The 268,140-nt window shown below is 39.1% G+C and overlaps 1 protein-coding gene and 1 long non-coding RNA gene across 3 annotated transcripts; one reads left to right on the top strand and one right to left on the bottom strand.

The window, feature by feature from the left end:
- Positions 1–80,938: 80,938 nt before the first annotated feature.
- Positions 80,939–258,136, bottom strand: FREM2 (FRAS1 related extracellular matrix 2). 2 transcript variants are annotated; one of them, XM_058547635.1, is made up of 24 exons: positions 252,224–258,135; positions 247,353–247,442; positions 181,701–181,847; positions 173,878–174,108; positions 160,788–160,913; positions 159,453–159,704; positions 124,698–124,847; positions 122,705–122,914; positions 120,551–120,748; positions 119,607–119,771; positions 118,659–118,841; positions 113,734–113,864; positions 111,501–111,659; positions 109,898–110,201; positions 107,549–107,680; positions 106,080–106,411; positions 95,691–95,883; positions 94,141–94,245; positions 92,273–92,400; positions 92,052–92,186; positions 91,168–91,294; positions 89,329–89,516; positions 88,972–89,118; positions 80,939–87,462 (listed from the first exon to the last, which is right to left on the bottom strand). In XM_058547635.1, the coding sequence occupies exons 1-24, from the start codon at positions 257,400–257,402 to the stop codon at positions 86,950–86,952; spliced, it is 9,525 nt and encodes a 3,174-aa protein (XP_058403618.1). In that variant the 5' UTR covers positions 257,403–258,135; the 3' UTR covers positions 80,939–86,949. The 2 variants fall into 2 exon arrangements, with proteins under 2 accessions (XP_058403618.1, XP_058403619.1); XM_058547636.1 differs by lacking the exons at positions 80,939–87,462; positions 88,972–89,118; positions 89,329–89,516; ... (2 more) ...; positions 92,273–92,400; positions 95,691–95,883 and having other exon boundaries at positions 94,146–94,245; positions 252,224–258,136.
- Positions 103,780–118,653, top strand: LOC131409916 (uncharacterized). The gene is made up of 3 exons (XR_009221077.1): positions 103,780–104,210; positions 109,181–109,258; positions 118,593–118,653. It is a non-coding gene; the product is annotated as an uncharacterized LOC131409916 (long non-coding RNA).
- Positions 258,137–268,140: the final 10,004 nt, after the last annotated feature.

Genomic DNA, 268,140 nt, shown 5'->3' with positions numbered 1-268,140 from the left:
TGTATATATAAAAAGATATATATTTATTCATTTATATCTCACATTTCATTGGCAGCTCCCTCACAGGTTTTTGATGTTGATGCGTTCAGAGCAGTGCTAAAGGATTAAAAAGGTACATGTTCAGATACCATGTTTTAATTTTAGACTTACTTGTTTTCATTCAAATAGCTGTAATTACTTTACACTTATGAACTGGTTGATTTTTACAAATTCACATATAGAGGAGACGGAGTTCAGCGTCCCTATTTTCTCCTAATGCTGTTGCCTGGGACACGCGGACTCGGGGCCCTGTGACTTCGGAGGCGCCTTTGAACCATCGCAGCCTCCAGTCATTGAGGGCTTTAGCCTCAGTGTCTACAGCACTCCAGAGAGCTTCAAGGAAAAGGTCCTTCCCAGGACCTTCGAGAACCCACCGGTCCCCACAGGCTCCTGGGCACAGTGGCTGCCCTCACCCATGGCCTCTACTGCTTCCCCCCGGGCAGAGCCAGTGCTCCGAGCTCATGATGTGCACCCAGATCGCCACCCACAGCTTCTCACTTGCAGCCACCTTGCTGGGTCCGGCTGCATCAGCTACGAAGTCTCGACCTGAGCCTGGCCTGGCCTTGAAAGCTCTGCGGAGATTATTCCCAGCCCAAGAGCAACCACCGGTCCTGCCACTGGATTTATTCCCTCATCTCCCCCGCCAAGCCCCTGTGTCAATGGGGGACGAAATGGCCAGTTGTGTAACCGACAGATTTTTTTCAGGAATCTCAGGTTCAGGTCAGTTTGGGTGTTGCATACTTCTATTTGTGCTGCACCTTCTCCACTCCCTACTTAATAAACTCTGATCCACTTGTAAAAAAAAAAATTCATGTATATATCACTAAATTAAACCTGGTTTGTCAGTTTTTATTAGAAATGAGGCTTTATATAGGTGGTAATGAAAATCTTAGGCCTGTAAATAGTTAATGCATCAAGATACAAGTAAAGTTTTTTACAATTACTCTAACCCCAGTGTGTAACAGCCTTTTGTGGTAGAATTTATTTCAAATTCCACTTCAGTTTGTAGGTACCCATCCCTCTTCTCCCGTTTAATTCCTGATTCTCAAGCTCCTCCATCACCTCCTCACTGTCACCATCATAGATGTCTTTTCTGACCCTCAGGGTCAAGTAACTGCAGGCTAAGGTAGGGGCTCCTTAGTGCCCTAAGTCTGGGCACCAGCCTCACATGGTGGCAGAACTCTGGAGGGTCACGGACACATCCAGGCTCTATTAACTCCATTCTTTTCTGCTGAGGGCTCCACTGCTCTCTGTCCACTGCTACCTTCTCCTTGCTCCAAATACGATTCTGTCTTCTCTTGGCCCACTCTAGTAGAGTCTCATACATGGGCAATCTGATAGCTTAAGGGTTTTGGCTGCTACTAATTAAGGGTGACAAGCATACTTAGGGGAAGAAGCATTCCTTTTATGACTTATTGCTTTTTTATCCAAATGGATCCAAAAAAGATAAAGAGTTACCTACAGATGCTACTGTGAGATGACTCAGAAAGAGTGTTAAAGATACTCTGTGTTGCCATCCACTGACACACTGCTCTCATTCTCCTTGCTTCCAAATAGAAATCTCTCTTCACTTGCCAATATTATAGGTTGAATATTGTCCCATCAAAATTCATATGTTGAAGTGCCATCCCCTGTAACTCAGAATGTCACCTCATTTGGAATTAGGGTTGCTGCAGATGTAATTAGTTAAGGTATGATCATACTGGTTTAGGGTGGGCTCCTAATCCAATATGACTAGTGTCCCTTAGACAAAGGGAAAATCTGGACACAGACGTACACACAGGAAGAATGTCATGGGAAGATTAAGGCAGAGATTGGAGCGATGATTCTACACACCAAGGAATGACCAAGATTGACAGTAACCACCAGAAGCCAGGAGAGAGGCATGGAATAGATTATTCCTTAAGCCCTCAGAAGGAACCAGCCCTGCTGACACCGTGACATCAACTTCTAGCCTCTAGGACTGAGAAAATAAATTTCTGTTGTTTAAACCACTCAGGTTGTGATTTTTTGTTATGGCAGCCCTAGCAAATTAATACAGCCCATTCTAGTAGAGTCTTATACACAGGCAATCTGATGGAGTTTTCTAAGAGTTTTGGCTGCTAGTCACTCAGATAGGAGGAAGAAGTCTCCCTCTTCTGACTTATTCCACTTTTATCCAGCTAGATCCAACAAAGAAAGAATGTTACACACAAAAGCTGACATTGCCAACACTTGAGTGTCCAAGAAACTCTGTATTGAATCTCTGTGTGTGTGTATCTTTACATATGTACATATAAACTCACTTTTCATTGGTGACTTCCTCAGTGGTTACTGATGTCAATTCATTCCAATCCGAGCCAAAGGATTAAAATGTACATGATCAAACACCATGTGACTTCATAGACTTACTTTTTTCATTCAAATTAGCTAAAATTTCTCTATAACTTATAAAACGGTTGAACCCTATAAATTCACATATAATTTGGTTATTTGGAAAATATTTCATTTTTGCCTAGAATTGAGGCTTTACATGATAGTAATAAAATTCTTAGGCCTATAAAAGAATCCTTAATGGATCAAGATTTAAAAACATTTCTCTGCTACTGAACTTACCCCCAATGTATAAATGCCTTTTGTGATTACATTTACTTCAAATTCAACGGTAGTTTGTAGGTACCCATCCCTCTTTTCCCATCTAATTTTCTGATTTCAAGTTCCTCCACCACCTCCTTACTCTTCATGCTTCATGGATGTCTTTCCTTCTCCTCAGATGGGGTTAACTAACTGCATGCCTGAGGCAGGGGCTCCCTCCAGCATGATGGGGTTTGGGTTTGGGACACCAGCCTCCCATGGTGGTGGAGCTCTAGAGGGTAGGGGACAGATCTCAAGTCTATTAGCTCCTTTATTTTCTGCTGAGGGCAGAACATCTTATTGTTTTAATTTGAAATTCCTGAGTGACATATGATGGTGAGCATCTTCTCATATGCTTATTTGGCATTTGTATATCTTCTTTGGTGAGGTGTCTCTTCAGATCTTTTGTCCATTTTTTAATTGGGTAATTCTTTTTCTGATTGTTGAGTTTTAAGAGTTCTTTGTATATTTAGATAAAAGTCCTTTATCAGATGTGTCTTTTGCAAATAATTTCTTCCAGTCTGTGGCTGACTTGTCCTCTCATTCTCTTGACAGTGTCTTTCGCAGAGCAGTTTTAAATTTCAATGAAATCCAGTTATCAGTATTTTCTTTCATGATTTTCATTTTGGTGTTGTATATAAAGTCGTTGCTGTATCAAAGGTCATCCAGTTTTCCTCCTGTGTTATCTTCTAGGAGTTTTATGGTTTTGCATTTTATATTTAGGTCTGTGATCCATTTTGAGTTAATTTTTGTGAAGTGTGTAAAGTCCGTGTCTAGATTCTTTTTGTTTTGCATATGGCTGTCCAGTTGTTCCAGTACCATTTGTTGAAAGGACTATCCTTTTTCCACTGGATTGCCTTTGCTCCTTTATCAAAGACCAGTTGTCTATATTTGTGTGGGCCTATTTCTGGGCTCTCTATTCTGATCTTTGATCTACTTGTGTATTCTCTCACCCATACCATGCTACCTTGATTACTGTAGCTTTATAGGAAGACTTAAGTCAGGTACTGTCAGTCCTCTGACTTTGCTCTTCTTCCTCAAAATTGTGTTGGCTATTCTGGGTCTTTTGCCTTTCCATATAAACTTTAGAATTAGTTCATCAATATGGAAAAAAAATGACTTTCTGGGATTTTGATTCAGATTGCATTGAACTACAAGTTGAAAGAACTGACATCTTAACAATATTGAGTCTTCCTATCCATGAACATGGAACATCTTCCCATTTATTTAGATCTTTGACTTCATTCAGCAGAGTTTTGTAGTTTTCCTCATATAGATCTTATACATATTTTGTTAGATTTATACCTAAGTATTTCAATTTTTTGGTACTTATGTAAATGGTGTTGCGCTTTTTGTTTTACATTCCAATTATTCATTGCTGGTATAAAGGATTTTTTAAATTTTTTTTTAATATAAACTTTTGCATATTAACCTTGTATCCTGAAATCTTGCTATAACTGCTCATTATTCCAGAAGTTTCTTTGTAAATTATTTTGGATTTTCTACACAGACAATCGTGTCATATGCAATCATGGTTTTATTTCTTCTGTTCCAACCTGCATACTTTTATTTCCTTCTTATTGCATTAGTTAGAACTTACAGTATGATGTCAAAAAAGAGTAGTGAAGGGGGACATCCTTGCCTTGTACCTGATCTTAGCAGAAAAACTTCAAGTTTCTTACTGTCAAGTATGATGCTAGCTGTAGGTTTTTTCCTTAACTTTCTAACTCCTTTTCTGTATTTTTTATTTTTATTTTATTGAGGTCATAATAGTTTATAACATTGTGAAATTTCAGGTTTACATTATCATTTTCCAATCACCATATATATGTGCCCCTTTACACCTTATGCCCACCCCCCAACCCCTTCCCCTCTGGTAACCACTAATCTGTTCTCTTTGTGCATGTGTTTGTTTATCTTCCACATATGAGTGAAATCATCTGGTATTTGTCTTTCTCTGTCTGGCTTATTTTGCTTAACATAATACCCTCCAGGTCCACCTATGTTGTTGCAAATGGGACGATTTTGTCTTTCTTTATGGCTGAGTAGTATTCCATTGTATATATATACCACCTCTTCTTTATCCATTCATCAGTCAATGGGCACTTGAGTTGCTTCCACATCTTGGTCATTGTGAATAATGCTACAATGAACATAGGGGTGCATAAGTCTCTTTGAATTGTTGATTTCAAGTTCTTTGGATAAATATCCAGTAGTGTCGTATGGTATTTCTATTTTTAATTTTTTGAGAAATCTCCATACTGTTTTCCATAGTGGTTGCACCAGTTTGAATTCCCACCAAGAGTGTATGAGGGTTCCCTTTCCTCCACATTCTCTCCAACATTTGTTGTTTTTTGTCTCAGTAATTATAGCCATTCTAACAGGTGTAGGGTGATATATCATTGTAGTTTTGATTTGCATTTCCCTAATGATTACTGATGTTGAACATCTTTTCATGTGCCTACTGGCCATCTGTATATCTTCTTTGGAAAAATGTCTGCTCATACCCTCTGCCCATTTTTTGATCGGGTTGTTTGTTTTTTTATTGCCGAGTTGTATGAGTTCTTTATATATTTTGGAGATTAACCCCTTGTCAGATATATGATTTGCAAATATTTGCTCCCAGTTGGTGGGTTGTCTTTTTGTTTTGTTCCTGGTTTCCTTTGCCATGCAGACACTCTTTAGTCTGATGAAGTCCCTTTTGTTTATTTTTTCTTTTGTTTCCCTTGTCTGAGTAAACATGGTATTTGAAAGGATCCTGAGAAGACCGATGTCAAAGAGTGTACTGCCTATATTTTCTTCTAGGAATTTTATGGTTTCACGTCTTACCTTCAAGTCTTTAATCCATTTTGAATTAATTTTTGTGTATAGCAAAAGATAACGGTCTACTTTCATTCTTTTGCGTGTGGTTGTCCAGTTTTCCAGCAGCATTTATTGAGGACACTTCCCTTTCTCCATTGTATGTTCTCAGCTCCTTTGTCAAAGATTAGCTGTCCATATATGTTTGGTTTTATTTCTGGGCTTTCAATTCTGTTCCATTGATCTGTATGTCTGTTTTTGTACCAGTACCATGCTATTTTGATCACTGTAGCTTTGTAGTATATTTTGAAGTCAGGGATTTTGATGCCTCTAGCTTTGTTCTTTTTTCTCAGGATTGCTTTAGCTATTCCAGGTCTTTTGTTGCCCCATATGAATTTTAAGATTCTTTGTTCTGTTTCTGTGATGAATGTCATTGGGATTCTGATTGGGATTGCATTGAATCCGTAGATTGCTTTAGGTAGTATGGACATTTTTACAATGTTTATTCTTCTAATCCATGTGTGTGAAATATCTTTCCATTGCCTTATGTCATCATTGATTTCTTTCAATAATGTCATAGTTTTCATTGTATAGGTCTTTCACCACAAATTTAACCTCTTTGGTTAAATTTATTCCTAGATATTTTATTCTTTTTGTTGCGATTGTAAATGGGATTGTATTCTTGAGTTCTCTTTCTGTTAGTTTATTATTAGAGTATAGAAACGCAACTGATTTTTATAAGTTGATTTTGTACCCTGAAACTTTACTGTAGTTGTTGACTATTTCTAATAGTTTTCCTGTGGATTCTTTAGGATTTTCTATAGATAAAATCATGTTGTCTGCAAACAGCAAGATTTTCGCTTCCTCATTGCCAATTTGGATACCTTTTATTTCCTTTTCTTGCCTAATTGCTCTGGCCAAAACCTCTAGTACTATGTTGAATAAGAGGGGCGAGAGTGGGCACCCTTGTCTTGCTCCTGTTCTCAGAGGGATGGCTTTCAGTTTTTCCCCATTGACTATGATGTTGGCTGTGGATTTGTCATATATGGCCTTTATTATGTTGAGGTACTTTCCTTCTGTACACATTTTGTTGAGAGTTTTTGTCATAAATCATTGTTGGATCTTGTCAAATGCTTTCTCTGCATCTATTGAGATGATCATGTGGTTTTTATTCCTCGTTTTGTTAATTTGGTGTATCACATTGATTGATTTGCAGATGTTGAATGATCCCTGCGTCCCTGGTATAAATCCCACTTGATCATGGTGTATGATCCTTTTGATGCATTGCTGTATTCAGCTTGCCAATATTTTGTTGAGGATTTTTGCATCCAGGTACATCAGTGATATTGGCCTGTAATTTTCCTTCTTTGTGTTGTCCTTGTCTGGCTTTGGTATCAGGGTGATGTTGGCCTCATAAAATCTGTTATGCAGTGTTCCATCTTCCTCAATTTTTTGGAATAGTTTGAGAAGGATAGGTACTAAATCTTTTTTGAATGTTTAGTAGAATTCTCCAGAGAAGCTATCTGGTCCTGGACTTTTCTTTTTTGGGAGGTTTTTGATTAGTTTCTATCTCTTTACTTGTGATTGGTCATTCAGATTCTCTATTTCTTCTTGGTTCAGTTTTGGGAGGTTGTATGAGTCTAAGAATTTATCGATTTCTTCTAGATTATCCAATTTATTGGCATATAGTTTTTCATAGTATTCTCTTATAATCCTTTATATTTCTGTGGTATCTGTTGTAATTTGTCCTCTTTCATTTCTAATTTTATTTATTTGAGCCTTCTGTCTCTTTTTCTTAGTGAATCTGGCTAAAGATCTGTCACTTTTGTTTATCTTCTCAAAGAACCAGCTCTTAGTTTCGTTGATCCTTTCTATTGTTTTTTGGGTTTCAATTTCATTTATTTCTGCTCTAATTTTTATTATTTCCCCCTTTCTGCTGACTTTGGGCTTTGTGTGTTCTTCTTTTTCTAGTTCTGTTAGGTTTAGTTTAAGGTTGCTTATTTGAGATTTTTCTTGTTTGTTAAGGTGGGCCTGTATTGCTATGAATTTCCCTCTTAGGACCACTTTTGCTGCATCCCATATGAGTTGGTATGGTGTAATTTCATTTTCATTTGTCTCCAGATATTTTTGGATTTCTCCTTTGATTTCTTCAATGAACCATTGGTTGTTCAGTAGCATGTTATTTAGTCTCCACATATTTGTGACTTTCCCAGCTTTTTTTCTTGTTGTTGATTTCTAGTTTATAGCATTATGGTCGGACAAGATGCTTGATATGATTTCAATCTTCTTAAATTTATTGAGGGTTGCCTTGTTTCCCAACATATAGTCTATCTTTGAGAATGTTCCATGTGCACTTGAGAAGAATGTGTATTCTGATGTTTTTGGATGGAGTGTTCTATATATGTATCTATTAAGTCCATCTGGTCTAGTTTTTCATTTAATTCCACTATTTCCTTGTCGACTTTCTGTAAGGATGATCTATCCATTGATTTAAGTTGGGTATTAAGGTCCCCCACTATTATTGTGTTGCTGTTAATATCTCCTTTTAGGTCTGTTAATAGTTGGTTTATGTACTTTGGTGCTCCAGTTTAAGTGCATATATATTTATAAGTGTTAGGTCCTCTTGGTGTAGTGTCCCTTGTATCATTATATACTGCCTCTCTTTGTCTCTCATTGTCTTTTTTATGTTGAATCTACTTTGTCTGATATAAGTATGGCAACGCCTGCTTTCTTTTCTTTGCCATTAGCTTGGAGTATCATCTTCCATCCCTTCACTCTGAGCCTATGTTTGTATTTGGAGCTGAGATGTGTTACCTGGAGGCAGCATATGTTAGGTCTTGTTATTTAATCCATCCAGCCATTCTGTGTCTTTTGATCGGAGAATTCAATCCATTTACATTTAGAGTGATTATTTATATATGAGGGCTTAATGGCTGCCATTTTATCACTTGTTTTCTGGTTGTTCTGTATTTTCCTTGTTTCTTGTCTCATGTATTTTGGTCTGCCAATTCAGTTTGGTGGTTCTCTATGATGATTTTCTCAGTTTTACCTTTATTTATCATTTGCATCTCTGTTCTGATTTTGTGTTTTGGAGTTACTGTGAAGTTTGTATAAAAGATCTCGTACATGAAATAGTCCATTTTCTGATCACCTCTTATTTCCTTTGTCTAAGCAGGTTCCCTCCCTTTCCTCTTCCCCATCTAAGTTACTGTTGTCATACCTTATTCTGTTTTGCGTTGAAAGTTTGTGGTTAAAATGAGTTATTTTGATGTTTTCCTTCCATTTATCTTTAATGTTATAATTAAGTGTTTGATAACCTATTCTGATAGAGAGCTGCAATTTTCTGATTTTGTCTGCCTATTTATCTCCTTGCTTAAGGCTTTGTAAACTCTTCCTTTTTTTTTTTTTTTTTTTCAGGTATGAGGGCCTTGTTGATCATTTCTTGTAGGGGGCATCTTGTGGCAATGAACTCTCTCATCTTTTCTTTATCTGGGAAAGTTTTGATTTCTCCATCATATCTGAAGGATATTTTAGTGGGATAGAGTATTCTTGGATGGAAGTTTTTGCCTTTCAGAATTTTGAATATATCATTACACTCTCTCCTAGCCTGTAAGGTTTCTGCTGAGAAATCTGCTGAAAGCCTGATAAAGGTTCATTTGTAGGTTATTTTCTTCTGCCTTGCTACCCTTAATATTTTTTCTTTGTCATTGACTTTTGCCAGTTTTACTAATATATGCCTTGGAGAAGGTCTTTTTACACAGATGAAATTAGGAGTTCTATTAGCTTCATTTACTTGTAATTCTAGCTCCTTCCTCATGTTTGGGAAGTTCTCAGCTACTAGTTCTTTGAACAAGCTCTCTGCTCCTTTCTCCATCCCTTCTCCCACTGGAATACCTATCATCCTTATGTTGCATTTCCTAATTGAGTTGGATATTTTTCAGAGTATTTCTTCATTTCTTTTTAGTCTTAGTTCTCTCTCCTCCTCCATCTAAAGCATTTCTATATTTCTGTCCCATAAATTGCTATTTCTGTTCTCTATAATATCATCTCTGTTATTTGGGGACTCCAGGTTTTTCTTTATCTCATTCATTGTGTTTTTCATTTCCAACATTTCTGATTGTTTGTGTGTGTGTGTGTGTGTGTGTGTGTGTGTGAGGAAGATTGGCTCTGAGCTAACATCTGTTGCAAATCTTCCTCTTTTTTATGTGGGATGCCATCACAGCATGGCTTGATGAGTAGTGTGTAGGTCCCCACCTGGGATCCAAACCCATGAACCCCAGGCCATGGAAGTGGAGCATGTGAGCCTAACCACCATGCCACTGGGCTGGCCCCCCAAATTCTGTTTATAGTTTCAATGTCTTTTGTGAAGAATGCCCTCTGTTCATTAATTTTATTCCCGATTTCATTGAACTATCTTTTGGAGTTTTCTTGTAACTCGTTCAGATTTTTTATGATAGCTATTTTGGATTCTCTGTCATTTAGATTGTAAATTTCTGTGCCTTCAGGATTAACTTCTGGGTGCTTGTCATTTTCTTTCTGATCTGGAGTGGCAATATACCTCTTCACACTATTTGATGGAGTGGATTTGTGCCTTTGCATAGTGGCAGTATCTGGTCGCAGATTCCATCTGCCACCAGTGGAGGGGGGCAGGAGCTGTCTATTCTGAGCTTTTCACAATCTCTGGCAGCTGTGCCTGTCCTTTGGATGCTATGCTGACAGGGCCTGTCTGTATTTGCCCACCAGCTGCTGCTGCTTTACACATGTATGCGCAGGTGCTCTGGTGGGGGTCCCTTGCTCTGGCCCACCAGCCGAGCTGGTGTGCCAGGTGGGGGGAGGGGTGCTTTCTTTCATGTGCATGATCCCAGGGCACTCCTGCTCTGCACTCACTGTCTGCCCTCCTTGGCTGCTCAGTTTTGTGAAGACATCCCTGTGATTGCTTAGCCTCCTCAGTGTGGAGCTTTCTCATGGGCAGGGAGGCCACTCTGAGAGAAAAGGTATTCCCATGGAGTGCTGGCCCTTCTCCCCTATCTTCTCAGAGGTGTGCATGGTCCCACACCCTAGATCACTGCTGGGGAGGGAGAGGAAATTGCCTTACCTCCTTCCACTGCCTCTGGGGGCTCCAGCACTTCCACCTTCAGACATTTGGCTGTGTGGATCTCTCAGACATGTATTGTGCTGTGTGAACATCCTCTGCTGGTTTATGAGTGTCCTTTTCATTGTATCTTAGAGGGGAGAATCTAAGGGAAGAGCTCACTCCACCATGATGCTGACGTCACTCCTCCTACCTATAAGTTTTTTGTAGATGTTCTTTATCAAGTTAAGGAACTTCCTCTCTATTCCTGGTTTGCTGAGAGTTTTTTCAGGAATGAGTGTTGAATTTTGTCATATGCTTTTTCTGTATCTATTGATATGATGTAAGTTTTCTTCTTTAGCCTGTTGATATGATGGACTACATTAATTTTCAAATGTTGAGCCAGCATTGCCTACTTGGGATAAATCTCAGTTGATCTCAGTGTATAATTTTTTATATACATTGTAGGACTCAATTTTCTAATATTTTGTTGAGAGTTTTTACATTTATGTTCATGAGAGATACTGGTCTGTAGTCTTCTTTTCTTGTAGTATCTTTGCCTGGTTTTAGTATTAGGGTAATGCTGGCCTCATAAAATGAATAAGGAAGTGTTCCCTGTTCTTTTATTTTCTGCTACAGATTTTGGAGAATTGATATCATTTCTTCCTTAAATGTTTGGTGGAACTGATCAGTGAAAACATCTAGGACTAGTATCTGTTTTGGAAGGTTACTAATTATTGATTCAATTTCTTTAACTGACATAAGCCTATTCAAATTATCTATTCCTCCTTGTCAGTTTTGGTAGTGTCTTTTAAAGAATTACTCCATTTCATATAAGCTATCAAATTTGTGGGCTTAGAGTTGTTCATAATATTCCTTTATTATCCGTTTAATGTCCATATGATCAATCATGATAACCCCTCTTTCATTCCTGATATTAGGAATTTGTGACTTCTTTCCTGGTTAGCTTGGCTAGAGTGATATCAATTTACTGATATTTTCAAAGAAACAGCTTTTGGTTTTGTTGATTTTCTCTATTGTTTTCTCGCTTTCAATTTTATGCATTTCTGCTCTAATTTTTAATTATTTCTTTTCTTCTGCTTTTTAAAAGTTTATATTGCTCTTCTTTCTCTAGCTTCCTAAGCTGGAAACCTAGATTATTGATTTTAGATCTTTCTTGTTTTCTAACATATGCATTCAATGTTATAAATTTCCCTCTAAGCACTGGTTTTGCTGCATCTGACAAATTTTGATAGGTTGAATTTTCATTTTAATTTAGTTCAAAAAAATTTTTTTTGGGTGAGGAAGATTCACCCTGAGCTAACATCCATTGCCAATCTTCCTCTTTTTGCTGAGGAAGATTAGCCCTGAGCTAACAGCTGTGCCCATATTCCTCTATTTTGGATATGGGATGCCACCATAGCATGGCTTGATGAGCGGTGCATAGGTCCATGCCCGGGATCCAAATCAGTGAACCCTGAGCTGCCAAAGTGGAGTGTGCAAATTTAACCTCTATGCCACCGGGCTGGCCCCTAGTTCAAAATATTTTAAAATTTCTTTTGAGACTTCTACTTTGACTAATGTGTTATTGAGAAGTGTGCTGTTTAATCTCCAAGTATTTTTGGATTTTCAAGCAATCTTTCTCATATAGACTTCTAGTTTAATTCCACTGTGGTCCAACAGCATACTCTGAATGATTCCTAGTCTCTTAAATTTGTTAAGATGTGTTTTATGGCCCAGAATGTGATCTATCTTGGTGAATGTTCCATGTGAGCTTGAGAAAAATGCGTATTCTGCTCTTGTTAAATGAAGTATTCTGTAAGTGTCAATTAGATTCAGTTAATTGAAGGTGCTGTTCAGTGCCACTATATCCTTACTGACTTTTTCCTGCTGGATCTATCAATTATTGATAGAGGGGTGTTAAAATCTCCAACTATAATACTGGATTTGTCTATTTCTCTTTGCAGTCCTAGCAATTTTTGCCTCACATATTTTGATGTTCTACTGTCAGATGCGTACACATTAGAATTATGTCTTCTTAGAGAATTACTCCTTTATCGTTATTTAATGTCCCTCTTAATCTCTAATAATTTTGCTTGCTCTAAAGTCTATTCTGTCTGAAATTAATACAGCTTTAATTACATTAGCATGGTATATTTTTCTCCATTCTTTTACTTTTAATCTACCTGTGTCTTTATATTTAAAGTGAGTTTCTTATAGACAACATATAGTTGGGTCTCATTTTGTTATCAAAACAAGTTAGTCTCTGTCTTTTAATTGGTATGTTTAGACCATTTACATTTCAAGCGACTATTGATACTGTTGGATTAATAGAATTTCTTTTCCTTTCCTCAAGTTCATTTCTAAAAAGATATTTGGCTATATGACTGAAAATCAAGAATCCCTTTCACCCAAACCACTGGATTAGGTAATTTAATCTCTCTACAATTTAATTTCCTCCTCTATAAAATAAAACACATGCAAAATGCACTTCCCATCTGTCAACTTCATAAAATCATGCTGAATATTGACCATTTCACAAATATTACTTGCTTTTAGACAACCTGCCCTCTTCACCATTGTTATGCAAAAAAAAAAAATCAGTATGTGACAACAGTAGAACCTGATCCATATTTTTTTTCCTAAGGAAGATTCGCCCTGAGCTAACATCTGTTGCCAATCTCCCTCTTTTATTCTGTTTTTACATGGGCTGCCACCACAGCATGGCTGCCAACAGACGAGTGGTGTACATCCACACTTGGGATCCGAACCCAGGCTGCCGAAGCAGAGAGTGCTGAACTTAGCCACTAGGCCACCGGGTAGGTCCTACCTGATCCATATATTTTTGTGTGTGTGTGTGGAAGATTGGCCCTATGCTAACATCTGTTGCCAATCTGCCTCTTTTTATTTTTCTTTCTTCCAAAGCCCCAGTACATAGTTGTGTATCATAGTGGTAGAGTTGTAGCTCTTCTTTGTGGGATGCCACCTCAGCATGGCTTGATGAGTGGTGAGTAGGTCTGCACCCAGGATCTGAACCGGTGAACCATGGGCCACCGAAGTGGAACATGCAAACCTAACCACTACGCCACCAGGCTGGCCTCGTGATCTATATTTTTAATTTCAAATACATCACCTCCCTTCATGTTAAACTTAGTGAGAAAAACACACTTTATGTCCTAGCCTTCAATGAAGGTGACTATATAACACCTCACAAAAGCCAGGACACTTTTGAGAGCGAAAAAGGACACACTATTAATAATTATGCTGAGATAACAACCACAGACTGAGATGGTCCCAAGCAAACTTTTAGCCCTTCTCTAATACAAGATGCCAGACAGAGTAGCCAATAGCCACAAGTAATGAAAGCTCACAAGTCAAAACAATTAGATACGTGAGGAGTACAACTACTGAAAAAGAAATACAACAAACTCAACAACATATACCATCCGAAGCAGAACTACTGGAACACCCTGAACAAAGTTTTAAAATAAGCATAGAAATACACGTAAAGATACAAGGGAAGATGAGAAATCATAAGGAAAAAACTCAAGAGGAAATCTCAGGTATAAAAGTATAATTGTGGGCCAGCCCTGTGGCTTAGCGGTTAAGTGCACGCGCTCCGCTGCTGGCGGACTGGGTTCGGATCCCAGGCGCACACCAAAGCACCGCTTCTCCGGCCATGCTGTAGCCACGTCCCACATATGGCAACTAGAAGGATGTGCAACTGTGACATACAACTATCTACTGGGGCTTTGGGGAAAAAAAGGAGGAGGACTGGCAATAGATGTTAGCTCAGAGCCGGTCTTCCTCAACAAAAAGAGGAGGACTGTCATGGATGTTAGCTCAGGGCTGATCTTCCTCACACACACACAAAAAAGTATAATTGTTAAAGAATTAATTCATGGGATAAATAATAGTATGGATACATGTGAAAAGCAAATTACTTTAGAGTTGGAAGATGAAATTGAGAAACTGTCCCAGAAAACAGTAGAAAAGAATAAAGTGAGAGAACATACAAAAGAAAAGCCAAGTAATATGGAGGGTAAAGAAAGATATCTAACGGCTGGATTAAATGAAATCAAAGACATCCAAGACAAATGAAAAAAGAAAATAGAGAAGAGGAAATATTCAAAAAACAATGAAGAAAAATTTCCTGAAGTTAAAGAAGGAAGTAAGAAATTAGCTTTAAAGGATTTATGGATATGAAGAGAAAATTCGAAAATCTTCCCAAAAGACCAAAGAGAACAACAACAGACTAACATCATATTTCTCTTCACCAAACAGAACACACGTTGTTTGGGGACACACAGGTAACATGTATGAAAACAGACCACGTATTTGGACATAAAGAAAGTTATAATAACGTCAACAGGATTGATATCATATGGATGTTCTCTGACCATATTGCAATATGGATAGCTATTTAAAATCCCATGTTTGTAACTTATTAACTCAAGTTAAAAATTAAATCACGAAGAGAATTGAAAAACGTGGTCATTACTGATGGATAATAAAATGACAAAATTTGTGGAACAAAGAGAAGCAGTACTTAGAAGAAAATTTATAGATTTAGAAACATTAATCGGGATCACAAGGGTTAAAAGCAAAGTACACATTTAACTAAAAAGAATGGAAAAACGAGCAACAAGGAAAACTCAATGAAATAATGAGAAAGCAAAACACACAGCAGAGGAGTTCAGAAAACAAAGACCTAGAAAACAACAACAATAAAACATGTAGAACATTGTAATAAAACAAAAATATGGCTCTTTGAAAAGATTAGCAAGATAGGCCTGAGGCAATACATGAAGAAAATAAAAAGCAAAGATTCAAATAAAGAACTGTAGAAGAAAATGGCATGACAAAAAAGGAAAGAAAGTTACCTAGAGAAGCTTATAGTTTCTTATGGAAACCTGTTATTGCTATCGATGCTCCCAATAAATTTCGCCACTCATATCAGTCAAGTCAACCCATCCTGTGTTGTCATCATCGCCAGAGAACATTAAAGAGGAATCAATAACTCTGCCAAAGACTAAAAAATATATACACACAAAATATACAGAAGTAAAGAAAGAGATTTGGAGGATACTCAGGTTTATTCCACTGACAGAATTTCAAGACACAACAAGCAAAATCATGAGGACACATGAAGGAACAGAAGACTGACTTTCAGGTAAAGCACTGGGACCTGTGAAACAGCTTCTGGGCTATGTGTGTGTGTGTACGTGTGCGTTTGTGTGTGTGTGTCCACTGGAAAGAGAAAGAAGGAAGCAAGGGAGAAACAGCTATCAGGATTAAACCTCATTTCTTCTTCCTCATTTTGTCTACCATTCATACACTCTGGAATTAATCTGGAAAAGGTGAGAGAGATCTGAGAGTGTCAGGATGGGGAGGTTGATCCAAGTTATAGCTACTAAAGGGATACAAAAGAGAAGAGAAAGGACATGAATTACTAATATCAGAAATAGAAAAGAGAATATCACAATAGATGCCACTGAAATGGGACAATTCCTTCAAAGACAAAAACTGCCAAAACTCACCAAGAAGGAATGGAAGCTCTGAGTAGGGCTATGTCTATTGGAGAAGTTGAATCAACAATTATGACCTCCTAAAACAGAAAGCACCAGGCCAGAGGAGTTCACTAGTGAATTCTACCAGGCATTTAAAGAAGAAATCATACTGATTCTCCATCATCTCTTTCAGAGCAGAGAGGCAGAGGGAATACTTACTAACTCATTCTGTGAGGTTACCATTATGATAATACTAAAACTAGACACAGACATTACAAAAGAAAAACCACAGACCAGTCTCTCTCATGAACATAGATGCAAACCCTCTCAACAAAATGTTAGCAAGTCGAAGCCAACAACGTACACAAAGAATGGTAAACCACAACCAAGTTGATTTATCCCAGGTATGCAAGGCTGGTTCAACTTCCAAAAATCAATTAATGTAACCTAACACATCAACAAATCACAGGATCATATCAATAGAAGCAGGAAAGGCATCCGACAAAATCCAACACCCATTCACGATAAAAAAATCTCAGTAAACGGGGAATAGAGGGGATCTTTCTCAACTTGATAAAGAATAGCTACAAAAAACCTACAGCTACTGTCAACTTAATGGTGAGAAACTCAAAGTTTCCCACTAAGATCAGGAACAAAGCAAGGATAACCCCCCACCACCACTCCTTTTCAACATTCTACTAGTAAGTTCTGGCTAGTGCAGAAGACAAGAACAGGAAATAAAAGGTATACATATTGAGAAGGAAACAATGAAACTGTCCTTGTTCGCAGGTGACAAGATCGTCTGTGTAGAAAATCCAAAAGACTTTGCAAGAAAAACAAAACAAAACAAAAACACCCCCCCCCCGAGACAAACAAGCCACTAGAGCAGGGTTGCAGGACACAAGGTTAACATACAGAAGTCAATCACTCTCCTAGACACCAGCAATGATCAAGCGGAATTTCAAAGCAAAACCACACCACCATTTACATTAGCACAAAAAAAAAAAAAACAAAGAAAGAAAGAAATACTTCGGTATAAATCTAAGAAAATATCCCCAAGAGCTATACAAGGAAAACTACAAAATTCTCACGAATGGAATCAAAGGACTAAACAAGTGGAGAGAGATTCTATGTTGACGGGTAGGAAGACTCAATAGTGTCAAGACGTCAGTGCTTCTCAACTTGATTTATACTCTCAGTGCAACCCTAAGAAGGATCCCAGCAAGTTATTTTGGGATATCAACAAACCGATTCTAAAGGTTATAGGAAGAGGCAAGAGACCCAGCAGGGCCAACATAACATTGAAGAAGAAGAAAGCAGGAAGACTGACACCACCCAACTTCAGGATTTACTATAAGGCGACAGTAATCAAGACAGTATTGGTATTGCTGAAAGAACAGACAGATGGACCAAAGGAACAGAACAGAGAGCCCAGAAATAGACCCCCATCAATACAGTCAACTGATCTTTGACAAGGGAGCACAGGAAATACAATGGAGCAAAGACAGTCTTTTCAACAAACTGTGCAGGAAGAACTGGACTTCCACATGCAAAACAACGAACCTATACGTAGACCTTACACCTTTACAAAAGGGAACTCAAAATGCATTACAGACCTAAATGTAAAATGCAAAACTATGAAACTCCTAGAAGAGGATAACACAGGAGAAAACCTAGATGACCTTTTTATAAAAATGACTTTTTAGATACAACACCAAAATCAAGACCCTTAACGAAATAGTTGATAAGCTGGACTTCATTAAAATTCAAACCTGCTGCTCTGCAAAAGACAATGTCAAGAGAACGAGAAGACAAGCCACAGACTGGGAGAAAATATTTGCAAAAGCCATATTTGATAAAGGACTCTTATCCCAGATATACAAAGAACTCTTAAAACTCAACAATAAGAAAACAAACCACCTGAGTAAACAATGGGCCAAACACCTTAAGAGACACGTCACCAAAGAGGATATACAGATGGCAAATGAGCATACGAGAAGGTGCTCCTCATCACGTGTCATCCGGGAAATGCAAATCGAAACAACCATGAGATACCACTACACACCTATTAGGATAGTCAAAATCCGGAGCATCGACAACAGAAAATGCCGACAACGACGTGGAGCAAGAGAAACACTCACTCGTTATTGCTGGCAATGCAAACTGGCACAGCCACTCTGGAAGACAGTCGAGCGGTTTCTTAGAAAACCAAACACACCCTTAACGTACGAGCCAGCGATCGTGCTCCTTGGTATTTACTCGAAGGAGTTGAAAACTTACATCCACACGAAAACCTGCACACAAATGTTGACGGCAGCTTTATTCATCACTGCCAAATACTGGAAGCAACCAAGATGTCCTTCATAGGTGAACGGATAAGTAAATTATGGTATATCCAGTCGTGGGTTATTAGTCAGTGCTAAAAAGAAATGAGCTATCAAGCCATGAAAAGAAATGGGAGAACCTTAAATGCAGGTTCCTTAGCGAAAGAAGCCAATTTGAAAAGGCTGCATACTGTATGACTCCAACTATATGACATTCTGGAGAAGGCAAAATTGGCGAGACAGGAAAATAGCCATGGCTGCCAGGAGCTGGCGGGGAGAGGGGTGAATAGGCGGAGCACAAAGGATTTCATCAAGGCCAGCGAAAGCACTCTATCGTCAGGATACTATAATGGCAGATGCACGTCATTAGACGTTTCTGCAAACCCAGAGAACGCGTAACACCAAGTGTGAGTCGTAATGTGAACTATGGACTTCGGGTCATTATGATGTGCCCATGTGGGTTCACCAACTATCATAAACGTTCCACTCTGGTGGGGGACGTTGATAATAGGGGAGGCGACGCATGTGTGGGGGCAGGGGGCAGGCGGGATATGTCTGCATCTTCCTCGTGACTTTGCTGTGAACCTAAAACTGCTCTTAAAAAAAACAGAGGCTTCAAAAATAAAGAAGGGCATAGGAGCCAGCTTGAAGGAACTCCCTCTGACCAAACCTGGGACCATTTGAGCATCAAATAAATACGCTTAGAAATGGATTGTAACTCACGGAATAAAATAAGAATGTGTAAGTTCACAGTAATAATAAACAAATAGGTGAGTAGGAATAGTTCTTCTGTTAACAGCTAACAGAATGTTAGCTATTAAATGCAGACAGAACAATTTAGTTTGAAAGAAATCACTGTTTTGCAACCATCATAGCTGTATGTTATTCACACAGGAATCATCAATGGATGCTAAAACTAGTGCATCAAAGTTTTATGTGGAGCAGGGTATTGAACATTGAGATACTTGGAACCTAGACTCAAAGTAGCTTCCCCCAAATTCGTAATTAATTATAAATGGAACAACAGTAACCTGCCAGTGAATAAATCAGGCCCCTCAACCAAGTGACTACTCAACAAGTGGATCAAAGTTAACATCCACCAATAGTGGGATGAACCTGATATACCGCAAACGTGACACAACGTCACTTCTGTGCTATTCCTGCCAAAATGCATACCGTGGTGTAATCACAAGGAAACACCACACAGACCTAAACTGGGGGACATCCTACAAAACAAATGCCCTGTACTCTTTACAAACGTCAATGTCGTGAAAGACCAAGAAAGGCCAAAGAACCATTCCAAATGGAAGGAAGCTAAAGAGACGGGAAGATTAGACTCAAGGTATGAGCCTGGCGTGGATGTGATATCGGATCAAAGTTCTAAAAATGACATTCTGGGGGCCGATGGCTAAATCCGAACAAGGCCTATAAATTAGATGATAATAGTCTGCTAACGCTTTCATTTTCCAATTTTGGTAATTGTATTATGGTTATGGAAGTGAGATTTTCTGATTTTGATCACTGTAGCTGTGGTTATGTGTCCCTGAAGGTAGAAAAATAAAATTGAAATGTTCAGGAGTAAAGGACACGCGGTCTGCATCTTCTCGCAAATGACTCAGGAAAAGAGTATAAGTGTAGAGAAGGGCCTGTGTAACGTGCGTGTCTAACAAACGTCTTTTGCCTCAACTGACAGAAAAATCAGCTGTAGATACAGAGATAGATAGATAGCTCTCTCTCTATATCCATATTCATATACGTTTTCTCTCTCTGACTCTCTCTCAATTCATACGTCACCTTTGATTGGTGGCTTCATCGCAGACTACTTCAGTCAATACATCGGGATCATTTCTAAAGAATTAAAAACATAGATGATCAGACTCCAAGTGACTTCCTAGAGTTACACTTTTGTTTGAAATTCGTTACATGTGGTCTTCAACTGGTAAACTGGTTGAACTCTAAAAAATTATTTGGATATTAGTTATTTGGAAACGAGTATTTCAATCTTCCCTAGACATAGGGCTTCATATAGGTGTAACGAAGATCTTTGGCCTGTCAAAAAGCCTAAAAAAGCCAAATACAAAGACTGAAGTACAGTTCTTTACTACTGAACCTAACTCTCATGTGTAATTGCACTGAGGTTGAATTTAGTTCAAACTTCAACTTCAGTTTCTAGGCACACATCTCTCCAGCCCCTCCTCATTTCCTGATTCTCAAGCCCCTCCACCACATCCTCACTCTTCAAAGAACGCCTATGTCTTTTCCGATCCTCAGATAGGGTTCCAATAACTGCAGGTCTGAGGCAGGGGCTCCCTCCCGTATGATGGTGGGTTGGCGTCTGGGATACGGCTTTAGATGGTGGCAGAGCTCTGGAGGGTGAGGAACAGAGCCGAGGACTATCAGCTCCATTCTTTGCTGCTGAGAGCTCCGCCGCTCCCTGTCCACGGCTGCCTTCTCCTCGCTCCAAACAGGATTCTCTCCTCCCCTGGCCCACTCAGGCAGAGTCTTACACAAAGACATTCTGATCGTTTCCTAAGAGTTTTGGCTACTAGTTTCTAAGGGTCACAAACAAACTATGAGTAACAAGTCACCCTCTTATGACTCTTTCTTCTTTTTGCCACCTAGAGCCAAAAGGAAAGAAGGTGACCTAGAGATGCTTATAGTCTCTTACGGAAACCTGTTATTCCTATCGAAGCTCCCAATACCTTTCACCACTCAGATCAGTCAAGTCGACTCACCCCGTCTTGTCACCGGCACCAGACGACATTAAAGATGAATCCACAGCTCTGCCAAAGATTAAAAAAACACACACACCAAGTCAAGTCAGAGATTTTGGAAGATAATCAGGTTCTTTTTCCTGACAGAATTTGTAAACAACAAGGAAAATCGTGAGGAAACATGACAGGAACCAAAGAGTCTGTTTCAGGGTACAGCATTGGGACCTCTGAAACAGCTTCTGGGCTGTGTGTGTGTGTGTGTGTGTGTGTGTGTGTGTGTGTGTGTCCACTGGAAAGAGAAAGAAGGAAGCAAGGGAGACACAGCTTTCACGATTAAACCTCCTTTCTTCTTCCCTGTTTTGTCTACCATTCATGCACTCTGGAGTTAATTTGGGAAAGGTGAGAGAGATCTGAGAGTGTCAGGATGGGGAGGTGGATCCAAGTCATAGCTACTAAAGGGATAAAGAAGAGAAGAGAGAGGACTCAAATTACTAATATCAGAAATAGAAAAGAGAATATCACGATAGATGCCACTGACACTACACAGATGATAAAGGAACACTAGGAACAATGTTATGTCCACAAATTCGATAACCTAGATGAAATGGGCCAATTCCTTCAAAGACACAAAGTGCCAAAACTCACCAAGAAGAAATGGACGCTCTGAGTAGGCCTATGTCTATTCGAGAAGTTGAATCAACAACTCATGACCTCCCCAAACAGAAAGCACCAGGCCCCATGGGTTCACTAGTGAATTCTACCAAGCATTTAAAGAAGAAATTATACTGATTCTCCATCATCTCTTTCAGAGCAGAGAAGCAGAGGGAATACTTCCTAACTCATTCTGTGAGGCTACCATTATGGTAATACTAAAACTAGACACAAACATTACAAGAAAAGAAAACCACAGACCAGTCTCTCTCATGAACATAGATGCAAACCCTCTCAACAAAATGTTAGCAAGTCGAAGCCAACAACGTACACAAAGAATGGTAAACCACAACCAAGTTGATTTATGCCAGGTATGCAAGGCTGGTTCAACTTCCAAAAATCAATTAATGTAACCTAACACATCAACAAATCACAGGATCATATCAATAGAAGCAGGAAAAGCATCCGACAAAATCCAACACCCATTCACGATAAAAAAAATCTCAGTAAACGGGGAATAGAGGGGATCTTTCTCAACTTGATAAAGAATAGCTACAAAAAACCTACAGCTACTGTCAACTTAATGGTGAGAAACTCAAAGTTTCCCACTAAGATCAGGAACAAAGCAAGGATAACCCCCCGCCACCACTCCTATTCAACATTCTACTAGTAAGTTCTGGCTAGTGCAGAAGACAAGAAAAGGAAATAAAAGGTATACATATTGAGAAGGAAACAATGAAACTGTCCTTGTTCGCAGGTGACAAGATCGTCTGTGTAGAAAATCCAAAAGACTTTGCAAGAAAAACAAAACAAAACAAAAACACCCCCCCCCCGAGACAAACAAGCCACTAGAGCAGGGTTGCAGGACACAAGGTTAACATACAGAAGTCAATCACTCTCCTAGACACCAGCAATGATCAAGCGGAATTTCAAAGCAAAACCACACCACCATTTACATTAGCATGAAAAAAAAAAAAAACAAAGAAAGAAAGAAATACTTCGGTATAAATCTAAGAAAATATCCCCAAGAGCTATACAAGGAAAACTACAAAATTCTCACGAATGGAATCAAAGGACTAAACAAGTGGAGAGAGATTCTATGTTGACGGGTAGGAAGACTCAATAGTGTCAAGACGTCAGTGCTTCTCAACTTGATTTATACTCTCAGTGCAACCCTAAGAAGGATCCCAGCAAGTTATTTTGGGATATCAACAAACCGATTCTAAAGGTTATAGGAAGAGGCAAGAGACCCAGCAGGGCCAACATAACATTGAAGAAGAAGAAAGCAGGAAGACTGACACCACCCAACTTCAGGATTTACTATAAGGCGACAGTAATCAAGACAGTATTGGTATTGCTGAAAGAACAGACAGATGGACCAAAGGAACAGAACAGAGAGCCCAGAAATAGACCCCCATCAATACAGTCAACTGATCTTTGACAAGGGAGCACAGGAAATACAATGGAGCAAAGACAGTCTTTTCAACAAACTGTGCAGGAAGAACTGGACTTCCACATGCAAAACAATGAACCTATACGTAGACCTTACACCTTTACAAAAGGGAACTCAAAATGCATTACAGACCTAAATGTAAAATGCAAAACTATGAAACTCCTAGAAGAGGATAACACAGGAGAAAACCTAGATGACCTTTTTATAAAAATGACTTTTTAGATACAACACCAAAATCAAGACCCTTAACGAAATAGTTGATAAGCTGGACTTCATTAAAATTCAAACCTGCTGCTCTGCAAAAGACAATGTCAAGAGAACGAGAAGACAAGCCACAGACTGGGAGAAAATATTTGCAAAAGCCATATTTGATAGAGGACACTTATCCCAGATATACAAAGAACTCTTAAAACTCAACAATAAGAAAACAAACCACCTGAGTAAACAATGGGCCAAACACCTTAAGAGACACGTCACCAAAGAGGATATACAGATGGCAAATGAGCATACGAGAAGGTGCTCCTCATCACGTGTCATCCGGGAAATGCAAATCGAAACAACCATGAGATACCACTACACACCTATTAGGATAGTCAAAATCCGGAGCATCGACAACAGAAAATGCCGACAACGACGTGGAGCAAGAGAAACACTCACTCGTTATTGCTGGCAATGCAAACTGGCACAGCCACTCTGGAAGACAGTCGAGCGGTTTCTTAGAAAACCAAACACACCCTTAACGTACGAGCCAGCGATCGTGCTCCTTGGTATTTACTCGAAGGAGCTGAAAACTTACATCCACACGAAAACCTGCACACAAATGTTGACGGCAGCTTTATTCATCACTGCCAAATACTGGAAGCAACCAAGATGTCCTTCATAGATGAACGGATAAGTAAATTATGGTATATCCAGACGTGGGTTATTAGTCAGTGCTAAAAAGAAATGAGCTATCAAGCCATGAAAAGAAATGGGAGAACCTTAAATGCAGGTTCCTTAGCGAAAGAAGCCAATTTGAAAAGGCTGCATACTGTATGACTCCAACTATATGACATTCTGGAGAAGGCAAAATTGGCGAGACAGGAAAATAGCCATGGCTGCCAGGAGCTGGCGGGGAGAGGGGTGAATAGGCGGAGCACAAAGGATTTCATCAAGGCCAGCGAAAGCACTCTATCGTCAGGATACTATAATGGCAGATGCACGTCATTAGATGTTTCTGCAAACCCAGAGAATGCGTAACACCAAGAGTGAGTCGTAATGTGAACTATGGACTTCGGGTCATTATGATGTGCCCATGTGGGTTCACCAACTATCATAAACGTTCCACTCTGGTGGCGGACGTTGATAATAGGGGAGGCGACGCATGTGTGGGGGCAGGGGGCAGGCGGGATATGTCTGCATCTTCCTCGTGACTTTGCTGTGAACCTAAAACTGCTCTTAAAAAAAACAGAGGCTTCAAAAATAAAGAAGGGCATAGGAGCCAGCTTGAAGGAACTCCCTCTGACCAAACCTGGGACCATTTGAGCATCAAATAAATAAGCTTAGAAATGGATTGTAACTCACGGAATAAAATAAGAATGTGTAAGTTCACAGTAATAATAAACAAATAGGTGAGTAGGAATAGTTCTTCTGTTAACAGCTAACAGAATGTTAGCTATTAAATGCAGACAGAACAATTTAGTTTGAAAGAAATCACTGTTTTGCAACCATCATAGCTGTATGTTATTCACACAGGAATCATCAATGGATGCTAAAACTAGTGCATCAAAGTTTTATGTGGAGCAGGGTATTGAACATTGAGATACTTGGAACCTAGACTCAAAGTAGCTTCCCCCAAATTCGTAATTAATTATAAATGGAACAACAGTAACCTGCCAGTGAATAAATCAGGCCCCTCAACCAAGTGACTACTCAACAAGTGGATCCAAGTTAACATCCACCAATAGTGGGATGAACCTGATATACCGCAAACGTGACACAACGTCACTTCTGTGCTATTCCTGCCAAAATGCATACCGTGGTGTAATCACAAGGAAACACCACACAGACCTAAACTGGGGGACATCCTACAAAACAAATGCCCTGTACTCTTTACAAACGTCAATGTCGTGAAAGACCAAGAAAGGCCAAAGAACCATTCCAAATGGAAGGAAGCTAAAGAGACGGGAAGATTAGACTCAAGGTATGAGCCTGGCGTGGATGTGATATCGGATCAAAGTTCTAAAAATGACATTCTGGGGGCCGATGGCTAAATCCGAACAAGGCCTATAAATTAGATGATAATAGTCTGCTAACGCTTTCATTTTCCAATTTTGGTAATTGTATTATGGTTATGGAAGTGAGATTTTCTGATTTTGATCACTGTAGCTGTGGTTATGTGTCCCTGAAGGTAGAAAAATAAAATTGAAATGTTCAGGAGTAAAGGACACGCGGTCTGCATCTTCTCGCAAATGACTCAGGAAAAGAGTATAAGTGTAGAGAAGGGCCTGTGTAACGTGCGTGTCTAACAAACGTCTTTTGCCTCAACTGACAGAAAAATCAGCCGTAGATACAGAGATAGATAGATAGCTCTCTCTCTATATCCATATTCATATACGTTTTCTCTCTCTGACTCTCTCTCAATTCATACGTCACCTTTGATTGGTGGCTTCATCGCAGACTACTTCAGTCAATACATCGGGATCATTTCTAAAGAATTAAAAACATAGATGATCAGACTCCAAGTGACTTCCTAGAGTTACACTTTTGTTTGAAATTCGTTACATGTGGTCTTCAACTGGTAAAGTGGTTGAACTCTAAAAAATTATTTGGATATTAGTTATTTGGAAACGAGTATTTCAATCTTCCCTAGACATAGGGCTTCATATAGGTGTAACGAAGATCTTTGGCCTGTCAAAAAGCCTAAAAAAGCCAAATACAAAGACTGAAGTACAGTTCTTTACTACTGAACCTAACTCTCATGTGTAATTGCACTGAGGTTGAATTTAGTTCAAACTTCAACTTCAGTTTCTAGGCACACATCTCTCCAGCCCCTCCTCATTTCCTGATTCTCAAGCCCCTCCACCACATCCTCACTCTTCAAAGAACGCCTGTGTCTTTTCCGATCCTCAGATAGGGTTCCAATAACTGCAGGTCTGAGGCAGGGGCTCCCTCCCGTATGATGGTGGGTTGGCGTCTGGGATACGGCTTTAGATGGTGGCAGAGCTCTGGAGGGTGAGGAACAGAGCCGAGGACTATCAGCTCCATTCTTTGCTGCTGAGAGCTCCGCCGCTCCCTGTCCACGGCTGCCTTCTCCTCGCTCCAAACAGGATTCTCTCCTCCCCTGGCCCACTCAGGCAGAGTCTTACACAAAGACATTCTGATCGTTTCCTAAGAGTTTTGGCTACTAGTTTCTAAGGGTCACAAACAAACTATGAGTAACAAGTCACCCTCTTATGACTCTTTCTTCTTTTTGCCACCTAGAGCCAAAAGGAAAGAAGGTGACCTAGAGATGCTTATAGTCTCTTACGGAAACCTGTTATTCCTATCGAGGCTCCCAATACCTTTCACCACTCAGATCAGTCAAGTCGACTCACCCCGTCTTGTCACTGGCACCAGACGACATTAAAGATGAATCCACAGCTCTGCCAAAGATTAAAAAAACACACACACCAAGTCAAGTCAGAGATTGTGGAAGATAATCAGGTTCTTTTTCCTGACAGAATTTGTAAACAACAAGGAAAATCGTGAGGAAACATGACAGGAACCAAAGAGTCTGTTTCAGGGTACAGCATTGGGACCTCTGAAACAGCTTCTGGGCTGTGTGTGTGTGTGTGTGTGTGTGTGTGTGTGTCCACTGGAAAGAGAAAGAAGGAAGCAAGGGAGACACAGCTTTCACGATTAAACCTCCTTTCTTCTTCCCTGTTTTGTCTACCATTCATGCACTCTGGAGTTAATTTGGGAAAGGTGAGAGAGATCTGAGAGTGTCAGGATGGGGAGGTGGATCCAAGTCATAGCTACTAAAGGGATAAAGAAGAGAAGAGAGAGGACTCAAATTACTAATATCAGAAATAGAAAAGAGAATATCACGATAGATGCCACTGACACTACACAGATGATAAAGGAACACTAGGAACAATGTTATGTCCACAAATTCGATAACCTAGATGAAATGGGCCAATTCCTTCAAAGACACAAAGTGCCAAAACTCACCAAGAAGAAATGGACGCTCTGAGTAGGCCTATGTCTATTCGAGAAGTTGAGTCAACAATTAATGACCTCCCCAAACAGAAAGCACCAGGCCCCATGGGTTCACTAGTGAATTCTACCAAGCATTTAAAGAAGAAATTATACTGATTCTCCATCATCTCTTTCAGAGCAGAGAAGCAGAGGGAATACTTCCTAACTCATTCTGTGAGGCTACCATTATGGTAATACTAAAACTAGACACAAACATTACAAGAAAAGAAAACCACAGACCAGTCTCTCTCATGAACATAGATGCAAACCCTCTCAACAAAATGTTAGCAAGTCGAAGCCAACAACGTACACAAAGAATGGTAAACCACAACCAAGTTGATTTATGCCAGGTATGCAAGGCTGGTTCAACTTCCAAAAATCAATTAATGTAACCTAACACATCAACAAATCACAGGATCATATCAATAGAAGCAGGAAAAGCATCCGACAAAATCCAACACCCATTCACGATAAAAAAAATCTCAGTAAACGGGGAATAGAGGGGATCTTTCTCAACTTGATAAAGAATAGCTACAAAAAACCTACAGCTACTGTCAACTTAATGGTGAGAAACTCAAAGTTTCCCACTAAGATCAGGAACAAAGCAAGGATAACCCCCCGCCACCACTCCTATTCAACATTCTACTGGTAAGTTCTGGCTAGTGCAGAAGACAAGAAAAGGAAATAAAAGGTATACATATTGAGAAGGAAACAATGAAACTGTCCTTGTTCGCAGGGTGACAAGATCGTCTGTGTAGAAAATCCAAAAGACTTTGCAAGAAAAACAAAACAAAACAAAAACACCCCCCCCCGAGACAAACAAGCCACTAGAGCAGGGTTGCAGGACACAAGGTTAACATACAGAAGTCAATCACTCTCCTAGACACCAGCAATGATCAAGCGGAATTTCAAAGCAAAACCACACCACCATTTACATTAGCACGAAAAAAAAAAAAAAACAAAGAAAGAAAGAAATACTTCGGTATAAATCTAAGAAAATATCCCCAAGAGCTATACAAGGAAAACTACAAAATTCTCACGAATGGAATCAAAGGACTAAACAAGTGGAGAGAGATTCTATGTTGACGGGTAGGAAGACTCAATAGTGTCAAGACGTCAGTGCTTCTCAACTTGATTTATACTCTCAGTGCAACCCTAAGAAGGATCCCAGCAAGTTATTTTGGGATATCAACAAACCGATTCTAAAGGTTATAGGAAGAGGCAAGAGACCCAGCAGGGCCAACATAACATTGAAGAAGAAGAAAGCAGGAAGACTGACACCACCCAACTTCAGGATTTACTATAAGGCGACAGTAATCAAGACAGTATTGGTATTGCTGAAAGAACAGACAGATGGACCAAAGGAACAGAACAGAGAGCCCAGAAATAGACCCCCATCAATACAGTCAACTGATCTTTGACAAGGGAGCACAGGAAATACAATGGAGCAAAGACAGTCTTTTCAACAAACTGTGCAGGAAGAACTGGACTTCCACATGCAAAACAATGAACCTATACGTAGACCTTACACCTTTACAAAAGGGAACTCAAAATGCATTACAGACCTAAATGTAAAATGCAAAACTATGAAACTCCTAGAAGAGGATAACACAGGAGAAAACCTAGATGACCTTTTTATAAAAATGACTTTTTAGATACAACACCAAAATCAAGACCCTTAACGAAATAGTTGATAAGCTGGACTTCATTAAAATTCAAACCTGCTGCTCTGCAAAAGACAATGTCAAGAGAACGAGAAGACAAGCCACAGACTGGGAGAAAATATTTGCAAAAGCCATATTTGATAGAGGACACTTATCCCAGATATACAAAGAACTCTTAAAACTCAACAATAAGAAAACAAACCACCTGAGTAAACAATGGGCCAAACACCTTAAGAGACACGTCACCAAAGAGGATATACAGATGGCAAATGAGCATACGAGAAGGTGCTCCTCATCACGTGTCATCCGGGAAATGCAAATCGAAACAACCATGAGATACCACTACACACCTATTAGGATAGTCAAAATCCGGAGCATCGACAACAGAAAATGCCGACAACGACGTGGAGCAAGAGAAACACTCACTCGTTATTGCTGGCAATGCAAACTGGCACAGCCACTCTGGAAGACAGTCGAGCGGTTTCTTAGAAAACCAAACACACCCTTAACGTACGAGCCAGCGATCGTGCTCCTTGGTATTTACTCGAAGGAGCTGAAAACTTACATCCACACGAAAACCTGCACACAAATGTTGACGGCAGCTTTATTCATCACTGCCAAATACTGGAAGCAACCAAGATGTCCTTCATAGATGAACGGATAAGTAAATTATGGTATATCCAGACGTGGGTTATTAGTCAGTGCTAAAAAGAAATGAGCTATCAAGCCATGAAAAGAAATGGGAGAACCTTAAATGCAGGTTCCTTAGCGAAAGAAGCCAATTTGAAAAGGCTGCATACTGTATGACTCCAACTATATGACATTCTGGAGAAGGCAAAATTGGCGAGACAGGAAAATAGCCATGGCTGCCAGGAGCTGGCGGGGAGAGGGGTGAATAGGCGGAGCACAAAGGATTTCATCAAGGCCAGCGAAAGCACTCTATCGTCAGGATACTATAATGGCAGATGCACGTCATTAGATGTTTCTGCAAACCCAGAGAATGCGTAACACCAAGAGTGAGTCGTAATGTGAACTATGGACTTCGGGTCATTATGATGTGCCCATGTGGGTTCACCAACTATCATAAACGTTCCACTCTGGTGGCGGACGTTGATAATAGGGGAGGCGACGCATGTGTGGGGGCAGGGGGCAGGCGGGATATGTCTGCATCTTCCTCGTGACTTTGCTGTGAACCTAAAACTGCTCTTAAAAAAAACAGAGGCTTCAAAAATAAAGAAGGGCATAGGAGCCAGCTTGAAGGAACTCCCTCTGACCAAACCTGGGACCATTTGAGCATCAAATAAATAAGCTTAGAAATGGATTGTAACTCACGGAATAAAATAAGAATGTGTAAGTTCACAGTAATAATAAACAAATAGGTGAGTAGGAATAGTTCTTCTGTTAACAGCTAACAGAATGTTAGCTATTAAATGCAGACAGAACAATTTAGTTTGAAAGAAATCACTGTTTTGCAACCATCATAGCTGTATGTTATTCACACAGGAATCATCAATGGATGCTAAAACTAGTGCATCAAAGTTTTATGTGGAGCAGGGTATTGAACATTGAGATACTTGGAACCTAGACTCAAAGTAGCTTCCCCCAAATTCGTAATTAATTATAAATGGAACAACAGTAACCTGCCAGTGAATAAATCAGGCCCCTCAACCAAGTGACTACTCAACAAGTGGATCCAAGTTAACATCCACCAATAGTGGGATGAACCTGATATACCGCAAACGTGACACAACGTCACTTCTGTGCTATTCCTGCCAAAATGCATACCGTGGTGTAATCACAAGGAAACACCACACAGACCTAAACTGGGGGACATCCTACAAAACAAATGCCCTGTACTCTTTACAAACGTCAATGTCGTGAAAGACCAAGAAAGGCCAAAGAACCATTCCAAATGGAAGGAAGCTAAAGAGACGGGAAGATTAGACTCAAGGTATGAGCCTGGCGTGGATGTGATATCGGATCAAAGTTCTAAAAATGACATTCTGGGGGCCGATGGCTAAATCCGAACAAGGCCTATAAATTAGATGATAATAGTCTGCTAACGCTTTCATTTTCCAATTTTGGTAATTGTATTATGGTTATGGAAGTGAGATTTTCTGATTTTGATCACTGTAGCTGTGGTTATGTGTCCCTGAAGGTAGAAAAATAAAATTGAAATGTTCAGGAGTAAAGGACACGCGGTCTGCATCTTCTCGCAAATGACTCAGGAAAAGAGTATAAGTGTAGAGAAGGGCCTGTGTAACGTGCGTGTCTAACAAACGTCTTTTGCCTCAACTGACAGAAAAATCAGCCGTAGATACAGAGATAGATAGATAGCTCTCTCTCTATATCCATATTCATATACGTTTTCTCTCTCTGACTCTCTCTCAATTCATACGTCACCTTTGATTGGTGGCTTCATCGCAGACTACTTCAGTCAATACATCGGGATCATTTCTAAAGAATTAAAAACATAGATGATCAGACTCCAAGTGACTTCCTAGAGTTACACTTTTGTTTGAAATTCGTTACATGTGGTCTTCAACTGGTAAAGTGGTTGAACTCTAAAAAATTATTTGGATATTAGTTATTTGGAAACGAGTATTTCAATCTTCCCTAGACATAGGGCTTCATATAGGTGTAACGAAGATCTTTGGCCTGTCAAAAAGCCTAAAAAAGCCAAATACAAAGACTGAAGTACAGTTCTTTACTACTGAACCTAACTCTCATGTGTAATTGCACTGAGGTTGAATTTAGTTCAAACTTCAACTTCAGTTTCTAGGCACACATCTCTCCAGCCCCTCCTCATTTCCTGATTCTCAAGCCCCTCCACCACATCCTCACTCTTCAAAGAACGCCTGTGTCTTTTCCGATCCTCAGATAGGGTTCCAATAACTGCAGGTCTGAGGCAGGGGCTCCCTCCCGTATGATGGTGGGTTGGCGTCTGGGATACGGCTTTAGATGGTGGCAGAGCTCTGGAGGGTGAGGAACAGAGCCGAGGACTATCAGCTCCATTCTTTGCTGCTGAGAGCTCCGCCGCTCCCTGTCCACGGCTGCCTTCTCCTCGCTCCAAACAGGATTCTCTCCTCCCCTGGCCCACTCAGGCAGAGTCTTACACAAAGACATTCTGATCGTTTCCTAAGAGTTTTGGCTGCTAGTTTCTAAGGGTCACAAACAAACTATGAGTAACAAGTCACCCTCTTATGACTCTTTCTTCTTTTTGCCACCTAGAGCCAAAAGGAAAGAAGGTGACCTAGAGATGCTTATAGTCTCTTACGGAAACCTGTTATTCCTATCGAGGCTCCCAATACCTTTCACCACTCAGATCAGTCAAGTCGACTCACCCCGTCTTGTCACTGGCACCAGACGACATTAAAGATGAATCCACAGCTCTGCCAAAGATTAAAAAAACACACACACCAAGTCAAGTCAGAGATTGTGGAAGATAATCAGGTTCTTTTTCCTGACAGAATTTGTAAACAACAAGGAAAATCGTGAGGAAACATGACAGGAACCAAAGAGTCTGTTTCAGGGTACAGCATTGGGACCTCTGAAACAGCTTCTGGGCTGTGTGTGTGTGTGTGTGTGTGTGTGTGTGTGTCCACTGGAAAGAGAAAGAAGGAAGCAAGGGAGACACAGCTTTCACGATTAAACCTCCTTTCTTCTTCCCTGTTTTGTCTACCATTCATGCACTCTGGAGTTAATTTGGGAAAGGTGAGAGAGATCTGAGAGTGTCAGGATGGGGAGGTGGATCCAAGTCATAGCTACTAAAGGGATAAAGAAGAGAAGAGAGAGGACTCAAATTACTAATATCAGAAATAGAAAAGAGAATATCACGATAGATGCCACTGACACTACACAGATGATAAAGGAACACTAGGAACAATGTTATGTCCACAAATTCGATAACCTAGATGAAATGGGCCAATTCCTTCAAAGACACAAAGTGCCAAAACTCACCAAGAAGAAATGGACGCTCTGAGTAGGCCTATGTCTATTCGAGAAGTTGAGTCAACAATTAATGACCTCCCCAAACAGAAAGCACCAGGCCCCATGGGTTCACTAGTGAATTCTACCAAGCATTTAAAGAAGAAATTATACTGATTCTCCATCATCTCTTTCAGAGCAGAGAAGCAGAGGGAATACTTCCTAACTCATTCTGTGAGGCTACCATTATGGTAATACTAAAACTAGACACAAACATTACAAGAAAAGAAAACCACAGACCAGTCTCTCTCATGAACATAGATGCAAACCCTCTCAACAAAATGTTAGCAAGTCGAAGCCAACAACGTACACAAAGAATGGTAAACCACAACCAAGTTGATTTATGCCAGGTATGCAAGGCTGGTTCAACTTCCAAAAATCAATTAATGTAACCTAACACATCAACAAATCACAGGATCATATCAATAGAAGCAGGAAAAGCATCCGACAAAATCCAACACCCATTCACGATAAAAAAAATCTCAGTAAACGGGGAATAGAGGGGATCTTTCTCAACTTGATAAAGAATAGCTACAAAAAACCTACAGCTACTGTCAACTTAATGGTGAGAAACTCAAAGTTTCCCACTAAGATCAGGAACAAAGCAAGGATAACCCCCCGCCACCACTCCTATTCAACATTCTACTAGTAAGTTCTGGCTAGTGCAGAAGACAAGAAAAGGAAATAAAAGGTATACATATTGAGAAGGAAACAATGAAACTGTCCTTGTTCGCAGGTGACAAGATCGTCTGTGTAGAAAATCCAAAAGACTTTGCAAGAAAAACAAAACAAAACAAAAACACCCCCCCCCGAGACAAACAAGCCACTAGAGCAGGGTTGCAGGACACAAGGTTAACATACAGAAGTCAATCACTCTCCTAGACACCAGCAATGATCAAGCGGAATTTCAAAGCAAAACCACACCACCATTTACATTAGCACGAAAAAAAAAAAAAACAAAGAAAGAAAGAAATACTTCGGTATAAATCTAAGAAAATATCCCCAAGAGCTATACAAGGAAAACTACAAAATTCTCACGAATGGAATCAAAGGACTAAACAAGTGGAGAGAGATTCTATGTTGACGGGTAGGAAGACTCAATAGTGTCAAGACGTCAGTGCTTCTCAACTTGATTTATACTCTCAGTGCAACCCTAAGAAGGATCCCAGCAAGTTATTTTGGGATATCAACAAACCGATTCTAAAGGTTATAGGAAGAGGCAAGAGACCCAGCAGGGCCAACATAACATTGAAGAAGAAGAAAGCAGGAAGACTGACACCACCCAACTTCAGGATTTACTATAAGGCGACAGTAATCAAGACAGTATTGGTATTGCTGAAAGAACAGACAGATGGACCAAAGGAACAGAACAGAGAGCCCAGAAATAGACCCCCATCAATACAGTCAACTGATCTTTGACAAGGGAGCACAGGAAATACAATGGAGCAAAGACAGTCTTTTCAACAAACTGTGCAGGAAGAACTGGACTTCCACATGCAAAACAATGAACCTATACGTAGACCTTACACCTTTACAAAAGGGAACTCAAAATGCATTACAGACCTAAATGTAAAATGCAAAACTATGAAACTCCTAGAAGAGGATAACACAGGAGAAAACCTAGATGACCTTTTTATAAAAATGACTTTTTAGATACAACACCAAAATCAAGACCCTTAACGAAATAGTTGATAAGCTGGACTTCATTAAAATTCAAACCTGCTGCTCTGCAAAAGACAATGTCAAGAGAACGAGAAGACAAGCCACAGACTGGGAGAAAATATTTGCAAAAGCCATATTTGATAGAGGACACTTATCCCAGATATACAAAGAACTCTTAAAACTCAACAATAAGAAAACAAACCACCTGAGTAAACAATGGGCCAAACACCTTAAGAGACACGTCACCAAAGAGGATATACAGATGGCAAATGAGCATACGAGAAGGTGCTCCTCATCACGTGTCATCCGGGAAATGCAAATCGAAACAACCATGAGATACCACTACACACCTATTAGGATAGTCAAAATCCGGAGCATCGACAACAGAAAATGCCGACAACGACGTGGAGCAAGAGAAACACTCACTCGTTATTGCTGGCAATGCAAACTGGCACAGCCACTCTGGAAGACAGTCGAGCGGTTTCTTAGAAAACCAAACACACCCTTAACGTACGAGCCAGCGATCGTGCTCCTTGGTATTTACTCGAAGGAGCTGAAAACTTACATCCACACGAAAACCTGCACACAAATGTTGACGGCAGCTTTATTCATCACTGCCAAATACTGGAAGCAACCAAGATGTCCTTCATAGATGAACGGATAAGTAAATTATGGTATATCCAGACGTGGGTTATTAGTCAGTGCTAAAAAGAAATGAGCTATCAAGCCATGAAAAGAAATGGGAGAACCTTAAATGCAGGTTCCTTAGCGAAAGAAGCCAATTTGAAAAGGCTGCATACTGTATGACTCCAACTATATGACATTCTGGAGAAGGCAAAATTGGCGAGACAGGAAAATAGCCATGGCTGCCAGGAGCTGGCGGGGAGAGGGGTGAATAGGCGGAGCACAAAGGATTTCATCAAGGCCAGCGAAAGCACTCTATCGTCAGGATACTATAATGGCAGATGCACGTCATTAGATGTTTCTGCAAACCCAGAGAATGCGTAACACCAAGAGTGAGTCGTAATGTGAACTATGGACTTCGGGTCATTATGATGTGCCCATGTGGGTTCACCAACTATCATAAACGTTCCACTCTGGTGGCGGACGTTGATAATAGGGGAGGCGACGCATGTGTGGGGGCAGGGGGCAGGCGGGATATGTCTGCATCTTCCTCGTGACTTTGCTGTGAACCTAAAACTGCTCTTAAAAAAAACAGAGGCTTCAAAAATAAAGAAGGGCATAGGAGCCAGCTTGAAGGAACTCCCTCTGACCAAACCTGGGACCATTTGAGCATCAAATAAATAAGCTTAGAAATGGATTGTAACTCACGGAATAAAATAAGAATGTGTAAGTTCACAGTAATAATAAACAAATAGGTGAGTAGGAATAGTTCTTCTGTTAACAGCTAACAGAATGTTAGCTATTAAATGCAGACAGAACAATTTAGTTTGAAAGAAATCACTGTTTTGCAACCATCATAGCTGTATGTTATTCACACAGGAATCATCAATGGATGCTAAAACTAGTGCATCAAAGTTTTATGTGGAGCAGGGGTATTGAACATTGAGATACTTGGAACCTAGACTCAAAGTAGCTTCCCCCAAATTCGTAATTAATTATAAATGGAACAACAGTAACCTGCCAGTGAATAAATCAGGCCCCTCAACCAAGTGACTACTCAACAAGTGGATCAAAGTTAACATCCACCAATAGTGGGATGAACCTGATATACCGCAAACGTGACACAACGTCACTTCTGTGCTATTCCTGCCAAAATGCATACCGTGGTGTAATCACAAGGGAAACACCACACAGACCTAAACTGGGGGACATCCTACAAAACAAATGCCCTGTACTCTTTACAAACGTCAATGTCGTGAAAGACCAAGAAAGGCCAAAGAACCATTCCAAATGGAAGGAAGCTAAAGAGACGGGAAGATTAGACTCAAGGTATGAGCCTGGCGTGGATGTGATATCGGATCAAAGTTCTAAAAATGACATTCTGGGGGCCGATGGCTAAATCCGAACAAGGCCTATAAATTAGATGATAATAGTCTGCTAACGCTTTCATTTTCCAATTTTGGTAATTGTATTATGGTTATGGAAGTGAGATTTCTGATTTTGATCACTGTAGCTGTGGTTATGTGTCCCTGAAGGTAGAAAAATAAAATTGAAATGTTTCAGGAGTAAAGGACACGCGGTCTGCATCTTCTCGCAAATGACTCAGGAAAAGAGTATAAGTGTAGAGAAGGGCCTGTGTAACGTGCGTGTCTAACAAACGTCTTTTGCCTCAACTGACAGAAAAATCAGCTGTAGATACAGAGATAGATAGATAGCTCTCTCTCTATATCCATATTCATATACGTTTTCTCTCTCTGACTCTCTCTCAATTCATACGTCACCTTTGATTGGTGGCTTCATCGCAGACTACTTCAGTCAATACATCGGGATCATTTCTAAAGAATTAAAAACATAGATGATCAGACTCCAAGTGACTTCCTAGAGTTACACTTTTGTTTGAAATTCGTTACATGTGGTCTTCAACTGGTAAACTGGTTGAACTCTAAAATTATTTGGATATTAGTTATTTGGAAACGAGTATTTCAATCTTCCCTAGACATAGGGCTTCATATAGGTGTAACGAAGATCTTTGGCCTGTCAAAAAGCCTAAAAAAGCCAAATACAAAGACTGAAGTACAGTTCTTTACTACTGAACCTAACTCTCATGTGTAATTGCACTGAGGTTGAATTTAGTTCAAACTTCAACTTCAGTTTCTAGGCCACACATCTCTCCAGCCCCTCCTCATTTCCTGATTCTCAAGCCCCTCCACCACATCCTCACTCTTCAAAGAACGCCTGTGTCTTTTCCGATCCTCAGATAGGGTTCCAATAACTGCAGGTCTGAGGCAGGGGCTCCCTCCCGTATGATGGTGGGTTGGCGTCTGGGATACGGCTTTAGATGGTGGCAGAGCTCTGGAGGGTGAGGAACAGAGCCGAGGACTATCAGCTCCATTCTTTGCTGCTGAGAGCTCCGCCGCTCCCTGTCCACGGCTGCCTTCTCCTCGCTCCAAACAGGATTCTCTCCTCCCCTGGCCCACTCAGGCAGAGTCTTACACAAAGACATTCTGATCGTTTCCTAAGAGTTTTGGCTACTAGTTTCTAAGGGTCACAAACAAACTATGAGTAACAAGTCACCCTCTTATGACTCTTTCTTCTTTTTGCCACCTAGAGCCAAAAGGAAAGAAGGTGACCTAGAGATGCTTATAGTCTCTTACGGAAACCTGTTATTCCTATCGAGGCTCCCAATACCTTTCACCACTCAGATCAGTCAAGTCGACTCACCCCGTCTTGTCACTGGCACCAGACGACATTAAAGATGAATCCACAGCTCTGCCAAAGATTAAAAAAACACACACACCAAGTCAAGTCAGAGATTTTGGAAGATAATCAGGTTCTTTTTCCTGACAGAATTTGTAAACAACAAGGAAAATCGTGAGGAAACATGACAGGAACCAAAGAGTCTGTTTCAGGGTACAGCATTGGGACCTCTGAAACAGCTTCTGGGCTGTGTGTGTGTGTGTGTCCACTGGAAAGAGAAAGAAGGAAGCAAGGGAGACACAGCTTTCACGATTAAACCTCCTTTCTTCTTCCCTGTTTTGTCTACCATTCATGCACTCTGGAGTTAATTTGGGAAAGGTGAGAGAGATCTGAGAGTGTCAGGATGGGGAGGTGGATCCAAGTCATAGCTACTAAAGGGATAAAGAAGAGAAGAGAGAGGACTCAAATTACTAATATCAGAAATAGAAAAGAGAATATCACGATAGATGCCACTGACACTACACAGATGATAAAGGAACACTAGGAACAATGTTATGTCCACAAATTCGATAACCTAGATGAAATGGGCCAATTCCTTCAAAGACACAAAGTGCCAAAACTCACCAAGAAGAAATGGACGCTCTGAGTAGGCCTATGTCTATTCGAGAAGTTGAGTCAACAATTAATGACCTCCCCAAACAGAAAGCACCAGGCCCCATGGGTTCACTAGTGAATTCTACCAAGCATTTAAAGAAGAAATTATACTGATTCTCCATCATCTCTTTCAGAGCAGAGAAGCAGAGGGAATACTTCCTAACTCATTCTGTGAGGCTACCATTATGGTAATACTAAAACTAGACACAAACATTACAAGAAAAGAAAACCACAGACCAGTCTCTCTCATGAACATAGATGCAAACCCTCTCAACAAAATGTTAGCAAGTCGAAGCCAACAACGTACACAAAGAATGGTAAACCACAACCAAGTTGATTTATGCCAGGTATGCAAGGCTGGTTCAACTTCCAAAAATCAATTAATGTAACCTAACACATCAACAAATCACAGGATCATATCAATAGAAGCAGGAAAAGCATCCGACAAAATCCAACACCCATTCACGATAAAAAAAATCTCAGTAAACGGGGAATAGAGGGGATCTTTCTCAACTTGATAAAGAATAGCTACAAAAAACCTACAGCTACTGTCAACTTAATGGTGAGAAACTCAAAGTTTCCCACTAAGATCAGGAACAAAGCAAGGATAACCCCCCGCCACCACTCCTATTCAACATTCTACTAGTAAGTTCTGGCTAGTGCAGAAGACAAGAAAAGGAAATAAAAGGTATACATATTGAGAAGGAAACAATGAAACTGTCCTTGTTCGCAGGTGACAAGATCGTCTGTGTAGAAAATCCAAAAGACTTTGCAAGAAAAACAAAACAAAACAAAAACACCCCCCCCCGAGACAAACAAGCCACTAGAGCAGGGTTGCAGGACACAAGGTTAACATACAGAAGTCAATCACTCTCCTAGACACCAGCAATGATCAAGCGGAATTTCAAAGCAAAACCACACCACCATTTACATTAGCACGAAAAAAAAAAAAAACAAAGAAAGAAAGAAATACTTCGGTATAAATCTAAGAAAATATCCCCAAGAGCTATACAAGGAAAACTACAAAATTCTCACGAATGGAATCAAAGGACTAAACAAGTGGAGAGAGATTCTATGTTGACGGGTAGGAAGACTCAATAGTGTCAAGACGTCAGTGCTTCTCAACTTGATTTATACTCTCAGTGCAACCCTAAGAAGGATCCCAGCAAGTTATTTTGGGATATCAACAAACCGATTCTAAAGGTTATAGGAAGAGGCAAGAGACCCAGCAGGGCCAACATAACATTGAAGAAGAAGAAAGCAGGAAGACTGACACCACCCAACTTCAGGATTTACTATAAGGCGACAGTAATCAAGACAGTATTGGTATTGCTGAAAGAACAGACAGATGGACCAAAGGAACAGAACAGAGAGCCCAGAAATAGACCCCCATCAATACAGTCAACTGATCTTTGACAAGGGAGCACAGGAAATACAATGGAGCAAAGACAGTCTTTTCAACAAACTGTGCAGGAAGAACTGGACTTCCACATGCAAAACAATGAACCTATACGTAGACCTTACACCTTTACAAAAGGGAACTCAAAATGCATTACAGACCTAAATGTAAAATGCAAAACTATGAAACTCCTAGAAGAGGATAACACAGGAGAAAACCTAGATGACCTTTTTATAAAAATGACTTTTTAGATACAACACCAAAATCAAGACCCTTAACGAAATAGTTGATAAGCTGGACTTCATTAAAATTCAAACCTGCTGCTCTGCAAAAGACAATGTCAAGAGAACGAGAAGACAAGCCACAGACTGGGAGAAAATATTTGCAAAAGCCATATTTGATAGAGGACACTTATCCCAGATATACAAAGAACTCTTAAAACTCAACAATAAGAAAACAAACCACCTGAGTAAACAATGGGCCAAACACCTTAAGAGACACGTCACCAAAGAGGATATACAGATGGCAAATGAGCATACGAGAAGGTGCTCCTCATCACGTGTCATCCGGGAAATGCAAATCGAAACAACCATGAGATACCACTACACACCTATTAGGATAGTCAAAATCCGGAGCATCGACAACAGAAAATGCCGACAACGACGTGGAGCAAGAGAAACACTCACTCGTTATTGCTGGCAATGCAAACTGGCACAGCCACTCTGGAAGACAGTCGAGCGGTTTCTTAGAAAACCAAACACACCCTTAACGTACGAGCCAGCGATCGTGCTCCTTGGTATTTACTCGAAGGAGTTGAAAACTTACATCCACACGAAAACCTGCACACAAATGTTGACGGCAGCTTTATTCATCACTGCCAAATACTGGAAGCAACCAAGATGTCCTTCATAGATGAACGGATAAGTAAATTATGGTATATCCAGACGTGGGTTATTAGTCAGTGCTAAAAAGAAATGAGCTATCAAGCCATGAAAAGAAATGGGAGAACCTTAAATGCAGGTTCCTTAGCGAAAGAAGCCAATTTGAAAAGGCTGCATACTGTATGACTCCAACTATATGACATTCTGGAGAAGGCAAAATTGGCGAGACAGGAAAATAGCCATGGCTGCCAGGAGCTGGCGGGGAGAGGGGTGAATAGGCGGAGCACAAAGGATTTCATCAAGGCCAGCGAAAGCACTCTATCGTCAGGATACTATAATGGCAGATGCACGTCATTAGATGTTTCTGCAAACCCAGAGAATGCGTAACACCAAGAGTGAGTCGTAATGTGAACTATGGACTTCGGGTCATTATGATGTGCCCATGTGGGTTCACCAACTATCATAAACGTTCCACTCTGGTGGCGGACGTTGATAATAGGGGAGGCGACGCATGTGTGGGGGCAGGGGGCAGGCGGGATATGTCTGCATCTTCCTCGTGACTTTGCTGTGAACCTAAAACTGCTCTTAAAAAAAACAGAGGCTTCAAAAATAAAGAAGGGCATAGGAGCCAGCTTGAAGGAACTCCCTCTGACCAAACCTGGGACCATTTGAGCATCAAATAAATAAGCTTAGAAATGGATTGTAACTCACGGAATAAAATAAGAATGTGTAAGTTCACAGTAATAATAAACAAATAGGTGAGTAGGAATAGTTCTTCTGTTAACAGCTAACAGAATGTTAGCTATTAAATGCAGACAGAACAATTTAGTTTGAAAGAAATCACTGTTTTGCAACCATCATAGCTGTATGTTATTCACACAGGAATCATCAATGGATGCTAAAACTAGTGCATCAAAGTTTTATGTGGAGCAGGGTATTGAACATTGAGATACTTGGAACCTAGACTCAAAGTAGCTTCCCCCAAATTCGTAATTAATTATAAATGGAACAACAGTAACCTGCCAGTGAATAAATCAGGCCCCTCAACCAAGTGACTACTCAACAAGTGGATCAAAGTTAACATCCACCAATAGTGGGATGAACCTGATATACCGCAAACGTGACACAACGTCACTTCTGTGCTATTCCTGCCAAAATGCATACCGTGGTGTAATCACAAGGAAACACCACACAGACCTAAACTGGGGGACATCCTACAAAACAAATGCCCTGTACTCTTTACAAACGTCAATGTCGTGAAAGACCAAGAAAGGCCAAAGAACCATTCCAAATGGAAGGAAGCTAAAGAGACGGGAAGATTAGACTCAAGGTATGAGCCTGGCGTGGATGTGATATCGGATCAAAGTTCTAAAAATGACATTCTGGGGGCCGATGGCTAAATCCGAACAAGGCCTATAAATTAGATGATAATAGTCTGCTAACGCTTTCATTTTCCAATTTTGGTAATTGTATTATGGTTATGGAAGTGAGATTTTCTGATTTTGATCACTGTAGCTGTGGTTATGTGTCCCTGAAGGTAGAAAAATAAAATTGAAATGTTCAGGAGTAAAGGACACGCGGTCTGCATCTTCTCGCAAATGACTCAGGAAAAGAGTATAAGTGTAGAGAAGGGCCTGTGTAACGTGCGTGTCTAACAAACGTCTTTTGCCTCAACTGACAGAAAAATCAGCTGTAGATACAGAGATAGATAGATAGCTCTCTCTCTATATCCATATTCATATACGTTTTCTCTCTCTGACTCTCTCTCAATTCATACGTCACCTTTGATTGGTGGCTTCATCGCAGACTACTTCAGTCAATACATCGGGATCATTTCTAAAGAATTAAAAACATAGATGATCAGACTCCAAGTGACTTCCTAGAGTTACACTTTTGTTTGAAATTCGTTACATGTGGTCTTCAACTGGTAAACTGGTTGAACTCTAAAAAATTATTTGGATATTAGTTATTTGGAAACGAGTATTTCAATCTTCCCTAGACATAGGGCTTCATATAGGTGTAACGAAGATCTTTGGCCTGTCAAAAAGCCTAAAAAAGCCAAATACAAAGACTGAAGTACAGTTCTTTACTACTGAACCTAACTCTCATGTGTAATTGCACTGAGGTTGAATTTAGTTCAAACTTCAACTTCAGTTTCTAGGCACACATCTCTCCAGCCCCTCCTCATTTCCTGATTCTCAAGCCCCTCCACCACATCCTCACTCTTCAAAGAACGCCTATGTCTTTTCCGATCCTCAGATAGGGTTCCAATAACTGCAGGTCTGAGGCAGGGGCTCCCTCCCGTATGATGGTGGGTTGGCGTCTGGGATACGGCTTTAGATGGTGGCAGAGCTCTGGAGGGTGAGGAACAGAGCCGAGGACTATCAGCTCCATTCTTTGCTGCTGAGAGCTCCGCCGCTCCCTGTCCACGGCTGCCTTCTCCTCGCTCCAAACAGGATTCTCTCCTCCCCTGGCCCACTCAGGCAGAGTCTTACACAAAGACATTCTGATCGTTTCCTAAGAGTTTTGGCTACTAGTTTCTAAGGGTCACAAACAAACTATGAGTAACAAGTCACCCTCTTATGACTCTTTCTTCTTTTTGCCACCTAGAGCCAAAAGGAAAGAAGGTGACCTAGAGATGCTTATAGTCTCTTACGGAAACCTGTTATTCCTATCGAGGCTCCCAATACCTTTCACCACTCAGATCAGTCAAGTCGACTCACCCCGTCTTGTCACTGGCACCAGACGACATTAAAGATGAATCCACAGCTCTGCCAAAGATTAAAAAAACACACACACCAAGTCAAGTCAGAGATTGTGGAAGATAATCAGGTTCTTTTTCCTGACAGAATTTGTAAACAACAAGGAAAATCGTGAGGAAACATGACAGGAACCAAAGAGTCTGTTTCAGGGTACAGCATTGGGACCTCTGAAACAGCTTCTGGGCTGTGTGTGTGTGTGTGTGTGTGTGTGTGTCCACTGGAAAGAGAAAGAAGGAAGCAAGGGAGACACAGCTTTCACGATTAAACCTCCTTTCTTCTTCCCTGTTTTGTCTACCATTCATGCACTCTGGAGTTAATTTGGGAAAGGTGAGAGAGATCTGAGAGTGTCAGGATGGGGAGGTGGATCCAAGTCATAGCTACTAAAGGGATAAAGAAGAGAAGAGAGAGGACTCAAATTACTAATATCAGAAATAGAAAAGAGAATATCACGATAGATGCCACTGACACTACACAGATGATAAAGGAACACTAGGAACAATGTTATGTCCACAAATTCGATAACCTAGATGAAATGGGCCAATTCCTTCAAAGACACAAAGTGCCAAAACTCACCAAGAAGAAATGGACGCTCTGAGTAGGCCTATGTCTATTCGAGAAGTTGAGTCAACAATTAATGACCTCCCCAAACAGAAAGCACCAGGCCCCATGGGTTCACTAGTGAATTCTACCAAGCATTTAAAGAAGAAATTATACTGATTCTCCATCATCTCTTTCAGAGCAGAGAAGCAGAGGGAATACTTCCTAACTCATTCTGTGAGGCTACCATTATGGTAATACTAAAACTAGACACAAACATTACAAGAAAAGAAAACCACAGACCAGTCTCTCTCATGAACATAGATGCAAACCCTCTCAACAAAATGTTAGCAAGTCGAAGCCAACAACGTACACAAAGAATGGTAAACCACAACCAAGTTGATTTATGCCAGGTATGCAAGGCTGGTTCAACTTCCAAAAATCAATTAATGTAACCTAACACATCAACAAATCACAGGATCATATCAATAGAAGCAGGAAAAGCATCCGACAAAATCCAACACCCATTCACGATAAAAAAAATCTCAGTAAACGGGGAATAGAGGGGATCTTTCTCAACTTGATAAAGAATAGCTACAAAAAACCTACAGCTACTGTCAACTTAATGGTGAGAAACTCAAAGTTTCCCACTAAGATCAGGAACAAAGCAAGGATAACCCCCCGCCACCACTCCTATTCAACATTCTACTAGTAAGTTCTGGCTAGTGCAGAAGACAAGAAAAGGAAATAAAAGGTATACATATTGAGAAGGAAACAATGAAACTGTCCTTGTTCGCAGGTGACAAGATCGTCTGTGTAGAAAATCCAAAAGACTTTGCAAGAAAAACAAAACAAAACAAAAACACCCCCCCCCCCCCGAGACAAACAAGCCACTAGAGCAGGGTTGCAGGACACAAGGTTAACATACAGAAGTCAATCACTCTCCTAGACACCAGCAATGATCAAGCGGAATTTCAAAGCAAAACCACACCACCATTTACATTAGCACGAAAAAAAAAAAAAACAAAGAAAGAAAGAAATACTTCGGTATAAATCTAAGAAAATATCCCCAAGAGCTATACAAGGAAAACTACAAAATTCTCACGAATGGAATCAAAGGACTAAACAAGTGGAGAGAGATTCTATGTTGACGGGTAGGAAGACTCAATAGTGTCAAGACGTCAGTGCTTCTCAACTTGATTTATACTCTCAGTGCAACCCTAAGAAGGATCCCAGCAAGTTATTTTGGGATATCAACAAACCGATTCTAAAGGTTATAGGAAGAGGCAAGAGACCCAGCAGGGCCAACATAACATTGAAGAAGAAGAAAGCAGGAAGACTGACACCACCCAACTTCAGGATTTACTATAAGGCGACAGTAATCAAGACAGTATTGGTATTGCTGAAAGAACAGACAGATGGACCAAAGGAACAGAACAGAGAGCCCAGAAATAGACCCCCATCAATACAGTCAACTGATCTTTGACAAGGGAGCACAGGAAATACAATGGAGCAAAGACAGTCTTTTCAACAAACTGTGCAGGAAGAACTGGACTTCCACATGCAAAACAATGAACCTATACGTAGACCTTACACCTTTACAAAAGGGAACTCAAAATGCATTACAGACCTAAATGTAAAATGCAAAACTATGAAACTCCTAGAAGAGGATAACACAGGAGAAAACCTAGATGACCTTTTTATAAAAATGACTTTTTAGATACAACACCAAAATCAAGACCCTTAACGAAATAGTTGATAAGCTGGACTTCATTAAAATTCAAACCTGCTGCTCTGCAAAAGACAATGTCAAGAGAACGAGAAGACAAGCCACAGACTGGGAGAAAATATTTGCAAAAGCCATATTTGATAGAGGACACTTATCCCAGATATACAAAGAACTCTTAAAACTCAACAATAAGAAAACAAACCACCTGAGTAAACAATGGGCCAAACACCTTAAGAGACACGTCACCAAAGAGGATATACAGATGGCAAATGAGCATACGAGAAGGTGCTCCTCATCACGTGTCATCCGGGAAATGCAAATCGAAACAACCATGAGATACCACTACACACCTATTAGGATAGTCAAAATCCGGAGCATCGACAACAGAAAATGCCGACAACGACGTGGAGCAAGAGAAACACTCACTCGTTATTGCTGGCAATGCAAACTGGCACAGCCACTCTGGAAGACAGTCGAGCGGTTTCTTAGAAAACCAAACACACCCTTAACGTACGAGCCAGCGATCGTGCTCCTTGGTATTTACTCGAAGGAGTTGAAAACTTACATCCACACGAAAACCTGCACACAAATGTTGACGGCAGCTTTATTCATCACTGCCAAATACTGGAAGCAACCAAGATGTCCTTCATAGATGAACGGATAAGTAAATTATGGTATATCCAGACGTGGGTTATTAGTCAGTGCTAAAAAGAAATGAGCTATCAAGCCATGAAAAGAAATGGGAGAACCTTAAATGCAGGTTCCTTAGCGAAAGAAGCCAATTTGAAAAGGCTGCATACTGTATGACTCCAACTATATGACATTCTGGAGAAGGCAAAATTGGCGAGACAGGAAAATAGCCATGGCTGCCAGGAGCTGGCGGGGAGAGGGGTGAATAGGCGGAGCACAAAGGATTTCATCAAGGCCAGCGAAAGCACTCTATCGTCAGGATACTATAATGGCAGATGCACGTCATTAGATGTTTCTGCAAACCCAGAGAATGCGTAACACCAAGAGTGAGTCGTAATGTGAACTATGGACTTCGGGTCATTATGATGTGCCCATGTGGGTTCACCAACTATCATAAACGTTCCACTCTGGTGGCGGACGTTGATAATAGGGGAGGCGACGCATGTGTGGGGGCAGGGGGCAGGCGGGATATGTCTGCATCTTCCTCGTGACTTTGCTGTGAACCTAAAACTGCTCTTAAAAAAAACAGAGGCTTCAAAAATAAAGAAGGGCATAGGAGCCAGCTTGAAGGAACTCCCTCTGACCAAACCTGGGACCATTTGAGCATCAAATAAATAAGCTTAGAAATGGATTGTAACTCACGGAATAAAATAAGAATGTGTAAGTTCACAGTAATAATAAACAAATAGGTGAGTAGGAATAGTTCTTCTGTTAACAGCTAACAGAATGTTAGCTATTAAATGCAGACAGAACAATTTAGTTTGAAAGAAATCACTGTTTTGCAACCATCATAGCTGTATGTTATTCACACAGGAATCATCAATGGATGCTAAAACTAGTGCATCAAAGTTTTATGTGGAGCAGGGTATTGAACATTGAGATACTTGGAACCTAGACTCAAAGTAGCTTCCCCCAAATTCGTAATTAATTATAAATGGAACAACAGTAACCTGCCAGTGAATAAATCAGGCCCCTCAACCAAGTGACTACTCAACAAGTGGATCAAAGTTAACATCCACCAATAGTGGGATGAACCTGATATACCGCAAACGTGACACAACGTCACTTCTGTGCTATTCCTGCCAAAATGCATACCGTGGTGTAATCACAAGGAAACACCACACAGACCTAAACTGGGGGACATCCTACAAAACAAATGCCCTGTACTCTTTACAAACGTCAATGTCGTGAAAGACCAAGAAAGGCCAAAGAACCATTCCAAATGGAAGGAAGCTAAAGAGACGGGAAGATTAGACTCAAGGTATGAGCCTGGCGTGGATGTGATATCGGATCAAAGTTCTAAAAATGACATTCTGGGGGCCGATGGCTAAATCCGAACAAGGCCTATAAATTAGATGATAATAGTCTGCTAACGCTTTCATTTTCCAATTTTGGTAATTGTATTATGGTTATGGAAGTGAGATTTTCTGATTTTGATCACTGTAGCTGTGGTTATGTGTCCCTGAAGGTAGAAAAATAAAATTGAAATGTTCAGGAGTAAAGGACACGCGGTCTGCATCTTCTCGCAAATGACTCAGGAAAAGAGTATAAGTGTAGAGAAGGGCCTGTGTAACGTGCGTGTCTAACAAACGTCTTTTGCCTCAACTGACAGAAAAATCAGCTGTAGATACAGAGATAGATAGATAGCTCTCTCTCTATATCCATATTCATATACGTTTTCTCTCTCTGACTCTCTCTCAATTCATACGTCACCTTTGATTGGTGGCTTCATCGCAGACTACTTCAGTCAATACATCGGGATCATTTCTAAAGAATTAAAAACATAGATGATCAGACTCCAAGTGACTTCCTAGAGTTACACTTTTGTTTGAAATTCGTTACATGTGGTCTTCAACTGGTAAACTGGTTGAACTCTAAAAAATTATTTGGATATTAGTTATTTGGAAACGAGTATTTCAATCTTCCCTAGACATAGGGCTTCATATAGGTGTAACGAAGATCTTTGGCCTGTCAAAAAGCCTAAAAAAGCCAAATACAAAGACTGAAGTACAGTTCTTTACTACTGAACCTAACTCTCATGTGTAATTGCACTGAGGTTGAATTTAGTTCAAACTTCAACTTCAGTTTCTAGGCACACATCTCTCCAGCCCCTCCTCATTTCCTGATTCTCAAGCCCCTCCACCACATCCTCACTCTTCAAAGAACGCCTATGTCTTTTCCGATCCTCAGATAGGGTTCCAATAACTGCAGGTCTGAGGCAGGGGCTCCCTCCCGTATGATGGTGGGTTGGCGTCTGGGATACGGCTTTAGATGGTGGCAGAGCTCTGGAGGGTGAGGAACAGAGCCGAGGACTATCAGCTCCATTCTTTGCTGCTGAGAGCTCCGCCGCTCCCTGTCCACGGCTGCCTTCTCCTCGCTCCAAACAGGATTCTCTCCTCCCCTGGCCCACTCAGGCAGAGTCTTACACAAAGACATTCTGATCGTTTCCTAAGAGTTTTGGCTACTAGTTTCTAAGGGTCACAAACAAACTATGAGTAACAAGTCACCCTCTTATGACTCTTTCTTCTTTTTGCCACCTAGAGCCAAAAGGAAAGAAGGTGACCTAGAGATGCTTATAGTCTCTTACGGAAACCTGTTATTCCTATCGAGGCTCCCAATACCTTTCACCACTCAGATCAGTCAAGTCGACTCACCCCGTCTTGTCACTGGCACCAGACGACATTAAAGATGAATCCACAGCTCTGCCAAAGATTAAAAAAACACACACACAAAGTCAAGTCAGAGATTGTGGAAGATAATCAGGTTCTTTTTCCTGACAGAATTTGTAAACAACAAGGAAAATCGTGAGGAAACATGACAGGAACCAAAGAGTCTGTTTCAGGGTACAGCATTGGGACCTCTGAAACAGCTTCTGGGCTGTGTGTGTGTGTGTGTGTGTGTGTGTGTGTGTCCACTGGAAAGAGAAAGAAGGAAGCAAGGGAGACACAGCTTTCACGATTAAACCTCCTTTCTTCTTCCCTGTTTTGTCTACCATTCATGCACTCTGGAGTTAATTTGGGAAAGGTGAGAGAGATCTGAGAGTGTCAGGATGGGGAGGTGGATCCAAGTCATAGCTACTAAAGGGATAAAGAAGAGAAGAGAGAGGACTCAAATTACTAATATCAGAAATAGAAAAGAGAATATCACGATAGATGCCACTGACACTACACAGATGATAAAGGAACACTAGGAACAATGTTATGTCCACAAATTCGATAACCTAGATGAAATGGGCCAATTCCTTCAAAGACACAAAGTGCCAAAACTCACCAAGAAGAAATGGACGCTCTGAGTAGGCCTATGTCTATTCGAGAAGTTGAATCAACAACTCATGACCTCCCCAAACAGAAAGCACCAGGCCCCATGGGTTCACTAGTGAATTCTACCAAGCATTTAAAGAAGAAATTATACTGATTCTCCATCATCTCTTTCAGAGCAGAGAAGCAGAGGGAATACTTCCTAACTCATTCTGTGAGGCTACCATTATGGTAATACTAAAACTAGACACAAACATTACAAGAAAAGAAAACCACAGACCAGTCTCTCTCATGAACATAGATGCAAACCCTCTCAACAAAATGTTAGCAAGTCGAAGCCAACAACGTACACAAAGAATGGTAAACCACAACCAAGTTGATTTATGCCAGGTATGCAAGGCTGGTTCAACTTCCAAAAATCAATTAATGTAACCTAACACATCAACAAATCACAGGATCATATCAATAGAAGCAGGAAAAGCATCCGACAAAATCCAACACCCATTCACGATAAAAAAAATCTCAGTAAACGGGGAATAGAGGGGATCTTTCTCAACTTGATAAAGAATAGCTACAAAAAACCTACAGCTACTGTCAACTTAATGGTGAGAAACTCAAAGTTTCCCACTAAGATCAGGAACAAAGCAAGGATAACCCCCCGCCACCACTCCTATTCAACATTCTACTAGTAAGTTCTGGCTAGTGCAGAAGACAAGAAAAGGAAATAAAAGGTATACATATTGAGAAGGAAACAATGAAACTGTCCTTGTTCGCAGGTGACAAGATCGTCTGTGTAGAAAATCCAAAAGACTTTGCAAGAAAAACAAAACAAAACAAAAACACCCCCCCCCGAGACAAACAAGCCACTAGAGCAGGGTTGCAGGACACAAGGTTAACATACAGAAGTCAATCACTCTCCTAGACACCAGCAATGATCAAGCGGAATTTCAAAGCAAAACCACACCACCATTTACATTAGCACGAAAAAAAAAAAAAAACAAAGAAAGAAAGAAATACTTCGGTATAAATCTAAGAAAATATCCCCAAGAGCTATACAAGGAAAACTACAAAATTCTCACGAATGGAATCAAAGGACTAAACAAGTGGAGAGAGATTCTATGTTGACGGGTAGGAAGACTCAATAGTGTCAAGACGTCAGTGCTTCTCAACTTGATTTATACTCTCAGTGCAACCCTAAGAAGGATCCCAGCAAGTTATTTTGGGATATCAACAAACCGATTCTAAAGGTTATAGGAAGAGGCAAGAGACCCAGCAGGGCCAACATAACATTGAAGAAGAAGAAAGCAGGAAGACTGACACCACCCAACTTCAGGATTTACTATAAGGCGACAGTAATCAAGACAGTATTGGTATTGCTGAAAGAACAGACAGATGGACCAAAGGAACAGAACAGAGAGCCCAGAAATAGACCCCCATCAATACAGTCAACTGATCTTTGACAAGGGAGCACAGGAAATACAATGGAGCAAAGACAGTCTTTTCAACAAACTGTGCAGGAAGAACTGGACTTCCACATGCAAAACAATGAACCTATACGTAGACCTTACACCTTTACAAAAGGGAACTCAAAATGCATTACAGACCTAAATGTAAAATGCAAAACTATGAAACTCCTAGAAGAGGATAACACAGGAGAAAACCTAGATGACCTTTTTATAAAAATGACTTTTTAGATACAACACCAAAATCAAGACCCTTAACGAAATAGTTGATAAGCTGGACTTCATTAAAATTCAAACCTGCTGCTCTGCAAAAGACAATGTCAAGAGAACGAGAAGACAAGCCACAGACTGGGAGAAAATATTTGCAAAAGCCATATTTGATAGAGGACACTTATCCCAGATATACAAAGAACTCTTAAAACTCAACAATAAGAAAACAAACCACCTGAGTAAACAATGGGCCAAACACCTTAAGAGACACGTCACCAAAGAGGATATACAGATGGCAAATGAGCATACGAGAAGGTGCTCCTCATCACGTGTCATCCGGGAAATGCAAATCGAAACAACCATGAGATACCACTACACACCTATTAGGATAGTCAAAATCCGGAGCATAGACAACAGAAAATGCCGACAACGACGTGGAGCAAGAGAAACACTCAGTCGTTATTGCTGGCAATGCAAACTGGCACAGCCACTCTGGAAGACAGTCGAGCGGTTTCTTAGAAAACCAAACACACCCTTAACGTACGAGCCAGCGATCGTGCTCCTTGGTATTTACTCGAAGGAGTTGAAAACTTACATCCACACGAAAACCTGCACACAAATGTTGACGGCAGCTTTATTCATCACTGCCAAATACTGGAAGCAACCAAGATGTCCTTCATAGATGAACGGATAAGTAAATTATGGTATATCCAGTCGTGGGTTATTAGTCAGTGCTAAAAAGAAATGAGCTATCAAGCCATGAAAAGAAATGGGAGAACCTTAAATGCAGGTTCCTTAGCGAAAGAAGCCAATTTGAAAAGGCTGCATACTGTATGACTCCAACTATATGACATTCTGGAGAAGGCAAAATTGGCGAGACAGGAAAATAGCCATGGCTGCCAGGAGCTGGCGGGGAGAGGGGTGAATAGGCGGAGCACAAAGGATTTCATCAAGGCCAGCGAAAGCACTCTATCGTCAGGATACTATAATGGCAGATGCACGTCATTAGATGTTTCTGCAAACCCACAGAAAGCGTAACACCAAGAGTGAGTCGTAATGTGAACTATGGACTTCGGGTCATTATGATGTGCCCATGTGGGTTCACCAACTATCATAAACGTTCCACTCTGGTGGCGGACGTTGATAATAGGGGAGGCGACGCATGTGTGGGGGCAGGGGGCAGGCGGGATATGTCTGCATCTTCCTCGTGACTTTGCTGTGAACCTAAAACTGCTCTTAAAAAAAACAGAGGCTTCAAAAATAAAGAAGGGCATAAGAGCCAGCTTGAAGGAACTCCCTCTGACCAAACCTGGGACCATTTGAGCATCAAATAAATAAGCTTAGAAATGGATTGTAACTCACGGAATAAAATAAGAATGTGTAAGTTCACAGTAATAATAAACAAATAGGTGAGTAGGAATAGTTCTTCTGTTAACAGCTAACAGAATGTTAGCTATTAAATGTAGACAGAACAATTTAGTTTGAAAGAAATCACTGTTTTGCAACCATCATAGCTGTATGTTATTCACACAGGAATCATCAATGGATGCTAAAACTAGTGCATCAAAGTTTTATGTGGAGCAGGGTATTGAACATTGAGATACTTGGAACCTAGACTCAAAGTAGCTTCCCCCAAATTCGTAATTAATTATAAATGGAACAACAGTAACCTGCCAGTGAATAAATCAGGCCCCTCAACCAAGTGACTACTCAACAAGTGGATCAAAGTTAACATCCACCAATAGTGGGATGAACCTGATATACCGCAAACGTGACACAACGTCACTTCTGTGCTATTCCTGCCAAAATGCATACCGTGGTGTAATCACAAGGAAACACCACACAGACCTAAACTGGGGGACATCCTACAAAACAAATGCCCTGTACTCTTTACAAACGTCAATGTCGTGAAAGACCAAGAAAGGCCAAAGAACCATTCCAAATGGAAGGAAGCTAAAGAGACGGGAAGATTAGACTCAAGGTATGAGCCTGGCGTGGATGTGATATCGGATCAAAGTTCTAAAAATGACATTCTGGGGGCCGATGGCTAAATCCGAACAAGGCCTATAAATTAGATGATAATAGTCTGCTAACGCTTTCATTTTCCAATTTTGGTAATTGTATTATGGTTATGGAAGTGAGATTTTCTGATTTTGATCACTGTAGCTGTGGTTATGTGTCCCTGAAGGTAGAAAAATAAAATTGAAATGTTCAGGAGTAAAGGACACGCGGTCTGCATCTTCTCGCAAATGACTCAGGAAAAGAGTATAAGTGTAGAGAAGGGCCTGTGTAACGTGCGTGTCTAACAAACGTCTTTTGCCTCAACTGACAGAAAAATCAGCTGTAGATACAGAGATAGATAGATAGCTCTCTCTCTATATCCATATTCATATACGTTTTCTCTCTCTGACTCTCTCTCAATTCATACGTCACCTTTGATTGGTGGCTTCATCGCAGACTACTTCAGTCAATACATCGGGATCATTTCTAAAGAATTAAAAACATAGATGATCAGACTCCAAGTGACTTCCTAGAGTTACACTTTTGTTTGAAATTCGTTACATGTGGTCTTCAACTGGTAAACTGGTTGAACTCTAAAAAATTATTTGGATATTAGTTATTTAGAAACGAGTATTTCAATCTTCCCTAGACATAGGGCTTCATATAGGTGTAACGAAGATCTTTGGCCTGTCAAAAAGCCTAAAAAAGCCAAATACAAAGACTGAAGTACAGTTCTTTACTACTGAACCTAACTCTCATGTGTAATTGCACTGAGGTTGAATTTAGTTCAAACTTCAACTTCAGTTTCTAGGCACACATCTCTCCAGCCCCTCCTCATTTCCTGATTCTCAAGCCCCTCCACCACATCCTCACTCTTCAAAGAACGCCTGTGTCTTTTCCGATCCTCAGATAGGGTTCCAATAACTGCAGGTCTGAGGCAGGGGCTCCCTCCCGTATGATGGTGGGTTGGCGTCTGGGATACGGCTTTAGATGGTGGCAGAGCTCTGGAGGGTGAGGAACAGAGCCGAGGACTATCAGCTCCATTCTTTGCTGCTGAGAGCTCCGCCGCTCCCTGTCCACGGCTGCCTTCTCCTCGCTCCAAACAGGATTCTCTCCTCCCCTGGCCCACTCAGGCAGAGTCTTACACAAAGACATTCTGATCGTTTCCTAAGAGTTTTGGCTACTAGTTTCTAAGGGTCACAAACAAACTATGAGTAACAAGTCACCCTCTTATGACTCTTTCTTCTTTTTGCCACCCAGAGCCAAAAGGAAAGAAGGTGACCCAGAGAAGCTTATAGTCTCTTACGGAAACCTGTTATTCCTATCGAGGCTCCCAATACCTTTCACCACTCAGACCAGTCAAGTCAACTCACCCCGTCTTGTCAATGGCGCCAGAGGACATTAAAGACGAATCCATAACTCTGCCAAAGTGTAAAAAAACACACAAAAAGTCGTCAGAGTTTCTGGAAGATAATCAGGTTCTTTTTCCTGACAGAATTTGTAAACAACAAGGAAAATCATGAGGAAACATGACAGGAACCCAAGCGTCTGTTTCAGGGTACAGCATTGGGACCTCTGAAACAGCTTCTGGGCTGTGTGTGAGTGTGTGTGTGTGTGTGTGTGTGTGTGTGTGTGTCCACTGGAAAAAGAAAGAAGGAAGCAAGGGAGACATAGCTTTCACGATTAAACCTCCTTTCTTCTTCCCCGTTTTGTCTACCATTACAGCAGTCTGGAATCAATGTGGAAATGTGAGAGAGATCTGAGAGTGTCGGGATGGGGCCAGGTCACAGCTCTAAAGGTATACAGGAGAAAAGCTAGAAAACACAGGGACAATTAACATTCCAACACCAAGGGCTAGTCCCTAGTCCCCATTTGGTTGGAAAGAAACAAGGAGGAAGGTCAAAAATGGCCAAATGATGTTTAAAAGCTTTTCTGACCTGAGTGTAGAGCCTGTGTTAACAATGATTTTTTTTTTCTTTTTCTCTGAAGTCAGTTCAGAAAACATATCCAGTTATGTTATCCAAATCAGGACTTCTCACTCCCAAACCACTGGCTTGGGTAATTTTTTCTTTATATAACTTTTCTCTCACAGACAAAATAAGACACATGCAAAACGCACTTTGCATCTGTCAACTTCATAAAATCATGGTAATATTCAACATTTCACAAATATTATTGGTTTTTAGATAGCCTGCACTCTTCACCAAATGTCATGCCATAAAAGTCTGTGTGTGGCAACAATATAAACCAATATATATTTTAAATTTCAATACACTTACAGTTTCTCATCAAAGTCATATACCCCGATAATTTCCAGAGAAATCCTAGGTTCCTATCAAGGTGACAAATAATACAGCATGCTGTATCTTCCTCCCAAAACTACACAAGTTGAACGGAAGTATGGATTCCAAGAAATAACAACAGCAACAAGCCCTGGGAAATGACAGAGGCCTGAAGGCTGTCTCTTAGTTGGTGCATAGCCTGGGATGAGGGGCAGTGGGTGGCAGCCTTAAGGGGCTCAGGGGGAGGGAAAGTCTTAAGTTCTGTTCTTGCCTCTTCCCTGAGTTGCTTAGAGACAATCCCTTCCTTTCTCAGTAGAAACCAATAGCAACTACCCGGATGTAGTTGTGATAAAATTATGGTAGCATTAGGCTGGTTGATGAAAACAGGGCATGGCTGAAGAGCAATCCTTGGTCCTTCACTCCTCCACGTCCTCCATCTCCAAAGCCCCAGGTGACAACCTAGGCACACTGCCTCCTCAAATGCTGCTTTGTCCAGGAACTTAAAGGTGACTTACTCTGAGAAGAGGAGTTGACTGGTTACAGTGTTTCATGGTTCCTGAGACTCTCTGGCCGCAGGCTCATCAGCTCCCCTCATGTTAATCTTACTAAGAATAACACACCTTAGACGCAGCCCTGATGGCCTAGTGGTTAAAGTTCGGTGCTCACCACTTCGGTGGCCTGGGTTTGCTTCCCAGTTGAAGAACCACACCCCCCATCTGTCAGTTGCCATGCTGTGGCAGTGGCTCACACAGAAGAACTAGAATGACTTACAACTAGGATACATAACCATGTAATGGGGCTTTGGGGATGGGGAAAAAAAAAAAAAGAGGAAAATTGGCAACAGATGTTAGCTCAGGGTGACTCTTTCCTTGCCAAAAAAAAAGAAAAAAGAAAAAGAAAAACAGACCTAGGTCCTAGCTTTCAACGAAGGTGACTATATAATACCTCACTCAAGGCAGGACACTTTCGAAAGTGTAAAGAATGTGCTATAGTAATTATGTTGAGATAACAGCCACAGACTGAGATTCTCCCGAGCAAACCCTCAGCCCTGCCCTAACAGAAGATGCCAGACAGAGGAGCAAATAGCCACAACGAATGTAAGTTTACAAGTCAAAATAATTGGATACCTAAGGAATACGGCTACTGAAAAAGAAATATAGTCACGCATCACCTACTGACCGGGACACATTCTGAGAAAAATGTGTCATTAAGCGATTTCGTCACTGTGTGACCATCATAGAGTGTACTTACACAAGCCTAGATGGTATAGCCTACTACACATCTAGGCTATGTGGTACTAATCTTATGGGACTACCACCACAGGTGCGGTCTGTCATTGACTGAAACATCGTTATATGTCATATGACTGTACAACAAACTTAACACCGTATACCATCTGAAGCAGAACTATTGGAACATACAGACCAGGATTTTAAAACAGGCATGAGGGGCCGTCCCAGTAGTATAGCGGTTAAGTTCGTGTGCTCTGCTTCGGCAGCCTGGGGGTTCGTGGTTTCAGATCCCGGGCACAGACCAATGCACCGCTTATCAAGCTGTGCTGTGGTGGCGTCCCATATAAAGTAGAGGAAGATGGGCACAGATGTTAATCTTCCTCAGCAAAAAGAGGAAGATTGGCAACAGATGTTAGCTCAATCTTCCTCAGGGGCAATCTTCCTTAGCAAAAAGAGGAAGATTGGCAACAGATGTTAGCTCAGGGTTAATCTTCCTCACTAAAAAAAAAAAAAAGGCATGAAATACATTTAAAGATACAGGGAAGAAGTTAGAAACATGCCATGAGAATGAGAAATAAGGAAAAAACCGTAGAGGAAATCTTTTTTTTTTTTTTTTTTTGCCAATCCTCCTCCTTCCCTGCCCCCAAAGCCCCAGTAGATAGTTGTATGTCATAGTTGCACATCCTTCTAGTTGCTGTATGTGGGACGCGGCCTCAGCATGGCCAGAGAAGCGGTGCATCGATGCGCGCCCAGGATCCGAACCTGGGCCGCCAGTAGCAGAGCGCGTGCACTTAACTGCTAAGCCACGGGGCCCACCCCCTAGAGGAAATCTTAAGTGTAAAAGTATAATTGTTGAAATAAAGAATTAACTCATGGGATAAATAGCAGTGTGGATACATGTGAAAAGCAAATTAGTTAGAGTTGGACGATCAATTGAGAAGTCTCCCAGAAAATGGTAGAAAAGAATAAAGTGAGAGAACATACAAAAGAAAAGCCAAGTGATGTGGAGGATAAACATAGACATCTGACATATGGCTTATAGACATCTAAGAATAAATGAAAAAAGAAAATGGAGAGGAGAAAATGTTTTAAAAAATGATAAGGATAAATTTACCAGAATTAAAGAAGTTGCATCACAGAAGCGGTATTTCATTTAACAAACACTTAAACGGTATTTACTAAGTTCCAAGCATTGTCCTGCTGCATCACAAATATTACTTTAATTGGTCCCTATTACAACCCTTGAGGTAGTTAGTATTATTATCCCCACATTAAGAACGAGGACATTGAAGCATAGACAGGTTAAGTACCTTGCCCAAAGTCAGTATTTACGTTCCTGAACTGGGATTTGAACAAGCCTGCCCTCTTAACCACTGTGCTTGTCTTTGACTTTATAGGAATGCCTTCATGTCACCTTAAGTCAAATTTTTAGGTACTGTTGCAAAGTGCTAACGAAGCAAAAAAAAATTGCAATCTAAATCTACGATCAGCCATTTTCTTGGCTCAAAGTACAAGCAATCGTTGGGCAGGTATAAATTGGAGATTTAATGTTCGGTCTTTAGGTTGGCCATAGCTAAACACAACACAGCTCCTCAGCTGTCTGTCTAACTAAAATAACAAAATTTCACATACTCTAATGTACTGTCTCAAATCTTTAGAACTTTTAGCAGTTATAAATGTGTACATGGCACATGGAAAAGTAAGAGAAATCCAATACCACTAAACCCTTAGAAGAGGCTGATCTCCTATTGACAGGAAAATAGGAATTTCCCTAAATCTCAATAGTAAAAGGTGGAAGTCGCTACAGTATAAACATGCCTTACTCCCAACAATGATAACGCTCTCAATATATAAAACTAAAAGTTAACAGTTATTTGCCTTTTGTCAATCAGGCATCATTTAAAATGTTATCTCAAAGAGATTTTCCTGACCCTCAACCAGAAGGAGGCCCCACTCACTCCCTGTCACATGTTTATTTTTCACCATCACTTCTCACTACTGCTTCGTTTTCACTTACTAATTTGTCTTCAGTCTTTTACACCTCTTCTGCCCCAATGTAGACTTCAAGAGAACGAAGACCTTGTCTTTAATCTATATCATCAGCACCTATATTAATGCCAGGTGCACAGTAGGTGCTCAATATATTCTTGATAAAGGAATTTAAAATTAATTTTCTGATAGATTCACTACAGAGTTCCCTTAAAATATGTGTTGCCCAAGTTATACTTAAAATATTAATTTATTTAAAACTTAGATTACTAATATTTTAGAATTATTTAAGCAGAGGAAACTATATCTGTAGGATTCTCAGATTGGAAATAAGACTAAAAAATGACCCAGAAATGAGTTCAATTAAGTAAATCTTGTTATTCTACAGAAAACCCTAAGTCAGAAAACCATCCAGCACTGCACAATTTTGTTCTCAGATTTGTTTTAATTTCTTCTGTTGATACCGTGGGAGTCAAAGGCTCCAGCTAAGTATAATGAAACCTAGCAGAAGTATAGAACTTTGTCTTCTTGCTCTAACATATAAGTTCTAAATAGTTACCTGAGAATCAACTAGTCGTAAAAGATCGACTCACGCTCTGCTTGAAAACCTCTTGCTTGATAAGCAACATAAAAATGTGCTAATCCTTCACAAAAAAGCATGATCACCATCAATAGTAAAGAAAACTTCATACTGTGCTGTCACTCTCAGTCTGCACGTCAGAAGATGTCATACCTTGAACCGAGAATCCACAAAAACCGAATGGGAATAGTCGGCTGCATGAGTAACTGACTACAGATGATCTGTAAATGTACTATGGATGGAACCGAAGTACCATTCAAATCTTCCCAAGGAACCAGTTGGTCTCCTGGTCTCAGTAGGGAGACTAAAAATAATGCCAAATCATCTGTGATCTAACTAATGGTAACAAACAGTTTCTTTTTTTTTTTTTTTTTTGGGTTTGAAGGAAATTTATTTATTTTTATTTTTCTAATTTTTTGTTTATTGCAGTAACATTGGTTTATAACATTGTATAAATTTCAGGTGTACATCATTATACTTCTATTTCTGCATAGATTACATCATGTTCACCACCCAAATACTAATTACAACCCATCACCACACACATGTCCCGAATTACCCCTTTCGCCCTCCTCCCTCCCCCCTCCCCCTCTGGTAACCACCAATCCAATCTCTGTCTCTATGTGTTTGTTTGTTGTTGTTATTATCTACTACTTAACGAAGGAGATCATACGGTATTTAACCTTCTCCCTCTGACTTTTTTCATTTTGCATAATACCCTCAATGTCCATCCATGTTGTCACAAATGGCTGGATTTCATCGTTTCTTATGGCTGAGTAGTATTCCATTGTGTATATATACCACATCTTCTTTATCCATTCATCCCTTGATGGGCACTGAGGTTGCTTCCAAGTCTTGGCTCTTCTGAATAATGCTGCAATGAACACAGGGGTGCATGTGTCTTTATGGTGTTTTCAAGTTCTTTGGGTAAATACCCATCAGTGGAATAGCTGGATCATATGGTCGTTCTATCCTTGATTTTTTGAGGAATCTCCATACTGTTTTCCATAGTGGCTGCACCAGTTTGCACTCCCACCAGCAGTGTATGAGAGTTCCCTTCTCTCCACATCCTCTCCAACACTTGTTGTTTCCTGTCTTGTTAATTATAGCCATTCTCACGGGCGTGAGGTGATATCTCATTGTAGATTTGATTTGCATTTCCCTGATAGTTAATGATGTTGAACATCTTTTCATGTGTCTGTTGGCCATCTGTATATCTTCTTTGGAGAAATGTCTGTTCAGGTCTTTTGCCCACTTTTTAATTGGGTTGTTAGTTTTTTTGTTGTTGAGATGCGTGAGTTCTTTGTATATTTTGGAGATTAAGCCCTTATCAGATGTATGGTTTGCAAATATCTTCTCCCAATTGTTAGGTTGTCTTTTCGTTTTGTTGATGGTTTCCTTTGCTGTGCAGAAGCTTTTTAGTTTGATGTAGTCCCATTTGTTTATTTTTTCTATTGTTTCTCTTGCCTGGTCAGACATGGTGCTTGAAAATATGTTGCTAAGAATGATGTCGAAGAGCATACTGCCTATGTTTTCTTCTAGAAGTTTCATAGTTTCAGGTCTTACATTCAAGTCTTTAATCCATTTTGAGGTAATTTTTGTGTATGGTGTAAGGTAAGGGTCTACTTTCATTTTTTTGCAAGTGGCTGTCCAGTTTTCCCGACACCATTTGTTGAAAAGACTTTCTTTTCTCCATTGTATGTTCTTGGCTCCTTTGTCGAAGATTAGTTGTCCATAGATGTGTGGGTTTATTTCTGGGCTTTGATTTTATTCCATTGATCTGTGTGTCTGTTTTTGTGTGAGTACCATGCTGTTTTGGTTACTATAGCTTTGTAGTATATTTTGAAATCAGGGAGTGTGATACCTCCAGCTTTGTTCTTTTTTCTCAGGATTCCTTTAGCTATTCGGGGTCTTTTGTTGTTCCATATAAATTTTAGGATTCTTTGTTCTATTTCTGTGAAAAATGTTGTTGGAACTTTGATAGGGATTGCATTGAATCTATAGATGGCTTTAGGAAGTATGGACATCTTAACTATGTTAATTCTTCCAATCCAAGAGCATGGAATATCTTTCCATTTCTTTGTGTCTTCTTCGATTTCTTTCAGCAATGTTTTATAGTTTTTGGTGTACAGATCTTTCAACTCTTTGGTTAAGTTTATTCCTAGATATTTTATTCTTTTTGTTGCAATTGTAAATGGCATGGTATTCTTAATTTCTCTTTCTGCTACTTTGTTGTTAGTGTACAGAAATGCAACTGATTTTTGTATGTTGATTTTGTATCCTGCAACTTTACCATATTCGTTTATTACTTCTAAGTTTTTTGGTGGATTCTTTAGGGGTTTCTATATATAAAATCATGTCATCTGCAAATAGTGACAGTTTCACTTCTTCCTTTCCAATTTGGATCCCTTTTATTTCTTTTTCTTGCCTGATTGCTCTGGCTAGGACTTCCAGTACTATGTTAAATAGGAGTGGTGACAGTGGGCATCCTTGTCTGGTTTCTGTTCTTAGAGGGATAGCTTTCAGTTTTTCACCATTGAGGATGATATCAGCTGTGGGTTTGTCATATATGGCCTTCTATACCCATTTTATTCAGAGTTTTTATCATAAATGGATGCTGTATCTTGTCAAATGCTTTCTCTGCATCTATCGAGAGGATCATGTGATTTTTATTCTTCATTTTATTAATGTGGTGTATTGTGTTGATTGATTTGCGAATGTTGAACCATCCCTGCATACCTGGAATAAATCCCACTTGATCATGGTGTATAATCTTTTTAATGTATTGTTGTATGCGATTTGCTAGTACTTTGTTGAGGATTTTTGCATTGATGTTCATCAGTGATATTGGCCTGTAATTTTCTTTTTTTTGTGTTGTCTGTGTCTGGTTTTGGTATCAGGGTAATGTTGGCTTCGTAGAATGAGTTAGGGAGCTTCTCCCACTCCTCAATTTTTTGAAAGAATTTGAGAAGGATAGATATTAAGTTTTCTTTGAATGTTTGGTAGAATTCACCAGGGAAGCCATCTGGTCCTGGACTTTTATTTTTGGGGAGGTTTTTGATTACTGTTTCAATTTCCTTACTGGTGATTGGTCTATGCAAATTCTCTATTTCTTCTTGATCCAGTTTTGGAAGGTTGTATGCTTCTAGGAATTTATCCATTTCTTCCAGTTTGTCGAATTGGTTGGCATATATCTTTTCATAGTATTCTCTTATAATCTTTTGTATTTCTGAGGTGTCTGTTGTCATTTCTCCTCTTTCATTTCTGATTTTACTTATTTGAGCCTTTTCTCTTTTTTTCTTGGTGAGTCTAGCTACAAGTTTGTCAATTTTGTTTATCTTTTCAAGGAACCAGCTCTTGATTTTATTAATTTTTTTCTATTTTTTTTTTAGTCTCTATTTCATTTATTTCTGCTCTGATTTTTATTATTTCCCTTCTTCTACTGATTTTGGGCTTTGTTTGTTCTTCTTTTTGCAGTTCCTTTAGGTGCATTGTTAGATTGTTTATTTGAGATTTTTCTTGTTTGTTGAGATAGGCCTGTATTGCTATAAACTTCTTTCTTAGAACCGCTTTTGCTGTATCCCATAAATTCTGGCATGTCGTATTTTCATTTTCATTTGTTTCCAGGTATTTTTTGATTTCTCCTTTGATTTCTTCGTTGACCCAATCATTGTTCAGTAGCATTTTGTTTAATCTCCATGTATCTGTGGCTTTTCTGATTTTCTTCCTATAGTTGATTTCTAGTTTCATACCTTCGTGGTCAGAAAAGATGCTTGATATTATTTCAGTCTTCTTAAATTTATGTAGACTTGTTTTGTGGCCTAATATGTGATCAATCCTGGAGAATGTTCCATGTGCATTTGAAAAGAACGCGTATTCTTTGGTTTTTGGATGGAATGCTCTGTATATAGTAGATATATACATATATATACATATATATCTACTAGGTCCATCTGTTCTAGTGTGTCATTTAAGGCCAATGTTTCCTTATTGATCTTCTGTTTGGATGATCTATCCATTGGTGTAAGTGCAGTGTTAATGTCCCCTACTATTATTGTGTTACTGTCTATTTCTCTTTTTATGTCTGTTAATAATTGCTTTATATATTTAGGTTCTCCTACATTGGGTGCATAGATATTTACAAGTGTTATATCCTCTTGTTGGATTGTTCCCTTGATTATTATGTACCGACCTTCTTTGTCTTTTTTTACAGTTTTTGTTTTACAATCTATTTTGTCTGATATGAGTATTGCTACCCCAGCTTTCTTTTCATTGCCATTTGCGTGGAGTATCATTTTCCATCCCTTCACTTTCAGTCTGTGAGTGTCTTTAGGTTTGAAGTGTGTCTCTTATATGCAGCATATATATGGGTCTTGTTGTTTTATCCAATCAGCCACCCTATGCCTTTTAATTGGAGCATTTAGTCCATTGATATTTAAAGTAGCTATTGATAAGTATGTACTTACTGCCATTTTTCAACTTTTTTTTTCTCAGTGTTTTAGTAGTCCTTCTCTGTTCCTTTCTCCTTCTATACAGAATTGATGGTCTTTTTAGTTTGACCTCTGTCTGAAAGCTCTACTCTTTAACTCCCCTCCTCCCTCCTTTTATGTTTTTGATATCATATCTCACCTCTTTTTTGTGCATTTGTATCCATTACCCTCTTATCATGGAAATAGATAATTTTTCCTATTTGTGGTCTTCTCTTTTCCCCTTAAATCATTCCCTTTAACATTTCTTGTAGCACTGGTTTCTTGCTGACAAACTCCTTTAATTTTTACTTGTCTGGGAAACTTTTGATCTCTCCTTCCATTTTGAATGATAACCTTGCCGGGTAGAGTATTCTTGGCTGTAAGTTTTTTCCTTTTAGCACTTTAAATGTATTGTGCCACTCTCTTCTAGCCTGTAAGCTTTCTGCTGAGAAGTCAGCTGATAGCCTTATGGGGTTTCCTTTGTATGTAACTTGTCTTTCTCTTGTGGCTTTTAGGATTCTCTCTTTATCTTTAATTCCGGACATTTTGATTATGATGTGTCTTGGTGTGGGCCTCTTTGGATTTATCTTATTTGGGGGTCTCTGTGCTTCCTGTACCTGGATGTCTGTTTCCTTCCTTAGGTTAGGGAAGTTTTCATCCATTATTTCTTGAAATAGATTCTCTGCCTCTTTGTCTCGCTCTTCTCCTTCTGGGACACCTATAACATGGATGTTAGTGCGCTTGATGTTGTCCCAGAGGTCCCTTAGACTGTCCTCACTCTTTTTAATTCTTTTCTCTTTTACCTGTTCAGCTTGGGTAATTTCTTCTAGTCTTTCATCCAGCTCGCAGATCCATTCTTCTGTATCCTCTACTGTGCTTTTGAGTCCCTCTAGTGAATTTTTCATTTCCAGTATTGTATTCTTCATTTCCGATTGGTTCTTTTTTATGTCTTCCATTTCTTTGTTGACATTCTCACTGAGTTCATCCGTTCTTCTCCCCAGATCAGTGAGCATCCTTAACACTCTTAGTTTGAACTCTCTGTCGGGTAGGTTGCCCATTTCTGTTTCACTTAGTTCCTTTTCTGGGGTTTTGTCCTGTTCCCTTACTTGGAATGTATTCCTTTGCCTCCTCATTTTGCCTCTTTCCCTGTGCTTGTGTCTATGTATTAGGTAGGTCAGCTACATCTCCTGCTCTTGGGTAGGTGACATTATATAAGTGATGCCTTAGGAGGCCCAGCAGTGTACTTCCCTCAGTTCTCAATGTTCCAGGGGTGCCCCCTATGTGTGCTACGTGTGTCCTTCTGTTGTGGCGTGTTTGCTCTCCCTGTAGGTGCCCAGGGAGGCTGAGTTATGCTCCTGGCCAGCTGTTATAATGCTCAGCTGCTTGTAGTTGTTGTGTGCCCTTCAGTCTCTTTATCGGGTGTGGAGAGCCCCAGCACAGTTGGCTGCAAGTTCTAATACCACATATGTGTTGCAGTATTTCTTTTAAGTGAGTAGGCCCCCAGCATGGCAGGTTGTTAGGCTCCAGGGCTTACAATTGCTGTAAGCCTCCAGGCTTTAGGTCTCTTTTCAGCTCTCTGAGGATTGCAGCTGGATGGGGCTGGCCTCAGGCACAGGAGCACCCAATTGTTTCAGGCTTTGGAAGGTGAGGCAAACCCACTATGTGGGTCTTTGAGAAGCACAAGTCTTCTGCAGCTGATGAGCCCTGCTGCCCACAGGTCCACCCACAAGTCAACACAGTCCTGCCCTGTGTGCGCACCCTGACCTCCTGAAGTGGACCCAGTCTCTCCATGGCGGGAGCCCCACACACTCCACCACCGCCCCACACTCTCCACCCGCTCCTTGTGCACGCCCTGCCCCACAGAAGTGGGCTCAGCTGCCAGGCTGCAGAGAATCCAGTCACCAATCTATGCAGGCCCACAAGTTGCCTGAGGGCTTGTTGTTGGGTGGGGCCAGTCTCTAGGGTGGGCTGCCCACCCTGGCTGAGCTGGATTAAATTGGTGCTCTAGTGGGTGGGGCAGACTCTGGGCTAGCAGGCCCCAGCGAGAACTCCAATGGCGTCTATGTGAGCACACCCACACCAGGCCCCAACAATGGCTGCCGCCAATGTCCCAGTCCCTGGACAGGTCTCACCTCTCACTGCAAGGCACTCAGAGCCTATCAGGTGAGTCTCTTTTCACCAAAGCACTGTGCACCTTTCTTTCTGGTGATTTTAGGTTGCTTTCTGAAACGGGTGAGTTTGCGCGTGGCCCTTTAAGAGCCGGTTTTAGTGTCTTTGTGAACCAGCTTTTCTGGGGGTACTCCCCAATGTTTTAGTAGCAGGCAAAGTCAGATATTCTGCCACTTGTCTCGATTGTGCTGGGTCCACAAAATGCCCACAGCGGGGCCTCCCTGGCTCAGGGCCCCGCTCCTCCAGGGAGGGCTGTGGACCTCTGGGCTGTTCCTGGGCGGCCACGAAGCTGGCGGCTTGTGAAGTTGGCGTTTTTCCTCTCCAGAAGGGAGTTTCTGCCTCTTCCACCTCAGTTAGGATTGTTTTTTGTTGCAGGTGTTCCTCTTATCCAGTTTTCAGTTCTCTCTCCGGGGTAATTTTCCACGAGTAGTTGTAAATTGGCTGTGTCCGTGGGAGGAGGTGAGTTCAGATTCTGCCTACGCTGCCATCTTGACTTCAAGGTAAAAAACTAACAGGCAGGTTCTAATGCCATGAAAGGGAGCAGAGCCTACGTGGAGGCAGAGGAAGAACTCCCAAAGCTTTCACGTCGGCCACCGTACCATGAGCTCCAACCAGGCTGACAGAGGTTTCCTGGACCACTTGCGAGGTGAAGCCCAACAGGAGGGAAGGGCACAGAATGTCCTTGAGATCACTCAACTGCCTTTGTCCTGACTATCCTCATCAACAAACCCTGACTGGGTTTTCTAAGAAGATATTTATTCTGAGAAGAGGCTGCCAACCAACTATCATGAGCATTCTGCCCCTTCCAACTACACATCAGATTAAAATTAATAAACTGGGATTCTAACATGTCGGTAAATATGAGTTAGTGTGCCTGCAAAACGTGAACATGTAAAGCTGTGTAGCAGATGCCCAATATGTAGTGTCTCTCAAATATAACTGGCAAGCCAATCTGTTTCATCAATGAACCAACCTGTGTCTAATCCTCTCTACCGTTACTCAACCACAATAGAGAAATGAATCATGAAACAGCTGTGTTACATTTAATAGAGGAGGCACTTGATCTGAAAGTGGTATTCAAACCTCTCATCTTTCCTTTAAAAAGGCATGAAATTATTTGCTATCATCTCATATGGAAGATTTTACAAGATTTTCAGAGTTTGCATTTAAATGTCTTTAGAAAGAGTCATAAGAATAGTCATACACTAAGAAAATGAATGCTGAAATTTTAGAACAAGTAGACGTTTTAACCTCATAACTTACTTTTTATTAACTGAATCATCTCTCTCCCATTTCAAAAGTATCTAAAAGTAGGTTTTAACATCGTATTAGGTCTTCCTGGTGACGACTGAAATGTTTGGCGATTCCATTTTTCCATCATTTCAATATATCTGGCTTTTAAATGTTTTTTTGCACTGAAAGGTTTTCTTCAATGGGCTTTTGGACATCACATATGCTTAATAAGCATCAAATCTGCAAATGATCTAAAGATAAATGTCACAGGAAATGCTTTCTACAAGACCTGTCTCAATGAACATGCCAGCATTTGTTCTTGTGGCATCCTTGGGTCATATGAAATATATTAGTAAGCCAGCATCTCCCAAGGTGTATATAATGGAACACCAGTTTGAGGAAATATTAATAGGATTTAACAATAATAATAGCACTCATTACATATAATAATTCATTTAATTTTCACAATAATCCCATGGGGTATATAGTATTATTATCCCCATTTTGTAGATGAGAGAAATGGGCTACAGAGACAGTGAGTAACTTGTCCATCGTCACCAGCCTGAAATTGTAGAGCTGAGATCTGAACCCATCTGTTAATGAATCCATGCTCTTAGCCACAACACTTTCCTAACTCTCCAAATGTCCAATAAATTTGAGAAATTATTGATTGCACACATTTTTTTTTTGCTGCAGGACTTGTATGCTAATAAGCATTGTGATTATCTGAGACAGACCAGAGTATGCAAAGATTCCTGAACTTAGTTGACTACACAAACCTCTTTCTCACAGTGGAAATATGTAAGGAGCACATTTTAGAAACACTGTATTAAATGGTTTTTCTTTATTCTACCCTACAAACCAATTTTGGACTCTGATCAACAGCTCAGAACTCTAAGCACAGATAGATATTATGTCATTCTTGCAGGCTGTGTGGAAAGAAGAGCTAGAATTTGGGTCATCAAACCCCTTGGCCTGGGCTGAGGGTCCAGGAAAGGAGCATTCCCCGTTCTAGATGGGTGTCCTGATGCCCATGAAGCATGGCTCACAGAAGTCCCTTCAGGCCTTAAGAGAAAAGACTACCTCAAAAAGAAAGACCTCTATATGTATCAGTTGCTTTTCAAGAGGAGGAACACCAGGATTGACTGTGCAGAATACACTAATAAATCACAGCAGGGAAAAATACTTGGATAACCAAAAAGGTAAGAATTTGAGTTTTTGACATAGGTAGCCCATAGAATGATTACTGGATTTTCCAGATGGCTTCTGAGAAGGAGAACTGGCAGATACACAAATTACCCCTGAGATCCAGATGACAGGCCAAGTGCTAAGAATGTTGCTTGGGGCACCAATCTGCAAATGGGGCATGAGACGTCCCTAGATGTTACCTGAACTTCTTTCAGAGAGAGTAGTATATGAAGCCTGAAAGAATACCTTGATAAACTGTTTGGGGACATAGATGTGACTCCTCCATGGGACATGAATAAGCAGGTAGCTAAACTGCCTTCTAAGGAAAGTGGGTTTCCCCACTTTCTAAGAAAAGGCTCATTCCCAATAGATTCCCCATATTCCAGAGGCTGAAACCTTCCTAAACCAATGGCTGGAGACAGAATAAGGATAAAGGTGTCATCCCTAAGGGTATATACACTACAAGCCTCACTCAATAGATTCCTATATCCTGTTGATGCAAGAGTGGGCTGTCTCTAAAATATTTTAGCCAATTCCACAGATCTTGAATATTCCTACAATTCCAACGTCCATCACGCTGATTTGTAAGCCACTAATCTCACTAATAAAAATTCATTTGTGACTTTCACTGTGGAAATTCACCATGTTTCAGGTGTTGATCAAGACGGGACAACGGAAGCCCTTGTAGTAGCCTTCTCTGCAAAATGGCTTCCTGAGTCCAACACTAGCTCACCACTCCTGGACAGAGCAACCAGCCAACCCTCAGAGGAGAAGCTTAAAGTGACCATGACTAGCACACGCATGCTATTACTGGCACAATGCCTAAGATGCGGAATTTTTAAGGAAATTACAGGCATAAAACAAGGTCTTTAAATTGTGAGTTTGACAAATTTCACTTGCATACAGTTCACATTTATTATGAAAGAAGGTACACATGTATTCCCTATTCCATTAGCCAAGGCTGATAATTATGTTTAAAATTCAGTAAATTTGAGTCTTACCACTTACCTATTACTCCTGCAACAGCTGAACCAGAGACCTAAAACATTCATCTTTAACCTCTGCATAGCATTACCATTGTCTTGTTGTTGAATTTAATCTACAATCAACCTAAGAAAAGGAAAAGCACTCATGAATTTTATATTCAATGTATTTAAAACACATATGACATCCCCAACTTAGAAAGCAAGTCACACCTAGAACTTATTAGGTATGGATCAGCATTCCTAAAGTCGTAAATCCAAAACCTTACGAAATCTATAATGCTGTGCAATTTTATCAATCCTGTGAAATATGCATTCTGTACTTGCTCTCAGTATTTTATTTTACTTCAAGAAATAGAGGAAAATATTTTTTGAATGTTCAGTAAAATTCGAGTTTAGCTCAAGTATAGGACACTTTAAAGATTGTCCACTTGCTACACAGGACCCAGAAAGCGAAACAAAACCCATTTCAAACCAATTTTACATCATCACAGTGATTCATATTTTGACCCTGAAATAATTCTGTAGAATAAATGAAAGGAATAGGAAAGCAAAGAGATGTGCTTCTCAACATTTCACAGAGCAGATTTACGTCATGCAAGAAAACTGGAAGTTACTGGAGAATAGGGCGACATTGCCAAGTACATTGTCAAGTTAATCAGTAGTGACATCATGTCTGCACTGAGCCTGCCAGAAAACGTGCCACAAGCATCTAAACTCTGCGCAAGGAGAGAAAAGTGAAAACCAACAGAAAATACTTTTAAGAAACAGATCACTTTGGGCATAAATGTTCATTTTGAGTTTTGGGCTTGGGGCCAAAAACCACCTGTAAATTCTTGACTTTCAAGGGATACCAGCTCATGCTCAGTGGAAGCAGGAATCCCAAAGCTCCGAGGCCTCCGCCTTCTGTTCCAGAGAGGGGCCCGGAGAACCAAGGCAGAGCCTGATGACTTGGGGGTCCCCTCCTCCTTGCAAGCCCCAGATCCGCTTACCTGCAGAAAATGCTGCCTTCGTTGAGGCGCTGCGGCTCGGAAGGGGCTGGGGTGGGGTGGGGGGAGTGGGGGGGTGGGGGTGGGGGGCGACGGGCGGAGGGGCGGGGGGTGAGTGGGGGGGAGTGGGGGGCGGTAGGGCGGAAGGGCAGAGCGGGGCGCAGTGGCGGACGGGTGCAGCGGTGGACGGGCTACGGGGCGGTGGGGTGCAGGACTCAGATATTTGACTCGGGTACAACTTTTCCTAAGTGGGAGAGAACTTAGCTTGAGACCCTGGTAGTAGTTTTCTCTCCTGCTGCCTTTCAGGATAATGCCTTTTCCTTTTTTCATTCTTATTTATTTATTTTTAATTTTTTTATTTTTTAACCTGAGGAAGATTGGCCCTGAGCTAACATCTGTGCCAATCTTCCTCTATTTTGTAAGTGGGATACCACCGCAGCATGGCTTGATGAGCGGTGTGTAAGTTCCCAGCTGGGAACTGAACCCACGAACCCTGGGCCAGGGAAGCAGAGACTGGGAACCCAACCACTATGCAACCAGGCTGGCCCCCCATTCTTTTTGATTTTTAATTTCCCAAAACCAAGCCTGTTAAGTCAAATCTTGGCCCAATTCCCAGCCTGCAACAAGGTTACTGCTACTTGGCCCTCCATCCACCTAGTTGTCCCCCATTCCCTGAGGATGAGGGGGCTCTGGGAGGGGAGAGGAATGGGAGTGAATGCTCCCCACAGCTGAGCACAAGGCAAACTTTTCTGTCTATCTGCCCCAAAGACCCCCATCCTACCCCTTCTCTCCACCCCTCTTCCTCCCCTCAGTGCGCCAGCCATCCCTCTAAGAGGTTACACTCTAACCCTCTGAGGATGAGAGGGCAACATAGAGGGCAGAGGGTGGGATGAGATGCCCTTGTCCAGAGACCCCCCCATCCTTAGGTCTTTACCTCGTGCTGGGTACAACCAGTACTGAAATAAGAACCCTGTCGTCATGGCAACTCCAAGCAATAGATTCCTGAGGTTCTGATGAGATCATAGTGGAGGGAGGAATAGAATGAACTTGGTTCAAGACTGCAGGGGCTTAAAAACAGACACACACAGAGTATGATTTCACTCACATGTGGAAGATAGATAAACATGTGGATAAGGACAACAGATTAGTGGTTACCAGAGGGGAAGGGAGTGGGGGGAGGGTGAAAGGGATAAAGGGGCACACGTATATGGTAAGGGATAAAAGCTAGAGTATTGGTGTTGAACATCATGCAGTCTATACAGAAACTGATATATAATCATGTACAACTGAAATTTACACAATCTTATAGGCCAATATGACCTCAATAAAATAATTAAACAAAAACAATAACAGATACACAGACACTGTTCTCCTTAAAGAAGTGGGGGGAGGGAGAGGTACCAAGATCAAAGATCCCCGGATAATAATCTCAGAGTAGACTCTCTTGCCTGTTACTTTTTTTTTTTGCATCTGATGGAGGGGATGCATCTTACATATTCTGATTCTGAAGAAGGTTACGTTAAGCTTTTGCCTTTCCCTGTGGATTGAAGAGAAGGACCAGAGGGCTGAGTGTTTTCTAGCTAGTATTAAATTTGACTAAAATAGTCAAGGTTAATACAAGACTCAGGAAAAAAACATTTCGTTTACTCAAGCTATGATTTCACAGGATTAAGAGGAAGCAATGAATTATTAGTTGTAAATCAAAAATACACCCATATTCCTGGTACAGTAAATCTGGAAAGTGGAAACAAATGAAAACAAACATGGAAAGAAAGTTTTAAAAACGTAGATGAAGCATTAGAAATTTCTGTTTGGAAATTATGATATAAAAATTACCACAAAAAGAGGAATAAATAAAGACAGATCAGTTTGACAGTCTGTGTTGGTACATGTTCTGATGTTGAGTAATGGTCACCGTTGAAGACATGGAAAAAAAACATTCCAGTCATATTTATTTAGTACTTCTCTAAAGCAATTTGCAAGATACAAAAATGAATAAATCATGGTCACTGATGACCTTAAGGCCAGATCATTTTGAAATATGCCCTGAGCATTCTGTTTTCTGCGAGAAAGACCTGCCCCAAAGAGAAACTACTTTACCAAAGCCTTACCTGACCTTGGGCAAGGGCAATAAGACAACGCAAGCCCCCTCTAGCCTTCCTGTCTCATATAAGAGGATGAAAAAAAGGCCAAGAAATTCTTCTGAAGGTCACAGCCCTTGTTTCTTTCTATGTCTCTTAATTTTCTGTTGAAAACTGGACTTTCTAAAGAATATAACAACTGGAAATCAGATTTTTCCCGTTCCCCAGGGTTTATTGATGCTGTTTTTTTGTTTGTTTAGTGACTTTTCTAAACTAATTTTGTAAACTCTGTTCTTTGTGCAGTGTGGCCACTAAAGTCAGCTTGGTTAGCACAATGGTCAGCTAGTCATTGGACAGAGATTCCCTCAGATGCCTGGAGCCAGTAAGTCTCTCAGTCGTTAAGAAGGGGCTTTGTGTGCATGTTAGAGCGTGCCTTCAACATTTAGCCAAAGAGTTTACAGCTCCACTGTGAACTTCATTTTCTCCTTAAGCATAGCCTCAAGGTTAGCCAGAGGTGAGAGCTTCGGGCCTTTTCACGTCTTTCCTAAGTATGCAAAGTCCTGGACATGTGCACATCCCAAGATGTGCAGGTGTCCTTCTAGATTCCCAGGAATATGTTGCAGCTTTTCAGAGCTCCCTATGGACATTTCATTCCACAGCTTGTTCTTTTAAGCATTTTGATTAGCCTGTTGTTTGCCCCAACTGTTATCTACACCTCAGGCAGCCATGATGTTTGACAATTGCCTCTGATTGATTGTTTTCAACAAATGTCCCAGGGAAAAGGCTGGAGGACTTACCAGTCAGGTCAAATAAAGACAGTCTTTTGCGTGGGGTTTTCCAGGAACCCACTAGATAGGTCAAATAATGACAGTTCTCTGGGAATGGGGCTTTGAAGGAGTCCAATCCCCTTTTGTCCCCTTCAGTGGCATCCAGGAGGCTGGTTTTCACCATGATTGCTGGATGTTGGTTTTCAAGGCCACTATGGAGCTGGGGAGGGTGTGACAGGAATAGGGCAAGTTAGAATACCACAGAGCTCCCTGTTCTCACTCAAATTCAGCCTATGTTCTTAAATAAATACTCCCTAAATTGCTGCAAACCTTTGGTTAATTACCAGAGGTTTGAAAAAGTTGATTCTCATCATTTTTGCCAGTGTTCTTGTTGCTTTTATAAAGGGAAGAATTTTTGGAGGTCTCTGCTTTGCCATTTTCACTGATATTACTTTCAGACATACTGTTAAATACATTGCTAAACTCACAAGAAGGTAAGAGGACTACTAAATGTTCACATGTGCACACACACGCGCGCACACACACACTCTCACACTCTAGAGCTGAAACTAAAGCACTAAGCCAACACAGAAACCACAGATGCTCTGGAAGTGTGTCAAAACCAAAAAACTAGAGCCTTGTTGGTTAACATGTGGCTGCCTAAAGTGGTAGACAGGAGGTGGGGCAAACAACAGGTAACCGAAATGCTTAAAAAACACAACTGCGAAATAAGATGTCAAGAGAGGGTTTTGAAAAGCTCTGACATATTCCTGGGAATCTAAAGTTTTGCTGGTTAACCAAGCAATAGGATTTGAACCTGACGAAGTGTGCAGCTGAATCTGAGACCTCCACATAAATCCAGGCACCCAAACTGGATATATCTTTAGTTGAAAAGATAAACTGGGAAAAATCTATATGCTGGCAAAGTGAACCAACAAGCAAATCACTCTGCGTCTGCTGCCACTGGATTTAAAAACATTAATAATTTTAATAGTCTTCCCTAATGTTTTGTAAGCAGCTTTATTCTCATGCCGGGGTTTGAGTTTATGCCACACTCACAGTTCAAGAAACCTCAATCAAGTTAAGTTAAATTGAAACGGTTCCTGATTGGCAGTGACCCCTAGCACCCAGCAGAAACTAAGGCCAGTCATCTCAATTCAGGTCCCTCAGGATTCTCAACGTTCAAGTTCAGCCAAATATGAGCTGTTAATGAAATCTAGCAAACATGAGGAATCAAACTACCACAAGCAGGAGGCAACAGAAATTATAAACAGAAGAAAAAGACATGGAAAGACTATAGATATTGAAATTGTAAGAAACTTTATACTCAGGAAGTAGGTTTAAGAGTATGTTTAAAGTGAAAAGATAGAGATCAACCCTGTGTGGAGCAGAAAGAAGGCCCATTGGCCCACTCTGGAACTTCAAGGTAGATTTTCTGAAGATGATGCCTGAGCTTGGGCTTGAAGGACAATAAATAATTAGCCCGGAGAAAAAAAAGTGGTGAGGAAATTCCAGACAGAAAAAACATAATAAACAAACACATGGAAGGACTGAACAGCATGAGGATTTCAGGGAAAACTGTAAACGTTTATCTATGACTACAGTAGCAAATGCGGAGCAGAGAGTACCAGAAGCTGCCAAAATAGAGAGCCCTATACACCATATTAAGAAGTGCAGACTTTATTTAGAGGGCTATAGAGGGCCACAGAAGGATTTTAAACAGGGGTATCTCGTGATGATTTTGTTGTTGGCAGGTTGTCTAGCAGTAGAGAGGGGAAGGAATTTAAGAGGGGCAGCACTGAAGGATTAGAGATCAAGTAGGAGGCTACTGTTCAGCTTAGGTGAGAGATGTTGAGAGCCTGCAAACCAGTGTAGTAGTGAGACCTGAGAGGAGACACAGACTTGAGAAAAAGCAGACAAAATCAGCGAAACTTGTGATTGACTAGTTATGTGCAGGAGGAAGGGGGAAAATGGCTCCCATGTTTCTTCCTTGGATGACTGGGTGCTAGTTATTGATACTGGAAATAAAGAGGAAGAACAGGTTGGTGGTAGAGGAAGATAATGGGCTAAGTTTTGAAGATTTTAGGTTTGGTGTGATTGTGGGAAACCAAGGTTGGGAAGCAATTGAGCTGATGAGTCTGCCGCTCAGAGGAGAAGTTAGCACTGATAACTAACCACTTGAGTGCGTAACTCAGTAGAAAGAAAAGAGCAGCAGCCCACTGGTAGAAACTTGGGTTTTCCTGAAATTCAGGAAAAGTTTGATGTTTTTTGGAATAAAATAATTTTTAAGCAAAAACAATTATGCATAAAAATGTAAAACAAGTCTCATAATATCAAAATATTGAAAACTACCTAAGCGTCAAAGAAAAATAGAATGGTTAAGTCAATATGGTATATCCACCTCAGAGAATATCAAAGTTGTTTTAAATGATGTGTAGGAAGAGTTTACATAAACATAACATGTTTATGATTAAATGTTAAGAGTTTTTTCACTTTTATTTTTAAAACTATGTATTATGTAAACAATGTAAATATGTATAGCAAAGTCTGGAAAGAAATACACATATTAAAAGCAATTTTTCAAAATATTCAAAATTGTTTATATAATATTTTCATAATGAGGAAACAACTGTTAAAATGCATTTTCCCACAATGAGATAACACCTCACACACAGCAGGATGGCTATAATCAAAAAGACAAATAACAACAAGTGTTGACAAATACAGGAGAAACTGGAACCCTCATACACTGCTAGTGGGGATTTAAAGTGGTGCAGCCACTTTGGGAAAGTTTGGCAGTTCTTCAGATGTTTAAACACAGAGTTACTATATGACCCAGCTTTTCCTTGGTGTATACCCAAGAGATATGAAAACATACATCCACACAAAGACTTGTACATGAATGCTCACGGCAATATCATTCATAATTGCCAAAAAGCAGCAATAACCCAAATGTCGATCAAACTGATGAATGATTATTTAAAATGTGGGATATTCATACAATGTAATATTATTTGGCAATAAAGGGAATGAAGTGTGTCACTTAACAACCAGGATACGCTCTGAGATAGCGTCGTTAGGCGATTTTGTTGTTGTGTGAACATCATAAAGTGTACTTACACGAACCTAGATGGTACAGCCTACTACACACCTAGGCTATTTGGTACTAATCTTATGGGACCACCGTTTGTATATGCCATCCATATCTGACTGAAACATCGTTATGCTGGGCATGACTGTATTGACATACACCACAAGTTAGGTGAACCTTGAAAACATCATGCTAAGTGAAAGAAACCATGCATAAAACATCACAAACTGTAGGATTCCATTCATATGAAATGTCCAGAATAAGCATATCTACAGAGACAGAAAGTAGACTAGTGGTTGCCCACACCTGGAGCAGCCAACCCTGGTAGTCTAGTGGGTAGGATTCCAAGCTCTCACTGCTGAGGCCTAGGTTCCCAGTCAGGGAACCAGACTACCCATCTGTTGGTTGTCATACTGTGGTGGCTGCATGTTGCTGTGACGCTGAAAGTGGTGCCACCAGTATTTTAAATACCAGCAGGGTCACCCAGGGGGACAGGTTTCAGCAGAGCTTGCAGACTAAGACAGACTAGGAGGAAAGACCTGGCCACCCAGTGCCGAAAAAATTGGCCATGGAAACCCCGTGAATAGCAGCAGAGCACTGTCTGATAGAGCGCTGGAAGGTGAGAGGTTGGTGCGAAAAGAACAGGCAGGGTTCCGCTGTGCTGTACACAGGGTCACTAGGAGTCGCGAAGGCACTAACAACAAAACAAAGGCCTGGGGTGGAGGGTGGAGGGGAGGGAGGAAAATTAGAACAGACTAGAAATAAGTACGGGGTTTCTTTTTGGGGTAATGAAAAAGTCCTAAAGTTAGGTAGTGACAATGGCTGTGCAACTCCATAAACATACTAAAATCCATTGAACTGTATGCTTTAATAGGGTGAATTGTATGGTATACGAATTATAGCTTAATAAAGCTCTTTTAAAAACCCTCATTTCCCTCCACCTCCAAGGGAGACAAACACAGCTGCAGAGCCTATCTAACACCAGGTCTGAGAAGTGCAGAAGGTATCAAATGCAGGATGAAAACAGCGGCCTCTAATGTTCTGCCTGGTGCCCAGCCTGCCCTCCAGTTCTATCTGCTGGAGGTGTCACCAGGCCCCAGGAGACGGAGTCCTGGAGTCTGCGGGGCATGTAGCCTTGTCTCCAGCCTCTACCCTGGGCTCCCACACACCTTTCCTGCTGGCCTCACCGTGGGCACCAGGGAGCTTCGTGGGAGATCAGCTCTTCTGGCAGCAAGTCCCAACGGGGCTGTGTGCATCCTCCACATTCTGGATATGGGTCCTGCAGAGAGAGTTTGGGACACTTAGCCCTCAGGCTCGGGGGCAGGTGCAGAGGCTGAGGGCTTGAGGTCTCACCGTCTGTCTGACCAGGCCTGAAGCCTCTCGGGGCTGGGTGAGGCTGGTCCCGGGCCGTGTGGCAGCTGCAGCAGCAGGGCCGCAGACCAAGTCGTCAATTCTGGTCCTGTCAAAAGCGCCTTTCTTGTTCATTCCCTGTCTCGTCACAGCTCTATTGGACAGGTATTAATAGATTTCCAGGAAGAGTGAAATCTGGGCCTTAGGTCCCACCACTCGCCGAAGCCTCGACACCTCATGGCGGTTCAATAAACAGCAGTCCTTATTACTGCCTTATTTCACTATCTTCGTGGAGTGTCAGCACAGAGGGGGACACCACTGGGACAGAACGTTCCTCGTTGCTGCTCATATACTTTGCTTTTCCTTCTTTTACTCTTTTCTGAGGGACTTGAGTACTACTTCAGAGGAGGGAAGAAAGAGTCTAAAATTTTATTAACTTGACATTGGTTTTGAGTCTTTGTCCTTACTGCTCTGGTGTTGGGTATAATTAAATATCTTGGAGTTGAGATAAAAGATCTTGGCCCTTCTTCTAGAGTCCACTTAACCCCCCCGCCCACAAGACAGATTCAATTCTAGCCAGTTCCTAGAGATTTGTGCCTTTCATATGCAAACCAAGCAACCCAGAGCCTGTTCTTCATTCCCTGTCTGATAATGCAACTGCCCTATCAACCATAAGGCAACTGCCTCCTTCATTAGACTTTTACAGGGCTCTCAGCTCTGGGCTACTTTCCTTCCGCTTTAATCACCCTAGGGCCAGGTACCAGACAACTAGGGCAGTCCCTATGCCCCAGAGTCCGCTGAAATTATTCAGATCAGCTAATCCTAAACCTGTTTACCCTGCCTTCCCTGTTCCTTCCCACAGAAACCACAGTAAAAGCTTTTGCCCACGTTTTCAGTTTATTCCCTCTGCCTCCTGACTGACCCTGGTGCTTCACTGTGTGGCCCCTGTGGAGTAGTGTGCCATCGCCTCTTGGGATCTGTGAGCACCGTAAGCTATCTTTTCAATGTCAGTTGTCTCCCAGTCATCTGCCTCGCCATACCTAAATAAAAATAAACCCTACATTTAACTAACATACTGTCTGGGTCATACCAACAGGAAATCACACGTCTATAAATGATAAACAAAGCTTCTTTGATTCAGGACACTGCCTTTGAGGGCTTCTCCTATGAACCTTGGGTATTACCAGTGCCTCTTGATTTAGTGGTCTGTTTAGAATTCAAGCCAAGTGGTGGTGGTGGTGTAGAGGGGATGGGGGTCCTGTCATCATCAAAAGTGGCAGAACCATGTCAGGCCACAGCTATCATGTATTCTAATGCAGCCTATGTTTCTGATTCATTGTCTTCTGAATGGTTTCAACTCTGAGGAAGGCCTGGGGAGATATTTTGAGCTCTTTTTGCATGTAGCCTTCTCCAAATATTCTTCCCCTGTTGAGTACCTTGCATGCATCTCTGACTTGCCCTGACTTCCTTTGGATATAATCTTGCTCTGTCCAATAACCTTCTCTACCACATTTTGCCACTTTGCAATTAGTCACATTTAAATTCTTGGGATAAGATCTTAACATCCTGAAATTCTCTTTGGGCTGTTGGACTAGGATGTTCAACATCTGCTGTCAAACTTCCCTTGGTGCAGTTTACTGGCTTGGTTGGGGGCCAGGGAGGAATCAGTACAGTATAGGCTCAGATTGGCCTGACTCTGTTCCTGATAATTTTTTTTTCCTAGTCAGGTCCACTTTGACTAATTCTGGTTTGGGGGTTTTTCCTTTAAATTGGGTGCCTCTAGGGTGACTATGACTTTATGGCAGGGAGATCTTATCTCTCACTGTCAACATCCTGATGGGGCTGGATCATGAATCCTCCCTTCCTTGGTTCCCTTCTTGGTTCCCCAACTTCCTGAAGGCCAGGCTTTCTCCCTAGCAGCTTGGAAATTTCCTACCACACAGGCCTTTTTCTTTTTTTTCTATGGTGAATTTGTTCTTTTTCTTCTATAAGGAAGACTGATTGAGCTGCACACATCTGTTGCTGATCACAATCTTTCTGCTGCAACATGGCCATTTCTCCCCCAATCTTGAAAGCGCAGGAAGAACTTTCACACAGTTCTTTTTCTTCCACATCACCTTCTTTTGTGTATTTTGCCCTCTTCTTGGGGGTTATCCTTCAATACCTATAAAAGGCTGTCTTTGCATTTCCTTCTGGTATTAAGTGGTGGCTGCATATTAAAAATCTGACTGTATAGGGCCGGCCCCGTGGCTTAGTGGTTAAGTGTGCGCGGTCCGCTGCTGGCGGCCCGGGTTCGGATCCCGGGCGCGCACCAACGCACCGCTTCTCCGGCCATGCTGAGGCCGCGTCCCACATACAGCAACTATAAGGCTGTGCAACTATGACATACAACTATCTACTGGGGCTTTGGGGGTAAAAATAAATAAATAAAAAAAATCTGACTGTATAATAAATCAAATGATTATTGACTTAGCTGCAGTTTGCATGAAGGTGACTAGTCTACCTTGGCAGTAAAGACCCCCAGCAATGGATCAGATCGTCGATTGATTCATCCTCATGAGTCAGCTGGGCAGGGTTTGGTAACCGTAGCGCAGTCTAGTCACCCTGCTCCCTGGGACAAAGTGTAAGTCATCTCAATAGATGACTTGCTGCCTCTAAATATACATTGACCCTGGCAGGGCTCTGGCTGTCTGCTGAGCAAGCACTAAGATCCTGCAGGTAGAGCCTGCTGAGGAGCAGCAATCTTTACCACCAGCATCAAGGTGGTAGTGGAAGCGCAGGTCCCAGTCTGGAAGCCTACAGAAGTTCAAGGCTCCAGAACCAGAAGGGAAATAACCGACATCCATTGCAGACAACAGGAATTCTATGCTTTCAGTGTAAATAAAAGTTATAGCGTGCACCACAATAACATGGCCATCTTAACACATTTATATTATATGGGCTTTATTAAACATGTGATATATTTTGAAGGAAAACAATGGTAGTAAGAATTATTTTAGACATGAATTTAAGACTGAATGGCTCCAAATTATTTGCATAATTGGATTCCCAGAGATAAACTTCGATATCCAGCAAATATGCAGTATCCTAGTAAATATATGAAAAAACCAGACCGTGTTAGTTTTTGAAGGATTCTCCTGGGAAAATCACAAGGCTTATTAAGTTCTGAAATAATTCCATTACACACAGACCTGGCACTCAGTGGCTAGGTAAATATAAATTTACTGAGTGTTTCACAGGGCACTTGAGAAGGAAGCAAGCATTTAACACAATTATAAAACACACAACTCCTTGTCCAGGATAAAGTTTTCTTTTATAGACAAAGGGGCTTAAAAAAATATCTTGCCAAAAAGTTGAGTTCCTGAAGCCACAGAGAAAGACTCTGCTTTGTACTTTTTTTTTAATGTGCTTAAGTTTGGCCCCTCCAGAAATTATCTTTTATTCTTACCGGTAAATGCCTTTCTATATTTTAAGTGATTTTTATTATAATGCTCTTCATCTTTAATGTTTGTTTTAAAAAATTTACATTTCTCTTTTTTCTTTCTTCTTTTTTAAGGCACAATACTGACAATTCTTATGTGAGAGGATTATTCAAACATTGGAAAAAGTAAATATCTGTAGTAGAAATTCACTTAGAGTGTTTAAGGAATCATGTAAGCAGCAGTGCAGGCAGCTGGCTAATAGTAAAAAGCATTTGATAATTATAATTTTACACACTTCAATGCTGTTAACATTTTAACAAATTTTCTTTTTGCCATTTATTTCATTGCAAAGTATTCAGTCATCCAAAACAACTTCATATATGTGATCTTTGACCCTTTTATTTGTACTCAATTAAATCCCCAAAGAGATCTTTTTACATCTTATGTCAACGTTGAACTGCCACTGAGAGAAATCAAGGCACAGATTGTCATCACATCCTTCAATATGATGCTTTTGATTTTTTGCAGGGAGTTCTTTTTTCCTTCATCCAAAAGCCTTAACATTATATAAATGAGGGATACTGCACACAGGCTGTGCACACTTGCCAGCTTTCAGATGAATGAGAATGCTAATTACGTAGTGAAAATGGTAATGGTTTCAAAACTAAAAGTGAAGCATTACTGAAAGAATGAAAAACAAATCTCAGAGAAAGAATAACCCTAGTCGATTAAAGAAAGAAAGGAAAAAAGAAAGGAAAAGAAAAGTAGATGTCATTGCTAGAGCACGCTTTTTTTTGATGTTATTCTTTAGCAAAATACAATACTGAAAAAACCATACACAAACAAATACTAGGGAAAAGGAAATAAATGCACGTGAAAGATAAGGAAGAAAACATAATTATCTAACAGTTTGCAAATTCAATATTCTGATTTTTCTCCAAATAGATTAAATCAAAAGAGAGTCCCACATTAATGTATTTTGTTTTATCTACTTTAGTTCAAGAGAGAGAATCAGCTTTCTTTCCCTATTTAAAAATTTTCTGTGTAATCTTTCCGGTAAAAACTGCAGGAAAATACCATGCACTTCTATTTTAAAATCTCCTATCAAAATCAAAATAACTATCCGAATCTCAAAGTCTTTTGTTCCTAACATCAAAGGACATAAAAACAAGGAGAAATAGACAGTGAGGGATACTTTAAACCCATGGATAATAATTTCTATGTTATTACCATGCAATACTGGAATCAATCCTAGGAAAAATCTTAAGGAAACACATTAACCTTTGAACTAATGTCAGAGAAACTCCCACGATACTGTTTTCACAAATGATCACTGTTTATCTTCTTGAAAATCTTCATATGGGCCATTTCAGTTAGAATTATGTTTTTAGGGTCATCTTTTTCTAGAAGTGAGATGTTGGTTGTTATTATATGCGTGTGTGCCTGTGTGCGTGTCTGTGTGATAACAGTAGTATTTCTAGTTTCCTGCCAAATCACACATTTCTAAGCCTCGGCAAGTTGGACTGATTGAACATTTCAGGCTACATGATTAGTGAAGACATCCCTTTATTATTGCTATCATGGCTAGAAAAAATGAAAGCGTTTCAAAGAATCATAACACGCTTGTTTTCAAATTAATACAATTATATAAATTTCAAATTTGTAAAAAATTTGTACCCGTATAAATATTTTTCTTTTTCCTATTAAAGGACTAAATTGGTTTCCAAGTCAATATTAAATAGATATTTTCAAAATAGTAGCAGAAATCAAATTTCCAACTTTTAAAATCTAAATGTTCTGGTTTTGTTCTGTTATTGTTACTTTAACATTTCTCAGTCAGAGACTATTTTAACCCTTAGCACTGATTTTTATGAGGAAAGGCTCTCTGTGATTTTTCACACAGGTCCATTGTCATTTTTAAAGTTGATCTTGATGTTGGCACCCTGGAGAAGAATTACAGTTAAGATAACATGATAAAGCAGTTCTTTTGCTGCTTACAGAACTAAATCTCTTCATATTGAGCCTAGAGTTGGTCCTTCTTATCACAAATGCTATGCAGTAGCATGGTAGCAGAATTCTAGTTGACCTTCTCTCATATTGTTCAAACATTGTAGATGCTTGTGCGAGTTGCTGATGATGTTAAAGCACTGAAAGAAGAGCTCATGTGCTGTATCTCACTCTTAGAATAAAGTGCTCCTGTCTTCCATTAGGAGGAAACAAATATGCAGGGGCCACCCACATCTCTGCAATGTACTTTCCCTGTGTGAGTCTTGGCCCCAGGACCAAGAACACACCAGGCGTATCTGTGAACCACAACTTAAAAATCTCTCCAGAGCACCAGCAGTAGAGTTCACTCTTTCATCTCAAAACACCCCACATGTTATGGATCATTCTGATGACAGATCTAATATAAAATATTTCCAATCAGTAATTTAATGGAATTGTCCTTCCAAACCCACCTAAGGCGAATCTTGATCCCTTTAGTCCAAAGAAAGAGCCACATTTGATTATAATCTGCCCAAGGGCAGGGAGAGTAGCTTGGTTTCTAAGTAAGTTTTCAAAGTGACTAATCCTAGGTGAGCATTCAGTAAATGTTAACTGAGGGAATGAACTGGAATAAATACAACCATTATTAAAACACAATGATGTGTTCTAATGCTTCATGGTTCATATGCTAGGAGAGCCACTAATGCTTAATATTTATTTTTGTGTTTTGGGTTTACTATGTGATATCAAGAAGACCTTGTTTTAATTGGGGTCAGAAGCTGCTGAGTATCTAAGGAACTTACATCCTGTTGTAACATTGTTGCTTACATCCTGTTCTCTATGGAAAGTTATTTTATGCATTTGTTCTGACAGTATCAGAATAATTCTCTAAAAACAAAATATTGAAATAAGGGTCTGTTGTATTGAACGAGAAAGCATTTTGTCTGATTCTTTTGTCTACTAAAAAGAGTTTTTTATTATTAATGTATATTAAATCACATATTAAGTAAATAGATATTAAGAAAATGATGCAGAAATCCAAGTACTCTATACTTAAGAAAGCTGTATCTGCCTATTTCCCACAGACTCTTTTTCAAGGGGAGGAAGGGAAGGAAGAAGAGAGAGAGAGGAGAGAAAGAGAAAAGGAGATGGGTAGAGAGGGAGAGATTTTTCTTCAGTAGGAAAGAACAGACATGTTCTCTAAGTTCTCCAATTTATACTTAGAAGTCTCATTAGAACAACTCATTGTAGAGTGAAATTGGGTATAAAACCAGCCTGGCCCAAAGGCTCAAAACAGACTTGTTTTAATGATGCTTCACTGACTACTATATTCAGTGACAGATATCCTCAAGACTGCATGATAGTCAGGCTCCGAAGCATCTTAAATACTAGAGTAACAAAGTAGATTGAGAGTACTTGCTCTAACAGTCTAGGTATGTTGAACCCATTGCTAAGTAGTAAAAAGTCCATGCACTATTTGAAGCTGCTTAACTCCTGCTCATTCTTTAAAACAAGTGATGAGGTAGCTAAAGAAGTACCTAAGCATCTGCCAGAAGGCAAAGCAAAAGAAAAGGGGATAATTAAGAAAGTATTAATATTTGATATTAATAATAAATATTTGACACATGAACTCCTGGGCTATACAGTATTTTCCATTTCTGTAAGTTCTTTGGGGGACATTTGAGTTGCAGGTGACATTTGTAAATTCCCCAATGGAAGGAGACTACAGTCTACTCTGTTCTTTAGAAAACTTTGAAGGTTACGTGCAGAGCTGCCCCAAAGAAGAGAGGCAAGTATTAGACACTTTTCAACTCTCTCTCAGCACCAGTGTAGCTTCCTTTTTTCAATCAAGAAATGGTTGGTGCTCACAAACACCAGATAAGATGTGCCTGTATGACCTGAGGAGATGTTGGCCTTCTAGAAATCTCCATTCCATCGGGATGTCCAGCTTGGTCAGATTATGACTAAAAGTGAAAGGGGATCCTGGGCAGCACTTGAGGGTTACTCTTTAGGTATGATTCTTTTTCTCCTGACCTTAGTCTTGTTTGAAATACATTTACTAGCTTTGGGAAGACTGCTCATTAAACTACTGACGTTTTCCCTTTTGAACCGAAATTTCTGCCATTTGGTGAAAGCACATTTCTCAGAAAGGCAATAGGAGGTTTGCTGAGCAACCTCACTCAAGTTCCTTGTTTTTTAACACTGTAGGCAGTGCTACAAATTATATTTTTAGATACTGAGATGGACCTCACTGCATCAGTTCACTGAACTGGAGATGCCCGAGACTGATGTTTTCTGCTTTGATCAAAGAAGAATATGATCAGTGACGCTGGCCACCTCCAAGACTATCACTGGAATGACAGTTGCAGAGATTCCCATGGTTTGGACCAGATGTCTATTAGAAAGCTAATGAAATCTCCAATGGCCAATTTAAGTTCTGGACATTGTTGTGTGATTATGCTACTCTGAGGATTAACCTCATGTATCATCTGTTACAATGTTCTTTTATTCTATAAAGTATGTATAAGAGGCACTTTGGTTAAACATATTATATTAATAAATACCACTTTCTCTCTCTACCATCTGTAATGATGTTTCTCATTATCATTTATGAGTTCAATACTGCAAACATCTAGGCTCAGTTCTTAGAGAACGTTGTCTTGTAAATGTAAATCTAACTCTATGGCATTTCTTCATCATCAAAGTGTCACCAACCCTCTCATTTCCTACAAATGTTGAGCACCAATAACATATATTATCATGCAAGAACTCTGCTATTTCTCACTGTATACCAAAATAGAGCAGTCTTGCCTCATCAATCTGTTCCAGACTTAGCATATTCTTTGGTTTAATTTAAAATTAAATACGCAAATAAAACAAGGAGGGTCTGCAGAGGATGAGAAACAATTCAAACCCAAGTTAGTGAGTTACTTTCCCTCTATCTTTCTTCCGCTCCCTCCCAAGTAGTAGAAAAGGTAATTTGTGGGTTGAGCTACCCCTGGTCATAATTCTGTGCCGTCTTCGCCAATTAGAAAACTTGTCATAAACAGTGTGTTTATCATTCTTCCAGACTACCAATTAAAATCTTTCTAGTAACAAACCGTTATACAATGAATAAACAATGTGACAATTGCACCTTCAACGTTCATACTAATATAGCAACAATAGACTACTCTTAAAACTTCTGAGAGTCTTGTTAGCACCTTTGAATAGGTTCATCTCCACTGTGTAGAGAAAATGCCTAAAATGAGAAATACATTCCTCATCGTCCATCTATGGCTCTGTGTATGTGTGAATACATTGTTGTTGCCTTCTGGGCAAGAGGAAGGATATGGTCTGCGGCCTGAATTTGTCTTTTGATGCATGAAAGAGTAGACAGAATTCAAATCAAAGTTCATTAGTACAGTCAGTTCCTCTGAGCAGCTTCATCACAGAAGTCTCCAATTTTATGCCATTTACAAGAAGCATTTGGGATTCTGTTGTCTTTTCTGACGCACTCGAGGAAAAGGTTTAATTCCACTTGCAGTCATCAAACCTCTGAGCTGTCGCTGTGGTGGCTCTGTGGGGGCATCATGGGCCTGCTGCTGCCTAAGCCCTTCGGAGCATCCTTCCTCCTGGTGCTCTTCTTGCTCTTGCACATCATCACTGGAATGGCAGTGAGGCAGAGGGTGAGTAATCCCACGGCGATGCCCCCCACAATCATGACCAGGCTGACCTCAGAGCTGGGACTGTTGAGCTCCCGGGGGAGAATGCCGTCAGGAGGAACGCGCCCTTGGGGGATCTGCTTCCTCTTGGTGCGGTCCAGGGCAATGTGCTGGATGTTTGTTCCTCGGTTGTTTTCAGCACCAATTTCCCACACCAGAGGGGGTGTGCTCCGCATCTCCCTCCTCTTCCGGTTCTTGGTATTTGCCTGGGGCTTCCCTTGACCCACCAGAGAGTGGTACTGGTCCTCCACACTTCTTTTACCAATGCCTCGATTGGCGTTGTCTTTTGACCTCACTGTGTAGATGGTGTGTATGTACCATTCTCGGCCCAGAGCAACCTAGAAAACACAACTCTGTCGGTTAAAAAGTTAAATACTACACCAATCTAATTCGTGACTATTTGCAAGCGAAATTAACGGCAGAGATAATAAATGATAATTTAGTCTGCAGAATTAATGTACTTAATATTTTTGCATGTGTAGTATGTGCAAGGCTTAGTGTAAGGCACTCTATAAAATGTACTGTGCAACTCTGAAGGGAGCATGTGCTGGTAAATATTTGGTAATCTATGACTTGTAGTCGTAGAATGTCAGAGTTATAAAAAACTTTAGATATCACATAGTCTAACTGACTCATTTAAAAAATGAGTAAATAAGAATACGTAGTAGTTAAGTGAGTTGCTCAATATCACTTAACTAGTTAGTGGCAGAGGCAGGACTAGGGCTCAGTTCTTCTGAACCTCAGGACTCTTTTCCAGTATGTCTGGTTGGTTGTTTACATGTCAGACCATAGAAAAAGTCAGTTTTTCTGCTTTTCCAGGGCCTGTGAAAAGAAGGGATTTTCTGATGGCTCTTTGAAGCCTTCAGGATTTAGAAGAGGTCAAATGCTTTGAGAATTAACAGTAAAAATGAAAACAAAAAATATCATACTTCAAATTCTTGTTTGAAAAGATTCAGAATAACCAATATACTTCCTTAAGATTCTCTCTTTAGGTTGAATAAGGATAACACATTTCTCCAGCCCATCCTATCTGGATAATTTTCAGTAAATATCTTAAAAGGTGCACTTGCTCTCCTAAGGATGCATGATGTGAACACATTTCTGAATTTGTCTCATTTGTCTGCTCACTGTTGTTAGTTGCCTGTGTCTCTTCTATCTCTGGATTAGGATTTTCTATCTTGGTTTATAAAGTCTTTAAGAGAGGAGATTTATGTGCTGTGCACAATTGTTTTTCTGAGTCCAGCAGTTCACACAAGATCACTTGAAAAAACACAGTCATGAAAAGTCAACAAGAAGGAACTTCTGAATGAGAAAAGCAGAGTTCCCAACCATCAGACTTAGATTTATATTCTGGACTGAATAAGGGTCTTCATTACACATAGACTTAAAATAATATTAACACATTAGTAAAAATAATAATAGCTAGAGTTTATGAAATGCTCACTGTGTGCCCACTATGGTCCTGTGTGGTATACATGCATTATCTTAATGAATGTTCACATTAACTATATGCAATATTACTATTTCCTCCATTTATTTTTATTTTTTTATTTATTATTTTTTTGCTGAGGAAGATTGGCTCTGAGCTAACATCTGGGCCCATCTTCCTCTGTTTTGTATGTGAGACACCGCCACAGCATGGCTTGATGAGCAGTGTGTCAGTCCGCACCCGGGATTTGAACCTGCGAACCCTGGGGCGCCACAGCAGAATGCCCAAACTTAACCACTACATCACCAGGCCGGCCTGTATTTCTTCCCTTTACATATGAGACATCTGAGACATTCAGATGTTGAGTAACTTGCCTGTGGTTACATAGTTATGATAAGTGAGCTTGTTATTGGCCCACCTGAAAGAGAGGTGTTGAGTCGACTTTAAATCCATCAGATCCAGGCTGGTTCACTAAAAGAAGAGCTTCAGGGTCATCCACTGCCAGTTTGGCATTAAACAAGATGTTTCCAAAACTGGTGGCTTGTGTCTCTGGCTGAGCTTTGTCCTTTAAGCAACAGGGAAAATGAAGACTGCTATAGATAATGCCAACTTTTGCAAGTGCAGAATATTTTCCTATTGGTTTTGTGCAAGTACAAATTAGCATAAAATGTCACCATTTGGTTTCATTTAAAAAGATGCTATTGTTTTAAAATATAAGACAAAATGCTTAACTTTGAAAATCTACCTAGTGCATTGTTTGGGTCAAAGCACTTACCACAATTTTAAATCTATATAAGAGAGAAGGAGAATCAGCTAAGCAGCCATATTCTGCATTTGTTGGACTATACTTGGGAACGTAGCCGTCAGCTCCGGTGCACAGGAACACCTTCTCAATGCTGCAGTAAAAGGAAGCACCTAGATTCTGGACAGGATCTACCATGACACGACCATAAATTATATCACCTGAAACAGAGATGTGGAAATGTTATTTCTATTAAGTGATAAGGTGTGTCTATGTGACACTGCAAACAATTTGTGACAATATGACACTAGAGAGTATCTCCTTCTCTTCCTAATCTGGCATCAAATGTTGAAGACCTTTTGTGTTAGCTTCAGGAGGTGGTCCACTCCCAGGCCTCAGATAACACCACTTTGCAGACTGATCACAAGTGACTAAAGATTTATTGACCCTCACATGCTCAGCCAGTAGTGGGGATAACCTCAAGCCTTGGCCTATATTTTAACATTCATAACATCCCACTGTGGTTAAAATCCAGTTTACATTCAGACACTTCTCCAAAGAAGATATACAGATGGCCAATAGGCACATGAAAAGATGTTCAACATCACTAATCATCAGGGAAATGCAAATCAAAACAACACTAAGATATCACCTCACGCCCGTTAGAGTGGCTATAATCACCAAGACAAAAAACAACAAATGTTGGAGAGGATGTGGAGAAACAGGAACCCTCATACACAGCTGGTGGGAATGCAAACTGGTGCAGCCTCCATGGAAAACAGTATGGAGTTCTTCAAAAAATTAAAAATAGAAATACCCTATGATCCAGCTATCCCACTACTGGGAATCTATCCAACGAACCTGAAATCAACAATCCAAAGAGGCTTATGCACCCCTATGTTCATTGCAGCATTATTCAGTATAGCCAAGAAGTGGAAGCAACCCAAGTGTCCCTCAACTGATGACTGGATCAAGAAGATGTGGTATATATATACCATGGAATATTACTCAGCCATAAAAAAAGACAAAATCGTCCCATTTGCAACAACATGGATGGACCTGGAGGTTATTATGTTAAGTGAAATAAGCCAGAGAGAGAAAGACAAACACCGTATGATCTCACTCATATGTGGAATATAAACCAACACATGGACAGAGAAAACTGTATTGTGGTTACCAAGGGCAATGGGGTTAGGGGGTGGGCACAAGGGGTGAAGGGAGACATGTACATGGTGATGGACAAACAAAAATATACAACCAAAAATTTCACAATGTTATAAACTATTAAAACATCAATAAAAAAATCCAGTTTACATTAAAAAAATAGTTGGCAAGATGTGGACTAATACAGTATAGAGTAACACTAAAAAAGAAAACATCAATAAAAAGCCAAATTAGCTTTATTTGATTTTGAGATAGGGTTTAAGGACACCCCTGGTATTTAATCATCTATTTCACAACTATTACTGAACTCCTACCACGCGTGCTAGATATTCTGCTAGATGCTGGGAATACACCACTGAACAAGACAGGCACAACCCTTGCCCATGAGGTGTTTACAGTCTCATATAGCTGCAGCATTTGAGTCGACATAACTTGAAAAAACACTCAAGACCAAAAAAATCCAGACTTGTTCCAAAAGTTATTTAGGTAAGGGAAATAGAGGTTAACTTCCCCCAAATAAAAACCCTCCTGTAACACATATCCAATTTCGGCGACCCTCCCATCCCCATCAAAGTGATAAAGACCCAGTTATAATCTCAAAACCATTCAAGAGGTTATAATTTTCCCCTCACACACGATTCCAATAAAGCAAAGGACAACAGATACAATGGCAAACAGACAGCAGGCCTGTCACTTGTAAAGTGATACCTTCTGCAAAAGCAACATCACTCTCTTGCCCAAATCCCATGGATCCATCAGACAACCAGAGACTCTTCTTGGCGAGTAGGTACATTTGGGTGTTCAAGCTAAACTCAGCTGCCACTGGATCACTGACCTAAAACCAAATGTAAAAGCCCTATTATGCATTGTTGATGGTTCTGACGGGGCACAGACACATTATTCACAGAAACACACATTTACTGTACACTGACATGTAGACTACTAAACACAACACTGCAATTTTCATGTCCAACCAAATCAACTTCGGGAATTGTAACATTAGCTTTGTCCTTCTTGAAAAGGCAAAACTAGTGAGGCTAAATCATCTTTTGAATGGAACTAAATAGCATTGTTTGAGCTCATTTCCATTGGTTTATCAGGGTATTTAAGGGACTTGCAAATATCATGGTCAGTGGAAGGCCAATATTTAGTATAAGTTCTTGGGCAAAATGTGCCATCATATTTCTTTTCATACATAATGGAAATTAGGTACCTTGAGGTGGCATGAACTACAGGATATTTATTTTCCTTGAAGATCAAGAACAAGATGAAGAAGCGCAGAACAACTCTGGGGAACATCTCAAATCTCCAAGAGAGCAAACTCCAGGAGGAGATGAGATAAAATCAAATAAGGAAAAAACAATAACCCTCGCATACTCTTAAACTATGGATTTTATATACTGAACAAACCACAGATAAAGGGCAATCCTTCCTTCCTTCCTCCCTTGCTTCCTTCCTGTCTGACTTCTTTTTTCTCAGCATGCAAGATTAAAGTTATGGTGGGAAAAATTTTTTTTATTGATAAAAGTAAACCACGACTTTAACGAAGTGGGATTCTACAAGTCATGGAGAAAGAATTCTATGAGACACACCTGTTGGAATCGGATGTCAAGGTCAAAGGTGACAGGCTCTCTGGGGTTGCAGATGACTGGCAGGCGGTACTCCTGATGTGATGGAGTGGTGCATGGCAGCAGTTTTACAGTGTAGGTTCCTGAGTAGTCACGCACCTTTGAGAAGAGAGAACATTAAAAAATCTAAGGTGCAATCAGAGGTAGCAGAAAAAGCAAATTAAGTAAGAGCTGTAGTCACTTACTGCCAAGTCAGACACAAAGCTCCACTGCTGGACTGGCTGGTTATAGGTTGGTTCACTCCTTATGAGGCGCAGGGAAAACGTCAGGCCTGGATGATCAGCTGACATGATCATTGAGCTTGTGAAGGATGCTAGAAAAGTGCCAATAACAATAATGGTATAGTGGTTAAAAAGTGCATCACAGTTCAGAGTTTTCAAAGTACTTTATGATACAATCTTTGCTTTTATTCTTATAATAAGCTTGCAAAACAGCAGGGTTGGTCTAATTATCCTCATTTTACAGATGGAGAAACTGGCCTGAGAGTGATATGTGACTCTCCCAAGATCGCATAGCTAGGATGTATGCTTTCTGATTCCTAATTCAGTGCTGCTTCCGTTCTTTAATTCTGTCAAAAGATAATTGTGCAAAAGTGCTCAAATAGTCAAGGCTATGTTCCCAGGAGGCAGAGCAGTGCAATAAAGGCTGATGTGAATGTATTTATTGTGCACTGAAGCTATGAGCTGAACGTCAGTCTATTAGCATCTACACAGCTGGGCCAACCGAATATATAAGTGGAATCTAATTTTAATTGGATTACCTGCAATCATGTCTAAACAAAGATTCAGTTTATCAGAAAGGTAGACATGAGGAAGGAAACTGTAAGGACCAGGAAATCCTCGTTTTCCTGAACTGTCAATTACAATAAAGCAAAAGGATTCTTTTGGGTTCTGTATTTCTTATAGGTCAGTCTCATAAAAATACAATGAACCCTCTTTCTCTTCCTGAATTTTCAGCCCTATTCTCTCCTTTGTTAAAGCTCACGCCCAGAAAAAGGAAGGATGTAGAAGACAGTGAGTGAACTATTTTTCTCTTCCAATCTGACTTGAGTTGGCACACCAGTAAAATACACAAACCAGTTTAGTAATATGGAAAGTCAAATAAAGAAAATGATTTTTAATGAAATGTCTTTTATATTAAAAAAAAAACCTTAGGGGCCGGCCCCGTGGCTTAGCGGTTAAGTGCGCATGCTCTGCTACTGGCGGTCCGGGTTCGGATCCCGGGCACGCACCAACGCACCGCTTCTCAGGCCATGCTGAAGCCGCGTCCCACATACAGCAACTAGAAGGATGTGCAACTATGACATACAACTATCTACTGGGGCCTTGGGGAAAAAAAAAAGGAGGAGGATTGGCAATAGATGTTAGCTCAGAGCCGGTCTTTCTCAGCAAAAAGAGGAGGATTAGCATGGATGTTAGCTCAGGGCTGATCTTCCTCACAAATAAATAAATAAATAAATAAAACTGTTTAAAAAAAAAAAAAAACCTTAGACATGGGACTTAGCGACTGCTACCTTATTGATATTCAAAGCACAGTCTACCACAGTGAGTAAAATTGCATAGCAAATATTTATTAAAGATAATTCGTTAACATGTCTGAAACTTAAGTATGATAGTGAAGTGACCCTTCTGGCTCTATTATAAAGTTTCTTACAGTACTTAGAAAAGAGCTGTGAATAGAAAAGTGCTTGCTGAACAAATGACCTAAAATTCAATTTTTTGTAAAACGGAATAGAAGCAGAGAAGGGGATTGTTGTTGCTATGCTCTTTATCTAAGGAAAATTTCACTTACAATTAACTCAGAGTTTTCTTTTAAATTTACTTTAATCATTTTGTATTTTCTCTAAAAGTTTACATAGACAATGATGATTTTGTGGCTTATGAGATGTAGTTGAACAATTATCAAGTCTTCATGTAGATAACTGCACATACACAATTCATTTAAAATTAAGGGCTTCTACGCTCATAGGGAAGCATGCTGAAGCATGTGTGAATATGGAAAAAGTATATTGTTGTTGTATGGGGAGTGGCTATCAATGGATAACGGGGCTTACCGGGATGTGAGAGCACAAACAAGCCATGGAATTGAGCCTCCGTCTTGAAGTTCACGACTAAGCGCCCTTCTTCCCCGATGCGCATGCTGGTTGGATAGAGAGAACCTGCAACGGGATAGCGCACAAGAGTGGAAATACTGGTTACCAGGGACTCCTAATGTACAGGATTTCTTCCAAAAATGAATTCAGATTCATCTCATCTTTAAGCATTCTAGCCAAAAGGTATTATCAGAAGAATTCTGAGTGATAAGAGAGGCAGAAGTAGTTTTGTTTCTAATGAGAAAAGGTGTCTAGAAGGTATGCAAAAGAGAATTAGGTAACATGAGTGAGGCCAATATGAAATACATATACAGATGGGTTACAGTAGGCCAAGATTTTTTTTTAAAGCTTTAGTCTACAAAAATGAAACTGTAAATTGAGAGACTTGATGAACTTGTCAAATTTTGAAGATTTGGACATGTAGGTGGAAATTGGTTTGTTCTTCAGGATGATTCCAAATTTTATAGGCTTAATAAAACTCAAGCTTTCCCAAGAAATTTAGCAGTTTGACCAAAGTTGACTCCAGATTCAAGAAGGAAACATGACATCTTTATGTAGAAGTTGAGAACCACTGTATGGATCTATATTAAGATTCACTTAAATGTACATTTTCTAAGGCAAGATATGAAATTAAAACATTTGAAATAACCTGGAGTGATTGTTCAGAGTGATCGTATTACCTTTCACTTAGCTTTAAGGTAATTTGATCTGTTTAAGACAGCAGATTTTGAGATGCACTATCAACAGTATTTTCCCTCTGACTCGCAAAAAGTAATGCAGGTATGGTACTCAGACGTGCATGGAAGCATAGCACTACTAGATGCCTGAAAAGAAACAGCACTAATTCTACTAGTGGGGTAATTAGCTTTATGATTGTGGACTTTGAATTACGATTCTGACATGGAGATTGAAACAAAGTTTTATAGATGCTTATGGGCCCAATAGTTAGTGGCACTTAACACTATTGTTCTAAGATATTCAGCTAAACTATCAGAGAATAATAGAATTTTAAAACAGAAATAATAATAGAAGTCTAGCCTATCTTTCAGAAGAAATTGAGTGCCGTAAAGGTTAAGCAATATGTTCGAGATCACACAGCTAGTTAGCTGTAGAGCCAGAGCTAGAATCTAGGACACAATTCACTCTGGACTTTAAAACACACCTCCCCTTTTCAGAAACAAAAATGTGTAACTTTTCCTCTTGGGTTCATTCCTTTTTTTCAATTAGAACTTCCTCTATCCACTTTCTAGAATCTAGGTAAATATATAGACTGTGTCATGTAATGCATAAATCTCCATGAAATGTAAATGTTATATGTGACAGTCACATATTATGCAAAATTTGAGGCACCGATATGATTTAGTTAAAACAGTTTTTCCATGACAAAAATGAAATTATCTTAAAATACTGACTATAAAAATAAAATATATTGTTAGTTGCTTCTATTACTTTTAGCTACCGTAAAAATCCTCTTAAGTAATTCAAAGAGGTAAGAAAACTAGTTTGCCCACCTTGGAGTTCGGCTTCCGGTGGGCTGCCAATTCCATCATTCCACAAGATGGCAGTGTCATACACAAACGTGAGACGCAGCTCTGACTTCAAGTCAAAATGCTGCCAGCCTCCTACCCCAACGGGGGAATGGAACACGTAGGAAACGTACAGAGGGACTCGAAGAGTCACATAGGACTGCACTAAATTTAGGACCTAAAACAATAAAATGACATCTGTCAGTACGATTCAGTGTTGTTAACTAAATGAGCCTAATTTTGTACAAGCCATTTTCTCCTTTCACGTAACTGAAGATTTCATCTTCAGTTGAGGAAAGGAAATGACAGCACTTACAACACTACTGTCCCCTCACTGATTTTGGAGCAATTAAATAGTTGTTACTATACTAACTTCCTTTGCAACAAAGGATATGTAGCAGAGATCTTTAAGATAAACTGCATTATTTTGAGTATGCTTTACTTTACATAGTCCTTTTTGTTTTAGAGCAGCTTTATAAGATATGGTTCACATAACATATAATTCACCTATTTAAAGTGGACAAATCATTGGTATTTAATATATTCAGGGAGCTGTGCAACTTTCATCACAACCAACAGGACTCCCGTACCCATTCTCAGTCATCCCCTTATTCCCTCCTCACCTCCAGTCCTGGCAACCACTAGTCTACTTTCTGTTTCTGTCTATTTGCCTATTCTGGACATTTCATATAAATGGAATCATATAATATGTGGTCTTTGGGGACAGGCTTCTTTCACTTAGCATAATGTTTTCAAGGTGCATCCATGTTGTAGCATGTTTCAATACTTTTATTAGTGAAAAGCACCCAATTTTATGCCTATACCACATTTCATTTATCCATTCATCAGCTGATGGACATTTGGGTTATTTCTAGTTTCTGGCTATTATGAATAATACTGCTATAAGGTATTTTTTAATTATTATATAGAGGAAGATGAAATAAAGCAGGAAAGATCCAGGGAAGCAAATATGTTTACTAATGACATGTAATATTTAAGATGTCTCAGAAATAATTAGTTGAAATGAAGCATCTTGCTTAAAATTTATGCTTTCCTCTTTCAAGTATTTTGCAGGTGGATTGAGGGTCATGGAGGATAAACTAATATTTATTTATTGAGTGCCTACCACATTTCAGATATTGTGTTAGGTTCACAATAAAAGCTATTCAATATTTTCACTCTCCCCCAGAATTATATTATTTTATATGTATGGATGGATGATTGGATGAATGGATGGATAGATGATGGATAAAAAGAGAGAAAGAGGAAAACTAAGATTCAAAGAAACAAAGCAAATTTCCCACAGAATTCTTTAAGCTTCTGGAGTGGCCCTGCCAATATTGGAACCCAGCTGTGGACCCATGCTTTTTCTACTCTATCACACTTTATCATATTCCAAACAAAGCTGAGGGTAGTCTTAAGATCACCTAACAAAGCTTATCATATTTAATTCTCAAAAATAGCTCTGCAGAATAGTAGGGCAAATACCACTATCATCTTCTACACAAGAGCAAATTTGGGTCAGATCACACTCCTTAGAAGTTCTAGTCAGGCTTTCTGATACAAGTCTAGTTCTCCTTCCACACTGAGCTGGCAACAGGAATAACAGTCATGAGTTAATGAATAATTTAAATCATGATAACTATAATTTGAGATAGAAGCAAACTCCTCAAATCACAAAAATGATGACTTGAATCATCAACAAATATATATTAAAAAAAACTATCAACCAAGCAAATTATTTGATCCTCAGCTGTGTAGTAGCTAGCACCCCCCATTATCTGCTAACCTGGCCAGCAGGAGAGGGGCCTTGCAATCAAAGTCCTTGGAGATAGTATTTTCTAAGGGTAGATATTATTGCAGTGATTGAGAAATTGATCTTGAAGTGCAATTTTAGCACTCTGACAGTGTAATGGAGAGTGATTAAGTCAATCCATATGTCACTGGTAATTGAAATTAATATTTTATCCTGTGATTTTAATAAATCAAAATTTTTTTAAAACTTAGGCTTTAGGCATGAATTTCCAATTAAACTCTCTAGGTGCTCAAAATAATTTTTGCCAACATTATACTCTATCCATCAAATGTTACTGAGAAGTGTAACAAATGTGCTATTTTGGAGAAGACTATTAACATTCACTTCCAAGGAACAAGTTACTTAGCATACACCTCCCTGACTAATTCTTATTTGATTTTATTTGATTCCCACGATAACCTAGAGTTTGATCATTTCTGGACCTGGTAACCTAGAGTTTGATCATTTCTGCACATGGAATCAGCATCTTATTGCATTTTCTTGTTCACCAGGTCTTCTTTGTCTGCTTAGAATTTCTGTCTAGAGGAATTGGAGCCTAAATGGAACTACGTTGATCACCCAGGTCACCTACCCATTCATTCCTGTAAAATTGAAGAATGCAATGTAACTTCTAGATGTCATCTTAATGAGCACTTAATTTTCTTTCAGTCTGTACCACAGGACTTTTTAAGGTATTTGTTTATAGTAAAGAAATATATGTTAAATCTGGTATACTGCTCTTAAAGAAACTGTGACACGATGAGTGAGTTTTGATGTCCTTACTGATGTTTAAATTCTCCAACAAAGGCAAACAATACTTTAAATTCCATATTTAAAGGGATAGCGTAAAATTCAAATGCCCTGAAAAAGGTAACACACTGATGTACATTTCTACCACTACTACTAAGTGGCTAATAATGGGCAGCAAGTATGTATTTGGGGAGGTATTACCTGCTGAAGGGACAAGAGAAAGTCTGCTGATCTGTGTCACATAGGGGAAGAAGAGGAAGAAAAATGATACTCATAATGTTGCCTAAGGTGAGAACTAGTGTTGAGGAAAATTGCATTATATTTAATTATTCGCTTATTTTGGACATGCAGCTGAAGCGATCCAACTTACATATTATCTTATTGATGTTTTAAAATTCTTATAGAAGTAGGCAGTATGTATATGTACTAATAAAAACTAATCTAGATTTATTTTGTTCTTTTGCAACTTTCACTTGAGCAAGGCTATATTTCACATGTATTGAAATCAAGCCATGAAAAAGATAGTTGGCAGGCCCAAGATTATTCAGTACAATCAGGACTGACACTCAAGTATCTAGACCAGCACTGTTCAATGGAAATATAATGTGAGCCACACATGTAATTTAACTTAAATTTTCTAGTAGAAACATGTGAAACCAATTTTTAAAATATACTTAACTCAATATATCAAACCTATTACATTTTAATATGTAATTAACATAAAATATTTTTAATGAGATATTTTATATTCTTTTTTTGTACTAAGTCTTTGAAATCTGATATGTTTTTTACCTGCACAACATATTTCAATTCTGACTAGCCCCATTTTGAATGCTCAATAGCCACACATGGCTAATGGCTACCGTATTGGACAGCACAGATTAGACTCTTATACCCAAGGCGTTTTAACTAGACCACACATATTGAAAACAATAATCATTTAAAAATATTTGACAATCATGCAGCTACCCCATCTTTTTTTTTTTTTATAATTTTTATTTATTTATTCTTTTCCCCCAAAGCCTCAGTAGATAGTTGTATGTCATAGCTGCACATCCTTCTAGTTGCTGTATGTGGGACGCGGCCTCAGCATGGCCAGAGAAGCGGTGCGTCAGTGCGCGCCTGGGATCCGAACCCAGGCCACCAGCAGCGGAGCGCGCACACTTAACCGCTAAGCTACCCCATCTTTACGCAGGATATATGGTTTGCGCTTACTTCAAAGATTGAAAACAGAGCCAGAGCTGTTAGAATTTTATCTGAGGGCTACCACTGGTGGGGATTTCCCACTGGTAGAAATTTCTTTCTGTTGCTGCTTTTGTTGCCAGAAGTATGTCTACATCATCAAGATGGTGGTGTTTGTGAATGTGTAACGAAGGCTCATAGATCTCAATAGCTTGAAATCTCAATACAGCGTGTACTTAGCTAATCAGCTGAGGACATTGTTTTAACAAGTTACAATTCTCAGCCAAGGTCTCTCAGTAATAGCAGTCTACACATCCAGGAACACCTGGAGGAAAGAGACCTTGGCTTCTGTTCAGCTACAAGCCTTTCTGAAGGTCTGTGGTATCAGAGATGCATGAGGGAGACTCTGGAACGAGGGAGGGTCAATATTGCTCCACAAATTTGTTAGTATTAAGGACAATTCTATGAGATATTTACAATAACAGAATTAGAAATAATCTAAATGACCAATAATAGAAGAAGGGTTAAATAAGTTATGCTGGCACACCCACAAGGCAAAAATATCCTGGAGCCATCAAAAGTCATGTATCTGAAGAATTTTTCTCGTCATGGGAAAATGCTCACAATATGTTAAGCTAAAAAGCAGTATACAAAATGGTATAAATAATATTACACTGCTATTATTAAAAATATGTATGTATATTGAAAAGAGACTAGAAAATACGTCTGTGTACAGTGATAGTGGGACGAGTGAGATGTTTTTTCTTATTTTACACTTTTTTAGTTCTCCAGCTTTCCAGGTGATATCGTTACTTTCATTTAAAAAATCCACATTATTAAAAAAATTAACTGACAAATTTGACAAAATAGGAAGTAATATGCTTCATGAAAGTTGTACATTTGGGATTCTCCCTGCTATTTCTTGCAAAATGATTTAGCGTGGCTTATATGTAAAAAAAGAATAAATCAGAGTACTGAGCATAAAATAATGGGATGAAAAGAGATGACTTCTAAAAGCCCCAAAGTTCCATGTTCCTAAATCAAACAAATAGTAAAAAGAAAGGAAAATTATTCCTTGAACCAAACAACTAGGAATAAACATGTTTACTTTTCCAAAATCAAACTGTCTTTTCATAAGTACATTACAATTTCATGTTTCACGTGCAAACTGTAATTGGGGTTGCATTTCTGCAGCATATTCATATTCCTTGAATGATGTTATGTCGCTGTTTACTTAACAAGGTGCGAGTTAACATTCTGACCTTGCAGTACAGCCAGCCAGGCCGATAAAAGGTGGAATGAACTGAGGTGTTTTCAAGAGAAAAATCACCAAAAATACCCAAGAGTTTAAAAAACTTAAGTTTAACTTTAAAAACTATTTTGCATCACAAGTGTTTTTCATTGTATACCCAAACAATTTAAAATTTTATTTAGGAAACAGATGTCACACAAAAAGGTGGAGCAGAATCATTTATTTTATTTATCTCTATTTTTCCTTTACTACTATTTATCTGCTTTTATATGTTAGAAACTAACTATTAAAAGTGATTTTAGCATTGACTATCATTAGAGAAAGTGCAAGTTTCTTTTTCTTGGCAAGTAAAATTCTTAACTTTTATAAGAGGGAGGATTTGATTCTTATAACTCTACTTTGTTGGGGTGTAAGCTCTGTATCTGGTGTCCTCAGCAGGTACCTGGTATGGTCTCTCGCACAGAGTAGGTGTTCATCAAATATTTCTTTAATGAATGAATGTGCAGTAAATAAGATGGCAAAAGCAGAAGTAGTCTTAATATCAGCTAAAGTTACATTGAAGCAGTAAAACTGCATAAAACTTCATTTGCTGTTAACAGATGACTTTCCTGGATGTTTCAGGTGATTCCTTCAGTTTGGCAACTCCTTTTTTTTTTTTTTGGGAGGAAGATCAGCCCTGAGCTAACATCTGCCAATCCTCCTCTTTTTGCTGAGGAAGACTGGCCCTGGGCTAACATCCGTGCCCATCTTCCTCCACTTTATATGGGATGCCGCCACAGCATGGCTTGACAAGCGGCGCATCGGTGCGCACCCCCAGTTGTGAACCGGAGAACCCCGGGCTGCGCAGCGGAGCGCACGCACTTAACCACTTGCGCCACTGGGCTGGCCCCATGGCAACTCTTTCTTATAAGTTAAATAATCTTCATGTGGGAGGTTAGGGAAGGAAGAAAATCCTTTAGGGTGTGTTAGAAAGAGCTTTTCAATCACAAAGAAAAACGCAGGGACTTGGCAATATTTCACGGCAGGAGCTTTAGCTACTAAGAACATATAAAGAAAAAAAATCAATTCTTAATCATGTTGTTCCTGGCAGAAGCAATTACCAGTTAGTAAAACTTGTTTGCACAGTGATTACCTTGATCTAAGGCGCCAAGTCTAGAAAAGGACTAGAAGCGGGAAAGTAACATCTGTTAGACGCTTGGCCACGGCTGTGTGGAACTGGCAGAGGACAAACAGACCCGGGCAGCACTGGCTTCCTTCGGGTGCTGCTGTCCAGTGGAGTGGGCAATAAAACTAGGAAGCTGCTCTGAAGCACATTTAGCCCATATTGATGGTTTACCTTTGTTTTTGCCCATTTTCCCATCCTAAATGCAGAAATGTAAAAGTTTGTTAGACTCTTAAGCACTTCTAAAGCAGAATGTGTTCACCAAGCATTTAGTTTGCTTGCCTTCAGGTGCTGTTTCGTGAAACTTGTTTTCATTTCAATCTGATCTGCCAGTACTCAAATGAAGCTGTAGACCAGTGTCATTAAGGCATGGATTTGCATAATTTCACCAACAGTGGGTGTGGATATAATCTGGCACACATCTGTACGACCACTGTTGGGCAGCATTCTTGTACCAAGAACAGAGGGAAAAGTTCATTTGCCTTTCTCGTAATCGCATCTGTGACCATATCCACTCCTCACATTCACTCAATTACATGACATTTAATTCATTCAATCACATGTCCAGATAAGTATTATGACGTGGTTAAGAGCAGAGGCTTACAAGCGAATCGCTTTTGGGCAAGTTATTTGACTTCTCTTTGCTTCAGCTTTCTCATCTCTAAAAAGAGGACAAAATTAGTATTTTCCTTATAGTGGTGTTGTGAGGACAGGATTGGTGGAAATATGTAAAGTACTTAGAAGAATGGCAGGCACATAGTAAACATTAAATAAAATGTTAGCTAGTACTATTATTATCGTCGTTATTGTTATTGTTAGTACTATTATTGGATATTTTCTCTTCTTCTCTAGAACCCAAAACTAATGGGGGAAAATTAGGGAAATATCTCAAAGAGTTAAATTTCTTCTACTTTAATTTGTATTTTCTTCTCCATCACCTACATTTAAATAATGTGTGTATGTTGAAGAGGAGGCAGGGATATAGGAGAAGATCCTTAGCTAGGGGGGAAGTAGAAGTTTAAATCCAAGGAAGAAAGTCGGGGAAAACGAAATGGTCATCTCTGAGCTTCACTCTAAGAGAGGAAGCAACATGCTTTATTAGATTGTATTGCCATTTAGTTTACACTGAGGCTTTTAGAATTTTATAACAAGATTCTGAAATTCCAGTGATTTACACTGAACCTGGTCATCTCCTTTATGTTGATCCAGGTTACTCTATTAAATTTATTTTCAACAGTGCAAAAGCAGAAAAATTCTTTCAGAAGAAACTCATACAACAAGCTGGCCACCTTACTTAAGAAGATAACATGGACCAGTTAAGAACTGGATGGCTCAATAATTCCTATAGGGTGCTCTCTCTTATTCCGAGTATTATGTAATGTAAGCCTCTTCAGGCAGGTGAAACTTAACTGAAACCTGCAGTTCCCAGTTTTCACTAATGAAGCAGAACTGTCACCAACTAGGCACCTGGAGAAACTCAAAGGTGGGTCTGGAAGCAATTAACTGTTTTTCCAAGTTATTTCTTTTCCTTTTTTATGTTAAGGAGATGAAACCACCAACCATCCTGAAACTGACCAAACAAGAAACTCAAGGGAGATGTAACCACCAACCATCCTGAAACTGACCAAGCCTCACCACAAGACCTAGGCCCATGACCTTTGCCTTATTTTTAATGCAAAGATCTCTCCAGGAGGAGCTTAGGCCTCATTATGTGGAAGTATGTTCTCCAATTGAGCCTGTGCAAGCTAATACCTGCCTCTCCCTTTTGAATATTCATTCCCCAACCGAAATAAAAGTTCCTGCTTCCCTTTGTTCGGGGATGCTATGACTTTGGAAATGATTCCTCATGGCCTCCTATTTGCTGCAAATACACTTTACTTTGTGAGACAACTTCCACTGGTGTAGAGTCTTATTTAATGCACCAGAAGGCGAGCCCACTTGGTTCGGCAACAGAACCATTGGCAGCTCAACTACAGAAGCAGAGCAATAACTTTTCTAGCTAGAAGTGGTAATGGGAAGAGAAGAATAATGAACGTAAATAATTAAATAGAGGAAGCGTGATTTTAAAAAACACAGCAAAGTATAATCAGTTTAGCTGAGTGTTTTATGGTAAGGTTTGGCCGGAGAGATGAACACATTAGAGGCAAGATTTGCATTCAAAATGCACTTGATACATTGGAGAAGTGGGCAGATATAATAGAACAAGGCTTAAGCAGGATAAGCGCAGAGTTTTCACTAGAGAAAGCTCTCTGGGTTGCATATCTAAAAGACAGAAAAGTGCTGCCATTTTGTGGAGAAGATAGAAAACGTTCTTGAGCATGAAAAGAGGCTATAGACTAAGCGAGATCCACAGAGAAGCTCCAGGTAAGAAGTGATTTTTAACAAGGAAGAACTAGAACTACAATATAATCCTATTACTATATCCAATTTGTGTGTGTGTGTGTGTGTGTGAGGAAGATTAGCCCTGAGCTAACATCCGTCGCCAATCCTCCTCTTTTTGCTGAGGAAGATTGGCCCTGGGCTAACATCAGTGCCCATCTTCCTCTACTTTATATGGGACGCCACCACAGCATGGCTTGACAAGCGGTGCGTTGGTGCGCGCCCGGGATCCGAACCTGCAAACCCTCCAGCTGCTGAAGCAGAGTGCATGCACTTAACTGCTACGCCACTGGGCAGGCCCCACTATATCCAATTTTGTTTATGCCAATAGATCCTGTGACTTAAGCAAGATCCTGAGAGAAAAGCAAATGGAAAGAAAACAGGAATGATTTAATAATGGATTGAAAATAAGCTCTGTGAGGAAGAGCTAAAGGAACCAGGGATATTTGACCTATAAAGGAAAAAGGCTGAAGTAGATTTGTTAACATGAGTCTTTATTTTTATTCTGGGGATAGGGTTTTTTTTTTCTTTTGTGTTTCTTTCAGGTGGCAAAGATAGGTTGGGGAAGAGGGATCTGAAGAGGTAACACTTCTGAGGGCTTAAGTGACTTGCCTAAGGACACATAGCTAGAAAACATCAGAGTGACATTTAGGTCTGCATTTGCTTGATTCCAATATCCAGGCTCTTTCCACTGTTCCACACTGTCTTCCCATTGGTGTTTTTATTTGGGATTTTTACTAATCCACGCAAGTTTCTGAATATTTTGCTGCTTTCAGAAGAGGTGGTTAAGATAATGTCTCACTACCCTGGAGTCCAACAGTTCCCAGATATAATATAACTGCCCATTTAACATAACACCACCTCAACTTGTGAAGTTTCACACTTGGCTGTAGGATTAAACTGATAGTGAGTTATCATCTACTTTTCTCTTGCTACCACTTGTTTTATATTTTAACACCACAGGAATATAGCACAGAAAAAAACCAGCCTCACCTTTGCCAAATCTTGAAAGACATGATCTATTCTGGGTACCATTCAACACTTTAACGTATAAGCCTATTTACATAAACTCTTTTGTTCAGTCCTGTAGGACAGAGCATAGCTTTTAGTTCAAATACTCACTAAATTCTTAACTACACCCTACATATTTTAGATTCTCTATAATAACTGCTAGTGGAGACCTTGCTTCTTTATCATTTTAACAACAACTTTGTTGATGATGGTGGTGGGGAGGATTGTGTGTGTGTGTGTGTGTGTGTGTGTGTGTGTGTGTGCGCGCGCGCGCACATGCGTGTAGTATGAAGAGGAGTCAATAATTGTAGAGTAGAAATAACAATAAGCTTTTAAGGAAAACACTTTAGACCATGTTAGTGATGAAGAAATGAAAGAGAGGGAGGAAAAGGGGAGAAAACTAGAAAGAAAAGAGAGGAGAAATGGGGATAGAAGGAGAAAAATAGAAGGTAGAGGAAGAAGAAAGATAGTAAGGAGGGAGAAAAACTAGACTGACCCTGAGGATTGTAAATCCTCATTTTAGATGGTTTATGAGACATCACAGGCATCTATATACATAGGAAATGATAATGTATACTTTCAAGAGTAATTGGTGTTTCGATTTTTATAATATCAGAATAGATTTGGAGCATTGCTAAAAAATACATATGCTTTTGACACATTGTTCCAGAAACAGACATGGATTTTTCACACCAGTCATGCCAATTTTCTAGTCCCTTTTGTACCTAATGACCTATATCACCAAGATGGAAGACTGGAGTTGAGATTTAGTCCACATCTATGTAACTGAACAAAACCAACTAGTTATCCAGTGACCAAAGTTCAGATGTTAAAAATCCATACCTGCCCATCTGTTCCAATGGTGCCTCCACAGTCAGTAAGAAGTTCCGACATGTCATAGTAGCTAACAAACTCCCATAAGCAGGCCTCTAAGTTCAGGTTTCGGTAGAAGCGTAAGGTATTGGAACCTCTGATAGATGAGCTGTACTGGTAAGGATACATCTCTCCAACTATTTCTGGATTTTTTGTAGCATCAGTCAAGAAACCGTGGTGGGTCTTCACTTCAGTATAATCCAGGAGGTTGGAGCACTTGTGGTTTCCAACCCTCGTGCCATCCGGACTGAGGGTGAGCTCAAAGTTGGAAAGCTCTTTGGTGGAGATCACAGGGAGCATGCCTACAAGGAATTGTCATCATTGTTACCATTCTCACCAACAGCAAAGGGCTTAGAACACTTCATAATTTCCTTATCTCTTGAGAAGACAAGTCTTATAAAATACTGCAGAGGAGTGATTATTAAAGTGGTGTCCTAGGACCCCTGGGGGTCCCAGGAATTTTCCTGTGACATGAAAGCTATTTTCATAATGATACTAAGACATTATTTGACTTTTCCACTCTGATTCTGTCACTGTTATAGGTCTGTTTTTCCCTCCTCAGCCCTTTGCACCCCTGAGTCACATGTCCAATGTGAGCCTAGAGATGGTGTAGTCAAATGTGGGACCAACATTATGCTGTAAAGTAAACAGGCACATATTCCTGTCTACCTACCGTCCCACTCAACACAAATTTGGGTTTGTAATAAGCAGACAATGCAGAATTGTGTCCTTTTTCTGAGAGAGGTAGATTCTACCTTGTAGTTGCTAATGCTGCCTAATATTTCCTTTTCCTTACCTACTTAAAATATAACTAACATACCAAATAGTAAAATTAATATTAACAATTTACTTCAGTATAAAATGAATTGAGTCAAATACAACTTGAAAATGTCTCCTGAACATGAGGAAATATTCATAAAGTGTGGGTAAAGTTACTGACTCTCAAATTGTGGCCACACTTCCCTGTCCAGAGAAAAGGAACACAAACATAATACTGTTAGTTGCATTTTTTATTTTATTTTAATGCCTAGGAAATGTCTTAGTTATTGCAATAAATATTGGGAGGGATCTATAAAACTCCAGCTATGAAATATCAAATACATGTTGAAAGTGAGCGTTGAGATACCAAAATGCTTTACAGTAAGTCTAAGTTCAAGAGTTTTGAAGACATACTTGTGCTATTTCCTAAAAGCTATCATATTAATCAATGTTTTGTTTTATTGTGTTTGGACATGTATTAAATTTATCTAATTTTAGAGAATGCTTAAATTGTCAGACTTCAAAAAACTGGACAGAAAGAAAGCAGAAATACTTGAAAGGAGCAGAAGCAGCAAATTGAGCAGTTATTGTCTGCTTGGTTATTTAGGGTATTCAGTAAAATAACCAGGTAATGTGGAGCCCAAACCACCTCCACAGATTTGCTTACCCAAGTCACCTACCGTCTATGTGTGGCATCGTGACAGTGAGCTTGATAAGGTTTGCGTAGTCTGGGTCCTCGGGGCCCGTGTAGCGCAATTTAGCTGAGAATGGCTCTGCTCCCACTATCCCTGGCACCCGGGGCTGACAAAGACCTCAAGGAGAAATGAACATATTTATGCTAAGAGAAGAGAAAAGACAACACCTAAAGAATATTTTTAAAATAGGCACTATTATTTTTTTTATGTACTTTAAAATTCTCTGTGGACTAAGGCACTGCTAAGAGTAGATATCATAAGGAAGCAGAATAACATAGAGTAAGAAGTAATCACAGCAGACAGTTTAGTGTTTACTTCTTAATAGTTGGGGTATTTTATAAAGTATGAGAAAAAATAGTTATTGTTCAATGTGATTTAATATGTGCTGGACATTCTAGGTTATCACATTCACAAAATCATTTTAATATAAAGTGTGAACTGACACAGTAAAAATGATTAAAAGCCAATAGGAAAAAAGTAAGTATAATTTAATTAAGTGAATGGGATGCTTACCCTAGAATAATATACTTACGACTAGTTATAAAATATACATTATTTATAAACAAATAAAACTAAAAGTGCCCTCATTTTTAAAACAAAAAATGTCTCTTTAGAGGGGCTGGCCTGGTGGCATAGCGGTTAAGTTCGTCCGCTCTGCTTCTGGCAGCCCGGGGTTCACAGGTTCGGATCCCGGGGGCGGACCTACGCACCACTCATCAGGCCACGCTGTAGCAGGTGTCCCACATAAAGTAGAGGAAGATGGGCACAAATGTTAGCCCAGCGCCAATCTTCCTCAGCAAAAAGAGGAGAATTGGCAACAGGTGTTAGCTCAGGGCTACTCTTCCTCACACACACACACACACAAATGTCTCCTTAGAACCAGGGAGCAAAATGTGTAGTTTTCTCTATATATGTAATTTCTTACAGTATTATAATTTATAATATACTGATAATAAAACATATTGTTGCTGATATACACATACGCATACTGATATACATACTGATATATATCATTTTCTCTCTCTCTCTCTCTCTCTCTCTCTCAGTGATCTTTAAGAATTTTGACATGAAAATCTTCCTCCAATGTTTGCTTTAAGAGAATTTTGATGTTTCCATTTTAATATCATTTAGGGGACCAAGATGCTAGATTATAACTTCAAGAGAACTAGGGAACATATATTTTCTATTTGTACGAAACAGAGGAAATAGACAGGTATTTATTAGCATAGCAATAAAATCAGAGGCAGTCCTTAGCATCTGATCTGTGTGTTTTATTAATAGGGGAACTCATTTTAAGGCATTGTTTATTTATTTATTTTTTGGCACTAACACAGTAGTTTGTTTTTAAGGCAAACTTAAAAACCATATATTTTAATCCTAATAAAAGAACATGTTTCCTATACATGATATCAATAAATATTGATCCTGAGTATATAATGGTGGGAGGTGGTACATATAACTCTTCTTTCTGTGACAAAGAAACTTCTAAAATTTTGTATGAAAATGGAAGTTTTAGAAATAGAATCTTATAAATAGACTGTTATATTAAAAATCTAATTTAAAAATTCTTCTTCAGAGTGAAGGATTTGTTATAAAGTGGATTTCCTGTCTTTTCAGTGTTGTCTCCAGCTACATCCTATTCTCCACCCACAACGTGTCTGGGCTCCAGCCTGGAACATCCCCCGTAATAACAAGGTATGGGCACTGGTACATACTTCTGCACCTGGACTGTCCTTCTCCTCCTGCCCCCAGCAAACTTCTACTCATCCAACAACCAGCTTGGAGTGCCTCGGCATCACTTATGTCGTTGCATACCATCCTGCTTCACCTCCTGATCCTTCCTCCTCTCTCTCTCACATGCTTCCCCACTTCTCTGCTTGTCGTTCCCAGAATATTCCAAGTTCTTGCATGCTTCTGTGAGTCATTGCTCATGCTTTTTTCTCTGCTGTTTTCAAGATGCAGCTAAGCATCTCCTCTTTGATGAAACCTCTCCTGACCCACTCAGGGTAGAACTAATGACTCCTACTTTTGCATTTTGAGCCTTGTACAGACCTAAAATTTGTCTGTGTCCTCAATTTGAGTATAAACTCCTTGAGGACAGGAATCTCGCCTTATTTTTCTTATTGCCAGCATAAAGTATGGCATATAATAATAAGTGATCAAAAAATGAAATGAATTAATATTTGTTTTCTAAAGAATATTTTCATAAAAATGGATTTTATAGGGTATTAAGGAATATGTGAGGGCACTTGGAAGAATTAATAACCAGAGTTAGAGATTTATAATATTCCACGGTATTCCAGTGGTCTTCATGTGGGAATGGCAATGCATTACCTTCTTCTTTGCCAATGGTTACAATAGGACTCATCAGCTCCAGGCCCTCATTGCCATTGGCATTCACGGCACGAGCCACACACTGCACCCTGGAGCCAGGCTGAAAGTATATGGAGTCTAAAGTGATCATCTTGGATGACGTAAAAAAGGTGTCAAAGTCCACTTCTCTCATGGGGCTGGTCACACCATCAGGGCCAGCGGGTGCACTAATCAGCCATCGGTACCGCGTCAATGTGTCATTGATGTTCTCACTTGCACAAATAGAGCCTGTTTTGTCATAGTCTGAATATTTAGGGTTGCAAGCCTATGGAAAACAAACAACTATGTTAGGGCCACGGTACAGAACTATGTGGAAATGATTCCTCTCAAGGTCTCACAGTGTTTTCACTGCTGCGTTTTCCATTTCCAGATGCTAGTCCTGCAACTTTCAAATTCCTATTCTAGCCATAATAGCTTTTATGAACTCTAATCTTCCATTTCAAACAGCTTATTGGACATGTCCACCTCTAACTTGATACATGTAAAATTATTATTCATTTTATCATCTCTCAAATCCTCAGAGTTGCCAAATCATCTTTTTTCTTTCCCCCTCCCTTCCTTCCTCTCTCTCTCCCTCCCTCCTCTCTCTCATCTTGCCCCCACATCCAGTGGGTCAGTGAACTTGGTTGATTCTTTTGCAATACTTCTTAAGTTGCTCCCTTCTCATTCCCAGGGACCACCTCCCCATCTAATTCAGAGCCTTTCTAGTCCAATGACACACCTGCCCTGCTAACACTCCAAAATATACTTTCTTCTCATGCCATTCTTCTGTGCAAGAACTCCCTGCTACCCAACAAATGAAGCCCACTTTCCTTAATATAACATTTAAAGACCTCTACAACTTGGCAGCAAATTATGATGTCTGCCTTGTGAATTCAATAAACGTTTATGTGTAGCTATTGTATGTAGGTCATTATACCAGGGCTGTTGTTATGTAAAAATAAATATGACCCAGTGTTTTCTCACAAAGAGCTTATAATTTAGAGTCAAGAGAAGGCAAGTAAAAAAGTGATGATAACATGTCATTTTTTATGCTATTCCTCTAGATGTAGTTTGTGTTGCAATCACTTCTTCCTGGAATGACCTTCCCTTATCTGACTCTTATCTGAAACTACTGAAATTCCCCCAACTATCCCAAGCCTTCCTTCACACATGGAGCTGCAGCCCTAGCTAGTCTGTATCATTCTCATAATAATAATGATCACATCTTGCCCTATAGTACAGTAACTGATTCCTGTATATTTTTCTCTTCCTTATTTTTAAATTCCTTGAGTTCAGAGTTCAACACTTATTTATTTTTCCATCAGTGATAGACCCTGAGATAACACAAGATAACACACTATGTACACATCAGTTAATAAACCTCTAGTGGATAAAGGAAGAAAAATGGGAGCTTTAATTGATTAATGTTATATTTTCCCTTCTAAAGTTCAAAGCTTCAAACTTGTAGTATTTTCCCACTTTTATTTCTGCATGACAAAGCCAATACTATATTGGTTAATGTTTATAATTATTTTAAATAATTATTTTACAAGTTTCTCAATTTTGTCAATTTCCTACTCACTGTGATACAGACGACAGGATAGCCAGACACAGGTCCAGCACTCTCTTTAGCTCTGGAAGTGTCATCATACATCAGTAAGGACACAATTTGAGGGACAGAAGGAAAAGTGACATCTGCCATGCTGTTCATTTCTTCTATATACACAATGGCTTTGGTCATCTAGAAGAAAAAGATAATTATCTGTAGTTACTGAAATAATTGACTCTTGGTGCATCTATTGTACAGGATAATACCCATGATGCTCAGCAAGTCCTTGGCTTCATTATGATGAAAACTGTCACATGCAGAGCCCCTGCAGAGTGACAGGCCCTATGCAGCTTGTTCCATGTAACCCTGACACCTTGGCCATATCTTATGGTACAGGGGAGGGTACCTGAGCCCAGGGCTTGCTGCGTTGGCCAGTGGTCCACAAGGTATTTGGGCTCTAATTTTTTGCTCCAAAGTGATGATAGTAGCTAAATCTGTCTGGGCATTGTGAAGTGGAAGATCCATGAAAAAGTCAATTAGTTGATAGTGGGAGGAAAGGTGAAAGACACCCCAAGAGAAGGCAGACCCTAGACGTCACATGATAGCACGGGCCATGTGGAAGTGGATGCTAGAGAAAAGCAAAGCTTTAATGAGCAGAGACCAGAAGCAGAGCCTGAAGCACAGGCAGAGGGAGAAGTTGAGCCACAGACAGAGGAGGAATCTATGAACATCCACTGCTGGGATGGTGACAGGAACACCTCGATGATAACTTTTCCTTAGCTCCCGAATAACCTTCCAATATCTGGCTATAAATCACAATTTGCAAATCTATATTTACATGTGTATTCTCTTTTTGTTCAGATATAAGCAATCTTTCTTGGTTACATGTAAAAAACCCTTTTATATTAATTTTAATATTTTTCTCTCTTTTTTTATTGCGGTAACATTAGTTTTTAACATTATATAAATTTCAGGTGTACATCATTATATTTCGACTTCTGTACAGACTACGCCGTGTTCACCACCAAAAGTCTAGCTGCCATCCATCACTGTCCACATGTCCCCCTTTACCTCTTTTGCCCTCCCCCCAACCCCCTTCCCCTCTGGTAACTACCAATCTGTACACGTGTATTTTTTGGTGGGGGAGCTGAGGAAAATTAGCCCTGAGCTAACATCTGTGCCAATCTTCCTCTACTTCATACGTGGGTCACCGCCACAGCATGGCTGACAAGTAGTGTAGATCTGCACTCGGGATCTGAACCTGCAAACCCCGGCTACCAAAGTGGAATGTGCCGAAATTAACCACTATGCCAGGGGGTTGGCCCCAATCTTCCACTTTTTTGCATGAGGAAGATTAGCCCTGAGGTAACATCTGTGCCAATCCTCCTCTATTTTGTGTATGTGTCGCCGCCATAGCATGGCTGATAAGTGGAGTAGGTCCACACCTGGGAGCTGAACCCATGAACCTGGGCCCCCGGAAGCAGAGCATATGGAACTTTAACCACTTGGCCACGGGGCCAGCCCCAGCTGCCGTACATGTGTATTCTTAAAAGAAGCTTTTATCACTTGAGGTGATCTGAGTGAATCTCTGTTCCTTTCACTCAAAAGAGTTTAATGCAATGCTACATAAAAATAACAATAAAAGACTCATTTTTTATGTGATTAAAACTTTAGTTTTATAAATTACTTTAGGTTTAAAGGTCAAAATTCTGTGAAAATTATGTTTATCTTAAAGAAAATCTGGTTGATGATACAATATAAATAAACACGGAAAAAAAATGTTAGGACAGGAACATTTTGATCACTGAGGCTCTGGACATCAATTTAATAAAGCTAGAATGAACAAGTAGGAATTTTGAGGGTTAGCAAACTAACCTTTGTGAGTTAAAATGTGTGTTTTAATGAGTTGTAGCACTGAATTAATCATCTCATCTTTGTGCTGAGATGAGACTTTCTTTCTGGAGGTTAATCCCAAATTCAAGTATTACTGACTGAAATTGGGAGGGTAAGTGGGCTGATGTGGGGCTCAGTGACTCTAGTCTTTGAGTTTCTACAAACGTGATTTTTCAAAGAAAGAAACAGAAATTTCTTGATTACGATCTAATAGGAACAAAATTTATTTAGGAGGTGAAAAGAGATTATGCGCATCTCCTTTATAAAGGCTTATACAAAGTCCCATTCCCTTATTGTATACTATATGATGCTTACATGCATTTTCCCTAATAATATGCTGGCCATGAATTTATATCCACATTTTATTGCTTACCTGCGTCTCTGCTATCATATTTTCATCGGGTTTTAGGTGAACAGTGAAGGACTCTCTCATCTCTCTTATCCCATCAAAGATTACTTCAATTTCAACAACGTGCTGGGTTTCTCCCTCCTTAAATTCAATTTCTACAAATGCAAAATCACAGATTTAAATCGTTTATGTATGAACATGAGAAGTTTTTGTCAAGCTTTCTTGACAATGGCTCACAGTGAGAAGTACATCTTACATTGTGGCCCAGTGTATTTGTGTGTGTGTGTGCGAATAAAATGGAATAAAAAGTTTAAAAACATCACTTATGCTTACTATATTCATTGCACTCTGATATTTTCTATTCTATTCCATTTTATCCAGAAGAAAATTCGAATCATAAGCTACTAAATTGAGTTATTGACCCACAGTTTGAAAAAATGCTGAGGTATGCAATGGAAAATCAGCAGGTCTAATATTAGGACATAACCAGTCGAAATCGCCTCTCATTTCCCAGAATTTCTAAACCAACAGGACACAAGTCAAACAAATATGATCACAGGTATTATTGAGTGTGAATAGCATTTACATTATGTATGTATCTAGAAAAGCTGGATATAAAATTGAGACTTTTAATATCATATCAAACTATATTTTAAAAAGACTTCTTTTTGCTGTTGATGTAAATCTTGGAAACTCTTTTTTAGATAAATGTTAATGGTATTTTTCTCTTACCCCTATCCGTCCTCACAAAAAGAATGCTTCATTGTCACGAAAATCAAATGCAATTATGAGAATCCTTTTCTTAATGAAACCGGCAAAGAGTTAGCCATTGATAATTAAACAGCTAGTAACTATGGGGGATCAGAATTGGCCCCACCCCCACTAACTAACCAAAGGAGTATGGGATGGGAGGCCTGCCCCCAGAACAGACCATCACCACAGACATCTCTGGTGACTGGGTGGGTCCCTGCTAAGCCCATTCTTAGTTCTGGTTGCCCTTTATAAAAGACATTTACATTTGTAAAGAAAATCTCCATTTGTAAAGGTATCTTCTTCCCTGTACCAGGAGGAAGGAGGGGGATGGCCTTACCTAGAAACTTATCAGAACGGAAGATGAGGACTTAAATCTGCATGATAAACTTACGCATTGTTAACTGTGCTGTTTAGGTAATATGCTATCTGACTCCCACTAGGTTCCTATAGGTAACGTCACCCTGGAGTCGGGGTCACCATGGTAATGGGTGTTTGAGCTATTTTTTCAGGAACTGAACCCCTTGTCCACTTCAGGCCAGTTTGAGACCACCAACCCATCAACTGGGACTTTTTGATGGTAAGAGGTTGGAACTCCACCCTCAGGGCATGCTAATGCCGCCATTCTGTGAACATGTGTCCTACAAAGAGGCATGAAGCCTGACTACGCTTGTGCAGATCATCAATTACCTCATCTCTCCTCACCTCCAATCATTTCAGACCAGCTTGCCCCCTTCCCCATAAATACCCGAGTCCCTATCTTCGGGGAGGCGGATTTGAGACTTGTTCTCCCGTTTTCCTCACTTGGCTGCCTTGTGATTAAACCCTCTCTCTCTGCAATCTCGTCCGTCATCTCCGTAATTGGCTTTCTGGGCGTTGGGCAAAAACGGACCTGGTGCGGTAACATTAACCATTTCAAAATTATTAAAACATTAAGAATTAATTGATTTTCTTGAACTCATGAGTAAGCAGCTGACCATACTATGAAACTTGGATAGACTATTTTGCTGGTTTTACCATACCTTTTGAGAAACTGGCTCAGGAGAGAAATAAAGAACATAATGCATAATCATTCCAATTAGAGAAAATAACAGATGCTGCTTTCTGACATAACTGCAGTTCCATCATTATAATTCTAAATTATAAGTCCTTTAAAATGTGGCAGAAGAAAATGTGTCTCCAACGTATTTTTCTTTTCCTACTTCTATTTTTTTTGTCAATTATGGAAAAGTAAGCCAGATTCATCTTTAAAATTAGCTCTGTTTCTAGATACAGCCATTATCCACATCAGCCTTAGCATGTTCTATAGTCTGAGATTTCTCATACCCTAAGAGATCTTATGGTTCTTGTTCCAGAGGATGAAAGTAGCCAATCATCTGGCCCACCAATTTGTTTGGTAGCACCTGTGGGATGTTGTATTAATTAGTTTCTAACACTTAAAAATTTGGAGATTTCATAGGCAGATGCAGATCTTTTTTCAGTTCTTTTGCATTTTTCTGCCTAGCAACAGTCAGCTGGCTAAGAGAGGACAGGCATTTCCCAGCAGCGAATGGACTTTCCAGTTCAATACCATCCCTGTCACTCTATTTTCCCCTCAAACCTCCTTGGTTCCTCATTTTCATTGCTTGTCTTAGCCCTGTAAGCATTCAAGTTTTGTAACTCTCTGAATTATACAAACCCAATTTCCAAGAAGTTAAAAAGTTAAGAATTTATTTTAAATATTTAAATTATTGTTTTCTTAAAGTACAATTGCTAGATGATAGACAGTTTTCTCAATCACTGTAGCCTTTATCTGTCATTTTAGACATTTTTAGCACAACACATATTTCAACTTACATTCTATATTTAATTTTTTCTGTTTATTTGTGAAGGACTGACCTCAATTTGGAACACAAAAAGAGAAATTAAGATATGTTTCAGAAAATATTACTAAATTTTTATTATAAATAGCATGTTGACATTTATGGGCTAAAAGAGACAAAGGCTGATTTAATGTTATTTAACTTTTTTCTGACTTCATTTGTCAGTTTACTATATAGGTATAATTTTGTTTCTGTTTTAGCAAAAAGAATTGTTTTATATTTTAAAAAAACATTTTCTGTTAAAGGTCATATTGTCCATATTTAGAAGGTGTTTCCTTCATGTAAAACCTACTCACTACAGAAAGACTTATTTTAGATTTTATAATTTAGTAGCTAATCAGGGTTTTTTTTTCTTTCCTTTTGGGTTGTATGTGATTTATATAAAATATATCACTGATGCCAGCCCTGATATCAGTTCCCCTACATTAAACCCAGCATATATGGGGTTGAAACCAAAAGTACTCATCCTCTTTTCCTGTTTCTCCAAGTTACAGTCATATGTAAATATCAGGGTTCTTTTTGAAGTCTTTTTTTTTTTTTTTGAGGAAGATCAGCCCTGAGCTAACATCCATGCCAATCCTCCTCTTTTTGCTGAGGAAGACGGGTCCTGAGCTAACATCTATTGCCAGTCCTCCTCCTTTTTTTCCCTTTTTCTCCCCAAGGCCCCAGTAGATAGTTGTATGTCATAGTTGCACATCCTTCTAGTTGCTGTATGTGGGACGCGGCCTCAGCATGGCCGGACAAGTGGTGGGTCGGTGGGCGCCCGGGATCCAAACCCGGGCTGCCAGCAGCGGAGCGTGCGCACTTAACTGCTAAGCCACGGGACCGGCCCCAAATATCGGTTTTTTAAACCTTTGTATCCCTGAACTTCACAAGGCAAACAGAAGTTACAAATTGTTAAAAGGCCAGGTGGCCTCACACTGGGCTCACACTGAAGTTTTGGCTAATTACCAGTTCTTGAGGTTTATTAAAGGGAGGCTGATATCCAGAGAATATCAAGAAGCTGAAGCTTCCCAGACCCCAACTCCTTGGCTTCCTGGCACCAGGATCCACCCATCATGGAGGCAGACCATCAAAGACAGTCCCGCCTTTGATTCTCTTATCTCACCATCCTCCTCCCTGCAAACAGCCTCACAAGGCCAAACGCAGGCTGCTGGGAAAGCGCCAACCAGCAAGGCCACAGACTCCCCCTCCCTATAAGCAGCTACATTCCTCGCAACCTTTAAACCCCCTTGCCTCCCATCTTTCAGGGAGACAGGACGAATTTGAGGGCTCACTCTCGTCTCCCGGCTGACGTTACCGGAAATAAAAACCCTTTCCTCGCCACAAGCCTAACGTTCCAGTTTTTATTTGGCCCCTCTTGTGTGGCGGGTAAAGAACCTGTGTAGGAGTCTGGTAACATTATCATCCTTTACATAGAGAATAATCTGAGGATAACTTTGAAGCTCTTTACCATATATGCAAAAAAAACACAAGCTCCTTTGTAGAAGATGCTCTTTTTTCCTATTGTCTCATTAAATTTATTACTTAGTAATAACTATCAGTCACTTTCCAAATTTTGTTCGCAAGTTAGGAGATCAAGAAGAATGCCTGAAGCTCTAAGATCATCAAGAACTCATGATGGCTGGTAGTGAGAGGTAGGAAGCTAGAAACAAAGTGGAAAGTAGAACTCCAAATAATTCATAAACTTAATTTTGAACATCAATTTACGTCTGTTCTGTTGGCAAATAATTCATAGAAACAGAGAGAGAAGAACTGATTTGTTAAGAACTTACTTAAAAGTAAGTGGTAAAATGGTCCAAAAATTTGAAGGAGGCGGCGGATGGATGAAAGCCATCCGTAATGGGCCTCTAAGGCCCAGAGAATTCATTGTCTCTGTGTTTGGTATTTCACCACTCTTTCAGTGCCCTCCATTAACACAAAGTTTTCTAGCTTTAAGTTTTAAATTGTTAGTGTTCTATAAACTATAATAGACTATCATCTCGGCTATCATGCACATTTTCAATGTAACAGAATATGCCAGGAAAGTTATTATTTAATATCTGATTACCATAATGAAGTAAAACCCATTGAAAGTTAAAGTAGTCTCAAAACAGAAGGTCATCTAGTACATCTACTCAAAATTTCCTGACATCCTAACACATATACCTTGTAAGTCAAAAAAGAAAATCTTGGAAATAAATTCCATTGTCTTTGTTTTTCTGAAGGAGATTAATTTGAAGGATTATGTCTATTTTTATCTCAGTTTGATATTTCTCTTCTTTTGTCAAGGGCACCAGCACTAACACACAGTGTGAGCATGACCCATCTGGAGACAGGCCCTGGGAGCCCCCATACCTTCCGACACAGGGTGATAGTCTTCTCCAGAAGTAGCTGAGCCATCCTTGGTGTGGACTCTCACGATGGAAACCTTTGAGGTGTCTCCTTGGCGAATCACGGGAATTTTTATAACCACCGACTGTCCTGGTTCTCTGGGTTCACTGACGCTAAATTTGGTTTCTCCAAATTTAATAATTGTCTCTACAATTGTAAGAAACGTGGACAAATTAAATTCTAAGGGGAATGCTTTTTCTTCATTTATGTTTCTTTCCATGTGGGAGGAGCTTAATTATATCATACTCCTGGCTTCTCTCTGTCCCCTCACCCAATATTATTTGTGAGTGTGTTAGGAGAAACTGAGCCCAGCTCCTTCCTTGGGAATTAACCAGCCCCCAAAGAGCATGTGCTCTGGGCAGTCTCTATATGCCAACAATTTTATGGGAGTGAGCCACTGAGAGTGGGAGAGGAGGGAGGAAACTGCTGGCTCAGGAATCACTGCACCCAAGGGTGTGTGAGGAGGGCAGAGGAGGTATGAATGTTTGGGATGCAGACTTTAGATATAAACCACATTCTCCAACATCAACGTCCAGTTTTGGGGGTTTTTTTGGTGCAAAAGATTGGCCCTGAGCTAACATCTGTGCTAATCTTCCTCTATTTTTGTATATGGGATGCTGCCACAGCATGGCTTGATGAGTGCCGTGTAGGCCTGCACCGAGGATCTGAACCCGCGAACCCCAGGCTGCTGAGGCAGTGTATGCGAACCCAACCACTACGCCACCGGGCTGGGCCCCAACTTCCAGTTTTGATGGTGTATTTCATTCCCCATTTGACTTAATCTTTTTCCTATTTCTCAATTACTTTAAAACCCTAGTCAGAAAGAGGGGGTTATTTTCTGAGCCACTTAACTTTACCATAGATGGATTTCAGTTCCCAATTTACAGCTGAGCACAAGAAATGACTTCTTACTATCAGCATCATCTCGGATCCTTATCAGAGTTTCATTTTGTTCACCAACTGTAGCCCCAAAGGGAGAGTTGCTTTGTGGAGTGCCGAGAACCAGGCGGAGCTCCTCTACCTCCTCATACAGTACATCCTCCAGCAGCTCAAGGATACAAGGCTTTTCCGTCTCACCTGGAACAATAATAATAACAGCAGGCCAATCATATCCCAGAGGCCAAAAAGGATACAACTGCAATTAGATGTGAGCACCACAAGGGCAAGGATATTGCTTTTTCCCTGCCGTGTTGACATTGCAAAGAATAGTGTCTGGCATGTAATAAGCCTTCAATAAATATTTACTGAATGAATGAGTAAATATTTGAACATATGTAATGACAGGTCTCTATTTATACAGGGAATTTCTTTAATGTCTGTCTTTAAGTTCTGTCACTCATCTTAGAAAACAAGGGGAAAAAAAGCAAATGCCAGTTTTGTTTACGAATTTCTAGCATCATGATCAGGAAGCAAATTTAGCAAGCTTGTACTGGTTGGTCATTCTTAATTTGACTGCTGTACTAATTTCTAATACAACTATTGGATAAAAGTCATCAAATGTTTTAAGACTCTGGATACATGCTAAAATGTGACATCTATTTCCTTCCATTTCTGTCATTTGAACATTATCTCTGAGCATTGTAAAATCTATACATTTGATATGCCCTTTTCCACTGAATAAGTTTTGAATAAACAATATTGTACATTGCTGGAAACCAATCAACAAGTTGATACAGAAACCAAAAGGACATTCATTCAATCTGTTAGAACCTACCTCACCTTATTATCATCTAGTACACATAAAACCATGTCATAAGCTTGTTTGAAATCAAGAACTTGTATTTCCCTGATATACATTTCTCACCAAAAACTTGGCTTCCTCAAATTTCAAATAAAAATTTCAAGCTCAAACTTACCAGGGAGGAATGTGATGATGGAGATCTCAGTATTTGGGCGTTCTTCAAAGTCCATCATCACTTGTGCAGACCCCTGCCGTGTATAGCATCTCACTGAAGACCTGTACTGGATATCTCCACTCCTGTGGATCACTGCAACTATCTGCCCATCATTTTCATTTCCAGTATATACTCGTTCTTTGAATTGCATCTTAGGCACTGAAAAAACAAATACAGGCATACCTCGGAGATCTTGCAGGTTCGATTCCAGACCACCGCAATAAAGAGAACATCGCAATAAAGTGAGTTACACGAATTTTCTGGTTTCTCAGTGCATGTAAAAGTTACGTTTATACTATACTGTAGTCTAGTAAGTGTGCAATAGCATTATGTCTAAAGAAACAATGTACATATCTTAATTAAAAAATGCTAACCATCATCTCAGCCTTCAGTGAGTTGTAATCATTTTGCTGGTAGAGAGTCTTGTAAAAAACTCAATACCTGCAAAGCGCAATAAGAGGAGTGCAATAAAACGAGGTAAGCCTGTAAACGTATAGATCAAAGTGAGCAGAAGTTTCCTTAAGGAAAATGGCATTTCAGAAAACATGGGTTAGTGGAAAGAAGAGTGGAACAGAAGTGAGAAGAATTGAGTTCCAGTCTTCACTTAGTCACTTGCCAATGTTTTGGCCCTGAGTAAATCACTTAAGTGTTTTGATTTCTTTGTCTTTGAAATTTTGCTCTGCCCATTTTGTGGAGTAGGAAGATGCAATGAAATATTAAAAAGTGGATAAAACCAGAGACTTTAAGATATCTGTGTCTATATATGTTGCTTAATCATGAGTTTTTAGAATTTCTTGATATGAATAGCACTAAATATCGTGCACATAATTATAAGTATAGTTTACCCAGACGGTGTTGGAAAAACTGATGAGTATAATATTATATATATATATAAGATTTTTAGGTGACACCTATGCTGGGTCAATTAAATATAGATTTCATTGACAATAAGTTAGACTCCTCCAAGCAATGTCAAGATTATCATGGTTGAAGATTATTTAGAATTCCCTTGTGATGACATGACAGAGAGCCCTGCCGTGTGTCCAGCAGCTGGTTGTCTCAGAACAATGTTTTTGGCACCTTATTAGGGAAATTTCAGGAGTGTCTGGGTGTAAGGAGATGACAGAAAGTGTCTTGTGTTGAGAAATGGAAAAAGACCATTGATACTCAAAGGTCTGTGCAATTTCATGTGGTTCTACTACCCATTTGTAGTGAAAGAATTATTGAGACACAATCAAGATATTGATGACAATCTCATTTTCTTGTTTTTAATTTGAGAGGAAGATTACAAGTTTTCTTCTGAGTTTACATAATTCTATCAAAATGATCAGGAAGAGAAAGGAAGACAGGGTCAGCTAGGGTATTGTTATGGGTTGAACTGTGTCCCCTCCAAACTCATAGGTTGAAGACCTAACCCCCAGGACCTGAGAATGTGACCTTATTTGGTGATAGGGTCTTTACAGAAGTAATCATGCAAAAATGAAGCCATTAGGGTGGGCTCTAATTCAATATAACTGGTGTCCTTATAACAAGGGGAAATTTGGACACAGAGACACACATAGAAGATGATGTAAAGACACATAGGGAGGGGGCTGGCCCAGTGGCACAAGCAGTTGGGTGCGCACGCTCTGCTTGGGTGGCCCGGCGTTCGCCAGTTTGGATCCCGGGTGCGCACTGACACACCGCTTGTCAAGCCATGCTGTGGCGGCATCCCATATAAAGTAGAGGAAGATGGGCATGGATGTTAGCCCAGGGCCGGTATTTCTCAGCAAAAAGAGGAGGATTGGCAGATGTTAGCTCAGGGCCAATCTTCCTCACACACACACACAAAAAAGACACATAGGGAGAAGATGGCCTTCTACAAGACAAAGAAAGAGGCTTGGAACAGATCCTTCCCTCACAGCTCTCAGAAGGAACCAACCCTGCTGACACCTTGATCGTGGACTCCACCATCCAGAATTGTGAAAACAAGAAATTTCTGAGTCTGTAGTACTTAGTTATGGCAGCCTTAGCAAACTAATACAGGTATATAAATCATAGTTTATCATTTTACTAACAGTTATATAAACTCTAGCTCATCATTTTACTTATCATTGTAAATTAACAAACACTCACAATCTGAGATGGAATCATTTATGGACACTGTGGCTTTGCAGGGCTCGCCGAGGGCAGCATTCATTGGCATACGAAGCACCAGTTCAAATTTCTCAATTCCTTCCAGCACTGGTTGTCCAAGATCATCCAGAATGGTAACACGAACAGTCTGCATGTTGACTCCAGGTGCAAAATCTAAATTACGACTGATTCCCACATAGTCTGTTCCAGCTATGACAGTAGCAAAAGAATTATTCAATTGGGGATTGACTAAATTTGAACAAAATTATGAAAAGCAAATTATGTAGATTTATTTATACTTATTTAAAAAAATAAAGGCCAGCATAACATTACAGAAAAGTATATTTAATGAAATGCAAAAGATTAGTATCTACATTAGTTATTGAGATAGTAGATCAACGATCATGTTCTGATCTTTGTTTTATCTATGTCTAACTATTTTAGCTTTAGTTATTTTAGCTTTCTGTCTTATAGTTCTTCCGTCTTTATTCTGGAATTCTCAAATAGAGCTAATAAAAATCAGGTCTAAAATAATCAGCCTATCAATCAAATATATGATTATCATAAATTGTATATAAAATATATATGTTTAAATTTTGTTAACATTAGTTAAATATCTATATTTTTACAGTTAAATATCTATATTTTTTCTATATTTTTTGGAGCTACTGCGGAACATCCTATTTAGGTGTGTTTAAAGCACACCTAGTTAAAGTAACACATTTCAGATACAAGTTTTTGTCCCACAAGCTCCACCCACACTTGCCCCAGGCAAAGAGGGCAATCCTTGATTCTCAAAGAGCTATTTGGTCTTTGGCTTATTATTTTACAGACCATGCGGCACATACCTAGTGTTGACATCTCCATTTGTGTCTAAAGTAGTTAAAAACAAAACTGTCTGTTAATCTTTAGGCACTAGATCCATATAGACTGGGAGTGGGGAATAGTTCAATGTTACTGGTTCTCTTTGTTTTCATAACTTCTGCTCTTCTACCTCTCATTTTACATCTACTTTACCTCTGACTGTGCAACTATGTTTATCTGTATCTGTCTTTGTTTTTTAAAATCTCTACCTGAATTTCTTTGTGGTTCTTCTTGTACTTTTCTTTCCTTGCTTCTTCACATTTATTCTCATCTCTCTCTCTCTCACTTTCTCTCTTGGATTTGACTTTTCTCTTAAAATATGACTAATTTGTCTAAACAAATATTTAATGGACACTTACTACATGCAAAGTATTATGCTGGTTCTATTACATTAAAAAAGTTAAAACCTAAGGGTGACTATTAAAATGGTACGGCCCCTGCTTGCTTTGTGTAATGAATGTGTGGTGTGTGTATGATGTAGATGGGTGCATGCATGTGTGTGTATGAGAAAGAAAGAGAGTTTGTATTGTTGGTAATTTAGAAGAAGAAGAAGAAAAAAAGAAATTTCTAATCCTATGCTTGTCATAAACTATATGCTCAACTTGTTGGAGCTGTAGATTCCAGAGGCAGGATGTGGCCTATACAGCTAGGACAGCTTGGGTAACGAAGTGTGGAAAGAGTCTCTGGGTCTGAAGTAGCTATGAAGACACTCGGTTAAAATGAGGAAGGAGTCAAGTTGGAGATGCACACTCACGTGATACTTAAATGTCACTAGATTTCTGTGAGGGTGGCCAGTATGATTATTCTTGTTGTGCATATGATGTCATAATACTCAATGATGTTAGATTTGCCAAGTTTAGAGAACCAATTCATGCAAATATAGCATTAGAATTTAGCGTCTTTGACTTACGTGTTTGTAACTTAGCCTCTGATTCATGGTCCTTAAATGTATTTTCTCAGAAGTAAATAGAGCCTAGATTTATCTATTATACAGTAATAATTTCAGAAAAAAATCCATTCAACCAGCTTGCTTTAATAGGAATAAAGTATTTTAGCTGTAAAGTATTTTGTGCATGGTAAGTTGAACATTGCAGAACAATCAAAAGAGCTTATATAGGAAACTGCTCACCATCGGCAGAGGGAGGATCTGTTTTCCGAGATCTCACGGTTACACTGGAAGACCTGGACAGGTCAGTGCCCGTTCTCCATACCCGCACTTCCACATAGCCGGCACTCTCATCCACAGAGTACTCGACATCACCAAAGTAGAAGACTGGTTCTGTTAAGAATGAAACAGAAACCCTTTCTGTGATTGTTCTTTGTCCACCTCAGACTCTGCTGATGTAATTCCAAAGAAGCTTTGGCTTCATCTTATTGACTTCCTTATATCATCGTATTTCTTTCTTTTAGTTAGATAACATCTCTTTAATCTGTAGATTTATTATATAGTTTGAGGTCAAAATGTCTCTATTGAAAAAATATATATGATAAATTGCCTAGTGGAACATTCTCATCTTGAGGCATAAGAGTTACTTTGTCCTCTGAATGTAGGATTATAAACAGCTTCTAAAGGTACTTTTTGGAAATTTAGCAGGTAAAAATAGAACCAAAATGAAACAAAACACAGAAGGCTAAAATTTGACAAGTTTGTTTTGACTGCTCATTTTATCATCGCCTATTGCGTCTTCACTCTAGAGACTATTTACATTATGACATCTTCTAGTCCATCAGATTTGGGCTTAATCCAGTGCATTTGGGACTGTTATAATCACTACACAGTTAGCACCTTATTGGCATAACTAGACTGAATACATATGACGACCAGTCCTGAAGACTTTAGGAGTAGCAGGGCACGAGTGTAGGTTACCTGTGGGGTTTTGGGGATATCCTATACCAACTGAGGTTCCACTAGAGAAATAATCTCATACCAAGGGGTTTACAATTGTCTTAAACACATATGAAAATGATGTGACTTAGGTCATTAAAGTAGGACACTGACTTTGGAGACCTGTCTTTTTCTCCAGTATTGGTGATGAATTAAACTAACCGTGCTACCTGATTCCACCCCTGACCAACAGTTTACCTTGTGAACAGCTGCCAGAAGTCTGAGGTACAGCAGTTAGCTGACTAATGAAGAAAATGGCAAGATAATTTGTGAGCTTACTTAAAAAAATTTTTGAAACATTTATAGGCTCACAAGAAGTTATAGAAATAGTATACAGAGTACATACCTTACCCATTGTGAGTTGAGTTTATAAGCAACCATTAACAAAGATAAATTAATTGAGTGTATACACATAATAAGGCCCTTTGACTTGAGACGTTTTAGTCATTTGTGTCTGGTTTTACAAGACTCAAAAGGATGGAGTCTAAAAGAACATGCAACTCACATCAATGTTCCTTAAAACACAAGGCCATTAAAGAGATGACTGTCATGTTTTAGAGCATCTAATTGAATTAACAAACACACAAAACCAAACAAAACCCTATAATCATGGCTCACAATCAAAAGAAAACCATTTTGTGCATGGCTCAAGTTGAGTAAGAATTCTTTATTTTCCTGCCTCAAATAAATTACCTTTATTAAAACTGGAAAATTGTGTTTTCTCTGTTTCTTCATATGGGGGGGCATGATAAAAAACATATAGGTCCCCTGAACTCTTGAATAATACAAAACCAGCCTCAGAAATTTTCTTTGGGTGCTGGGGTTCACAGGGTGATAAATCTGACTACAGCATACTTTACCTCCTTCTCATCCTTTCAACATGGACGGTGAGAGAGCATGTCAGTGTATGTGTACAGATGAACGTATTATCTTACTAACCTCAGTCAAGGCAGACCTCAAATACAAGCCAATAAATTCCTTACATTTCTCATGCCTAAGTAGGGGGCAAAGGTGAAGACAGAGCCCTGAAAATGCTTATTTTGACGAGATGACCAAACTAAGCACATCTGTACGTGTTTCAAAAGGCTTTTACAATTATCACGGAGGCCTGATCATCTGCATCCAACAAATGGTCTAAGTCTCTCCACATTCCTAGCAAACCACATCATCATACAAATTAGGTTTCTGAGTTATGGAAGAGAGCTGTGAAACACAGCGAGGAGGGACGTCCTATTTAATAATGATACCTCCCATCTTCCCATCTCCCTACTCCTCACAGATACACACTAGAAGTGGAAAAGAGTAAATCATGCGAGTGAACACGACCGTTAAAGATCAAATGGGCTACAGATCAGAGATGAAATGTGTTCTGTGTGTATATGTTCAGACTCACTTGGTCAACTAGAGATCGAGTGTTTTTATGTTATAGCTTAATATAACGAGAATAAAAAAGGGAGTTCTATGCAGTACTCTGAAAATTTTTATCCAAGTTGTTATTCGGAATAAAGAGTAATGATAATAGTTACCATATACAGAGCATTCATTATGTGTCTGACACGTGCTTTATATACGTGTGTGTGAGAGAGAAAAAGAGAGCAAGAGGGAGAGAAGGAGAGGGAGGTAGGGGGGCATGGCACATGTAACAGTGCAATAAATAATACAAGTTATGTGACTGATGCAAACAATATCATCATATTGCCTATTGTATAGGTAGTACATTAACCTTTGGCAGAAAGAAAGAGAAGGAAAAAAGAGGTTTGTTTTTTTTTTTGCTGAGGAAGATTTACCCTGAGCTAACCTCCATTGCCAATCTTCCTCTTTTTGTATGTGAGCTGCCACCACAGCATGGCCAATGACAGACAAGTGGTGTAGGTCTGCGCCTGGGAACTGGGCCCCGGTTGCCAAAGTGGAGTGCACCGAACTTAACTACTAGGCCACTGGGGCTGACCCTGGAAAAGTTTCAATCCTAAATCTCTCAATTTTACTATAGCAGCTAATAGAAGGCATTAGAAAAGATACTTATTTCTTTAAAATTAATGTTTTGATTATCAGTAGATTTATTTATGTGATTTCTTTCCCTTCTGTGCTCACTCATAATGACTGAAAAATTGGTCTATTAATCAATTGCAATCATTGCAAAGTATAAAGTGATTATGATGAGATTAAAAAATTCAATTGTTTTTATGAGAAAAAGTTCTTTTAAGCCATGAATTAAAAAAACAAAGGCTAGATGTCAGCCCCTTTATATCTTTTCAGTGTCGTTGAATGAGAACTGAAAAGAGTAAACATTATTATTTCAATTTCTCAACACCTTTTCAAAAATCTCTAAAATTTAAATATTGTTTATAACTGTTCCCATTTGGACAGAATCTTAGGTCATATGAATGAGTTAATCCTTCCAGCAGTGAACTGAGTTACAGATGTCACTCAAGATGAATGATAAGACGTTCCTGGAACAGTTTAATGGGTACTAAGCAAGTGAACAGAGGAAGAAGATAAATGAATGAAGACTGTCAACAGTTGAGGGATATCTATGCAAAATCCAGAAGAACTGGTTGTTCTGGCAAATTGTTGTCATTTATAAGTAAAGTTATAACTCGCCTCTCTTTGGTAACATTTTTGTTCGATTTTGACTAGGAGCTTGGTTTCCCTGAAAAGTTAAGTAAATTGCAGACCTTTGTCTACTCCTTTTGTAAATCTCCACATTGCAACTTCAAGTAAATTGGAAAACACCTAATTAATTCAGCCTATTTAATCAGATCTTAAATACACACTGTGCCTTGTAAATTCACAGTCAATGGAGAAAACAGTCAGTGGCTAATATTACCTGGAGTGAGAGAATGATCAAGTAAAGCCATGTATCTCACAGCCTAGACCCACAAAATACCATTAAAGCAGTCATATATCACCCACAGTGACACTCCAGAATGCATGTTTATTCCCTCTGTGGAGGAAAGATAAGTTGTATCCAAATAGTGTGTGAGCAGTACAAGCGAGGTTTTAAATTGGCCTCCTAAAATAGTGTGAAATTCATCAGGGAAGCCAAATCCTACTGTATCCTTTGTGGTGTTACACTCTTAAGTAAAGGGCGGAGATGAAGGCATTGGCTACAGCAGAGTCTATTTTAGCTCATTAAACATTAATATGCTTTTCAAGGTTGGGAATACTTTTGCTACAAACAGCACAGATAGGATCACGCCTGTTGCTTACAAATGTAGTTGATGAGGAGGCTTGGCAAGCCATACAACACACACACCTGCAACAAAGACAAAGGGAAAATAAGTTTTCTTCCACAAGGGATGAGTGAACTTTCTTTTTGGCTAAGGCTGGTCTAGATTGATATTTACAATTATGGGTCTCATGAGATGAAAGAGGTGTTGGTAGTAATTGCTATCTGGAGCCAAATCTTATTTACTCTCATGTACAGGGACCATGAGTCAATTAAGCTTTGTAGCTCTAACTAACGTGTTTGCTTAGAACCTAATGAAATAAAAGCTTTTATGCTGTCTTTTGGTTCAGGACTGAAAATAATACAAAGGAACTTTCCCAAATTATTTCCAACTCAGGTCTTTCTTCTGAGTTTTGGACCTCGATAACTTGCTGCCTACTCAACCCTGTGCCATGGGCACCTCAACGTAAACTTCTTCCAAACAGAGTCAATTAGAGTCACCTCTGTCACAGACTAGGTGCCTCTAGAAACTCAAAGGCGGGTTTGGAAGCAATTAACTGTTTTTCCAAGTTGTTTCTTTTCCTTTTGTATGTTAAGGAGATGTAACCACCAACCATCCTGAAACTGATGAAGCCACACCACAAGAGCTGTGCCGGTGACCTTTGCCTTATTTTTAATGCAAAGATCTCTCCAGGAGGAGCTTAGGCCTCATTATGTGAAAGCATGTTCTTCAACTGAGCCTGTGCAAGCGAATACCCACCACTCCCTTTTGAATATTCATTCTCCAACCGAAATAAAAGTTCCTGCTTCCCTTTGTTTGGGGACGCTATGACTCTGGAAATGATTCCTCGTGGCCTCCTGTTTGCTGCAAATACACTTTACTTTGTGAGACAACTTCCACTGGTGTAGAGTCTTATTTTACTCACCAGGAAGCGAGCCCACTTGGTTCGGTAACACCTCCACTCCCTGTCCCCTGGTTTCTCTCTGTTTCACTGCCACTACCCTACATACGGCCAGCATCACCTGCCATTTGAATTACCTCAACAGCCACTTAACCAAGGCAATCCCCCAAAGCAAATCTCATCATGGTAATCCCTTTGCTGAAAACCTTTCTCATTGCGCTTAGGATTGTTCGCAAACACCTTAGTATGGTTTACAAGACACTGAAACATCTGGTCTCAGTCTGCCTTTTAAACTTCATTTTAGCCCCTTTTCTACTTGAAAAGGAGGTTGTTGAATGTCTTAAGTCTGCACTCTCAGTCTTTGCTATCTGGGCCACTGTTTTGAACACTCCTCCCTCCTCCTGCTCCTTTCGGGCTTCTGTTTAGAAGTCATTTGTGCTGGGAAGCACCCTGCCCTCCCCATTAAGGCCCTGCCTCCCTCCACTGTCACTGTGTGCTTGTATCCCCCACTGCCTCTGAGTTCTCCAAGGCGGGGAATTAAGCCTCCTTTTCTCACTGGTGTTTCCCCAGCATGTAGCATAACCAATGCCCAGCAGTAGGTGCTCAATTAACATTTGTGGAGTGAATGAACATCAAGCAAAATAGAATTATTTACTTGTCAGCGTGAATGAATAAGTATGTCTTTGCAGTGGGTGAGTTAGAGACCACTCAGCATCAGGTATTGGGAGTTAAGAAGCCTCAGAAGGAGGGGCAAGTGGCTCTCTTTGCAGTAGAGTGACTCTGCAGGGTTGCCCTTTGAATCTGGAGGAAGTCCACAGGGCGAAGGGAACCGAGTCACAATAAACTCAAAGAGAAGGTCTTTTTTCTTTTACTTTTTTAATACTTTGCCTCCAGGCCTTTCCAAGTTGGATGTGTGTTAGAATGATCCAAGGAGATTTAAAAATACAGATGCTAGGCCTCACCTCCAATTTATCAAGTCAGAATTTCCAGGAGTGCCCCCAGGCAACAGTGTTGTTTTTATTTTTTAATAGACTGTATTTTTCAGAGCAGTTTTAGGTTCACAGTAAAACTGAGCAGAAAGTACAGGGATTTCTCCTATATCCCCAGCCTCAGGCGTGAAAAGCAACAATGTTTTTAGACAGCTCTACAGGTGTCAGCAATCTGCATGTGTTCTAGCTCATTTCAGTGCCTTTAGCAAATAACCACACTAATTGTTTTGAATTCAGTATCTTGCTTCATCCTCACAACCACCCTGTGACGTATGTGCTGCATTAATTCTGTTTTCACAGATAAAGAAATTGAGGGGGCTGGCCCTGTGGCGCAAGCGGTTAAGTGCATGCGCTCTGCTGCGGTGGCCCGGGGTTCGCCAGTTCGAATCCCGGGCGCGCACCAACACACGCTTGTTAAGCCATGCTGTGGCGGCATCCCATATAAAGTAGAGGAAGATGGGCATGGATGTTAGCCCAGGGCCAGTCTTCCTCAGCAAAAAAGAGGAGGATTGGCATTGGTTGTTAGCTCAAGGCTCGTCTTTCTCACAAAAAAAGAAAAAAAAGAAATTGAGGAGTAGGGAGATTAAGAGATTTGTCTAAAGTCACACATCAGGGCAATGTTAGACTAGGATTCATACCCAGATAAAGCCTGTGCCCTTAACTAAGCTAACTAACCTTAACCAAGGCAAGAAAGGAGTCATAATACAAAAGATTTTCACAAGATTTTAATGGATGTGATTATTACTCAGAAATTCAATATATGGGAATTGATCATACAGAAACACTAACATAAATGTACAAAGACAGATACAAGAATGTTATATACTTCATTTGCATTAGGGTGCAATTCGAAACGCCCAAAATCCACAAGAGGGACCTGGTGGCACAAGCGGTTGGGTGCTTGTACTCCACTGTGGCAGCCCGGGGTTCACCGGTTCAGATCCCGAGCACGCACAGACGCCACTGCTTGGCAGGCCATACTGTGGTGGCGTCCCATATAAAGTGGAGGAAGATGGGCACGGATGTTAGCCCAGGGCCAGTCTTCCTCGGCACAAAAAAAAGAAAAAAAGAGGAGGCTTGGCAGATGTTAGCACAGGGCTGATCTTCCTCACACACACAAAAAATAATAATAAAATAAATAAATTACAGTGCATTCATAAAATGAAATACTAGGCTATGAGGTTACCTTTTTTTTTTAGGTAGAAAACCTAGCAGAGACATTGACATCTGATTAAAGGCAGCTTTGTGATTTTATATCTTACACTCCCCACTTAGCATCATCAGCAACAATGATAGAGTAAAAATTAAAGGTAATATGCCATTTTTTTTTGGTAGCTTTGAAGATTTTCCCCTATCTTGTTAATATACTCTGTGAAAACAGAGCTATACCCAAAATAAGATAGACATCTCTGTGAACTAAAAATGTAACAGAACATCATGGTGGTGAGCGGAGCCAAAAGTGAATGGTTCTGCTGGTCTTTAGGTCCAGAGATAGGCTTTGAATCAACAGCTGAGTCATGGAAATCAAACAAAAACATAATTCAAGAGTGAGGGCAAAATATAGATATTTTAAGGCATCAAAGATGATGAGGTTTCACCCACCTATAGATACACACTGAGAAATTGCTAAAAGCACAGAAAAAAAGTAAATTCAAAGGGAAGAACTGTGGATGTAAGAAACTTTGCTGAGCAATCAAAATATACTGGTAAATCCAACTAACTACTGACTATAAGCATAAGTAATAACCATAATTGATATTTTTCAACTTAATACTAAAACTAAAACTTGAGACAGTAGTTAAGGAGGTTATAAATGGAGGAGTTCAGTGCGTATCTAAACTATTTTAATGTCTTTGTCTTATTCAAGACAGGGAACTTTGTTAGACAGGTAGTATCTTTGTTAAGATTGTAAGTTTCCACAAAAAGGACAGAAACCAGCAGAGAATAAAAATAACAAAGAATAAGGAAAATTTGCTTGACATAACAAGAAGCTGTGAAGGAGGGGAAAAAAGAAGGAAAAATCCATATGCAGAAACCGCAAATAAAAAGCCCAAATATAGCTATAAATAGAACAAATGTAAATGGATTCAGTTTTCCTGCTTAAAAGTCTGTTAGATTGGATTAAAAAACAAAACTACATGCCACTTATGAAAGACAGCTGTAAAACACAACTACAGGAAAATATGAAAATTTAAGGATATAAAAAGTTTATATTAGGCCAAGAGGAAGAAAAGCAAGATGGTGTAGTAATACTTACAAAAGTCTAAATATAATGTAAAGGAAAATCATATAATAATCCTATAATATATATAATATATATATATTATATATATTATATAATATATAATATTATAATCCTATAATAAAGAGGAACTCTACATAATACAAAAAGACAGTCCACTAAGATTATATGATGATTTTGAATTTGTATTGAAATATATAAAGCAAAAATTGACAGGATTACAGGAAACCACTGATTAATATACAGTTAACATAGTAGGTTTTTTATTGCTCAATTCTCAGAAAACAACTCTCAGTAAGAATATACAAAATTACAACATAAGCTTTGTTTGATGTATATATTTACTCCTGCACCTCAAGACAAAAGATTAGTATCTAAAATAAATAAAAACTCTCATAAATCTATAACAAAAATTCTAACAGCAAATGGAAAAATTGGAAAATTACATAAATATGCAAGTCTCAGAAAAGGAAACTTGTTATTTGTAAATAATCTTATTAGTACTAAGGGAAGTGAAAATTAAAACAACAATGAGACACTTTAATACTCATAAGATTGGCAAAACCTAAACAGTTCAACAATGGGAAAGCAGGCATTCTCAGATGCTGCTGGTGGGAATGTAAATTGATTCCATCATGTGGAGAGACTCGACAATAGCTGGTAAACTTGAAATTGTACATCCAGCATGACTCAGCAATTCTACCTTCAGCTATATATCCTAGAGAAGTTCTGCACATGTATACTCAGAAACATTTACAAGTATGTTTAATGCAGCATTATTTATAACTTACAATAAGCAAAGGGAAAACCCAAACGTCGGTCAGTAGGGAAATGGAAATTAAAACTAATCTAGATGCATCAAAGTGACCAGATCTTGAAACCACAATGCTGATTAAGAAAAAGAAGCAACAAATTGAAATAGATACAAATACAATTAATGATCATTGCTGCTTTGGGGGACTAAGGTAGTTGAATGATACCAGAAGGGACTTATACTTTATGTATAGTGTTTGATTCCTTTAAAAGATCTGAAGCAACTATGAAAAATAGTAAGTGGTTAATTTTAGATACAGCACATATTATGCTGTATTATATTTTACATTTCTGTAATGAAATTTTTTTACATGGTAGTTATAGAATGGTATGCATAAAATGATTCCATTTTATTAAAATATATGTATATATTATTGATGCATAGAAAAATGAGAAAGAATATATGTCCGACTGCTAACTGGTTATTTCCTATGGATGGGATTATGAGAAAATTTTACCTCCTTTGCTATACATTTCTTACATACATTAATTTGTATTTACATTTAGTTATTTTACATTTAACTTCTGTTGTCAAGTAGCATCTATTACTTTTGTAAACAGGAAAAACAAAGAAGAAAAAAAAAACCTTTGATGAACTGCCTCCTATAAATAACATCTTAAAAAATTAGTTTTAGATAATTTTGACCCCACCTTTCCTTGCTTTTTTTTCAAGAAACATGTTAAATACATAAACATGCATTCTTAAAAAAGACCTCATATCTAGTCTTTAAAAAGCATGTTCAAAATTCTTGTTGGAAAAATAAAGTTCAAATTATATTTAAGGAGAATGTTTAAGAGTATATATCAGTTTAAAGCATGTTTTGACATTTCTTTTTCTTGCCAAGCTTAATTTTCTCAGAGAGAATAAAGAAAAGTCAGTACATGTCTAGAATGCTGATAATTTAAGGACTGAATCTTCCCAAGATTTCAGCTGAGAATACATGGTGAGCCTTTCTCCAAAAAAGATAACGCTATCAGAGATTCTACTGTTAATCTAGTTCCACTCCAAAACTTTGATTTTGTCTTTTTCAGGGTACATACAAGTTTAAAATAAAATTTAAATGTCAGGGTCATCTGAGTTTTCCACCATCCAGTAATGTTTGAAGAAGGCTTCATGAATGTTCTTTATTCAACATACATTGTTGAACACCCTGACTTCTAGGACAGTGTTTGTAACCTCTTTGTATTTTTGTTTCTACCTGTATGATATTATATCACATAAAGAAGAAAGAGAGGGGAAGGAAAAACTGGGCAAGGCCCACTAATTGATTTCTCAACTCAATGGGATGTAATTTACAATTTCCTAAACACTATTCTTTACAGCAATGTTTCCCAAAGATGGTCACAGATCTGTATTGCAAGTCCCTGAGGGGTTTCTAAAGTATGGATTCCTGGGGTCCCACACCAGATCAACAAAATCAAAATCTCTAGAAGTCAAAGATTTTAAATCGTCTCAGGTGAACCGCATGCATATCGGACTCGAAGAAGCACAGTTACTTCAGACAGCACCACGGGTCGGAGGGAGTGACGCCAGAGCGCACCGATTGCACCATGTGACAGGTGCTGCTGGAGATCACTGGAAGGCATCCCAGAAAAGAAGAATGAGAGCTTGCAGGCAGAGCAGGGTTTGAAAGCAGCGAAAAGGAAGGGCATCTCAGGCGGAAGGAATAGGAGGAAGAAAGGCTGGAGCATGCGTGGTGGGGTAGGAAGTGGGGTGGCTGGAGTATACGAAGCTCCAGGAGAGGGCAAAAGACGAGGGCAGAAGTTAAGGTTAGAGCCACTTGTGGCTGTGCAAGTTCGTGCATTCCATGCCAAGAACTACAGAAAATGGGGAGTCACTGATAATTTTTAAGCTGGAAGTGACACAATCAGAACTTGATTCGCAAAAAGAGAACCATGGTAGATTGACTGAATCACAGCAGGACTAGAGACAGGAGAACTGTTAAGAGGAATGTGCAAAGGAGGTCTTAAGCTGGGGCAGGGAAAGTGGGAAGATTGAGAATTCAGATTCAAGAAGAGTTACAGCATTAGAGTGACAATGCTTTGTGATCAATTAAATGTGGAGGGCAATATCAACTTGGATGATCAGGGGATATCCAGCTTGGTCAACTAGGCAGTATTTTAATTGTGAAGGATATTAATATTGTCATTCATTGTGTCAGTGCCAAGATTGCTCTGTTACACAATAATTCTCCCTACTTTCATTTGCTATCTTTCCCAGTACTCTTGTATGATATAATTCTTTAAAATCATCTAGGTGATGATTCTATTCACATCTGTGAATCCTTCTTTGAAGGCAGATGAAAATTCCCAGTTATTCTTTGTGGTTAAGCATCTAGATGAGAGCATCCTCTAGATTTTCACAGAGACAATATATTTAATTAAACTTAAAGGTTAAGAGTACAGTTATTTGAGAACACCAGTGAAAAGAATATATTTAGCCAACGTTGTATGTATTTTAAAAGACAAAAGCAAAGACAACAGTTGCAGAGAAACAACTTTTGAGATTGAATCACTGATGGAAAGTAGCCAAATTGTTTGATGTGGGTGAAATAAATTTCTTTCCAAACTTATGTATTTCATTTATGTCTTTTAGTTTCCAGACATCATTGACATAATTGTTTTAATCAAAAAAGCAATGAACTCTATACTCTGTTAATAGGTGAAATTAACATGCTGAATATGAAATCTAAAAAAAAAAGAATAGGGAATACATTTCACTAATGCCTTCATTCCTATACTATACTACAAATGACATAGTAGGCCCAAAATGTTATTTTATGTACCATAGTGTTTGTATTTTTCTCTATTGTTAATAACAAACATTTGCCTTTTATGTAAGATAAAAAAATGAGGAATAATGATAAATGGTTGAGGTCTCCATAAGTTAATGAAAAAGTTTGATAAATTTACTTCCAAAGTCAAGTCAGAAGGAACCTTAGAAAGCGTTCTTTTGTAATCATAGGCTGAATGGGCCTCATTTCTGATAAGACTCATATCTTCAGATGCTGTCTATAAGGGATGTCATATGCAGCTGTTATTACTGACAACCAGGTATTATAGGCTATGGCACAGTGAATTCCTCTATGTCAATTCTTTCACAATTAAACAGCCTTTCTTCATAAGACTTCCTGGGTTACACCCCTCAGTGAATCACTTTCTAGTAGTGTGGCCTTGGGCAAGTTACCTAATATGTTTGTGTCTCAGTTCTTCATCTGCAAATCTGAGGATAATGACAAGACCTCATGGGTTTGTTGTAAAGACTAAATGAGAGAATATATGTAAAATTCTTGGAGCAGTGTTGGGGATGTCACAGGCTCTCAATAAACATTAATCAGTATTGTCATTAAATAATGTAGATCCTTTCTAATCATATCGTATATTTTGTTACATCTAAAACTGAATGTAATGATAAATACTAGGCAAATAAATGATAGCTTAGGATATTTACTACAGCATGTGTATGATAGAAAAAGATCTGAAAAACAACTGAAATGCTCATTAATAGGGGATTGTTAAATATGTTAGGGACATGCTGCGGAATACTAGGTAACCATTAATAAGAATTAGCAGGGTTTACATGTACCGACACAAAAAGCTTTCCATGATATATGGTATTTGAAATATGTATTTCATAAGATAATATGTATAATATGATCACGTAGTAATAACATTTATTATTTTCAGTGTGCCTGAACTGTTGTAAGCACTTTATACATACATATAAACTCATTTAATCCTCCTAATAGCCCTTTGAGGTAGGTACTGTTATCACCTCTACCTTACATACGCCCCGTACCTTACATACGGGGAAACTGAAGCTCAGAAGTTCAAGATCAATAGTCAATAAGTGGAAAGGAAGTCAGACAGTCCGCCTCTAAAATATGTGCTAGTTGCCACTTCAGTATAGCAATAATTACTTCTAATCAAAATGAAAATAAAATGTGTGCATGTAACTGTGTATAGAAAACACACATCCCACTTAAGTGACCTCGAGGGAGAGGTATGGGATTCGAGAGATGACCAGACTATTGCCGTTTAGTTGATGTACGTGTTTGGTATTCATGTAATACTTTTATAATAAAAAATATTAATACTAAACAAGTATTAATCTGAATAACCTACCTCCTTTAGACCTAACCTTAAAATACTAGATTTAAGAAATTTATTAATTTTCGAGCAGAAATTCTCTCCTCTCGTTAAAATCTTTAAAACATTTTTTACTCTTAAATTCTGGCATCTTGACCAACTTGCTCCAGTATTTCATGGTGTTGTGGATGAGCATGCTCTCTAGCGAACTGAGTAGTTACTGCACTTTCAAAAAAATCATTATCTAAGAGTCTCGAGGTCCTGCCACGTTTGTGTCTTTCCATTCTTCCATATAACGACTCCCAGTTGACAGCTGTCAAGCAAGTTCTGCCTTCTCACACTTCTCACATTGCCCTTTCCACGCTATATTCAAATGACTCACCCATTCATTCATCTCCCTCGTTAGACAGAGCCCTCCCCAAAGGCAGAAATCATGTATTGTTCATCCATAAACTCCAGCGAGAAGCATGGAGCCTGGCATATGGGAGGTCATCAAAAAATGTGTGGAAACATAAGCTAAGGCTGATACTGCTTCCAGAGTTTCTAATCAAAAGCAATCATTTTGGCTCTAAAGCTCATCTTGTAAGTGAGAACACACCAATTCATATTATAGTTAGTCCAACAGTAATATAATATAATAGCTACATTTAGTGAGTGTCTGCCTTGCAAGTCATCAGAGTCTCAAATCTTTGTTATATTGCATATAGTGCTCACAACAGCCCTATAAGGCAATGATTCTTTTTATCTGTTGTTTACAAACAAAATGAAATTGAGATTTAGAGAGGTTAAATAATTGGCTCAAGGTCACATAAAGTATGTGGTGGAAGCAGATTCAAACATAAGTCTCTAATACTTCCAAATCTGTACCTTTTTCATTAAGTAATACTTTCTCTGAAAATGATTAAATATCTGGAAAAGTGAACATTTTTAGGATATTTTCTTTACAGATGTGTAATGAGAATCTGCTTGAGTGACAAAGAGAGAGAACACAATATGTTATAGATCAGTATTTCTCAGTTCTGAAGATAAATTTCTTCCTTAAAAAAACGAGATAATACCATCATAGGAAGAGGAAAAGAAAATGAGATGTCACCTTATGATGAAACTCTTCATTCCTTTAAAATTGTTACTGCACCAAAAATCACCAATCAGAAGGTATATATGTGCATTTTATTCCTGCTGACTGAAGTGAATTTCATAAGATTTCAGAATCAATGGAGACTGACATCAGGGTGATTTACGTGGGAATCCCAGCAGCTGAACGAAGAAAGATTATGACCACGTGGTGTCCAACACAATCTGTGTGAGGTCTCAGGAATAAAAGCATGTGGTTGACACCTGAAAAATAAATAATCTTGACCACAGACTGCTCAACAGTTGACACTTGAAATGTGCCTGCAGGCGGCAAAGGAAGGGACTCCAGAATAAATAACTAGAGCCACTCCATTTCAAGCTGAGAGGAACGTGCTCCTTTGTTGTAAGAATCTCTTTCTTGTTTCTCCTTGTAAGTGTTACTCAGCAGCAGTGGTTGACTGTGCTCCATTGCTTCCTAATGTAGTACACGAAAAGGGGTCCCAGGAGGCTTCCATCCTTCTGTGGTGTGGTGGGGAAGAAACACACAAAACCGTTCTAGAAGCCCTGGGTGCTAGTGCTCTTTCAGTCAATGCCTGACATTGGGGAAGTCACCCTCTTTGGTTCTTGGATGTCTGGTCTACAATATGGAGAGACTCCAATCCGGCCTGTGTGAAGTGAGATCACTAAGCTTTCAGGTCTATGCACATTCTTCTTGCTCTTCTCGGAGACTGGTGCTTTTCTTGTCCCTGTGATACTAGTGGACAGCTATTTCTCTCATTCAACATTCATGCAACCCCTTCGTGCTTACTTTCTGCATTCTTTATTGAAAAGAAAATAGTTGCTCCCTCTCAAGGGAAAATAGGAATTAGAAAACCATTCTTGTCTCAGTAATGGTTTGCAAACTAAGGAGAAACCATAAACCAAAATGGTAAAAATGTAGGCATTATGATTTTCAGATGATTTCTCATATTGTGATAAAATTTACTCAGTAATATACTCCTAAGAGTATATTAATGGCTCCTACGATAACCCTTGTTTAATCATTTAAACTTGTGTTTTGTTTTAATTTATAGAGAATGAAAAGCTGTCTAATATTCTTAAAAAGTAAAATTAAAAAGTAAAGCCATATCACCTCCTAGGGTGCCTCTCCACGCATCCTGAGTTAGGGTTGAGGGGCGGCTGTGGCTGTGCCGTGTGAGCTGCGGTTAAAAGGTAGCTCAGAGAGGAGGTGGGTAATGAATTTGGACAGCTAAATAAATGGCTTACATGGGGAAACTTAAAAGCCAATTCAAGGCTATTAGTGTTCAGATAAATATAATGTCACTAAGAAGCTGTTTAGCATCTATGATCTAACAGCTAAATATAAGCTGCAGCAGCAGAACTTTCCAGAGCAATGATAATGCCTCTGTGCAACCTTTAGATGGGAGACTAACCACTGATTTTCAGAGAAGGACTCTGGAAAATTCAAGTAAGCTAAAAGGCACATATTTCGTTCCTAGAAGTTTTAGCATTTTATAAACACATTAAATGGTTTTTTTTTGATAAATAGAGCTCTATTCTTTCTCGTCCAAATTTTTTTGTATTATAAAAACAGTAAGTAATGCTAAGAATATGAAGAAAAGTAGCCCTGGCCAGCCTGCCTGCCTCCAGGCATTCATCCATCCATTTATTACATATTTACTGAACATCTATTACGGCCCAGGCTCCATGCTCTGTGCTAGACATACTGATAGCAGAGATATTGCCCTTGTCTTTGAAGAGTTTCCGGTCCAGTAGTTGAAACAGAAAGGAAACACATCATTGCATTGTTGTCTTGGTAATAATAATGATGGTAGTTAAACATATTGGTGTTCTAAGTATTTTACATATATTAACTTATTTATTCTTTATAAGAACCTTATGAGGTAAGTGCTATTATGAGAAAACTGGGTACTGAAAGGTGATACATCCTATAAGATGGAGCCAGAATTAGACACCAGGCTGTATGGCTTCCTAAGCATTTTCTGTCTCTTCATGTGTGAGGTAATTCTAATTGCTACCTGACTTTACTACATTATTTATGTTACAAAACTATCTATCTTCTCAGTCTTTCTTCTTAATTTAAAATCGTTATAAATAATCTTTCCCTCAATACTACCACACCTACGTCCATGGCCACAAGCACCACTACTTGATCTTAACGTTTCTCCTTCCTTCCTTTCCCTTGAAGAACAACCTGAAAGACTACCCATTATCTTCACTTTTTCAGCTCCCATTAACTTTGAAACTTATTAGTACATGGCTTCATCCTCCAGAACAGTCCAGAAATACTCTTTCCAGGTTGACCATTGCCCTTCTCTTTGCAAAATCCAACTGCATATTGTGAATCTTGGTTCTTTTTCGTCTCTGAAGAATTAAGCATTGTAGAACACACCTGTCTTCCTGAATCTCTTTCTCCTTTTCCTTCTATGATATCACTCCCCTCTGGTTCTTCTCTCATCTCTGCTCTGTTTCCTCCCCTGTGGGTGTTTTCTTTTAAAGGACAAAATAAGAAGATGGCCACCGAGTGCTTAGCATATAGTAAGTGCTCAGTTAAAGTTATTATTATCATTATTAGCATTGGACTTTGAGGCATTGATATGAGTTAGCTAGGGGAAGCAGCAGCAGCAGCACAGAGCTAGAACAGAGAATAAGCGGGCAGCCTCACATGTTTGGGGACTGCAGAGAATGTGGCATAGTATAGTATCCTGCTTGGGGTGAGGAGATGGGGAACGCGAGAAACAGCAGGCAGTGGCCAGGTCATGCCGGACCTTGTGTGCTAAGCTAAGGGGTTGAACCTTATCTTAGAAGTTGTCACATGAGAGATGTGCTCAGTTTTAAGAAGGGGAAGGATGTGATAAAATATGCATTTGAGGGTTCTGGAGGATGGATAGGCTGTGGGAGGGGGCAAACTTGAAGCGGAGAGACTAGTTAGCAACTGCAGGAATCTGGGCAAGATATGAAGCTGGCTTGGATGACGTGCTGGCAGTTCAGATGGGGGAAGAGAGTAAGGATATAACATTCAGATATATATAGGAGGCAGAATCAAAGATTTGGGGTGAGGAGTGAGAGGAAAGCGTCTGGTACTGGTAGGACTATTCACCAAGATTAGGAATACAGGAGAAAACCAGTTTAGAACAAGGACTAACTGCTCTACTTGATTTTGTTTCTTCCTGATTTGCTTTCATTTCTTCCAAAAGCTAAGGCACTAGGTCCATGGTAACCCCTGTGCCTATATTACTTTCCTTTCACGTTTAAAAAGAAAAAGCAGCAGACTCCATACATAAGTAAACTATCGGGTCTTCTGTAATTATAACACAAGGTTTGATGGAGTTTCTCTCTTCACAGAAATGTCAAGGGATGCAATGTTTTGAACAAGGTAATGAAGCTTTCCTCAGAGAATTAATCAAACCTCTTTTCCTGCTAATAGTTTATTTGTCCTCTCAGTATATTGAACTTGATCCAGTACATTTGCTATTTAGATGTACTGACATTTCAAGGAACTTCAAAATATGTATTCTGGACCAATGTCAGTGAAAACATGCAAGCTAGATTCATTGGCAGGATAGTGATTCTATGGAAAGTGGGTATAAAACTCTGTACCTCTTTCAACCCTGCTAAAGGGTGTAGATAGTATTTCACCAGTTTACTGAGCTAGAGACCATGCACCCTAGACCTACAACGTGTAAAGCCAACATCTATGCTATTTATAATTTTATCTCGTATTTGTAAGATCACCTTGCAGTGCTGAGCATGTGAAAGACCCTATGGCTTTGGCTTTTTAAAGCTTTTCCTGGCAGTGAGTGTGGTCCTGAAAATTATCCTTCTGAGTAAGTGTGATTCTTAAAAAGAAGAAGAATGAGCTTCTTGTTGGCATTTTGACCACAGAACATTAGCTTTGTGGCACACTTCCTGGGACTGTGAAACAGATTGTTTGTGAAACACCCTCGGGGAAACTGAAGCTGAGATATATTTGAGCCCTATGAGGTGTAAAAAATGCTATTTTTCTCTCACAATGCCTATATTCTGCCTTTTTTTTTTAAGTACTAGCTAATAAAGCTCCACCAACCACTCTGTTTCTTTTCACAGGACTGTGTTTGAGCTCAGCGACTGCTAAGCTGTACTGTGACTTGGCTCATCCCTAACAGTGCAGTTGTCTTCACAGCTGAGAGACTGTCACCGCCCAAGGGGAGATGTGACAATGCACATCACTTTGTGAGCTGCCAACTCACATGACTTAGTCTCCTCATCTCTTTGCGTGGAAGAGACCTGGCCTTTCCGGAACCCGGGGCCCCAGTGGATGCTCCTTTGAAAGCTCCCATTGCATGTGGAGCCTGGTCTTATCATTTGCCAATTTGTATCTGTTTGCCCATTGCGTTGTTGGAATCCTCTATAGATTAGGCCCATCTTGTTCACCACTGTGTCCTCAGTGCCTTGAAGACCACTTAGTAGTGGTCTAATAAATGTGTGAAGTGAGGGCAGAACAAATCTTTGCTCTCTTTCACTCTAGCACAGCATCTGGCACATCAGAGATACTCAACAAATATTTAAAATGAATAAATGTATGAATACATATGATTTCAAATGTCTGTTTCAGTACCTCAGCATAAAGACCTGTTTCCTGGAGAAAGGATGAAGACGACGCCTTACTTTTCTAGAATTGTGAAGGGAAAGTTTTATCCATAATTTTAAGTGCTTCAACTTGTTACAACGGCCTAAAGAAAAGAGGATTTTTAGTTTTAGCTACATTTTATTATCCCAGTATAGATTATTATTGGGATTATTTGTAGCAGGATGTAGTTCAATGGTTTTATCAAATGATATTAACCACATACTTTACTGGACAATCTTTTAGTCCCTAGGTCAGTAGCAAGGTTCTCCACATCATTTAAAGGAAGATTTTAGGTCAATTACAAGTAAAGGTATGTATAAGATTTACAAACTAGGAATAAAGGGAGGAAAAAAGAGATTCAAATGCTTGCTTCAGTGAGATAGAATGAATACCTGCTTCTGAGGGAAGCATAAAACCTATCTGTGTCCTGTGAAAGGTAACATCTGCCTGTAAAGAGAAAGGAAGATACACAGAGAACCTGGCCACCCTGTAATGACCTCTAATTTGAGGAGAGCTACTTCTGGTTGGTGACAGATTTTCTAAGGAAGCAAACTAACAAGTTTCACATTTCTACAGTGACCAATGGGTATTTCAACAGTGTCAGAAAATAGTACATATATCCTAAATTTTTTTTCCTTAATTTTTCATTCTAATCCCATAAAAGGAGGTGCTCTTGTCTGTTTAGTAATGAATTTTACAAAGTACATGTTTCAACCACAGACCATAGGTACATGGTGCATCATCTGGACTTACTAAATAAATAATCATACCTCTATAAGTTCACTGTAGTATTTCATTGATGCAGGTCAAGACTTTGAAGTGCTCTGCTTTCAGCCAAGTTGCTGCTTTTGGTTTATCAGCATTTTCAGCATTTTCTTTGTGCTTTATGATTTCAATAAAAGGATACACTAGACCCCTGCTGCTGCTGAATAATTAGGAATTTCTGATGCTAACAATAATATTTATTAAGAGACTTTTTCTAATTATTCAACCTCTTATGTATTTTATTGTTTTTTATGGTAAAATCTTTTAATAACTTTAAGCTTACAAAATCTGAAGTCTAGTATCTTGAGTTGTTTCTCAGATTTATGTGATTTTTAGCACTAAACAGAATTCATCTGTGACTGAAATCTTGAGGTTCCTATAAATGTTTAGTGATCTCCTTCCAGGGTTTTAGTGATAATAAATCAGCAGTATTTATCCCGTGACCTCTACAAGATGGTATTACGTGGCCATCATTCACTCTCCTGGGTGGAAGAGATGGGAGGCAGGCAGATAGTGTTACCATGAAAAAGACAAAACAAACACAAGACAGCATTTATCCACAAGGACTTGACAAGAGAGCCCAAACCTAGTCCTTCAGAAGGGCAGCCCCGCCCCCTGGGCAGTTTGCTAAATGACGTGGAAAAAGCAGTGCTGATCCTTGTCCAACTGAAGTACCAGACTGTACCAATATGGTCTCCTAATAACCTTTGAGGAGTTGTAATTGGTAAAAGGTGAACCAGAATAGTTCACGTACACGAAATTAGTCTAATATCTGTAACTCTTAACATTTTAATTATTCTAGAATCCTCAGGTGCTCTTGGCATATAAAAGTATATAGCTTGTTTCATCTTGTAAAGTTCTCTATTAGGAAACCTAATACTCTCTTTGAGTATTGCTATGTAGAATCAGAAGGCAGCCATGTATATTAAATATACACACTGCTGGTATAACATGAGGTGGGACCACAGTGGTTAGTGCCATGGACTCTCTAGTCAGCCAGGCGAAATGCTTACCAGCTGTTTGACCTTGAGCAAGTTACCTAACCACTTACAGATGATGAAATTGAGGCATAATACAATCTTGCGCATAGTTTGTGTCTGTGTATTAAATGAAATAATTCATGTAAAAGGCTTACTAGCACACCTAAAAAGGTACTCATGTTGTTGTTATTATTATTATATATGTAATATCTATGAAGCCCTGAAAAATAAAGACATGAGTTAATTTAATACTGCAAACAGTATAATCCTATTCAATATCACAATCTTAATATCTTAGACCCACCCAAGAAGACTACATACCTGCAAATGTACACTTTGTGAAGTTGAGAGCTTATTTCTGAGTGAACTGGCCCTACGTCCTGGCACAGTTCCCTGTGCTCACTTTCTTGTGGGCCATAAGGTCATTCTTCAGTGTAAATTATACAAAACGGTTAGCTGTTCTCCTAAAGAACTCTGGAGCCTTTGCCTTTTCTGGTAATGGCGGTGAATGTTTTTATGCGACTAGTAGGAGAGATTCAAGTGGCTGCTTGCCAAGCTCGAGTGTGAACGGCGGAACAAAGCTCTTAATGCCTTTCCTGCTGTGAGCAGCGCATTGTATTAACAGTTTCAAAAAGACCAGGGGAGTTCACAACAGCATAGCAGCAAGGTCCTCGAAAGCGACTGACCATTACAGGTTGGGTCAAACGCACTCCTACTGCTAATGAACCCACCCAGCAGCCTCAGACCCTTGCTCATTTGCCTTCATTTTTAATATGTGCTCCTGCACCCCAGCCCCTTGTGGAGCTGTTCCCTGTTAACAGCTGGCCTGCTGGGCTCTGAGTCCAGCCAGGTCCAGAATTAAGTAGAGACGACTCAGCAGTGGGACCCTGTGGGTCCTCCCAAAGGAACACCTGGAAAGTCTCCCTTCTCTGGAGCCTCCTACTCATACTTAGCGAATGACTCACTCATTCACATTCACCTTCCTACCTCCTCCTACTCAGGAGTTTGTAAAAACTGAATCAATCCTGTAATTTTGCAACCCCTCTCCTGAAACCACTATAATTTAAAAAAATGATGTGAAGTGACTCTTTATCATAAAATGGTTTAAATTTGACTGCAAGGATGTATAAAACAAGGGAACTAAACCACTATTTTATTTTTTAGTTATTTGAAAAAGAGGCAACATTTAAAACCAATTTGTTTAAAGGGCCTAAAGGTGTACTTATTATTTGACAACTCCAATAATGTACTTAACTTTGCATATTTCCACAATTTTCTGGTTATATAACAAGTGGTACTTAATTACGATTTGCAACTAACAGCCAAAACAAGCTGTATATTACTCTTTAGTAGAAATATATTCTAATAACCCTTGCTTATTCCACTTTACATATTTATATTTATTATAAATATATATGAAATTCTACTGCACAGTAATTCACTCTTTTTACCCTCTCTTCTCTTCCTTCTAGTTCTCCTGTATTCTCCTGATTTCAGTTATCGCCATCAGGTGTGCACACAACTTGCAAACTCCAGCTTGGTCAGTTCCATATTTATAGAGGCCTTTGGTTCCACTTGCATATCCTCTAGGTCACTTGAACTTGGCATTTTAAACAGACTTTCTCATCTTCCAACTTCCTTTCCCTAGACTGCTTCCCTCTTCTCACCCCCTATAATAACTGGTACCTCCATTCTTTGAACGTATCAAGCACAAAATTTTTTAGATATGTGTTTTTTGAACTCCCCTCCCCCTTCTTCCCTACATGAGGTCCATGTCACAGCAGGTTTTTCTCAGCAGTGGGTCGTTTCCTTTCCAGCCTCAGTGTTCTCACTCTACACCTCCACTTCCCTTTTTGGTTCAAATGCTGTTCATTTACACTGCTGTCTAATTAACCTCCAAACACCGCTCTGATTACTGCGCTCTAGTTCAAAAAACTTCCCTCCCACATAAATTCGGAACTCCTCATCTCATGCAGGGGCATCCACAATGTGCTTCAAACCTGTTTTTCAGACTCTACTGCCAGTGATTCCCACCTTTCTTTTCTTTAGCTATTTTTTTTTTTTTTTTTGGTGAGGAAGATCAGCCCTGAGCTAACATCCGTGCTAATCCTCCTCTTTTTGCTGAGGAAGACCGGCTCTGTCTTTAGCTATTTTTTAAAGTGCTTTCATACAGATCATGTTATTTGATCTTCACAAAAATTCTGTCAGGTAAGAAATTCAGGTAGTAATATACTCATGTTTCAAATGAGAAAAACAGGTACAAGAAGAAAAGTGGATTGGTCAAGATTCCTTGACAGGAAAGTAGCAAAAGTGTATCTACAGCCCAGATCTCCTAATACACAATCCCAGGAGCTGGGACTAAACCTTTCTCAGAAAAGGCAACCTGGCCAAAGTGGGCTGCCCGCTGCTCCCAGAAACCTTTCTCTCTCTCCTGCTGTCACTCACGCAATCTTGGAATACTTGCCTTATTCTCCATTCATCGAAATCCTTTCCATCTGTTAAGTTAAAGCCTTTATCTGTCCTTCTGGGACTCAGAGTGATCATACAATTGGTTTTAATCACACTCTGCCTTCTTAGTCTCCTTTTACCGTTTCAAATTATTATTGAAATAAATTATTCTTATTTAATCTTTTATGTACTTACTTTTTCTCCTGAATAGATTGTAAGCATTGTGAGACGCTGGCCTGTGTCTTAAATGTCTTTGTAGCCCCCACCTGTTACACTTAGTAAGTGCACAACAAATATTTGCTGTGTGTGTGTGGTATGTGAGATTAGATTTTTTTACATGGCAAGACATTTCACATATACTGTTTTACTTTATCTTATTTTTGTTTTCAAAGAGTGTAATATCTACATCATTATATCTAATATCCTTCCCATATGGAAAAACTGGTATAATCTTTATAATTCAGTGCAGTTCTGCAATGCCTCCCACAGAGTAGGGACTCGTTAAATATCCATTGCCTTTCACTGAATCCTTAGCATCATCAACCGTATTAAAAAGTCTATTAACGGCTGCAATGCAGTAATATTCTGAGCAGTTAGAAACTCATTTCTCCATTTCTTGATTTTTAATGTTGTTCTAACTCAAGCATACTAAATATAGAATGTAACTTTGTTTTGTCAAGTTGTTAGTTTAATAGAATTTGGCATTCCTTACAAAGACTAGCCTAGCATTACTTAATTGGAGCCTACACTAATGCAAATAATAGTATTCAAGAAGAGAAAGGATGGTGACCAGGTCTTTCAGCTCAGCACAAATGAATAAAACACATTTCACCCACATACCATACCATGATATATTTTTCTAGCACTAGAAATGTTTTCTTCTCTGTGGTACTCCTGTTGTTGAGAAAGCTTTTCTGATGTCAGGAAGCTTTTGAACGGCACTGAATTGAGTTATATTTACCATAGGGCTCACCATGCTGCCTTTTACGTGTCCCTGGCTCGTATCCAGCGTGCTAATTTTTCCAGGGTGGTCGACGAAGCCAGCCACTATAGCTAAAACCCCTGCGGGTTGTCACACAAAAGCTGAAAATGGATTCAGTTTGAATGTTCCTTAATTAACTTCCAAAGACTGACAGCCAAGATTGGTGAAATACTGTTAGCACTGACTTAATACTCTTCCTAATGAATGAATGCTGTAATATTAAAGTAAAGTAACCTTTACTGAAATACTGAGGACTAAAGACGTTGATGTAGGATGTTTAGGATATTTGCACAAAAGGACAGCATTATTCTTACGTCAAGGTGTTGCTCATGTGTAAGTCTCTTCCAAACACAATGAAGATATTAGCTGTTTCTTGAAGATACAACACAGATTTTATCAGGATATATTTCTATACTTTGCGGCCCTGCTCTACTCTCATACCATTAAGAGTTGGCACAGAGAAGACCATGGGTCCCAGCTGAGATTTTCAGACATTTGCACCTAAGAAAAGCCACTTGCAGTCCAGGTTTTGGTCCTCCACTCTGCAGGCACAGAAATGTCATCTTATCATTTCATTGAGGAATAATCTAGTTTTGGAGAATCAGTTCACTTTTTATTTTTTTATGTAAGTAAGATCAGCTCTGTGCTAACATCTGCCAATCCTCCTTTTTTTGCTGAGGAAGACTGGCCCTGGGCTAACATCCATGCCCATCTTCCTCTACTTTATATGGGACACCGCCACAGCATGGCTTGACAAGTGGTGCGTCAGTGCATGCCGGGGATCCGAACCGGCGAACCCCGGGCTGCCGCAGCGGAGCTCGTGCACTTAACTGCTTGCACCACTGGGCCGGCTCTTCAGTTCACTTTTTAAAATTCAGATTGCTCTGAGTTACAAAGTTACAAAGGATTTATTTCTTTTTAGTCAGGGAACAGTTGGTTGGTTGCTTTATCATCTGTCATACTCATTACTAAAGAAACAGACACAGCAATCAGCAGAGTTTAGCAAGTTGTGTGGGATATTTCACCCAGATTGTGTAACAGGCTTGAACATTTTCCCTTCTCCAATTACATAATTTTTAGTGATTGAGAAATTGGCCACCCTCAGAAATAACATCCCCCCCTCGACCAATGTTGACCATATTTAGATTATTCTTTTCTGGATTCTATGACAGTTGCTTCCCTTCAGTTATATCATTAGGAATTACTTATATTTTAGTCCCCTTGATGAGTTTCAGCATTCGTTACAGCTTAGTGGCGAAGCACATCAAATCTGAATTACATGGACCTGAATTTAGGACGTAGATCCAACACTTCATGTCTGTGTGATCGTCAGCAGCTTTCTTAGCTTCTCTAAGTCTAGTTTTTCCATCTATCGCATGGAGAAAATACCTACCTATTTCATAGTTGTTTTGAGATTTACCTGGATAATTCATGTAAATGTCACCCAATAGGCACCTGGAGAAACTCAAAGGTGGGTTTGGAAGCAATTAACTGTTTTTGCAAGTTGTTTCTTTTCCTTTTGTCTGTTAAGGAGATGCAACCACCAGCCATCCTGAAACTGACCAAGCATCACCACAAGAGCTGTGCCCATGACCTTTGCCCTATTTTTAATGCAAAGATCTCTCCAGGAGGAGCTTAGGCCTCATTATGTGGAATCATGTTCTCCAGCTGAGCCTGTGCAAGCAAATACCCACCTCTCCCTTTTGAATATTCACTCCCCAAGGGAAATAAAAGTTCCAGCTTCCCTTCGTTCAGGACGCCATGACTTTGGAAACGATACCTCATGGCCTCCTATTTGCTGCAAATACACTTTACTTTGTGAGACAACTTCCACTGGTGTAGAGTCTTATTTAACTCACCAGGAGGCGAGCCCACTTGATTTGGTAACATAAAGTCCTTAGTACTTAGTAAGTATTCCAAAATGACAACTGTTACTATGTATCTGTATTATTGTGTATGAATGAACTTGGACTTTCTCCCCATTAAACTGGGCATTCTTTCTTCTCTCCCTGATGAACTGGTGAAAGTCTGCACAGACAGTACTTTATGGCTAGCAGTAATGTTTTCATTTGTAAACTATGTATATGATAGGCAAAACATCATCATAAGATGTCAACTTCTAAAATGAAAAAATATAGGTAAAATTAGTATCCCCATTTTGTTCAGAGAAACTGAGGTTTAGAGATATGAATAAAACTTGACTGAAAAGCTAGTAAGACATGAATTATTCCAACAAAGATGATCACAAAGCAAATGCCTCTAAAATAAGGCTTGGGGCCGGCCCGTGGCTTAGCAGTTCAGTGCGCGCGCTCCGCTGCTGGCGGCACGGACGCACCGCTTCTCCGGCCATGCTGAGGCCGCGTCCCACATACAGCAACTAGATGGATGTGCAGCTATGACATACAACTATCTACTGGGGCTTTGGGGGGAAAAATAAATAAATAAAATCTTTAAAAAAAATAAAATAAAGTAAGCTTTGGGTTTCTCTTTCCTATCATTTAGAAAATGAGTGAAATATTTGCATCTTGAAAAAAATACCCCAAATAGACTGGCTAAAAGCTTTGGTTAAGCAAGGGGAATTAAGGTAATGACCTAGCTTGTCGCATGCTAGTTCTTACAGATTTAAGAACGTTTTATAGCACTTAGAAATGTGTTTGATCCTTAGATTCTTTTCAGCACTTTCTTTGCTGGGATTGTCATACCCTTATACTGACTACCTTCCTCTTCACCATTTCCCATTCTTTGCTTAGCATTCATGAAATGCACTCCTTTTTTCAAAATATAAGAATCGAGTAAAATCTGTCCATACTATAAATCATATGAGAGCCATTTTTGCATGTCCAGCAATCTTATCTTCTCCTATGACTTTTACTATTATCAATAGAGATAACATGTAACTTAATGTCTCTACTGTACAACTCTGTCCTAATCTCCAGACCCGTATCTCCATTCGCCTACTCCATGCCCAGCATTTTCAAGTCACGCAGGCTCTTCAAACTAACATGTCCTAAATGAGCTCGTTGTTTTGTCCCCAAGCTGGTTCTGCTCCTGTTCTTCCTATCTCAGTGAACTGTACCACTCTTAACCCAACTGCCCCGGCTAGAAACCAAGGCATCCTTCTTCAGACTTTCCTGTCCTCTATCCCTTCATGTCCAATCAATTACCATGCCTTGTCCATCTTCCTCAGCACTGGATGCCTCCTGGTCTCTTCACCCCCATCCAAACACCCTGTTCAGGCCACTGTCAACTATCACCTGTATTCCTCCAACAGCCTCCTGAGGAGTTCCATCTATTCTCTACATTTTAGCCAGTGCAGAGATATTTCTAAAATGCAAATCTGATTTTGTCATTCTACCTAAAACACTTCCCTATTTCTATTTTAATAATAAAACACAACTTCTTTATATGGCTACATGGCCCTATAAGATTGACTTCTTGCCCATCTCTCCAAATTATTCTTTGCTATGCACTCGTTTGAGCTCTAGATTTTTGCAATATCCAAGCTTTCAGTTCCCTGGATGCATCACTTGCATTCATCCTGTGCACTTGTGAGTTTCTCCCCTAGGAAAACACTTTCCTTCTCTTTTCACTGGGCTACTTTGATATTGTCCTCAAATTTCAGCTAGGAAATCATGTTTTCTAAGAAGCCCTTCCTAAATCTGGGCTGGGAAAAATGTTCTTTCCCTAGCAGAGCACTTAGTACGTTTATTTTATGCTTATGTCTTCTCTTTCCTGGTACCCCCGAAATCTGAACAGCCCACGAGTTCAGAGGTTGTGGTTCCCATTTGCTGTTCACTTAGCAACATGCTAGTATCCGGTGCATATTTTTTGAGTGAATAGATATATGAATCAGTGAATATTGGATTCTTAAAAATATTTGCTGAACAAATGAATAAATAAATATCAAACTGCAATGTGACATTATCCAGAGATTCCATCTCTTGATTTACTTCACCAGGGAACCTTTAAAGTGGCACGTTTCTTTTTCCAAAGCTAAATTTGTGCTGTACTTTACTAAGTTAAAGATTTTACATTGTGAATTTATTTAAAATAGAGGACACCATTGTATTTGTTTATAGTTAATCGTGTATTTTCTGGTGAATTTTTCGGTATGTGACTGTGTTCAATGTGCATTTGCCTTGTTTCTTCATTACAATGAAAAAAGCTTTCTGAGGGCAGGATTATTTATTTGCTTTGCTTTATATTATCCTTAGAAACCTTGTTGTGCTTTCCACAATGTAGAACATTAGTGAGAGCAGAGTGATAAAAGAAAATAAAGATGCCAAACCAAAGTGTTTTGCCTTAATGCAGGAAGATTCACTGCTTACAGCAGCAAATACACACCCTAGGGACATTTTGATTCATGCAAGAAGGGAAAAGACATTTTTGTTTCCATGTTTCTCTTTGTGTTATTTGTATGGAGACGTATATGGCAGATGTATTAAAGTGACTTTCAATAAGCAAAAAAGACCTCCTGTTAAATGACAAAAACTAAGGTCAGTTACCACATGTTGAAGAGTAGATAATGGACGTGGGGAAGGAAAGATATTACTTGCCTGAAGCACACTCACTCTCTTAGATGAAGATACTTTCTGGCTTTGAATGTCAGGCAAGTGGTAAGGATAGAGATAAGCCAGATGAAACAAATACGGTATTTTTTGTTTTCTGTGTCCTTTGTACTTTTGCATTTATTCTTCATGCAAGCGCAGTGTTAGGGATGGTGGCCAAGCTAAGAAATGGATGAATAGTAAGGATAACAAATGAGACCAGCTCAAACCAGAAAACTCACACGTAGAAACCTAGGTGCTTGGTTTTCTCAGTTGACTCTTCACTACTCCTGTCCTAGACCTTTTACACTAAAAAAGCATACAGGGTGAGAGAGGGCTTTCCATATGCTTTACATTAAGATATGTGTTTGCATGTGTTGTTAGGTAAGTACTAAGGCTGTTTTTATTCAGTGGTTTCAAATTTAATTTGTTGCTTTATTTATCTCAGTCACCAGCAACCCTTGATGATGAATGAGAAGTAAGCTGTTTCAGGCACTATCCAATTTTCCCTACCTTGTCAAGCGTTCCTATCTTTTTCACATGGGAACTTGGTTTACAATGGTACTCTTCTATTCCTAATGACACCTTGGCTATGAGATGCTGTCTATGTGAAGAATGCATCATGGTAAATAATAAAATTGAAATAATTAAAATAAGACTTCAAATAATCAATTTTTTCTTGACTTGGATATCTACCAATATAATAAAAGAAAAACAAGCATTTTCTCAGTAATTAAATCATTGTGCCAAAGATGTCATGTGCAGAAATTAAAGTTCTTAAGAGCAATTTATCACACCAAAAGGTAAAAAAAGTTTAGATGACTTATCTCTGACTTAACCATAGTATCTCTGAAATGAGAACTCTTAGTCCAAATGGCAATCTAGTCGTGTGAAGAGCAGTTCACAAGCACGCTACAGAGCACAGTGCTAGCACATGGCGTTTTCACTCCTTAAAAGCTTTTCTAATGATTTACAATGGCAATATTGTGAAGTGGCTACTTGAAAACCTTCCCATCACAAACACTATAAATATAATAAAAAATTTTTAAATATAGGTTTTATAATAATGAAAGGGATGCCCCCAAGGATATAGAACAAAAGAGAGAAATAAAATCCAGAGTGCTATGTAAATGAGCCAACATTGGGGCTACCCAGAGTGGCCTGCCTTTGACAGCCCACAGGGACAGAAGACATAAGGTGGGAATTGGGAACTAAGACCCCGAGCTTTAAGCCTGGATACTAGAAGACGTGTGAATTAGAAGAAAAATCCATCCTCTAACAGAGCTAGGTGTTTCTGCCTGGATTCTGGATGAGAAAAAAGTTTCTACTGGCCTATCTAATATGCAGATTTTGGGTTCTAACTGACACTTTATATTTAAGGTTGGAACTCTTCAAATGAAAAGAAAATTAACATAAAAATTGGTTCTGGCAAATGTAAACACAAAACTGCTCTGGGGGTTTAATCTCTGAACCAAGGTTGTACAGGTTTCCCACATATAAAGTCTAATTAAAAATGAGTTCATGATCCAAAATTAGCATGCACAAGGAAATAATATACCCTGAGCAGGAGGCAACAGAAGCAATTTACAGGAGATTTGGATCTTTTAAGATCTTCAATAAGAAAATGGTACAATAAAGATTATAAAATAAATGTTTAAAATTACTAAATACATAAAAGAAGAAATTTATATAAAGAAAAAATAAGACATGATAGAAACGAAAAGACAAAATGAAAAAATGCCACATAGAACTTTTCAAAATGAAAGTACAGTAATTGAAATAAAAATCTCAATAGATGGGTTAAATGGCAAAATAGACATAGTATAGACAGAACTAGCCAACTGAAAGATAGATCTGAGTGAAGAATAGAAATTAATGAAGCAGAAAGTGAAAGTAATAGAAATTACCAAAAGAAAACCCAGAACTAAAATTAGGTTAAAGAAATTCTAATAAAATATACAAACTTCTGGAAAGATCGGTTGAAAAAGAAAACAGAAAAAGAAAGGGAAAGAGAGACAGAGCCAGAGAGAGAATAAGCATTACTAGGAATAAAAAGGAGACAAACATACAGGTATAAGAGAAACAAACAAATCTTAAGAGAATATTATAACAAATTTATGTCATTAATTTAGAGAGGTAGATGATGTGGATAGTTTCCTTAGAAAAGAATAACTAAATCTAAGAAGTAATAGAAAACTTAAATATACCTAACTATTTAAAAAATTAAAACAGTAGGCCAAAATCTAGTTAAATATATATGGGTGGTTTTATAGTTTTACCAAACCTGCAAAAACTAATCGTCTCAATTTTATTTAAAGTTTCCAGAGAAAAAACCAAAGAGGATAGTATTCCAACTCATTTAATGAGGCTAAACTTGATTCTAAAATTAGACAAATAACAAACCTAAACCCCATCTCACTTATAAATATAGGTGCAAAAATAATAAATGAAATATTCTTAAATTTAATCTAGTAATTTATAAAAAATATGTCATGAATAAGTAAGTCTATTCAAGCATGTAACGATGGCTTAATACTAGCAAATCTAAAAATGCAAGTCACTGTATGAACACATTGAAGGAAAAAAAGACTCCATGATATTACAATAGATGCAGAAAATTTGGGGGGATAAAATTTAACACTTATTTCTGATAAAAGCTCTCGTCAAACTAGGTGCTTCCTTAACCTGATAAAATGTTACTAGAATCCTACAGCATACATCATTCCAAATGGTAAAACATTATAAATATTTCCTTTCAAGTCAGACAAGGAGACAAAGATGTCTATTCTACTGTCTCTATTCAACATTATAGTAAACGTCCTACATAGCTCAGTAAGATAAGAGAAAGAAATAAATGATGCTGAGAACTGTCAAGGAAGAAACAAACTGTGATGAGTGAATGAAGAGGAATGATTGAGCCCTGAGTGTAAGTCCTAGAGACTTTAGGTCAATATTGTCAAATTTATAAAGGTGACATCTGATATATTAATCATCACTTGATTTCTCAAGTATCAGAAGATTTCACTCTAAAGAAATACTATAAATCATCATTTAGCCAGTGGGCAAGTCTCTGAAATACGTCATCCAAAAGAAGTCCGTGGTGAGGCAGCAGTGGATAAGGTAAATAGGTAAGCCTTCCCAAAGCTATTTCTTACTAACCAGAATACCAAGCTGGATCACTGCAATTTAAACCTCAGGGTGGAGATCAAACCTCAGGGGGAATCTGTGCCACCTACTTGGTTACATGGTCCAGAGAATAATTCCTTGTGGTAGGTCATAGTAATGTCATTGCTCAGCTGCTGAAGACTTAAAAATAAAGTAGTTGAAGAACTGTAAATTGTGTTTATTTTACTAACGGCATTTCAAGAAATGTGAAGAGAGTGAATCACCCCCCACATGGGATGCGACAGAAGTGGTTTATTCACGGTGGAGACCCTCCTGGGCTTGTCTCTAGTCTCCCTTACCTGTACTGTTCTTTCATTCCCTCCACGCATTTCTTGGACTGTCCTGTTCTTAGTCCTCAGCCTGTCTTTAATTTGCTCTCTTGAAAGCCACTCTCTCTGTGCCTCCCTCTCTGTTCCTTTCCTTTTCTCTCTCTCTCTTTTTTCCTTCTTCCTTATCCTACAATTGGACAGGCCACTGTATTTTTTTAAAAAAAATTACAATATTTGTTGAATAGCATTTATAAATCTTAGTCTTAATTAAGAAATAAGCTTTATAGGTTTCTCAGCCATTACACCACGAGAACAGATGAAGCAAAGCTTTATTTTTTCTCACTTGTGTATTACCAGCTCTTGAATGGGGGAAGGGGAATATGCCCAGCCTCCTGATGATGGTAATATGCTGAGGAGACGCATGGCATGCATTTAGGAAAGATTAAATTGGTGTCAATGGGTACAAGGGTTTGCATGGGATGACATACCAGGCTGTGAGACGTGTGAGGAGCTTATTATAATCTACATTGGGTTGAAAAGGGTCTCTCTGGACTAGAACAGTGGTGTTAGAGGTGGAAGGAAAAGGACAGAGGGGAGAAAACAGAGAAGTATCCACAGGACTTTTGATGTAGTAAACAGGGGTTGGGTGAATGAAGGAGTGATGATTGCTGACAGCACTCCCGACAAACTTCTGGTCCACTGTTTGCATGATACAAAGAAGCCTTAAAATCAAAGCCTGTGGGGGCCGGCCCCGTGGCTTAGCGGTTAAGTGCACGCACTCCGCTACTGGCGGCCCGGGGTTCGGATCCCGGGTGCGCACCGACGCACCGCTTCTCTGGCCATGCTGAGGCCACGTCCCACATACAGCAACTAGAAGGATGTGCAACTATGACATACAACTATCTACTGGGGCTTTGGGGAAAAAAAGGAGGAGGATGCCAATAGATGTTAGCTCAGAGCCGGTCTTCCTCAGCAAAAAGAGGAGGATTAGCATGGATGTTAGCTCAGGGCTGATCTTCCTCACAAAAAAAAAAAAAGAAAGAAAGAAAAATCAAAGCCTGTGGCACCAAAACTCCCCAGCCCTCTTCTGGGGCGAGCAGCTCTCTGAGATCTGGCTACCCCACTCATGATACCACTTGCACTGTCTACCCCAGGGAACTGTAAAGCTCAAATGAAACACTGATAATAGTAAAGTATTGTATAAACATTATGCAATGGTAGATACCGTACCAATGGTTCCACAACTTTGTCACCACTAGGGACCAGTTTAGAGGCAGTGACAGTGTGGAAAGGTCATGTATTTGGGGCCCGGATACTGACTTGGCTGTGTGCCAGCTCTGCAAATTCAAGTCAATCTCTGGTCTCTCAAAGGCTCAGTCCTGTCATATGTAAAAGAGGGATAATGACATCATCCTTCACTCTGGAAAAGATCTAGCAATGTACGTGAAAATGCCTGGCACCTAATAAATAATGGTTTCTGCTATACCTTTATTTTTTTTCCCATGTGTGTCCCGTAACAATTTGTATGGGAAAGATGTTTTGCCAACAAAACAAACTGAACTAAAGAAATCGTTAATTATATTTTCTACTTTTAAATTAAATCTATCTCTATCTTTCTATCTATAGTAATAAAAATAGATAGATATCTAGACAGCAGATAGGTATTTAGTGTGGACTATTAATTCTGTTTTGGCTGACATTCAAAATACTGGCTTCCTCTCCAAGATAAACTGAATTTAAAATAAAAATTCCATGCTTCATTTAAGTACATAATAGGACTGTTCATTAAACTAATAAACTAAAGCCACAGGGGATTATCTAAGTTTAAGGTAGAATCAAGACTTTCTTCAAACCCCTCGATAAAATCATTCCTAACTTTCATCACCAATGTTTTGAAACTTTTTCAGGAAGAAACGGACATTCTTATATATTTCACAGCCTTCTTAGGAAGAGGATGCACAGAGGACCCAGCACTGTGCCTGGCACAGAGGATAAGCTCACAAGATACACCTCACTACCTTTTTAACTTGACCATCACTTAACTATCACAGGCCCTCCTTGGGTAGGTTAGTCTCAAACTTCCTGAGTTTTCAGATATGTGGGATGATCATCTTTGGACGCTCCTCCAGCTACTCTCTGACCCAAAAGATTCATCCCCTCAGTTTAATCCTCTTTCATCCACCATGAGGAAAAATCAAGAGGGAAAGAAAAATATCCAAGTCCTGGGGGTCCTCTCTCTCAGCTTACTGCTCTCACTTTCCTCACAAGATTACCCACAATCTGTCCTCTTGTTCTCTTTTCTCACGAGAAAGCACAAACTGTTTATTGAACCGGGAAGACTAAGACCCCTTTGCTCCTTTTTCCCTTCAGAAAGAAAGATTATTTTATGGTAATTTAGTTGCCCTCAGGCAGAGCAATCTAGGATAAACCCTCTTCCTTTTTGGGGCAGAGATCTGCCTATTGGACTTAATTTCCTGTATACTTATTACCTTTCTAGTTATTCATTTAACAGCCTTGTCTGATGGATTTCTTTGTTAAACGAGTTGAAACACTGAGATTAAAGTTAAAAAATATAAGCTTTTAAAAGCAAAGCAAAACGAACAAAAAGGAAATAAATTAAGTTTATCAAAATTGCTTCAATTCTTCACCATGAAATTTTAAGTTTTATCACCTAATGGTAAATGATATTGTAAAAGAAACCATACAGAGGAAAAAACACACATAGATGTGACTTTTGCCCTTTAAAACCATTAAATCAAGGAAACCAAATTGATTGATGCAGCCAACTTTAAAAATTATCCACACTATAAAATCAAGCATAAAATAAATGTGCATGTTATAATTCTTTTATGCTCTCATTTTTCTGTCTAGAAGGTTGTGCCTGATGTTGATCTGCCTGGGAGGAGGAATAATTTTCAGGTAAATTAGTACTTACCATCGTCTTTGTCAGGGACGATTGTAACCCGAGCTCCTGGGAACTGGGATCCAATTCTCCCACCCATAGGCATGCTCAGAAGGACATGGAATGTCTCCTCCTCTTCATACAAGGAGTCGTCAATAACAACAACCCGGCACATTTTCTCCCGCTCATCTTTGTCAAAGCGGACAACACTGGTGTGGTCCTCAGGCCTGGATATGTAATCAGAATAGGACAGCACAGATGTTGGCACAGTTCCACTCGCTGTTCCTGGAGGCAGAGAGAATACAAAAGGTGTTTATGTAGCACATATTACAAGGGTATTTCCAGAAACAATTATTTTCATATGCAGCATTTTAATGGTCAATTTGTATATACGAACACCCTTGGAAACTGCAATAGCACCTACATCCTGTTCTAGCATCATGAGTCACTTTATAATGGTCTCACACATACAACGGATATGACATTTTAAATGTTTTCTCCTCTCCCTTCTGCCAGTGGTCTTTTAGAACAACACAATATTACAAAATAACAGCTCCTACTGTTCCAATGCTTACTGTGTGCAGGCAAGGAGCCAAGCTCTTTACAGGCACTGCCTCATTAATGCTCTCAACCACTCGACTGGGTTTTATGCATTTGGTAACTGAGGTTTACAGAAGTTAAACCACTCGCTCTGGGACTCAGAGCCCAAGGCTGATCCTGAAGTCTGCAATTTTAATCACTATTCCTTATAGCCTTTCAACTCATATACATTAACGGAAATTTTAACAAATGTCTGCTCAGATATCAACAGTATATATGACCTTTCCTTTGCATTCTGAGAAAGTCTACCTGTTTCCTAGAAAGATGTTTAGTATATTAATGTATACTAAGTATTAATTTTGATTTTGTATTACATAAAATCAGCTTGCAGAGGTTGCTTACCTATGAGCAAAACAAATATTTTGAAATTTGGTTGAAATGAGTTTCAAACTAGTTTGAAATTAGTTTCTTTTCCTTGGGTATGCATTTCTTTGCCTCTATTTTTGTTTTTTAACAATAATTCCCTTCTACTAGAGCAGGCTTGGGTGGGGGAGTGGGGCTTCAATTGCTTACAATCCAAAAAGCCTTGAGCATTAGAATAAATAACCAAGTAAATCAGATAAGTTTTTGAAAAGCAGGTCCACTTAGAGGACGCCTCAATGGTGCAATAGTGAAGGAAGATTCTGAATAAATGCTTTTTTTATTTGTAAAAATTGTAATAATAAGGCATACCTCGCATGGCATAATGTTATGGCTCCAACATGTTAAGGAGGCTTATTTATTTATATCTTTTGGGGGACATTTTAGCTCATTTACAAATCGAGCTACCTTGTTGCGTATAACAGATCACCATCAACTCCTGGCTCACGTCTCCACTCCTCCTGATGGGAATGAACAGTTCACCAACATCTTCTTCAATGGAGTATTCAGACTGGGGAATAAATACAGTTGATTCTAAGGAAAAAACACAAGCACAGCCACTATTATTTTTGTCTGAGCTTCTTATCTCTGAAATAATCCTATGCAAACTAAAATTGCTTTAATGACTGATTTTTTTCCCTTTGCATACTCTTTTAGAATAGCCCAGTGTGAGGGGAAGGAGGTAGGAGAGGGAAGTAGGTGTGCAGACTCTGGGCCAGTGAATTCTTTTTTTTAATTTTTTTTTTAAATTAATTTATTTTTTTCCCCCAAAGCCCCAGTAGATAGTTGTATGTCATAGTTGCACAGCCTTCTAGTTGCTGTATGTGGGACGCGGCCTCAGCATGGCTGGAGAAGCGGTGCGTCGGTGCGCGCCTGGGATCCGAACCCCGGGCCGCCAGCAGCGGAGCGTGCGCACTTAACCGCTAAGCCACAGGGCCGGCCCAGGGCCAGTGAATTCTTAACCCAGAAATAAAACCCAACATTGCTTTTATCTTCAGTAACTGCTTTTTTTCTTAATTCATCAGTGCTGCTGACACACTTCCTTTAAGTCCAACTCTGTTCTCTGGGCACAGATCAACACCTTCCAGTGGAGTGGTCGAATTTTAGAGGTGGAAGAGACCTCAGAAGGCATCCTGTCCCACCTCTGTACAGATGAGGAAACTCAGGCTCATGGAGTTGAACTTACTTGCCAAGGGCTCCTACTGGTGGAGTCAGGATTAAAACTCAGATCTTGTAATGTTTACTCTATTGTTCTTTTTATCCCAAATGTGTTCCTTTTGAATGATTAATGATCAAAAATATAAGAATGCATTGTTCAACACTTGGTGTTTTTGTTATTTTTTAAGTAGCAATTCTTTTAGAATTCATAAATCTATTTACCAGCTGTAAGGAACATGTCTGTGGTTTCCTTCCTCCCCTAGAGGAATAACGATAACACACAGTATACAACATTATATTTATATAATATTATCAATCTCAATAATTCATTTTTAAGGTAATTGAAAGGTACACTAAATAATGAAAATGGCATAATTAAATTGTTTAAAAATACAGTTCAATGTAAAAGTATGTTTAGTTCAATAAAACATTTAGTTCAATAGTTTGACATGATAACCTCCAGACAGATACTTGGGTATTTGACTGGGAGTCTGTTTCACTGAAATTCTCACATACACACATGGTTATTTTTAAAACAGTAAGCCACACTGCTCTGATATCATAAAAGGTCGCTGGAATAGCGGATACAGGCCCTGGAGGTCCATGTTCCACCCTCTCCATCCTGCCTGGTGCCCCAGGAGCTGGCTAACATGAACCACATCAAAGGTTTCCCTTGAGCTCTGGCTTCCAGTTGGGTCAGCCAAAGGGGAGCCAAGGCCGGAGCTTGGAGGGCAAGAGCAGAATGAGGTTGGCATTCCTTCCCCTGGCTCCCCTCAGGGTTCCACAGCTCCTGCAACTCCCAAATAAAAGTCATAGTGTCTGCTGTGGCCCTAGCTCACTCTCTGGGTTCAGCTAACTTCTCTTTCCCCTCAGGCCTGGAGGTGGTAATGGTGCCCACTCTTACAGCCTTGAAGCACTTTACAATGCCTGGTGCGTTCCCAAGCCTTGCCCTTGCCTTTATAAACAATCATGTTATTAAATTCTTTTAAAATTACTCATTTTGAGTGTGTTACTTTTTTTCTCCTGCGACTCTAATACACCAATTTTTAAAATGGCACCATTAAAAAAGAAAGATCTGGGGCCGGCCCTGTGGCGTAGCAGTTAAGTGCGGGTGCTCCACTGCTGGCGGCCTGGGTTCGGATCCTGGGTGTGCACTGATGCACGGCATGTCAGGCCATGCTGTGGCAGCGTCCCATATAAAGTGGAGGAAGATGGGCACAGATGTTAGCTCAGGGCCAGTCTTCCTCAGCAAAAAAAGAGGAAGATTGGCATGGATGTTAGCTCAGGGCTGATCTTCCTCACACACAAACAAAAAAAAAGATCTGTGGATAGAAGATTTTACAACTAATTATGCATTTATCAAACAATGATTGGGTGACTTCTACTTGCCAGACACTGTACTAGGCACAGGGGATACAGAAGTAAACAAAATCCCTGGTCTCATGGAGTTTTCCTTTTAGTTGGGGATGAGGAGGAGGAAGAAAATAAACACATATAAAAGAATACACAGGAGTCAGCCCTGTGGCCTAGTGGTTAAGTTTGGCAAGCTCCACTTCAGTGGCTTGGGTTTGGTTCCCAGGTGCAGACCTACACCACTCGTCAGCAGCCATGCTGTGGTGGTGACCCACATAGAAAATAGAGGAAGATTGGCACAGATGTTAGCTCAGGGCAAATCTTCCTCAGCAAAAAAAAATATATATATATATATATATATATATATATATATATATACATATATACACATAGTGTGTCAGGAGGCAACAAATGATATGAAGAAAGCAGAGTGTGCTGAGAGGGATAGGGAGGGCTGGGGCAGGGTATATGCCTGATGTGTCTGTGTTAAACAGGAAAGTTTCTCTGATGGAGGCACATTTGAGCAAAGATTGCAAGGTGGTTACGAGATGCCCTAAGTGAATAACTTAGAGAATTCCAAGCCAAGGGATGAACAAGTGAAAAGGCCCTCAGGTCAGGTTGTACCAGGTGTGTACAAGGAATGGCCAGGATGCCAACGTGGTTTGAGTAAATTGGGCAAGGAGCAGAGGGTAGGACATGGGGCCAGAGAAATGGTGATGGCGTGGGTGGTGGGTGGACCATGTGGAACTTTCTGAATCATTGGAAGGTCTTTGGTTTTTACTCAGAGTACGATATTGTGGAAATAAACAAAGACCACCCAGTCGGATGAAAACAAGTGAAAGCTATTTACTCAGAGTTTGCTCTAGCCAGGCAGTCAGCCACTGTCAACTGAGTTTTGGCAGAGACTCAAAGGCAGGCAGAGGAGTGGGGAAGCTGTATAGTGGAATAAAGGAAGGCTTCAGGTGTGCCCTGATTGGAGGCTGTTGGCACAGGGAAGGGCTGTAGGCAGGCTAACTAGAAGCGGGATCCTACGTGACTGGTTAGGGGAGGACATTTGGCTTTCTCTGGTTTGTCTTAAGTTGGAAGTGAGGACAAAAATTAAGGAAATTGTCAGTTATTGATCAAGTCCTAACCATTTTGGGCCAACTGCTACAGAGGTTGTGGTTTGGCTTCCCAATTGCTGTAGGTTGTGGTCAGAGTTGTATTTTAACATGTGGTCTGTCCGTTGTCTGCTTGATATCTAGTCTCTCAATATGAAACTATGAGAAGGCTTTGAACACGGGAGTGCTGTAATCTGACATATTTTAAGAACATCGTTTTTGGCTGCCGTGAGATAAATCGACATTAGGGGCCAGAAGCTGAAGCAAAGAGCCTGTTTAGGAGGCTTTGCAACCATCCATGGGAAGAGATCATAGAAGACCGGATCAGGTGGTGGCGGTGAAGGTGGTATCAAATGGCTGTGTGCAGGATGTACAAAGGAAGAGCCAAAGAGTTTGCTGATGGATCAGATGTGGTATGCGAGAGAAGAGAAGAACCAAAGATGATTCCAAGTTTTGTTGTCTTGACCAACTAGAAAGATGAAATTGCTGTTTACAGAGATAGGGAAGACTGTAGGAGAATCAGATTTAGGGGTGGAAATCAGGAGTTCCATTTTGGACATATTAAAATTGAGGCATCTTTTAAATATCTGAGATGTCGAATTAGCCAGTTGGGCATACAATCCTGGATTTCAGTGGAGAGGTCCAGATTGGAAATTTAAACATGGAGTCACTGGCATGTTGCTTGTCTGTGTAGCTGTGAGTCAGAATAAAATCATTTAGGGAGAGATTATAGATAAAGATAACAATGGATCCAGGGACTAACCCTTGGGCATTGAGAGGTCAGGGAGATAAGGGAGACTGAGCAAAGGAGGCTGAGAAGGGGTCCCGGTGAGGAGGACAACGAAGGGAGTGTGGGTACTAGAGGCCAAGTGCAAAAAATATTTCAAGAAAAAGGGAGGGATCGTTTCAAATGCTGCTGCCAAGTCATCTAAGTTGAGAACCAAGAACCGAGTCATTAGATTTGGCAAAGGGAAGTCATTGATTATCTTCACCAGAACTGTTTCAGTGCAGTAGACAGGACAAGAGCCTGATGGAACGGGAGGACAGAAACTGGAAGACAATAGGCATAGACATTTCTTTCAAAAAGTTTTGCCTTAAATGGGAACAAAGCGGCATCTAGAGAAATATCTCATCCTGTTTATTTTTTAAGATGAGTTTTAGTAAGGGCAAAAATTACTCCTACTATTATGAAATAGGATTTTACCAAACATAAAATTTCAACATAGAAATGACCATAACACTTCAGTACAAAAAAATACACCAAGTGCCATGAAATATTCAAGTATTCAAATGAGTTTTAATGAGTGTCTTTTCATTAACTTATGGAAATTAACTCTGGCATCACCTAGATTTTGGCAGTCCTCAGGTCATTTACTCCATAGCATTAGTATGAAATATTATAGAAAGTTTTATTTCTTTATTAAAGTTTGCTGTGAACTGAATGTTTGTGTTCCTCAAAATTTATACACCAAAGCCCTAACCCTCAATATGATGATATTTGGAGGTGGGGCCTTTGGGAGGTAATTAGGGTTAGATGAGGTCATCCGGGTGGGGCCCTTTTTATGGGATTAGTATAATTATAAGAGGAGGAAGAGACATATCTCCCTCCCTCTTCATGCACATGCCACAAAGAAATGCCAAGTGAGCATACAGCAAGAAGTTGGATGACTACAAGCCAGGAAGAGGGCTCTCACCAATCCCTGAATCTGCTGGCACTTTGATCTTGGACTTCCAGCCTCCAGAACTGTGAGAAATAAACGTCTGTTGTTGACATCACCCAGCCTGTGGTATTTAGTTATAGCAGCTCGAGCTGACTAAAGCAGAGTTGATCATACATAATATTTATTCTACACTGCTACTCTATACTGGCCAACTTTTTTCTTTCAAATAAGTTATTCAGAAAAGTCTCATGCACGGGATTTACTTTAATACCTTGAGTACCTGGAGTTTGGCTGCTCTTACACTCTATGGCTCATGCAATTTTGACTCAACAAGCCAGGCTTCTTGCCAGTGCTGGTTGGTTTGAATTACGAATAAAGAAGAAAGCTGGGTGTCCAGAGCTTGCCCCTCACTCTGGAATCCACTCCTACACTTGGTCTGACAGAGAGTAAACAGGCCCAGCACCAAGTTTAGGTCTGCTGTTGACCTAACTTCTGGAGAAATGTGTGGTCTGTGGGAGAAACTAGGAAAGGGTATCAAGAAAGACTCCCTGGTAGACTTTCCAGTTAACACCATTTTTCAACTTCATTTTATATACACAACAGAAGCTTACATGCAGACTGCGTCAAGTAGGCATAGTTTTTTAAGTGTAAAATCCTGAAAAGTAGCATTCTTGTTTATCCTTAAAAAGTATTAGCTGATACATATGGGGTTCTTACTGTTTGCTAAGCCCTATTCTAAACACTTTACATGTATCTGCTAGTTTTATCCTTGCAACAACCCTTTCAGGTAAGGACTGCTACGACTGTCATTTTGCCTCTGAGGACATGAGGCACACAGAGGTTACATAACTGGCTGAAGGTTAGGCTGGTAGGTGGGGATGCTGCTATCTGAACCAAGAAGACTGTGTCAGAGCCAAGCTCATAACCACTGTGCTCTACTCCTAAAAGAACCCTCAGTGAAGCAGGGAGCAGCATCATGCACGCCAGAGAAAAATAAAAGGCTAAACTGAGATGATGAAAGAGAGATACACAGTACTCCAAAACAGAGAGATGGCAGGTACAGTGGAAGCAGAGAAAGGGAAGCTGGAAACAAATGTTTTGGGAATTCCTTTAAAGATCCAGTGTGTTCACAGGAATTATATATATATATATTCTTATATATATAAAATTATAAAAGTATAAGGTCAAGTGTACAAAACGTATAATATACATTTTAATAAAATGTTAAAAGTATTATATAAACATTTATCTATAAGATACACAATAATATGTATATGAATACAATACCTGTATGATATAAAAGTATATAATATGTCAGATCCCATTAGCACATTAGGTTGAAACTGCAGCAGTCTCTGGAAGGTTTTTGTTGAGAGACAAAACAAGGGTGCTATTAAAGAAATAGTAAACCCTCCACTAAGTAAATAGAGACACGTAGAAAAAAATGACAGGAAGGGCGTCCTCTCAAACGTTAACGGTGGTTGTTTCCACTTGGTCTACTACAAGTGACTTTTACTTCTTTGAATCTCTCTGGTTTTTTGACAATGAACATGTATCACTTTTTTATTTTCAGACTGGTTTCACTATTCTTTATTTTGAAAGATAAAGCTGAATAAAGCGAATGCATTCTTTATTAGTCAATGTGAGTATAATGTAATGAGGACTTTGGTAAGCGCAGTTTTTATTTTTAGGTTTTGACTGTGCTCTAACAGGTAAAAAAATGACTTCTGTTCTCAGAAACAAAGTAGTTGTAGTTACATTTGAAAGAGAATGTTCATGCTGACCTTTTTGCAATTATACTGAAGAGATTTAAAAAAAATAAAAGACTATGCTAAAAACATGACAGAACAAAGTCTCTTCTAAAAATCTTTGCTATGATAAAACAAAGAAGGGAAAGAAAATACAGTAAGTGGATGAAGGCACTGAGTGTTCATCATCTTTAAAAAGTTTGGCACATTCAAAAATAACTCAGAAGGTATTCTGGTACATCTTCAGACTACTGTCGTGCCCTTGGACTGGCCAACAAGTGGTACTGAATACTGAGTCTGTCAGTGATGTGTCTGAACTTGGACAGCTCTCTTACATTTCTATGGTTATGATAATCAGTGTTACAAGTTCCCATCAGGATACCATGAAGTCCAAACATAATATTCTTTAGCACTATGCAAACATGTTGGTTAGAGTGAATCTTTGGGTAATCTTTGTTCATATCATTAAATGTTTTTATTTTGTGAATGTAGAAACTGTCAGCAAGTTTTACATCATTAAAATAGTTTTATTTTGCAACACCTTTTTTCTTCTTCACATTTTGGTGTCTAACAAGTGTTTAGAGTTTTTTGTTTCTCTTAAGATGATGACCAATGTTTCACAGAAATAGATTCCAAAAAGAGAAAAGCTTTGACACTCACTGAAGTTGAAGCCTTTGCACGCTTTATCATTTTGGTGTCATCAGCCACAGTTGACTAACAATTCATTAATTCTGGACCTTCAGTTCTGACATACTCATCTCAAAATATCAGCTAGCCAGTGATTTCCCTATGTCAACATTGTCAACGGTACAAAATTTTTAAAACAATCACTAATGTTTGGATTTCATATATGAGTCAGCTTATGTCATCTGAATTCTACTCATGAAATGGGCTTGGTTCACTCAACACACAAAAGTTTGCCTTTTCTTTGTAACCAATAAGATTAGGGTTCTTGAGATATAAGTTCTACTTTCCTCTAGAATAGTATGTTTATTCTCTCCTATATATTATACAGTATTAACCTAATCTGGTTCCACCCAAAATGATTATAGAGATCAAATATTTAATCCACTAGTTCATGGCTATATTTTGCTATCATAAAGATATCAGAACAAGCCCATTTCAATCAGAAGTTTACAGATACTTCAAGTGTACAAACTAAATAATTGCATAAAATACAGGCTTTAGCTATCTATGCTAGATGTCTGTACCCTCATACCTATATTTGAGGTTGTGTTCTCCTAATATAGTACATAAAACTCAATTTACTCTGGTTAGAAATTACACAAAGTAAAAAAAGAATGGGATCTTTATATAAAATAAGTTTTAGCTCTTATATATTTTCCTCTTAACAGAAATGAAAACATTTAATATTAATTAATATCTATATGCTTATAAAAGTGAAGAAAGGTGGCATAATTTCTGACAGTTAGGGAACCTAATATATAGGAAGTTAAGAAACTTCAGCCCAGGTTAGATACATCTCCTACGGGCCCTGATTGCTCCCTTATGTTAGCACATGGCATTCTGTGTCGTTAACTGTAACATTTTAGTGGAATGTAATCACCTAATGATATGACCCTTCAGGGTTAGTGTGCCTTCTTCACTCTCGCTCCCGTATCCCTAGCTTTTAGCAGAATTCTTGGCATACAGCAGATGCTCAATGAACATTTGTTGAACATAACAGATACATTATGCAAGGGCTGAAGTGGTCTTGATTATCTTCCTAGAACACCTGGTTTTATTCACCTATACTAATATATTTGAGGCTGGATATATGAAGAGACAATAGAGTAAGAAGAGAAGGAATTACTTTGTTGTTCTTGTTTTTTAAATTTTTTTCATATACAAGAATAGGCAAAACAATGTTGCTGTGGCAAAGTATACTGTTTAATTATGATTTGGTTCTGGCACTTATTAGCTGGGGGGATTTTGGGGAAATAAACTTTTGTGCCTCAGAGATCTCATTTGCAAACTGATACATAAATTGCAGAGTTGCAAACAGAAGGTTTAAATGAGATAGGGTTGTAAGGCTCCTAATGCAGTGTCTGGCTCACAGTGGGTATTCAACATGGTAGAGACTGGGATTATGATTACTATTTTACCCTTGGCCTATGGAATAATCCTTTTGGACTTCTTAGGGTTGAGCTAGAAAAAAAGCAGGAGGAACAGCAGTGACCTGAAATTTCCTCGAAGCCCTCTTCGTCTCATAGAAATCTGCTGTCTGCTTTTGATCACAGTCCAGCCAAGCTGCAGAGGATCTTTTAACAGAAGATAATTGTTACCATTCAGGGGAATTTCACAGAGGAGTGCCCATTCTCTCAGATGGCGTGTAATCTCACCCATCTCTGTCAGTACTAAAGAAAACCAAATAAAACAGCTTCCAAGTAGTTGACTTTGGCAGACTAAAGGATGGCTCTATTTCTCAGGTTCCTCATGCAGAAAATGAGTTAAACGTTTCATGTACTTTAAAACCCCTCCCAACTGGAACTCTCTATGTGCATATGAAAAGGAAAGGGATTGTGGAATCAAACTGAAACAAGAGAGGGTAGCAAAGGGATAGAGAAAGACAAAGGAATGAAGTAAAAATCGTGATGACATACAGCAGATCTTCCATGGACGTGCACCCCGGGTCCACAAACATACAGGCATGGGAGGTATTATAAAGACATCACAGAGAGGTTAACATCTCTGCTCAGCAGTCTGTTCTCTTCTTATTCTATCATTCTCTTCTTATTTGCAGGCTTCAATTTATAAGGAAATTGAATTTATTGATTTATTCAATAAATGACATAACCCATTTGTCTAGGAAGTTATTGATATCCATAATCATGGCAGAATGGTCTATTCCCTCTTCTATGCCCCCACAGCATTTTGTTGAGTAATAGGAAAAGTCCCTTTTCAGCCCTCCAATTCCATGCAACAAAATATGTCTGCAACAAAAAATGTGGGCATCTGAAAGCCCCATCTGACAGTTGAACTGGGCCTGGGTGGCCCCTCCCTGATTATTTCCCCAGGATAAATAAATATCTAAGTGTATGTATTATTGTTGCAGTGGACGTAGATAATCATGTGTTGAATAAAATGCACAGTCATTTAAAATCTTTACCTAAATCACAACTACATAATCTTAAAAATATAAATGGATAGAGAGTATAAAAGTAAAATTATGAACACGTGAGAATCCAAGATGGATGAATGTATATGTTTGTGTGTCTATAGAGTTATGTTAATAAGTTTTTTTGTCATAAAATTTGAGAACCAATGTTCTAAAATTTGTCATATGTGAAATTGAGAGCATCCTATAAACATCAAGCAAAATGCCTAAAATGGTACATATGCCTACAAGATAGTGAGGTAAAAGAGACTGAATGAAAGAATGTTCATAACGTGTTAAGTACACTGCCTGGCACATAGTAAGCGCTTGATGAATTTCAGTTATTACCATTATCAGTACTAGTTATGGGTAATTAAAGTATTGGGAAAAGTGTGTACTTGCATGTGTTTATATAAACTGGCTAATAAGTAGAAGTAGTGCCCAGCCCAAAATAGAGTAGAGTGGGTTATTCCTTCTTCTTGCTCTCAAAACACTTTGTTCATACCTTGCTGTACCACATCACATTCTGTTGCAATCACTTATTTATAAAGCTCTCTTTCCCATTAGACCACATGCTCTTCGATAGAAGGGATTACATCCTACGATCTTCTCATCGCCAATACATAGTGCTGTACCTAGCACAAGCATGAGCTGGATACATTTTAATGCATGCAAAAAAAATCTCATAACATGTCCTAGAATTAATATGCAGAGGGAGAGCTTATAGGCATAACGGTTCCTAGGGCTAGTGAATTTATATGTGAAGAGTTATGAGAAAGTGTAGAAAGAAACAATCAAAATTTTGAAATGGTTGGGAAAGCGGAAAAATAAAGGATTACTTAATCTCTTAAAATGAAATCTAACATTATATTTATATTAGAAATAACAATATTTGTATTGTGATTTATGTTTTATAGAACTCTTTCCTAAGAATGCTACAACATGAGAGTAATTAATTTTTCTTATTTTGTGCATTAGGAAACTAAGTCTTAATAAAAGCTGTTTGATTTGATTAAGGTTGTACAACTAGAAATGGTAGAGTTGGGACTCAAACCCAGGTCTTGTAATTTCAAGACCAATGGTCTTCAACAAGACACGGAACATACCAGGCATTATGGAACACTTGTCAGTTATCACAGGAACAGTCATGGCCTGAAGTGAATAGGGCTGAATTTCATCTAGAAAATTCTAAGACAACTTAGATGATCATTATATGAAATGAAATTATGGCAAAGTTTTATTTGGTAGCCTAAAAGAGTATAGATTATATAAGGAATGTGTGTGTGTGTGTGTGTGTGTGTGTGTGTGTATTGCGCGTATGTATTTTGTTTTTAATAACCCACTTCTCAGATGTATCATGGGTGTAGAGTATAGAGTGTCACTCTGGGCTTATAAATACGAAGGCACAAATATATTTAAGTGCCTTATTCCTTAAAGTATGGAAATTATACCAACTGGCAAATAAAATAGCAAGAAATGGCTTCAAACAGACTCTAGCTAATGGCCAGTGTATATATATTAAAGTTTGTTCAAAAGAAAGAAGTTTTATTATGCTAGCACTCACCCAAAACTCAGGACTAGAAGAAAATTTAATTATTTATTCCTAGATAATGCAGATAAAATTAAGTGCAATTAAATGCTAACTGTTCTTTAATGGAAATTATAAACATAATTGAACTTCATATTTAACCAAAGGAGAGATGTTGGCTAAACAAAGAGAGCCAGGGTACCAGTTCTCTTAGCCTCTCTCTTTAATTAGGCTCAGTCTTTTACCCCAGAAATTTCCATATATGTCTCCATTTCATGTAGTCTGTAGATTGTATCTTCACAGAACATTTAAGAGTTTTCTGACTGACAAAATAAAGTAGGCTGGCAGTTTAAAAGAAAGTCATGTCTGGCTTCTGACAGGATTTCAGCTTTAGAAGAGTCTCTCCAAGCACTGAATAAATGCCAGGCCTCAAAAAGCCATTCAGTCTTTTTTTCTTGACTGCATTGAGACAAGCCAGGACTGTAGAAGTCTGGCAGGGGGAGGGAAAAGGTCAAACTACACACAAAAGCAGCGAGGTTCACTTTTACCAACATCAGCCAAGGGTGTGCATTGACAAGAAAATGTAATCTAACAGAAATTAACCGCAATGATTCCAGACACTAGTCACCAAGGAGTTGGGGTGAGTTGGGTGGGTATTATGTAACAAATGTGGGAACATATGGCCACAGGAAAAGTTTTGGCTGGTGATTGCATGAAGGAAACTTGAATAAAGTGTAATATGGGGAACAAATTAATCCAAAAACGGTCTAATTCTTAAACCATTTGTTTAAAGAACATTTTAGAAGACACTTAAAAGACTTTAAGAAATAATAAATTAATTCAAGAAAAATGAGATTGAAACCGAGGATGAAGGAGTTCAAGTTTCCCTGGATTAGGATGAAAACTGTGCCTGTACCCACAAGGTTAACGTGGGAAACAAAGTAACCCAAATTTCTGAGCTTGCCTTGCAGAACAGCCAGAGGACCCCTGGTAAGAGAGTAACTTGCTGACAGCCCTCCGCCTGACCAAGCATAATGCAGGAGCATTGAGAAGCTAAAATGACCGACTGTAAGCTTCACATGTCATAAGAAATATGAAAGACAGTCACCCCTGCGCAGCCCCCAAGGCCACATGCTCCCCTCCCCATCTTATTCTCACAAGGTGCTTTGGAAAAACACTTAGAACTGCATGTAGGCAAACTAATGTGTAACCCGTAGAAAGAATAACTTGTTAGCAGAAAATTTATTCCTCCACCCAAACTGTTCCTTCTGTCCCAGATAAAGAAGTAACTGAGGTTTTCTTAGTTTCCTCAGGAGTGTTGTGTTCAGCAGATCCGCTACAGAGAGGAGCCCAACATTCTGCAGTCATCCATCACCTGACATTTCTGAGCCCCCTCTGCAACCCCGTTTGCCTTATATAAGTCATTTCCAAATCAGTTCCCTTTGAGATGGGTTTCTTTAGGATGATAGTCCACCATCTTCCAATATAGTCAATTATCGCTTATTAAAGTTCTTTCTCTACCACCACCTGCTTGGCCTTTTATCTTGCGGTGAGCAGATAGAGCCCTTGCTCAGTATCAAGATGAGCAGTATTGGTTCTAAAGGACAGAATTATAATAAGAAAAAGAACATGTTGATAATTCTATGCATATTCATAGTTCATTTACTTGATAAAAATATAGCTTCCTTTAATTTTTGGGTTCCCTCTCCCATCAGCATACCTGAGAATATTTAACCATTAGTCTAGAAAGTTCTCTCTACAGAAAGTCCAAATATTGAATTTAAAACTTCCTCTTTAAGGTATCCTGTCATAAAACCCAACAGCAACACAAACAAGTGAGCAATAGCTCTTACCATCTCCTGGGTCAACGATCTCCACTGTAGTCACTGCAGGGAATTCCAGGGCAGCCAGCACAGGCTCTGAGAGAACCACCTGGAAGGTCTCAGACTGCTCATGCTCCCCGTCACTCATGATCCTTACTCTCCATGTGGCCCTGGTCTGGCCTGGGTTGAACTGTACTTGTTTCTGTGCTTTGCCCTTGAAGTCTTTGTCTTTTTCTGCAGTCCCATCTCTTGTGCCAATACCTTCACAGAAACATAATATCATTTTCTTAGTTTCATTTTCAATTGGAATACTAAGGTTCTCCTCGTTGTTAACTTTTTCTGTCACTTTATCCTGCAGTGCAAAATAGATCCTACTTTGATTCCATGAAATGGATAATCGGGTACGGGTCCTACAATGAAAGTGTTCTAGTGTAGGTGCTGAGTGGTTCATGATTCAGCTCTACTCTTGCCCCATTATGGTTTTGCTATATATTCTTTGAGCTAAGTTTGTGTTAGAACCTCTTGTAAAACAAGGCCAAGTAAATTGATATTCATATTGTACAGTATTCTTACTGTTCTTACAAGTTCATACAATCCAAAAATTTACCTTTGTATTTGTTATATTATATGTGTCGTATCATAAAAAAAATTCTCTGACTAGAAAATATAAGTGAATAAGAGACTTTGTAAGTCAAAGAATTCTTTGATAATCTAAGTCATAAATGGCTAAGCACAATAATAAAAAATTATAACATTCTCTAAACATTTAATGGAACTAGGACCCTTAAAAGAATCTAACTCAGTGTCTGTCAATATGACTACTGCCAAGTTTTTCTTTGTAGAACACTCTAGAATTCCATGAAACCATGTGAACAGAATTGGAGAGCTTATATATGGTTATTATGAGCAGTATGTTTGGCTTACTCTGGTGGTTCACTTAAGGTCAATTTCAGTTAGCTGGAAAGATTGAAGGATCTCTGAGACTCTTAACTACATTACAAGAGGATCGTCACCATTACTATGCCACATACACAAATCATAGAATATATTATCTATAAAGCAGTAACAGTCAACGAAGTCAACATCAAAGAAAAATTATAAAATTACAGTAGTACTCGCATAAGTATATCCTTAAGTACTAAATCAGGACCTCTTAGTGAATCAAGTTAATAGAATATTTTCAAATATATTTCTTTAAACATTGGCATTTTCAGAGAAGTTGGTAGGAAAGACAGATTTAAAAAGGGAAAAATAAAATCTTGTGACTATTAGAATTAAAAAGTCTGAAAATAAATTCTTATAGTTCTCATTTAATTGAAAAAAATTATCTTAGTTTTAGAAAATTTCTTTTGTTCTTCAAACTAGAAACGAAACTGGACCAAATAAGATCCATTTAGCCACAAATATTCATTAAGTGCCTACTATGTGTCCTGCTCTAAGTGCTAGGGCTGTAGCAGAAAACAAAACAGACCCCAAGCCCCTGCCATTGTGGTGCTTATGCGAGATTAGTTTGAACATTTATTTCTTCATCAGAATAGATCACTGTTAGTTTCATCTTAAAATGAAGAAGAAAATTAATATTTCACTAAAATATGTGTCTTATAGATCTCAGAAAAAGAACGGAGATATAAATATTGCATTTTTTTTCAACAGCAGGTAAAACATAATTTATTTAATGGCAAGAGAAAAACGGGCACAGAACCAGGAATTCAAGCACTACATATCTTGTTGAATGCTGCTGACTTCCTGTTAGCTCTCTGGCTCCTAATGCACACAGAGTGGCTGTCAACACCTCTAGGATCCACCACAATTCATGGCCAAGGTGATGATGAAAGGGATCATTCTCACTGAGGTTCCAGCACACCTGCTGCTCATTGGCCCATACACCCCCAGGGGCATGACCAGCCAAAGAATATGTTAGTTGCTTTCTGACAGCTACTGCCCACTTTTCTGTTTTGTTTTGTTTCATCAACAATGCATTATTTTCCTGGAGATTCAAAACAGTTAAAAACAAAAAGGAATCAGTATAAAAACAAGGAATGGCCACTAGTTCCAACTAGTCATCCTTAATAAACGATAGTCAAGTCATCCAACCTGATAAAAAATAAGTTTTAATATCAAATCCCAATCATTGCTGCAAAACCCCCATAATTTTTCTGGTGGATTTTATAAGAGATTCTCAATCAGATGTAAACTATAAACAGACAATATCTTTGATTCAACAAGCAAAGAGGAATGGACTTGTATTTTATAAAAAAGATTGTTGTCTTAAACTGTTTGACATGCTTCTTCTCAAACATGAACTAAAACTAAGAAGCAGGTAAAACAAGACTAAGATGGAATACTAAGTTTGCTTTGGGTCAAAAATAAAGATTCCCTTTTATAATTAACACATGGTACCTACTCTGAGGGCAGTGCTCCTTTGTTACTTAAAGTGTGGTCCACGGACCAGCAGCATGAGCAACATTCAGGAGCTTGTCAGAAAAGCAGAATTTCAGGTCCCACCCACTCCAGACCTACTGAATCAGAATCAACACTTTAGCAAGATCCCCAGGTAAACCTTATATCGTTAAAATCTGAGGCTGGGTAGACACACACTGCATTCTTCATACCTCCACAAGGTCCTTTTACACAGGTGTCCCATTTTCATAAAGGATGAAGAAACATGCATAGATTCCGGAGGAGACAGATTAATCCACACTCTAATCTAGTGTGGTAGATGAGACAGTCAAGCACACTCAATGTTCAGAAAATGCACTTCCTTGGAGATACAAATATTCAGCTGGTAAACCATACATATTATAAATAATATTAGATGGGGCAAAAAGAATTCTGGAACTCAAAAAGCTTACAAATTGGGCTTAAATTTATGCTTTTTTTTCAAGGAGAATTAATTATGAAAAAAGACATATTACTTTGATTTACTAAGTGAAACTACAATTGCATCTTTTTTTCCCCTCTGGCACGGAGGTTAAGCAAGGTCCTTTTGTTTATTTATTTATTTTTTTTGTGTGAGGAAGATCACCCCTGAGCAAACATCCATGCTAATCCTCCTCTTTTTGCTGAGGAAGACCGGCTCTGAGCTAACATCTATTGCCAATCCTCTTTCTTTTTTTTCCCCAAAGCCCCAGTAGATAGTTGTACGTCATAGTTGCACACCCTTCTAGCCGCTGCATGTGGGACGTGGCCCCAGCATGGCCGGAGAAGCCGTGCATCGGTGCGCACCCGGGATCCGAACCCAGGCCGCCAGCAGCCTGGCATGCGAGCCCAACCCCCAAGCCACGGGACCGGCCCAAGCAAGGTCCTTTTGGAATGAGAGAATACATTTCATATTCTAGCTCTATGGGATCATAGGCAAGTTAATAAATCTCTCAGTTGCAAGGGATTCAAGAAACACTATGGAGAGATAGTTAAGAGCTTGGGCCCTGGAGCCAAATCTCAGCTCTGCCCCTTACTAGCTCTGTAACGCTGGGCATACGACAACCTTTCTCCTTCTTTACCTGTAAAATGGGGAGTAAAGGACACTCTTCTCATGGGGTTGACTGTGTAAGGTATTGAGAAGTAGGCCTGGCACGTCATAACTCAATAAATGTCAGCTCTCATCATTAGCACTTCATAGTCCACGACCTAACAGTGTTTGGCACATGATAAGCACTCGAGAAAATATTAATTGAGCTAGTGAATAAAAGGTTATTGAAAGGAGTAAGAGAGACAGGTAAAGTATTTAATGTGCTTAATGAAGTATCTTGCATTTAATAAATGTTCAATAACTGGTAGAAATAAGATCTTGAAATTCAAATAGTTTTGTGAAATGCAAATACATATTTATTTTATTAATAGGTTATAATGGTTATAAAATGAATAATCATCTCTGAGAAAATACATATACAAATTTCATGTAATTTATGATTTACTAATATGCTCATGAGGGAAGTGGTATTCTGCCTTTAGCTATAATGCAAACTATCTAATTCTAAAAGTCTATAAATGAAAGCAGGGGTTGCAAGGGAAGAGTTACGTGAAACGTATTCATTGTAGAATGTCTACCAGGCTACCCTTTACTTTAATCTGACGTCCATTCCTAGTCCTAGCATGAATTCTATTACCATCTTCAATAATTGACGGGTGTGGGCCACACACAGAGGTCTTTCTAACTTTCTATCACTCCAGCTTACTAAGTAACCATATGAAGTTAACCAAGTAGAGCTATAGAGCCTTTGTAGAATTGCTGGTGCTGATCTCCACACTCGTAGGAAATAATAGTTCATTGAAAAAATAACTTCAAGAGAAAACAGAGCTCTTTGATATTTTAGCATTCAGCTTAAAAAAAAGGCAATGGAGAGAAAAATCTGAAAAGACAGTTTTGTGGTTTTCTTTGTGAGGAAGATTTGCCCTGAGCTAACATCTGTGCCAGTCTTCCCCTATTTTGTATGTGGGTCGCCACCTCAGCACAGCTGATGAGTGGTGTAGGTCCACACCCGAGATCCGAACCTGTGAACCCCGGGCTGCTGAACGGCAGCATGCTGAACTTAACCACTACACCACGGGGCCGGCCCCAAAAAGATAGTTTTCCTGCCTATTTTTCAATTATTAACTTTGCCATTGCTGTCAAGGGCTATTTGTGAGTGACTAATTAAATACATTTATTAGGGGTGGGAATTCAGGTAAAACAAAATAGATGAAAGCATCCTTAAGAATTGCTAAGGCACTCTGGTATTTAGTTATTATTTTCCCTATGACTTTGCCATATTTTCAAGCACAAAGCACAGTTAAAGCTAATCTCTCACTGACAATAAGTAAGACAGGATCAGATTCCTGATTTGCAGAGCACGTGTATGTGTGCAGAGAGAACATGCTCCTGAAAGAGAGAGAGCACCAAGAGCGTTCACTGTGCTCTAAATGGTTCAACACAGAGAGTGCAAATGACAGTCTATGAAGAGGCATACGCAAACGCAAATAAAGAAGATGGAAGCTTATTCCTTGCTCATGGATTAGAAGAATAAACATAGTTAAGATGTCCATACTTCCTAAAGCAATCTACAGATTCAATGCAATCCCAATCAGAATCCCAACAACATTTTTCACGGAGATAGAACAAAGAATCCTAAAATTTATGTGGAACAACAAAAGACCCCAAATAGCCAAAGCAATCCTGAGAGAAAACAACCAAGTTGAAGGTAACACATTCCCTGGATTCAAAATATACTACAAAGCTATAGTAATCAAAACAGCATGGTACCGGCACAAAAAACAGACACACAGATCAATGGAACAGAATTTAGAGCCCAGAAATAAACCCACACATCTATGGACAGCTAATCTTTGACAAAGGAGCTAAGAACATACAATGGAGAAAGGAAAGTCTCTTCAATAAACGGTGTTGGGAAAATTGGAAAGCTACATGCAAAAGAATGAAAGTAGACCATTATCTTACACCATACACAAAAATTAACTCAAAATGGATTAGACCTGAATGTAACACCTGAACCATGAAACTCCTAGAAGAAAACATAGGCAGTACACTCTTTGACATTAGATACTTTGACAAAAGATACTTAGCAGTATCTTTTCAAATACCACGTCTACTCAGGCAAGGGAAATAAAAGAAAAAACAAACAAATGGGACTACATCAGACTAAAGAGCTTGTGCACAGCAAAGGAAACCATCAACAAAAGAAAATGACAACCCATCAACTGGGAGAAAATATTTGCAAATCGTGTATCTGACAAGGAGTTAATTTCCAAAATATATAAAGCACTCATATAACTCAACACAAAAAAATGGACAATCCGGTCAAAAAATCGGCAGAGGATATGAACATATTTCCAAAGAAGATATAAAAGACATTTTTCCAAAGAAGATACACAGATAGCCAACAGGCACATAAAAAGACGTTCAATATCACTAATTATTAGGGAAATGCAAATCAAAACTACAATGAGATATCACCTCACACCCATACAGAGATTTCTCAAAAAATTAAAAATAGAAATACCATATGATCCAGCTATTCCACTACTGGATATTTATCTAAAGAACATGAAATCAATAATTCAAAAAGATTTATGCACCCCTATGTTCATCACAGCATTATTCACAATAGCCAAGACATGGAAGCAACCTAAGTGTCCATCAATGGACGAATGGATAAAGAAGATGTGGTGAATATACACATGGAAAATACTACTCAGCCATAAAAAAAGACAAAATCGTGCCATTTGTGACAACATGGGTGGACACTGAGCGTATTATGCTAAGCAAAATAAGCCAGACAGAGAAAGACAAATACCATATGATTTCATTCATATGTGGACGATAAACACACACACACACACACACACATAGATAAGTGGAACAGATTAGTGGTTACCAGAGGGGAAGGGGGTGGGAGGATGGTGAAAGGGGTGAAGGGGCACATATGTATGGTTACAGATAAAAACTAGACTATTGGTGAACACAATGCAGTCTATATAGAAACATATATAATAATGTACACCTGAAATTATACAATGTTATAAGCCAATATGACTTCAATAAAATTAAAAAAAAAAAAGATGGAACCAGAGCTGCCCCAGCTGCATGCAGGATGGGTCTACAGGTGGACCAGCCCCCCTGGAGCCAAAGTAACCTCGAGGAATAGGCAGAACATAGTGTGAAAACTCCTCTTCTAAAGTTAAAAAACAAAAAGCATTTTTAAAGTAAGGGGTAATTATTATCCAGCATCCAAACAACAGGGGAAATCGTGGGGGGCAGGCGGTGATTGTGGCTGTGGCAAAGGTATGGTGTGTGGTGTGTGTGTGGTGTGTGTTTGGTATGTGTGTGTGCATGCTCTTGTGTGTATGTGTTGATAGGGATCTACTGTTTAAGGCTTTTAAATGTCATAGACCAGTAAAATTTCATATAATCATTTTGAAGACAAACACAGGGCTTCCAACTTTTTTTGCCAACATTTTTCTAGATTCCTACCTTAAGTTGACACTCTCCCTCAATGAAAACTCTTTTACTCCATGAAAGTTCTATTAGCCCATATTATATTTATGTGTATAAAACATACGGTACCAAAAATAATATAATTGCTTGGGGTGCTTTCATTTTCCATCAACATACCAAATATTTTGTCCCAACTATATTACTGCTTAAAATTACCACTATACCTTCTTTTCTCTCTCTCATGCTTACATGAAATTGAACGTGAGCTTGAACTGGAGTTGAAAAAACATTTTATTCATTTGCTTTTGACTCTTAGTCAAAAAAGAAAAGGATTAGTATTTAACACTTGACTGTTGGTTACGAAAAAACAGTCACAACACATGCCTTTTGTCTAGTGTTGAGGTTCTTGAAACTTTTCGTGACCCACCAGAGCATTCAATGCAACAAACATAGTAAATTACACTTCAGTGCCTAATATGTTACTGAATAGTTTTTTCTTTACTTATTATTAAAGTAGCTTTCACAAAAGTTTTACACTATTTCAGCAGACTTTTATGGATAAATTATAGATTTGCCTAACCCTAGTCTAAGATCTAATGACATTTAAAAATTTTTAACTTATAAGTGATTACTGCCATTTTTGTAAAGTTATTTTATATCAGAGAAAGATCATATGTTGGTAGAAGGTTTGAAGAGATATATATTTTGGTTACACATTTCCTATTTTTGCAGCCTTTTGTCTCTATGACTTAGCCTTGACACAAAACTTTTGGCATGTTTCTTTAGCAGTTAAAGAACCTTTAAATGATAACATCTCCCTAAACTTTAAAACTAGAGCAGTAAGCTCAGCATATTTTAATCATTATAAAATGATTTTTGCTAGAAAATGAGATTTTGAGACAGACATGCAAATTAAACTTACTTATAAATGAAGTCTCTCCCAAGTAGCCTCTACGTTTCAGAACGACATCTAGAAATTTGGAGTCCTCGTTGATCAGGTAATATTCCTTTTCAATGGAGATCCATGCCCAATTCAGACGAAAATGCTGCTTGGTTAACTTGTTTCCACCTGGAAAACAAAAATTTAAAGCCTCAAGTTAGTGCTTTCTTGAATGAGTGACCTTAAAAATTCCACAGGCTACTTTAATGATGCAACATTAAGAATAACTATAGCTACTTGGTTTGACAAACAAATCTAGAATACGTACAACGAGATACAGCCTACTGCTCAGCGACTGTTATATAGAAATACAATAGCTGATATGATCTTCACAAAATCCTTAGATCTTTAGGAGAAGAAGGGGGTGAAGGGGAAGGAGTGCACCACTACCAGAAGCAGTTTGGTTTAATCCTAAAATCAAGCATCCAAGTTGCTGGATGACTCACTGCCCACAAGGTGCCGCTGGAGAGCAAGTTTGTCTATAGAAAAGGCTGCAAGGCTCATTTGTGAAGTTAAAGACACACACAACTCCACAAATACCTTTTTCTGGTTCACTGAGCAACTGGGTGGAAGGCTTTAATTATAACCACTTAAGAAAAAACAAATATCCCTTCTCCGCCTCCCTTCCCCACTATGTTCCACTCCATTCCTTAGAGCAAACAGACAGCTCTTTTCATTGATTCCATTCTACTCTGAAGATAAGGCTTTCTCCGCCCCCCTTCCCACTAAAATGGAGTTGGCTTCCCATCAGGAGAAAATAATCCTCGTGTGTGATCTCTCTAATGTGAAAGCTGCTGTGCTAGGTAAAGGAAAGGAGAAATGGTTATCAGCTGATCACTCGGCACTATCCCTCCGCTTCCTCTGATCTGCGGCAATTATTTCAGAGTCAGGTGAGGTTTATAAACAAAGGCATCAGTAATTTCTTTTAAGTCTTTCTGTAAAAGGGTGGAAAAAAGCCCAAATAATAAACACAGCTAGAGGCACAATTTTAATTCAGTTTCTTCTTTTCTGAGTTCACAGAAAGAGCGATACAAGAGAGAAAAAGAAACGAGACAGGAAAACATCAAGACTTTAATAGACTGAGGGCAAAAAATCTACACAAGGAGAAACAACGAATGAATAAATACATGAAAAAATGTTCATCTTTGGTGGAAAGTTTGAAAAATAAAAACTGCAGTGACTTTGAATTATCAATTGACACGTACTAAAGATTAAAGAAATACCTAGTACAGCTAGAATTATGTGGAGAAATTGGTTTTCTTGTGGTTTGAATTGTAAATTAGCACAAGCCTTTTGGCTACACAGCAATGTGTGCAAGAGGCATAAAGATGTTCATACCATTTGATCTTTTAAGTTGTTCTGGGGGACTTTTGCTTGAAGAGAAGCAAAAATATATTTGCAAGGAACTATTCATTGCAAGATTTTCTATAATAGACCCTAAACTGAAAAACGTAGTTTACTATATTGTGGTAGATCAAATCAGTGAAATGTTATTCAGTCATTAAACAATAAATATGAAATTTCTGTTGAAATAACACTAAAACAAATGGTATTGATGCTGTGAAGGTGGCTATGTAAAACGGAGCTGTTTGGTGTTTTAAATTGATGGGATTACGGACCTTTCAATTTTTTTAGTTAACTTGTAAAATATAAAATATAAATAGATTGGAGAGCAGGAAGTTCACTCCACATTTTATCCTTATGACCTCATGCCTAACATCTTGTGCACACTGGGCGCCGCTCTGGAGAGGAGAGGCCATGGGCTGGCGGCTCCTCAGGCCTGGAGTCGAGGGCCCACTTCACTTATCTGCTGCCTGACTCTGAGCAAGTTTGTTCCCTAGACCTGTTTCCTCATCTGGAGAGTCAAATGACAGGAATATTAATTAATGCGGGAGTCAGCTGTGAGGATCAAGTGAGATAACCCATATACGCATACAGTACAGTGTGGGACACACAGATCGTTCAACAAATGGTAGCGCGCTCTCCGCAGCCACACTGCGCATGCTCAAATCCACCCTGCCTGCCCGCTGCCCGACTACTAATCTGCCTTAAATCCACTCGCTCTCAGTTCTCCTTGGTCTCTTTCCCTGCAGCTGCTGCACACATCAAGTCAGGCCATCTTCCGGGATTTCCGGTTTTGCCCTGAGCTACCCTGTCTCATTCCCGTAGCCTTCTAATCTGCTCACTCCGAGGTCCAGCCAAGAGGCTTGCTGCTCCACGGACTCGCCACCCCCACTCTTCCTGTCACCTCTGTCCTCTTGCCTAAAATGATGACGCCATCGTTCTTTTGCTCACACTTCCCACTCCTCAGAGGCTCCCTTTACCACCTCCTTCATGAAGCCTCCTGCGGCGTCCTCAGCCCTCTCATCTCTGTGACTCTGCAGCTGTTCACATATTGATGACTCTGTACGGTTTTGCACTTTATCGGGTATCCTCTCATATTGTTTAATTGTACAGATTTACTCATTGTACTAATTTTTGTCAGACATTGAGAGTAGCCATGCATTCTTTTACTGTTGCCGGCATTTGGTCTTATCATCTTTAAAAATATATATTTTTAATTATTGTGTTTATGTTCTGTTACTTGGAACATTTCCTCTAGAAAGGAATAGAAAAGAAAGAATAGAATAACATTTAATCCATTAAATTAATATATAAAACATCTGTGATTTCTCCACTAATTATTACATGGAAACAACTTTATGCCCCACTTCTGTGTCAGTTAGATTGTGGTTCCAGCAAGTCCCAGATTTTATTCCAAACTTCTTGTCATGCTCTCCCAAGCCATTCCTTGTCCATTCTTAACACCTGCAGCTTCACATCCCATCACTTCTCCTTGTACAGAAACATCCAGTCGCATCCAACTCCTCACCGTTTTCTGAACATGGTGGGTGCTCATACATGGGCCATGTCTTCTGCCCAGGATATCCTTAGCTTTCCTACTCCTCCTAACAATCTGTTTAGGTCCCACTCACCTGCCTGCTGCTCAGGAAGCCTGGCTTAGCATGCTGTGCGTACTTCTATATCTCCATTCTGTATCTACATGCACGTGTCTGCTTCTAACTGCCTGAGCTCCCCAGGACAGGCACTGGTCAAATTCATCCCTCTGATCTCCAAGTCCAATGTAGTGCATGGGACACAACGAGGACTGAAGACTTATTCCTTGACTGGAGAAACCTATGGAATAAGTATCATTTTTATAAGTAAAGTGGCTCCTTTGTGACTCCTATTTATTTTATTCCTTTTTTCATAATAGTTTTCAGCTTACACAAACAAAGCACACACTACAGTCTTATTTGAAATGTGTTAATAACCTCTGACCTATTCAATAACTCTTGTTTAACAAATAAATTGTATTTTCTAGTTCTGTATACTTTATTCCTGACTTTCTTTCCGCTATACCTAAGAATAAGAGATCACTGAGAATATGGTTTCTCTATTTCTCTAAATTTTGACAATTTTTAGCTAATTTTAATATTTGCTCCTAACTCTTTCCTGAAATCTTCCAAAAAATGTCATCTTCTAAATATTAGTTTTTAAGAATATTGAGTCAATGAGGCCTTCCCTCGCCGCTCTGGGGAACAGCAGGCCACAGTGCAGACCTCAGCACTCTCCAGCCCCTGTATTCTGATTCACTGTTCTCCGCAGTGCTTTCCACAACCTCATATCTATACATACTGATTTTTCTTTGTTCACTTTCTGTCCCCCTCAATGCAACATATGATCCAGGAGCGCAAGGAGTCCATTTTGCTCACTGTTAGAAAAAGGCCTATTAAATGAATTCGACACTCTAATGTCTTCGTTGAAAGAAGTTCAGTAGTGCTTCATCTAGTGGGGAATATAAATGTCCTATGTAAATGCAATGAATCTCTTTCAGTACTGAATCTTTTTTAAAAAAATGTAATTGTTTTTAATGACATCCTTTCTGAAATGTCTTGCACACTTCTATTCTTGAACACTGTGTAAAGATTTTAAGTGATTACCTATGAATGTGAATTACTAGAATTCGTGTTTATCTAAATGGCACCTCCAGGGGTTACTGATGACTAAAGGCCTGTTTAACCCGTCCATTCCATTATGAAGTAGCACGGAGGGTCTCAGGGATAGTTAATTTCATCTCTACTTACAGATTTATAAAGCTTATTTTCTGGGTGGTGCTTATGTTCTGGAAGGATGAGGGTGCCAGGTTACTGGTTAATCAGGGGTTTCAAGTGACACACTGAACAAGTTTGCCAAGATTTCTTATGTCTGCCACCTTGAGGTTTTGTCTGAAATAAAATTCAGAAACAATACGGAGAAACTTTGCTTTGTGAGACAGTGACATGCTCCAGGGCAATGGTTTTAGACGCTTGGCATTCACTCTAAATGGGGGATTTTTTTTTTTTTTTTTTTTTTGGTGAGGAAGGTTAGCCCTGAGCTAACGTCTGTTGCCAATCCTCCTCTTTTTGCTGAGGAAGATTTTGCTGAGCTAACATCTGTGCCCATCTTCCTCTATGTTATATGTGGGATGCCTGCCACAGCATGGCTTGATAAGCGGTGCGCTGGTCCGCACCCGGGATCCAAACCTGCGAACCCCAGGCTGCCAAAGCAGAGCACAAGAACTTAACCACTACGCCACTGGGCCAGCCCCGAAATGAGGGATTTTTAAGTAGATATTTTGCTGGAGAATATGAAGCATATAAAGCTTAGCTCTGAACAGAATTAAATACTACATAACTCTTCTGATTTATATACACGTGAATTCTATTGCACTTCAGAATTTATAAAATCTTGGGCCGGCTCTGTGGCTTAGCGGTTAAGTGCGCGCGCTCTGATGCTGGCGGCCCGGGTTCGGATCCCAGGCACGCCACAAGGCACCACTTCTCCGTCCAACGCGAGGCCGAGTCCCACGTACAGCAACTAGAAGGATGTGAACCTATGACATACAACTATCTACTGGGGCTTTGGGGGGAAAAAATGAATAAATAAAAATCTTTAAAATCTCAGCTACAACTTAGTATGCAGGAGTGATACAGGGATTTGAGGAACTAAGCTGTAGTTTATGGTAACTCTTGTTATTAAAATTGACCTTGAATGGAAGTCTGTATTTTATCTAAAGAATGGAAAGACAGGTTATTTATTCATTTATTACATACCCTGGAAACTCCTCTAAAACCTTAATATATGGGAATAATCAATGTTGACACTTTTAATAATAACAGCTATAGTTTACTGAATGCAAAATTTTAGATAACTTAAAAAACTGACAAATTTTTACTTCAATGTGATTCTTTGCCTCTCTAAAGTAGATTCTGTCATCTATGATGCACAAGGAGCTAGTCTCAATGTCTCATTGGGAACAAATTAAAGTCCGTAACGTGTCATAAATCCATACAACAGGTGCCTGACAGCTGATAACCACACTCCCAAATGCTTTGTCCTCAAACTCTGACACCAAAGCCATTAAGGTTTTGATGAAAAGACCTCTTTTGAACTTTTCCAGCTGGTCTTTAGCCTTTTTCATTTTCTTTTTCAGTGGGAACACAACAGTTTTTTTAGAATAACAAAGAATCATAATCTTCAATTAGCCCTCCCTAAGAACACAGGGCTGCCTGACTTCTCGAAAGACAAAGCATACTTCTTCAATATGAAACTAGTGTCACAACTTTGACTTGTCCTTGATAAAGGGTAATTTCTGCATATCCACTTAGCTTTGACAATTTTTTTCAAAAATTTTTGACAAAATTTTTCTTGGAGGAAAATTAGTTACCAATAGAAGATAATCCTATCGGTAATATTTTTCTAGCTTGCTAAATTTCCATTTGCCCAGAAAAAAGTTCAGCCTGGAGGCTGAATTGGAAATCAAACAAACAGCTACTAAAAAGCTGGATATCGCTCTTTAAATCAGAAATAGAAATAGATACTTATATTAGGAAAGAATAAGATAACAATATTACCTAATTCATTGGGAAAATTAGATAATTTGACTTTTAAACAGCCTTATTCTCTTAGAAGATAAGGATACTTATTAGCAACCATGCAACTACCGTCAGCATCAATGTTGTTAATCATTGTGAGAATCAAAAATTAAAGTAAGAAATTTATTTCATTGCCATTTCTGTGCTAGAATGATCTTCTTTTAAACTTCGCTTTGCCTTAGAATCTTCTGTATGAGAATCTCTGAGAGCTCCTGGAATCCTGTCCTCTGGCCCTTAAAGTCAGGTGGATTTTACTGTTTACTGAAAACCATCAAGTTGAAGCCAACTTGGCTCTTAAAAATACCCACTCCCTCCCAGCTCCCCCCCACCCACCCCAGGAGTTGAGATTCAACTAAGGGAGAGACACAAGTACATAGATAATGTGTGTCAGCTAGAGACTGACAAGTGCTGTGAGAGAGGCACTGATAACGAGCTGTGGGAGTTCACAAGAGGGAGGGATTACTTTAACCTGAGGGGATCAAAGACAACCTTATGGAAGAGACAGTGTTTAAATGGAGGCTTAAGTACAGGATGGTATTTGAACATTCAGAGAGATGGGGGGAAGGTGTTCCTGGAAGATTAAATATAAGAACAGAGATAAGAAATCCAGTAAAAAGGGAACTCAAACAACTCCATTCGATAGGATCTCAGGATATTTACTAAATATTTACTTCTGTCTCCTTTTCCTATGTAAGTGATTGGATATTAAAGACAAAGAGGGAGTAGTCAGGATGGATCCAAAATCTGCCCTGGGAAGGGTGGTGGGTGACCCAGACACCCAGAGATGAAGAACCTTGACCTCAGGGCAGCTCTGCCTTACTATGACTGATAGGGCTCCTGAAGCACTGGGAGACAGACCCAGAAAAATTATCAATAGATTTTATAATTCCATAGGCTACTTGATAATAGTAAGCTATTCAAAAATTGCTGCCAATGCAACTTTTGATAATTGATATGTTATCTTCTCCCTCCCTTCTGTACACACCTACCCGCACCATTCCCACTGTCATACACATTCTAAGAGGCAGCACAGCACAAGGGGTCAGATCCACAATAAAATACAGAGAATATATATAGAAATGTATGGAAAGAGAAGTGGCATGACAAAAGACCCAGAGGTGTAAAGAAATAGGCCCAGCACATATTGACCTCTACTGGATAACACGCTCACAGTCTTTCAGGCTATTCTCAGGAAAGGCACCTAGAAGCACACCTTTCACAACCAAAAGCATAGATGGAGCTATGATATCTTGGTAATTGTCACACGAACTACATGGAATGGAGCTCAAGTGTGGATTAGTTCACACTCTACCCTCTATTCTTCTGTAGGCTCTAAAGATAAGTTGCTCGGTGATGTGGAGGTGGAGATGGGCTGACAAAAATACCAACATTCATCTTAGAAGCCAAGAGCATCACAATCTGCTTTACCACACATGGTTTTGCTCCACAGGGACATGATTTGGCCACATATAACCCATAATGGGTGCATAATGGGTATTTGTACATGACGTTACAAAGACTTGAATTCCTATTCATCTACTATACCAGAGGCTGATATACAGTCAATCCTCATTATTCCTGGATTTCATATTTGCAAATTGTCTACCCGCTAAAATTTGTTTGTAACTCCCAAAGCAATACCCAAAGTGCTTTTGTGCTCATTTGCAGACACTTGCAGAGCAGCTTTGAAAAATCTGCATTACTTGATGCTCTGCCTTCTTGTTTCAGTTTTCATACTATAAATGTGTCCTTGTCACAGTCTATTTAGTGCCACATTTTTCACATTTGTGTGCTTTTCCTTGGTGATTTCGCTGATTAAAATGTCTCCTAATCATAGTGCCAGAGTGCTGTCCAGTGTTCCTAAGCACAAGAAGGCTGTGGTCTATCTTATGGAGAAAATGCATGTGTAAGATAAGCTTGTTCAGGCATAGATTACAGTGCTGTCAGCCATGAGTGCAATGTTAATGAATCAACAACATAATGTGTATAAACAAGTTGTCTTTAAACAAATACCTGTAAAACAAGGTTATGTATTGACTGGTTAATAAAATGTTGTGATCAGAGGCTTGCAGGGAGCCTAACTCTGTATCTCCCCTAGGAGCAATCATTCAGTATTCACAGTGATTTTATGGAACATAACTACCTCGAATAACGAGAATTAATCATATTTACTCAATACAAGTCACAATAAGTTAGTCTTTGGGAAACCACAGAATGAGGCACAGGGAGAGGAAAAGTGTTCTGCCTCCACACACATTTTGCCTCCCTTTAATCCTCCCTTTCCCCGGCACATGCCCAGGAGTGTGAACTGGAAGGAACCTTCAGTGCCTTCTCAGATGGGCAGCCCTGGCCTCCTTCCCTCACATCTGGCTGCAGACACAGTTGTGGCTCAGGGGTGAAGGGTGTACTGGCCCCCACATAGTTACTTGGCATAATTTGAAAATATACGAAGAGAATTTATAGGATAATTTTTAACCTATAGGAAAGTAATATACATGGATGAATTCTGATGCAGAATAACTCCTAATCCTGCTAGAAAATCTTTGGATAATTTGTTCTAGGGTCTCAGTTTAAGCAACAGCCCACATCTGGGATTCATGCCCATCTATACTTGTCTGGGGAGCTGGAGTAACAGACCTTACGGAAGCTGATTTTCTCGAGCTATAAGGAGCCTCTGGAGAGAGAACTCATCATAATAGAAATGAATGTCAGGCACAATAAAGCAGACCGTACAAAGTCTTAAACATCAGAGCAAAGTAGGGATTCAGAGTACAGTGTAAGAGTGTTACTCATCTCTAACTTGTGCCCAGGCTCCTGGATGAATGTTGGGTCCCAGGAAAAGAGAAAACCCTAAGTGGAAATGTAAGAGATGCTTAATTGATCTCTTTTTCATATCAGGTTCCAAGCAGCATTCTTTTGGACATCCTTCTCTTTCAAAACAGAATAACAGAAAAGATCACCACACAGCTCTGGTACCCACTCCCAGAGGCTTTTGGGGCACTGGCAGATCCCTGTTATGGGAGAACTAGACATAGCAACTGGGATTCCTGGCAGAGCTGTGTTGATATTGTGGGACCGGGCTTTGGTGGAGAACACCTACCCTTGGGCAGAAGCATGGGTTTTGACCAACCAGAATGGGCACAACACAGGCACTGACCAATCTTAAAAGACACCGGCCAAAAACCACTGGAACTCACTTGAAAGCAGGTGTAAACTGGCTGAATGTCAGCTCAGCCTTAGGGACCCTGGAAAAGCTTAGAGAGGAGAGCTGGATACATACAGTGAGGACCATGGTCAGTATGATTTTGATAACATGTACATTATCTCAATGCATCTCACAATAACCCTGCAAGTTAGGCACTCCCACATTCTATGGAGGAGGTGAGTGAGTGTCAGATTAAATTCTCACTTTAAATTCCTGCAGGTATAGGGGCCGGCCCGGTGGCGCAAGCGGTTAAGTGCGTGCACTCCGCTGCGGCGGCCCGGGGTTCACTGGTTCGGATCCCGGGCGCGCACCGACGCACTGCTTGGCAAGCCATGCTGTGGCGGCGTCCCATATAAAGTGGAGGAAGATGGGCACAGATGTTAGCCCAGGGCCGTCTTCCTCAGCAAAAAAAGAGGAGGATTGGCGGATGTTAGCTCAGGGCTGATCTCCTCACACACACAAAAAATAAAAAAAATTAAAAAAAAAAATTAAAAAATTAAATTCCTGCAGGTATAGTATGTGATAGATCCAGAATTCTTTTTTTTTTTTTTTTTTTTGTGAGGAGATCAGCCCTGTGCTAACATCTGCCAATCCTCCTCTATTTTTTGCTGAGGAAGACTGGCCCTGGGCTAACATCCGTGCCCATCTTCCTCCACTTTATATGGGACGCCGCCACACCATGGCCTGCCAAGCGGTGCGTTTGTGCACGCCCGGGATCCGAACCGGCGAACCCCGGGCGGCCGCAGCGGAGTGCGTGCACTTAACCGCTTACACCACCGGGCCGGCCGTAGATCCAGAATTCAAATCCAGCCTTCCAGTATTCCTTCTACACTTCCTCTGAGTAATTAGATTACTCCATTTAGGTCGATATTCTGTTTACAGGCGACTCTAGCTTAATTTTCATTTGCTTTAACTTAATTTATAAATGAGTGCTATTGAATAGAAGCAAAACCGATGATCTGAGTGCATTTCCGTCTACTATCAGCAAACCCTCTTGTGCTAATGAATAGTAAGGCCGACAAATGGTAAGAATTAGTGGAAAAACAAAGGGTATGAAGGTCAGTTTTGAAATATTTGAGACTGAATCATAGGAAAATTAACACAAGCAAAGGCTGAGACCCTGTTGTTTCATGAGTGAATTTGGGGCCACAGCCAAAAGCCAGGGAAGCTGGAAGAAAAACACTTCTTCCAGGCTGAATGATGTGCTCCATCAGGCCATGGCTGGGTCAGAGTGGGCAAGCCAGAGCCTGTAGGAATCCCCCACATTTCTGTAAGTACAGCCCCCTCCCCCAACTCCAGCCCTAAAAAAAAAAAGGAACGTGCTTATTTTCAGCCTCTGTAACAAAAAGAAAAAGAAAAGGGGAGAACTGTGAGTTTACCTCTCCTAACCTAGGGCTTAAAAATATTTCCTTAATTGAACCTGATTTAATTGTGCAATATTTTGCTTTCTTAACTAGAAGTTTAAACCCAGTGGAATGAATGTCTTCACTCTTGGCATGCACGCCTACGATAACGAGTTCAGGTGTCCTTCTACAAGGGACAAAGGAGAAAGCAAACATATTGACAACATGCACGTTACGAGATGATCACGTGCAGTCTGCATTGAAAGGTAACTTAGTCATCTTCATGCTGTAATATGAGTGGCCAAGGAAGCTTTTTTCCTGAAAATGTAAGTGTGATACTGTATTTTAAACAAGAATACAAACTAATTCAAGAAATAATGATGTTGGTGAACAATACGAATACAAACTCCAAGCATTTTGGAGCAGGAATGAACCCTGGATTGCATTTTTTCCTCATTGCTCATTTGACCGAGAGCCAGACAGGCTGTGATTTGAATAAGATTGCAAAGCAGCTATGTGCAGAAGAGGAAGAAAGGGTTTTTCACATCTAGTCTAGTGGTCTTTCCGTTTAATAGACTGTGATCTCAAATATTGTTCTTAAGCATAAAAATCATAAAAAATTGTGTTTAAAACAATATGAAATTATAAAGTATATTTTAAATTTGGGGGGACTTATTTCTCTTTAAAGCAGCCCAGAAATAATTTTCTATCATATTTGTTCCATTAACAAACAGAAGTAAAATTAAAAAAAAATTTTACTTCTATACTTTCCCAGAAACAAGTGCGTCATCAAAAGCTGAGTTAAGTTTGTCAAGAAGATCTGCACCCTCTCCTGCCTCTGGGGAAAGGAAAAAACACAAAACAAAACACCTGGCGCAGCAAGACTTCATGCATGCACTGCCTGGAGGTACATATAAATTTATTAGATCTCTGGCAACACATTCTTAAAATAAACTTAATAGCCTTCAGGTCTCTGTTCAAACCAGAGCCTAATTCCTTTTGTGGCGCCAGACATCTCCCCCACCCCAAGGGGACTCCACAGGGAAATGAAAGCCGTGGTTCTCTGTGCACCTCTCAGAGTAACCGGTTTAGCACCATTTAGTTAATTCCCTGTGAAGTGAGGTCGTTTTCTAATTCCTATTTACATAACAGCACCATGCACATTACTGTGAGACACAGCCATTACAATTAACAAGGATTACAGTTGGAGCTATATTTTGGATTATCTTTTGAAAACGTTATATTCACATTGAGGCAAAAATATAAAAGAATAAAAACGCTTGAACTGCTTTAATCTGACTGTTAAAAAAAAACTTCTTTAACCTAATTTGTTTCTATTTTTACCAAAATGTAAATTTGGTGGCTGGGATGGAGGGATTAATTAATAATTAATTAATAATTAGGGAGCTATTCTATGAATTAAAATATTGAGAGTGAATTTTAACTTAGAATCCTAGAATGTCGGAGCTAAATGAGAACTCTCTGAAGATATTTTTGGTTTAATCTGTTGTTATTGTTTTTAAATCTGAGTTGGTAACATGTTCTTAGGTATGTTTGTTTTCAGCAGCAAAATCAAGATTTGAAAGTTTTAGATTTCTAGACTTAATATGTGGAATCACACCTGGTTACCTGGCTTTTGCTCCTGTGACAAACTAAAAAAAGTCTTGTCATTGATGTCTGTCAAGAAGGAAGGAGAGAAGGAGGAGGGAAAGTGAGAGAGAGAGAGAGAGAGAGAGAGAGAGCGCGTCACCGACTAGGTGCCTCCAGAAACTCAAAGGTGGGTTTGGAAGCAATTAACTGTTTTTCCAAGTTGTTTCTTTTCCTTTTTGTATGTTAAGGATATATAACCACCAACCATCCTGAAACTGACCAAGCCTCACCACAAGAACTATGCCCATGACCTTTGCCTTATTTTTAATGCAAAGATCTTTCCAGGAGGAGGCTCATTATGTGGAATCATGTTCTCTAACTGAGCCTGTGCAAGCGAATACCCACCTCCTCTCCCTTTTGAATATTCATTCCCCAACCAAATAAAAGTTCTTGCTTCCCTTTGTTCAGGGATGCCATGACTTTGGAAATGATTCCTCGTGGCCTCCTATTTGCTGCAAATACACTTTACTTTGTGAGACAACTTCCACTGGTATAGAGTCTTATTTAACTCACCAGAAGGTGAGCCCACTTGGTTTGGTAACAAGCGGATGGAGGACAATACTATCAACGTCATATGTTTGTTTTTCACATTTTCTTCTCGTTTATTTCAGATTAGTTTTACAAAGCTAGCTTTTGTACTTAACTTGCAGTATTATTTAATGAGTCAAACTCTTTGAGGACTGCTCTGATCCCCTTAAAATTATGCCAGAGCTACAAATACAACCCTCCTTGGTGATTTTACTGTCTCCGATTAATATAAAATATAAAATATTTACATATTTAACTGCCAAAAGAAAAAAAAAAACATAATGAGTATAAAGACAAGTTTGTATGGCTGTAGAACCTCAGACCATTATTTTCATACAAGGAAAACATACGGCAATGTGTTTGAACAGAGCTCTGGGCAAAGCACACAGTATAACGATGGTTCGCATATAGTTCATTCTGTAAGACTTAGACTCTAGTAAGGAGGGTAAACCAAAGACCATATAAAAATTATAATACAAAATGTAAGGTAAAATGGTCAACATATAGTACCTGGGGCTCAAAGGAGGGATGGGAGGACGTTCGCTTGGGGAGATCATGAAAGGCTTGGGACAAGGGGCACTATGGAAGGACACGGAAGGATGGTGCCACAGTGAGGGGAGGGAATTACAAGAAAACAGGTGCAGGGGAAGGACAGCACGGTGTGGGCAGCAATAAGAGTCCAGCTTTGTAGGGTTTGCGGAAACAAAGCAGAGAAGTAGGAGATAAGCTGGAAAGTGAGGGGGCCAGTAAAGGAAACTTAAGGTAGAGAAAGACATAATCTGAATTCTGCTCTGAGAAATATTAATTTGGTAGACTTATTCAAGGATCCATTAGAATAAAGGTGGACTAGGAATCAAAGATATCATTCACAAATATCCCCCAAAATAGGTTTTCTGCTAGTGGAAGAGAAAACTTGCATGATGATACAAATGAGTCTATAATATTGCCATAAGAAAAATAAAAGTTTTCTCTCTAATAAAATAGGAATCTTTAAATATTAACATGTGCCCATGAAGAAATAAAATGGTTCACCAGAAATGCCCACCATAAGCAGCCAATATCATGAATACGTGAACTAATAGATTAGACACAAACTTTTGCCAAACGGCCACATCAAAGAACTCCTTCGTATTAAAATTCTTTCGGCAACTAACTTTGTTATGGAGGGAAGTCAATAAAGAAGAAGGACCCTATCCTCCACTGAATTTTAGCAAAAAGGTCTATAGTCTACACTCGTAATATGTATGTTTTAGAAAGGCATTGATGTCTTTTTAAAACTGAAAAACTTCGTGTTCTGTTTGAAAAATAACTTACAACTTGGATATTCTTGCTTTCTAACTAAAAGTAACTTTCCAGTTAGAAAAAGTTTGTGTTTAACTCGTTACTCCTGTCTGTTTAAACAAAATTACTTTTTTTACTGAGGGAAAAGTATATTATTAGTAATCAGAAGCCATTATTAGTAGAAATGATAAGGTATTCCAGTAATCCTTCAATGGCCTTCTGGGTTAAAAAAATTTTAAATAAACCTTAACATCAGCAAGCTTTATGAGTAATTTTCATAATAAGTATTATATGCAATAAATTGGGGTGAGAAACTAAGACCTTTATTTGAAGATCCTGAAATTTAGGCCTTCTATGTACTCAGGGGTTTAAACATCAGGCCTTATTTAAATGTACATAAATTCTGAAGTTCTAACAATTTTTCTTTTTTTTTTTTTTGTCCTTAAGAAAATGGTTTAAAGGAAGGTACTCTAAGAGCTCATTTATTTTGAGCAGTTAAAAAAAAAAAAACAATGACTAGATTTCTTGGAAGAGTTTTGGATGTAAGTGTCTATTTGGTAAAAATCCAAATGCATACCACAGGTAAAAGTTTCTCTCTCTCTTAAAAAGAAAATGAGGATCAGTGTGACAAAATTCTCTTTTAGGTCAAGATAAACCACATTTTTCTTCATCTGGTTAATATACAATGCTGGTGGCATTTAATGAATATTCTGAGGATTTGAGACAATGATTACTGCAGAGAATTCATGGGTTGCAGAAACATTTTTAAAGGCATACTTGGAAAGCCAATACATTGACTTTACAACGCATAACATAGTTTAAACTAGTATTCTCAGTGGGGAGAGGTAAATGATTTTGCCCTCGTGGGGACATTTGGCAATGCTGGGAGACATTTTTTGATTGCCACAATGGGGGAGAGTGAGGGGATGCTACTGGTGTCTGGTGGGTAGAGGCCAGGGAGTATCCATTGCACAGGGTAGTTGGACCCCAATGCCCAACAAAGAATTAGAATTATCTGGCCCCAAATGTCAATCTTGCTACTGAGAATCCCTGGTCTAACTTATTCTATTCTAACATATCAATGTGTATAACCTAACATAAACATATTATCTGACTTTTCTCTGTAAATTCCATGTTTTTTTATGAGTTGATAATACATGTGGTCAAATGATAAAGTTGTCTCCTCTTCTTACATAAATATGCGGAACTTTTCAAGTCCATCATTGATGTGGAAAAGTTTCTAGTACAGAGAGTTTATTCTCTTGTTGTAGGAAGTAGTTGAGCCAGTAGTTTTCCTATTCAGTCAAAATTTATGGCTAATCCCCTGGGAAGTTAGGGGTGAGGATCTCGAGGAATGCAGCAAACTGCGTCCAAGTGATACTGTATGCATGATTTAGATTTTAGTATGAAATCAAACATGTGGGCAATGATTTCCATTCTAGCGCTTTCCAGCAGATTAGGCTTCACCAAACACTTTAGAGTTGAGAGTATGAAGCAGAAGGGCTTCCTAAGGTCATTGTAGGAAGGCAAAGCTGGGCACCGAACACAAGTCATCCAGCTTTCCATGCCTTTTTGTAGCTGAAAGGAGAAATGCTACATATTCAAGTGCACATGTGTGCTGGTGTGTACACATGCACACACACACACCCAGACACCCTTACTTTTGTTTTTATAAAGAATGAAAATGCTGTTCAAAACATTCTCCAGAAAGAGGGAGCACACAGTCCTTTACCTGGATTTTCACGGAACAATTTAGGGAAGCATTTCCCAAAATAAGTTTTTTCAAATCTTATTTTTCCTGTCTGTTAATAGGTATGTTTTTAAAAAATCACTCTGAGTCAACTAGGAGAGAAATACCCTAGGATTAAGCTATGTAAACAAAATTCTTCACTGTAGCAATTCTTAAGGCCTTTAATATGGGAATGTGTACTGAGCATGTACAAGGAAGGGATCGAGCACGCAGCATTTTCCAATCTCATTTCACCAGGGAACCCATTTCCGAAGGTATCATGTGAGCCTCTGTTCTACAGAATGCACTTTGGGACAGGTTGGCTCTGAGTATAAACCATTTAAAATCCAGATATGAGTAGAGAGTCTTGCATAGTATCAATCGCATCCAAGTAACATAATTTTCAATTGTCCACATTTTACACCAAAAGTTGGAATTGTATTTCATAATCTTGAGGAACAAAACCCATAAAATTAAGGGATTTCCCCCTCCTATCAGCGATACAGATTCCAGTTCAAGGCACTTCCATCTCCTAATCTGAATGGTTAAGTAAATATGTTAGCTTGCAGAATGTGAAGAAAAATAAAGTTCAAGTAAACACAACTGACTACTGATATACTTGTTCCCTAGAAATCACATTTATTGCTGGAGACACAGGCTTTGCTTTTTTGTGCCTTAACAGTGTAGTGCCCCAGCCTTGTTTTTTAATTAGTTGAATGTGGAATTAGATGTCAGCAGAGACAAAGATTAGGATTTTGGCCAGTTCCAAAAAACACAGCTAAAATCACTAACAGTATACAATGAGCCATGTCAGCCTCTCATTTCCAGTTGGATCTTATTCCCTGCGGATATTTGAACCCTATGATCTGCCCAACTCTGATAAGGGATTTAAAGACTTACTAAGAAGAATGCTTCTGAAGCTATTAAAACAACCAGCCCGGGAAGAACGGGCTAAGCTGGGTTTTGGATAGAGGATAATGCTGCGACAAAAACGTTAAGGCTGATAAACAGATAAAAAATCCCAAAGCACATTGTTCCCTAGGCTGTACTTCTTCCTCACCTCGATCAGTCACTACTTTCCATGGGAATATCAATAAATATAAAATGAGTACAACAGCCCTGTACTCATCAACTTTAGAAGGAAGCAGAAAGACATTTTTGAGTCATCAATTTACATCTCAACTGGTTGCTGTAGTATTAACCAGTTCTACTGGGAAATATCTTTCATTCACTGAAGAACCAAATGAAAATGAAAATTGTTAATTAGCTCCACTATTGGGGCTATATATGTGTAGAAGAGTATATATATCAGGTGCTCTGAAGATTTAGGGCAACAAATGAATACACACATACACAGACACACAGACAAACACGTACACACTTTGGGCCCTCAAGAAACTGAAACTGAAAATATTTACAAGAGAAAATGCACACAAACAGAAAACCAGACCTTGAGTACCTTTTAAAGAAGAAGAGTAAAACTATCTTTCAGGAATATAGAAAATTCTCAGAATGCTTTCTTAAGAGAGGAAAATCTCATAAATATCTTTTAGAACCTTACTGATAACAAAGTGAATGAGACAGTGGGGAACATCTATATTTCTTCTCTTTTTTACTCTTGCCTCTCTTTTATCAACATGGGAGGGTCAGGATAGGTGGGGGATGGGACTCAAACAAGGAAACACCTGATAGAATTTATAGAAGCTGGACTAAGCAAATCTGAACAGGGAACTGGACTGCACTGCCCTAGCTGCAGTCGAGGTCTGTTAAGGGATCTGGACTAGTTTGGAAGGCTACACCTGGCCAGTGTTTAGAACTCTGCACTGGCTTCCCCCAAGGACCCAGGCGATGTTGCCGAGTAGGCAAAGTTTGTCTCTGTGCATCTCCCATCTTGGTAAACTCCTCCTCCACAGCGTCCTTGTTCTCTGGAATAGTCGGATCACCTTTTGGTCATTCAGAGCTCTCCTTCTTGTCATGCTAGCCCTCCAGCTCTGCAATTTCCCTTCTTTCTTCCTAACCTCAAGTATAAACCCCTTTACCTGAACACTATTTGTCAGGTATAAGACAACTTGTCTTAATTAGGTTTTTCAGGCTAAAATATGCATAACTTTATCTTTTCAAGAATTCTTATAAAAGAGGGGCTTCTTGACATCAAACATTCTTCTACTAGAGGAGAAGAATTGCCTACTCTAGACCATTACTCTTAGCTAATCTGCCAGGAGTACATTCATAAAATCACAGGGTTGGTTCCCTTCATCTTCCTACCACCACCCACCGGCCAGCCCCTATCCCTCACCCATTTCTAGGGAGAGTTTTGGCTAGAAAAGTGATCTGGGTATTGTGAATATGAATGTGGACATTTTTACCTGTTATGGCAAAATCTGGATCAGGACCCTATCACTCTTGATACTCAACACACCTAGACAGCATTCCAGATCTTTCACTGGGAGGAGTCTGAAGACATATGTTAGCTTCTATACTGTGTAGGTTTCTCTACTTATGAACTTATTTGCAGGCCTTATCAAAAGTTAAATAGGCTTCGGATGTTGTTATGAAGAAAAAAAAGTCCACAGTTATTGAGCCTGTTTAGAGTTCCTAGTTAGCCTAAGGGGTTTAAAGACCAAGTTAGGACCAATGAGTAGAGATGAACGCGACTTTAAAGAGTTCTACAAAAATATACACTTGTGCATCTAATAATGAGTATTTCTGCTGTCTGCAGTGAGGCAAGCTTCCTAATTTGTATGGTACAGGGATCACGAGAGTGAGAAATGGGATTAGATTCTGCACTGGCCTTGTCAGCTTCCTGGTTTCAATTTGTGCCCATGACATGTTGGAGGAAAAAAAAACCCTCAGAGGAGAAGAAGGGGACATTTTTGAGCAGGAAAGACAGAAGTAAGCCTGGTGTGTTCAGGCTGGTGATTAATGGCCACCTCTTACCCTTCATAAGCAATCATACCAGAATGAAAAACAAAGGATGATATTATGAAATGTTACGGGATTTACCCATAGCTCTTATTAAGTATGAGATGGAAGTCTAAATAACTTTGTTTAAATGACGTGTGTTTTGGGATAGGTTTTGCAGCCCAGGTTGGAACTTTTTTAAAAATTTAATTATTTTATTGAGGCCATATTGGTTTATAACATTATGTAATTTCAGGTGTGCATTATTATATATCAGTTTCTGCACAGCTTGCATCGTGCTCACCCCCCATAGTCTAGTTTTTATCTGTCACCATACATATGTGTCCCTTTACCCCTTTTGCCCTCCCGCCACCCCCTCAGATTGGAACTTTTTATGAAGACGTATCACAAAATATGAATAGTATGCTCAGCAATGCTTTTCTTTTTAAGGTAATTATAGTATTAAAAAATTTACTTCAACAGAATTCAAAATAATTGCATCATATTAAAACCCGGTTAATTTACAAATATTTACCTCCAATCTTTTAGCTTCTATATACTACTTATGTATTCCTTATAGTTCTATTTTCCATGCAGGCATTACCTTATTATTTGAAGATTATTGGGCCATTCATCCGAGTTAATTTTTTTTTTTTTTTTTGCTGAGGAAGATTTACCCTGAGCTAACATCTGTTGCCAATCTTCCTCTTTTTGCTTGAGGAAGATTCACCCTGGGCTAACATCTGTGCCAATTTTCCTCTATTTTGTATGTGGGTCACTGCCACAGCATGGCTGCTGACAAGTGGTGTAGGTCCACGCCCGGGAACTGAACTTGGGCTGCCGAAGCTGAGTGTGCCGAACTTAACCACTAGGCCATGGGGCCGGCTCCCCATCCTAATTAATATTTTAATGGCAATGAATTAGTTTGCTTTAGAGAAAAACAAGATATAATCCAAATGTATGCAGTTTGACTTCTAGTGAGAGACAGGTGATTCAGTGAATTTCAGTCTCATGTTAGTTTATATAAAACTAAATAAACAATGGCTGTGATTATTTGTTACTGCATCTCGGCATCTGTGAGTAAAAGTACTACTGAAAACCTGCCTAATCACCCAGATGAGGAAGGTGGCGTTCCTTTTTAGTTAAAGAATTGGCTTCTTTTCTATAGAATTATTTAAGATTTTTCTAACTTTGGTAACAAGTTGGAGTCATTTAAAGAAAAACTAAGCTTTGCCACTAATCTGTAAGCTAGAGCTATCATAACAGAATATTTTAGATGTTTTTCTTCTGACTTCACAGATGTTAGTAGTTTATATTCTTAGCTGACACTCTTTAAATTCAAAAACATCTTTGTGTTTACTCTGTTCACTTTATCTTTTTTCCACCTCCCCCTTAGGGGAATTTGTCTTTATACATTTTGTTTTAAAGGCATTTCACTGACCTTCAGCAATATTTACTTGTAACTGTTTCTATAAAAATATATATACATTGCTAGCTATTTTATTAATCCATTTATTTATTTATTTATTTGTTTATTTTTTTGGTGAGGAAGATTAGCTGTGAGCTAACATCCATTGTGCCAATCCTCCTCTTTTTGCTTGGGAAGATTGGCCCTGAGCTAACATCTGTGCCCATCTTCCTCTATTTTATATGTGGGACACCCGCCACAACACGGCTTGATGAGCAGTGAGCAGATCCACGCCCAGGATCCGAACCCGCGAACCCCGGGCCGCCAAAGCAGAGTGCACAAACTTAACCACTATGCTGCCACCGGGCCAGCCCTATTAATCCATTTATTGTATGAGTAATTATGAGTCGCTATCACGGACTAGGCACCATGCTTGGTGCCAGGGACATGGATGTAAAAGGCAAGCTCATGGTGTAGTAAGTGAAAAGACAAGGAAAGACATCTTCACTGTTCTGTTTGGTAAGGATTGAGGTATTGGAGAGCAAAGGGTGCTGTGGTGGTTTAGAGGAGGGATGCACAGGCTTGAAGACTCCGGAACACAATTATGAACAGCTGTTATTACACTCCTCTGTAATAAAGTGATGCCTCATGGCTTATTGACAGGTACAAGACGTTCTGTACTTAGACTAAATAGCTCCCATTGTGCCATTTGAGTTTCTGGGTTTGTTTCAAAGTAGATTTTTCTCTTTCTTCCATTATTGTAAATTGTTCACTGTTGCTTATGTTATTAATGCTCCCTTCTTTTAGTAGACTCTCTATCCCTATCCTAATGTTATCCTTGAAATTTGCCAGGGGCCTGAAATAATGAGACAAACTGACTCCACGGGCTCTGAGTGAACCAAATAGGAGAATCCTTGCCACATAGAGTTTTTGGGGAATTAGCATAATGGTAAAGAACAGACTATCCAGAATGAGATAAACTGGGTGGAAAACTTGCTCAAGTATGCCAAGTATAAAGTTGGCTGAAGCATCTTTGGATTGTGTATCTTAATTGTAGAATTTGACAAGAGGAGAACGCCACACAGCATACCTGTGAGTAAGGTGGATGAGACAGTGCATGGACTTAGAGGCATCAATTTTGTTCATCAGAAGCTTGTTTCACTTACTTACTCCTTACTAGTGTTCCAGATTGATAAGTTTGCCAAGTATGTTAAGTTTTATACATGTGAAATGTTACAGTATTTGCAGTCCTAGTTCAATGTGTAAGTTATCCTAGAAAACCTAGTTCAGACCTTGCTATTGGGCCATTTCCACCAACAATATCATTGCCATCGCCCTGGCAATTATTTAACAGTTGCAGTAGTTCACAAATGTTGTTTTTTGCCAACGTAGAAGATAGGGGCCCAAGATAAATCCTAGTTTAAGTCCTAAACTCAAAACTCATTGGAAGAACTATTGTAATGTAGTACAGAACAAAGATTGAGGCTCAAGGTTAGAAGATTACCTATAGATTACACATAGACACTTCTGCCCTCTTTGGAAGCCCCACAAAAATTATAATCTTGTAAATAATAAAATGGCATATCCCCCAAGAACAAAGAGAACAGGAAAGAATGCAAGCAAAAATATTTGAAATCTGGAAGGCAGATGGACAAGTGTAACAGACTTAGAAGATTACAGAAAATAAAAAATGAAATCAGCTTGGGAAAAGCCCAGAGGCCTAATCTGTATCTAAGGACCCTAAAAAGGCACTGAAATTGATGGTATCAGGGAGCTCCTCATAGCTGGTCTCTGTTTTGTCTCCTGTGCCAAATTCACATTCTGGTACACCTTCTAGTCCGTATAATTTCTCTATATGAGGAATCTGATCCCATTTTTCACTTACAAATGCGATCATAAAAGCACCATATAAATGAGGGAATTCTGCCTCATGGAACATAGCAGAAATATTCATCATTAGATTTGCAAGTGCATATTTCTGTAGAACTCTCATTGTTGCATCCATCTCTATTCATCTATCCTAAATGGGTCTTGAAAACACTTACCCTGAGTAGGAACTCTAAACATAAGCTCAATAACTGGTAGAGATATTTAAAACCTGAACGGTTGAGAACACTGTGAGAAAGAAATGTTGACAAACAGGAAAATGACTGTCTAATTGTTATTGTAATTAAAGTGCTACTTTGCCTCACTTTAGTTCAATAATTCAAAAATATATTTTTAGTGGTTTACTCATAATGTATTTCCAGCCTTGGATCAACATGTATTTTTTTCATTGTCAATATTTATCAGATAAACAATAGAACAAAATAATTAGAAAAGCCTCAGTGCCTTTTCTATTTCCGGACAAGCATATTAGACTTTGGCCCAACAGTCACACACTTGGCTTTGGAAGATTTAACACTGGCATTTTGATTAAATGATTCCCACTTTCGCATCCTCACAAAAATGCATGCCTAGAGCAGCGGCTACATAACCCTCCATGTGGATAATTACCTTTCATGACTGATGAAAGCAGCTGCTTCAACTCATGTAAGGGAATGAAAACAATCTTTTCAAAAGGTTAAGAGTCAGGGAGCCCATTAAGTGAAGTCCTATTATGGTAATAACTACCTCAGATTTGTGATGTTTCCTAGGAAAAACTAAAAGCCAGTATCCCCAGTACCTTAATTCACTTCTGACAATGACATCCTGGGGACAACAGAGGTCCACACTGTCAGTTGTTTGCTACATACTGCATTTTACACACTTGAGAGCTGACTTCGATTGTGCCTGTACGTGGATTTTTCAGAAAAATTTATTGCACCCAAATTTGTGGTATTTCAGTGATTCACTTCAGGGCACAAAAAAAGGTTTCCATTAGAGAGAAATTCTGCTTATTTGTAACTTGGTAACCTTAATATTTCTTCTATGTTTTAAACTGTGTTAAAAGAGCACAGGGTACTCCTGGCTCTTACTCATCTTTATATTTCTTAATGTCTAGCACTGCTTCCCCCTGGACCCCTTCCAGTGCTGGATCAGGCACGAGCCTCTTGCGTGGCCATACTGCCCTCTCTTAGGACACTGTGGTTTAGTAGAAACATGTGCTTTGGAGTGAGCTAGACCAGCATTTGAATCCCAGCTCTGCCAATTACTCTGTGTGACGTGAGATATCTTACTTCATCTCTCTGTGCCTCAGTTTCCTACCTTGTAACATGGGGATAAGTACCTTCTAGATTAAGGATTTGGAGTCAATGAGTATAAAACAAAAGTATATATTGTTTCATATAATTATGGAAGGTTTGTGTTTGTGTGTGTGTGTGTGTGTGTGTGACCTGTATGTACACAGAGTGTTGCATTGTTGAACTGTGAAAATTATTCTTCACTTTCTAGAGAAACCATCTGCCTCATCACTATTATAATGGGCAGGCAAGGAGTCAAGAGCTGCAAGTCCAATTCTCATTCCTATCTTCCTCTAACACTAACCACTAAAAATGAGGCAAGCTTCCAAATGAATGCCATGTGTAAAAGGTTTCTAAACCCTTAATATACAAGATCTCAATTTTTAAAAAGTGATTGCATACAACTGTGGTTCTATTTGCAATTAAAATTTTAATTACCATCAACGTTTATTGATGCTCACAGGGCCAAAAACAGTCAACTAAATTTTTCACCCTGACTGGTGCTGTAACAAAATCAGAGAACCGATTACAGAATGATCCATCTGTTTCCTTATAAGGTATAATGCTTGCAAATACGATACTGTTATTTTCTTTGTTTCTTTTGTTCTTGCAATGAAGGCTAAAGCACAGAGAGCAACAGGATCATTAGATTCACCTATTGGCTCCAGTTAAGCACATCCACAACTCATGTATTTTCAAGTTTATTTGAGAAGCCATAGCTCCTAAGAGTGCACACATTGGTGAAGGCCCATTTCAAATTGCGCATGTTTAAAATCTCACTTCATTTACTGTCACTCATTTTTTACTTTGCTATCATTCCTTAATGTTTATAAATCAAAATAATATATCTCTATAACATGAAAATGCAATGTGTAATGAAAATGTCATTTTAAAAGCATTTTTTCTATAGCTTACTAAGTATTTGAGCAACCTCATTCTACTCTTACATTTCAACTAGTTACTTGTTTATTCATATAAAAACATTAATTGAGGACATATTAAAAATAGATTACCATAACTCACAACTGAAAGTTTTCTGAGAGTTTATAAAACACAATTAAAAGTTTTTGTAAAAGTATGGAATTTGTTTGGCTTTGAACTGCCATAGAGACCACCAAATGAATAAGTTATAACAATGGAAAGATCAGATGAAGAACTGTGATCCATCTCATCATTTTAAACAGACTTAAATGTAAGCCACTCTAAACTAAAGGATAAAATCATGCTGGCATCAGCAGTCAATCGATACCCTTCTCTGAACGCTCTCACACCTGAAGTATGTATGTAAATTTGAGGTTCTGATACCAAGAACACATTTTCTAAGCTAATGAAAAAAGCAACTTTAAATTATGTCACATGTTCCAACTGCTTTATCGTTATCAATAAAACAAGTTCCAGTTATGCACTGTCTAACCTAATAAGATCAAGAATCCCTGCTCTTAGAGGCATTGAGTAGAATCTCTTTGGGAAATAGACAAATAGCCTTAAGGCAATCCATACTAGGTGTTGAAGGAGTGAACACAGGAGAGCCAGTGAAGGTGAGGATGAGAGGAGACTTCGTGGAAAAGTAGGGACTTGGGCTGAGTCAGAGAGAGGGATGATCAGAGCAGCCTCAGGCTTTCTAGGAACGGAAACAGTAAGAGCAAAGGAAGGTGTCTATAGGTGGACAACTTGGTTTCATGAAAGGCCAGGCTGGAACAGGCCAGGAATGCCAGGCTGTGAGGGCTATACCCGACTGTTGCCCTATTTTTCTCCTTCCTATAAAAGTCAAAGAAGACTCTACATACTGAATCCCAGTTTCTTCACCTTCCATCAACACTTTATCCATATTGCAGCAGGTCTTCTGGTCCCACTAAAATTGTGTTTAGCAAAGTCACCAATCAAATCTTAGTCGTCAAATCCATTGGGCAGTTTTTAGCGCTTGTCTTCTTTTATCCTCTTCCTGATATTTGCCAATTTTTAAAGTCATATTTAATTATTTTTGAAACTCTTTTAACAATAATAAGTGATGATGGGGCCAGCCCCGTGGTGTAGTGGTTAAGTTTGGCATGCTCCGCTTTGGCGGCCCAGGTCCGCAGATTCATATCCCAGGCACAGACCTACACCACTTGTCAGCCATGCTGTGGTGGTGACCCACGTACACAACAGAGGAAGATTGGCACAGATGTTAGCTCAAGGTGAATCTTCCTCAGCAAAAAACAAACAAAAAAAAATAAGTGATGATGATAATCATTATTACAACTATCACTAATTCATCCTTTCTATTACTACTAATACTTCCTCCACCAATTCTCGTGTACTTACTGTGGGGTAGACATTGCCAAGTACTCTCCATATATGATATTACTTAATCCTCACATAAATCCTATGAGATAGATATGTTATACCCATTTTGAAATCAGGAAGCTAGAGAGGCTTAGAGAGGTTAGTTACCTTGCCTAGTGTGATACAGCTAGTATTCTGGAACCGAAGTTCAAAATTAACATCACCCGCTTTTGGTTTTATTCCGAGCTTTCTGGATGTCTTGTGTCAGTTTCCTTCACGAACTTCTCTTTCTCAAGGGATTCCTTAACTATTGCTGCTCCCCAGGGTTCCATGCTTAGCAATCCGCTGGTCTTACACTCTATGTCTGACTGATCTTTACCCATTCTCATGGCTCTAGCTCCTACTTGTACTCCAAATTACTTTAAAATCCATAGATACATCCAAACCACTTTCATCAGTTCCTGACCAAGACCATCCTCTTTCCATGGCACATGTCTGCCTCAAGGTCCCACAGGCACCTGGAACTCACATATGTCCAAAGCTGAACTCATTATTATTTCCTGCAAAGCTACTTCTCCTCCTGTGTTGCACAGCGTAGAAAATAGTGCTTTCTTCCTCTCAGCTACCAAAGCAGAACACGAGGAGTCATACCAGCTTCTCTCATTCACTCACCACCATATCTAATCAGCCACCAAGTCCTAAACATCTCTGGAATTCATCCCTCCTTTTCTTTGCCATGGCAACTTCCTTATGTCAGCCCCACATAATCTGTCTGCCATGGCTTTCTACCTGGTGTATCTGCCTCCCATCTCACCATCTTCTACCCGCCCTCCATTCTCCATTTAGCTCCCCAATGATCTTCCTAAAATGCTAGCCTATATCATATCATTTCCATGTGAAAACCCCTCACTAGCTTCCTTTTGACTTGAGGATAAAGTACAAAACCTTAGAACGACATACAAGCACCTTCATCATCTGTCCTCTCCTTACAGAACTGGTGTCATTCTCCCGGTGCCTCCACATGAACTGTTCACTTCAATCACACCACCCTGTCTGCTAGTCCAGAAACACAATGCGTTCAAGTCTAATGAAGATTTAGTGAACATCTATTACATACTAAGCACTGATCTAAACTGTTTCCTTCACCGCTATATCCTGTTTTCTTGGAAAATTCTTGAGAGCCACTTTGTTTTAATTTACTATTAGTTTTGATTTTCAAATTACAGTTCATAACTGGTGCATACTCCACAGATCAAAACAAAGTTTCCCAGTTGTTTTATGTATGCATGACAATCTCTGCAACGTGCACTTTGCCACAGGCATTCGAGAGAAATATGGTAACGTTATTTTATTCTTACTTGCAGATTTGTCTTGGATCCTGTTTATAATTTCGAAAAATCTAAATAAAAGCATGTACATTCCAATCATCTAGTGTTAAAATAATAACTAGTTAGAGGCCTTCTTGGGTTCCTAACTGTTCAAAAACTAAATCTATTCATTATTTTATTAATGTATTCAACAAATCTTGAAAATGTGTGATGTGCAAGGGGCTGTGTTGGGGGTAGAGGATACAAAGATGAAGGACACAGAGCCCCCAAGGGAAGATGGACAGAAATACCAACTACTGAAATGCCCACACACTACACACACGCACAGGACTCTCGTGAGTAGGAGGCACAAAGAAGTTGCTTTGCATTAGTCACTAGTGGTTTCCAAGAGGAGACAGTGCTGAAGCTGAATCTTTTTTTGTGTGTGTGAGGAGGGCCAGCCCTGAGCTAACATCCAATGCCAATCCTCCTCTTTTTTCCTTGAGGAAGACTGGCCCTGGGCTAACATCCATGCCCATCTTCCTCTACTTTATATGGGATGCTGCCACAGCATGGCTTAACAAGCCGTACGTCGGTGTGCGCCCGGGATCCGAACCTGCGAACCCCAGGCCACCGCAGCGGAGTGCGCACACTTAACTGCTGCGCCCCCAGGCGGCCCCTGAAGCTGAATCTTAAGCAACAATGAGGACTTAGTTTAAACAGAGAAGGGAGTAAGGACATTTGAGCCAGAGAGACTACCAAATGCAGAGGCCACTAAAAGTAAGCTATGAGAGAGAAAACAAATAAAAGACAATTAAGGAAGGAAGAACAAAAATAAACAGTTCATACGTGAGTTACCTATCTGTATATCTTCTGCTAAAAGTTAACACTACGTACTGGTTAATGGAATTTCCATCAAAGGGAAATGTGTTGGTCTTTAGCATCAATATAAATTTCTTTCCATGATGGTTTTTTGTTATTTATTTAAACTAGGAAAATCCACTTGTTTTTTGCTTTGTCTTCCTAATGACTGAAGTTTAACCACAAATCTATGGGTCTCCTTCTCTCATATGCCATATGCTCAAAACAGTCTTGCTATATAATATTATGTTGCATACCTAACATGAATAGAGAGAACATACTGATTTTGCGGGGAGGGTGGAGAAAATGGAAACATTTCATTGTAAACCATCAAAAAGATTTCACATGTTGAAATAGCATAAAATCTTACAATAATATATAAGTACCTTTTTTTCTCTAGCTTTTCAAAAAACAATGCCCACTCCCTGGTTTTAGAGAGCAGTTTTGATGATGTTCCAGTTAATAAAATCATGATACTTCTAAACAAGTTCCCTTCACATATCAGTCTCTCAACCTCTATTTCCGGGCATCTGCTTTTAGGCTCATTTATTTCCTTTTGAAACAATTTGCTAGCACCCTAAGGCCAGAAAACCTAAGTCAGTTAGTACCACTTGCTAAAAATCATTCTTACAAATAGGTTACTTTCTAGTTAAAAATTATCCTTCAAGGTTTGAGATATCTTGTATCATTAAGTGAAACTCTGAGGCAAAGAAAACCTTGACTGAATAAACAGTGCAATCGAGTCTAGTTCTGAGAGCTCGTGGCTGGGGGCGGTCAGGACACACTAACTGGTTTCATGCAGCCAAAGGAAGCCATGTTGTGCACCTTCTGTTCTGCCATTGACTGCTCCTCTCTGTTCCCTGGAGAAATGGGGACTCCAATTTTGATACCAACAGCACCTCTGTGACGTTGAGAAGGTCAAGTGAACTAAATCCCACTCACCTATTCTCATCACCTGGAAATAGGGGTGGAGATAGCCGCTCAGATGGGGAGGCAGGGAGCAGTCAGTGTTACCTAACCGTTCAGGCGCTCACAGCTCCCCGACATGCTCACCTGCCTGGAGCAGTGTTTCCAGGAAGAGAAACTCAGCTTCTGGGTCTACTCTAAAAGCCGCCCCGTTCTCTGACTAACCAAAACATTTTTGGACTCGTCACAACTGTATGTTAAGCTGTTTTGCAACAATTATTTAAGTTGTCCTAAGTAGTTCCTGAGTAAGCATTTTTAAAAAGCTCTTGCTATAATTTCCTGCTGTGATGACAAGTAATTACTATTTTGATAGATGGATTTTTTTTTACAAAGAATAAAAACTAAAATGGAATGACAAAGGAGTGGTTATCTTTTTCACAGATATAATCAGAGAAAACCATCAAAGAGAGCGGCTAATTCCTTCCTTTAACGAACTGCACTTTCAAACACAGCCATTACTGGATGTGTATGTTGCAGTCATAGGTCTCTGCTTATCTAAGTTCCACCACATAATTTCTCAACTAAGGGGCACATTTATAATTTGCACTATAAGGATTGTTGTAAATTGAGATGATTTTAACATCTTTTACATAAGGGTGGGTCTCAATTTCTAATAAAATTTTTCTAATAAAAAATAAATTTCTAATAAATATAGTATGAAGATATTAGAATTCTTCATAAAAGGGAAGTAGTGAGGAAGGATTTTCTTACTATACTTCAACCAAAATGACACGTCACCAAAGACTGAATGCAGAATTAGACATGAGAATTCAGCTGTATCCTATTAAGCCAAACATTAAAGAGATTTCTAAAAATCTACAGCAATGCCACTCTTCTCGCTAAGATTTGTATTTAGGAACATATGATTATTTTTAATAAAATTTTTTTAAATATGTTATGGGTTTATTACTGATATTTCAATGAATTAATACATGAATATTTTAAAATTTTCTCAGTTTAAATTATGGTATACATCAATAGATATATCCCAAACAAAAGCTCTTTGAAGTCCTCAAGAATTTGTTTTTTTTTTTTAGGAAGACTGGCCCTGCGCTAACATCTGTTGCCAATCTTCCTCTTTTTCTCCTCAAGAATTTTTTAAGAGTAAAAAGAGATTCTTTGTCCAAAAAGTCTGAGAACTGCTGCTATACAATACACACACACAGTCATTTAATCACAAAGGCTCCAGGGTTAAGGAAAAGTCTTTTAACTGATTATATGTATAAAATACTTCAGAGTTGAAAAATAAAGAAATACATCTCTTCCTGCAGATTCATCAGAGCCTCGCCTTTCTCATACTGTCCTACACTTCCTGCCAGGCTCAGAAATGTGTGTTGAACATGTAAAGCTGGGTAAACATATGTGATTATTGAAAAAAATAGAGTAACATGCTATTTTTTGATAAATCAAAATGTCTTCAGGACTGATTCATTTTATTTAGTCTGTCCACTTGAAAATGGCTTTTTATAAGAACATAAACAGATAATCATAAGGTGATCTAGTTTATAATGTAAATGACTGCTTTCCTTGCATTAACTTATACAATCTACTTATTTAATTTATATTTATATATCTATATTAATATTTAATTTATATTATCTATTTATCACATTTGTTGAGGTGAGCTACTTTTTCTGGCGTGAGACTAGAAGATTCATTTTTATCATTAATTGAGCATTAAAGACAGTTCTGTATAAGACATTTTGTCAAATGCAGGCAGCTTATGTTTCCATAAGATAAATATCAGAGGTATTTTGTCCAATAATTTTTTACAATAGCAAAACAAGGGAGCAAGCCCTGATGGCCTAGTGGATAAAGTTCGGCACACTCCGCTTCAGCAGCCCAGGTCTGGTTCCCCGGGTGCAAAACCACACAGTAGCCATGCTGTGGCAGCAGCTCACAAAGAGGAACTAGAAGGACTTACAACTGGAATATACAACTATGTGCTGGAGATTTGGGGACGAAAAAAAAAAGAGAGAGGAAGATTAGCAACAGATGTTAGCTCAGGGCGAATCTTTCCAGCAAAAAAAAAAAAAGAAAGGAATTTGAACTGAAAAATGATATTGTGCCTCTGTTTCAATCATTATACCACTTGCTATAAATACATATGGATTAAAGATTCTGAAAAACTTTTTTTATTACAAGAAGAGTCCTGTACTGTAATGTTTTCCTAACACATTCCATTAGCGGTTAGTGAAGTCATTTTAGTGGGTGGGTCAACCAATGTTTTAACGAAAGGAATAGAATAGAAAATGTCCACTTAACTGTGGATAGTGAAGGTAAGTATGATTTCAGGAAAGCTGCTGTGCTCTCTCTATCCCTGTTCTATGACAGGCAAACACTTCTATGCACTGAGCGTTTCTGTGGTCCTCTACTGTTTTGCCTTCAATGAATCTGCCCATCCTCAGAAAAAACCACCCCTCCCCCCAAGTCCTTTCCAACAGAGATTGCTCTGTTCCTCCTCTCCACTCCCCACAAAATGTGCTGGTCTGAGGAGGTGCTGGTCCATTCCTTACATTTTAGTGCCTCTTAGACACTGGTGGTTCTCCTGCCATTCCTTGAAAACCCTTTCTCTCTCTAGATCCCACATTTTAGTCTAGACCTTTGAGACACCCTTCCTCTTTACTTGATGACTCTAGCAGCTGGCATCTAGTTTTCCTCTCCCTGTCATCCACTGCCATCCTATCTAAGCACCTCAAATACTCCATGATGAAGCCTCCTTCACATTGTCCTTGTCAGAGATCCTCTTCTGGCATCACTTTCAGCCCTAACAGTTCTTTAACCATTGTCACTTACTGAAACAATATCCCAATAATACAATAACATTTCTCACCGTTTACCAAGTCAGCACGACCCCCTGCCCCCAGGCTCCTAAGCTCTGCTGGAGGTTTCCCAAACCATGTTTGATAGCATTCTCCACAGATTCACTATCAAGTCAGAACTGAATCTTCATTGAGATTTAGCATTTCTTTCATCGATTTCTCGTTAACATCTATTATTACTCTTGTTAGGATGATTTCTTCCTTTCAAAAATTCCATCTTTATCAGTCCCTTCAGCGAGCTTCAGTGATATTTTAGAAGGAACTGCACAGCTACCATAAATTATGGAATTTGAACCCAGTCTGTCTGACACCAGTGTCAGTTCTTTCTCCATTTCTACACCACTTCCTGGCAGGGGCTATGTCTTGGTGATGTCTGACTCACCACATAGAGCCTAGCATAAAGCCTTACACACAAAAAGAATTCAATACACACTTGTTGAATTGACAGATAGTACATTTTGAAAATAATGGCTTTGATAACTAAATTAGATTATTAAGTGAAAATAAATCACAAATTTTAATGAATATACAGTACTGATGTTTTATTATTGTGGCAATTTCTGTCCAATTAGCAACATCCATGGATTAGCAAAACCTAATAAGGAACGTGGCACGATCTGATAGGGAACATGAACTTATAGTTCTGATCTATGTGTAGTCTTAATATTCTAAACCTACGAGCAAATAATATTAAATTTTTCCACTTTCAAGGACTACTAAGACAAAAAATTTTCTCCAACTTAGTTTCATTCTTTTAAGAGGGTTTTAATGGAGCTTAAACTTTAAGCACCTTTAATATTACATACTTCAAGATGGAAAGGGATAATGCACTCACACAGTCCACACTTCTTTTGCAGTCACCAGTTTAACTGAACAGGAAGTAACTGGTGGTATGATCTATTTTAACATTTCAAAGCTCTACGTGACACATCTAAAGATGAAAATTCAGAGTCATCTGCTTTATATCAGGTATCAAATGCTGTTAATTCATGGGATCTCTTTTTGCTTCCACTGTAATTATTTGCTGAGTTTCTACCGTACAAAGTTATTATTTTTTTTACTTATTTTTTTTTTATGGACATGAACAGTAGCTGCCTGACTGAGGCCATCTATTTGTAAATTACTCTATTCTGGGCAAATATTTTATCTTGCAGCTGGTAATGTAAGTAAGCTCCAGGAAGACAGGCCTGTCTGTTCATTTCAGAGTTGTTTCCCAGTGCCTTGAACACAATAAATAACAATGAAATGTGGTTATTGAAAAGTTTTCTTTTCCCCTGTGAGAATTCATAATCTGTACCTTGACCATTCTTTCCTGCTGGTCCAGGACTATTCTGCTTTATATCAGTTGTCTTGGTGTCCAGTATGGTTAGGGTCCCCTTTCTCTCTCAAAAGTATCCTGGCTACTCAATAAATTATATTGTCCACCTGACTCTCTCAGATAATGACATAAAAGGCCCATTTGTCGAGGAAATGCATCCAAGAGAGGACCTGCTGCGTGGCTACTTTTCACTGGCATCTTATCATTTCTGGGACCCCCACTAACATCTATATGCTGTTTTTAAATCCAACTTAGCTGAGGATAATCTTTAATCATTTACTTTGTATGTTTTAGTCATTACAATGTTCTTGATTTAATAAAGTAGTTTCCAGGTAAAATAAAGTCAGTTAAGCAGAAATCCTTTATTTTCCCAGTGGCTACAATTTCTAGAAGTTAACATACATTTCTCTAAGTCTTCCTTAGGTTTTTTTCTTGCCACACTTACGGAGAGAGCTCCTATATACAATTTTGAATGGAGTACTGTTATTAAAAAGAAAAAAAGGTAGATGGAAATTGAACACTAAGCATTAAGCTTTGTGTTTGAATTTAGATCCAAAAAGGAAATTATGGATTCTTTAGCTTAGACAATATTCATAGGAGCATTAGCATTTCTCAGCAAGATATAGGTGAGAACCGTGGTGAAGAAAAACCTATGGAAAATTAAGTTGCATAAGAATACTTTTATAGCCATTCTGGCATATTTGAGCAAGGTGTTATACTTGAAAAACTTGAAGAAAAATAGTGTCTTTGATATTTCTCTCCTTTAATATACAAACAACAATATTTTTGGCTATTTCTCCCATCTTATCTGCACCTATAAAATGAAGGCAAGGAGCCTTATCTAGATGACAAATCACAGTTCAATAGAAATGTTTTAGTCTTGTAAGAATAAGCTTTAAACACATCTCAAAACACATAGGTGCAAATAATAGTTTTGGGGGAGGGTGGGGAGTGAGGGTGAGCTGCCTGAGGAAGAGGTCAAATATAATTCTTTTACTTTCTTCTTGCAACTCTTTCCAAGAAAGTGCCAAGTTTTAATGAGAATCTCCAGCAATCCAGCATTCCTTTCTCCCAGAATGGGGTACTGATTCACACTGATAGAAAAGTAAAAGCTCACAGAAATCCCTCCATCAAACACCTAAGTGCCTTTACTAATTGCCAAGGCACCAAGTTCACCTTCCTTGTACATATTTCATATATTAAGTCCTTAGATTCCATTTGCATTTTTACCACTGAATAATGGTTAACAGAGAGAATCACTTTATAAACAAGACGAAAGATCATTGATAAAGAAGTTAAATGTATAACAAATCCATCCTCCATTTTTTTTTAACAAATGCACCATAAGTGTACTGGGACAGTCCAATGGAAAATAAGAAAATTGCAGTTACAGCAAAGACCTCTTCACATTGCAACTAGACCCAGGCTACCACGAGATGTGCATGACAATGGAATCTTGGTTTATCTAACAACAGGCAGAGGCAGTGTTCTAATACTGTTTCTAAATTCTTGGCCATCATGGGTTCACTTTCCTTTATCACTCCTAAACAATTATCATAATAATTATAGAAAAAAAGAGAAATCGCTCCTCATGTTTTTGCTCTCTTCATTTATCCATTTCATAGACTTGTAGCTTTATTCTGACAGCTGTCGCTGTTCTATCATTTAATAAATCTGGATAAAACTCTAGTTAGCCAATATAAGATATGTTACGTTTACTGCTGGACTACAGATAAGACTATCATTTCTCCCAGATATTACTAATTCATTATGTGAAACAAAATTTCAAGTACTCTATAATTATGCACCTTTGAAAGAAACATATTAACCACAGTTTGACACAAATGTTAAACTTCTAGGTACCATAGAGCCCACATTTAACACTTAACGATAGAGCCCAAATTTAACACTTACGCAAAGGTCTAAAGAAAGTCTCAGTCCATGTATCACACATACTGTATTTGCTGAAATGCATCACTCACGAATGAGTACAGGGTCTTTAAAGAAGTATTCTTCAGTAAAGAAAGTTGAGTGAGAATTAAACCCAAATCTTTTAGTAAGACTGAAGATGCCAGAAATAAAAGTAGTCTAAATTCTTAGTTTGGTCAAGAACTGAGCAATAACCATTAAAATAAAATTTTAAAAATCACAATCCTGGTGATGTTGCAATAATGGAAATGATTTGCTAATATGTTCCTGAGGCTATGACAAATTCATATTATCTTTTTGGACAGCAATGTGGCAATACATTTCAAAAATGATATACAAGGGCTGGCCCCATGGCTTAGCGGTTAAGTGCACACGCTCCACTGCTGGCGGCCCGGGTTCGGATCCCGGGCGTGCACCGACGCACTGCTTCTCCGGCCATGCTAAGGCCGCGTCCCACATACAGCAACTAGAAGGATGTGCAGCTATGACATACAACTATCTACTGGGGCTTTGGGGTGAAAAAATAAATAAATAAAATCTTTAAAAATATATATATACAAGTTCTTATCTTGATATTATCTCATAAAATAATTCAGAAGAAAGATATCATATGCACAAAAAATTCATCACTCTATCCCATAGTGTGCATCGTGAGCTGTGTTCTTTGGAAGACAGATTCCATCGTATACTAATTGGTGTTACTTGAAAAGGAAAATGTCTATGATCAAATGAATATGGGAAATGCTGAGTTAATGGTTTCTTTTCTTTAGAACTCTCAAACTATTGTGACTCTCTAAGAGGGGGATAAAGTAGGCAGCATTTCCCCAACATATTTGACCATGAAACTCCTTCCTTGTGGACTATCTCATTTTGTAGAACATATTCATGGAAATGATAGGATGAGGAGTCTTTATGGATGTTCCTTCTCAAACACAAAGCCTTTGTTCTCTGTTATGTGACCTTCTGATTAACCCAAATGAAGAATATCAAAGCTCACACTCATTGTTTACTTACTCCTGTAGTATTAACTCTGCTTGGTGAAAAATGGTAATACTGGCAGTCCTGCCAATGACCGTAGGTGCCCTAGTTCTTATGAGATACTCAGAAAACCACCGGGTAGGAAAAAAAGAAAGAAAAAGAATACAAAATGTTCTGCATTATTTATGATATCATGTGTTCATCAGGGCAAAGCTTACTCGAGGATTCTAGTCCTGAATGTTCCATTAACTATCCATGTGATCTAAGTATATCCTAAACCTCTACTTGCCTAATTTCCTTCATCCAAGAAATGGGCCAACCTCATGTCCGATATGTGTTTGTAAGGTTCGCTATGACTTGCCTGAAACTTTTGGCAATGTTACTGTTGTGTAACTAGCTGCACCTAAGCCATGCTCATATAACAAGCTTGGATTAACTTGTAATCATAATTAAAGAGGAATATAATTAATTTTATAGTTCTGAATTGTTTCATTTTTTCCATCACTATATTACATAATAAAATTTTGAAACATTATTGGCAGAAGCAAAACAGGGCTGAAGACAGAAAAACATTGAGAAGCTATGCAGTGCAAAAAGCGTGAGGACACGGCAACATTTATGACATAGAGAAGAACTGCGCCACGGAAATTTACTTGGTGTCCATTCATTCATTCATTCACTAGATTTTATTGATAGCTTACTCTGTGCCAAGAGCTATGCTAAGTGCTAGATAAAATGGTGAACAAACATGGTCCCTGCCCTCAGGCAGCCTGTAACGTTTTATCTATAAAAGAAAAGTTTTCAAATGCATTTGAAGAGCAGAATGTTGATCTGTACTTTTTACAGCATTTTAAGTAAATGAATAAAACAATACACTATCCAGAGAGATTCTTTTTAAATTACTTATATTGATGATTCAGTAAAGATTTCTATGCCTTAGACTGAAATCTAAAACCTAAATACCTATGATTTAGAGGTGTTTTGGTGCAATAGATGAAAATTTCTGCTTGAGTACAGCTGAAATTGTATCTAAGGCATAAAAACTACCTCCAATGAGCTTTGGGGGAATTAAAAACAATACTTTCTTTGCACCTTAATTAAAGTCAGTAAAGAATCTTACTTTGTCAGGCCTGACAATCACCACCTTTCATTTGAACTATTTTAATTAAAATACCTAGCAACTTGGCAGAAGTTTTACCGATTAACTGAACCACCACTTAACTCTTTTAGAAACATCTATCAGATTCCAAATTAAGGTGCAGCAACAGCTGTAAGTTCATTATATGCATAATGGAGAAATATTTTTACTACTTCCACTCACAATCATACATTTATGCTAAAACATCACATAAGGACAGACTGAGCAACAGGATGGGGTGGGGTAAGCAGCTGCAATTTCTTTGGCTAAGCTCCCTATGGCCATAATCTCTGCTAGTGGAGGGCAAAAGAAACAGTAAAAAGGAAGAATATTTCCAACCTCTCTTTTGGATGCATTTTCTAGCATCTACCAAGGGCATCCAGGATAGTGAGTGGTTTTTAACCTTTATCCACCCCCTCTTCCATACACACATGATAGATGCCATTTACAAATTCATATCTCCAACCCTGTATTAACGATATTTTCCTATTTTCTGTATTCTTGATGCTCTGGCATCCAGGGCCTTGCTGACTGGGGAGAGACTGCCTCTCTCATGGCTAGCTAATTCCTACACATAGCAAAGGACTCTCCTGGCAGCATGCCTGTCATATGCAAACCAATCAACCCAGAGCATGTACTCTAAACCAACTCCTCTATCTGGCTCTTACACTCCAGGAGGCAATATTCCTCTGCCCTAATCATCCCACGGTCAGGTACCTGACAACAAGTGACAGCCCCTATAGCCCAGAGTCTGCTGAAATTATTCAAACCAGCCAGTCCTAAGCCTGCTTACCCTGCCTTGCCTCGCCACGGGAACCACAATAGAGGCTCCTACCCATGCTTTGCTCTTGCTCCCTGTGAGTCCTGACCAACTTGGAGCTTCCCCGTGTGGCCCCGTGTGGTGTGGCAGGCCCCCTTCTCTCGGGAACTATGAGTAACAAACCGTGTTTTCAATGGCAGTCATATCTTGGTCTGTTGGCCTCACCATATCTGAAGAATAATAAAACTTACATTTTAAAATCAGCCCAGACTTTTGTGAGTTCTACACCTCCACCTCAAATTGAATACTTGACACCTCATTCATAGACATCTCAATCTTGACATGTTTAAAGCACAACTTTTCATTTTCCCCAAACTGCAGCCCCTACATCAGTAAAAAGCCTTGCCATTTATCCAATTATTTGAGCCTGAACCACCCCCACCCCCACAATCTCTATAGATCTGCCAAAGTAAATTAAATTAATTCCTTCAGTTGCTTAAAAACCTTCCATGATATCCAATGTGTTTTAAATGGAACTCATGGTCCTTAAGACGGTACACGGGTCTGAATGTCCTGGTTTCTGCTCAGTTCCTCCACTTCCCCTCCAGTTCACGTTGCTTCAGCCATCCTGGTCTTCTCTTAGTTCTGAAGAAGGGAAGCTCTTCTTTAGTTCAGGCTTTTGCAAAAATGACCTGCATTGTTCCTTCTGAGTCGCTCACCGCACCCCCCCCCCCCCCGCCCACTCCATTGCTCCCTCTCCCATATTAGGGCTCAGTTCGAACACAGCTTAACTAGGGCCTTCTCTGGCCTTGCCTTGGAAAGTTTAAGTACCTCCTACATTTACCCGTTTTTCCATTATTCTCCATCTCACCCACTTGTTTATTTCCTTTTCTTTTTAGACCACTCATCATGATCTATAAGCATTTAAAAATTTACCTGTTTACCTATCTACTGTTTGTAAATAAGAACTATGAAGGCAGGGATTCCTTATGTTTTCTTGATTGTTCTAAATCTTGCACCTAGTATTACACTTGACACAAAATTGTCAGATAATGAACAGTTAATGAATGAATAAATGAATAATAAGTGAATTGGTGTCTACGCATTCCCATTTGCCCACCCAGATTGCTGACTGTGGTTTATATAACATAGGCCGAGGGTTACAAACAATTCCCGAGAAGTCCTAGTTACAACTTCATCCCTTTCTTTCCTTCCCTAAAACGCATATTTCAAAACAAGCATAATTTGCATTTAAGACTTTTCCCTCTCGGGACATGAAACATGCCCCCCAGAAACATCCCTGGCTACAGGTGTGGAGCTTGTCACTCAGGTCTGTCCATCAAAGGACTTTCTGGTTCATGGACGGGCATGTGACCTTAGCCGGCACAATTAAAGTAAAACCTCAGATTTTTGGGAGAGCTACTGCAACAAGAGGCTTGCTCCTCCCACTGGACCTGACCGTGGCTGGCCTGCGGCCAGAGTGCTGCAGCCATCTTGCCATCACGTGGCCCCGGACAATGAAGCCAAACAACGAGGGTGAGCTGAGCCAAACTGAGAAACAGAAAGACCCCAGGTCTTCATGATGTCAGATCTAATAACCCCTGAAGTTGGCCTCTTCTGGCTTTTAATTACATGAACAAATAAATTTTGGCTTAAACAAATTTCAATTTTTAAAAAACATTTTTTGATAACTCCTTTATTTCAGGTGATGCTATAGGACCACCTATTCTATAATCTTGCCAAGGGTGCATGATCATGTTAAAAAAATTCTATCCTTTTAACTCTTTTCTTCTTGGTGTTGAAAAAATATTCCTTCATGCAAATACTGTACTCAAATTTAAGGACTTATGAATATGATTAATCCTAAAAATTCTCATGTACCTCTGGGTTCCTGTGATTGTTATTTAATGCAGGATAGGAAACATTGGTATGGGAATTACTGTAAATGTGTTGTAAACATGTGGAAACATTTTCCTTTAAAAATTGTGAAGTTTGGTAAATTGAAGAATACGCAATTAAATATAGTATATTTATAGTTTGCCTTTAGTTTTATGAGATTAAAACTTTTCTATAAACACATATATTCTTTTTTAAGTGGTGTGTCATTTTCCTTTTTTCTTATGGAAGAAAGACAAATTACGGTACCGAGAAGGAAATTCATCACACTAAAATCCATAAGTTTTTCTCTATACTCAGGAAACAATTATCTTTATTAAATAATTTACATATATTTACAGACAGAGAAAATAAACAGACCAAAAAAACTCCCTCAAATCCATAAGCCCACTGTTTTCAATATTCCTGAATACTTTTTATTTTAGAAATAGAGGAAAGAAATCACATCATTTTCTTCCAGGCATAATTAGAGAAGTATAAGTAAAATAATATATTCTTTTCAGTGTCATAAGCTCAGAATCAGTACTCCATATTTGGCTAATTGTTGAATATTTATTACATAGTTAGCATATGGTAGCAATGTTTTGACTCCATCTATGAGTCACTTGCACATGTGTCAGATGTTGTACTGGACACTTTACATATCTATCTTTTTTAGTCCTTAAAACAATACTGAGAGGTAGATATTCTTCCGTTTTGCAAATTAGGAGGCTAAAGATTAGAAAGGTTAATTTGCCTAAATTGAGCAGCTAGTAAATGACTAAACCACCATTAGATCCTAGATTTGTCTGATTCCATAAAGTTCCGTTCTTAATCACTACACCATACGACCAATATTTTGGAAGGATTATTCCAAAACTTTCAGAATTGATTTTTAATTTTAAGTACAGCAGAATGGCATTTTCCCTTTTAGAGTCATTATCAACAGTGAAATAATGTTAGTCAACATGCTGTTCCTTATCATGACCTTTAATCAGGATTTAATTGACTGTAGGTTGTGAATGACAATCTTTTTTTCTTGTATCTCAACAAAGAATAAGGGAGTTGAAAAAGAAGCATGATTCATCAATTTTTAAATTTTTATTTGACAAAATTAAAGAGACGTTTGCTATTTTAATACAATTTGTACAGAAATATGTAAGAGAATTTAATTCAGAAAATATTTATTGCAAAATGATATACAAGGTGTAGTACGAATTACTGAGGTGGACAAAGGAGTATTTCTGTTTCCAGAGGGAGTTAGAGTGTGGGGGGGGGGGTGAGGTAGTGATAAAGAAGGAGCTGGAAGGTATTCTAGGCAAATGGAACATCTTGAGGAAGAACACAGGAATTAAAGGATAGGGCATTTTCTGAGAATATAAAATTCTTCAGATGTTGACACAGTTTTGTTGGACTGGAACAGAATAAAATGAAACTGAAAAGATAGATTTGATCACTCTTATGACAGGGCCTTGAATGTCATATTGAGAAGTTTGTACGTAATGCAGGAGGGCATCAAGGCCCCTCGAGAATGCTACACTTTACACACACGTGTTGGTATACGTGTCTGTCCTATTATGATACTTTGTACACAAATATTATCAGTATTATCATTAATTAAATTCTTGCATAAAAGTTGACTTTACTACCTAAGAATAATTTCATTAAATTTCTCTTAAATCCCTTTGCCTTTAATTAAATTTTAATATTTTCATAGATTTCAGAGCAGGAACTTTGCCAACCTTGAAGCTGAAGTAAGCAAAGCACAAGAAATAATTAAAGCTGCAGAAGTCTTAATCAGCTTGATGGAGAACACAAGAGATGGAATGTACAGTTTGTTTGAGAGGGAGAGGTCATAAAGAGGCTTCCTTTAAAATACAAGAAATCTATTGTATTTGTTAAAAAAAAAAAAGGGAGAGAAATATCCATTAACTTTCAGCTGGCTCAGGATAAATGATCTAGACATTAATGACTGTTATGTGAATTAATCTTTAAGCAAAGTATCTTTACATGAATAGACTTTAGACAAAGCAACCTATTCCTCTTCTAGTTGTCTATGTTACTGAGTGGAAGGGCAGGGATGGAAATGAGTGATGGAAAATTTACTACTCTTTAGAATTAATTAGTGTTTTTGATCACTTTCAGCAGAAAGAACCCTGGTAGACACAAGTGAGTGATGACGCTACTATTATAAGGATAATTTGTATTTTGCATAAAAAAACTAAATTGCTTTATAACCTCTGGTTCTTTAAATATCTTACAAATGATAGTGATAAAAATTTCTAAATTTTGGGCTTTGGAATCCAATACTCTACCTCTGGTGTGAATTCTAACTATCATATGCTGGCTGTGGTTAAGCTATCCATATCTTGATTAAGCTACTTTATCTTTCTGAGTCTCTGTGTCTGTAAACTATAAAATATTTTATCCTATAACGTTCTAATGGGAATGAAGTGAGATAACGCATGAGGCTCACAGCAGACATTAAGCCAAGGTTCGTTCCCTACTATAGGCAGAGCTGACTTTCCATCCAATGGCCATTCCTTCTTACTGTACCTCTCACAGCCATCCATCCCCAGCTAGTTATACATACGATATAACAGATAGGATAGGAGTAGCAATCTAAGAGACAATCTTGGAGCATGGATGTGCTGGGTCATCTGACTCAGCAAGTGAGTAAATCCAAAAGAAACACAAGCCTAACTCCAGAAACATTCAGAACCATAATGAACACAGTGTAGCTGAGCAAATAAGAAGGCAGGTTCTACCACTCTTGGTTTGCATCCTGCCTCTACTACTTTCTATATGATCATGGGCAAGTTACTTAGTTGCACTTCAGTCTTCTCATCTGTAAAAATGGGGATAAATAACAGACTTTCCTCTTAGTATAGTCACGAGAATTAAATAAGCTACTAGCTACAAAGTGCTTGGAGCAATGCCTAGATTCCAGCTCTACAGGAAATGATTTGAATGATTATTTTCTCAATTCTCTCAGAGTGGTGCATGGCTAGTATCATTCTAGATGCATCTGAAGAAGTCAATTCATTTCACACAGTGAATGCTTTCAAGCATTAGGGATTAATTCTCTCACGGAACCCTGGTTGAGAAGGATAGATGTCACCAAAAACTAACAAAGGAAATTTTCTTTACATAAGTAGGGGCAGGGGAAGGATTGCGAATACTCACAATTTAACTTAGTATTGTCAAAAATTTCTTATCATATTTGACAAAATGAAAAATTTATGCATGTGCTATCAAGCTCTACATAGTGCTTACTATGTGTCAGACACAGAGATTAACCCATTTAAGATGAATAAACAAATTGACTGTGGCATACCCCCATGGGCATCTCCAGCTGGGTTTTAAATACTTCAAAGCTTAAAGTTTCAACATTCAGCTAAAACTTTTTGCAAACCTCTTCAACAGACTGTCAGAAATGAGTAATATAAAGTACTTGAACTCTTGTGTTTGATATTAACTCTGGGTCATAGATTGAATCTCTGAGGTCAAGCAGACAGGCGGTAGGATGGAAAAAATATTACCAGATATAAACTCTGCTTTACCAGATATAAACTCTGCTTGATTATCTTTACATCATCTTGTTAGAATAGAGGTTCTAAAAATGTCAGTAGCATCGGCATTGCCTGAGCCCCACCCCAGACCTACTGAATCAGAGACTCTGGAGGTGGAGCCCATTAATCTATGTTTTAACAAGTCCTCTAGGTTATTTTGATGCATGCTAAAATTTGAGAACCACTGCTCCAACAATATAGACTTAGCTTAGTCAGTTAAACCAGTATTAGAAAAAAAAAAGAGGTTAGAATTCCAGGCAGGATTTAGAACTCTGTGTTTCTCAATCTTGGCTGCATTTTGAAATTACTTGAGGAGTTAAAAAAAAAATACCAACGCTTGCGTCCCAGCTCCAGAAATTCAGATTCCTGGAACTGGCTTGGGCTTCAGGAGTTTTCAAAATCCCCCAGGTGATTCTGATCCTGACCAAGGTTGAGAATTTATCCTTTCTAAGCCGCAGGTAGTACATAGGAAGGATGGAAACTGTCATCATCTTCAAACTTTGTATTTTCAGGGTTTTATTTTCTGGCACTAGTAGCTCTTGGTACCACAAGGAGATAATAAGCCTGTATTTATTCCACTAAAATGCAAGGGTAAATATTATTTAATTTACTGTTACTTAGGATAATATTTGGCAAATTTCCTCAAAATGACTGGATTCATCAGTGCTAAAAAGTATTATCAAGAGCTAGACTAGCCTCAGAAATGAGTTATGAAACAGTTAATATTTTTTTCCTGCAGCTTCACAATTTGTTGATACTTTGTTGCTTGAATATGCATAGCCCTGACCAACCACTCTTTCTCATAAAACTTGTTATTAAATTGCCTTTTGGATCAGCATCAGCAGATGTCATCTTTGATACACCCATCTCTGGTCTGGTACAGGTTTTGGGACCGTTCTGTATCAAGGATCAGCTTGCCACTGTTGCACAACAAACGAACCCACTGATTACGGAGCTGTCTGGCTCGTGTTGCTTTTCCCTACCCTAGGTGGCTACCTCTGCCAATCCAGCTCTCCTCAGAAGAGCTATCTGCTCTGCTTTTCATCCAAGGCTGCTCCTTTGTTTGGGGTTTCTCTCTCTCACCCTCCCTGTCCCTACCTATGCTCTCCACTACTCTCTTCCCTCTGATGTCTTGTCAGTTTATCTCACTCTCTGCAAATTCTAGGGACATCTGGACTTCGTTTCAATGTCCTATCATCCAAAAAGCATTTTTTATTTCTGGACCTACCAAACACATGGTTACTTTAATAGTCACAGCATGTCTTTTCACGATCAGAAATATCTGTCTACTTCCACTTTTGAGGATACCCTAAATACTACAAGGTATTATCTATATTGAGGAAAGTAAAAACGCACATTAGAAATGGGACTCTTTCTTTTGGATCCCAACCCTCTGGGTACCCTAACATTTCTGTCCTCACCTCAGAGAGGTCAAGAGGCCTCAGGCTGTCTAGATTCAGTCTTTCTTCCTCCCTTTTGAACTGGGTTGCTTTGTCCTGGTTTCTTCAGCGTCTATCATTTTGCCTAATAAAGTATTTGCAAAACACTTCTCAGCATCTCCAATTGACAGTTCCGTTGGACTGAGGACTTGAGCTTTCTGCCTCTTAGGCTGTGGGCTGGAAACCTACCCCTACCTTGGTCCAGCTCAGACTCAGAAATCCTCCCCGGGGCCACGGGACACTCTAGGTACCTAATTTTATAGGGGTATGATTCAGATAACTTTTTCTTTAAGTCATTTAGATCATTTTGGCCTGAATTTACAAACATAGGCGTTTGTATGTCAGTATGTACTCAGAATTAGAGACACAAATAGTATCTGCAGAGCATGTATAAGCCTTATAGCTTTAAGCAATGTGGCTTGCACATACTAAGAATTTAATGAAATTTTGTCCAACTGAATTGACTACATTTAGTGTCAATCTCTGTAGACAAATCTCCATCTCCATTCTAGTTAGTGGGCCAATTGATTTTCTTTAAACTGTCAAGTATCAACAAGATAGTAGTAAATAAGGATTAATAATTCAGAAAATATATCAAAGAAAAGTTATAATGCTGTTTGTACATGCCTTGTATCCCTAAGTAAGGGAGAAATCCTACCACTCAGACTAGCTCTGGGCCAAATGATGTAATAGGCTAGAAAGAAAATTGGCGTCATTACACTTTCCCTTTTAATGACCTTCTTTACTATCCTTTTGTCTTACTTCCTACCCTTGAAATGTTCCTTGTGTACTCAATAAACTGTTGATGAATCTTATCCTGAGGACCTATAATGTCTGAATTTTACATGGAAATTCTTGATGACTCTTGTATATCAACTTCAAAGAAACTAATTCTAATGATGGAATTTCAGTTATTATGGCAGGCAGTGGATTAGATATTTTTGCATAGGAGGACCTATCTTGTGCCTCTTAAATTCCAACAATATGTGGACAAATCTGTCTTGACTCATTGCTTGGCTTATTTCCTACAAATAGAACGACTTTGGTAGGCTCTCCAAAGATGTCCATGTCCTAATCCCTGGAATCTGTGAATATGTTAGTTTATGAGGCAAAGGGGAATTAAGATTGCATATTCAGTTAAGGTTGCTAATGAGCTGACTGAGAGATTATCCTGGATTATCTGGATGAGCCCAATATAACCACAAGAGTTCTTTTAAGCAGAAGAGCGAGGCAGAAGGTCAGCATTAGAGAGATTTTTGAAGATGCTGCACTGCTGGCTTTGAAGGTGGAGGAAGGGATCACGAGCCAAGAAATGCAGGCAGCCTCTAAGAGCTGGAAAAGGCAAAAAGGCTCTAGATTCTCCTCTAGAGCTCCCAGAGGAACAAAGCCCTGCCTACACCATGATTTTAGCCCAGTCAGCCCCATGTTAGAATTCTGAACTCCAAGCTGTAAAATAATAAATTTGTGTTGTAAGTCACTAAATTTGTGGTAATTTGTTACAGCAGCAATAGGAAATTAATACAGTGACTCTGAGAAATTTATTTTAATTCTTTGAGTCTCACTTTCTTCCTAAGTAAAATAGGGATAACAGAAATCATTGACTGCTCTTATAATAATCCAGTGAGTTGACTTGGGTAAATTGCTAGTCACATAGGAAGTATTCAATACACAGTTTCCCATCTCTTCTCTCTATCGGCTGAACCACTACCAACCTGCCACCATAAATCTTGCAGTGATGGCTACATTAAAAACTGAGGATAATTAAAAGGTTTCTATAAAATCTGAGATTTTATAGAATTATCTCTTAAACGTATTAGTGTAATTTTCTATAGTGAAGGAGAAAAAGAGAAAAACTGGTAGAACAAGAGCCATTAGCAAGTACTACAGAAACTGTTTATATACAAGCTTATCACTGGAGGATGTAAAATGACTTCTGAGCTAGTAGATGCTCTGAATAAGCATGCCAGGAATTCAAAGTTCAAAAGATCATTATAAACCATACTTTCTTTCCATTAATACTAAAAGGGAAAAGGAATGTTAAAGGAGGTCTTGGTCTCATCAACTCTTCAGAGCAGCAAGAACACAGCTTGATTCCACCTGTTAGCAGTGGAAGAGGACTATAGAAAAATCCAAAAATACCTTGTCATCCCTGGAGTAGGAGTGCTATATTAGTAATGTTAATTGTATTAAAGTCACTTAATAATTCATTTGTTAAATATATAGACTTTCAAATAATGTCTGCAGTTGTGTAGATAGATTATAGAATATAATTATACAGTGAGATACAAAACAATCATTAAAAAAACTGTAGATCTCTATTCACTGTTCTAGAAAGATGTTCAAAACATGCTTTGACATGTGAAAGCCAGCAATCAGATTAGTATATGTTAAATGATGACTTTTTTTGTAAAACACATGATATGAAAAGATACACAGCTAAATGTTAGTCATGATTCTCCCTAGTTAGTGAGATTGTGATGATCTGTTATTTTTAGTTCTATATTTGCTAATTCTCCTACAATGAATATGTGTAAAGAAAACCTCTTGTGTAGAAAGAAAACCTTAAGTAAATCCTATTGACGAAAACTGACTGTAACAGTCTTTCAGGTAGTAAAATGAGAATGTTTTCAAGGAAAAGCTCTTAATTTACTATATATTTATCAAGATAAGCACTTAACCATCTTTATTTGAAAGGTCGTTTTCTCAAGTGAAGCTTGAATTATAGAAACTTAAAATTAATATCTAATCCAGTCTCACCCCATCTAAGAATCAGTTTTAACATCCCTAACAATGGTCATTCATTGTCTTGACTTGACTACTTCTAGAGACAGGAAGATTATTACAACACGACAGCTCACTTTAATTGCTAGCCAAATCATTTTTTTCCTACTTCCAGACCTTGGTTATGGTTCCAAACTTAAGGTATTTAAAGTCATTTACAATAAAAGCTCTCTTTACCTGGATGCACAGCATTGGGAACAAATAAAAAGACCATCTAATTCAAATTTGTGTGCGTGTGTGTGTGTGTGCAAGTATGTGTGTGTGGTTGCATTTGTGTGTTGTGAGGATAAGAAAGAGCAGATATGATTCCTGAGCCAACAAGGTGGGCTAGATATGAGGAAAGGGAAAGGAAAAGGAAGATACATAAAAAGGGTCTATGTTGAGAATACACTGTGTTGACCTTATGGAACCACAAAGATGTGTCCTAATGGTTCTGAGGCTGTGGGAGCAGCTGGACGCAGGCAGATAAGAATTTTGCTTACGCATCTATTTTTGATTGAAAATAGCAAAGCACATTGCACAAACCAGTAGTAGGATGGATCACAGGAAAACAGTGAAAGCTTTTAGTGAAGAAAAGGTAGTAAACTTTTGTAAAGGTCTTTGTCATGAGCAAGAAAAGGAGACTTCCAAATACTCGAATCATGTGGAAAGAGCTTGTTTCTAGGTTTCTTAGGGACCCATTCAGCCCAGTTAGGCAGGACATGAAAGGAGAAAAAAGTCACTTCTCCCTAATGTCCTCTTAAACTATTTTAAAATAAATCACTTGCCCTCTTGTTAGAACTCTGTCTTAAATCAATTCTTAATTTACTGTGTAACTTTGGAACTCAAAAATTCTAAGCACAAATTGTTTCAAGTAAGAATTTATATTCATGTAGCACTCTATAGCTTACAACGAATTTTCATTCGCATTACCTAATTTAAGCTTAGATTAAGGTTAAATTAATTTACCTTACTGCAAAAGGTATTTTTTATCCATATGTGGGAAACTGGAGATTAGAAAAATTAAAGAGATTTGACCAAAGTTACAGATAATAAATGGCCAAGGCAGGATTTAAACCTGTTTTCTGGACTCTAGATCTTGGATTCTCTTTACAATACTCTGGATTGTAAAATATAAATGTCTCAAAGCCAATTAATAGGGGCATTATGTATATTTAAACAGCACTATTTTGTGAAAAACAAATGCCTTCTATTAAAACGAAACACAGCTTGGTTCATTAGAAGTGATTATTGGCAGATTAAAAATCTGATTAGGATCTGGAAACAAATCAGGGCTATTAACTTTTCCATAGACTCCCTTGGCAAGTCTTGGTATCTGGAGATCTCTGAATTAGCCAGTAAAGACTGCATACATCTCCTTCTGCTCCTGCATACAGTCTATTAAGCCCTCTCACTTTATCTAGAGAGAAATTCTGCCTTTTAATCATCTGGCAATGGCAAAGGAATCCTCCCTGCATCTCATGCATCCTTCACTATTGAAAGTGTCGCAAAATGTGATGGGGTTTCTGGAGTGCAGATTCTCTTTCCTCTGTTGGATTAGTTCTCCTTATCTCTCATGAAGCCATTTGGTAAGGCATGTTTAAATAAACACGGCTTCAAAATTTTAAAGATGAGGCTGTAAAAAATATTCTGAAACGCACAAACATAGTTTTTGAACAAAATATTTGATTAATCTCACAACTTTGAACACTAAAGATACAACTGAATGTTTTTGATCAATAAGCGACAACTTCATTTTTAGGAGCATTTCATGTTTATTTATCTGATGTAATTTTAAATCAGGTTCTTTTTTGTGTGTGTGAGGAAAATTAGCCCTGAGCTAACATTCGTTGCCAATCCTCCCCTTTTTGCAGAGGAAGATGGGCCCTGGACTAACATCCGGGTACATCTTCCTCTACTTTACACAGGACACTGCCACAGCAAAGCTTGATAAGTAGTGTGTCAGTCCACTCCTGGGATCTGAACCTGCAAACCCTGGGCTGCCAAAGCAGAGAGTGCACACTTAACTGCTACACCACCGGGCCGGCCCCTTACGTCAGGTTCTTATAGCCCCCATGTCCTATGGACGCATCTCTTAACTCAGGATCCTAATTTCATTTCCATCATTGATGAACATGAGGCTTAATACTTCATTCACCCAGATATTTTTTTGGAGGAAGTTCATTCATTTGAATATATTACTGATTGATCACTATATGCATGGCACTATGCTTTGCACTGCTCGAGACACAAATAGGACTGTGCTAAGGCCTTTGTCCCCAAAGAGTTTATCATCAGAAATACAACATCAACAACTATAAAGCCCAGTGGGTTATAAGAAATTCTTCAAGAGTAGTATAGACCAGAGTTTCTCCACAGTGGCACTATTGACATTTTAGTCTGGATAGTTCTTCATTGTAGGAGGTTGTCCAGTGCACTGCAGGATGTTTAGAAGCATCTCTGGCTTCTCTACCCATTAGATACCAGTAGCATCTTCCACATCCTGAGTTGGTAAGTCAAAAATGTCTCCAGACATTGTCAAATATCCTCTGGGGGACAGAATCATCTGCAGTTGAGAACCATTGGTATAGACAGGGGATAAAGAGCTTGCTTTGGGATGGAAAGATCTGATGAGGCTTCATAGAATTTAAGGCTTATGAATGATGTTTTAAAGGCAAGTAGAAAAACATGAAATTATACTTTAAAAAAGGGATAACATAAATAAATGTGTTGACTTGTGAAATTATAAATAGGTATAATGGTGAGAAATCCACTTGAGAATAAAGGTAGACAAGAAGAGATAAAAAAGGAGAGACTGGTTGGGGCCATAGAGTGGCTGACCTTAAATGTATAGCCTAGGCTAATGAATATATAGCACAATCTAGTCAGTAGACAAGAGAAGAAAACTGAAGGTTTTGAGCAGGTGAGTGACCAAACAAAATGGTGCCAAGGAAAGATACATTAATAACAATAGTATTTATCATAGATTCATTACATTATATGTTCACTTTCTTTGTGTCATGTAGTCCTTGTAACATAGCTGAGAGACTGCTACCTTAGAATTATGTCTTCATTTTTATAGATGAGGAAACAAAAGCTTAACACTTAACAAAAGACTTGCCTGATGTCACTCAGTTAACAGGTGGCAAAGCTGAGAGTTACACTTAAGTTTTCTGAGTCCAAATCCATGGTTCTTCCCATTAAATTACAAATGCAGAGACTTCCTCTGTGAAGCATTTTGTTCAGGAGGAATTTGAAGTTGGGGAGACTGAGAGGAGCTAGAAAATTACTAGAATACTTCAGTAACTCAGGGTACTAGGGTGGCACCCACAGAAGGCATGGAAAAGAGGGTCAAAGGAAATAGTGCAAATGAAGAACAGCAGGTTTTGAGGACTAATTAGATGGAGGATGGAGGAGGAAAATTAAAAGATGTTTAGATGATTGTGAGAACAGACATACTATTAAAAGAAATGGGGACAGGAAAAGAATAGCATCTAATATAGGCACCTAACTACTGTGAGAATTAAATGCCGAATTAAGTTACCACTTAGGAGAAACCCAGAATGTATTAAATTGGTTTAGCCTTTTTTATATTATTGTTTAAGAGGCCAATTTTGGAACTAGGAGCAGGAAAATGTTATAAACTTATTAAAGTATAAAACTGGTTCCCAAATAGTGATATACTAGGATCCCACAGAAGTCCGTGTGTGTGAGAGAGTGTGTGTGTGTGCGCGCGTGCGCGCGCGCGTGTGTACCTGACTGCCTCAAAGTAACTGATGGAATAAAAATAGAAATGTATATAACATGCTTTCTGAATTCTAATTAATAAAGATATTGAATGATCATTAAAATACGAGAAGGGGTCTATATGGATATATTATCCTTGGGGAAGAAATAAGAATATGGCAGAACCTATATTAAGCTATCTTGGTAAATTCAAATGAGCTTTAATCATGAATTCAGTTGTATCTACTATTTACAATAAAAAAACTTGGGCCAAGTAAGACAATCACCATGGATTAAGCAATTATCTAGCAAGGCAGAATCATGTTTTCTAGAGTATTGCAGAAGAGCCCTTAACTACAACCAGTGTATACACCATATGCTTCCTGTCTGCCCTGCTTGCATCTAATTACTTAACTCTAAGTCTCAGAAATCCACAAGATAAGCCATTTTTTAAAAAACTGTTTGTGGTCACTGTTGATATTTGTGAATAGTAATAACAAAGTGTCGAATGCTCTTTTTAATCCTTGTTTTATAATTACATGGACTCAATTCACTTTAGTTTTTTCATAGAAAAAAACTGCTTTAAAATTCTAAAATAATTATTTTTTTTAGTAAGTAATAAGACTTTTTAAAACTAATTGTACATAATATAATAAACTGGTGATTTGATCAACACAACAAACCTTTAGGAATCTTCTATTTAAAAGATAATCCTTTCTCTGAAATCTCAAAATCAAATGCTATATGGTATCTATAATGCTAAAGACTCTATAATAGACGGTCTTCACCACATTCACTACATATATTTATACAGTGAATAGTTAATCAAGCAGGTGAAAATAGAGACTCATAAAGATGGACATCTTTACAAAAGTGGTTTATTTCTAGACACTTTTATCTTATCATGTCATTTAGCAACATCATTTATTTAGAAAAAATCTCCAGTATAAATGCTTTGCTAATCCACTTTATCTTCTACAGTGTTACTTTTCTCCCAAATTAAATGAAACAGATATCAAGTGTCATTTAATTGACTTTGTACCTTTTCTTATGGATATTTACTTTTATTTTGTACATTCTTGAAGTAGAGATGAAGATGGGAGGGGAAGGGGCTGGCAGTTGTCTCCGTGTTGTCAAAGTGATGCAGGAAAAGGGGTAGTCTATTAAGATAAGGGTGTAAAGTCATTCCATTCTAAATAGTGTCTAGAATGTAAATTAATGAGATTCTGTGTGCTTATTATAATAACTAAGTCAAAGAAATGGCAACATCTACAAATGCTGAAATGTCTAAAAGCTAAATCTCTAAACTGGAAACATATCCAGACATATATGTAAGAAGAGAATCTCCATTTTATAGAAGTCCATGCAAAGAATATTGGGAGAGTATGTGCCCACATACTGTGTGTTTGAAAGATATCTAAAAGTAAACACAAGCTTCCATTTATTTTACTTTTTTTAAACTGGAAAGATTATTTTATTTTCCTTTAGATTCCTCTCGACTTATGAAGTTACTCCACATACAACTTTAAGAGAAAATAGAAATCAGCAGTTATTTACATTCAGCATTTATTCATGATTTCACCCCTTAAATATTTATTGACCTCCTACCAAGCGCCTGTGGAGACTAAACCCTGGACAAGGAGACACGAATATGAAAAAAGCAGCTCCTGCAGTGGAGAAGTTTTATAAACACAAATGTATGTGACGGGTTCCCCTACAGAGTGGTACGTTCCCAGCTGGGATACTGATTGTTAAAATGGCGAATGCATCTGTACTGATTAATAGGTAGACGGAAAGATTATTTAAAACTTTGCAGTCAGAATTCAAGCCCACTACATCCAGAAGAGCTCACATTGTTAACCGAGATATTACACTGCCTCTTGTTGGTCCTGAAGTATTAAGTTCCATCTAATTAAACTTTGCATTCCAGTGGATAATTTTTGTGACTTTGTCTATAAACAGAGATATTGAATATATGACTCTCATATATTTTGCAAGGCTTAGAAATAATTTGGATGCAATTGATTTAGTTTTTAAAAAGCTGAGACATATTTAGCACTATGAACAATATCATTGATGTTAAGAGCAATTTTCTACCAATTGAGGTGACAAGTCACTTAGTAATAACCAGTTTAAGGGCAAAGTCATTGGAAGAGTTTGATCCCATGTCAAATCAAGGCCCAGGAAGGGTATCCTTCAGCTTGTGAAAGCTGCTTTAAATAAAAGATAAAAGTAAAAGGTTTTAAAATTATTGGTGATTTGATTAGTGATTTGTACTATAACATTACACTTGTAAGCCATTTTATAAAACAAATATATACATATATAATATATTATACTGCATAATGTATTATTAACCTTCTATATCATACTATTATCAACTATTTGTGCTGCCACATATCACTTGGTAAGCAATTACATATATGTATACATACATATACACACTGATATGTAGGGATATATACATATAATTTTACAACTGACTTAATGATTTAAATTATTATATAGATCAATATATGGATATATAAATCAACATTTTGAATGTCCTCCCTGGATACAAACACGAGTTGTTATGGGAACACAGAGGAGGTGCTGCCTGACCCCACAGACAGGGGCAGAAGTAGTCAGGGAGAAAATGTGCTCTCTGGACTGAATCTCACACAGAGACAATGAGAAGGATTTGTAGGAAGAAAAGACAGGCAGGAGTTCGTGAAATAACACGGCACATGTGGGAATCCTGGGCAAGATGCGTGGCTAGATAGATCCCACTTGCCCAGCTTGTACATCAATAAGAGTCTGAATTTTATCCGGTGCCTAACAAGAGACCATTGAGAGCTGGAAAGTAAAGATGGTATCAGATTTTCACTTTAGAAAATTAACTGTGGCAGCAGACAAGAGGACAGAAGTTTTTTTAAAGATAATTTAAAAATCACATTAGTATTTTAGGTAACTATGGAAACAGTGTATCTGGATCAGAGGAGAAAGTGACAAGAGATAAAGAGATCCATTAGAAGAATGGAATTAGAAAAAAATTATTCATTCACTCAGTGAACATTTATTGAGGCAAAAGGATCCATCAATGAAAAAAAGAGATAAAAATCCTGGCTCTCCTGGATATCATACTATATTATAGTGGGGGAAAATGGCTAACATTTATACAGCACTTACTCTGTGCCAGTCATTTTTCGAAGCAGTTTACATTTATTAAATCATTTACTATGAACTTCAGTGTGTTCTAATGGACCAATAGCCATGGAGTTAGTGAAGAAATCAGATTCAACAGAAATTCAGGAAGCAGGTAAAACTGACTGGCTTTAGTAACTGGATGGACATGCATGGTGAAACAAATGATTCTGGAGGTTTAGGTAGCAAGAACAACTTTTTCTGAAATGGTTAATAACAATTTCTGAAATGGTTAAATGTACCCTATCTTTATTAGTTCTACAGCAATGATGCCATGCAGTTAATTTTGGGCTATTTCTACATAAAATAAAGTAAAGCAAGAGAAGAATTGTGGGAACACAAAATGGTTGTTTTCCGACTCCTGGATTTCTGAAGTCTACTGACGAGTTTTACCACTTTATTTTCAATTTCTGAAGTGGTTCTCTTAAGCTATGCTTGAAAACACTGTTTTCAGTGTTCTCAGTTCATGCCTCTAACAGCTAAGTGGAGTTAAAGGGAGCAGGTGGGGCATTACCAAGATGAAATGATTAAACTCTCTGCAGTGAGGAAACCAGCAAAGAAATGGAGAGTGGGCACTTCTGCTCTCCAGGTCTGCAAGAATGTAGTCAGAGCTCTCTGGAAACAAAAAGAGGAGAATTGTGTCCCAGCTTCCTTCATCAAAAGACACCACGAAGGGTGCTATTTTCCAAGCTTAGTTCAAAATTAACGTGAAGAATAAAAACGAGTTCTAAATTGAAAACGAAACATAGCTATATAATTACTTTCCCTTAATTTTTTTCTTTTAATTTCTTAGTACCAAGAATACTAATACCCTTTGTAAAAAATGAGTCTTACGTTAAATGGTATTTAGCCATAACTTAATAATTTATTCTGGAAACTTCTACTGCAACAACAATCTAAGAATTCTAAATGTAAACCATTTGAAGATACACTGTTTCTTAACATGATATTTATTCCCTCAATGAAAAATTGCTTATATACAGCTGCTTGGCGATTGATTTTTTGATTCTTAGGGGCAGAACAAGATTAATAAATTAATGATCTTAGTAAATTTACACTAACTTTTCTAAAACAGAATGCTAAGGAAAAGAATTTTTTCTCATTTACACACACATTTTTGCTCTTAAGAAATGTACATTATGAAATCAATCTACATTTGTCAAGCAAGAACCAAAACACCTATATTTATTTGTGTGTGTGTCACTAATTCATCACTTTATCACAAAGTTAAGCTTTAATAAATCTTATTTTTCCTTATTTGCAATCGAGATTAAGTACGACATCTGTCCCTTTGACCTCACTGGGATATTGCAGAAGACACATGGCTTTAATACTTATCAGGTAGAAAATCTGTTATTATAGCTATTGAATAAAATCCATATATTATCCAGTCATTATTTATAAGAACAATAGAGGTACAAGATTTTAAAAAGCAGATAATTTTCCTGTAATATCACAGGAAAGTAGGATTTTACATTTTTATTACATGGACTCAAGAAGTACCTGATTACTAAAAATCATTCACACAGTTTTTAAGGAACGTGTTAGGAGTAACATACATATTCACAGCACTTACTTTCCAATGGCCTAAATGGAGAACTTCAAAATATATGCTCTTCTTATTGTCTAAATTTACTAATTTTCTCTAAGGTACATTTGTTTAATTGCTTCTTTCTTTACAATATTGACTAACTGGAACATCTGTCAGCTGAGGTGACTACCACATACTATATATACTAAATATATTTAGCTGATGCCAAGACCTGAATAAATATGGTATTTTCTCAGTTCAGCCTGTTGTGGCTCAGTGTATTAGACTTGCAATCAAAACCATCCTTTGAACTTCTCACCCGAAGACATTTTGGAGCGCTATACATATATATATGTGTATATATATTTTTTTTGTGAGGAAGATCAGCCCTGAGCTAACATCCGATGCCAATCCTCCTCTTTTTGCTGAGGGAGATTGGTCCTGGGCTAACATCCGTGCCCATCTTCCTCTACTTTGTACGGGACGCCGCCACAGCATGGCTTGACAAGCGGTGTGTCGGTGCGCGCCTGGGATCTGAACCTGTGAACCCCGGGCCACCGAAGCAGAGCGTGCACACTTAACTGCTGCGCCACCGGGCCAGCCCCATGGAGTGCTGTATTTTGATAAAAGCAGGTTACTATATGTAACCTTTAAGCCTATAAAGTTTATACTCCCGGCCATTAAAAAGGAGAAATAAAACGTGCAAACCGAGCTCAGGAGATACAGTGTTTCATATTTCCATTATTTGACTATAGGGAAAATTCCTTACTATTAGTCAAATGAAAATCTTAGTTCAGTTATTCACTAATGGTGAAACAACTTTGGAAGCATTCTGAGCCTTTAAACTCAGCATTACAAAAGTACTCATTATTTTTCCACTCGCATCCCTGTATATCCCATCTCTCCACCCAAAACAAAGTCAGACAAACCTTACACACAGCTGCTGTGAGGAAGGCAAGAGAAAGGAAGAAGAAAGGAAGAAAAGGAGGGGAGGAGAAGAAAGGGGAAATAAGCAAGAAAAATAAAGTAAAAGAAAAGAAATAAAAAGAGGAGGAAAAGCTCTGGAAACCCTCATAGGAGCAGCCTCAAAAGCAGCAGTAGCTACCTGCCCAGCCATTACTATGTGACAGGAACTGTGCTGCATGAATGATCCCATTTCTATGAATTATCTTACTTAATCTTCAAAAGAACCCTATCAGCTAGGTACTATTATTGTTCCACTTTACAAATGAAACCGAGCCTAAGAAAGGTTCAGTCACTTGGCTCAGGGTCACATCACCAATTATTCCAGGGGGCAGAACCAATATTTGTTCCAGTGTTAACTCCAAAGGCTGTGCTCCTAATATGATGGAAGGGAAGATAAGCAGGGTCAAGAGGCTGGCCTTCCTGTATACACATTTCAAAGAAGTAAGACATCTCATAATTAATATGTTCCAAGTGACCTCTTAATTTCTTCCCTTAACCTTTTTCCATGCCCCTCTAGTCTTTTGCATTTCAATAAATGGCACCACCACTCTCCACTGGCCAAGAAACCGAGAATTGTGTTTAAGTTCTCCTTTTTTCCTGACCCCATAATCCAATCCATCAATAAATTCCATAGATTGAGATCCAAAATTATACAAGCCTGTCCTCTTCCTTCTATATCGCATCTGTCTTGCGGCATCAGCCTCACATTAGTCTCCCCGTTTTCCTCTTGCTGCCTCCCTTTGATTCTCTACAGTTTGCAAGAGTCATCTTCTCAAGACATAAATGGAAACATGTTACTCTCTTGCTTTAAAATGATTTGGGGCGTTTCCCCCTCCCTTAGAACAATATTTACATTACTGCCCTGGGTTTATAAGGCTCTGCAGAGTCTGGCTGCAGTCCGGCTCGCCAGCATCTGGTGCTGCTCTTTGCTTTGTTAATTGAGCTCCAGGCTGCCGGTGCTCTTCCGGCCACTTCAACACAAAGCTCAGTGCCTTCGCACAGGCTTTTCCCTCTGCCTGGAACATTTCTCCCTCCCTTCTCCCTGTGGTAATTTCATCTCATCCTAAATCTATGCTTAAATATCACCTTTCAGAGGCCTTTCCTGACAGCTGCATTCTATCTGGGGTTTAATTATAACCTCCATAATGGTTTAAACAATGTATAAATGTTCTGTCTACTATTTTATCATCTGTACCTATCACAATCTCAGATCAGAGATCATAACTATGACAGTCATCTTTGTTTTCCCAGATCCCAATAGATGCCCGAAACATAGTGTGTGCTCCAAAAATACTTTTGAATGATTCAATATATAAATGGATAAGGAATCTCTTTTTAGCAAGTAAGATTCACCACAGAAACTCTGAACCTTCTCTTAATTGCATTCTTGTTCTCCATTGTTTTCTCAAAGGTTCTAGCAAATATAGAATCATACTAATTACAACTGTGTACTAGACCATGAACACCACCTTCTATTTCTCCCAGCTACCCAGAGCAAACTTAAAAGAGATCAAATGGGATATTATTGCATTATGTGATATATACCACCAATTAATATTTGACTTGAGATTATGGTATTTTAATCACCTATTAAAGATTTGCTTAGTTTTTAAAAGGTGACTATCATTTGTTTTGAGAGTAAATACAGAATCATGGTAAACTTCCAGAAATGTGTCCAATAATGATTCATATTCACTGAAAGATTTAATGATTTAAGAAAGGTTTCCTCTAAACTAAAGCCAATAAAAATAGCATGTCCATGTGACATATAATTTTGGAATGAACCTAAAGGATAATAAGTAAAAGTTGGTTTATACTTACTTTTCAAAAGGTATAACTTCTTTCATGGACACAGTATAGGTACCTTATAGAGTCATGCTTTTAAAGGCAGGGAGCTGGCATAGAAAGACATTGAGGACTTTGTTCTGAACTGCTCAATGAAAAAAGAAAGGCATGGGGCCAGCCCAGTGATGCAAACGGTTAAGTGCGTGTGCTCCGCTGCGGTGGCCTGGGGTTAGCTGGTTCGGATCCCGGGTGCGCATCGACGCACCACTTGTTAGGCCATGCTGTGGCGGCATCCCATATAAAGTGGAGGAAGATGGGCATGGATGTTAGCCCAGGGCCAGTCTTCCTCAGCAAAAAGAGGAGGATTGGCAGATGTTAGCTCAGGGCCTATCTTCCTCACAAAAAAAAAAAAGAAAGGCTTACAAACATTCAGCTACAGTAGCCAACACCCCTTCCCAGGATCTGTATTCTAGTAGATCTTGTGCTATCTTACAGATTAAAAACATTTGTACCGGTGCCTGACATGACCTCACCGTCTTATTATAACTCCCTAAGGCACTAGCACCTTTCCTCTGGTTCTTGTGTCACTAGTAATTAATTTTATTGCCAAGAATGCTTGCTTTTTTCCTCTAAGCTGAGTGTGTCTGTATAATCTTAATGCTTGTACTCAGACCTTGTTTTCCGACTTACTGCACTTACTTATATCTTGCCAACCCTTGCTTTAAATTCAAGCTAATTATTAATAATGACTTCGCCTTAAACTCTTAAGTCACTAGTCACCTTCAAGCAAAATCTTGTGGTCCTTTTAACTAGAATGAAGGGCTTCCAGTCTCCTTGTGTCTGAGTATTCAGTTGTCGAAATGGAATAAAAATCTGAAAGCCTCGACCTTAACTGACATTTCATAGACAGAAATGACTTTGCAACTTCTTCTACTATGTCAAGATACTATTAATATCTTTCAAGAGCATATGAATTAAGTATCCTGGCGGATGGAAAATTGGGCACCAAAATGCACAAAGGCGGTGGCAACAAATGTCTGGCCATGGACCAAAGATGTTAGAATGGCCAACACAGATATCATGTCTGACGCCCCAGTTTCAGTGCCAAAACTAGGAGACAGAAATCTCTTAGCCTGCGTGCCCATGTCGTATTCGAGTTCACATGAGGAAGCAGCAAACCAATTTTCATCATGGAGAAAAAGTCAGGCTCCTCCTACTCGGTATATCAAGCTCATATATCCTAATTCTTTCTTACATCCATCAAAAAATATCTTGGATCTGATGCTGAGGGCTTGAGACTTAAAAGAAACAAACAAACAAACAAAACCAATAAAATTTTACACAATGCCTTTTTAATGAGGACTGAGGTTACTTTATGCTAATGCGTAGCTTTCTACCCCTCTACCTGTCACAATGTTGTCTCTTAACACATGAGGCAAAAAAATGGGGTAACTAAAAACACTGACAGTGGTACTGACTTTAAAATGTCAATGATTTATAGAAAATGTTTATTTCCCTTTAAATTTTAAAATTGTATAATTATTTATATAAGATATTGTCAACTTTTTTTTTCTGAAAAGAATTCTTTAAGAATAACGTGAGCTCTGTCCGAACTGGTGGTTACTGTGAATCTCTTCCATCTTAAGTATATTTCACTGAAGATTTCAAAAGAATTTTCACAGCAGTTGATTTCATGTGTTTAAAAATGTGAAAGCTTTACTAAAAATCTTCCTTGGTGCCACAGGGATTTAAATTAATGCTAGGATAAAGGAATGTTCTACAGGAATGCAAAGGGTCCACTGGGGATTGTTTATAGGAGCTTTTCTTAGAATACTATTTAATTGGTCCTTATATAAAAAGGGAGCTTCTTTTTCCCATTTATTCATTTTACTATTAATTAAATATTTGCCCTGTGTTCAAACCTTGGTAGGCACTGTGGCACAAAAATTAATGACGTCTTTTTGAGGTGAAGGATTTCCTCCTCTACTAATGGAGGTCTTCACATTAGCAAATAATCAGAATACAACGTTCTTGCTGTAAACAAAGGTAGGAATAGAAGCACAAAGGAGGGCGGGTCTAACTTTGTCATCATGACGCTGGGAACGACTTTGGAGAGGAAATGACATTTGAGCAGGGTGTTGAAGAGTGATTAACAGTCTTTAGAGTTGAGGGTGGGACATACCTGGAATAGTTCTGAGACTGACTTTCACACTACAACAAAGAACCAGAGGAGTTCCTTGGAGAAAAAGCTAAAGAGTGACAGGAGCGCTTTCATGCTGGAATACCTCATAGGAAAATTACAGAGAGTTGCATGCTGAGAAGAAATCAGATAAAAACATGTTCGATTATGAAGGGGATAAAAGAATAAACACTTTTTTCTTCCCACAAAATTCTGAAGTAATAGATCTGGAATTAGAATTCAGAGAGGCAACTAGCAAAGGAGGATGTTTCAGCTCTGTACTATTATTATATTAGGAGTTACCCTCGTGAAGACGCAAAGAGTGAAAACAAAAAGAAACGGAAGATGGTTTAGCTAAATCTATAGGTGATTGCTACAGATACTCAAAGACACAAGCTCCTTGGATGAAGCCACAGATAAATGAAGCACATTGCCTAACTTCAGAGTTTGACCTCATAGACTGTAACTCTGAATTCACAAATGTCCACTGGTCCTAGAATACCTGAACAGATGGCTTATTTTCATATAACATCTTCCTGTTCTTCACTAATATTCCAATAAACATATTTCATTACTAAATGATCATTTTAAGAATCACACTATGATAGACTTCATACATTTTAAGGGATTCATAATATTTTGTTATGTTGATGCCATTAGTAAAAAGCTTTTTCTAATTTTATTGGAATTTAGAGTAATTTCCAGATTACTATTTTTTTTTTTTTTTTTTTTTTTTTTTTTTTTTTTTGTGAGGAGATCAGCCCTGAGCTAACATCCGCCAATCCTCCTCTTTTTTTTTTCGCTGAGGAAGACGGCCCTGGGCTAACGTCGGTGCCTATCTTCCTCCACTTTATATGGGACGCCGCCACAGCATGGTCCAGATTACTATTTTTTTACATGGTGACATATGTGTGCTTGTAAGTTTTTACCTCCGTTGAGCCATGTATCAAGCGGAACGTTACAGCCTTCATGACTCCAAATACATATCCACAGATCTTTCTTCAAAAGCATTTTCTCAGTTTACAACTTCACATATAGTATGGAAGTGTACCTGTTTCATCATAATCCCTGTATTAAGTGATTTTTTAAAGTTTCTTTGTAATTTAATTGATAAAATAAGTATAAAATGGTACCTGAAGTTTGATTTGATTTGTGTTTATTTAAACTTTAGAAAAATTAATATATTTCTACATGTAGTTTTTTAAAAAAAGAACTACAGTATGATACCAAAAAAAGAATATTATAAATTTTAAGACACGATGACCTTGAAAGCATTTTAAAATAAAAATTCACACTCCAGAAGACACAGAATTTTTGTTTATCAGCAGATCCTACTCACTTCACTCTCGTCTATTAAACATTTCTACAAACTCGGTCTGGAGAACCCAGAAAAGTTTGCGTTTTCCCCCCTTGTATGCCTTTCCTGAATAAGTGTGGAAGTTACTGTTTGGAGAAAGAAGCTGGGATTCAAATAGGCCTCCACCTGCCTGGTTATGCAAATTGAGAGAGGTCAGTTACTTACTTCTGTGACTCTGTTTCCTCATCTGCCAAAGAGGAATAATAAGTTTTTTTTTAACAGCTCACAGGAATGCTATGAAGGCAAAATTACATAAATAACAATAAATCATATATAAGGTTTAAGATATAATTGAAAGAACCCTTAAGATATACTGATCTGTGTGTGTTCCTGTGTGTATGTGTGTGTGTATGCATGTGCTATATTAACCAATATTTACTAAGTCCAAACCCTGAGGTGAAAATCCCAACATTATCTATTCTTCAAATTCTGTAATCTTTACTCTTGTCATCTGGTAATTGTTCCAAAGCTCTCCAAAATCCAAAGAGTAGTAACTCTGTCCTAAGCACCATCCCATTATTGATGGGCAGTCCTAATCCATTACTACATCACAGCATAAGAATTCTGTGGCTACCCAGGGTCTTGTGATAATATAATTAAATCTGAAATAAGAGCTTTTAGCTTTCTGTTTTCCTCAATGTCTTCTCCTACTTTTGACTCCTGAAATTCAAAGTTATATTTTATTTTTTAGGTTATTCAAGGATTATGTTTGCCCCAGTAATTTCTTTAGATAGTTACTGTCCTAAAATCAATCTTGTTGACTTGAGAGGATGAATTTAGTGGATTGGATAGAGAATTGGGAGTAGAGAGTTCTTAATTTTATGCCATGGTTCCTTGACTTGCTTCCCAGATGTGAAATACTAGAATCGTTTCCTATATTTCATGGGGATGGTTTATGGATATGCATACTATCATTGTATAAAGTAAATAATAATAAATCACTATCTACTGGTCCAAAAAGTCTGTCATCACCTAGATGGGAAGAGTAAGTACCCTCGAGGGAGCTCTGTTACTTCCTGGATGGATGGATGCTTCTGGAGAAGGCACCTGGCTTCTCTGAGACCTAGAGCCCTCCAACTGAAAAACAAGAATAATGCTTGTTCATAGGATTCAAGTACCTGCCATAACTCCTGAGACATATATATCTTTGAGAAGTGTCAAACGATATAAACACGTCTTCTAGTACATGAAATTTACATTGTTAAATTTGAAGATTCTGAAAATAAATGTTCATATTACAGCCTATTAAAATAGATCTTTTCTAGAGTATATTTTGATCAAAATTATTGACTGTATTACTAGAATATATATATTATATAGTTAGATCAGAAAAAATTCAAAATTCTTAGTATAATTGTTTTTATAGAAAGGAAGGATATCTTTATTTTTTCTTTTACCCCAAATACTGCAAATATTTTTTACTTCTGTTTGGCAAAACACCTCACACTTCCCAGAGAGGAGAATTTCATTGTAGATATTCTGTAAGTTTAAATAGCATTGCACTTCTCATTCAAATGTTAGACTATTTTACAAGACAGTGCAAAAGTCCTAAAAATAAATATCAGATTAAAATAACTTTGAAATACATATATGACTTTTATTTTTTAATTTTGCTGGTCTCTGTGTTTATTCTATTAAAGGGAAGTATTCTTACATCAGGAGAATTAAGATAAATTCTGTTCCAGAGATAAGTTTGCCAGAATCTGCCTGAGCCCCATAAGAAATGCCATGTCACCCGTGGCTTAGCGGTTAAGTGCGCACGCTCCACTACTGGCTGCCCGGGGTTCGGATCCCGGGCGCACACCAACGCACAGCTTCTCCGGCCACGCTAAGGCGGCATCCCACATACAGCAACTAAAAGGATGTGCAACTATGACATACAACTATCCACTGGGGCTTTCGGGAAAAAAAAGGAGGAGGATTGGCAATAGATGTTAGCTCAGGGCCGGTCTTCCTCAGCAAAAAGAGGAGGATTAGCATGGATGTTAGCTCAGGGCTGATCTTCCTCACCAAAAAAAAAAAAGAAAAAGAAAAAAGAAATGCCATGTCAGTGGGGAGGAAAAAGGTAAAGAACAATATCTCTGGAGTTCTTCTCCCTCACATGAAACTCTAGCTCTGAAAAAGCTCCGGAAATGATTTAGTTCCTATTTCCATAAACACACTCTTTAGTGGCTCAGCCACATTTTCGGCAAATCCAAAAATAAACCCAATCTCTTCAGTTAGTCATTCCTCACTTAATATTTTGAAATATGATACTGCTTAATGTTTTCCAAAGTTTGAATACAGACCAAAGTTTTAAAGTAAATGAGACCATTTTATAAAGAGTGTATACATATATATATATATATGATAAAATATATACACTCTGCATATATATATATATATGCATAATGAGGGGGAAAAACAGCAAAATATAAAAAAAGTACAGGCTATAATGTCTTAGAATTGTAGCCACTGGATTTCAAACTTTTTTTGTAATTTTAAAGAATATCATACATTTGCTATTGAGGTTTATTTAGTTAATCAAGAGATAAACATGGTGCCTTGAACCAACAACTTAGTCCTTACATTTTGATATACTACACAGACTTGAATTATTTCAGAGTCTCACGCTAAAGTTTGGACATAATAATGTCCAATGATATTTTATTTTATTTTTTTATTTTTTTTGCATATTTCTTTTTTTTTAATTTTTTGTTTATTGCAGTAACATTGGTTTATAACAACCCAATGATATTTTAAACAAATGCTATTTAATGCCTCAAAAAATATGAAGGTTACGCATGTAATATTTTTGAGACAGCTGACATGATAGTGTGCACTATGATGTTTTAGAAAGCATCATAAGGAAACAGATGACTGAACTGGAATCATTTCTTTTCTCCCTCTCTCTTCTCTCTCACATGTGCTCCCCCACTTCCAATGTCCTGTTCGCACAACACACACACGTCCTGAGGTTCTTTTGCTTCTCTTGAGAGCATGTGAGAACAAAAACATCTTTCCGACCAATCTAGAAGTGGCAGTTTTCTCCCGGTCTACAGAGTTAGGAAGAGAGTTGAAAAGACTGAGTGGCAGTCAGGGCTATCGGGGAGCCATGACAATAATATTGCTCAGGAGACAGATCACAAGTCGTATCCTATTCTCTGCTGTATTCTTCAGACTTCACCAAGGAACATTTTAGCTAGACTAAGTCACAAACTCCCCTAAACTAAGAAAATCATTAGACATACTGAGCTTGGTGAAATAAAACATACATTTATTTAGCACTAATTTCTTGGTGAAAGCAACACGTTATTCACTAGCATTAGTCCACACTGTACCCATGTGCAAATTAGAAAAAGACACCTTGTACTAATTTGTACATGAGCAGACACATCCGGGGAAGACATGTGGCTGGCAAGTGGAGCTGGGCTGAATTCCATCATCCTCTTGTCACCTGAAGTAGGCAGCCTCGTGCAGAGCATAATCTGAACAACTGGACATGGGAATCCTACTTATATATATCTTTCTCTTTAGTGCTTTACAAAACATAAGACAAAAATAATATACCTAGAACATTTATCTACAATCATTGCAGAATAGTATTGTGTCGGATTGAGAATGTCAGATATTCTATAGCAAATACCAAACTTAGTAAAAATTCAGGTGAGCAAAAAATGTCACTTGATACAGATTCCTGGTAATAAAGCTGTCAAAGAACAACCAATGAAAGTCACTCTCCTTGTTTATACTAACAGGAGAGTGGAATACTTACCACCATCTTCAACCGTAAAATGGAACACATCGCTGGTGGCATTAGCCCCTTCTCTTAAAACATAGCATATTTTCATGTCATCAATGTCAGCTAGAAAATAACCAAAGAACAAGGTGAATAATTACTAGGGCAAAATTGGTGACTCATTACTTATGGTAAATCCTACTGGCTGTTATTTTCTGTAACCATGTTTAAGGCCTCCTTCTCCTAAGGGAAACAGTGCTATCTTATTTCTCATGTCTCTAAGCCCCTTGATTTCAGCTGTCAAGTGGAAATCTGACCCCTTACACAGATAAAAAGAGTGCCAGAGTTAGGTTATAATAATAGCAAGGTGTTGCTGCTCCCAATGGTATTTGCGTGTTCATGCACCAAAGAAGTGACTGTCTAAATGTGGAATGTCAGACTCCATGACAGGTGGGAAGGGAGATATTTTGAGGCACGGCAGATTTCCTGGCACTACTGAAACCACACCCTTTGCCTCCCTGCAGGACTGGCCCTAAGAGGAAAGAGGTTCCCCCGCCTTCCCTCAAGCTAACTTTTCTTACCTCTTGCGATATATAGCAGGCTGTTTTTAAGTTCTCCAAATTTCAAAAGAAAAAAATCAAGGAGATATTCTTTTAAAAATCCCACAGATTGAAATAAGTATCATGACCCAATGTCAGAGAGAACTTAGAACAGAACACATCTAATAAAAGCTGAAACCTTTATTTATAGTAAAAACTTATTCTGCCTAAGAAATGCTCTTTCTGTTGCGTCCTATTCTAGATATCAAATTCACTGGCTTAGTTTGTTTTCAGTATTAACTAATATAATTTTTAAAATTTATTCATCCATTTTACCAGTTTCTTCTCCTTAATGATGCCACATAGACAACATAATAAAACAAATATTCCATTCTGTGATACTCACAATAGACCGTTACTTGATCTGGGCCAATTAGTAAGTAGTTATTTCCATGGCTACATAAAATCAAGATTATAGATAAAAATTGCTTCCACAATGGCACGTGTTGTTTATTTGTCTCGTGTGTGCTCTATGGTTTTTCCATCTCCTAAGAGCTCTACTAAGTTCATGGTATGGATTTGAAAGGCATTATATATAAGAAAATGATTTCATGGAAGAATCGTGTTAAGAGATGCAAGGTATTAGAACCAACAAATTACTCTCTGAATTTCTATAGCTCCACTTTACAGGTGTGAAACATACACTCTACCTCAGCTCATCCAGTTTTGAAAGGTGACTTGCTTACAATCAGACATCTGAAGGGGGAAAATCTGATTTAATGGTTAATGGTACCCTCTTGCTAATAGAAGTACTTGGAGGTGAAGCAAGTTCAAGACGTTTTGATCTCCCTCAGCATTTCATTTCTAACTCTACTATAATTTTCCCAATTACTGCCTAGCGTCATTTTTATCTTTCTGCATGGCTACCTTTCCTAGAAGACTGAACATTTCTGGGATTTTTTTTTTTTTTTTTTTACTTTAACTTCCCATGGTCCTTTGCTCAGGGTCTAATATTCAGTAAGGCTCAAATGTTTCTTAATTTAAAATGAACGAGCCCAGAGGTCTGGTGGACGGCACGTGCATCTCTACCTTCGCAAGTCTGATGTTTCTGCAGGGCTATGCAGTGAAGCCCCCCGCACAGCTCTTTACCTGTTTACTCTTACAACTCTTAACTTTTACGACCTGTAATTTATCACTAAGGAATGAAGTGAACTCTGCTCTGACTACACATCCTTAGCATAAGGACGACGTCCTCTGGTCATTCGGGGAAGACTCTTTTCCCACATTCCCATTCCTTCTTTAGTTTTATAAGAAAATCTAAAAGCTCTACTATGAGAAAAAAAAAACTGTCTAGTATAACCTCTGTATCAGTGTTTTCTTAAGCAAAAACTATATATTTAGGAAATAGTTTCATTGAAATAAATTAAGACTTCAAAACTGATTTTTAATAACTTTTTTTTAAGTAAAGAGTACATGAATGTAATTATATGACATTCAAGTGTCAAATTTTCCCTCCAAGTTAGGGCATGCAATATTGATTAGCTGGAACAAACTAAAACCCTTCTCATTTTCTTTAAAACTCTGTCAATAATCCATGGTTCAAAAAAGGGACCTTTTAAAAATCTCAAATAAGTAAAGACTTTGATCATACCACTGTTATTCTACAGGTACCTCTAAAAATAACATAAACATAAATATACATAAACACTTGCTTTTTAAGACACAGAAGTGTTAGAAAGATAAAAGCCTAGTAGCCAAAATGTCGTCTTCTTTAAGCAAACATTTAACAATTAACTAGGTGTTCTTCTAATTGTTAAACATGCATCAACTTTATTCCAGTTTATCTACACAATCATTCCATGGGGTTTTTTAAATTCTAAGTTCATGAACACACCTGGTGACCACACCCTGCTTCAAACTCTTTGGGGATATTTCTGAAAGTGATTTATAAATGATCTCCCACAAGATAGCATTATGTACTTATTATAGAGAAAAAAATCCAGGTACTTGAGACAAGAGATTTAGACCTGGGTAGAGGGGTCGGGGGCACCTTGGCAGAGAGGCAAAGTTTGAAATTAAATAATTTCCCTGATTTGTCTAATTCTACCTTGTTAACTTTTTCTAACAACAAAATTGAGTAAGTTTTAGAAATGAATTAATTTTTTTCTCTTAGGGATCATTTGGTCAACCAATTTGAGAATAACCTTCTCTGGCCATGTATGCTAAATTGACTTAATTCGGTGCATTGAAAATCCATCAAAACATACCTTAGCTTATCCCTTCATAACAAAACAAAAACAAATAAAAAGACAGTGTAGTCCTCACTCTAGACACTGTTTTCATTTCCCTTCTTGGAAGAGCAGCATGGTAACCCTGGGATGGAGCTTTCTCCATTTTTACTCACTTATCTAATCTCTAGAAAATAACTGCTATAACCCAACTCCAGCCTCAGCTTGTTCAAATGAGCGCCGTGTGATTAAATACCAGCAGCTTTCCTCATCAATATTTGGTTTCTTATTGGAATGCGATAATTTCTCTTAAAAATGTATCTTCAGTGTTTACAATAAACTTACAACTACTTTATATGTACAAATGACCATAAAAAGTAATCATGGTGAGTCAAAGTCAGTGAGAGATGGAGCAACGGCCTGTAATGAAATCACATAATTTTAGGGTTCAATCTTTAAGAAATAATAGTCTAATATTTTGAGCTGTTGGACTTGGTCCATAGCATTTAAATTAAATCATTTGCCTATCTTCAGCCAAAAATGCCTTTTTAAAAAATCTCTAAAATCAGATTCCTTTTTAGGTCAGAGGAGTGACTTGAAGTAATGTTTTCTATCCTCTAGTATATTCCTTTCATCCTCTTCACTTTCCAGGAAAATAAACCTGTCTAAGATTGCATGGCATCTCTATCCTCAGAAAGCCTTCACACAAAGGTTTCCTGCTGGTCTGGCCTGACACTTGGCACTCTGAGGTTTTCCTGTCCCTGCAGGCCCTAGGATATATTCAGGCTTTCAGCCAAGAATCAGGAGGTTGGAGTGTGGGGCTATTTGCCAGCATCTAAAACAGAGAAACAGTTCACTTGAACACTACACTTTGCACCATCCTTGTTTATTAAAGCGTTTGTTATCTAAGAGAACAACACTGCTGCAGGAAAGGAACACCTCCACTGGGATGCTCTGGGGTTAAACTCCATCTCTACCCACAAAGCCCACAGCGGGTAGATCTAGTTTCCATCTGACATGGTGAGATTTTCACGAAAGCAACTCAAAGCCCTTTGTAATGAAAGTCGCACGTTCTAGAGAACAGAGCCCTGACTCCCAAGCCAGCATCCTGAAAGGGCTTCTCCCTTCAGTCATGACTGACTCTGCAGAGGTCACCTGCCCTTCCCGTCTCAGGCTGTGTCCACACACGAAGAAAATTCAGGTTAGCAAAAGTGTTTTAGCCTCAAGAATGCAGATACTTGATGCAACCAGCATTTTGTGTCTGAAACAGGGCAGAGAGGAGGTTTGAACAAGGAAATAATTTCCTCCTTCTACTGTTAATCTTGTTAACACATCTTCATGTTCTTAATAATGAAGTGGATGTATATTTTGGTAATGGATATGTTGTCTTCTTATGCATCAAGTATTCTCTTTTTTGTGTGTGTATCATAGCAACATGCCTCGTACATATAATTGTTATAAATCTAGATAGGTGTTTACCTCTTACATCTTTGGGCAGGTGTTTGCCTAAGTCACGAAATATTATGAAAGAATTATAAAATATACAAAGTAAATACAAATATGTCTTTTAATTTTAGTTACAAAGTTCCTAACACCTATACTAATAATAAATCTAATAATAAAATCTAATAATATTAGTATTAGAACAATGTTCTCAAAAATCAATCAAAGTAATATAAGTTGGAAGGCTCTATTTGAATAGTAGGTGATAATAATAATAAGTGAATACATAGCATTTAGAAAGCACATCCTTCTCTAAGGTACTAAATGCCTCATGCAGGCTACAAAACACGCTGCTCAGAGGATCAGGATGACAAATGGAGCAGAGCTAGAAAGCCTGCTTCAATTTTAATTCACCCAAGTCTGGCTCCTGCTTTGGCACCTTCCCTTGCTGCTATCAAAATACATCGATACTCCCTCTACTGCACGTCACACGGCAAGTGGGACTTATGGCAAGAAGGGGGCTGCTGTCCCAGGAAAGAGAGTCCCTGTATTCTCCTTTTCCCTTTATTTCCTTTCCTTCCCTTCTCTTAGACTCTAACTTGATGCTCTACTTATGAAGTTCTCAGGGACAGCCATATCCTCAGGAAATAAGACCTGGAATGTCCTTTGGTTATAAGGAAAGCAAAGGGAACCATACCTTGTGTAAACTGAGTGACACTGTGGTTGCCTTTGCCCAGGTTGATGAGGTATCCATGTTGAGGGGCCTCTGTCACAATAAACCTAAGAGAAAAACGTAAGCTGTCTCTGTCCTCCACTTTCAATATTTTGCTTGTGATCATGAACCCCAAGTGGCCAGTGACCAGAGTACGAAGTGTAGAGGCCCCTTTGTTCACTGCAATTTGGGGGACACTATTGTCAACAGCTAAGACCTGGATCTTCATCATTTGGGGTCTTCTTGTTTCAAATACTGTGTCAGGAAAAACATAGAACTCTGTATGGGAACCATCAGTCACTGTGAAGGAGAAGCTGTCTTCACTTGACTCAGTGCCATCATGTCTGTAGCTGATTAAGTTTTCATTCAAGTCTTGCTTGGTAAAAACCACGGCAGGTCTGGTGTTGTTGAATAGCAGTTGACCGTGAACAGGCACCTGGGTGACAGTGAATTTCAGGAATTTGTCAGGAGTATCTCTGTCTTCGACAGTGAGTTCAAAGGGAGTGATCAGCTTGTTTTCACCTTCGCTGACAACCAGGTTATGGATGGTGACCACTGGCTTTTTGTTGTCCACATCACTAATGGAGATACGGAATGTCCGGAAGACAGGGTTTCGTCCATCGGTGACTTGAAACTCAAAACTGTCCATCTTGACCTCATCTTCAGCTGTGTGGATGTAGTAGATTTTGTTGCCAGCCAGTTGGAGCTGAGTGAAAGATGTGATGGACACTCCGAGTTGATCTGTGCATTCTAAGTGACCTCTCACGGGAGCCCTGGTGATGGTAAAAACTAAGTTTTCATCAGGACTGTTCAAATCACTAGTGCTTAGTAGGTCTGTTGTGAGGGTGACTTTACCACCTTCTTTCAAGGACACTCCCTTACTTATCACATCAGGGAAGACAATGTCAATGCTCCCAACAGATACATAAAAGTAGCGATCTATGAGGGCATTTATTCCATCAGTCACATCAAATTTAATTAGGTCTCGAATGCCCTCTTGCCCAAAATGGGCATACTGAATTAAGTTTCTGTCCACTTCATCCTGGGTAAAATTCATGCCCAGTGTGATATTTTCAAAGGCACCTGTAAGCTTTTGTCTCTGTAATAAGCCATGTCCTGGCCCATAACGAATAATATAAACCAGGGATTTGTCTTCAGAATCTAAATCACTTGCCATTAATATTTTGTTGTTGATAATTTTGGTTTCCCCAATTTCTATTTCTAGTCCATTATTGATGGTCATTCTGGGGGTCTCATCATCAACAGGGATAACAATAATGAGGACCATCTTTTCCACAGAGTGCTTACCATCTGTTAGTTTAATCATAAAACTGTCTTCCTGGGTCTCAGAGTCGTCATGCTCGTAAATAATGCTGGAACTCTCTATGATCTGGTCCAAGGTGAAGCTTTCAACCAAAACTGTTCCATTTATCAGCTGGTTCATGATGTGACCATGAGTAGGAAATTGGGTAATAGTGAAAGTTAAGTCATCTGGAGGAATGTCAGCATCAGCAGCATTGAGGATGGGTGTATCAATCACCAGACTCATGCCTTCCATCACCATAAATTCCCTCATAAATATTTCTGGCTGTTCATCATTGGTAGGAATGATTATAACGGGGAAAAAATGTCTCTCTGAAAAATTAATGCCATCAGAACAACGAAAGATAAATCGGTCTTCCACAGGTTCCACCCCTTTGTGAACACTCTGGACATAGTTAATATGACCCTGCCTGAGATCTTTCAGAGTGAAGGCACTTATGGCAATTCCCGCTCTTGATTTTTCAGAGCCCGGGGCTGGAGAAATGTTTTCAACATAACCTGAGGTAGGCTGAATAACTATAATGCACAAGATGTCATCATTTAGGGAATCAATATCTTTAGCACTTATATGCATTGAAGTTATAACACTTTTATCACCTTCCATTACTATAAACCGTTCACCTAGAGAAATTTCTGGGGCCTGGCTGTCGACAGGGAGGATGGTCACCCACACAGTAACTCCTTGGATAGTATTACCACCTATTCTCCATTCTTGAGACATATCCGACAGACTCAGGTTGAAAGAGTCCCCTTTGGGCAATAGGCCTATCTCACCACTAGTGTGGGCATAGACGACAGAGCCCTCCAAGATGTCCCTTTGGGTAAACTGCTCTGCTGGAACTCCATTGACCAGGATTTCTCCATATAAGGGTGGATCTTCTAAGAGGAAGGTCAACATCAAGTCATCAGTGTCCTCATCAGTCCCCTTGATGACATTGGCAGTGATTTCAGTAGCCCCATTTTCTAAAACATCTAGATATGACCCTAGAGTACCAGCAGGAAGGCGCTGCATGGGCATCTCATCATCCACTGGCCGGACATTCACCCTGAGAGTGATGGGCACCACATGGTGTCTGTCGCTGACCTCCAAGGAGCAGCTATCAGTCAGAGACTCATCCCCACTATGGGCATAGGAAATCCTACCCCGTTTTATGTCCTCCAAGTGGAAAATCCCACCTACATGCAGTATTTGCCCAGACACCCTCATGTGGCCATGTTTGGGTACCTGTGTGAGAGTGAAAGAGATGTGGGCTACATCAGTGTCTACATCATTCACATGCAACTCAGTCTCACTCAGGATATGGTGGCCCTTCTCCCGAACAGTGAAGCCAGTGTTGAGAATCTCAGGTGGCTGGTTGTCCACTGGCTGCAAGTAAAGGGTGAAGGTGCCTGAAGCCACATTCCCAGCTCGGTCCTCTACCTGGAATTGGAACTGGGCCACTCGGGCTGCCACTCCTAGTTCTTGATCTGGAGGTCTGTAAGCAATTTTATGGTGGTTGATCTGGGCTTGTGTAAAATGGGCTACCGCAACTGAAGGGTTGTCAGTCAGGACCAAGGTGCCCAATGGGGCTGGTGAGTGGTTTTCATCTGTGTCCATTGGGGGCTGAGTCACCGTGTAACGTAGTTCTCGGTCATCTGTGTCCAGGTCAGTGTAGCGCAGCCACTTCTTCCTCAACGGTGTGAGCTGGGATTCCTGTACCACCATCCGAAGGGGACAGCCGCTGCCCAACTCTGGAGGGAGGCGATCCACCGGATGAATGCGAATCACAAACCTCTGTAGCTCAGACTGATTAGGGGGGTCATGGTTATCCTGGACTCGAAATGTGAACTGGTCCATCACTGGGCCAGGACTATGGGGCCCAGAGTGCCTGTAGAACAGCCTCCCCTCCACTATGTCCTGCTGCCGCCACTCTGTCACTGTTTTCTCATAGAATTCTCCCTGTTTCCTCCAAGGGCCCCTGATAAGCTCCTCCTCCTCACGGGGAGGATGGACTTGGCGGAGAAGCAGATGCCCCGTAGTTGAGGAGGGCGACTCCAGCACAAAAAGCAGTAGAGAGTCATCTGAGTCCATGTCAGTCGCACTTAGAGTGAGGGGCAGGATGGGCACTGTTTCACCCTCTGCCAGTGTCAGCCCCGTGTTGGCATTGAGGACTGGCGGCTGGTCATCCACAGGCACCAAGGTGATAGGAAACAGGAACTGCACCTGGTGCCTGCGATCTCCGTCCACCATTCGAAGCACGAGGTTGTCACTCAATGAGCCATCTTTGTCATCGTGATGGTAGACCACCTGGCCAGCTGCTAGCTCAGCTACTGTAAAGGTCTTAGGAGCGGAGCTGCCACTGGAGGCACCCAGAAAGACAAGGTGACCATGCTGTAGCCCAGCCACCACCTCCAGCTGCACTGCCTCTAGGTCGTCCTCATCGCTGATGACTAAGTTTTGTGGTCCACTTCCTGCAGGGCCTGTGAGGGGCCGAGACTGGCCCTCATAGAGAATGAGACCAGTATTCCGGGTGACCACCGGAGCCAGTGTGTTCATGGGCTTCACCACTACCATGAAGGCAAAAGGATCTGAGGCTGCTCCTTCTGGGTCCACTACCTCCAGCTCCAGCTCAAAGAGACGCTCCTGGTCGGAGTCCTCAGAGGGGGGCTGGTAGGCAATTTTCAGGAGGCGCAGATCCCTCTGAGTGAAGGAAGAGAGGGGCAGGCTGCGATCATCAGTGCTCACCAAGTAGCCCTGACCAGGCTGGAACGGAGAGGTGAGATTGAAGATCAACAGGTCAGAGGTAGACTCAGCGTCCTCAGCTGCCAGCATATCTGGGGTCAGGGCGGTCAGTACGAACTGGTCCACCTCCATCATCATCATGGCCACAAAACTGGGCTTGGGTGCGGTGTTCTCGGCCCCTCCTCGAATTCTCACCAGCACCTGGAAGTGCTCACGTTTCAAAGCAGGGGTGCCCACAGGAGATCCTCGTGAGCGCAACTCCACCACCATGGGCACCCAGTCCCTGTTTGGTGAACGGCTGGGGGCTGTGTGGCGGTAGCGCACGCCTAGCTCCTGGAAAGCTTTGCAGGCCATCAGGAGAGGCTCCTGGGCGCCCCCCTCGCTGGCTCGTGCCGGGACCTGTGGGTAATGGAGGAGTTCCCCATAGCGAGGCAGCGCGCCCAAGCTCGACAGGATGCCCACGCGACACTCCTCCGTCTCGGCCTGGTAGGCGAACTCCAGGCTCCGCGCATCCAGGGCATTGCTGGTTCCCAGCAGCTCCTCCACGACCAGGGGCAAGTTCCGAGTCACAACCTCCAGCTGGGTGAAGACCACCTCCACCTCCAGCACCAAGGGTAGCACTGCCGCCCCTCCGGGCGCGTCATAGCGCAGCTGCAGCCGGACGCGATCCCGCGACGGGCTGCGCGCGCCCAGGTGCGAGTAGCGCACCTCTCCAGGGCCGAAGTCGCACGGGAAGCGCTTGGGACTCAGGCGGCCGGGCCGCTGGGCCAGCGCATCGTTGTCTAGCACGGTCACCGCGCAGCGGTCCCCCGGCTGCACCTGCAGCACCAGGTCGTGCAGTGGATCCAGCCAGACCTCACGGCCGAAGGGTACGCGGAGCCCACGGTTCACCAGCACTATGGTCTCCTCGGCGGGGACCCCTGCAACCCCCGCGAGATCAGGGGATAGCAATGCCAGGCCGGGGGCCGGGTGCTGTGCGGGGACGCAGCTTACCAGTGACAGGAGAATCAGCAGCACCAGCAGCAGCCGGGGCGGCGGCGGAGGCATCAGCTGAAAACTGGTGGGGTTGGCTGCGTAGAGCGCGCGGGAGGAGATCCCAGGGGTCTCGGCTGCGTGCATGATCCGGGTGTTAGGGCTCGGACAAGTCAGCCTGAGCGCGCGCAGTCAGTCCTCGGGAAGAGAGCGAGAAACTCCTCCGAAAAGTGCCAGGAACGCCGCACGCTGCCTGCGGGGACCTGCTGCAGCCGAGGCTGGGCCAGAGGATGGGGGAGCTGCGCGGCGCGGTCCGGGCTGGAGCTGCAGCGGAGGCTAAGCCCTCCCGGCCCGTCGGGCTCCGCCGCTCGCGGTTCTGTCGCGCGGAGAACTGAGTCCCTTCGCTCCTTCTTCCCAGGTCCCGGGACCCTGGACTTTGAGGGAAAGCCCTCCCCTCGCACCCCCTTACTCCAGTCCTCCCAGGAGGCCAATCGTCGGTCCCGAGAGGAGGCCCCCAGTCGAGGGTTGGGTCGTGATTTCTGCCAATCAGCTCCTAGGGGCCGAGGCGGGGAAACCGCGGGGAGGGGAGGAGATAGAAGGCGCAACAGGTTGTCTTGGAAGTGAGGGGACCAGCGGCCTGGAGCTGCCCACCTTTGCTCGCGTTCCGCTCTGGGCTGCTAGAGTTGGGGCTCCAGCAGGGAAACTGGAACACGCCACTGGGCTAGATCCAATTCTTCAGCTGCCTGCGGTCCAGGATTATCCATTTTACTTCCCATCTCCCAAATTCATTGGAATCCCGCGCAGGGGTGGTAATTTCTCACGGAAACTTGCAAACCCGAAAGGAAAGTTAGACGCAATGCCGATTGAGTTTTATCGAAACCCAGAGCAGTTTGGGGAGAAACTGGGGCATATTTGCAAAAGAAGGACTGCTGGAATTAAAAGCCAACGCCAGAGCAGGTTGCGCCTCTCCCCACTCCCCCCTACCCCCCGCCGCTGCTGTCGCCTCATAAATTACAATGGGCGCAGTGCTTGGATTGGTGAGTTTTTAACAAGCCCCTCCTTTGCAACCAGAGTTCACAGAGTAAAAGGAAAAAAGGGCATTTGGAATGCGTGAGAAATGCAGTCTGATCAGAATCGCGAGACTCGCACCAAAGAATAAGTTCTAGGGAATGTAGCCCCAGGCTCTCCCAGAGCCGCCGCTGTTAGGGTAGCTGTCGTTAGAGACGTTCCTGTTTTCTGCGCAGTAATTAGACCAGGTACAAACTAAACCCACTTGTCAGCATCACATTTCTTTGCATGCCAAGAGAATTGATAAATATCCGGAGGGCGAACTAAAATAGATGAACTCCCGTTTCAGTCAGCCTGTTTGGAAGTCAGAGCTTGATCTCTTCCTGCCCCCTTGTGTTTGTCCGGTTTCAGAAGTGTGCAGATTCCCTTTCTGAAAGGTTTTCTAACTGCCCCTCCCCCCCGCCCCCCCAAAAAAACCTTTCACAATTAAAACCCAACCATTTTCAGATTAGTTTCTTGAGCAGTCTTCCTTATACTGATCAAAATGTTTCGTTTTGCATAATGTTCTTTTCTCTGCAATAATACAAATCAGATTATTAATTGGAATATAGAATTGGAGTAATGGTCATTCTACCCCTTTCCTGATTAAAGATATTTTAGATTTGAGAAAGAAAGGAGTGTAAGAAACTCTTATGCCCTTTTTAAATTTCAGTCTCAATTGAAGATGTAAGATGCATATGTGGGTACATTTCAGTAAGAAGCATTTATCCTTTTAACCCTTTGTGTCTTTAGCCTGAGCTCCTCCAGTCCAGGATTTTGATCCCTGCCTGACACACTGTGAGAGCTGTTTTCCAGGCCACAGCACAACCTCTGTAGTAAATGCTGCTGGGAGATGTCAGATTCCGCTCCAGGAAGCCCACTGGGCAGTGTCTGCCACTGGGAGTTAAGAGATGGAAAGTTCTGAAATCTTTCAAAAAGAAGCCAGAGAGAGAGAGATTAATTTAAAGAAGCCACTCATCCAAACAAATAACATTTAATAATTGAATATCAATTCAGCTTATTCTATATATTTTGTACTTTTGGGAAGCTTTTACGTCTTGCTTAAAATTGATGAATACATTTCACAATTAAGTACAAAATGAACATCCAAGAACATAGAAGGGATGTGGCTAATATTTTAAACATGTGAGAAAATCCCCTTCGGACTCTTCACCAATTTCCAGTTTGCTTTGGCGTTATTATTTTATAATTTGTTAGGATTATTTATTTTTGCATACAGAATTCAAATTGCAATGACAAGGGAAAATTCTATTATTTCCTGTTTACGAATAAAACAAATAGGAAGATTCCAAGTGAAATAGAACATCAATTTCAGAATATGGCTTTTATATATTTCAAATTCTAGTTATGTGTTTTGATCTAAAAGTGTCAACTGGAAGCAAAGTGGCCCTTATTCAGGCACTGTGACTCTGGGTGTGTTCTGACCAGAACCAGACCAACAGTCTGACCCCTGATGCTTCCCAGTGGCTCCGGGGTTTTCCTTTCTTCCCTTTTAAAGTCCACCTCTGTTTGACTTGCAAGCAGTGATAAGATCAGCATTTGAAGTATGGTAGTATGCCTGAAGGGCAGAGTTCAATGTTTGTTTCATGGTAACAAGGATGGAGGTACGCATTTATTTTTAAGTAGCCTTAGGAAATCAATGAACTATAACCTTTTTTGACTTTTTAATTTAACCTACCTTCATTGAAGTGATGGAATGAGTCTTAGGAATTATTATTATTTTTTTTGGTAAGTGTCTTAGTTGAGTTTTTTAAATCACATAGAAGATAATGCTTATTGTTATTTGCTTAAATATATTTTGCATTGATGACCATTGATAAAATAGTGAAATAGTAAATTCCCATCTGAAAGCAAATATTATTGATGATGATGATCTCTCTTTAGGACAAATACCTCAGTGTTAAAAGATTTTTATACTTAAATTAGCAAGAAAATATTATTTTAAGGCTAACATTCTCAATATTATAAGGGATAAAATAAGTTGGCAAACTTGTAATTTTTAAAATCTGAGCTAAATTCTTCAGTTCTTACTTTCTTAAAAGCCGTTTAACACTCCCTGTATGTACTCTGAGCAAAATATGCTTTAAAATAAATTCTTAAATTTGTTTAACTTATGAAAAACAACCAAAATGTCTCTTCAAATCAACTTAAAGCTAAAAGTATTGATTGTTAAAAGTCAAATTTTTTTTTTTGTGTGAGGAAGATCAGCCCTGAGCTAACATCTATGCCAATCCTCCTCTTTTTTTGCTGAGGAAGACTGGCCCTGGGCTAACATCTGTGCCCATCTTCCTCCACTTTATATGGGAGGCCGCCACAGCATGGCCTGATAAGCGGTGGGTGCATTGGTGCGTGCCAGGATCCAAACCCAGGCCACCAGCAGCAGAGCACGCGCGCTTAACTGCTACACCATGGGGCGGCCACCTCAAATGATTTCTGACCTAAGATTAAGCACCAGAGAACTTGTTTCCTAAAATAAAGGAGGTAATGTGATGAATTTAAGATGCAGGCAAGATATTCAGGCAGAAATTGGATGGCAGTCTGGAACTCTCAAGTCAGACTGGAGCTAAAGAGACATCTGGATAAATTTTAAATGTTACAGTGTCATTACAGAGTTTATTTCACTTTCCTTATGTTCCTCTATGGGCTCGTAGGACTCCAGAAGAGGAGACTGCCTCATAGGCACCTTAGAAGTACTTACAGGTGAATGATTGAAGCGTTACGCCAAGCATCTTTAACAGTTCTCCACAGAATTTTATTCTCTGATAGCTTGAAAACCATGGCTTGCCTATAAACACCAAACTTGATGGATTTCAGATCAGTGCTGAAGGGGTAAACAGCCCTGGGCTGATTGATTAGGAGCTGGGCTCTAGCCTTGGCTCTGACATCCACTATGTGATTTGCAGCAATTCTCTTTCTTTTGCTACTATGGTCTCCTCAACTGTAAATCAAGGGACTCAGGCTTTGTGACGAATTCCCCTTTGGTTTTGGTGTTTGGTGCCATAAGACCAGATTTATGGATGACCTGCCATTTTGCTTCCTCATGTCCTATGGTCAGCGGCAATAGTTTTCTTTCTTGCCAGAAAGACAGACTTTGTTAATTAAAAAATGTGTCACTACTACTAGGTCAGAAAACTTAGAACTCAGAGCTCATGCCTTTTGTCAACTGATCAATAGCTCCTTTTAAAAATATATGGAACAACATTTGCATTTATTGATGTGGGCAACTTAAATACAACATCATTAAAAAACTATTTTTTTTAACCAACAAGAAAATTAAAATAAAAATCTAGCAATATAAAATTAAATTAAATTTCACTATGAGGATAAGTGAATTTTCAAGATGGATCTATTATTAGGTGATACACATAGCATCACAAACACCCAGATTTTTCCAGACAAAGCTATGTTCAGATGTGCATCTACTATGGGGAAGAAGAAAGAACACTGAACTAGGAGCCAGAAAACCTTTTTTTGAAGCTGACTTTCCCAGTTGCTTGCTTGGAGGTAGGACAAGTCACTGTCTCCATCTTTAAAAGATGATTGGGGAGGAGGTAGAGAAGGTGAAAATATGGCCTTTACTATCCTCATGAAGTTATTGGAAAGATGAAATAACAAAATTATATGTATTTATGCATATATGTATGCAAAGTGGAAATGAAGAAAAATGGTCATTGTTTTCAAACAACTTTCTATATCTATAAATATATAGGTAGACATATCTATATATACTGTATAGACAGGTAGAGATATATTCCAAATTTTTACTAAGTAAAAATGGCAAACTTAGTTTCTTTTAGGTTCTCTTTATCTCATTTTCTGGGCTTATTTCTTAGTATCTTATTGGTGAAAGATTGAAACGTTTGATTATGATTGTAATGAATAATACTATATACCAATTATATCTATTAGTTGTTCCATTAACTTTCCTCTCTTGCACTTCTAATCTGTCTAGTTGCTTCACCTTTGGTTAAAATCTTGCTTACTTTTTAGTATTTTGTAGAAAATCTCCCTCAATAGCAATAGCCCCTCAACCTATGCACCCATCTCTCTCCTGAATCTTTCTGAATCATCTATATCTGCTATTTCAACTTCCTCACAAAACAGATTTATAAACTTCCTATAGGGTGATTTTCACCCTGCAAGCTATCTTGACTACAGCTCCTCTCACTCTCTATAATCAATCATTAAATTGAAGAGAATCTCTCTCCACAATGTCATTCACAACTCTGCTCTCTTTCCACTCCTGTCTGTCATCATCCTAGTTCAGTTCACCATTGTTTCTCATTTAGGTTTCTTCAAATCCTAGCCTTGTTACTGTTGTATCTGCCCTTATATACATTGCTCTAGATAAAATAAAAGCCCATCTTTTATCATAGTATTTTGCTAAAATCTTTTCTGGCTTCCCATTGCCTATCAAATGAAACATACTCTCTTCATCTTTATATTCCGTGCTAGACTACACGTTGTCTTGGCATTGAACTTGCAGTCTTGCTTCTAGATCTTTGGTCATCTCCCATGTTTTTACTTTTACTTTTTAGTTCTCTGTGCTCCTTCTACCTGCAATGTTCTCCCTATCTGCCTCCGGGAATCAATCAGACGTTTAACAACTATAAGAACCATTTCTTATTATGGTTAGTCAATGGTCTAACCATTTTAGACCATTTACTGTGACTTCCTCATTTCATAGGTGAGGAAACTGAATCAAGGAGATTAAGACCTGGGAGTGGAGCTGGAAAGGGAGAGAGATTCCTGACTCGGACTGCAAGGCCAGTGTTTATATCCTACCTTAAACTCTAAGTCGACTTTTAAGGGTGATGTCAAATACCTCCGCCACCGCCGCCCCCACCCCCATGAAATCTTTGTTAGTCTACTCAATTTAGTATAAGCTATGCATCTTTCACCACCCTTTTGCCCCTCCACCATACACCTTTGCTTGTATTTCTCTTATGAGAGCACTCGTACCATATGTTTTGTTATAGTCATCCGTGTTCTTGTGCCCTTTGCTATTTTGAAAGCAGCTTGAGCACACAGGCTGCATCTTGCTCATGCTTGACCTCCATAAAGACCTTAATAAATACTCATGTGAAATTAGATCACATTTTACCCTTTCCCAAGAAATATCACTTGAAACAACTCAGCTAGATTCCACAGTAGCTTTGAGAGGTAGCCAGGTATATTATTCAGTTTTCTCAGTAGCAAGCAATGGAAACTGACTTTGGCTGGATTAAGCAAAAAGGAAATGAGAAGATACGGGATCACTCCCATAATTTCTGGGAAGGCAGTAACATAAAGCTCCGAAATGTGAATATGAACCAAAAAGCCTAGGCTGCTAGATGCAAAGCTTCTGCTTGGTGATGGTCTGCTGGACACTGGACCCTGCAGGTGACACCCCTGCTACAGCCAACATTGGGTGTGAATCTGCAGCCCTGAAACCACTGCCCTGCTGCTCTTGGACTCGGGATGTCACTGCAGCCACTGACCTAATGAATTCTCTCTGTCACTGTAAATTCAAAGATTCAGGCAGGATTACATAATCCAAGCTTAAGTCATGGGCCCACACCCTAGCTGCCTAGGGCATGGGGAAAGTGTGTGTCTGGCCTCGTTGGCCTCCTGGTGTTGAGTGGCTCCCCTTACCACTAAGATTCATACTGTGGGAATTTCTCATCTAGAAGAAAGAAGTTTGCATTCGAGGGAGCCAAATACAATTACTGCTCATCATAACAGGTTAGGTAGCAATATTACCATTTTCAATTTGAGAAAACTGAGACATAGCAGGGTTCAGTGATTTTTTTCAAGTTCATGGAATTATTGACAAAACCAGAATTAAATAAATTAGATGAAATTAAATCAAATTAATTAGAATTCAAGTAGTCAAACTACTACTAGTTTGCTCTTTCCTTTACATTCTGAAATATGTCATTTTTTCACTTTTAAGAATATTCAGCAAACCTTCCCTCTTTTTTCTTACTCAGTGAAGGGTTACTGAGCCCTGCAGAGACGGGGAGTGGTTCATGGTCACTTATCTTTTGGCAGGCTCTGGTAATGGGGATTACTGGATGCATACACGGGAACCTCCTCAGTCCACACAATTGTGAAAATTCTTGTTAAGGAAATTAATAAATGGAGGAGGGAACAGAGTGAGGTCAGGTCACTGTGGCTGCAAAGGCCTGAGCTGAGCCAGCAATTAGAACTCAGTGTGGCCTGAGGTTCAGCATAAAAGCCTTGACTTGGCACCGTTTAAAATAGTTAGTTTTCCCAAATATTTGGCTGTGTCATGTTAAGATCTTTTTTTTAAGCCAATAATCCTAGGGCATTAATATCCGTGGATTTTCCACCCATAAGTTTTCAAACAAAACTCAGACTGAAGTGGAATTTAAACACAGTTTAAACAAGAGATCATAACCTAGTGGAACCCAGAAGAACTAAACAAAGAACAAATAAGGGAAAAAGCTCTTCTCTTACTGGGATTTAAATTTTAGAAAAATTTATTGGATGACGTCTGTAGGTTTCTTATAGCAATCCTGTTTTTTGACTATTATTAATAGGCCTCCATTGAAGCACCCATGGTGTCCTTGAGAGATATAGTATGAGATATAACAAAGGCCCCTCTGAGGGGCCGGCCCCGTGGCTTAGCGGTTAAGTGTGTGCTCTCTGCTGCCGGCGGCCCGGGTTCAGATCCCAGGTGCGCACCGACACACTGCTTCTCCGGCCTTGCTGAGGCCGCGTCCCACACACAGCAACTAGAAGGATGTGCAGCTATGACATACAACTATCTACTGGGGCTTTGGGGGGAACATAAATAAATAAATAAAATCTTAAAAAAAAAAAAAAAACAAAGGCCCCTCTGAAAGCAAATGCTCTTTCCTGTCTCCTTCTCCCATGGATTAAGTTCTATAAAACAGAGTAATCTAAGGGATAAATTTAAATTAAAAAAAAAGATTTATCTAATTTTAATATGAGACTAATACTGCATATACTTCTAGAGAACAAAGAAACAAACTCTTATTTTAATAGCTTCAAAAGAAGATTATAAAATCATTACAAAGAGAAACAATTACTGATTTATTTTCAGGAACCATTATTTAAGATGAATCAGTTCTTGAGAATGATTTTATTGGTAACTCACTTAAAATTTTCCAAACATATTTTTTTCTTTCCTTTCTCATTTATTAATCAGTCTCTAGACCCCATTTTTCAGAAGTTTTCTATCCCCTACCTAGAAAGATGCCAGCCTTGCTCCCACCAGAGACCTGCCTGGGGTCTCAAGCAGTGTTCCCAAATTGCTTCCCAGAGGCTTGGCCGTGTTATCTTTTGGCAGTTCTCCCAAATTCCCATTCCCCAACCCCTGCCTTCCTGTCTAGACTGTAGCGTTTAACTTTCGCCATCTAGGACAGATGGTCATTTGGCTGCAGCCACAAATCTTCCAGTGACAGAAAGCCTGCTACTCTGGTTGGAAGTCAGGCTCGTCACTGAAAAGCTGTAATTATTAGAAAGTCTATCCTTCCATAAAGCTGGAAGCTGCCTCCTTGTGATTTCCATCTATTCTCTTCTCTGGCATGAAATGGATTCTATCTACTCCTTCTTCCACATGACAGCTCTTCAGGTATTTGAGGTCAGCGATCACGTCCCCGCCATGTTATCTTTTCTCCAGACTAAATATTGCTGCTTCACTCAACTATTCCTTGTCACCTGTTTCCCAGGCCCCTCGCCATTTTGTTTGTTCTGCTTTTCAGTGTCTCTTTTAAAAGGTGGCACCAAGACCTGAGCACAGTAGCTTTCTTGGGATTGAGTAACTGATAAGTGACTGAGCTGGGATTTGAACCCAGGTAGTATAGATGCAGTGACTGGGTTCTTCTATACTACGCAATCTTGTCTGTCAACACCGTGCCTCCATTATTTGTGGCTCAAAGATATTTCAAAGTAAAGTAAGCTACGTTATCCTGCTAAATGTATTTGGAAACTGCAGAAGGAAATTAACTGGAAGATCCCCAGCTCCATTTTTAACTCTCATATTCTCAGAAAAACAAACAAAACAACAGCAACTAAAATTAAAAAGGAAAAGATAAAAAATAGGAATGCTAAGTTATGAAGGGTGTATACACTCTTACCACACTTGTTGGAAAGGAATTAGTTTATTGTTTGTATATTAGCTAGTTTCCAGTGAGAACACAATATTTTTATCCTTTGAAATAGTTATTGCAATTTCAAGAATTTATTCTAGGAACTAATCCAAAGTTGAAATGAACTCTATATAAATAAAGATGTTTATGGTATTTCTGATTTAAAAAAGTCACAAACGGGGCCGGCCCAGTGGCATAGTGGTTAAGTTTGCATGCTTCGCTTCAGTGGCCCAGGGTTCACGGGTTAGGATCTCAGGCGCTGACCTACGCACTGCTTATCAAGCCATTCTGTGGCAGGTGTCCCACATATAAAGTAGAGGAAGATGGGCACGTATGTTAGCCCAGGGCTGGTCTTCCTCAGCAAAAAGAGGAGGATTGGCAAGAGATGTTAGCTCAGGGCTAATCATCCTCGCCCAAAGAAAAACAAAAATCACAAAGAAAAACTAAATGTCTAAAAGAAAATGGAAAGAAATTAAAATTTAATATATTGATTCATTATATTGGTTTGTATATTTTTAAAATGATAATTATGTGAGGTAGCAACATGGAAAGTTTATAATATTATGTATTATATATAGTATATACATTATATATATGTACTATGGTATATACTATATATTATATATAGTATATATATAGTACCCAATAAATGTATTTCTATATGAATAAAAGTTTTTTGGTAAAAAGCATATTTATTTATTTATTAATTTTATTTATTTATTTATTTTCCCCAAAGCCCCAGTAGATAGTTGTATGTCATAGCTGCACATCCTTCTAGTTGCTGTATGTGGGACGCGGCCTCAGCATGGCCGGAGAAGCAGTGCGTCGGTGCGCGCCCAGGATCCGAACCCGGGCCGCCAGCAGCGGAGCGCACGCGCTTAACCGCTAAGCCATGGGGCCGGCCCATAAAAAGCATATTTAAAATAATGTTATCCATTGGGCTTAAAAAAATCCCAGAGACTATCACTTATGTGGCACACCATCTTCTACATAGAGTAATATTGGAAATGATATGTAGACTGTTGATTCAACTACTGAGTGATTTCCAAAGTTGAGTACAAGAAGGGCTTACTACATCTCTTTTCTCTTCCTAACTTCATACCTATTTTTGTGTGTGTGACCTTAAAATGTTACTTAATTTCTGTCTTTCATTTTCATTGATTATTTCTTTGAAAAATAATTTTTCATAGAACAAGATATATCACCATAGACTTATTGTAAGGATCAATATGTTTATGTTATTTTAAAAGCAATTTTTTAAAAGTATAATACTGATATCTCAAGATTTTGAGTAAAAATTCGTATACTATATCAGTCTTTCCCCCCAAAACCCATACTCAAGTTGAATTATTCAGTGAATTAGCCAATCAGCATTACTTAAATGTGTAGATGTAATATGTACTATTTAATTTTTTACATACAATTAAAATTGCATAATTAGATTTACTGTTGAAAAATTTGAACTCTGATTCAATTTCGCTTTATCAAGATATGTTATCAAAGACATCTATCTGTACACACAAGAAGTTACAAAATGCATGTGGAATGTAGGGCTTAGAATTTACTGACAAGTCACTTTACACGATAAGGTAGGCCAATGCTGCCTTTTCATGTATGAGCCGATGCTATTGAATCATAGACCATGGCTCAGTCGGTACCTGTTACCTTCACCTTATTATCTCCATGTCCCAAGCAAA

This window comes from Diceros bicornis, chromosome 9, assembly GCF_020826845.1.
Source record: "Diceros bicornis minor isolate mBicDic1 chromosome 9, mDicBic1.mat.cur, whole genome shotgun sequence".
NCBI classification, from domain to species: domain Eukaryota; kingdom Metazoa; phylum Chordata; class Mammalia; order Perissodactyla; family Rhinocerotidae; genus Diceros; species Diceros bicornis.
The sequence above is the reverse complement of the archived record's forward strand: the minus strand, read 5'-3'. Positions and strand labels throughout refer to the sequence as shown.

Bases quoted from the DNA above. Each gene is read 5' to 3' on its own strand.
- FREM2 (XM_058547635.1), bottom strand. From the start codon at position 257,402: ATGCACGCAGCCGAGACCCCTGGGATCTCCTCCCGCGCGCTCTACGCA. The intron at 120,749-122,704 runs GTGAGTGTTTGT...TTGTTTTTTCAG, and splicing joins AAATGATTCCATCTCAGATT to TGCCTAAGATGCAATTCAAA. The intron at 89,517-91,167 runs GTATCACTTTAC...TCTCTGTTTCAG, and splicing joins TGATGTTGCTTTTGCAGAAG to GTGATATAATTTATGGTCGT.